At 46.1% G+C, this 249,827-nt stretch overlaps 12 protein-coding genes and 2 non-coding genes across 26 annotated transcripts; 5 read left to right on the forward strand and 9 right to left on the reverse strand.

The window, feature by feature from the left end:
- Positions 1-11,723: 11,723 nt before the first annotated feature.
- On the reverse strand, positions 11,724-20,883 carry timm44 (translocase of inner mitochondrial membrane 44 homolog (yeast)). Its single transcript, XM_018728137.1, has 13 exons — positions 20,821-20,883; positions 20,168-20,299; positions 19,698-19,874; positions 19,093-19,173; positions 18,794-18,943; positions 18,028-18,164; positions 17,667-17,752; positions 16,027-16,119; positions 14,914-15,038; positions 14,696-14,746; positions 14,470-14,559; positions 14,171-14,281; positions 11,724-13,074 (listed from the first exon to the last, which is right to left on the reverse strand). Exons 1-13 carry the CDS (start codon positions 20,848-20,850, stop codon positions 12,955-12,957), a joined length of 1,383 nt encoding a protein of 460 aa, XP_018583653.1. The 5' UTR covers positions 20,851-20,883; the 3' UTR covers positions 11,724-12,954.
- A 2,933-nt stretch (positions 20,884-23,816) lies between these two features.
- On the forward strand, positions 23,817-27,848 carry LOC108919849 (ras-related protein Rab-11B-like). The gene is made up of 5 exons (XM_029254818.1): positions 23,817-24,183; positions 25,569-25,764; positions 26,001-26,194; positions 26,301-26,381; positions 26,636-27,848. Exons 1-5 carry the CDS (start codon positions 24,144-24,146, stop codon positions 26,779-26,781), a joined length of 657 nt encoding a protein of 218 aa, XP_029110651.1. The 5' UTR covers positions 23,817-24,143; the 3' UTR covers positions 26,782-27,848.
- A 3,642-nt stretch (positions 27,849-31,490) lies between these two features.
- Positions 31,491-39,084, reverse strand: marchf2 (membrane-associated ring finger (C3HC4) 2). Of its 2 annotated transcripts, XM_018728105.2 has the most exons (7): positions 38,998-39,084; positions 38,847-38,900; positions 35,784-36,129; positions 35,321-35,516; positions 34,345-34,554; positions 32,997-33,183; positions 31,491-32,879 (listed from the first exon to the last, which is right to left on the reverse strand). In XM_018728105.2, exons 3-6 carry the CDS (start codon positions 35,957-35,959, stop codon positions 33,025-33,027), a joined length of 741 nt encoding a protein of 246 aa, XP_018583621.1. In that variant the 5' UTR covers positions 35,960-36,129; positions 38,847-38,900; positions 38,998-39,084; the 3' UTR covers positions 31,491-32,879; positions 32,997-33,024. The 2 variants fall into 2 exon arrangements, with proteins under 2 accessions (XP_018583621.1, XP_018583620.1); XM_018728104.2 differs by having other exon boundaries at positions 38,847-39,084.
- A 476-nt stretch (positions 39,085-39,560) lies between these two features.
- On the reverse strand, positions 39,561-44,618 carry LOC108919764 (ras-related protein Rab-11B). Its single transcript, XM_029254817.1, has 5 exons — positions 44,462-44,618; positions 42,577-42,772; positions 42,141-42,334; positions 41,954-42,034; positions 39,561-41,699 (listed from the first exon to the last, which is right to left on the reverse strand). Exons 1-5 carry the CDS (start codon positions 44,499-44,501, stop codon positions 41,554-41,556), a joined length of 657 nt encoding a protein of 218 aa, XP_029110650.1. The 5' UTR covers positions 44,502-44,618; the 3' UTR covers positions 39,561-41,553.
- Positions 44,619-48,018: 3,400 nt separating this feature from the next.
- pip5k1ca (phosphatidylinositol-4-phosphate 5-kinase, type I, gamma a) lies at positions 48,019-80,119 on the reverse strand. 3 transcript variants are annotated; one of them, XM_018728311.2, is made up of 18 exons: positions 79,849-80,119; positions 64,409-64,440; positions 64,118-64,177; positions 63,915-64,045; positions 63,161-63,278; positions 61,586-61,738; positions 59,725-60,024; positions 59,154-59,359; positions 58,808-58,891; positions 58,602-58,650; positions 57,645-57,729; positions 57,104-57,265; positions 56,829-56,970; positions 56,705-56,737; positions 56,290-56,391; positions 55,043-55,193; positions 52,556-52,642; positions 48,019-49,798 (listed from the first exon to the last, which is right to left on the reverse strand). In XM_018728311.2, the coding sequence occupies exons 1-18, from the start codon at positions 80,012-80,014 to the stop codon at positions 49,793-49,795; spliced, it is 2,067 nt and encodes a 688-aa protein (XP_018583827.1). In that variant the 5' UTR covers positions 80,015-80,119; the 3' UTR covers positions 48,019-49,792. The 3 variants fall into 3 exon arrangements, with proteins under 3 accessions (XP_018583827.1, XP_018583829.1, XP_018583828.1); XM_018728313.2 differs by lacking the exon at positions 52,556-52,642 and having other exon boundaries at positions 48,019-49,795; XM_018728312.2 differs by lacking the exon at positions 52,556-52,642.
- A 12,708-nt stretch (positions 80,120-92,827) lies between these two features.
- On the forward strand, positions 92,828-92,899 carry trnad-guc (transfer RNA aspartic acid (anticodon GUC)). Its single transcript has one exon. It is a non-coding gene; the product is annotated as a tRNA-Asp (tRNA).
- Positions 92,900-94,607: 1,708 nt separating this feature from the next.
- Positions 94,608-94,678, reverse strand: trnag-gcc (transfer RNA glycine (anticodon GCC)). The gene has a single exon. It is a non-coding gene; the product is annotated as a tRNA-Gly (tRNA).
- A 1,603-nt stretch (positions 94,679-96,281) lies between these two features.
- Positions 96,282-103,078, reverse strand: gpx4a (glutathione peroxidase 4a). Of its 2 annotated transcripts, none has more exons than XM_018728048.2 (7): positions 102,979-103,078; positions 98,966-99,060; positions 98,512-98,656; positions 98,047-98,198; positions 97,893-97,917; positions 97,447-97,506; positions 96,282-96,562 (listed from the first exon to the last, which is right to left on the reverse strand). In XM_018728048.2, the coding sequence occupies exons 1-7, from the start codon at positions 103,042-103,044 to the stop codon at positions 96,530-96,532; spliced, it is 576 nt and encodes a 191-aa protein (XP_018583564.2). In that variant the 5' UTR covers positions 103,045-103,078; the 3' UTR covers positions 96,282-96,529. The 2 variants fall into 2 exon arrangements, with proteins under 2 accessions (XP_018583564.2, XP_018583565.2); XM_018728049.2 differs by lacking the exon at positions 102,979-103,078 and adding an exon at positions 99,471-99,943.
- Positions 103,079-104,873: 1,795 nt separating this feature from the next.
- On the forward strand, positions 104,874-108,942 carry polr2eb (RNA polymerase II, I and III subunit E, b). The gene is made up of 7 exons (XM_018728248.2): positions 104,874-105,040; positions 105,439-105,613; positions 105,995-106,110; positions 107,087-107,167; positions 107,547-107,605; positions 108,143-108,221; positions 108,315-108,942. Exons 1-7 carry the CDS (start codon positions 104,984-104,986, stop codon positions 108,378-108,380), a joined length of 633 nt encoding a protein of 210 aa, XP_018583764.1. The 5' UTR covers positions 104,874-104,983; the 3' UTR covers positions 108,381-108,942.
- A 158-nt stretch (positions 108,943-109,100) lies between these two features.
- arhgap45b (Rho GTPase activating protein 45b) lies at positions 109,101-127,987 on the reverse strand. Its single transcript, XM_018728247.2, has 23 exons — positions 127,619-127,987; positions 126,004-126,370; positions 121,419-121,562; positions 120,877-120,961; positions 119,222-119,294; positions 118,182-118,260; positions 117,483-117,617; positions 116,784-116,845; positions 115,986-116,096; positions 115,732-115,812; positions 115,377-115,544; positions 114,561-114,698; positions 114,277-114,467; positions 113,108-113,235; positions 112,897-112,995; positions 112,626-112,724; positions 112,241-112,404; positions 111,858-112,046; positions 111,618-111,755; positions 111,219-111,460; positions 110,813-111,044; positions 110,360-110,426; positions 109,101-110,131 (listed from the first exon to the last, which is right to left on the reverse strand). The coding sequence occupies exons 1-23, from the start codon at positions 127,754-127,756 to the stop codon at positions 109,938-109,940; spliced, it is 3,324 nt and encodes a 1,107-aa protein (XP_018583763.1). The 5' UTR covers positions 127,757-127,987; the 3' UTR covers positions 109,101-109,937.
- An 870-nt stretch (positions 127,988-128,857) lies between these two features.
- On the reverse strand, positions 128,858-150,216 carry tjp3 (tight junction protein 3). 5 transcript variants are annotated; one of them, XM_018728272.2, is made up of 31 exons: positions 149,968-150,216; positions 141,524-141,580; positions 141,031-141,155; positions 140,756-140,858; positions 139,768-140,065; positions 139,395-139,498; positions 139,038-139,227; positions 138,737-138,818; positions 138,537-138,637; positions 137,770-137,845; positions 137,407-137,522; positions 137,112-137,196; positions 136,916-137,004; positions 136,308-136,389; positions 135,340-135,428; positions 135,017-135,113; positions 134,350-134,438; positions 134,092-134,164; positions 133,821-133,882; positions 133,641-133,719; positions 133,135-133,291; positions 132,863-132,971; positions 132,550-132,769; positions 132,224-132,423; positions 131,953-132,048; positions 131,722-131,798; positions 131,353-131,563; positions 130,451-130,551; positions 129,761-130,360; positions 129,492-129,541; positions 128,858-129,244 (listed from the first exon to the last, which is right to left on the reverse strand). In XM_018728272.2, exons 2-31 carry the CDS (start codon positions 141,569-141,571, stop codon positions 129,130-129,132), a joined length of 3,924 nt encoding a protein of 1,307 aa, XP_018583788.1. In that variant the 5' UTR covers positions 141,572-141,580; positions 149,968-150,216; the 3' UTR covers positions 128,858-129,129. The 5 variants fall into 5 exon arrangements, with proteins under 5 accessions (XP_018583788.1, XP_018583791.1, XP_018583790.1 ...); XM_018728275.2 differs by lacking the exon at positions 149,968-150,216 and adding an exon at positions 148,237-148,258; XM_018728274.2 differs by lacking the exon at positions 149,968-150,216 and adding an exon at positions 141,828-141,851.
- Positions 150,217-153,572: 3,356 nt separating this feature from the next.
- On the reverse strand, positions 153,573-208,981 carry sbno2b (strawberry notch homolog 2b). 4 transcript variants are annotated; one of them, XM_018728208.2, is made up of 32 exons: positions 208,823-208,981; positions 197,095-197,262; positions 193,758-193,840; positions 190,081-190,192; positions 171,029-171,157; positions 170,423-170,497; positions 170,025-170,142; positions 169,767-169,927; positions 169,332-169,465; positions 169,151-169,241; positions 168,789-168,932; positions 168,528-168,645; positions 168,330-168,435; positions 168,068-168,221; positions 167,415-167,591; positions 166,912-167,009; positions 166,323-166,405; positions 165,914-166,111; positions 164,147-164,268; positions 163,823-163,954; positions 163,421-163,556; positions 162,818-162,930; positions 162,263-162,334; positions 162,001-162,109; positions 161,816-161,887; positions 161,189-161,332; positions 160,759-160,853; positions 160,336-160,428; positions 158,866-158,997; positions 158,454-158,530; positions 158,167-158,357; positions 153,573-157,360 (listed from the first exon to the last, which is right to left on the reverse strand). In XM_018728208.2, exons 2-32 carry the CDS (start codon positions 197,191-197,193, stop codon positions 156,438-156,440), a joined length of 4,491 nt encoding a protein of 1,496 aa, XP_018583724.2. In that variant the 5' UTR covers positions 197,194-197,262; positions 208,823-208,981; the 3' UTR covers positions 153,573-156,437. The 4 variants fall into 4 exon arrangements, with proteins under 4 accessions (XP_018583724.2, XP_018583726.2, XP_018583727.2 ...); XM_018728210.2 differs by lacking the exons at positions 193,758-193,840; positions 197,095-197,262; positions 208,823-208,981 and adding an exon at positions 190,674-190,802; XM_018728211.2 differs by lacking the exons at positions 193,758-193,840; positions 197,095-197,262; positions 208,823-208,981 and adding an exon at positions 190,661-190,681.
- Positions 208,982-218,017: 9,036 nt separating this feature from the next.
- On the forward strand, positions 218,018-231,293 carry tm6sf2b (transmembrane 6 superfamily member 2b). The gene is made up of 10 exons (XM_018728091.1): positions 218,018-218,109; positions 221,782-221,885; positions 224,170-224,267; positions 224,647-224,750; positions 224,979-225,061; positions 227,642-227,766; positions 227,878-227,979; positions 228,248-228,340; positions 229,684-229,803; positions 231,084-231,293. The coding sequence occupies exons 1-10, from the start codon at positions 218,018-218,020 to the stop codon at positions 231,291-231,293; spliced, it is 1,131 nt and encodes a 376-aa protein (XP_018583607.1).
- A 3,706-nt stretch (positions 231,294-234,999) lies between these two features.
- Positions 235,000-243,429, forward strand: hapln4 (hyaluronan and proteoglycan link protein 4). Of its 2 annotated transcripts, XM_018728065.2 has the most exons (6): positions 235,000-235,365; positions 236,634-236,754; positions 238,086-238,448; positions 238,733-239,035; positions 240,246-240,625; positions 243,396-243,429. In XM_018728065.2, exons 1-5 carry the CDS (start codon positions 235,363-235,365, stop codon positions 240,611-240,613), a joined length of 1,158 nt encoding a protein of 385 aa, XP_018583581.1. In that variant the 5' UTR covers positions 235,000-235,362; the 3' UTR covers positions 240,614-240,625; positions 243,396-243,429. The 2 variants fall into 2 exon arrangements, with proteins under 2 accessions (XP_018583581.1, XP_018583580.1); XM_018728064.2 differs by lacking the exon at positions 243,396-243,429 and having other exon boundaries at positions 240,246-241,573.
- Positions 243,430-249,827: the final 6,398 nt, after the last annotated feature.

Raw genomic sequence — 249,827 nt, forward strand, 5'->3', positions numbered from 1 at the left:
ACACACGCACACACACACACACACACACACACACACACATTGACTGAAACCGCTTGTCCCGAGTGGGTTCGCAGCAAGCCACAGCCTAACCCAGCAGCGCAGGGTACAGGGCTGGAGGGGGAAGGGGACACACCCAGGACAGGATGTCAGTCTCACCCCAAGCAGGACTCAAACCCCAGACCCACCAGCGAGCAGGCACAGGCCAAACCCCCTGCTCTACCACACCCACCCTGAGTGACCTGCCTTTGCTTTCCACATGTACTTCTTCATCCTGTAGCACGCAGACCTCGGATCTTGGTATGCTGCCCTGTTCCCCGTCTGCGGAATTGGGCTGCACGTGCATGCGCAGAGCACACTCGGGACTGAAATGGTGCTGTGTGAGGAGCATGATACTTTTTGGAGAAGAATGAGTACAGAGCTGTGTGGATACAGCGAGAGACCCGTTTGTCACTTCTGCATTACTCAAGGATTAGAGGATTCTGAAGCTGCACGAGCACACACCGCGCACATGGCTGCTGGGTGGTCATCTCTGCGCCGGAGCGCTCGGCAGTCCGGTCACCGTGGGTGCGCGCAGATGGTACTTTTGCAATACGGGGTCAGAGTGCGAGACTTGAGGGCGCTGCTGGTGCGAGGGCTGGAACGCGTTCTGGTCGGACTCCGTGCTCCACATCATCAAGGACGGTTAGGGTTAGAACTGCGGATCAATAAGTTGACATCGCTCGTGTACGCCATAACTCCAAAAGCACAACACTTCTGGCAATAAGTGCAATAACTATTTCTGTGGATGTCTTTCGGTGGAAATTCATTTTAAGGATTTATGCCCCATACGTATCGACTTTGAACTCCTCTGCAAGTGAAATGGAAATAAAACACGTTTGAGTCACTGGACATATTCATTAGGCTGTAAAATGTGCGACTGCTACATGGCAGTGAGCCAGCTCTGCATCGTAGGCGATTTTTTTCCTTCTTATTGTGTCGTCCCAGCTACTGTTGCCCGTCGCTGGAGTCGGCCCAAAAACTGTTTGTACACAGGTCTGCCTAAATGAAAGGAAAGCTGCGGAAGTGAGTAAAAACCTCTTCCTTTTGTGGATCCGGGCGTGAAAAATGTCTGATGCACAGCATCTTCTTGCTTTATTTTTACGCTCCTGTCTCTCGCTTCAGCCTCCTCCTCTATTATATGCGGACGCCGAGGGTGTCGAAAGCGTTATTTTCGCTCAGCTCTCACCTAGACGGGCCGATCCTGTCCGTACGAAGCCCGGCTCGGGCCTTGCAGCTGCTGTCAAGCGGACTGAAAAAAAGCAGGGCTGAACAAGGCCATTGGAGCAATGGCACGGACGCCGGAGCTGATAGGAACAGCTGACCGACGATGTCCACTTAAAAATGCGCCCTTGATTTGTGTTCAGAAGAGTCAATGAAACTGAACAGATTTGCCGTTACCCTGAATTTATCAAAAATGGCAAAGAAACAAATAAGGAGAGACTGGAGGGAAACAACAGGCAGCCAGGGGATCAAGGGGACTGTAAGAATCACAAATTGACAAGATTCTTCCTACTAATGTGAGAAAAAAGCAGGGACAATACGCTCTTTAGTAGTCTTAGCAGTCATAATGATAACGAATTGGTGCATAGAAGTGTTACGATGTCATGCGGAGCTGAGGGAACCGGGACGGCTGGACCCAAGTGCAGAGTCGTTTGTCTGGATTCAAGGGGTCGGGCAAGTTCTCGGTGTCGGGGACAGGCGAAGGGTCGGTCGATCGGCGGTCGTAGTCGAAGCAAGGATCCATGGGCGTGGTCAGGGGACGAAGCGAAGGGTCGGTCGGTCGGTCGGTCGGCGGTCGGAGTTGGAACGAAGATCTGTGGACGTGGTCGGGAAACAAAGCAAAGGATCAAAAACGGGAGGACGAGAACTGAGAACAAGGGTTGCGTGTAAACTGGACTTCACGAGGGAGGACGGTTGTCTCTGATGAGATTCCGCAAAGGTATGGGCGCTGAGGAGGGTCTTTAAAGGTGAGCGGTTAGTCAGGTGCTGGAGTCAGGTGCTGTCGATTGAGGTGCGGGCGTGGACGCGACATACGGAATGTTTTTAATTTATTTAAGTTGTATTTTTTTTAATAGAACCTAACCCACCACTAAATGGAGTGATACGTGCATCACGCAGCTTTTACTGATTACAAAAGTGGTGGAATGTCGTCAGCAACAGACAGGACTTCGAGTCCCAACTCATGAGTTGAGGATGTGCTGTACCCACCAGTATTTGCAGATAAAACTGTAAGTCACTCATGATAATAAGTTCAAGTTCAATTTCAAGTTCAAGTCATAGTGATACAGTTGCAACGTGTCCTTTCCAAGTATTCGCTGACCTTCTTTGAAACTAAGAGCAACATTTAGCTCTCAAATCAACACTTCCCTTGTTTGGTGCTCCGACTTAAACGGTGTTCAACAACCTCGCACCGTATTTTCGTCACGAATAATAGTTAAAATGAGCGCGAGGGGCGCCACTCCAGGTCCACCCAGCTCCGTCGGCGCACCTGATCCCGAACTAATTGCCAGCCCTGAGAAAGGGGTGAAGGGGTACCGACATTACTGTGCATCACCGATCATCTCTCTGCTGCGTTGCCCATGAAAACCGAATGATCCAGGTTCACTTGCCTGTTTCCCAGAGTTCCGTTCTGCACGAGTTTCCGGTCCAGCGTCGAGTTCCCGTCCTGTGCGAGCCGTTCCTCCGTACCCCTGGTCCCCTGACGGTCCTTGTAAGAACACGCGGCGCGTCTCTTCGTTCCACGTTCGTCGTGCCAGCCGTGCGTTTCATTGTGCAGAAACTCTACGCTTCAATCCTCACGCTTTACGTCCGTGTCCGTGCAGCATCCGGACCTGACTTCACCTGTAACTTCTTCAACATGGCAGTGGATCAGAACAACACAGCGGGACTGCAGGGTGAGGTGCTTGTACCTGCAGGTGGGACGAGCTCCTTTTCGCTCATCTTACCTGGATGCGGACGAGCGACGGGTCGGTCGTCTTCTCCAGATGAAGGTGGCTACGAAGAGATCGAGGTCTCCGGAGGCCTGAGATCGAAGATCTCCCGGAAGAGCCGGAGATGGTCTTGAGCGGGTGACGACTGACCGAGATGTACGGCGTTCAGTTTCACCATCATCACCGACTCTCTGGTGAGGCAGAGTTCACCCTCAGTAAGCAACACGATGTCAGCAGGGAATTAATTCAGGCAAAAGTGCAATTTTTGACTGATCGCAAGATGACATTTACCTCATGAAATGATCTTTTCGGTGTAATTAGTGCCACTTTAAGAGTGAGTGTCACCAGCCTGGAACGCATCAATAATAAAAAGCCCGAGTTATGAATGAAGGGGTTCTGGAGGAAATTAAGAGCAGCCAACTGGATTTTACACAAACTAAGTGTACTTTTTTATTGATGGGCTTCTCTTAATTACATTGGGGTGTCGCTGACTCACAGGGACGCAGGGTGGTTTTTTCAGCATTTTATGAGCGGTTTAGGGAAAGCGTCTGAGTGTTTCTCATCATGCGATATAATCCTCGCAAAGTCAATCGCAACACAGACTAGAATTCCTTCCGCACGCTTTTCTGAGCGCTTGCGTGATTGTTTAAGGTGAGTTATGTTAAGTACTTCAACAGCAAAAATGTTTAATCTACCTGAAGAAGCAGAGACTTGAGAAGGGAGGAGAGCATGAGTTGGGTGCGGAGCATTAAAAATTCAAATGGACTTTTTCATTAGTCATCAGGGAAAAAAGTTTCATATTTTTGTCTCGTATTTAATTTCCTCCCTTTTCATATTTCATCAAAAGCTTCCCCTGCTCCTTCCATCGCCCCTCCCCCGAACCCCCCACCCATCCTCTCCTGCATCTGCTATCAATCGTGGAATCTGACTTTAATATGCTTTACGGAGGAATATAACTCATTTATCAGAGCGCAGGACCCGGGTTCCACCATGCCGAACATTTCATAGCCCAGTAAGCGACGCACAGGCCAGCTGTAACAGCACTAATGCCGCTATTCGTTCCGCCCGGTGCATTGCGCTCGATCTGTCGCTTCCTGCCAGCTGACGAGATGCTTTGCACCGCGCGGTTCGAGAAACTGGCATTCCCTCTTCAGCAAACCCCATGTCTACTTTCCTCCGGAAGGGAAATACCAGAGAGGGATGTCTAAATACCGAGTCTCTGCAAACTGACTTTGTTTTACTTTGTCAATAAAAACAATTGAGTGGGTTGAGTTAAGTCCCAATGAGTCCCCCGCACTGCTCAGAACTGATGTAAGAAAATGTGCTCCACTTGTGAGGTGGTTAGATTTGCACAACTGACCTTCGCAATTATCTATTTTGCAGATTCTTTTCTCCAAAGCAACTTCCAGTGAACTCTATGATCCCACACACCTTATTCACCGCGGTGACTTACACTGCTAGATACACTACTTGCAATGGGTCACTCATCCATACATCACTGGAACACACTCTCACTGTGACTCACACACTATGGGTGAACCTGAACACCATGCCTTTGGACTGTGGGAGGAAACCAGAGCACCCAAAGGAAACACAGACAGACATACGAAAAACAAGCAAACTCCACACAGACTGAGCGGGGATCAAACCCACATCCTCTCGCCCCACTGTGCCACCGTGCCGCTCACCCCGTTGACTCAGGCTCACTGACAGTGGAGAACATCACTTTGGCTTCGGCACAACACGGTCCAGTTGACGACAGGGCAGTAGGGTAGTCGGAACTGTCTGTTTCTACTCATGTCCATGACCGCCATCATTCCTCGCTTGTAATTCCTGCGAAAGGCAACGGAGAGGGATCGGAGACGGCGCTCGGGAGAACTGGGAATCCAGGAATGACACCCCGGACGTAAAAGTGGGTTTGAGGCGCGAGGAGCTCGGTTGGGTTCAAGGCGCGATCCGAAGAGTCGTGGCTGAGATTCGAAGAGCGAGGGTCGAGATACGAAAGGCGAAAAACAAGGAGCAAACTGAACGCACAGAGAGGCCAGGTTTCTCCCAGTGACTCTGCCATTTCTGACGGTAGGGCCCTCTCGTTTGAACTGCATTTTTCTGAGGTGCAGGTGCGTGGCATGTATTTGGGATTAGCAGTGGCGTTTTTTAACTTGGGTGATGTAGCTTGTACATGTTTCATCCACGAACCCATTAACATGTTGCTCATTGCAGTGCTCGGCCTTACAGCACTTTTCACCTTCACCGCCACACCTTTACCTTGCCCAGCTACATGCGCTCTATTGCCTCCTCCACTTTTTCTGATGCATTATACATTTGCAGGACTACTTTCGGCGTAACGCTCGCCTCAATTATCACGGATGGCCGGATGGTCGTTTCATCATATCTGCCGTCCCCACGTGACGTGGACAGCGAAGGAGGGGCCGACGTGCCAAAGTCGGAGACCGAGTGTGATTTTCCCCAGCGGCACCAAGTTCATTTCTCACAAAGCCTAAAAAACCGGTACAGCTGCCGCCCCCGAGCTCAACGTGAACAAAATAAGACGGAGAAAGCGTTTCAGCCTTCAACACGATTCTATGTTACCACGGTGACAGGAACTCAACGGTGGCTGCAGGCATTTTCCAGCCGTGTTGAACATTAGCTCTTCTTTCCTTCTTTCTTTCTTTCTTGTTCTGGTGAAAGCGCCAAAGCGGACAGCAAATTGCCCGAAGTCAGTCGTTTGGTTCCAGCAAGTTCCCTGGGCCTGGTGGGCCGATGATAACTTGAGAGCGGAAAGGCTGCGACGCGGGAGCCTCCTTTCATTAAACCTCATATCTGTTCCAAGTCGCCTCTTCCGGTAGGGATGTGACAGTGACGGAGGAATCAATGTGGAAGGGGGTTCCCGATCGCACCGCGTGCTGTCCCACGGCACCCGGGAATCGGGAATAGGGATTGAGCCTGTCGCTCAGCTCGGCGAGCACTGGTGGTAACTGATAGCACCGCGGATGCGGTCGGGACCGTTAACCCAATTGGATCTCCATCATCATTACTCTTATTGATGGGCCCCAGAGAAAGGAGACAAGCGGCATCGGACACGTTTGCATCCTCGCCGCCTCTCCCCTCTCGCCTCGCGCGCACATTTGCACCTATGGATTAAGCGCCACTTTATTAGAGCAAACAAATGACGTGAGGAGGAGCAGCAGAGCGAAGACGAGGCCGTCCGTAGCGAGGGGGGCGGGACGAGGGTGAGGACCAGGGTTACGGGCGCAAAGCTGGGCCGTATGGAGATCTGGGGGTGGAAGTAAAACCGGCGTGCTTCCGACACACTCGGGGGCTTCGGCTGCAGACGACTCTTCCGCACAAGCGATACCGAAGACGCCGGGATGAAAGTGTCTCTGGGAACGTTTCCCTGCGGATGAAGCGCAGCGGCCGACATCCTTGTCCTCGGCGCCTTCTCGAAGCAACGCAGACAAGCAGACTGAACGCGTTTCGCTGTCGTGCTGCTTTTGTAGCTCAACGCGCTGTGTTCGCAGCGTCGCGGCGGCATTACGTGAATCACGTTCAATTAAACTAAAGGTTTTTAATAAACCCAACGAACCCCGGCGGGCGGCTGGGTCACCGCAATCCGCGGCCGAAAACAGCAGGGACGAATCCTTCCTAGGTAAATTTGTCAGGCAGCTTATGAATCTATTTGTGTCCCTCTAGGGCACAATAATGTGTATTTACAGCCGCTGCCCTTACAGGAATCATCGCTGTCTCCGGTGCGACAGCCACGCGCACGACTGCGCTCTAAATCTCAACAAATGGTTTCCCTGCACAGCAGTAGGAAGGAGCCCGACGAGCGCAAAATGACTCGCGTCGATAGAAACAAAATTTGCTCGTGCTGTTGTTATCGGGGGACAGAAACGCAGCTTCTTGTGCAGAATGTGTTCTGTCCATTAGGAGGGGGCCGGGGGCGCGTGTCTCGCCGCCTGCTCATTTCGTTAGAGAGGATGAGATGGGTGCTGGGATCCTGAGGCGGATGCTCACCTCCTGGGTGGGGCGCGTTTCGCGGCAGCAGCGCTTATAAGGCCATCGTATGCGGACCCACAGGGAGGCCGTGAGCCCCGGGGGCTGCGGACACCCACGGCCGGACTTCTAATGGTCCCAGTGTGAAGGACGGCACGTCCAGCTGCTCCCCTGTTCCCATGGTCTCAGGCATTCATCTGTCATCTTTGTACTGACCCACCTTCCAAAATTAGATCAGTCCACATAATTCGTACTTTCATTAATGTTTTTCGCAATTATTTACCACTGTTGATTTTGCAGAAACTTTTATCCGAAGAGACAAACAACTGAGAGGAAGCAAAAGTGCGTTTCAGAACGGGCGAAGAGCTTTATGCACAGGCAGAGGATCGTCGAAGCACCGTTACTTTCGCCGATAGCACCGTTTCTGCTGGAGAACAGTGTGTACAGTAGTAGCTGCATGTAGAGGGTCTAACAGGAAGTGCAGAGACGTCTTTGGTAGGTCTCGCGAGGCGTATTTACGTGCTGTAAGGAGACCAGGAGGGATGTGGGTCTAAAAGCGATGTGTTTTGAGGCCTTTTCTGAGTGCTCGGAGGGATTCAGCAGTTCTGAGGGACGCAGGGAGCTTTCTGGCGCACCGCAGTCAAAAGTGAGAACTTCAACTTTCAGTCGTGCCACCGAGCAGCGATGGATCAATGGACTGCTTTTTGACTTGATGAAGCAAAACCAGTTCATTTTGGAATGGAACCCAACAATAGGCAAATGTCAACAAAGTCCCGGTTATTGGAGAAAACAGACAAAATGCTTTGCGGGAAGGAGAAACAGGACACATGATCGCATGTAACAATGGCAATGGGAAGAGGTGGGAAAAAAGACGAGACTGGGGAGGACGGGAGACACGCATCTGCCATATTAAGACAGAAGCATGGGGCTTTGCAGCTTGGCATAGATCTGAGTCCCGACTGTATTTCAGAGCAGCGACCAGAGATACGAACTGAACAGCCCCATTTTAAAGCTGGAACCTCAAGGGAATTGCACAAAAAAGCAGTGGAATCAGTGGTGACTTTTCCTTGTCTTCAACTTGCTAGAGCCTTTTCCTACTGTCCCTGTGGCTACTCTCAACAAATTGGAAGGAGGGGTTGTGCGATCCATCGTGCCTTCTCCACTGCAAACCCCTCTAACCTCCCGACCCCGGTCCCCCGCCACTCCAATGGCACCAGAGCATGAGCGCTCCCCTACTGGGGACTGGGGACTGGAGACTAGCAACTAGAGACTGGGAAGTGAGAACTGGAGACCGGGAACTGGAAACTTGGGACTGGGAACTGGAGACTGAAGACTGGTGACTAAGAACTGAGAAGTGGGGACTGGGAACTGGAGACTGGGGACTGGAGACTGAAGACTGGTGACTAGAGACTGGGAAGTGAGAACTGGAGACTGGGACTGGAGACTGGAGACTGGGGACTGGCGACTAGAGACTGGAAGTGAGAACTGGAGACTGGGACTGGAGACTGGAGACTGGGGACTGGAGACTGAAGACTGGTGACTAGAGACTGGGAAGTTGGAACTGGAGACTGGAGACTGGGGACTGGCGACTAGAGACTGGGAAGTGGGAACTGGAGACTGGGACTGGAGACTGGGGACTGGAGACTGGGGACTGGCGACTAGAGACTGGGAAGTGGGAACTGGAGACTGGGACTGGGGACTGGGGACTGGCGACTAGAGACTGGGAAGTGAGGACTGGGAACTGGAGACTGGGAACTGGGAATTGGGGTCTGGAGACTGGAGACTGAAGACTGGTGACTAGAGACTGGGAAGTGGGGACTGGCGACTAGAGACTGGGGACAGGGGACTGGAGACTGAGGCGAAGAGCCCTCGCTAATCTCGTCGGCCACCAGACGTCCCTGTGACCTTCGGAAAGCTGCTGTCGGCTTCAGACAACGGCAGCGATCGTGACGAGCAGCACGAGGGGATTTTCCTCGAAAGTGCGAGACGCCAGAGGCACAGGAGCGATGAAATATCCAGGACCTTGGAGAGAAACCTCCGCAGATGTGCGCCGAGCACCTGGGACGTTTCTCGGGCAAAGAGTTCAGTCCTAGGAGCACAAGTTTGCCGAAGGCTTCGGGTTGGAGTTCTATCGGTGATCCTTTTCAAACCGAACGCTTATCCGGCATTTCTGAGCCGCTGTCTCACGAGTTCCACGAGCGCAAAGCGGCGAACGACAGCGATGTCACAAAAAGAGAGCAGCTCTCTGAAGCGGGCAGGAGAAGGAGAATGAAAAAAGAATAGAAGAAGACATACGTAGACTCTCAAGAGGTGGAATAATCAATATTATTTTATTATTATTTGTATTATATCGCCAGGCAATGGGGCAGGAGTACAACCACAAGGCCAACGGGAATCTTTGTCTCACACAAACAGCCCACACACGGTTAAACGCACTAAGCGCCAGGCACCCCGGTACAAACACACCGGTACAGTCCCCTTCATGCTGGAACATCTATATATGTTACCCAGCAGCCCTAACGTTGGGTAACGTAGCTGCCCTAGAGTGTCGTGGGCCGACATATTATATTAATACAACTGTTACTATCATTTAAATGGCAGTTGTTCTCTTTGCCTCTGCAATTGGCTAGAATCAAAGTAGGTGTTTTTCATTTATTTTTAAAATTATATCTGTATTTTACCATTACTCATAAGTATCTATTAACAGTATTTTTCTTGTAAGCACAGCAATATTGATATTGGCATCTTTGCACTCGGTCACAATGCACCTGCTAAATTCCACAGGTTTTATCATTTTGCGCCTTGGTGCCGTTAAAAGAGCGACTTTATCGGAGAAATTATTTTCTCTCCAATTATATTCCCACATCCACAAACTTAGCAGATCAAATAAGAAGTTTTAATGTAACAGCGTACTCCTGTATGCACTGCAAGTCTGTGCATTGTGATCGTACGAAGTGCAAATTGATATTAATCGAAGACATCGCAGTATCGATCACGCTGCCGCTGGGCTACATACATCAAACTCGTGATGCCGGGGGGTATTTACAGAGACAGTGATTCCTGAGGGACTTGAAGACGGGGAGCGGCAGGATTCTCACGTCTAAATAAAGGCTGACAGGCACCTCCGCCCTTAGTGTGGAAATGCCAGTCACATCAACAGGTTTAGTAACACAACCTTCTTTACCCTGCTGTTAGTAAAGCCTTAATCTCGCAATCAAATGATCGCCCGGCGCGAGACACTTGTTAGTAACGCTACACAGGGCCTCCGACGGCACGGTGAAATATCTGGGATATTGCCGGGCATCATCCACATTTGTGCGCTAAATTCTGAAAAATGTCCCCATGCAGTGTGGCGTATACCGCGTTTCACACCCCGTGCTTGTGGTGTAGACCTTCGGACCAGCACAACCCTGCACCGGATGGTTATTGACAGCGAATGGAAATGCATCATTAAAAGACGAGCTAGAAATAGATGCGAGATACTCTGGTGTTGTCGTGGTCACACAGCTCTTATTTTTGAGATTCTTTGTTGTCTAGGAAGGGATTATTTTTTTCCCCATGAAAAATAAAGGCAACATGAACTTGCAGAAGGGGGTTATTTTGCAAAAAAAAAAAAATTAAAAACCAATCAGCAAGGCATAAGTGTAAGTGTGTTTAATCACTTTTATTTTTTGAAAGCTTCAGGTGTTGTGGCTGGAAGCGTGAAGGGCGGGTTCACAGTTTTGGAGGGAAGTTCAATGTTCGCAACACGTGTTTTGGACGGGACGTCCGGTGTCCTGCGCAAACACGTCCGTCCGCGTGTCTGACTTCCAGTTTTGTCTCCGGTGCTCCTGCCCCCTTGCGCAGTCCTCCTTCGTAGCATGTTTCCCTGGCGTAACGAGTGCACGCGCGTGTCTGCACCCCCTCCCCACCCCTCCGTCAGCTCCGAATCCAGCAGGAGGGCAGCGTTGAGCAATGAGGAGCGTGGCGGAGACCTGCAGCCTCAGCACTCGCCCGTCCGTGGGGGGATTCATCATGCAAGGCAGTGCAGAAATGGGCTGTCTGCTTAGCGCAGTGTGCGAATCAATAGGCGGCCCCCCCACCACCAACTCCCCTCAACCCACAGCACACCCACACGTTTCCAAGGCCAGGGCAATCAATCTGGGCCAGTCAGACAGGGATGATCCACACACACTCGCACGCAGCCCTGAGCGCCCCGCTCCCCCGCAGCCCAGGCGGCACCCGCGTGTGGGCTCCACTGCTGCTTATCCACGAGTCGCCTCGGGGCCCCACAAACATTCGACTGCAGAAGACTAATGATTCTCAAGCGCTGGATGGATATGACAAGTCGGGAACCTTGGCGCGGTGTGCGCAACGACAAAAAAGTACAATAAAATACTAGACGTGCAGCTGTCCTCCCACAGGGTCACTTAAATAGACACCTGCACTGCATAACTTCACTTCTCCCCAAAAACTTTGCGAGCAGCACTGGTGCATTCAACATTCTTGCTCTTAATATCACATTTTAAAGCAACACTAAGCAATTCGATCTACGTAGTACTACTGGTGGGTTGAGCTTCTTCTTTCTGCTGGATGTCATCCCCACCATGTACCATTTGTCTTGCTCATTACACCTACTCATTTGTTCATGGAACAGCCAGGCAGAGTGGGTTTTGAACCAGGAACCCTCCTATTCCAAGGCAACAGTAACAATAGTACAAATGGAGCCAAAAGGCAAAGAACCGCAGCTGAAATTCAGGAGAGGACGCTGCACGTTTCAAGTGGGGTACAGACAACAGCCCTGGTGCATTTTATTGACATTAAATAGACAGGTAAATACATTCCCTAGGTCAAGCATGGCATGCTGCCCGCAGTACCCATGGCAACCCCCAGATCCGCACACAAGAGTGCTGGAATGGTCCATTGTGTAGAAGAGCTCATGGTGAAAGCACTCTCTTCTCATCATTCCAGAAGGACTTCAGATGGTGTATTCAAACTGGATCCATTTCCTTCTTGGTATGAGGCCTTACCATACAGCGAAATGCAGAATTACTGGAGCCCTTGCGCACCACTTTACATCCATCTCAGTGCGTTCTTCGAAAATGGAAAAACCACAAACCTACGATATTCGATTGAGCTGAAGCGGTGACCCTCTGCAACCTCCACAGTAGAACCTGGGCTCTTTGGGGCAGCCAGGTCTAAGAATCACAGGCCTGTGGTAAAAAATACACTCCTTTCAACTGGCTCGCTAAAGAGACCTGCTCAGTTGTAACTTGATAATTAACCCTTTTTTTAGGTTACGTAACAAGCAGCATTTCACTACACTGCCAAACTAAGCTGTACCGTCAGAGGCGTTTCAGAAGACAAACCACTTCCAGAAACATGCATATATTCATATTCTGAACCCCAGTTAATTGAGGTATTAATGTGATATTTGTCTTTCAATTCAAGATGTGACCCTTTCAACTCATGGAAAACCAGAGCAATTACAGGATAGCACATTTTGTTTCCTAATTTGCCATAACGTAGATACAAACGTTAATTTTCACATTCCTACAATAAACCATTTCTGATGGCCTTTACAGTGGGACAAAACTGTTGAATAAATATGTTCTAAAAGTTCCAACAATGGCAAAAAAAAGGTTGGCCACATGAGTTTATGGCACTGACAAGCCACACTACCCTGAAGAGGTAAAGGAAATCCTAGCCGGCCGAGTGAGAAAAGAGAGGTGGCAGCGTGGCACACAGTGGGGATAAGGTGGCCAGGCGGAGCGGCCCGCTTCCAGCCGCCGTTCGGTTCACGCAGAGAGGACCGTCGACCGACTCTGGGCGAGGCGCTCACTTCAGTCCACGTCGGCCAGTGGGCATGGATGGCAAAAGGAGCGGCAAGTCCAAAGTCCAAAATGCGAGCAGCCCACCTTCCAGGGAACTCTTTGCTGCCGACAAGGAGGACAGCATGTGTGTCCAAAGCCGGCCTGTGTACCCCACCCAAAACTGCCTGTGCTCACTTCTCTCAGAGAATCTGTTCAGTACTGGAGGCAGAAATATCCAGAAGTCTCCAAGCAGCATACGGGTTGAGCTCCTCCTGGTCACGGCAGAGCGCCCACACATACATCATCCGTAGCACCTTCTCCTGTAGGAAAACACAGGCAAAGTGAGGACCACCCACAACCAAAAGTCTAACAGACCCTCACACTGCCCTGACCATCAGACCCTGCCAAAATCAGTCTTCCTGATACAAAATTCTACATGGCATGAAGCAGGTGTGGACCTACTCTCCAATGTGCAGTAACGTTGCCTGCTGCACCACCAAGGAACCACCATCTCTGCACGAGCTATGTTGTGCTTCATGGGTGCTATTATTTCCCATTCCCACCACCCTAAGCTTTGTCATTCACGATCACAATCAGGTCATTTCAAAAAAAAAAAAAAAAAAAAAAAAAAAAAAAAAAAAAAAAAAAAAAAAAATTCCTTTCAACCTTCGTGCTCAGCCAGTCCTCACAAACTGAGGATGTAAAGGTGTTGGTTATATTGCCCAGAGGAAAACTGCTGCCTCAGCTGCTTCAACATGAATGCTGCTACATGCTATATGAAAGGATGAAGTGTGTCACTGGAAGCTGTGTACTGAATCTCTACTGTTCCAGTGTAAACACAAAATGACAAAAAAATGTCACAACTGCCAGGCTATTCAAAGCCGCTGAATGGACTAGCATTGGACTATGTGTCACACACAAACTTTGATTCCCTCCCACAAACTGCCTTGAAACCACCGACAGCCCCCCAGGGAAAATGTGAAGCATATTGGGGACAGATTTTAAGCAAAGATTGTCAGTCAGCAAATAGAAACACAATCATGTTAGTGCCGTGTCCTAGAACTGCTTGGAGCGGGTCCACCAAGAGGTATGATCACAAAAGCAACTGATTGATGAATCTTCTCTCGCGGTCAGACATCCAAACCAACACGTCGAGCACGGAATGTTTCTAACATGTCCCAGAGTCTAAACGTGGCCTTCGTTACAAAAAATAAGGACTAAGATCTGTGGAGGCAGTTCACCTGCAGGACAAGAGACCACAGATCAAATACTTAAACCTCTTGGAGCATCCTCACGGCCCTCCAGCGAAGGAGTTGCAACCAAGCAGTCAGAAAAAGGGGGGGAGAAAAAAAAAAAAAAAAAAAAACACTCAACGCCAAGCTTTCTGCAGTTTGGTACAGCTTTTAGGGGACTCACCGGGTCTCCCTCTACAACTTCTCCCTTGGGGTTACGGATCACCATAACCAGTTGGGCCTGGAAAGTGATTATCAGCACAGGTCCCTGCTCCATCATCTTCCCCATGGCAAGCTGGGATGGGACAGCGAGAAGGATAATGTCATGAAGCTTCAGAGATACCTCATTTCTCACAGAAATGCATAAGCAAAAACAACATAAGTGGCACACAGTCAAGACCACACATGTATAATGCGATGAGCGAGGTTATACGAGATCGCCACGACCAAAGATGGAGCACCAGGTTATGAGTAAACACTCACATCGATGTTGTCAATATCCAGAATCTTGGAGTGGAACTGCAGACCCATAGTCCGGGCTTGCTGGATGGGATGCGCCAGCTGACTGTATGTCTACAAATTAAAGAGGCAGAAACAGACTAAAGACAATGGCCTTCACACATTCAGCAAGAAAATACACAACCGCAATAATCCGAAGCAGAAGCGCCGCATGGACAGAACTAAGCATGATGAGAAGGGCAGCACTCACAGCTTCATAGCACCAGTCCTTCAGCACTTCCAGATCTCCGCGAATCATTGCCTGTGACCCCAAACAGAAAGTCAGAGCTCACGTTGTAGAGACACGCAAAGGAATATGCCAACAGATTCCCACATAAACTGACAGCAGTCTCTTTCGTCGGCTGGGGACTATCCACCGCGAGCTGCTGAACACAGGCACTAAGAAGATCGACTCTCTGGAGGCTTTACCTCTAGGATGTTGGGTATGATGTCACGTTCACACTGCTTCAGGAAAGAGTCCTTGTCAAAGTTAGGATCCACCTTGAGGATCTCAGTCAACACTTCTGACATTTCAGTCTTGGAGAACAGACCACCTGGGTTGGCAAATCAACATTTCAGTTCAGTCACTAATGAGACATGACATGCCCCGCCGATGACCTAGAAACGCCTCTCATTACAACAAGGTTCCACTCTTACACTTGCTCTTCTTCTGTAGGGGACACCTTTACCTAAAGCAGCATCTCCTTCGCTTCATAATGCAACTGAAGGCAATTACTGAGTACGTACCCTAAGCTGAGAAGATGAGTCGCAATACACGGTATTTCAAAAACGCTCCAGGGGATCAAAACTTAACAAATGAAAACATCTGGTTGCATGTATGAGACTTTCTCTCACAGGGGTTCAGTTCCATGGGAACCAAATCCTCTCACAGGCATTTTGGGAGCAACTGAAATTTGCAGAGACTCATATCAGGTCCAGGCCATTTTGTTGCATGCGATAATAGTTCTCGTGGCAAAACTGCACTAGCGGAAGAAAGAAACAGAGCCGACTCATGACGTTTGGCTTAGGAACTGCGAGGGCACTAGATGCAATCATATGTAGACAGGCTTACTACATTAATTCAAATACAGAACCAAGTGAAGGACTAGTTGAAGAGCATAAAATCAGGTAATTGAAATGATGTGACGTTTAAGAACCCCGATTTCATTAAGGTTACTCTCGTTTAAGTGTTTTTCCATGGCAGAACTCTGTGTGTACTCCCTACAAAGCGCTGTTACCGAATGTCTGACTGCAGTCGACAGACCAACGCATAGTTTTTATAGCCTTTCCAACTTGTCATAATCAGTTGGATTTAAATGCATGTTTAAGAGACACAGCCCAACAGGCAGATAAACGTAAATATTCTGTCCCTTTTGCATCAATGTTCATTTGAAGTGCAGATGTTAATGGTATTTTTTGTTACTTCTTATTAAACTACAGCTTCTATTGTAATGTATACATGCATCTGATCTATTAAAAAAAAAAAGTATCACATAAAAGCAGGTGGCGAGAGCCAAGGAAAAGAAGCAGGCCAACATTCACCAATGAGGTCAGTGACTTTGTCTGTGACGGCACGTGAAGCTCGGATGAAGGCATTGTCACTCTCATCGTACTTCATCTTCATCTCAAAGAACCCTGAGCGAGAGAGAGAGAGAGAGAGACTCGGTATCAGTGGCACAGGCACCCACTGTTGCCACATGGCAGGAGAACCTGTGGAAAGAGACCAGTTTCTCCCCATCCTCAAGTGTTCCCTTGTCAACCTCCCACTCCAAGGCCTCCTCCGATATGCACCGACGGTTCGGTAGCCTCGACGCTCCAGGGTCTAACAGCAGGAATAAAGAGGCCTCAGCAGATTGTTATACCCGACACTTGAGCAGTATCTCAGTAGGTTCGTGGATACACCTGCTGATGAATTGCTACAACACACTGAGGTCAGAAAACAAAATGTTACAGCTGAAAAAAGAGAACTAAAAAAGAACAAGTTAAATATTATATTCTTTCCCCTGTACTCCCTTTCCCAAGATCTGTTCTTTGTACACCTTGAGTTTCTGTTTTTTTTTTTGTTTTTGTTTTTCCAAGCTGTTGACATTAGTGGGCACTGTTTTTATGAATTACTTTAAAATCCACTCCTCTCTTTCACCCAGATGCCTGTTATAGCTGTTAGCCAGTGCCCATTCAGGATGTCCCATTCACTTCAAGGGTGGAGAGGTTGTAAGTGGAGCGAAGAGCGAACAGAGAGCCTCCCAGCTCACAGGCTCTCGCGGAATTCAAACGGTAACTCACTGCTAACTGTCACCATGTACAGCTAGCTCCACAGTGCTCCAAGGCTGAAACAGTTGGAACTGCTTCTGCTATTTTCACAGTGCTGAATGTGAAAACTAGACTTCCATCAACTGAGTCTTAGCGCCACCTACTGGTCAGAGTGGGGCACTATCATGAGAACAAAGCTAAACAGAAAATATCGTTAAATGAAAACAAAATTCATGATTCTTCTGTTCCAAATGTAGACATTCAATAAAAAAAAAAAAAAAAAACACTCTGTTGCAGAATAGTGTGGAGTCTTTTTATACAAAGGCCAATGTTTGCTACTATAGCCCATGCACACAATTCAAAAAAGCTTGGAAGTCAACGGTGATTCCAGAAAAAAGCTCTGTGCAGATGCAGTTTAATAAAAAAAAATTTAAAAAAAAAAAAAAAAGCTGAGCAGCCACATGCACTATTCCATAAACCTTTGCAGATGCAATCACAAAACTAAAAATGTTAATCATTCTGTTTTAATGTGTTCCACAAACTTTTCCTTATGATATCAGACATCATTTGCGGTAAATCTTGGGTGGACTTGGGATCAACTGGAACTTTTCCCCAAAAGACAAAATGGCCCAAGTACTTTCAGTATTGGGTTTTTCAACTGGTCCATTTACAGGAAAAAGTAGCAGTTAACAGGGGATACGTCTATTACTAACAGCACTGGAGATGTTATGGTTCTGCTCTGAAAACAGAGAAAACAAATGGGCAACACACATTAGTATAAGAATTACACTGCAGGACACTCCTCTGTTCTTGGTACACAAGAGAGAGGAAAATACCAATCCATCTGTAAACCGCAACACAGCACACGTGCTCCTAGTAAACACGTCACGGCGGGGAGGGACAAATGCAAAGGGACTGAAGGACAGTCTTACTGTTGAAAACCACATTGTTGTCCTTGAAGTCCTTCCACTGCTGGTACCACTTTGAGTCTTTGTGCAGCACCACACCCATGGCCTCTCTGGAAGACAGACAGCACTGCTATCAGCCTCGAGACTCTCAAACAACTATCTGACACAGCATCTAATTCGACAAAGGGAAACACAAGCATTGAACTTCTTCGTGAATTCCGAGCTTCTTTAAGAAGGCAGCATAATTCAATATGAAAGAGCATTTTGCAGCAAAAGTTACATCTGCCATGCCAGGGATGAACAGTCCATAAAGCACCCCAGGCTGGTTAACTGAAAGTGCTGCATAGAAAAGACAGACGACCAAACTGCTAAGAAGGCAACGTACTCGTTGGCCTCAAACACTTTAGCCTCGGTCCCTGCAGCCCTGGAGGAGAAGTCGCTCCTCTTCCGTAACTGGGTGGGAGGTCGGTAGGGGCCACTCTGCCCCAGATCATCAATCTCCTTCTTCACCGTCTCCATGCCCTGGACAGAAAGAGGATCTTCAGAAGAGTCGTCGGAGAACACCCGACACTCACAAATGACACTTCCGCGCTAAATTAAACGGGTTTTCGGGTTACGGTTTTGTGACGTAAGCTTTCGGAAAGGTGTCTAAAGGACTGTTAACATGAGAAGATACAGCAGATAAATAGAACAATGAGAAGTTCAAACATGACTCAAAAATGTTATCTAACCCAAACTGGACTGCGCACCTCCAGTGACTCGGTTTAAAACAAGAGCAAACAGAAGAGCAGTAAACCATAATACTGACAGCTTTGTCATATATTGGTCAGAGTGGGATCATTGTAACAGTTAACCCAGAAAACAAGAAATAATATGACTGTAATAATCTTAAGGTACTTCCATGAAACACAATAAAAATGCTGAGGTATATAAATGGGTAAATGACAGTAATGGCATGACCTTACTGTAATCATGCACTGTACAATGCTTTTGAGAAAAATCAATTAAATTCACTAAAAACAATAATATCAAGGAGCTAATGAATAACAGCCCTGAGTGTAATGCTCATCTGTCAAAAGATGGAACACAAAGGACAGAAGACTTTCGAAAAAGGCCTTGCGTGCAAAGGCCTCCCACGAGCCGCAAAGCACCTGCGAAATGGCCCGGAAAGCTCCGCTCTTGCCGATCTTCTCCCCGCTCTTGGACACAGACTCCGCCGAGTGCTTGGCCGTCTTGGCTGCCTCTTCCACACCCTCCTTGATCTTCTTCCCCAGATCAGAGCGACTCACCTCCTCCAAACTCTGCAGGGGGAGGCATCGCGGAGGGGGAGTTATGCAGTTAGCGTGGCTATACAGTTACCTCACCTAGACACCTGACGTGCTCATATTAGTGGCTTTTGGGACTCAGACACCAAAGACAAAAGGATCGGGGACTGCTGTCTCCACTGCACCTCTTTCACCGTCTCTGACAGCGAGCCCAGCTTCTTCTTAAGTATCTCCGATGTCTTCAGGGTTTCCGATTCAATCGTTTTCTAGCAAAGACAAATGAGAGGCCGTTCAAACAAATCTCAGAGCACTGTGCAAAAAAAAAAAAAACTACATTGACTACAAAGTACATCAGTGCACTGCGGTGATTACCAGTATTCTATTTGTTCAAATTCCACAGTGTACGTTCACGTATGGCTCTTCTACTGAACATACTGATAAAAAGTGGACGAAACTGCAACCGTGCCAACACGCACTCGCCTTCTTTAGCAATGGATTAATGTTCTGCCATTGTTATACCACGGTAAAAAAAAACAACAAAGAGCAGAAGAACAACTGGGGTGGAGACAGCAGGTAGCGTAATGGTTTGAGCTGCTGCCTTTGAACCCAGAAGGTTGCCGGTTCGAGTCCCTCTCACGGCTGCAGTACCCTGAGCGAGGTACTTACCCTAAATTGCTCCAGTAAAAAAAAAAGAAGAAATTACTGCCCTGTATAAAGGGGTCAACAATTGTAAGCAGCTTTGGGAGAAGCGTCCGCTACACGAACGAATCGCCGAGATGCAAACACTTACATATTTCCTCCTGGCCTGCTTGAGAGCGTCGGACTCCTCCAGTTTCTGAGCCTCTTCCCGAAACTTGCGGATGTTCTCCTTCATCTCCTTGTTCTTGCTGAGCTCCTGCTTCAAGCTATCCACGAACTCCCCCAAGAAGCCCTTGCGGCCCCCTCCGCCGCCCGACGCGTACCGCACCTGGGAGCGGAGAGGATGCCGCAGAGGCCCGAGTTAAGTTCGGCTGCTGCGTGGATTCGGACGAGAAGCCAGCCGAAGCAAACCTGTCGCTGCCGGGATGCGAGCGAGTGAGCGAGCGGTGTAAACAGAGTAAAGTACCGGGTCCAGGCAGGCCTTTACCTCCACGGGCGTGCAGATGCAGAGAGCTGGGCCTCACCGCGAAGGGAGTGCGCGGCATGATTGGCCACAAACGCCGGAAAGGTGAGTGAGCGAGCGAGCGGCAGAGAGCAACGAAGGGCAGGAAGTGAGCTCACCTGTGACAGGTGTGTGTGTGACACACATGATGATGTCCTGCGCGCGGCCTGGGCTGCTGCGCTGCACGTGGACACACAGGAGGAGGAGGAGGAGCGCGCAGCAAGGAGCACGCAGCTCCTTCGCACAGAAACCTGCAAACACACACACACACACACACACACACACACACACACACACACACACACACACGTCACGCTGTCAGAGAAGAGCCGCAGTGCCAGGCACGACCCGAGGCTAGTGATGTGTCGAGGCGAGCGGCCGGCTGTGCGCTGCCAGCCAGGCCGGAAGGTGCCGGGTTCGAATCGCCGGCCGCGCTGCTAACCACCACCAGGCTAAGTTAGTATTCACACAGATTGAACACGACTGGCAGCAGGTCGCAGGCAGTAGTGGGAATGGCACTGGAAGAGGGCCACGACACGACGACACACACGCGAATCCGCGCAGGCAGGGTAAGTAACTCACTCAGTGAGTCAAAACTATCCACCGCCGGACGGACCGCCGAGGCCCCGAAGCTCCGCAGAGCTCTACAAACACGCCGCCCGCCCCGCTACTTAATAGAAGCCTCCAGCGTCGAAAAGCTGCGCTATTCATATCCACAAAAATACCTTTAAAGACACGAGAAATTGTACTAAAGTGCCGTAAGGTCTCCCACCTGGTAACACTGACACAAGGAGGCCGCCATCTTCGGGACAACGTTTCTGACCTTTTTTTTTCCTTTTTGCACGTGACCTTGTGATGTCATAAGAAGAGGCGGGGATACGGCACAAGCTCCTCCCACAAGCGTTGCAATAGCTTCGCATCGCGCTGTAATAATAATAATGACGACGATGATGAAGAATATAAACCGGTACAAAGGGGCAGTTAAATTAAATCTTTATGGAGCTACTCGTGTGATGTAGATCGGTTCATATGATCGAAAGTAACAAACTAACTGTACTTAAGAATCACACGTCTGCATCTAAGGTTTTGTTTTTATTATGAGAGAAGCACCTGCTAAATGAATACATCATGTACATGTAAAATCATGTCATTTGTCATTTAAGCAGCTTTGCAGTTGAAATCGTATTAATTAGTTGTTTCTCATTTTCACACATCGGGAAGATAATTTTTATGCACCTATCATGTCAAATGTAAAAATAAAACCCAGCTCATCTGATACTATTGCTTGGTCTGAAACTTATTTAATTAATTTAATATAATAATGTGTTTGTAAAATATGACTTGTGTTATAAGTGGACACAGTTGCTACCACTGTACAATATAAGTACATTAGTACTTGTCAACTATGACGTGTTTCACTGAGTACAAGTAAAAAAAGTTTTGTACACAGCTAAAACAAAAAAAATGAAAAGATACAATAATTTTATACAAGCTGATACAGTATACATTTCATATGCATTTATCATGTCAGTTATTTCATTTGCTTCCTCACACACCTTCACAATACAACTACGCAGTATAAATACAAATAACGATTAGGTTCGTTTACCAATTAAGCATGCCATTCTGCAGGAGGTTTTTTTATTCTAGAAACAGTTTAACAATTTCAAATTATTTCACAATAAGACCATGTATCACCGTGCTCCCATCTTCTCTCTTTTCTCATTTGTGCAGTCCATGCAAGAGCCACGCTTACTGAGAGCTGGCGACGAGTGCGACTTACTTTCGATGAAGCTCTTACGCAAAGTCTACTGTGAACTCCAGTAAAATGGTACCTCTCCATACCACCATTTCCAATGGCCCTAAGCAAAGCTTTCAAAGCTCATGCAATGACTTACACATCCAAAAGACCATCTGTATTTTGGATATTTTCTTATATTTTTATTTATCCAAATATAAGGAAGCAAGATGAAGTGTGTGCCTCTTCTACTAATTCAGTGTGATGCAAATGCAGAAAGGATGGATCAGCAGACACACATGATGTCTACAGCCGCTTGTCCCAACAAGCCGGAGCCTAACCTGGGAGCACAGGGTGCAAGGCTGGGGGGGGGCACTCCTCAGACAGGACACCAGTCTACCACAAGGTACCCCCCAGCAGGACTGGAACCCCAGACCCACCACAGAGCAGGCCCTGGCCAAACCCGCTGCACTGTCTTTGTTCAGTCTCTTCAATTTACAACATTCAGTTCGATCTGTGTGTTTATAGCCTAGTTTGCATTTATTATTTTTATAGTGTGTCAGAGACCCCGGGAAGAGCCCATCGCGACATGTACACATGTGACATTAAACCTGCTGTGATTTACTCTTCTTAAGGCCTTTACTCAGACCATCCCCAAGGACAGCGGAGGTAGTGTGGCTGAGGAGTCTAAGGTGTTGGCTTAAGGCTCCAGCCTCTTTGGAGATGTGGGTTTGAATCCCACTACTGCCAACCTCTTGAGTACAGCACCTGAGACTTACCTCAAGGGATGATGTGAGAGTGCGAAGGAAGGGAAGAGCCCACTTGTTTGCAGTCCCCTGGATGTTGGACATTCAAATCCCACCTCCTGGGGTATGCTTAGGTAAGGTACATACTGTGTGCTGTTTCAGTCACTCCAGTAAAAATTACCCTGCTGCATAGATGAGGATAAGCCATGGGAAGTGCTGGAACCTAACAGTGTTCAAGCTTTCTGCGCTGCTAACTGGAGCAAAAAGTATTTTGTTAAAAACAAAGGTTTCAGTGTACAGCTTGTAGGTAGGCCTGCCATGGACCACACCGACACACAAAATCCTTATTCTTCATTGAAATGAAGGAAAGATAACTAGACAACTTTGACATTCAAGAGAAAACCAATCTCAAATAAACCGTATCAATCACTTCCTTGGGCAAATAGGGAGGCGGTTACCATGACAACGAGGCTTTTTGTCTCCTGCTAAGGAGTTTATAAAATCTTCATCTTTGTTAGGATAGTCTTGAATATAAATTGAGCAAGGCAGTATAGAAGATAGCTTGGTGGTTAATGAACTCAGCAGATATTAATGTTAATTGAGCATGAGGAGATGCTTTGGAGAACATTGTTATCCTGACATCAAACGTCCATGTGGATTCACAGATGATTTAAACGGCGAGATATTAGTGAGAAAATGTTTGCTTTTTCATTTCATTGGACCACTTAGCATTAGTCTAATGTTGTCCAGGGTAATGGCTCAGTGCAAATGGGGCGGGGGGGGGGGGTGCGTATCGTTTACACACAGACACAATTGTCCTTTACCACCCGCGTTCTCTTCACAACCCCCCCATCACCCAGTTTGAGCTCTTGTTGAGAAAGAGGACGAGAAAAATGTGGTGGCACGTGTAACACGCGTCTTTCCCACAGCCCAGTAGTACATGTGTACGTGTTTACTGTGTAAATGTACATGTAAAATACGGTACTGTACTACCAGTACCACTATCACGCTCTTTGTCCCGGGACCTGTTACGCCTGCGCCACTCATAAAATGTCACGTCTTCCAGTATATTCCACGGAGCCTCGAAAGCGAGAAAAGAGGCGTTTAAAAATCGTCTCGCAACCACAGCAAAGTGTTTATTTGGCGCCTTTCCGCGCAGGATCGTCGGTTCGTTCGTAACCCGCTTTACGCCCCGCGCAGCGCAGTCAATATTCACGTCGCGGGTAAAGCGCGGTTTCGTGAGCTCGGCAGGCGGGGGGGGGGGGGCGGCCTCTCCGCGCGCACACATCACAGCACAGAGTGCAGCTGCGAGGGGCGCGAGTCGGATTTGGATTCGGACTCGGGAGTCGGATTCGGACTCCTCCCCGTCTGCGGCGGGAGGAAGATCGCTCGGTCCTGCGGCGGGGCTCCGCGCGGCACGGAAGGCGCATTGTTGTCTCGCGCTCTGCGAGCCGACGCGGGACGACCGACGGAGAGGGAGCGCGCGCTGCCGCATCTGGGGACACCGCAGCGAACGGGCTGAGTCTGCGTTGCTCTGGGACGGACGTTTGGATCGTTTTCATTGTTCTCCCCTTTCTTTCCTTGCTTTCCCTTCCCCGTTTTGCTACAACAATGGGCAACAGAGACGACGAGTACGATTTCTTGTTCAAAGGTAATTAAGAATCCCGCTGTCGACGATGTGGATGTCGCAAGCCGACGTCGACGGGTCGTCGCTACGCTCGCGGCGGTGACTGTCGTGTCGCGAGCTCGCCGAGCGGGATCGTGTCGCTGGTGCGCGGGGAGCTCGCGCGCGGCTCGCGTGCACTAGCCTACTAGCGCCGTGTTGTCGGCTGCGCGCAGCCCGCGTTTGTCGCATTGTGTTATCCGCGCGCAGCCGCCAGCAGTGGCCGCATCGGCTCCGGCCGAGCAAGGCGACGTAACGTCCAATTGTGCTCACGACGTCACCTTTCCAAAGAGCGTCAATCTCTATATAATATGTATTTGTGTGTGTGTGTGTGTGTGTGTGTGTGCGCGCGCACGCGTGTGTGTTTAAACAATACCCGTTTTGAGGCTGCAGTGTGTGCCGCAAGTCCCCCCCCCCCCATCCCCGCACCCCCCGCGCGGCACCGCCGCCAACATCTGTTTCCTCGTGATCTTTCTGCCCACTTATGACAGCCGCGTCTCCTTTGTTCTTCTGCCTCCGCGCGCGTTTACACTTTATTTGGGATGGCGGTGACTGTCGTGGGTGCGAGGAGCTCCAACTCGTTTTATTATTCGCTCCTGCAATGTTCGGTGCCACCGGAGCCTCGTTCCTCCTTGTCCAGGAGCTCCGCGAACAGTCATGTCTCTTGGGACTCGGGGCCCCCAAGCTGCATGTTACACTTAGCGGGGAATCCAGTAAATCTGGGACTAGAGTAGGTGTGGGAGCCAACGCACAACAGTTCCCTATTTCCGGTGCGGCGAGGACCTTCGACGCTCTCCGGCTGCCGTGGCCTAAGGAGGATGGACGGGCCAAGCGCTCGGCCTTCTCTCCCGGACAAAGAGCAGCACTTCACAACTTGCGTTACTATGGGTGTCGCGCCGATATCTCGTTATCGCGGTAGTAATAAAAAGACACAGGTTACTCGGTGGGGCGCCGATCAAATATGAAATATGAGACTACAAAAATGGCCACAGGGGCGCCGTGGGAGTGCGGCGCTTCCGGAAACAGGTCCTTCTTAGCAGGCGTGCTGCTGTGAACCGAGATCCCGGGCCGTTTCTTTACGTTCCGTATCAGAGGGACCTTCGTGATTCGTTTAGGTGGATCGGCATCGTCTGGGGGGGCTTTTTCAGGGATGAAACCAGGGTGGTTTTCTGGGATTCTGGCACTGCGGTTTACCGGCTGGTTAACGCATCAAAATGAGCGTTTGTTTGTTCCGCAAGGATGCGCTCTGTCTAAAGCCGATGTGGAAGTGACCTTGAGGAATAAAGTGTCAGGTACGAGTTAGCATGGAAAGAAGGACCCTAGACCTTGGTCCTGGTCCCTTCAAGTCTGACTTTGCACGTCTGCGTTCACAGTGGTGCTCATTGGCGACTCCGGCGTGGGCAAGAGCAACCTGCTGTCCCGTTTCACACGGAACGAGTTCAACCTGGAGAGCAAGAGCACCATCGGCGTGGAGTTCGCCACCCGCAGCATCCAGGTGGACGGCAAGACGATAAAGGCCCAGATCTGGGACACGGCCGGACAGGAGCGCTACAGAGCCATCACCTCGGCGTGAGTGCAGGCTGCCCGGCGTCGCCGCCGCGTAGCCCGGAACGGCGACGGGTCTCCGAACGTCCGTCGGGCGCAAACAAATCGCCGCTTTTGTCTCTCTCGCCGTGTTCTTGCGCTCTGTGGGTTCAAAGTCCTCGTTTCGTGACCTGAGACCGAGGCGTGTGCCGTGGCGCGCTGTGCCGGACGGTGTGTGCGTGTCCCCCCCCCCCACCGTCTCACTTTGCTCCGTCTCTTAGATACTATCGGGGGGCCGTCGGAGCCCTGCTGGTGTACGACATCGCCAAGCACCTGACCTATGAGAACGTGGAGCGCTGGCTGAAGGAGCTGCGCGACCACGCCGACAACAACATTGTCATCATGCTGGTGGGCAACAAGAGCGACCTGCGCCACTTGAGAGCGGTGCCCACCGACGAGGCGCGTGCCTTCGCAGGTAAACCGCTGTCTCCGGCGGGGGGGGGGGCTCTGCGTGACATTGCGGACGGACGTTACCGACCGTGGCAACTGTGTTTTTTCTCCTCCTCCTTTTCCGTCTTCAGAGAAGAATAATCTCTCGTTCATCGAGACCTCGGCCTTGGACTCGACCAACGTCGAAGAGGCGTTCAAAAACATCCTCACAGGTACGGCTCAGGGTCCCGTTCCCGCCCGCGCTCCATCTCCGCGTTTGGTTCGCTGCGTCGCTCATGCTGCTCGGCACACTTAACCGCGACAGCCGCAGGTGTCAGATTTCTGAAGAAATGGAAGCGCCGTCGTGCGCGACATCATACCGGCTCCTCCAGAGCGTGTGCCACCGTTTTCGGCAAGTTGTCGCGGAGCGGGACGGTCGCGAGCGTTTCCGACAGCGGGTACTGACGAACTCCCGTGTCCTCCGCAGAGATCTACCGCATCGTTTCACAGAAGCAGATCGCCGACCGGTCGGCGCACGACGAGTCTCCGGGCAACAACGTAGTGGACATCAGCGTGCCTCCTACCACCGACGGGCAGAGGGGCAGCAAACTGCAGTGCTGCCAGAACCTGTGACCCTCCGCCTTCCCGCAGACGTTTCGCCCTTCATTTTCGCTTGGCTCCCGAGTGACATACTGCTGCTGCTGCTCCACCCGCGCCCCTCTCCGTTTTCTGGGTGCGCGACATCCTTTTTATTACTTGTTAAAATATCATTGCAAGTACAATGACATGTATCCATTTGCCATGTAATGAAGTTGTACAAAGTTCCTCTCGCTTTGTCATTCATGGATTCAAACCCCGGGCCCCTACAGCGCATCAATTAATGCTACTGGAAAGCGCTTTTTTCACTCTGTAACAATGTCCACTCTGTATACGACCATCCGTAACTGCTTCAGGTAGTCCGGAACACCGGTATGCCGGTACTAAGTACCATTCCCACTAGATTGAGACTTTTATTGTCAACGAAACAGAGATCACTCATTTGAGCAGTACTGTACCCACACGGACTTTCTGTATTTGTCCTTATCTCCTCGTGGCCTCAAATTTACTTTGCTTTATTAATTAGCGACCGAAGGTCCGTCTCGCTTACTTTCACACAAGCTGTATTTCACTGCGGTATGCACCCATTTCTATAAAATGCACAAGTAGCACTAGGGTCGGTCATATTTACAACACAAATGTGGATTTAGTGGGATAAGGTTACGGCCGTGCACGTAAAACCGTAGATATGACTAAGTGAAATTAGTTTACCTTTAGCCCGTCTTTCTCCATAACTTGACAAGTTTAAATACATCACTTGGTTACCAAGGCAACATACATTTACAAATAGAGAGAAAACGTCCACGGGGCACCTGTTTGTTTTTAAAATTTATCTTGAGCAGTGCAATTAAGCGATTGCGGGAAATCTGGAAGTCCGGGAAATTTTAGTCGAGTGTGAATATTACAGGTGCGCTGGAGTTCACCGAACGCACGTTGATATTTTTAGCGACGCCAAAATTAGACTTGGTATTCACGTGGAACTGGCTCGTTTTGTTGTGGTTTTACTGTGCTTTTCATTACATTCTGTAATGACTAAGTCATTTCGAAATTCAGCTTATAATGCCATGTTAATGTGAGATGGAAAAGCTTGCACAAGTGCTGGAGAAAGAAGTTACTCACTGACTGCAAGTGGGTGGGGTGGGGTGGGGTGGGGTGGGGGGGGTCACAGCTGATTTCCAAACTACTGTAGTACTTCTTTCTGTTGGCGGAACGCTTTATTCATGCTCTTACGAAATACAGATTGTACTTGTCCTACATGTGTAGTCCATCTATAATTCAGCAATATACTGTGAAAATACACCAAGAATTGAAATCCATAAACGATTAAATAAACCATGAACGACACAATACTGTACTTTACAGTCACTATATACTGTACGTCTTTTAGTAACAGGAAGTCATTGATTCCTAATTCTAGCACTGACTTTTTCTTAAGCGTGAAGCGATTTCCTTCAATTGTAAGATGTGGCTGTGAATTTATGAACATTACGGAAGGTCGTGAAAGATTCCCCAGAAGCAGCCAGTTCTACAAGCTAGAGAACAACACGTTGCTGTTCCCTTCATCGGAACGGATGTATTCTGATGAAGCACAGGCCTCACGTGAGCTTCCCGTACCTGTGTTTTTCAAGGACTCGGGTGCGTATAGACACACTGAGCCCTTTAGGCCTTGATCTGCATGAAACAGAGTTACAGATTTTGGAGCTGTATGCACTCATAAATGAATATTAGTATAAGAAGGAGTTGAGAAGCTGTCCTGCTCACCCACTCATTGAGCGCCAGCACAGAACTGGCAGCATACAGGTAAGTTTACCCCAGCGACTAGGCCTCAGAGGTGGGGAAATAAGGACAGAAAAACCAGCTTCTATTCATATACTATCCATCCATCGGGTTCCCCTTGTCCCGAGCAGTGTCAAAGTGAGCCAGAGCCTTAGCTGGCAACGAGTGGGGGCAAGGCCGAGGGGGGACGGGACATACCCAGGATGGGACCCCAAGCAGGGCTCGAACCCTAGCCCTGCCACACAGTGGGCACCGGCCAAACCTTCCACGCCACCACACCCCCTGTAGTCATATACTAGTACATCGTATATTAGATGGATATTATAAACATCAATGTAAAAAAAACACATGAGCGTGCGGATGTTTGTGAAGTACTTTTATTTCTTCGTATAGGGTATGGAAACCAGTTTTTAGCATCGAAACGAACAGGTCAGCCAGTCAAGTTCCTCACAGGGGTGTGAGAGCAGCGCAGCAAGGAGAGGACGGGGACTTTGCACCTTGCATCTCAACGTGACCCACCGCACAGCCTTCGTCACCGTGGTACACCTGAGCTGTGCCGACGACCAAACTGCGATATTGCTTCATACCAGTCCAATGTTGCGGTGCCACTGCGGCACATTTTTGCTTTTTACACACCGAATAATGTCAGTCGTTTTGGACAAAGGAGACAGATACATGTACAAACAAAGAAATAAGTAAATAATGAATGAATACATTTCTCAGGTGTAGGGAAAAGAAGAAGAGCCAGACTCTTTCACTTTATGCTCATACCGACAGCGTACAGAGAGAATTTCACTCCTGTATAACGCGACGTCTGTTGCTGGAGACCAGTGAGCAGTGCATCAGTTTAAGTTCTGTTAGGTTTTGTGGTTTTGCTCAGTTGCTTACAAAACACCCCAAATTTAGTGCAGAACATATATTCAGTATCATTGCATGACACACAATGAGCATTTCAAACATTTGGTGATGGGGAAAAAGCGGGTTCTCCGCGAGATCACTGAACACATAACATACTGTGCAAATACTAACTGAAATTACCTACGTAAATATCAAAACAGACCATTTTGTTCTACATATCTGTCATAGAAATTCATTTGTAACACATATAGGCATAATACAAAATATCACTTTTACGGATTCAAAAGCCATTGCAAATTTTGAATAATGGCACTAAGCAAAGATTGCTACAGTCCTTCGGTTGCGTTTGTGAGCGAGATTATTTTTTAAAAAGTCCATGCATCTTTGGTGTAGGGTCTGGCTGTGGTTAACTAGAATAATACTAAGTTTTTTTTTTTTTTTTTCCCCTACACGCTCCAACTGGCAATTTGTGAGCAGCTAAACACTGCCAGCAAAACACAAACCTGTCCTTATTCACATACAGAGAGAGTGAGCAAGCAATGGGTACCGCTGCTTACCGAGGTATGAAGTTCTAAAATAGTTTTTTTTTTTTTTGTTAAAGTTAATTGCATGAATCACTCTACTGTGTGATGCCTAAATTTCAATCTCACTGTCTGCACTGCAATGGAAAAACAAACATTAGTCCAAATTATTTTGTAGGCCATCAACATCTTGGATTGAAACACTGTGAACTGAAGTACAACCACATAGCTGCTTGGCGTTTCTTGACATCCTTTATCACGCCACAAGCCAGGCATAGTACGAAAAGAGTACAATGTAATAAATAAAGGATCACACAGCATATATAATAAAGTATCATATAACCATTATTATCACTTGTGAAAAAAAAAAAAAGAAGTAATTTTGTTTTTATAAGACCCATACTATGTCATCACATTTAAGACAAATACATGAAACCAAATATTTCTGGAGACCACATATTGCCAATTAATTTTTTCCAAAAGCATATCTTTGGAACACTGGAGGGAAGCGATAAAAGGACAGGGAGCCCTTCACTCTCACGGAGCTGCAGAAGGAGTCCACCTGCTTGTAGCCATGGTAACACACAATAAACATCCAGTCCATCTGAAACATCGAGCTTCATTCACTCCCACATTCAGAGCACCTTCATTCTTGCAAGTGGAAATGTGTCTGCCTGCCTTCCACCAAGAGCCTGCGAGAAGCCTGGTGCCCTTGACCGTACCAGTGCTACTAGGCAGGTGGGCAGCTTCTCTGCGGCAAGGACACCTTTACACCGAACTGTCATCAAGACCCTTCACGGCGTCACAAAGTGGCACCAGGGAACATCGCACCATGCCACGTTTGCTTAAAGAAATGCAAGCGCTGCTTGGGGTGGAAGGAGTCAGATCAGTTTCCTGAAAGTGGTGTAAAACCAGTCTCCAGGCCTGGTCTACAGCAAAACCTTCTCCACCTCAGTCCCTTGTGGGAGCGGTGTGGCCAGAAGCGATCAAGTCGGACAAGTGACACTACTGAAGCGGACAGGCATGTGAATGGGACTCGGGTTATGTGAACAAAATGCCTTACGAGGGAATGAGACACGTGTCTTCTGCAGAGTGACACCAGTAAATGGCCACGTGTCCAAACCTGCATTGGAATCCCAAAAATATCCACCCAACGAGAGTTGGATCGAGGAATACAAGTGTGTCCCTTTTGTGAGACAGATGACGCAGCTGCACGGTACCAACAGCATACTGATATTGAGCTTAACATAAACATATTTAAAATACATTTATTCACTACCTTTTTGTTCTTTCCATAAATGTAGTGTAACTCCGACAAAATTACTGGTGCAAAATATAAACCAACAAACTGAATAAACTTAAGCTAAATAAAAATAAAATTAATAAACTTCTAGAAGGTTCAATGAACCATGTAATGTTACAGTTAAAATGATGGTTTAAAACATTTATTTAGCTGACACTTCTCTCCAAAGCAACTTACAATGTTAAGGTTACAATTATTTACCCATTTATACAGCTGGGTAATTTTACAGGAGCAATTCAGGGTAAGTACCTTGCTTAAGGGTACTACAGCAGGAGAGGAGGCTCAAACCTGCAACCTTTGGGTCCAAAGGCAGTTGTTCTAACCACTACACTACCAACTGTCATCTATCTACACTGTAAATGATTACATTAAATGCTCATACATAAGAAAGAATACCTTGAACATTGGCATAAATGCGACCAAATTGGAGGAATAAAGGAACAGTCTGGAAGGCCAGTGTGTACTGATGCTTTTGCATATTTCCCTCACTAAGAGGCATCTCCTTGCAAGGATTTATTCATATGCTGATATATTATAGCAGTATAAAAATGTTGAAAGCATGACCAGAGCTACACTCTTCTGACAGAGAGAACAATTACCAAGAAACTTGGAAGCCAAACCTTCTCAAACAGGATTTAATCTTATCTAGTTTTGCACCTTCTCGTATTGCACAATCTGTCCAGGGCAGGACATATCAGGGTTACAACAGCTCCAGTCACCGTCCCTGCAAATCTGTCCAATCTTAAAAGCTCTCACGGAAAGTTTTATTTCCCTTAGACTGAAAGTGTATTTTTTGAGATTGAACCCAGACAAACTTGCAGAAAGGTGCAATTTAGTTGTTTCCTCCGCTTTTACGTTGTGCGTTCTTTTCAATATAGCCATCCTGTGTGTGGGATTACATAACAAGACATTGGCTGTGTTCAGAACACGCTGAAAGTGCAATGGAGAGGTAGCGCCTTCATGTGGGTTCATGAAAAACAGGGGGAAAAGCAGCACAGATTTGTCCACAGCGGATTCGCAGACCGCAGCTCTGACACCGATGCAGATCTCGGAGGACACTCCACCTTGGGCCTGCTCCCAGGAAGGAAAAGAACTCTTGTCCTGCTCTGCTGAGGGACACTGAGGGAAGAACAGCCTAACAGGACCTGACATAAGTGCTCAATGGCACAGAGCTTTAGCAATAGCCCACTCACACTGCAAGAAAGGAAAATGATCTTTAGCTTCTCTCCCTGGGGGAAAGAACCTTAGGATTTTTCAATAGTATAAAGTCATGAGATGCTCCAAAATCCACCTTCTGTGATTTTCTTTCCAAAGGGCATAAAGGATATTTTGACGGATCCCTTACCATGTCCTGGCAGAGAGCTAGTACAGTAATCTTCCATCATTTCTTATTTGAACCTGGGGTCAATGACACAGCAGGTAGAACTGGAAAAATTCAGAAAGGTGCTAGCAAGGCTATACGTGAGAGTGAGCTGCGAAGAATATAACAAAAATGGGAAAAAAGCACATGATACCTGGCTTGCCCTTAACCACATAGGAGCTCTTCCACCTATATGAGAAAGCGCAACTCCATTCCTCTGCAGGGTGCTGCACCACGACACCATTCACCATCTGAGAAGGCAGGACATGTTCCTTCTTCACTGGCTTCTCCTCCAGGTGATGCATTTTACAGGGCTCTAAACGAGACAAAAGGTGGGGGGGGGGGGCATTTAAAAAAATGGGTTTGGCAGAAAGCCTGTTGTGTCCACAACTGCTTATGACTGACAGATGCACGGTTGGACAAGCTCTTCCACCTGGACTCTGCGCTACTCCTTGGAGCTCTCATACAACGCTCTCTTCCGCCATCTTCTTCGCCAGTGTGGAGGTGAGCGAGGACAGCTCAGTCGCGTGCGCGCCCTTGGCATCAGGAAGGAGAAGGCGGACTTTCTGGTTGGTCCTCCTCCACTCCGAGTACAGCTGGCAATGGTAGCGGAATGACACCTGTGAAGCACATGGAGATATTAACCATTAGTATGGACACATTTTTATATTGTGCTCAAGGACACAACGCTCGAGGCTTCTGACAAAGGCGGAGCAGCAGAGGCCTTCAACGCAAATCCTCTAAACAGCTCTAAGCACTTATGGTAGGTGGTACCTCTTATTTTACCAGATGTCTCCAAGACTTTAAGGCTGAAGAGAATGAGTAGAGAGCCCAGCAACCGATTTATAGAGGTGCTCTAGAGACCAATAATACTGCCATTTCTGCCTCCATAACAGCACAACACACTCAGTATGGCAGGAGTAGGTGAAAGTCACTCTGGCTTATTGGTGAGTTCATCACCGACACGCTGACTTCCTGCATCACTGAGCAAGTGAGGTCAATGCCAAGTCACACAGCTTCTTCCACATGCTTTGTTTTGGAAGTGCGGAAGTCTCTCTTTATTAGATAATAAATCTCTTTATTACCAAAGAAAATGAGTAAGCAAGGTGACAAGACTGAGCCTAAGAAGCATGCAGGTGACACAGGTTCAGGTGTCGAGTTTAAAAGAACAGCTTAGGAAAGATTCATGTTAGAAAGTGTTCTGAATTAAATGAAAGAATGTGATACCATTTGCGCAACTGCAATAAGGGAGTCCGGTATCATCACTTTGTTCAAGGTAAAGCTGTACATTTACTGCGGCATTTCTTTATTTATTATGAATTGGACATGTTCTTAAACTGTGCTACTTTTAATGGACAAAAGGTGTAAGTACTAAAGTGGGAGACTCTACATTGTCATACAACTACAATTGATTATAGCAAGTATCCGAGTGGTGGAAGCTGTTGTGCTCCACTGGAAGGATCTGGGTTTAAATTCCCACTCCTAATGTAGCACTCCTGAACATAGTTCTTACCTTGAATTATTCTGCTAAGCGCCGCCCCGCCGTATAAATTAAGTCACCGCAAGTAGATGAGCATGCAAACCTAACACTGAAAGTCGATTTCGAGAAAAGTGTCAGTTAAACAACGTGTAGTTATTTAGCCGTTTGAATAGAAATAAAATGTGCACTTCTGGAGATTTTTCACAGAAGTGCAGCAGAATAAAGGAAATTAAAAACAAAGGTCACACATGGTTTGACACTGCACCCCCTTTCCCTCACAGAAACAGCTGAAGAGAGTTACCAGCGTCCAGAGGACGTAAATGGTGAAAAGGGCGATCGTAAGTGCGATGAGGCCAACGGCCTCCAGGCGGCTGTTGAAGTGCAGGTGGTCCTGGGCCCCCCGCAGACACAGCCAGCCCGAGATGGCTGCCAGTGGGGTTATGAACAGGAAGCAAACCATGTCGCAGAAGAGCGTCCGCTTCTCGGTGCGCGGCCCAGGGTCCCATAGCCACTGTGGGAGAAGAACGGGGGGGGTCTAAAACACACAATCGCTTATGATCAAGTGCAGAGACACACAAAAATGGAGCATCCGCTCTGCTGTCAATGTCATAGCTGGGGGAGCTCCGTGGCTTCGCGACTCAATGTGCAACAAATCGATGTGCTGTTAGTGGAAATGAACTACTTTAACCTGGAAGCACAATTCCACGGATGAATCCAGCAAAGGCGTGTGAAGCACTGCCTATTTAAAACCAATTCATGAATGGCTGAGTCCAATTTAAGCTCTTAGATGAGGTCTAACCTACACTTGCATATTTGAGCATTATTGGGGAGAGCTGTGTGTGACACACATGAGTAAGCAAGGTTAGACGTCCTGAAATCATTTTTTTTGCAGAGAAATAACGGGAGGTCAGGGACACGCATTCAGGAGCACCTCGCCAGAGCTTCTGAAGAGGCAGCGACAATACATTTTACCCACTACTGTGGGTGTGAAGACAGTACGCTGGTGGCCCGATTCACATAAAACCCAGCAAGCAGGCAAGCATGGTGAAGGTGAACAGAATCAGTTACATGTACCCCCATTGGAAGGATGTGGGTTTGAATCCCTGGATGCTCCTGATGTAGCACTATTGAACACAGGCCTTACCTTGAATTACTCTGCTAAGTGGTGCTCAGCTACATAAATAAAATGAGTGCAGGGAGCCAGTGCAGGCAGTAGGCAGCCCGAGCACACCGGGAAACGAACACAGAAGCGAGGCGAAGGCATCGACCTCAGGTACCTCGGTGAGGGCCCGGGGCCTTCGTTCCACGGTAAACTCCGTGTGGCACAACTCGCAGTAGCTCGTGTTGGAGGAGGACAACCACTTCTCGAGGCAGCTCTTGTGCACTGCTCCCAGGGTGCCTGTGCAGCTGCAGGGTGAGAGCAGCCCCTCGCCGCTGCTCCCCTCGTGACAGATGCGGCAGATGGGGCCATCACTGGGTAGAGCGCAGTAAGGAAACAGAGTCCCGGTGAGACGCTGCTCCCTATTTCAGTGTCAACACCGAACACGTAGCCTGCTATACTGCCAATGTGTCACTGCCGCTACATCACACCCAAGCTTGTGGTTTTGCTAAGAAAGAAATACAGTTTAGAGAACTCCACAGCCTCAGTGTTACCGTGTTGGAGACTGGTCATGACAGTCCAAAATCTATTCTTAGGCCATGAGTAGAAGCAGGAAGGGACAAGAGAAAAGAGGAGGCCACCTCTGTGGGCCCAGGGATTTGATGACAGTGGAGAGGAGCCGGCCGTCCTTGGCCGTGACCTGGGTGATGTAATGTGCCCGTCGGACGTTGGACTCCTCCACGGCCTTAGACAGGGCGGCGCTGCCCGTGCAGTCACACAGAGAGCCTGGGAGGTGGCAGCACTCCCCCGTTGTCATGGCGGCCCACTTTTGGGGAATGGGGGAACAAGGGAACAGGGGAACAGGGGCAGGGCAGGGTAGGATAGGATAGGATAGGATAGGGGGTGGGCACCCAGGCAACTCAGGAGCAAAACGTGAGCAGATGCACCTCCCTCTCTTCTGTAGTCCCGATCAGGCTGGAGCCCAGACTAGAAAAAGGAGAGAGTCTCACATGAGCCATAAAGCCGGTCACTTCAAAGATACTTTTGCATTAAATACAACTTCCTGCTCCATTATACAGTGGAAAACAAACATTAAAAGACTATTTCTAATTTTGCTGTACAACAAGAAAACTGTACATCCCATTCTCGAGGTTTGAACTTTAACTCCCCACGCAAAACAGAGCAATCAAAAGTGTAAGCAGCTAGTGATCCATCATCACGAAGAGCCACATGACAAGAGATAGCCAGAGGGATCTGGTACCTGTGGCAGGAAGCAAGACTGCAAGCTGCTACAAATGACCATAGCAGCAATAAGGTTTATGTCACGTAGAGTTCATGTCCACATGGAATGTTTTCAGCGGCTTTTCCACAAATAAAACAGATCATTAGATACCAACCAATGAGTGAAAACTCTGTTGGGAAAAAAGAAGAGACATAATGGAGAGCTGGCCCTTAACCTGTCCGCTCTTCATAGACAGGGAAGTGTACGCACTCAGTGCAAATCTGGGCAAACATTTTTTGAAAGGCTGTGAAGTAATGAACAGAGCATAAATTCTCAATATTGTGCATATTTGGAAAAACAGGTCTCCCTTGCATAACAAAAGCAATTCATTTATGAAAATCCACTCATGATGAATTCTTAATTGTCTGCATGGGTTTCCTCCGGGTGCTCCGGTTTCCTCCCACAGTCCAAAGACATACTGTTCAGGTTCCCTATAGTGTGTGAGTGACACAGAGAGTGTGTTCCACTGATTTATGGATGAGTGACCCATTGTAAGTAGTGTATCTAGCAGTGTAAGCCACCACGGTGAATAAAGTGTGTATGGGCTGGTAACACTACATAGTATCCATTGTAAGTCACTTTGGAAAAAAGCATCTGCTAAATAAATCAATGTAAATGTACCATTAATGTAACATTTGCATTTATTTATTCAGCTTTTCTCCATAGTGAATTACAATATTAAACTACCTATAGCTACTTACCCATTTAAACAGACAGGGAACTTTACTGGAGCAATTCAGGGTAAGAACCTTGCTCAAGGTATGAGAGCAGTAGGTGAGGTTTGAACTAACAACCTTCAGGTACAAAGGCAGAAGCACCAACCACCACGCTGTCAGCTCCCTCACTTAAATGAGAAATAAATCATGAGTTCGATAACGTTCACACATTTTTTTCAGAAAAGACATTTGTAATGATATTGCCTTTTAAGATACTGCTTGAATGCCTTGTTCTTACTATAAGGCACACTGTGAGAAAAACATCTTACGTATCGCCACAATAAAGAAACTTTAAAAATTTCCTCTCTGAAAGCATTTCTTATGCGTACTGATGGCACATTATGTAAATATTAGGGTACAAACTATGTGTGTTCGCAACTGCGAATCTGTGTAATATGAGTGCTGATTATGCAGCTGTCTACTTCATCAGCGACCTTGTTCAAACCTTCCCTTCAGCATTTGTTCTCCTTAGGTCAGCCAGCGTAAGGTGACATATTATCTACACGCTTGCAAACACAAACACCAGTGAGCTGTTTAAAGCATGTAAAATTGTATGTCACAGGTAAAAGTACGCTCATCCATCACATAACGGGGTCCAGTATAATGGAAAAATCGCTACTATTTTGACATACAGCGGGCTTATAAATTCACCACGACAGTATTTTTGAGCGTTTTGTCCTCGTTTCACGACGATCTGTGGTTTGCATAATCCTGAAAAAGATGCAAGGGCTCACTGATGATGAATGAATGAACGAGTGAAAGTGTGACACTGAAAGACAAGCCAGAAACAAGACATTTTTGTGACACAATTATTATGAAATATGTGGGTGTTGTCATTGTCATCCATGAAAATATTCAGTCTATTTTGGTTCACTTCATTTTAGGTTTATTTAAAGAGGAAGGACAGAGGAAATGAAGACAATATAGAGAGAAGAAACAGAGGAAATAAAGACAGTATGGACAGAAGGGAGGAAGATATACAGACAATTAAGAGAGGAGGGACAGAGGAAATGAAGACAATATATGGACAGGAGGGACAGAAGAAATAAAGACAATATAGAGAAAAGGGAAAGAGGAAATAAGACAATATGGACAGAAGGGAAGAAGATATACAGACAGTTAGGAGAGGAGGGACAGAGGAAATGAAGACAATATATGGACAGGAGGGACAGAAGAAATAAGACAATATGGACAGAAGGGAAGAAGATAAACAGACAAGAGAGGAGGGATAGACAAAATGAAGACAATACAGAGAAGAGAAACAGGAAATAAAGACAATATGGAGAGGAGGGAAAGAGGAAATAAGACAATATGGACAGAAGGGAAGAAGATATACAGACAATTAGGAGAGGAGGGACAGAGGAAATGAAGACAATATAGAGAGGAGGGACAGACAAAATGAAGACAATACGGAGAAGAGAAACAGGAGATAAAGACAGTATGGACAGAAGGGAGGAAGATATACAGACAATTAATAAGAGAGGAGGGACAGAGGGGAAATGAAGACAGGATGGACAGGAGGGAGAAAGGAAATAAAGACAGAGGAAGGACGGGGGAAATGAAGACAATATGTAGATGAGGGAAAGAGAATATAGACAAGAAGGAACAGAGGAAATGAAGACAATAGAAAAGGGGAAAAGGAAATACTAAAAGATAAGAGAGGAGGGACAAATAGAGAGACAGAGAGAGAGAGAGAGGCTGCTCACCTGCACCGTTTCCCTTTTTCATACTCCACAACCACATCCAGCCATCACACCTCTCTGCACGATAAACACCGAACCGTGTTTACAGATGTTACATTTAGCAAATAAATGCTGTCTATTAAAAAGCATTTTATCGTTTGAGTGTGTTATTTACTTCCGAGGTCACACCGCTGCCTCTCCTGCGGTTCACATCTACGGCCTGTCACAGGTCGCCGATTCCACATTTACCTCCGGCATCATATCAACGCTGCAGAACCACTGTCGGGTTGTACCCGCCCCTCACATGTTTAGCAACCAATCAGCAAGCAAAAATCCTTGATTGACGTGCGACGGCACAAAGGCGTCGAATGTAAACTGCCGTAAATTCTGGATTAGCGCCACACACCGAATGTTTTGAGAATTAGCGGCAATACAGCGGCTTTTTTCACTTGAAATGAAGTACCGGTAGCGTTTTCAGCGGTGCTCTTATTTAACATCCGGGAAAGATGACTGAAATAAACTGCTTCCACGTCTCTCAGTAATATTTTTTCCGCAAAAATACAGATGCAAGAAATGTTTTCTTAAAAAAAAAAAAAACCGTTAACTAAAGCTCGAGAGAACGAATTCCTGTGTAAAAGAATGAACACGCGTCAACAGAAAAAGGGACCTAAAATGATGATTTTACTCAGGGAAATATTTAAAGCAGCAGTTTCTGACAATAAACACACGGGGGCTGATTTTTGGCAATTTATTTAATTCGCCATACATTTTACCATGCACAAATTAAGTGACGTGTGTGTGTATATATAATATACATACATACATACATACACACACACACACATATATATATACACAGAGTGGATTGCACTGGACATACATGGAAAAAAAAAGTCACCGAAGGATGAGGAGAAAGCATTTAAAAACATCACTTCAATGCGCAACTGCATAAAGAAATTGTTAAAACTGCTTATATGCTGTTAGCCAATTACAATTTCTATACTAGATTCTATACTAGATGAACAGGAAATTTAGTTCTTAATATTAACTCTGGATGCCAGTTTTAGTGTGTCTATTTGGGAAAATGTGCTAAAAATATAAGGCGAAGAAAGAACACTGACATTCATGTGCTATAGAAGGCTTCAGACATTTGCCTAAGGGTGTCTGGTTACTACATTTTACTACACTCGCTTTTTTAGGGCCACAGAGCATCTATAACGAACACTGGTTTTCTTCCTCCATTTCATGACCTATAGAGCAGTAGTTAATTTTTGCACACAGGCACAGCTTTATTATAAACTGAAGGAGAAAAAAAAAATTCTTAGGGTTTTACATTGAAGCACTGACAAAAGTGTCTTCTAAAATCTTACTTTCTATGGTGTATCAGCACAGTCTGGTTTCTGTAACAAATCCACCAGACTTCAAGAAAATGGCAAGAGCACAAATTCGAAATGAAGTTCAGGCAGACTGTATAAAGCCATCTTTCCAAATAGGTTTTATGTGGGTTTTTTTTTTTTGCAAAACACCATAGCTATAGCTTGCGTATTGAATAGACAATGGGCCTTATATATTTCACTAGGGATTACTAACGTGCAAAAGAGCAAGGGGCTACTATACTACCCCACCGGTGAGCAAAATTAATCAAGGATATAAACCTGCAGCGCTAACTGTAACATCGACGGTTTTCAGTCAATAAGCTCATTAAGTGAAAAAAGATGAAAAGTTTTTGGCTCTCCAGAGACGGAACACATTTTAATTTCCACTTAAGAGGTTACGCCAGTATCTCGGAGGAAATATGCAGTAACCGCAGCCCACCGAAACGTTAAAAACCATTCTGAACTTGTAAAATTTAACCTACCATCTTTTCAGAAAAATCACTAACGCAAGCCTGCCTTGACTATTTTGTGAAAAGACAACATATGTACGACCCCCCCCTCCCCATGTATCATTGTGGTCCTTTCAATTTCTCCCTTTTTAGCAACATCTTTTTTGAGAAGAATACCGATTGCATTAGTGGGTTAAAATTTCACAGCCATTTTAAATAAGTGTAGTTTATTTAGACATTAGTTCTAGTGAAAATTGATTGGCAAGACACAAACTGCACATTCAGCACTGCAAAAACTTTGACAGTAACTTGCAGAAGAAAACAAGCGTGTAACGCTTACGTAAAAGACAATGAACGAACTAATTTAGAAAGTCACATCTTGACAAATTTACCATCTTGACAGCTCTTTTTTTTTTTTTCTGATGAGATTCAAAGAAAAAAAAGAACGCACTCCACACCGCTTCTGCATTTCTGTGTATCCGGAATACGTTGGACACACAGCTGTCCAAGCGAAATGCTCTGCAGATCCCCATAACCCTCACCCATCTGACTCCCTGATCACACCATGAAACTCAGTCAATGCGAAGGAGCACTTGGCAGCTCAGGACATACTGATCTCTCACCATCCATTCAGTTGGAGTGGGTCACATTATCAGAGCCCCGTCTCCCAGTGCCACAGTAAAATCTTGCTGAGGTAAACAAGGCAACAATAAAGTTGGAAAGAAAAAATAAAGAGGAATTTCACTTACAGTAAGACAAAAAATATTGACAAAATTATATCAGGGAATAAACAGTAGCAGCACAACACTTGGGGCAAAGCAGAGATGACTAGTGTGTGGAAACAGAAGGGACTAAAAAGGGGTCTGGGGTGGGGAGGTCACTATGGGTCCTGAACAAAGTAGAGGGTCACAGGTTCTGGCAGCACTGCAGTTTGCTGCCCCTCTGCCCGTCGGTGGTAGGAGGCACGCTGATGTCCACTACGTTGTTGCCCGGAGACTCGTCGTGCGCCGACCGGTCGGCGATCTGCTTCTGTGAAACGATGCGGTAGATCTCTGCGGAGGACACGGGAGTTCGTCAGTACCCGCTGTCGGAAACGCTCGCGACCGTCCCGCTCCGCGACAACTTGCCGAAAACGGTGGCATACGCTCTGGAGGAGCCGGTATGATGTCGCGCACGACGGCGCTTCCATTTCTTCAGAAATCTGACACCTGCGGCTGTCGCTGTTAAGTGTGCCGAGCAGCATGAGCGACGCAGCGAACCAAACGCGGAGATGGAGCGCGGGCGGGAACGGGACCCTGAGCCGTACCTGTGAGGATGTTTTTGAACGCCTCTTCGACGTTGGTCGAGTCCAAGGCCGAGGTCTCGATGAACGAGAGATTATTCTTCTCTGAAGACGGAAAAGGAGGAGAAGAAAACACAGTTGCCACGGTCGGTAACGTCCGTCCGCAATGTCACGCAGAGCCCCCCCCTCCCCGCCGGAGACAGCGGTTTACCTGCGAAGGCACGCGCCTCGTCGGTGGGCACCGCTCTCAAGTGGCGCAGGTCGCTCTTGTTGCCCACCAGCATGATGACAATGTTGTTGTCGGCGTGGTCGCGCAGCTCCTTCAGCCAGCGCTCCACGTTCTCATAGGTCAGGTGCTTGGCGATGTCGTACACCAGCAGGGCTCCGACGGCCCCCCGATAGTATCTAAGAGACGGAGCAAAGTGAGACGGTGGGGGGGGGGGGGGGGGACACGCACACACCGTCCGGCACAGCGCGCCACGGCACACGCCTCGGTCTCAGGTCACGAAACGAGGACTTTGAACCCACAGAGCGCGAGAACACGGCGAGAGAGACAAAAGCGGCGATTTGTTTGCGCCCGACGGACGTTCGGAGACCCGTCGCCGTTCCGGGCTACGCGGCGGCGACGCCGGGCAGCCTGCACTCACGCCGAGGTGATGGCTCTGTAGCGCTCCTGTCCGGCCGTGTCCCAGATCTGGGCCTTTATCGTCTTGCCGTCCACCTGGATGCTGCGGGTGGCGAACTCCACGCCGATGGTGCTCTTGCTCTCCAGGTTGAACTCGTTCCGTGTGAAACGGGACAGCAGGTTGCTCTTGCCCACGCCGGAGTCGCCAATGAGCACCACTGCGAGCCACAAACACAGATGCACACAAAGAAAAGAGGGACACGTCAATACGGGCCGAAGCAAGGGAGACGGAACCAAGTGACACGTGTTAACTTTGAAAAGGCACACAGGACAACAACTATACACAGCACTGGGTAATGAGGATGTGTTCACACAAAAGGGCTCAAGTTCTTTTCACTTTCAACTGACATCCAACATCGGTTGTATGCAGACAGGAAACAAACACGAAACAAGGTGTTTCCTTCATTAGTCTCAGAGGGAAGCACACTCGCAAAGCGTTTTTTTTTTCAGGCTCCATAAAGAAGGTTAAAGTAGAGAAATGTACCGAGGGGAAGGGCTGGAGATGACGACACCCGTCCACTTCCCATTTCATCCTTCCCAATGCCATGTTTGACACCTTATTTAAATCGGTCAGCCGAAACATCGCGTTTGCCCTGAAAATGTCCGTTTAGTTATAAGACAGCAGTTCGTAACCTGAGGTCAGCAGATGAGCGTTGTGCAACAGCACATGACAGTGTTTTTACCATCTCTGACACACTGGTCATATGTGAAGGTAATTAAGCTCCAGCTGGCAGGGTTAGGGTTAGAGCTGCTGCCTTTGGACCCAAAGGTCGCAGGTTTGAGTCTCACCTCCAGCTGTAGTACCCTTGAGCAAGGCACTTACCCTAAATTACTACAGTAAAATTCCCAGCTATAAAGGGCTAGAATAATTGTAACATAACTTCGTAATTCACTTAGTTTGGAAAGAAGTGTGAGCTAAATGAATAAATGTAATCAGTGGGAGAGATTCTACTGTAAATGATACTTTGGATTAGTGAATTCAACATGCGGTGTGGTGCAGTAAGGTGTATGGTAAAGCAGGGTACAGTACAGTGCAGAGCAAGCACACAAACAAATGTGCTGAAAGCAGCTTTCGAACAACAGTTTAAAACGCAGTACTTGTCACTTGTGGACCAACACGCTGGACAACTTGAGGACTAACTAACTGGACTCTATGCGGACTAACACGTTCTTCTCCCACAAGCGCGTCGCGTAGCCGCATAGTTGCACAGGAAAAATGGCTCTTTTTGGCTTTCTGGTGGAGGCGGCCTTGTCAGCTGCCTGCTCTCGGGTCGCGGAGTAATTCAGGCACAGCAGCAGGTCAGGCAGCCCTGCTGCAAGTAACCCGGTAGGTAACCAGGCAGGCGCATCGGAGTCACTACGGCACCGGCGGTGCGGTGGGCGCTGGGCGGCCGGGCGCGGAACGGCAGCAACTGAACTGAGCAAGCGCTGCACAAGAAGTAGTAGTAATTTCGTTTGTGCCCGGCCGGCCCGGGGCGGTGCGCTATCATCACACCGTGACCGTGTGCGCTGCCCCTACCTATCTCGGCCTCGGAGCTCCGTCGACTACTCTCTACTCCTGCGGCGCCGTGCTGCTCCGCTCGGCGGGAACCTCCCGCAGCTTAGCGGACGACGGGCCGCCCTACTTCGCTCCGCTCTCTGTGGCCTCGGAGCCGATTGCTACCGGGCTCCGAACAGCCGCGGAGGGGATGAGAGGGAAGGGAAGGAGGAAGGGAGAAGGAGGAAGGGAAGAGGAGGGAGGGGTGGGGAGGCCTCCAGGGCCGCGGCTCCGCGCCCAGCCACGGTGCTTCTACTCCCTTCTCTCACTAAAACGATCCACATCACCTCTGACTTTCCCGACAACTCACCTTTAAACAGATAGTCGTACTCGTCGTCCCGGGTTCCCATCGTCACTCTTTCACTTTATTACCGCTATTCTCCTCCTAACACAAAAAAAAAAAACCCCCAGAGTCAGCCGATCCGCGCCCCAGCCGGCAGGAAACCGAGCAGCTCGACCAGGCGCTGGTCCCGTGAGCGCGAGTGATGTGTGCTTCGACCAATCACAATCGTTCATTTTGCACCGAGGCCAGCTCTGCCCAATCATATTGTTGTATCCATTCGCCATGGACCAATTCCTAATTTGTATGTTTAATATAAGGTGTAGTGTAGCTCCGATAAATACGCTATTTCAAAGGGATTAAAACAGTGTCCAGGGCCAACGAGTGATACAGTAATTGTAATTACGGGAACATATATTACAACTGGCATTCCGTACAAGTCACGCTGTATTATTAAATTTGACATAAACTGTAGGGAGTTTCCAGTCACAGTGCAGAGTATTATTTATTACCATGATCATGATGATGATGATGATGATGTGATTTCGTGCGGCCAAGTTAATTAATGAAGTGCACTGATGATACTGGTAAAATACTGCTCTGTGTGTATGCGGACTTAGAATTTATGTGTAAGTACCTGCTCTCTGGAACGTGGCCGTTCAGCGCTGTGTTGAATGAAGAGGCATTTTTTATTATCACTGATTATAATGGAGAGTGTTCGTTCAAGACGACGTTCAGAGCGGTGGGGAATCATTCCCATGATCATGTAAATCTGTGTGTACCGCACATGGCATGGGGCTGCAGATGTCTTCTAGCGGCGCTCTTGTTCTCCGTCATTTAACAAATGATTACTGTGCCATACTCCAGATACGTCCGCGAGCTTTTACATTTAACAGACGCTTCTCCAAAGCGACTTCCACTGGACTGTGCAGTTTTATCATCCACACCCCTATTCATCGCGGTGACTTACACTGCTGTATACACTGGGTCACTCATCCATACATCAGTGCAACACACTCTCTCACTATGAATCAACCTGAACGGCTTTGGACTGTGGGCGGAAACCGGAGCACCCGGAGGAAACCCACACGGACATGGGGAGAACATGCAAATTCCACACAGACTGAGTGGGGATCAAACCCATGTCCTCTCCCACCACTCAGGTGCTGTGAAACAGCAGCGCTACTTGCTGTGCCACCATGCCACCCATTTATTTAGTGACAAAAGACGGGCCATCAGTGTCAACATCACTTTCCTTTTTTAAACAGATGACCTGCAAAATGACAAGTAAAAAAAGAAAAAAAAAAAAAAAAAAAATTTACAAAGCCAATGTCTTTTGCCATAATATGGGCAAATAACGAATAACTTTCACAAAAAACACTAATGCGCCAATCTTTGACTGAAGCGTTCCTAATTCATATATTTGCAAAAAGCATAATTTATTCTGATTCACTGTGGCCTACTTGGAAATCTTATGTTTATTAAGATTTTCTTTATGCTAAAACTTTGATATTCTTTGGATACAGAATACAGGACAATGGGTATGATTTGTGCCTACGGGACATTCCCATAAAATAAGACACCGTAGATAGTTTAGTGTAAAATTAATCATGAGGACAGCAAATATCAGCTTTCCCTGTACATTTTCCACCAGTAATGAGACAAATTGAAAATTCCATTAAACTGCATATCTTATGTTTTCCACAGGTGAACACAAGAAAACCAAAATGAACACAAATCAAAAATTTTGATTTTTGGTTATGATGATTATAGTATTCAATCTTATGAAATAAAAAGGCAAAATTGTAATTCATAAGTTTTATTCACATTTTCCCCTAATTTCATTAGTTGTGAATGTACATGGTAAACATTAAAATGTTAAATCACATCTGCATATTTCACCTAGGAAGTCTAATGTGTCAGTTCTAGCTATCACAGAATTTCTCTTACAACTGCCATTTTCAAGGGTAATTGTACAATAGTCTCACATCTGCTTGCATCAAAGCTGGTGCTACATATTTTTATGGAGAGGAAAAAAAAAAAAAAAAAACAAACCCTTATCAAATAATAAATACAAATCAACAAGACCACAAAAACAAATTTGCATTTTTTCTGGAGACTTAAAAAAAAAAAAAAAAAAAAAAAAAAAAAAAGCTTTCTTCAATCCCATAAAAATCCTTGAATAAAGAAAAATAGAAGTGTAATAGTAATTTACAAAAGCATACTCAGCCACAATATGGGCAAATAACTAATTCATATTTTTTTACAAAAAAGTAATGTGTCAGTTTTATCAGTTTATTGAAATGTTGGTAAATGCATCAATTATTGCAACTCCATATTTGTGTATGTAATGCACAGCTCTGTAAAAAAGGGAATTTCGTGGTATGGATTATATACACCGTACATGGGACTAAGTGGCTATGAATTTTCATTGCTGCACATGCCATATACTTTGACATAATACAAAAAAAAACCTGCATTTTAATTTTTTTTTTTTTTTTTCTGAAAGTCTCCCTTTGTGAGGTTGAATCCATACTCCAAAGCACAAATTCTGCTCAACCAACCACCAAAAATTTTTCCTGGACTTTGAGGCATGTCTCATTTATAACGAAAACATTAAAACCTTAAAAGTTTTCTTAAAAATGCCGCATAGCATAAAGGCAATTTTAGTAAAAATGTCTGAAAACATTTCACCCTTTTTATTAGTATTGCTTCAAATAGCTTGTAGGCCTCATGCAACCAAATGCAACTTAGTTACAATAGTACTTGGTTTAATTATATCTTTACGTACAGTACTTGATAAGCTGTCTACACACAGAAATAGTGATCATTCAAACTTTGCGGTACATTGAGCAGTCACATGTATGGCACTATCAAACAACTGCTACACAAGGTTAACAGTCGGTCAAGAGGATTGTAACTGATATGAAGAAAAACTACACGTGGAACCAAAAATCTAGCACTATGCAATGGTTTCCCCAACACCGGCATGAGAGGGAGAGAGAAAGACAGCATTGCCCACTGCACATACAAGTTCTATAATATCAGCTTTACGCAGACATGTTTTGAAATCATGGGAAAGTACAGTATTTTATTACAGGAACTGCTTTATTCTGAAATTCAGTTTTTTTTCTTTTTTTTACAGTCCAAGCGCACAAATATAGCCATCTATTTATATGTACATATAAATAGAAGGATATAAATACTTACGATATATACATGTTTCTGATGTGCATATTCATTTTTTTTTTTTTTTTAAAACATGCTATGGACTCCCATTGAGACAGGGTACACAGCGTTTTGAAATCAAACCAAGAGACACTCACGCATTTACACACATGTAACTGAAATGTCAGGATACCTCACGATAGAGAGAACTTCAATTTTCCAACAACTCTGGAGTCCGGAGTCTTACAAAGGATCAGTTCTGATGTATATACTGTACAATTAATATAGCTGCAATTCATCAGTCCTGTAAAGTATACATTATGTTACAGTAAATTCATTGGGGATCTTAACATCTTGCTAGCAGCCAGCAACCTAAAATTAATTTTAAAAAAAAAAAAAAAAAAAAAAAAAAAGGGGGGGGGGGGGGCAAAAGCTCTCCGGTTCAAAAGGAAAATATATATTTATATCTATATACACAAATTCATTCTTATGTACACACTACCAGAGACAAATATTAGAACATGGCTTAGAAATAAATGTTACCATAAACTGAACAATTTGACAAAGCTTACATTTCTCAATAAGGCAATAAAATTTTACGGAACTACAAATAAATATAACGCTGTTAAACTCACTGTGTCATTGATAACCGCAATCAATAACTGGCCACTGCAATTCATCAATTCATAACAATCAACATTATTTCACATCATAGCAAAGTGTACTCCCCAAATAAAAAATAACTATAGATAGCAGACAAATGTTTGTAGTTCAACTTCATGACACAAGGACAAGAATCCTATTTGATAGTTGTACTGTGTATTTAATCTGGGTTTTTCTCACCTACAAACCTAACTGTATTGAATAAGAAGGTGATTGTGTCAATGCTTTCAATTGTACAGCACAGGTGGGGAAAAAGGACTTAAAAGTTGATGGATTCCATAAAGAGCAGCCAAAGTAATAACAATAAAACAGAGAGAACATCAAGAAATTATGGATCATTGCTTTCTACCAGCAGTCACCTAGCCCTTGATGTCATTCCCGAGGTCCGTCAGTTGGTTTACCGCAGTGATTCCTACTAAACGAAGACTGAGAAAACCGGACACACAAACACACACTTTACACGGAGAAGGAATTTTCCGCTCTCAACTTCAAATGGGAGTGCTAATATCCAACACCCTAGCAAATTTGCTTAAAAATCTGCCCACTTAGTTGACTGAAAGAGCACCTGAGGGCTAACATGTCGGACATGACCAAGGAACGTGAACCTGACTCCTTAAGTGGCATTTATACCAAAATCCATCATCTGTGCGAAGTCGCCTTTTCACGCAACATTACAACGTATCAGCTGGTTGCCATTTACACAGAACGACAGGCCACATTTCTCCAAACTGTTCTCCCCGGAAGACATCCGTGTACAGTAAATATTATGGGTTTCCATGATCAAGCAACAGTTTTAATCTCACCTGTGTGTGTGTGTGTGTGTGTGTGTGTGTGTGTAGGCCCTTGAGAGAGAAACTGATACCTTAAATAAACGTTTTAAAATGATTCAAACTAAGACCTTGAGTAAATAAATCAAAATTCTTCCTTAAGCGTAACTTCTAAAGGAAGTACGATCTCCATCCTTGGAGAAGAAAACGTGTGTGCGCGCATGCATTTATGTATACATATATATTTGAAACCAGGATTTCAATTTCTTGCCACCCAGCATCGCCCTGAAATCCAGACCGAAAACGACAAGGAATATGGTTCAACAGTCCTTAAAAGTGGAACTGCAGGAAACCCTGACTTTTTATGGCATACAATGCACGACATTAAAAATGTTCACAGTATTAAAATTGGCTTAAAAATGCACAGAAACAAGGTTTAAAAAAAAAAACAAACATTAACACAAAGCCCTTCCTTGGTTTCGGATGAGAGCACTAGAGAGGAGAGTTGACAGCGGAGTCCTGCTCTGAGGCCAGGACTTACTGTCGAGAACACTACTCTTTCCGTTCATCTCCTGTTCTAAATGTACATCTGCATATATTTGATTGGGGGCAGGTTTTTCTAGGAATTGTCCGGAAGCATTTGTGGGACTACGCCGAATTTCTCCCACACTTGAGATTTTCTGTCCCGTACGCCTGTCACCCTAACAGCGGGCTCCGTTGGCAGGAACAGGCTCGCTTCTCCCGGCTTCTTCGGTGCCACCGTTTACTGCTGAGAAGAGAAGAAGAGAGCGTTTTCAATATAAGTACACCACTAACTCCGGTATTACATGCAAAAAGCAAGGTAACGTCACCAAAGACCTTACACTGACTTCTTGTAAAAAGATAAAAAACATTTTCCAGTTAATTTTGATTGCGTTTTCCTCACCAATCCACTGCCGGACATTTCCGTCCGTAGCGGAGCGAAGCGAACGTGACCTGTGTTTACACAACCAGCCTATAGGTGGCGGTAAAACACACTCAGACAGAAGTGGTGTGTGGGACTGGATTAACTCGACTTGCTTCAACAGCCCCTATCCCACACGTGTGCTGCTCCTGAGTTTTGGTAGCCAGCAAAATAAGTTTTGCATACATTCATGAGACGGATCGGTCAACAACGTACATTAAATAAGAGGTTCTCGAGAGAATGTTAATTTAAATAAGTTTTAATGTAGCTAAAGCTAACAAAGTCTTAGAAGTATTTTTACGATAGGTCGATTTTTCTCGAGAAGAGCAGACTGTCCGGACCCAGACTTCGTGGACCTTTTCCACAGGACATGGCACCTCCAACCTCGTATCATCGATTGGAACACCCTATTCACATACTGTACGTTTTCCAGCCTGGACCGTGAATTTGTAAATGATGTGTTCAATGTTGACAGGGAGTACAATCATTTATGTGTGTTACTAGTTTACCTAGACGGTCTATTATAACTTCGCTGAAGATCAGACATTTTATGAATAAATAATGCAGAAATCCGAGTAATTCCAAAGGATTCACCATCTTTCCTTGCAACTGTATCTCAGAAAAAGTGATATGGAGGTATGTCTGTATTTAGATTTCAGTAAATGCATGAATAATAAAGCTGAAAGTGGCCAGAAGCTGATGAACTTTGCACATATTTATGTGATTGATCAGTCAATAGTGGGGTTTGGATAGGAGATTGTAACAATTCTAAATTTAAAATTACTTTTAATTTCCCTCCAGTTCAAAGTTAGTAAAAAGTACTTTTATTAAAGATTTAATTGAGGATTCTTCAGAACCTAACCAACAAATAAACGTAGGGGGATTTGCATTCCGTCGCTTTTACCGATGAAAATTAGTGGTGAAAGTGACTTTGGATTAACGGACAGACTTTCAGGTCCACTTGTGGGCGTTAGTTGAATTTTGTGTTTTGGACACTTAAACACAAACAAAGATGTGAAACTCACATTCTACCCCACAATAGTTTAAATAAAAATTAACGTGTAAAGCAGTCGGAGAATGTGCCGAGCGTAAATAAGACTAAGTAAACTAAGTGTGACCGAAATAAATTTTCAGGGAAGTTTCCACGGAATGGCTGTAAAGCCCAGAATCTGTTTTCCCCAACACCTGGGGTAACCTGCTGAGCAGGTAAAGGTGTGGAAGAAGTGGAAATTGCACACGCGGTCACTGCGGATTCAAGCCCTTCACCTCACACCGGAGATTACAGTAATTCTCATAGGAACAGAGAACTGGTTAAAAACAGAGAATAATGTGCAAATCTCACATGGCTGCTCTTTTTAAAATTAATTTCCCCGAAAACACACACATCATGCGTGCGTCTCTGCATAAAATAGCCAGTCCTCTGCAGAATGACACAAGACGACGACATCTTCAGTTAGCGCGACAAGCTCATGTGTCACCGTGCCCTGTGTCCGACCGCAGAGAGGGACACGCGAGCGTTCACACGCTACCGACACACCCATCAGCTATACGCACACAGCACCTTCCCACTTTGCTGCCAGTCTTGACACCTTTTTTTTTTTTTTTGCCCTTTTCTGAGATTGCGTGCCAGCCGCTTGCTGTTGCAATCCAGCCATTCATTAGGAGATTAACGTTGCCACCGCAATCTGCGGGGGGTAATGGAGCACATCACTCCCCCCACTGCGGTACCTTCTGATGGCCTGCCAGGCCGAATGCTGCGGCACCAGAGTCCTCTGCGCTGCTTAAACGTTTTCGACGGGGGGAAATTTAAGGATATAATAATCTGAGCGCTCCGAAAAAAATACGTCTCAATATGGCCACATATGACCGATGAACAGAGTGGAACTTTTTTTAGGAACAATATGCCGAGTTTACATTATAGGTTATAGGCTCTGTTCTCAATTTAGCACCTTTGGTTTTCCTTCCACTGCAAAACCTTTCACCTAAGATGAGTGATTGGATATTAAGAGGCATAAATCTTTTAACACCTCTCTGCAGCCAAAATGTGATTCAGCTTGACCAGCAGCCCTTTACAGCATCGATGTACCCGTGTGTGGGGCTTGAGTGTGAAATAAGGCTCTTTAGTACCTCGCGCCGAGCAGCCCTGCTGCTGCTCAAAATCACCGTGCCGTTACGAGACACGACCCCGAATTCTGCTTAATGACACACGCACAGGGAACGGTTTCCTGAAATCACAGCTAAATGTTATTAAATTGCATCTTGATTTAAAAAAAAGCTATTTAGAAGAGAGAAACAGCAGCACAAATAATTATTAGGATTATCAATCTGCAACAGATTACGGAAGTGTTGCTCTGATCTGGGAAACATCTCACCATAAAAATGTATGAAACCCTTTTATAATAAAAAAAGAAAAAAGAAAGCCATCTAACAATAACGATGATTAAAAAAAAGAGAAATTAAACACAGAGAAATGCAGTACATAACATCTGGAGGGCTGGTAAATGAGGGCCGGTGGTGTGGGTATTGTCGGATGTATGGCATGATGCGGCGAGGCCATGTGCAAAAGGGTCCTCGAGCACTTACGGTCTCCCTCTCTCCGTCCGACAAGGATGGAGACTCTGTACCATAGTGCAGGGGAGAGTAAACCCAGGTCCTGTCCTCGGGAGGCTGCTGTGAGCCAGTAGGGGACGCCAGAAAGACGGAGACAGGCAGCAAGGAGATGAGACAAAGCAGGAGGAGAGAATCACAAAGCGTAAAGACACAGAAAATGACCGAACAAGAGTCAGAGGGAAGAGCAGTGTGAGCTTTAACTATTTTTAAAATCCTTCAAGGCTCGTGCACATAAGTTCTCTTAGAGATGCACTTTAACAATTCAGTGGCCAGCTGAAGACTTTGTTTGCCCACACGACTGCATGTCGCCCTTCAATTTACTCTTATATGGATTCATTCAAAAAGTAACGCTCATCACGTAATTAAATCGTTAGTTAAAATGGGGACTGTAAACCTAAACATTCAAACTCACACGCAAAGTCTTCAATTAAAAGTCTCCAAGTCATTTAATCACAAGAACGACATTAAAATTTACAGTAGGATTTGTTCATTCAACCCCATCTCCGTCTACTTGCACTATCTGCGTGAAAGCGGCCACGTGGGACGTCTAAAATCAATAAAAGTCAAAATATGAACCGCAACAAAAAGAGATGAAATGAAAATCACAGTCGAAAACAGAGGAGACGAGTCGGGATGGAGAAAGAACCGCTTTCCCCATACGGGTGGACATGGGGAAGCAGATACGTACATATTTTAACCTTCAGCGGCTGTAAATGAGTATCAAATGCATCCTGCCAAGTAATTATACCGGTGATGATGATGATGATGATGATCATAATAATAAAAACAATAAGAAGAATCTGTTCGTAACGCAAACTCTGCCGGGACGTCCTCGGGAACACGTGTGTAACCTGCTTACGGAGTGTGTTCATCAGCATCTCCCTGCCGTTTCTTTAAGCGGAGCGTGTGCCAGCTCTCACTCTCAGCGCAGTCAGCTGACGCACCGAGCTCTCCGGAGCAGGGGGGGCGGCGCTGGGTGAGAATCCCACCACCGCAGCAGATGGTCTGTAACCACATCCCCCCCAGCTCCTCTGCTGTTTCCTTGCAGCGCAATGCTCGGTTTTCACACTTTGATTCCACATCACAATGAAACCCGACTCCAAAGCGAACTGGGCCAAATCACTGTCACCGATGCCAAGGTAAAGTAAACAGTGGAAAAACGGCACAAGAGGGATCGCTTTCACCTAGACTGAATAAAAATGTTCAACGTTGGAAACCATGGAAATGGGATGGAAGTAATACAAATACATAGAGAATAATGGAAACACCTATGGGGAGGGGCTCGCCGCTGACAGCCAGCAGTCCGTTAATAAAGGAAAGGCAGGACGTTGTCACTTACACTGCTGCGGGGATTCGAGCCGCGTGTGCGGCGACAGAGCGGAGCGGGGGACAGGATGAGACACCCCCCGTCCGTGAACTGACGGCACACCGCAGCGCGTCGCGCCACGACCACGAACAACGGGCGAGAGGGAAGACGGCACGGAACGGGAACGGAGGCAGGACAGGAGGGGAATGGGTGAGAAAACAGAGATGAGAGAACAGGCACAAATGAGCAAATGAGTGCAGGGGTTATGAAAAATTCCAAGAAAATGAAAACGAAATTCCAAGCAAGAAACGAAAAGCAGGATGAGCAGGAGCCGCAGTCCACAGCGCCTCCAATGACGAAGGGATCGGCGCTGCGGTTCGAATGACACAGCTAACGAAGGCTGGTCCGATGCCCGCACGGCTCCTCGGTGCCCATCTCTTAACGAAGGCCGGAGGAGGACGGCGGCAGAGGAGGGGAACGAGTAAACGGAGCCATTGACACTCAGCTGGCGCTCCGGTCCCGCGCGGCTCCCGAGGGCCTCCGAGGAGCTGCTGAGCGACGCTCGTTGTACTGAAAAGGGCCCTGAGCAGGAACTCCCGGCGCAGACGTCCTGGAGAAACTACAGGCAGATCGGTGCCAGCAGACAGGTTTGGGGGCCGAGCCGCTATGCCAGTGCCCGTGTCCCTCACACCTATCCCGTCATCAGGGTGTGCCAAGTTCTCACCTAGAGGTAGGCTGAGACAGGTGCCCGGTCTGTGCTGGGGAGGAAGGCGTAACACACCCAGAGCACGACGCACGGGAGGGCCGAGTGGTTAAAAGCGAGGGCCCCAAGAGGGCCTCTCAAGTGCCACGTCTCTGTTGCATCAGCATCTACAAGGGCTCTTGTGGCAACCTCCCCTTAAGGCATTTGGACGAGTAAAGACAGCGGGACCCCGGGTGGGTCACACGGGGGACCAGGCGGCAACTGCAACGTGCGTCTTTTCCACTGCCTTTTTATTAAACCGACGCTTCTGGCTTCTTTATTTCCGTCCATCGCACGATGGACATAAGCGACGTGACGACTGCAGCCCGCCCCTCACACAAGAACAACGTTTTACAGTACCGGGAGCCTGTGGCTGGGCGGACAGCCGCGAGCCGACGTGAACGAGACTCACGAAGTAGATGTCGGTGATCGGCACGTCCTCCTCGTCCTCTGCGGAGGCGTGGCTGGCACTCTCAGACTGCTGGCTGGCCATGTCGGGCTCCTCGGGGACCCTGGCGGCGGACACCGCGGAAGAGGCAGCGGCAGCGCCCTCAGGAGGCTGGCTGCGAAGGTGCGACAAAACACGAGGTTGGGCACCGCCCACACCTGCACTCGCTCCGCCGTTTACGCTGGGGGGGGGGGGCAGGGGGTGCTCTACATTTACATCTATTCATTTAGCTGAAATTTGGAGGTGAGCTTCGAACCTGCAACTTTTGAGCCTAAAGGACTCAGCTCTAACCACTACGCTACCAGCAACCTCAGGGACACGGTCAATCTTTCCAATAACCTTCCAATGGAATATCTGACGCTCGAACCACGATTACCCAAAAATCACCAGTGCGTTTTTTTTTTTTAGGGGAGCACGGTGATTGGCTGAAGATGCTCCGGCAGTCGAGTTGCTGGAATCCAGCGGGCAAGAGGGGCTGGTTACAGACAGGCGTCCACATGACTAACTCTACAGAGCGCTGTCCTTGTGTCTCGCCACTCTGCTCCGGTCCATGACCCCAGACATACAGCTGCTCACCTCTTCCTTCAGAACTTCCACTGCGCTGCTGCACCCTTCCATAATCACCCGAACGTACGTCTGCAGACCGCTTCCTTCTCACCTCCTTCCATCCTGCTACTTTTACTCTCCACGACTGGTCTCACCTCACAGCCTCCCGCTCTAATTAGCCACTGTTTACATGGCGCCCTTGGCGCGGCACGGTGCTGTGCTGACCAGCAGCTCGCCATAGAGCGGAGCACCAAATAAGGCGGGGGGCACATGGGTCGAGCGCCCCCATTTTGACAGAGCCCAGTGATATTTTGACTTCCTTTCGAAGATGTTCCTCTTGAGCTGCTGGGGGAAACACACCTGAACGTGTGCCTTTTCTCTGAAAGCGAAGGATCACCGAAGCGTGTGGCGGAGAGCGCCCAGCGAGCCGAGCGGTCTGCCTTCTCTCGGTGCTAGGGCAAGGGCTGAGGCCTGCAGAGCGCAGGGTCGTGCAGGGTCATGCAGGCTTTCAACCTGAAGGCTGCTCATAAAAGTCCTCAGAGGGGCCCTGCTGTTACACCCTCAACCCCTGTCCTAGGAATGGGCAAAGGTGAACGGGTTTTGGACTCATTTTTTGCCTAAGGGACCGCACCAAAACCACCAAATGTAAGAAGTGGGGGGGGTACCTGGACTCCGGGGAGGGCGTTGCAGCATCAATGCCAAAGTTGCCGTCATGCATCTTGACCTCCACCTCCACTGTGATGGTCTGCTGGTCCTCCTCCTGGGCCCTGAACGCCAGCAAATAGAGGCCGATTATAAACATTTAACATACACCTGCCGGGTAAGAGCAAACGGCATAGACTGGACAGTAGAAAATGTAATCATCAGCCAGCAACAGTGCTTTTTCTTCTCAATTACCCTCACTGAGTTGAGCTCTGCTTTGTCAACGGCTTGGAAGGGGGAGCCAAAACACGCAAACAAAACATACACGCCGAAAACGTTATAGTTGTTCTGTTTACCATTACATTGTTTTCTTGCACAAACAAAAACCCGACAGTGGCCATGCTCTAGATGAGCGGGTGAGAACGTGGTGATGCCTACCTTCCTTCCTGACTGAAGGACTGGGGGTGCCTCCTGCAAGAAGAACAGAGTGACCATGGGAGAGCTCAGCATATCCTAGCAGCGCACTCCCGCCCCCCGGCGCGTCCCCCCACGACGCACGTACCTGTACCGAGGGTGCTCCGACGTGTCAGATGGGGAACGCTCCGGAATAGACAGGGAGGTGGTGGAGGACAGGGTGGTGGCGATCGACGCTGTGGTGGCCTCCTCAAACGATGGAGGGGTGCAGTGGAGGAGGTCCGGCCGACCTGGAAGGTGCCGCCGATCGGTGCCGAAGATCAACAAGAGAACCAAACACACCGACGCTACCGAGTGCAGCAATCCTTGCGGGCCCTTAAAGGCAAAACGTAAACGATATGAGCGTGCAAGGGGGAAGCGTACCCTCGTCCTCCAGCGTGGGGAAGCTGCGGGCACCTCGCAGGTCGTAGATGTTCTCATCTCTCTCGCAGGGCAGCTGGCTGGCCGACCAGGCGGCCCCGGGGCCGGCGTGCTTGGGTACCGTCAGAGCCACTCGGCCTTTCTTGGAGGGCGAGGACTTCAAGGCTGGAGATGCGTGGAAGTCGGAGAGAAACGGAATAAAATCCTAACGCTCATCTGGCTATTCGCTCTGGAATTCAGAGACTTCTGTTCCACGACCGAAGTAAGTACCGCGCAGCGCTCGGACCAGCGTTACGGACTTGTGTAAAAGTCCCAAGCGCATATTAGGTTTCATTAATTGAATGCAAAAAAAAAAAAAAAAAAAAACACAATACTTTTGATTCTCGCTGATCTTATTTCAGGAAACACGTGGTTTAACACGCAAAGGAAAAACACTTTCTCGCCGCATTCCGTTCCTACGGAAGCCGTCTGCTGGGAGAGCCGAGCAGTCGGTCGGGCGGGCGGTCGGCCCGCCGGCTGCCGGCGCATTCGGTGTGGAACTCACAGGAATTCTTCCTGAAGACGGTGTTGCTCATGAACTTGAAAAAGCGATCCGCGTAGAAACTGGGCCGGTGCACCGAGACCGTGTCCTGAGGGAAACAAGAACACACGCTCAAGGGAACGAGACCGCAGACAGGAAACCTCCGTGGCTCTTTGCAACCGCTGCGTTGACCAGAAGAGAAAGTGAAAGGCACGGAGGTTCCCCCTCATAGAACGCAAGCCTGATTGACAGGTAACGCACGGTTAAAAGCACATCCATCTCCGACACAGAGCCCAAGGCCGTGCAGACGATGAACGACAATGACCAGAAGGTCCCGGAGCATGAAGACAAGCGCAGCGGTCCTATCCCGTTAGGACACTGAAAGCATCGCTCAGATTATGAGCGTGTAGCAGTTTCCTCTTGGACCTCGTCTGCAGGACCTATGATCCCAGCTCCTGAGTATTTATTGTTGTTGAAAAAGAAAAACGGGGAACCCTTTTAAGGTCCCTGAGCACACAGGCCATGGGTGTGCACAGCTTAACAGCAACACTTATTGACATGTCGAGCCACAGCCCCTTTGTTCACGAACCCCGCCGAAGAGAACGTGAATACTCGCAAGGTCAGAATGCAAAACGTGGCTGGATACCGGATAAAAGACGGCGTGCCGTTCAATAATTAAAGCAGCAGAGAAGAAACTAGCCGAAGCTCCTATCTAGATTACATCGCAATTCCTACATCGCCACTTGTCCTCTGAATCCAGGTTCCCATTAGGAGAGATTTTGGGCTTCCCGGTCATCACTGAATGCGATGACAGAAACCTTTGGCAAGGCAGAAACATTAGAAGTGTAATCTGAGATAAGGGTGCAATTATATAATGCATAAGCCCAGAGGAACACGCTTCCGAATTACTCTCTTGGGAGCCGTGACGCGATTCGACAGTCAAAACCGAGAGCTTAAAAATGACAGGAGACATCCGCTCACCCCATCGTGGACGAGAGCCTTCCACGTGTGCTCCAATTTTTTGATGAGCCTGGAAAACATAGGACAAGTCATTCGTACGGGAGAAAAGCGGATCTGAATTCCGTAAGCAACGGGCAGGGTGCCAGCGTGTGTATACGGCACATTAGTCGGGACCGGATCTCTTGACTTGACTGAGCTCACAAAGAAAAGAGCAGCGACGTACTCACCTGTACGACTGCAGGATGTCAATGATTCCTATGTATAGCAGAAGACGCTCTCCTTTGCCGTTGACCGCAGGGATCCCGCCCATCCTTGAAACGCATCACAGACATGAAACCCCGTGTGCCAACTGACCCGAGACGAAGCCCCGGCAAATTTTCCATTCCTCATTAAAGCAAGCAAGCCCCCCGGGCACGTGCTCCGCAGCCCTGATTCTTCTAAGTCCTTATTTAGGATGTGCTAAATCTCACCCCGTACCGATCTGAATCATCGTGACCTAAATAATCAATCTCGTCCCGGCTTGGCCGCTGTACGGGGAGCGCATCCGCACGTGCTTCTCTTTCGGTGACTCACGTGTCGTCCGTGTCGATGGCCTCCCCGCGGGCCACTCCTCCCTGAATGGACTCCATGGCGGTTGAGTAGAGGGCCTTCTGCGCCACCGGCCTCTTTTCATCGCTGGAGCCTTGGGAGCCCTCCAGCTGCCGCTCGCGCTCTGCCTGGTCTATGTTGTGCACTCCCAGCAGAAGGCTGTAGTCCATGATCTTGAAGCTCTCCAGCACCTGCAGCCAGACAGCGTGATGACGGCAGAACGGACCAGCGGGGGCTGCCATACAGGAGGCACCATCTCAGTAATGGTTTCTGGAATCCAGCTGGCAGACTGAGCAGAAATTATAATATACACCGCCGCGCGCTCCCAGTCTCTGGGCTGCATCTCCACATCCGGGATGTTCGGCTTAGCTGGCCAGCTTTCGCAAACTCGAACGATACGCAAACTCGCAACACTCGAACGTCAAACAGGAGTAATTACATCTGATGTTTTTTTTAGGGTTTCCATCAGGCAAGTCTGACAATTTACAAAAGGCACAAGGACAAAGGGATCACCACCCCATGATTATTCTGCGCTTGAGGCGAGCCCACAACATACCAAGCAGTCCCTCTGCAGGGTCTTAACCAGGGCGTTGTAGGTGTCCGCATCCAGCATCAAACCATCCTGCACGTCCTGCATGAAGTCCAGGTCCTTGAAGGTCGGCCTGGCCTTCTCCCGCTCCTTCTTGGAGGCGCGGCGCTTGTAGGTAGAGCCCTTCAGGTCATACTTGAGGTGCATAGACACGACGCGGGGCAGGACGTTGTTCATCACCACCACGCGGATGTTCTTCCCCCCGGACTGGACGCAGTACAGGCCGAAAAACTTGGGCAGCAGCGTGCGAGGGTTCTGGTTCAGGTTCTGAGAAACAGCGAAGGACAGCACGGGAACGAAGAGTGAACAGATGCAGAAGAGCGAGCTCAAATCTCCGTTCGGAACGTGCGCTTTAAGACGCACAAAGCAGACGGTCCCCGCTCGCACGCGGGACGCGCTCCTGCACCTCCATAGACACGTATTTCCACGCAAGTACATTTAACGAAGCGGAACGAATCCTGAGACAACTTGCAAAACAGATCCATTGAGATTCCTAAGAACAGAACGAGAAAAAGTGGCATTTTCACACTTTAAAGCCGTATTAGGCAGGGAACATGTGAAAGGAAGACCAACGTTACTGGAGGTGCAGTGCGAGCAGGGAAAAGTAAAGGTTTATTGAAGGTTGCATACACACAGAAAGAGCAAAACCATTCGTGGTCAGCGATGGAAAGCCACTTATTTAGTAACTAAGCGTTATGTACAAGGGAGTTTGTCAGCAAAAATCGTCCAGCAGCGCAGGCATCAAGTACTACATGACGTGCTTTTCATTGTCAACATGCTATTCCAACAGCATAACAGACGGTCCTCCTATAATTTTATCATTTACAAAAAGCAACCGCTGGTCAGAGCGTACCGTGGCTACGGATATTTTTTTTTTCCCCTCCCATTTTTTTTAAAATTCTGCCTTGTTTATATTCTAGCCAAAGTATCGGAGCTTTGAAGCTCTGGACCTACTGTAAAAGCCATCGATCACAAAATCTGCCCATTTATGCAAAATCTATGAAAGCAGTCAAAGGGAGGTTAAAAGCCGTTCTCTCACACACACACACACACACACACACACACACACACACACACACACACACACACACACACGCTTGCACACACACTTGTACTGGCGGGCCTCAAGAAGCAGGAGCAGCCAGAGTGCTGCATCTTCAGCCGCCAGAGCCTGGGGCTTCGCGGAGCTCCGTCAGCCCCCTTCCAGCCCCGGGTCCAGGTGGAGGAGGACAAGCGGGACTAAAGTAAAGACAGGGAGAGAGAAGAAGAGCACGAAAGGCAGACAGGGACGCAGGTGAAGAGACTGGGCCAGAGTGGGCGGCCGGGACCGACAGATCCGGTTACTCTCTTCCAAGTGTGCCAGAAATAAAGGCGATTCATCAAGCCTTCCCGGGGCGCAGACGCCGCCCAGCCTCGGATCCGGCTCGGTCGCTGCGGCCGAAGCCGTACGGGGGTCACCTTAAACGAGCGGGGTCCGGCCCGACGCGCACAACAGGGCTTCCCTTAGTAAATAAGTTGCTGCTGTTGTGCGGTGCAGCTACATACGAAGTGATGCCTTCGTGGGTGTCGAGGACACAGGCGAAGCAGCCGCACGAATCCGTCCGGCAGCCGTTCGCAGCGTGACCGGAGGAGCAACGAACACCTCGAACAGTCCTGTGCTCACACCACGCCGAACGCGACCACAACCACGAGCGGTCAAGGTAAAGCGGCGACACCGGGTACGTCACTTTTTGACGTATACGTGCAAAGTCAGACATCTGAGAGAGGTTCCACTCAAACTTTGCCCCCGCTTGGGTTTACCACACGGACACCTGTGAACACGACTCACCATGTAGTAACCAGGAAGCAGCTTCTGCAGGAATTCTGCTTCCTTGTGCATGACCGTTTTGATGATGAACTCGTCGTCCTTGGTGACGTAGAACACCGAGCCACTGGCACCCGGGTTGGAGAGCTCGATCAGGGGCTCGTTGCACAAGGAGTACTGCAAGGCAACACACATGCAGCTGTGATGGATGCTGGGCTCGATGAGGGTTCCTATCAAACAGGCAACAGTTCTAAGGGAACGTTCAAAGTTAGGCCAAAAGCTCCTTTAACGAAATATCGTGAAAACATCATTTTAGGCATCAGGCAAGATAACTCTGTCCCTGAGAAGAACTGGGCCCTCAGGCACTCTTCAATACTCGCATGCGAGTGCATTGGGAAGCCATCTCCGCAGTTTCGAGGACCGCACGGTAGACCAGACTGCACTCTTCTGAATAGACCAGATCACCTACAGGGTGCTTTACCTCCAGAAACCACTTTTTAATAGTTAGTTTCATGGGACTTGTTATTAATCTCTATCTGGATCTGGCATTCAAGAGCTTGTCATCATCGTGGCACTAAGGAAGGGGCTGGATGGGGTGACACAGACCCTACTGCACTACTGCAGAGGGACTGTAGCCATGCGGAGCTGATCAGCATAGGCGGGGGGAAGGGGGGGGCAGTCCATCCGCTGGCCCTGGGCTGGGTGTCCGCGATGGAGCGCAAACACTGCATAACAGACGCCTCGAGCCACTCTGCTGCAGACAGGGGGAGGGACATGGCATGTTCTCCACTTAGAGGGCAGCACGTCGGCCCATGACATCCACACACACACACACTCATGGCGACCAGGGTGTTCACTCACGAATCATCTGGTTATGTAAGAGCCTGCCAAAAAAATGGCTCTCTTTTTCTCACAAATGTCGAATTTACCAAACAGAACATTATTCATACACGCCGGCTACACCGAGCCCCTTCGGTGCAACGTGACTGGAAACCTCGTACGTGATGTAAGGGCCGGATGAAATTGTGGGAGAATACCGTGATCGTGCTGAAGCACGTCACTAAATGAGATGTCGTCACAGGAAGGTACAAGGGCTGAGACCGTGTGCCCCGAGGCCTGCCACGGGTACAGCCGTACAGTCCCGCGGCTCACCGGCACAAGTCACAGTGAACACGCACGTGGAGACCGAGTGGTGCAGTGACTCACATGCCAGCCCCCTCAACTCTGTGGCTAATGGGGTGTGACAGGCAAGCAAAGCCCCAATACCAATAAACAGCCAAAAATCTGGAGTCACCATCCAACTTGGACTCTGTTGCATGAACATTTTTATCACATTCTGGGTTATACAGAGCATCAGGCTGTAACGGCTATATTCATAGACCAGGTAACTGGGCAAAATCCTAGTTTACCACATTACAAGAACGCTGAGCTTGAGAAGTTCCACGGGTTCAGAAGTGACTGACTTCTTACTAGGGTAACGGAGTTTCTTTGGTGTCGGCAACCATGGATCACGCACCACATAGGGATCGCTCCCTTAGCACCCTGATATATGTCTGCTGAAGTTCAGAACGAAGGCACGCCGTTTCACTGGTCCCTCACCAGGTAGTCGTCGGGCCGAATGCCGAAGAGCTCTCTGAAGTAGCGGAAGGCAACGGGAGCGTACGTCTTAAAGCGGAAGTCGGGGAAGTGGTGAGCTGGAGTCAGATTGCTGCCTTCGCTGGTCACGAGGAGAAAGTGAGAGATGGAGACACACCATGTTATTAAAGGTCTCAGAAGGTGTCCATTTAATTCAAGCAGCACTTCTCTTGAGCGCATGGTAAAATTACAACAGATTTCTGCTAAGATCTACTATTCATAACTTGGGGCAGTAAGATGTGGTCAAGAAAGTGGTCTTTTCACTCAACAGGTCAACAAGTGATCTTGTGTTGTGCCTTTAAGCACAACAATTATTCTGAAATGGTTCCAGAAATGTATTCGGTGTGACAAGTGCTTGAAAGTCAAGTCACATTGAATAATAGCATCTCCGAAATGAGCAATTAAAACAGTGGTTTCAAAAACTCCTTGAAGTCGCTCAGCTATCCCATATAGTTGCTCCATCCCACCACAAGGACAACTCAAAGCCGTAAACAAGAGCTCGAACAACGCTTGAGTTGAACTGAATGGTTAGTGGGACAATAGACTATATATCTAAGGGAATGTATTGGGGGTCTTCAAGAAGAGGCCTGGGAACCAGTGAACAAAACTCTGGTTAATCTGAATATTCTCAATAACACCGAAGGCAATTCTGAAAAATGTGTAAAGCGGGGTTCAGAATGACAGATTATAATGCGTTATTTGAAATGCGATGCTGTACCTGGGGAAGAAGATGCTCTCCACTACATAGAAGTCCTGCATTAGGACATCCCTTTCAGGCTTGGAGCTCAGGTTGCCCACTGTGTAGCCAATGCCCAGCTGGATGGCCCCCTTGAGAGCTGAAGACGGGGTCTAGAGAAAAGCAGTTGCGTTCAGTCCACCGTTTTTAAGCGTGGGCTATTGATTCACCCGGAAAAGATCTACCTTCTTGTAGGTTGTCTCCCCAGAAGCGTCAACTCCCCGGTGGCCAATCTTCTTCCCCACCTGGCAGGAAGAAGAGGGCATCTTACAGGAGTGTAAAGAGCACCAATGAGGGTGACCTGTGCATGACCCCCTCGACAATGGAAAACGACTCAAAATCGGTTCTGGTTAACAGTGACACGGGCAGAACACACACACACACACACACACACACACACACACACACACACACACACACACAATGGACTGGTTTTCCCCACAGCACACGTATCCTCATGAGCAAACAGCGCTTACCTCTGTTATGAAGGCCTTCTTAGCAGCAGCTTCTGAAAGACACAATGAGAACGACGACATCGGGTTCAGACACGTTGGATATCAGGCTCACGCAGTGCTCCGCTCATCACGCTTCATGCGAACCCTGCTATTTGCTACAGCATGCCATGAATGTTGTGTACTGTACATCCAGCAACACACCTGTTTTCATACGGTTCCATTTTAGTCCATCCATGCTGTCCTGTATTACACCCAGTCATCCGCGTTGCTGTTTTTCCAAGATTAATGTACATAACTATGTAGTCATTCCTCTTCTACCCATAGTGCTGGAGCATCTGGCCCTAAGCTCACAAAGCACCTCTGGAACCCAGGTGCTAGACCTAAGGCAGCATGTAGAGAGGAGCCAAGTCTCATTTGACCTGGTCTGATCCACCCTCTCGAACCCTGAGAGGTGCTCCACATCTCCCAAATGGACCGCTGAGCATCACACCAAGCCACAATTGGTCGTGAGCAAAACACATTTCATAATTCTTTCCATGCAGAACCAAGGACTTCCACCTTGGTGCTGAAATTTCAGCACCGTTACCCACGGATGCGTGGAAGTCACAGAAATAGGTGTCATGTTTTGTACACACATCAATATTCAACCACCAACATCAAATTAAGTGACAAAATCCTATTCAGTACGGTGTTGGCAGCAATCTTCCGTCTTCAGTTTTGCTACACTCAACAGTAACAGCACAATGTCAATGTTAAGCAATAAACAGGCTACAAAATTAACCTCTAAATAGGTACTCATCTCCCAGGAGGCACTGAAGTACATCAAATCACAGGGTTTTACTGTAAGTCACTAACAGTGCTGAAAATTTCCATAATAGCTCAACGAATTCCCACTGCCACAGGGAAAGTTCTTGAATTGGTACAACTTTCACTGGTATATACTGCAGACCAATAATGTTTTTGCTACAGATTGTCTGCCATATCTACACTGCATATTAATACATTTATTTATATGAATAATCAGTACAAAACATTGCTGCTGTGGTCTGCTTAACACAAATCCACCAAGTAAAAAGTGCACTTATCACAGCAGGAAGAAAATGGCAAAACAAAGCATACGCAATTTTTTTTTTTTTTTTTTAAACCAAAGTTATAAAAAAAAAAAATAATCACCGGAAAACTAATAATCAGAAAGTTACATAAAAAGAATAAAGTGTTCACATTCAGCACCAGTATTGTTTTTTCATTCACAGCCCAGGTTTTACAGAAGCAGCTAGAAAGGATCTGACCTGTTGAACATACACTAAAGAGCTGTGGTGGCAACACTTTACATATTTTTTAATAATAATAAAAAAAAATAAAAAAAAATAAAACAGACTGTACAGGAAATACACTTTGATTGAAGGGTAACAAAATAACTACAAAGATTCTTTTGTCAAAGCAGCCAGTACAGAAGTTTGTGGTTTCTCAGGCCCCATTTCGCAATTTTTCATTCAATTTCACTAGCGGTAAGAATACGGAATACATCTTCTCTTAAAATAAAACTACAGGAAATATGAATGGGGGAAAACTGGTCGCGGACAGAAAACGGACCAGATGACATGCAATTTCAACAAGCTCATCATGACTGATTTCCTAAGAACGAAAAGGGAAGGGGTGGAGAGACAAGCGAATCATCTGGACATAAAGATGGTAAGAGATGCCATTTGGGTTGATTGAAAGAAAGCTTTGGTGGTGTACTGGCACCATCCGGAACCTTCCTGGACAGAACATCTACACACTTTTATGCACTTCAGTATTGGCAATCCAACACGTTATCATCCTCCGTTAGCAATAACTACAATCCTTGGTCGTCGCGAAACGTCTAGAAAAACAATAACGGTCAATTTGACGACGAAGGCAACGGTTTCCTAGCTGACCAGAAAATTATCACAATGTTTGTCATCGCAGTTTTGGCTCTCTTAGCAGCAGTGGAACACCTTCTGTGGAGGTCCACATGGCTGAGCTGAAGAAGGGAGTCATCCGCTCAATTCTCTTTGCCCCCATTTCTTGCAACTCATTCCATGCCTTGGATAAAGCAAGTCTGGACTCGTCCCTTTAGGCTTTAACATTCTTCTTTTCCTACTTCCAAATGTGGAATTTCCATTAGATGCACAAACGCATATTGTGGCGCCGAACTCATGTCGGGATGTCATGATGTCATCGCAGGTTACAAGTTCTTACTGATAATTCCCAGAGCTTGAGTGCAAGCGAAGGCCACCCTACATCAAATAATTCAAAGCTGAAGAGTGAGAAGGGAACCTAGAGGAGCGTTTGCAGTTCGGCTCCTACCAACACGTTCGAGGGAAGGCCGGAGCAGTCCGAAGCAGACGCCTTCTCGACGAACACTAGAGATGTTCTCCACGGAAAAGGCGGCACGCTCGCAGCCGGCGTTGCGTTTTACGACGACGGGGACCGGAGCCCGTTCCGTGACGTCAAACTAAGCCACCGATCCTCTTTGCGAGGGCAATCCCGCCGCCGTTATTTCAGCGCCCCTCCAGTCAAAAACAGGAAGTGGGTTAAAACAGACAAACTGACACGGGAGAGGACGCGCAACTGGAAAAGTGAACTTTCCATCAACCAAGTTCGCACACCTGCAAAGGTTGTTAGGAGGGCCTACAGTCCCAGAAGAGAGAAAAAGTGAAGGACGCATCCAATAATGCGGAGGAGCCATGGATTCAATCCTCCCTCAGCATCATATGGGGGGGCGCGGGGGGTCCACATACGCTGCAGCTGCCCAGCCCTGACGGACGCTGCGTCGTCACCACTGAATGGAACTCATTCCTGTCTGGCGAAGCGGCGCAAACCCCTGTGACATGCAGCCCCCCCCCCCCACTCCCCCTTGTTCCCCTCCCCGGTTTCCATGACTCCAACATTGAGGTCAGCAGGATTTTCTCCCGCTCCCCCCCCCCTTTTTTTTTTCTTTTATTTAAATAAATAAATAAAGCGATCCGCACGTGTGCACGGACTCAGCGGGCACATGCTTCCCCTGCACGCTTTAAATAGGCCACTCGGTGGATGCCACCGCCACCGCCGCCTCCGTCGAGCGAGGGCAAAACAAACACAACAGCCGATTGGTGGGAATGCGTAACGGAGAGCTGGCCAGCCCTGCCCACCCCCCCGAGCCTCGACCGCCAGCCTGCTCGGTGGAGCTACACGTATGGGTAGCCGCCACGGTTATCACAAGAGAGGACACATTTTCTTGCAGGCGAGATGATCGCGCAAAAACGTTCATGTGTTTATATGCAGATGAACAGATGATGTGTACGGCAGGCACCTGGATTTGGAGGACACAGCGGCAAGTGAAATCGCGCTGCGTGGCTGCGACAAGGGCAATAAAAACTACGCATACTTTAGCGAAAAATTTACGCAGTTAATGGAAAATTCAAACTGGATCTCTCCGTAAACTTGTATCACATTTGTCACGTTTGTTTTTCCGATCAGTTCTGTCTGCTGCTGCGCTGTTTGAAATGTTGTCGTCTACACCAAGTCTGTATGCAGGAACCCGGTAATGTACATCAACATACATCAGCCTCTCCACCTGATGCTGAAACGCACTTTGGTCTTTGCAGAGTTTCGTCGCTTTAACCTCTCTAATAAAATTAAACGGACACGTAAAATCGAGGGGGCGTGGTGGCGCAGTGGGTCGGACCGGGTCCTGCTCTCCGGTGGGTCTGGGGTTCGAGTCCCGCTTGGGGTGCCTTGCGACGGACTGGCGTCCCGTCCTGGGTGTGTCCCCTCCCTCTCTTGCATTATGCCCTGTGTTGCCAGGTTAGGCTCCGTATGGGACAAGCAGTTCAGACAGCGTGTGTGTGTGTGTGTGTGTGTGTATAAAATCGAGATTAAGATACGAGGCCTCTTTCTGCACTTCGGCATACAGACATGATGGATGCAAGCAGCGAGCGAGGGTCTCCGGACCTCTTCGGCTGTCTAGCGACCGCAGCCGGGGACCCCCAGCAAACCGGATCCGCGAGGGGCAGCGAACGTTTGTCACGTTGATGCCAGCGTTTCGGCGACCTGCGCTGCGGGCCCTGCCACGTGACACAGAGAGGAACCGCACAATACAACTGAAAAGGCTGCATCCGACATGCCCCGCGCAGCAGTAAAATCTTAGCTAGCAAATCGGCACACGCACACAGAGGCTGTCAGCAAAAAGCGCATTTTTGCGCCGCATGAATGAAAGGGGAGTAAAGCAAAAACAGCGGGACTCCACACAAAGGCTACATGCAGTGACGCAAGAGCTTGGGACGAAAGGGCTTCTTCCGAATAAGCCGCCGCGTATTTCGCTGATGCGCGCATTTTGTGACAAGCGAGACGAAAGAGCTCAGTAAAAAGCTCAGACACAAGTGTGCCGAACGCTCCTCGCGGTCAGCTGTCAGTAAGCGAGCGGCGCATTCTCACCGACGCGCATTTCGTGGATTAAGAGGACATGTTTTTGTTTTTTTTTTAAAACACATATTTAACAGCACCGGAAAACGTTCATTCGGGAGTTTATCGAGGGAAACGAACGCAGCGTCGCAACAACGATCGCAAAACAGTGGAACAGCTGGCGAAGGCAGACCCCACTGTTCCGGGTGTAGAGCCGAACCCCTCAAATTAAGTTCCCACAGGGTAGTCGCAGCCCGCTCTCAAAGCACTGCAATTGTCTGCGGGGACAACAGATGCTTTTTTAACAAGAATTTCCAACGGAGCTTGAGAAAAGCACTTTTGTGCCGTGAGAGATGACAGTTGGGTGGCTAAGCGCTCCGTTCAAGGCGATTCTCGGCATTCTCAAGCGCATCGGCTCCTCACAGACCTCTGCGCTCGGGATCCTTCTCCACCGCAGCGTTGGGACACAACAGAGCCGGCCGAGCGTAGCTCGCGCCCCGCCATCCCATCGGGCCATTCGTCCATCCGACCTCAATAACTTCCCATCACGGAAGGGTTGGGCGCAAGGCCGACGGGGGGTCCACCCATCAGACTAGGGATGCTGATTTTTTTTCCTTGAACTTCATGCACTCATGTCAAAAAAAAAAAAAAAAAAAACATTTCTGAAGGGAGAAATTATAACATTTTAGAAGCCTACTGTCCAAGTACGATGCGGTGGATATAAAGCTTTGTTTCAAATGGTCAAAATACAACCTTCCAAGCTGCCAGCAACCACTTGTTAAATGTAGGGTCATGGTGGTGCAGTGCTCATCCCACAGGTACAACGTATGAGGCAAGAGGCATCCTGGAGAGCATGCCAAGTCATTGCAGTGTTTCAGAAATACTGTTTTATTTATTATCACTTATTATTAACAACATTGGGTCACTGACATAGAGACAAAAGCAATAGTGGAAATAAATGCAAGTTCCCAAATTAAAACGTCCCTCAGAAGTTACGAATTACCACCGAGTCCACTGTCAGTAAGAACATCCATCCATCGTCAACAACCGCTTGCTCCAAGCAGGGTCGCCACAAGCCGGAGCCTATCCTGGCAACATAGGGCGCAAGGCCAAAGGGGGAGGGGACAAACCCAGAACGGGACGCCAGTCTGTTGCAAAGCACCTTAAGCAGGACTCGAACCCAAGGCCCGCCACACAGGGGGCACTGGCCAAACCTGCCGCACCACTCTAAAAAGAACATACTGCTTAAAAATGTATTAACCAATCACAGCTTAAATTTGGAAACCCTGTCATTGTAAAAAAAAAAAAAAAAATGTAAATTTATACTTATCTTACATTTCCTTCACTTACCAAATGTTATTCAAAGAGATTTAAGGAAAGTAGCAAAAAAAAATTAATACATTCAATTCATCAAACCAAACACACAGTGTTTTACGGAGAACTTCACATATTGGAACTCACCCGTTCTTCAACAAAGCGAGTTTGTTAGATTTACCAAAAGGCAACATTAACATGGTATGTAATTAAAATTCCCCCACGCATCCACAACCAGAGTCACTCGTGCCTCGAAGCTTGGTACACAAACAAAGTGAAAGTCAGCAGCGAAATTATCTCCTGAACTTCAGGGAGGCGTAAGGCCCAACAAACAACTCCATCATCATCATCACCAAAGTCGGACAAGAGCAAGGCACCACACCGTGGTCCAAATGACTGCTGTTTCGCAGTTTTGGTAGCTGATTATGGGTTGGGTATCCTAGTCACAAAAAAAAAAAAAAAAAATTTCATTCAATTAAAAAAATGTGTGTGTTTGTGTATATATTATACATATATACACTGTAAATATACAGTCCTCAATGCAAAAAGAAAACACAAAGTGCAAATCACAAATATGCATCGATACCGTTTATCCTACCTAAATCCGAGTTACACTAAGAAGTTAATACAAGCCATCTGAGAAAACAAAGCCATGGCAGCAATCCATGACTATTTCAGGATTTTCTCAGGTTTCTTGTTAATGTGCAAAATGTAAACAAACAAACAAAAAAAAAAAAAGCCACGACAAAACTGCACACGGACCTGACCTGAACTGTATTTTAATGATTTTTCTTGCCCCCAAAGGTTGAGCAGCACCGTGCTGACAGATAAACAACCAGCGACAGTGCTGAACGAGAAACTGTTGCTGGCTGAGTCCCTGCACATAAATCATCCTGAAAATTGTGATGATGGATTCCAGTTATTTGGTCATTCATGCATATTTTCTAATTTCAGAGTGTTTTTTTTTTTTTTTTTTAAATCAATTCAGCTGATTTTGTTGTTCTCTGCAGCGAAGAATGCCATCACATCAACACTTGAATAAATAGATCAAAATTTAATTAAGAAAATCTACAAAACAGCGGTGAGAATTACTGATAAGCACTTTCATGTGTCACCATCCGTACACAGGAGCGCGAAAAATGGATTGTGTAGAAACATGGGACACAGTAGTTGCTTTCAACTGCTGCAGTAAAACAAGAAGGTACAGATGGGTCAAATCTGTAGGTCACTGGATGAAAGCATTACCTAACTCAAATATTAATTACACAGCAAACCATGTCAAACCTTGCAGTAATTTTAATTATCTGTGAAGCTCGTAACAGTTAGATCTTTCAGTAATTGAGCTGTGAAATTACGAGTGACGAAAAACAAAATTGAAACATTCACTGGGTCCTCATCTTATGAACACAGTCGGTACCAGAGGTCTGTTCATAATTTACTTTTACCCTTAAACCACAATCAATAAAAGCTTAATAATACATACATTCCTCAATTTATTTGCAGGTTCTGAAAAAAGATGTTGCACATAGCTATAAGAAAAGTAAACTTTACATAACTTTGAGTTGCATTAAGACAATTTAAAATGACTAAAAGAAGGGTACAGTATATATATAATATTGTCTCCATAACTCCTCCTCAGTGCCAGTTCTTGCTGGTTTGGGAAGTTCAAAGAGAAACTGAAAAGAAGGTTCGGCTTCAGTGAACGAGCAGTTGCTTTCATTAAATGGCTAATGAAACGTGAGAATCGAGTTTGAATGCCAGATAAGTAGCTCTATCGGACTCATTTTTCTCAGAGGCTGGTATCACAGCTGGTACTCGGAGGCTGCTGCTTGCGACAGTACATCTGGCAACCTGGGTATGAGCCAAGGTCTCTGGGCCGAGGTAGAACAGCCCAGTGAAGCACTTCTGGGGTTGGTAGAATCTACATTCTAGGACAAGCTAAAATGGCAGAACGTCAGTCTTTCTGGAGTCCAATGCAGCAACAAGGGCCACAAGCCTCATGTCTCAGAGACCAGTCCCACTCCACACCCCACACACAGATTCTTGATCAAGGTGTTTTTCCTTTTCTGAACATTAGCTTCTAGGATCTTGCCTTCTACCGGAAGTGGTATCCCACTTCTGCCACCAATGGAAGAGCTCAGCTGTCACAAGATCCAGTCCCATGAAGGAATATTTACTAACTCAACAGAAACTGTACAGGAGCATACAGTGATGAGTGTGCTCTAGAAATCAAGTGAGGTAAAAACGTGCCAAAAAGTGAAAGGATAATTTAAGGAAATATTACAGGAACAATGAAAACCGAAAAACTATTCCTGCCGGTACACTTAAAACCGTCGACTTTACTGTGCCTTCAGCTACAAAGAATTATACAACAGCCTTAATGACCGAGAAATGGCAAACTAAAGAATTAAACATAATTTATTTAAACTATTGTGTATTTGTCTTATCTTTTAACGTGAGCATTTCTGTATATCTTTATGTCATTATGTTTTTTTTCTTCCTCTCGGAACCCGCTCTCCGAACCCATGCGCGGCAACAGCTGCCACACAGGTGTCCCACACCGGAGGGCTTGCCGTAACATGAGCGCACCATTGTGTGTGTGAGCGCGAGGAACTCGTCCGTCCTGATCAAAGATTAAGCACAGTGCACAATGACTTGTTGCTGTTCCAGGTGCTACTAAATTGGCCCATCTGTCAGTGTTTACTGGTGCAAAAGAAAAAAGCCGAAACGATGCACACAAAGGATGGCAATGCCCTGCTTGTTCGCGGTAATGTCAAGGGAACGCGCTGTCACCAACTGTGTAGCGTTTGCTGAGGACAATGGCTCGTGGACCACACAACAGGGACGATGAACCCAACTCAGGCACACAAATTTACATGCGTGGAAAAGTGACGAGGAACCCAGAAGTGCGGCAGAAAGGTCCTTCTTCTAGTCTTAGGGCTTCAGTACATCAAAGCTAATATTTGCCTATGAACATGCTGGATGCTTATTAAAATACTGACATCCTACAAAAGAAACATTTAAAAACACTGGGAAACAGTGTACCAATATACAAAAAAAACTAACAGCTCAAATGGATTAGTGCAATCCAAATATTTTGCCTACATAGTTGCACTGATATAGTCAATGGAAAAGGCTTCTATTACCCATTTCTCTATTAGAAGTGTGGTGTGTTGCCAAGCCCGGTAACTTCAGAAAACAAAACACAAGACCGAAGTGCGATCAAAAGCAATTGCACGGAACAGATGAAGGAAAAAAACAGGACTCTTCTTTCCAACCAACAAACCAATTTCAACAACTGCTTGTCCCAAGCGGGGTCGCGGCGAGCCGGAGTCTATGCCGGAGACACTGGGCGCAATGCTGAAGGGATCGGGGGCACACCCTGGATGGGACGCCAGTCCGCTGCAGGGCCACAACAAGGCATCCAGGCACACAACCGGGCGAAGGTACCGGAGCAATTGCAGGGCAAGCACCTTGCTTAAGGGCACTGCAGCTGGAGGCGGGGATTAACCCGGTGATCGTCGGAGCCAAAGGCAGCCGCCCCGACTCTTTCGTATTCAATAAGACGATCTCAAATTAAGTGTGTATTATTCCTTGGCATTTCCATCACGCTGGGGTGTCAAAGAGCTTGTTTTTATAAGATGCACACAGAAGTCCCAGAGAACCAGAGTGTCTACAGCTACCGACCCAAAAACCACTACTGCAGCAAACCTCAGCAACGAAATGACGGTTACTGTATAACGGTTACTTTATTATGTGTGGGATTGACTCAGCAGCCCTGGCTGGTACGCTTCATTATGAGTACCAAAAGCCCATAAAGTACACATTGATGCTCACACAATGCCACCCCTGATATTCCTTGAAGCAAAATGCAGCAAGTGTACTTTTGGCCTTCGCTAACGTGTACCAGGCACGGCCTCATCTCGAATAAGCAAGCGTCCTTTAAGAGGTATGAAGACCAGTGAGAATCGAAGAGGGTCGATCGAATAGCTACACAAAAAGGCAGCGAGTGGACTTCTTAAAACGTATTGCTCGCCCAACAGCGATTACACTCGTATTTCGATAAAAGGTTCTTGGCGATAAGATGCACATCACAAATCGTTTCCTTTATTTGCCATTCGTCGTGATAAGAACAGATCATTCGTGCTACTTATTGAATACCAGAAGCGGAAGAGCAGAGAAAGCTCTTTACTGCAGCTACTGAATAGATAACTACTATCCCTTTGCATAACATCTCATTCTAAGCAAATAAGAGAAATATTGTGTAGATTTTGTACGTGCGCATATTTTGCTCCAAAGCCCTGTGGGAAGAGTCCTTTTTTTCGCATTTTATGTGCACTTGTAGGACAGGCATGCCTGTGCACATCCCGCATTCAACAGCCACGTTATCATTGATCGCGGACGGCGACTATTTGCGTGCGTGACGGCGCGCCTGCGGCCGCACCCGCAGGGACATCCGCGCACGCAGCGGGAGCCTTGGGAGCGGTTCAGCGGCTCACGGCATCCTGGTCTATGGACAGGAAACTAAAAACTGTTTTAACCTCTAGGCTGGACAGGAGATGGAGGTGGGGGGATTAAAGCCTGCGTTACGCAATCGTTGTTTGCTGTCGTCACCCGGGCCCTCGAGAGAGAAACAGCCCTCATTTTTTGTTGTCCAAAAGCGTCCGAGACCCAACCGTCGCGGTGCTACTGAAAGCCTGATGATGAAAACAATAGCAGCAGTACCGAACTCTGTACACACGAAGTATCTGGCCTGCAGAACAAAGGTGTCCGAACTCGAGGGTTTAACCCCGGACAGAATACAGGTGAAGGAAACGCGAAGTGGTGACTTTCACCAAGAGAAACTTCGGGTGACGGAGAGGCTCTTTAAACTGAAACTCTGCTCTCGGTGCCACTAATCAATCGCTGTCGGCGCAATCGATCGCTGCTCTCTCAATCTCCAGGTGCTGCCGATTCTCGAAAATTCACCTGCATGTGGGCTAAGGGCAGCTACAAAAGAAAATTATACAATTAAGCGTATTTTCTCTCATTACTGGACAATTTAACCCAGCGTCACCATCAACGTTTTGCACAAAAAATATGCCACAGCTATTTAAAAACACTAGCGTACCGACAGATTAGTATTTAATGCTCTTTAGTTCGGCGCATAATTTCCGGCACCAGGTACCGCAAGGGTCCACTAACTGGGAAGTTTACTAGTGTCCTCACGAGCTAAATAAATTCTCATAAAGTTAATTATTTTTCAAAGAGTTATCCCACGAGAGGTTATTCACTATGGATTATTTACAGCACTGCTTGAAAGTGTGTGAACCCTGTAGGGATGTGATTATCTTTGTATCAAATATTAGAGGCGTAAAATCCAAGTGTTACAATAAACGTATAAAATGAATGACTATTATTTACACACCTGATTCTTACCTGTGGTTCACTTATTTTTGAGTCTGCACTACTTCTGTGTTTCTACTACACTCATGATCTCCTCTAAAGCAACACGTGGAATTGGTCATTACACACCTGTTATGTCACACAAGAAATGCTGGTTGTCGTTAAATGACCGATTCACGGTCATTTAACGACACGGTCGTAAAACTAAGGGACACATGGGTTCGTACATTTTGAAGCAGCACTGTATTATTTGATAATACAGGTACGTTAGTTATTCGTGATATAGGTAGATTATGTGAACATAAAAAACCGTGGCCAGAAACAGCCAAGCGCACGGGCGCACACACACACACACACACACACACACACACACACACACACACACACACACACACACACACCTCGCTCCCAAATACAGCGAATGTTCGGACCAATACAAACTCTTCTATGAATCTTCTGAACCGCTTGTCCCATATGGGGTCACGGAACCGGCAACACAGGGCATAAGGCTGGAGGGGGAGGGGACACACCCCGGACGGGACGCCAGTCCATCGCAAGGCACCTTAAGTGGGACTCGAACCCCAGACCCACTGGAGAGCAGGATCCGGTCCAACCCACTGCGCCCCCCTCTTCTATAAATAATGGTGATATTTTCATAAAAGAACGGTGGAAAATAGCAAAACTGCAACTAAAGAGAACCAGAAGACGTATAAATGAGATAGACGCTTCGGAAATCTCCGACACGAAGTGAGGTAATCGGATAAATGAGCTTTACAAATGTAAATGACGCAGGGAATTATTCGCAGGCTCGATGGCGGACTGGCTCACAACACAGGCCGCATCCAGGGGAAAAACGAGAGGAAATCTTTCCTAGCGGCGTTCTGCACAGCGCAGTAAAGTGCTCTTGAGCTCGAGCACAACCGAGTGCTGCAGCCGCGACGGTGGAGACGGTAACGGCGCATAAGCAGGCCGACATCTACACCCAAAATACCATGGTAAATCCCCGCCACTGGGGCTGCAGGGGAAAACAACTATTTCCAAGACAAGACTGCACAATACCTGGGAAGCCCTACATTACCTTCGATATGAACGAGTGTAAGCAAACAGAAAGAGCAAAACGTGAGCAGTTACTGGACAAATAAACGGCAGAATCTCTTCTTGTGTCTCCGATGACAACAGATTGACGATGGATGGATGGATGGATGGTTTCGGGCAGCCGCCATTGGCGAGGGATGCGTCCAGCACTCAGCAGTGATGGCGGTGCAGCCGAGGAGCAGGAAGTGAAAAGCTGAACGAGGCTTCCAGAAGCAGAGTTCTGATTTTACCCTGCGGAGAACACACACGCGGTACAACCCAGAGCCCTCTCACCAGAGTCGGGGTCGGAGCTGCGGCAGGTCAAAATTCCTACAAATACAAAATATCCCTAAAATCCCTGAGCGGGATACCCTCTAAGACATCTCTTGGTTCCGGGACATTTCTGTCCTGATCGAAACATACTGTTCAAAGACAACCGGTGAACCTCCACCTTCCACCCCCAGGCAGAACCACACCACCGATCTGACATCACCCAGTCTTTTGTTTTATTACACCACGATCACGTCTTACTGAAATATATGGTGACTGGACATTGCGCCTGTTGAAAAGCCATTTCTTACCTTTCATATAAATTAACAACGTTACTTTAAAGTTAAAAGTAATATTGAAGGGGGCACAGTGACGCAGTGGGTTGGACCAGGTCCCGCTCTCTGGTGGGTCTGAGGTTCGAGTCCCGCTTGGGGTGCCTTGTGACGGACTGGCGTCCCGTCCTGGGTGTGTCCCCTCCCCTCCAGCCTTATGCCCTGTGTTGCCGGGTAGGCTCCGGTTCCCCGCGACCCCGTATGGGGCAAGCGGGTTCAGATGATGTGTGTGTGTGTGTGTGTGTGTGTGTGTGTGTGTGTGTGTGTGTGTGTGTAATATTGAAGTAACACACGAGGTCTTTCACAGAGTTCAGGACTTTGAAATAATTTTGCCATTTTAAGCCTGTGTCATATTTTTGATTTTTACTGCGATTTTAATCCAGTGCTAAACAACTTACGATATAGTATAGGTAACCACTATATCTAGTTTCTCACACACATCTCTTTGCCACCATCTTGCTATAAGACAGTTTTGTTAGACAGATGTCACTAGAAGCAAAAGGGATCCAAACAAATACCAAAATGCATTTGTTCTTGTTTAAAGACACTCTGATGGGTAAAGGTGCTTCATTTACCTTCCACAGAACAACACCGTACAGCATTTGTACGGGCAATGCACAGTGCGCGTTAATGACGTTTTCTATTATTTCTTCAACAAGAAATATCCCCCACATGCATCGTGTCAATGTAACACTGCACTTTTCCTGCCCAGGGGTGTCATAGAGCAGGAGCCCCCCGCAGCCCCTGATTATATACACACCTTCATCGGCGCTCCACTGAAGGAAACGGCATCGTTTCAAAATAACTATAAAAACAGACTAAATGACGGGTTATGATGTATTTCGGGAGCCCTACAAGTATCTTGCGATAGACGAGCTACTAGATAGTGCCGAATTTTCCAAAGACGGAGCAGTGAGAAGAGTTCCCGCGGGGCCTGCTGATTAAACGGAGATCGTAATGGGGGTGGGCACATGTGGTACAAAAAAAAAACAAAAAAAAAAAACCCTCAGTGCAGAAATATCACAGCACATGAAAACATGAGCGGTGAACATTTCTCTCATAACGCAACTTGTGGCTCATTCCACGGCAGCCGGTGAGCCATGGCCTTGGTGAGCGTGCTCTCCCCACGTTCCGCCGGTCATCATCTAAGACACTGCTTTGCACAGACAGCTATAAAGTTGAAGAGGTGTTTCGCGTTGGAGAAAAGTGACTGCTAAGTGGACACATGTAGGTGTAAAATTGGAGTAACCAGTAACAGAAGCCCGATTTTGAAAGATGGAGTCCATTACCTTCCCAGGGTGAAATGGTAACACTTGGAGTAAAGGTACACACTAGACTTCCAGGACTGGTCAGTCCGATGTCTAACAGGGGGTCCCGTCTCAACGTGAGGGTTCGGACGTGAAGCCGAGTCCCGGCACGCGCAGGAACGCGGGAGAGGAAAGAAAACGGTTAGGCCGACTTTTGACGCGTCGCACAAAGAAAACGCGTCAATGCCGAGCATCCCTTCGCAGGTCTAAAGGCCTCGACGGAAGCACACCACGGTGCCGAGGTCCGCTCGGGAGGTGTCGCGAGCGGCGGATCCGGGGACATGACCAGCCATCGGCGTCCAGCCCGTTTAGTTTCAGAATCTTCCCACAGGGCCAAATAATGTGCGGAAAATGGCAACGGCATCCTGGGCAGCGCTGCACAGCGGTCCTCAACGACAGCAAAAATCGCTACGGCAACCCATCCACCTCCATCCTACGTTGTTTACCGAGGAAGGAGGCCGAACACGCACGCGTTTAAACCGGCGTGACGGTTCGACACACACTTCTTTGACAACTCGGGGGTATTTCAGCCAAGCACACGGTCGCAATCCATCGAGGCGTGACAGGCGAACGGTAAATCAGCAATAAATAGGTGGAAAAACCTGCGCCGTGTGCCTCTCTTGGCCCCGAAGAATCCTTACACAGACACCGGGCAAGGGGTTCGAAACCATTTAGGAGCTCCTGGCCGCAGGTCAAGAAAAATCGAGACCCGCGCATGACAGCACAAAGATCCTAAGGTGAATACGGTGAAATTCTTACTGTACCAGCTGCTCCAGGTAGGCGACTTGATCAAGGGTGCTAGAGAGCAGGAACGGGATTCGAACCAGAAACCTTCTGGTAGGAAAACGGCCTTAGCCGTTACAGTTGTCGCACACCGTACAGCAGCGCTGCCGCTCAACGTGTAACAAGAGGAGAAAACGGCAGGGAAATGAGGTCCAATAGATGTGCCCTGAGAGAATAATGACCTTAGCGAAGGTGATACACGCAGGTGCTGCTGAACACACCTCACGGGAGCACGTAACGTGATGATGATGTTTAGAGACGACGATGAACACACACGCACACAGAGAGAGCCTAAATTTATGAAGGAGTGAACAACAGCAGAAAATTAATAACTCAGCAAAGCGATTAAAAGCAAAATGGCCAGAGGCAGGGCAGAGCGGAGCGGAGCGGAGCGGAGGGGAGGGAGGGAGGCCGCCGACAGCCGCCGGGCGGCTTCCACTTACTTTCCCGGCAATAATAATACGGGAAACTAGGCTGCAAACAGCCATATAATCATATGAAGGTACATTCATTGACTGTGTGTGCGGGTACAACGCAGTCACACACCGACCGACCGTCACGACCCGACTCGCGACTGCTGCTCTCGTACCCGCGTCTCCAGCCGCGTCCGTGTCGCCGCCGGCGCCCATCATCACGCTCTCCTCCTCCTCCGCGTCCTCGGACACTGCGGCTCCGCTCGCCGCTCTCTCCTCCCGCTCCCCGCCGCCGGCCTCCTCCGTCGGGAGGCTCGCCGCTCCCTCCGCCGCCGCTTCCATGATTCCGATCCGAGTGAGTCCGGGCGAAGGATGAGCTCCTCCTCCAGCGGCCGATACGACGATCCGGACCGATGTGTGTCCCGCTCGCGATGCGAACACAGACACGGACACGGACGGAGCGAACGGCGCTTCTCGCGTCTCTCCTTAAACACACATGGGCGCTTCTCACGCGCACTTGAAAAAAGCAGCAGACTGGCGATCTGACTCCGAGCCCCTTGTTGTCATTGTCCGGTCGGGTCCGATCCGATCCGATCCGTGATGGGATGTGATGTGATGCGATGATGCGCCGCGCTGCTGCCGCCGCACACCGAAGAGCGACGGGTTCCGCGCTGCGGCGCTACTCTCGTTCGGCGCTCTTCCTGTCCGCGCGGCGGTGGCGGCGGCGGCGGTTCGAGGCGTTACTGCCGCCTATTGTACCGGAGACACATCCCAGCAGCGAAAGGAACACTGCGAGGAAAAAGGGTTAAATATCCCACAGATTCATGTCAGATATCAACAAGTTTTTTACCTGAAACGCTAAACGTAAATTTGCGGTACAGTTCGGCACAAACGCATTTTTGTCTCTGAAATACAATGATTGCGTATTTGGTTTCCATCCTTCAATACCCTCATAAGCTTTAAGAATTTGAATTAAATTTTCTTTCACCGCGACGGATCAGTCACAACGTATGTACAGGGGTTGGACAAAACTGACAATACAGGACTTGAACCCATGAGTAACTTTGTAGTAACTTTGTTACAATTTAGCTGCAAAGGTGAGTCCTTACTTATTGTCTCATTACCAGTCAGTGCTTAGGGTCCTCTAGAAAAGATGTATTTTTTTTCAAAGCAATGAGGGCCCTTACCTGAAGTTATTGCCAAAGTTACAGGTGTGTTGTCTGGAAAATTATTTGAGGGTGCAAATAGTAATAATAATATTTAATTTGTCCAAGAGAAACAGCAATATATGTCAAACATGAAAAAAGGGCATCAGTAAAAAGGAACAGTGGTTGCAAGTCAAAATTCACCGGGGTGGGTGTAAATGGACATGTCACTGGACACTTACAAAATGCCACAAAAGTACAGCCTCAAAAATTACCACAGAACTGAACAAGCACCCCTGTGACTGAGTCCCGACAAAAACTATGCGGTGCGCTTCATGGAGATGGAATTTATTTCAGGGCTGCCCTTTGGAAACCACTTTTATCCCAGGCCAGTCTACAAAGACATAACCTGAGATAAGGAGCACAAAACTGGGACCCTGAACAGAGGGGAAAAAAGCAATGTGGTCTGATGAGTAATCCATCACCCAATTTCCTACATGTGGACGGTAGGGTTATGAGAAAGCCAAAGAACGCCATCAACCCACAATGTCTGTTGCTAGCTGTTGAACACAGTGGGATATCTGTAATGGTACTGGAAGCCATCCCATGGGAGTCATCAGGTACAAGTCCTGCTCTACGTGGTCGAATAATGGTGAAGGAATGCGGGACTATTGAACATGATGCTCCTATATTCCAGAATGATAATGCTCTCATAGACACTGCTAAACAAATTCAAGAGTGCTTTCACGAACCACCGAGTGCAAAGTAGATTTTTACCTCCTTCATCTCTCAAAGACCTGAAGGCTTTTCTTTTTCAAGAATGGTGCAATATCTCACTGCACACAGTTGGGCACTTGTATGACTACTTATACTGTATGGTTGAGGGTTGTAGTGGTGCCACATCTCCTGTTCCATACCAAAGGTCTCGAACTCTTGCAGGAGGATCCAGAAGCATGACCAGGACAGTCTTTGGTGTCCTCGCAGAATGGATTCTAACAAGGTGCCTAAAGTACCTTAATGGGCTTCTCTTCAGCTAGAGGAGTAGTGCCTTTGTCTAGACCCCCCTCGGATCCCTGCGCTCCTCACCGTGTCCCCGAGTGTCAGCCCCAGCACCCGAAAGAAGAACCTTAGATTTACTGCTTGTACTCATAATCGTGTTCCTTCATTCACAGCCTAACCCTTGTGAAATCAGGTGAGAATGTGCGTATTGACTGTATGACAAATTGTAAGCTTTGTCCATGGACTCAGTTCTTACTTCATCAGCACATTTCTGTACTTACTTGTAATGTTGCAGCTTCTACACTACTGTAGGGGTCAGTATTGGTACCTTTGCCTTCTAAGGTTGTTGGTTCGAATCTCACCTGCTTCTGTTTTATTCCAGAGCAGTGTACTTACGTGAAATTGCTCTAGTAACAGTTACCAAAATGTACAAATAGGTCAGTAGCTGTAGCTCAGTAATAAGTCACGAGGTCAGGTAGATGTGTGTTTTCTCCTTTTTCTCACAATCTCACTGAATGGATTTGAACTCATTGTGTTTGCTGAAGTCTTTGCATGCTTTTACCATCCTTACATCACATTTAATTGTACTGTTCCACATATGTGTGTAGTAGTAAAATAATTTTAAAAGTTATTTAAATCTATATTATTAATTTTCTTAGCCTGTTATTAATATTGTCATTACAAACACAGGAATCCAGCCAACAGATTCAATCGCAGGTGTTTCTTTATTTGAAGGGACAGGCAAGGGTCAATCAATCAATTTGCGAACGTTGTTCCGAGGGATAGGCAGAGGAAGAAACCAGGGGGACAGAAGCAGAAGGTCAAGGAGCCAAACAGGAAAAGCACAAGGGCTAAGGAAGGGCCACGAGATGGCCACGGAGCCGTGAGATTTGCTCGAACGAGGTTCCACACTCAGGAGCGTCTGGGCTGCCTCTTTATCCCTCGTCTCCTGATTAGCTGCAGGTGCGGTCAATTAGGCAGACAGTCAGGGGCATGACAGTTGTGGACCATGTTACAAAAGGACACCCAGCTGATGGAGCAAGGTGGAACAACAATAAGCAATAAGACAGCTTACAGAGCCCTACAGTTCCACAACAGCCAGGATGGCTTGGGACTTAAACATTGCCCAGTACGCACAGGCCAACACTTGGGTTGGGAATGGGATGAAATTATTAACTGGCAAAAATTACATCAAAACCATTAAAATAACAGGCAACCTGTACAAAACTAAAGAGAGAAGCCTCAGAGGGTGAGGACCAGCCCCAAAATGTAGCAAAGGCTGCAACGCCACAGAAAGTCTGGGCCATATCATGCAGTCGCCTAGTATATGATAAATGTGTGCTCAGACAATGTCATCAATAAGGCCCTTATAGATTTAATTACAGCAAGAGGTTACCAAGCCATCCTAGAACCCCATATGAAAACTACTGTGGGTATCAGGACCTGGAACTAATATATATAAACATGTTATAATAAAAAGCAATTACATGTAATTAATACTACTATCACTGCTGATGCCAATTAGGCAATACATTACGTAAAATCTATAGAGAGAAGGAAGAGAAATACAATAGACCAAATATCCATCCATCCATCCATCTTCCTCCGCTTTTATCCGGGGCCGGGTCGCGGGGGCAGCAGTCCGAGCAGAGTACTCCAGACCTCCCTCTCCCCGCACACCTCCTCCAGTTCCTCTGGGGGAACCCCAAGGCGTTCCCAGGCCAGCCGGGAGACATAGTCTCTCCAACGTGTCCTGGGTCTGCCCCGAGGCCTCCTCCCAGTGGGACAAGCCCGGAGCACCTCCCCAGGGAGGCGTCCAGGAGGCATCCGGAACAGATGCCCGAGCCACCTCAACTGGCTCCTCTCGATGCGGAGGAGCAGCGGCTCTACTCCGAGCTCCTCCCGGGTGACTGAGCTCCTCACCCTATCCCTAAGGGTGCGCCCAGCCACTCTGCGGAGGAAACTCATTTCTGCCGCTTGTATCCGCGATCTCATTCTTTCGGTCATGATCCAGAGTTCATGACCATAGGTGAGGGTAGGAACGTAGATCGACCGGTAAATTGAGAGCTTCGCCTTACGACTCAGCTCCCTCTTCACCACAACAGACCGGTACAATGACCGCATTACTGCAGACGCCGCACCGATCCGTCTGTCGACCTGCCGCTCCATTTTTCCCTCACTCGTGAACAAGACCCCAAGATACTTAAACTCCTCCACTTGAGGGAGCAACTCCCCCCTAACCCGGAGGGAGCAATCCACCTTTTTCCGACTGAGAACCATGGCCTCGGATTTGGAGGTGCTGATTCTCATCCCCGCCGCTTCGCACTCGGCTGCAAACCTCCCCAGTGCACGCTGCAAGTCTTGACTTGATGAAGCCAACAGGACCACATCGTCCGCAAAAAGCAGAGACGAGATCTCGCGGCCACCAAAACAGACACCCTCCGTTCCCTGACTGCGCCTAGAAATTCTGTCCATAAAAATAATGAACAGAATCGGTGACAAAGGGCAGCCCTGGCGGAGTCCAACATGCACCGGGAACAGGTCTGACTTACTGCCGGCAATGCGAACCAAGCTCCTGCTCCGGTCATACAGGGAACGAACAGCCCGTAGCAACGAGCCCCGAACCCCATAATCCCGAAGCACCCCCCACAGGATGCCACGAGGGACACGGTCGAATGCCTTCTCCAGGTCCACAAAACACATATGGACTGGTTGGGCAAACTCCCACGAACCCTCCAACACCCTAGTGAGGGTATAGAGCTGGTCCAGTGTTCCACGGCCAGGGCGAAAACCGCATTGCTCCTCCTGAATCCGAGGTTCGACTATCGGTCGGATTCTCCTTTCCAGTACCCTGGCATAGACTTTCCCAGGGAGGCTAAGGAGTGTGATCCCCCTGTAGTTGGAACACAATCTCCGGTCCCCCTTCTTAAAAAGAGGGACCACCACCCCGGTCTGCCAGTCCAGAGGCACCGTTCCCGAACTCCACGCGATGCTGCAGAGGCGTGTCAGCCAAGACAGCCCCACAACATCCAGAGACTTGAGAAACTCGGGGCGGATCTCATCCACCCCCGGAGCCTTGCCACCGAGGAGTTTTTTGACTACCTCAGCAACTTCAGCCAGGGTAATGGACGAGTCCCCCTCCGAGTCCCCAGCCTCAGCTTCCTCTACGGAAGGCGTGTCGGAGGGATTGAGGAGATCCTCAAAGTACTCCTTCCACCGCCCGAGAACATCCTCAGCTGAGGTCAGCAGCGCACCACTTCCACTGTAAACAGTGTTCGTGGAACACCGCTTCCCCCCTCTGAGTCGCCGGACGGTTTGCCAGAATCTCTTTGAGGCCGACCGAAAGTCTTCCTCCATGGCCTCACCGAACTCCTCCCAAGCCCGAGTTTTTGCCGCGGCGACTGCCAGAGCCGCGCTCCGTTTGGCCCGTCGGTACCCGTCAGCTGCTTCAGGAGTCCCATGAGCCAGCCAGGCCCGATAGAACTCCTTCTTCAGCTTGACGGCATCCCTTACTTCCGGTGTCCACCACCGTGTTCGGGGATTGCCGCCGCGACAGGCACCGGAGACCTTATGGCCGCAGCTCCAAACAGCCGCACCGACAATGGAGGAGCGGAACATAGTCCATTCAGACTCAATGTCCCCCACCTCCCTCGGGACCTGGTTGAAGCTCTGTCGGAGGTGGGAGTTGAAGACCTCTCTGACAGGGGCCTCCGCCAAACGTTCCCAACAGACCCTCACTATGCGTTTGGGCCTGCCAGGTCTGTCCAGCTTTTTCCCCCGCCATCGAATCCAACTCACCACCAGGTGGTGATCAGTTGACAGCTCAGCCCCTCTCTTCACCCGAGTGTCCAAGACATATGGCCGAAGGTCAGAAGAAACGACTACAAAGTCGATCATCGACCTCCGACCCAGGGTGTCCTGGTGCCAAGTGCACTGGTGGACACCCTTATGCATGAACATGGTGTTCGTTATGGATAAACCGCGACTAGCACAGAAATCCAATAACAACTCACCGCTCGGGTTCAGATCAGGGAGGCCATTCCTCCCAATCACGCCCCTCCAGGTATCACTGTCGCTGCCCACGTGGGCGTTAAAGTCCCCCAGTAGAACGACAGAGTCCCCAGTGGGAGCGCTTTCCAGCACGCCCCCCAGGGACTCTAAAAGGGCCGGGTACTCTACACTGCCGCTAGGCGCATAAGCACAAACGACAGTGAGAGACCGTTCCCTGACCCGAAGGCGTAGGGAGATGACCCTCTCATTCACCGGGGTAGACTCCAACACATGGCGGCTGAACTGGGGGGCTATTAATAAGCCCACACCAGCCCGCCGCCTCTCACCTTGGGCAACGCCAGAATAGTGGAGAGTCCACCCTCGATCGAGTAGAGTGGTTCCAGAACCCAAGCTGTGAGTGGAAGTGAGCCCGACTATATCTAGACGGCATCTCTCAACTTCCCGCACCAGCTCAGGCTCCTTCCCCGCCAGTGAGGTGACATTCCAAGTCCCAAAAACCAGAGTTGGCGCCCGAGGTTTGGGTCGGCCGGGCACTCGGCCCCGACCACCGCCCAAATCACAACGCACCGGCCCCTTATGGTTTCTCCGGCAGGTGGTGAGCCCACCGAAGAGCGGCTCCACGTTGTGGCTTTGGGCTGAGCCCGGCCAGGCCCCGTGGGCATAGACCTGGCCACCAGGCGCTCGCATGCGAGCCCCCCCCCCCAGGCCTGGCTCCAGGGTGGGGCCCCGGTGACCCCATACCGGGCGGGGTAAACGGACGCCTTGATTTTTTTGTCATAAGGGGTTTTTGAACCGCGCTTTGTCTCGTCTGTCATCCAGGACCTGTCTGCCATGGGAGACCCTACCAGGGGCATGTAGCCCCAGACAACATAGCTCCTGGACTCATTCAGGCACTCAAACCCCTCCACCACGATAAGGTGGCGGTTCACGGAGGAGCAATAGACCATAATTTTAAATAGAGCAATAGACCAAATATTATAAACAAAAGCAAGAGAGATAGCTGATGACCAAAACACTAAGCTGGAAGTCAGCGTAGGAACTTTAGTGTTCAACTGGAGAGGTGCACTCTAATTGAGTCTGAACTTCCTTCTTGGGATGGTTGGGTTAACAAAGGAAAGTATCTACTTCCTTGGAGTAAAAGCCCTGGAGGGGAGTGTAGTAATGGCAGACGCTTTTAATAGACGTACCACGAAAAACCAGGTACTGAAACAAGAGGGTGCTGGCTTTAAGATGAAGATTTATGATGGGGATGACCCAAACCCTTTGGGAGGTCATCACGGGAGTGGGGAGGGTACTGAGCCTGCTTTATTTGCGTTCCAACTGCACGTTAACACAGTCGAAATATTATCCAATCAGGCTAGGGTTTTAGTCGGTAAGAGTCCGATAGTACCCTTGTATAACATTTTGACGGGTCTTTTCCAAGCCTTGGCCAAAAAAACAGCAGGGACAGAGCTTTTTGGACTGGAGGTGCAGCTTGAGGTACCTGGTGGAGAGCCAGACCCTCGGGCCGGGCACGAAGGAGAGGTTGTGTAGATCGGCTTGCTGCTTGTATGGTTGAGTGCACTGCTGCAACAGTTCTCGAATGCTTCACGGGGTTTCGCGACTCTCTCAGCCGCTATATTACTAGACCCGGGGTGCCATGGGAAGAGTGTAGGCTGGTAGCTCAGCATGCACTGGAAGGGGGACGTACCTGATGTGTGGGGCAGGGCACTGTGTGCATATTCTGCCCAGGGCAGAAACTGGGCCCACTGGTGCTGCTTCTGGGAGCAATAATTGCACAGGTACCTGGCAATGTCTTGTTGAAGCCGCTCCACCTGGCCGTTGGCTTGGGAGTGATATCCGGAGGTAAGACTGACCAAAACCCCTAGCTTGTTCCAGAATGCCCTCCATGCGCGGGATGTAAACTGGGGGCCCCGGTCAGACACAATGTCCTCAGGCAGGCCGAACAAGTGGAAAACCTGTTGGAACAGCATCTCGGTTGTTTCCAGGGCCATGGGCAACTTCGGCAAGGGGACCAGGGAGCAGGACTTGAGAGCCAGTCCACAAGGGTGAGTATTGTGGTCTTACCGTCTGACGGAGATAGGACCACCAGAAAGTCTACAGCCATGGGAGACCATAGGCGAGAGAGCACTGGAAGAGGTTTGAAGAGCCCAGCAGATTTCTGTCGGGGTTTAGACCTGGGTACAAGTTGTACAGGCTTCTTCATATTCCAGGACATCATCCCTCATTGAGGGCCACCAGAATTGCCCCTGTAGGAGATACAGCATCCTGCGCACCCCGAGATGCCCAGTCATGTGCCCACTGGAGGAGGGAGGTTCTCATCCCTGTTGGCACATAGTCTTTGCTCTCAGGCTTTTCGGAGGGCCTGGCTTGAGCGTCTGCATGGACCCGAAGTCCTGAAAGAACTGCCACCGCATTGGGGCCACCACGCAGTTCTTAGGCAGGATCAGCTTAGGACTCTCGGACAGTGGGTTGGGGTCATGCAGACGTGAGAGGGCATCAACCTTGGTGTTCTTAGACCCAGGCCCGTAGGATACAGTAAACCGGAAACGGGCGAAGAATAGTGTCCGCTTGGCCTGGCAAGGGTGGAGCCGATGGGTGGTCTGGAGTCACCTGAGGTTGGGATGGTCGATGAGAACTAGGAATGGATACGTGGCCCCCTCCAATCAGTGTCTCCACTCGTCGAGGGCCAGCAGCTCCCAGTTCCCAAAGTTGTAATTTTGTTCAGCCAGAAAGTTTGCGTAAGAAGTAGGTACAGGGATGGAGCTTACATTTATTCATTTAGCAGATATTTATGTTGCTTTTGAGAAAAATCTCAGTGAAAATACAATTTGTGCATTACATTAAGCGAAAGAGACATGGCTTCAGCCATGTGATTAAGTAAACCTACTTTGTTACTTTCCACTTGATGCACCGATGTTCATCGCCCCAGTAGGTGCACAAAACACAGAGTAGAAGAATCCCAATTTATATTAAAAAAAAAGTAAGGTTCTTTTTAATAAGGTACATAAATATTCATGTACAATGGCGGAGTAGTGGCTGTGTAAAGGCTTATCTTAGGATGATCACGAAGTTACGGTGCATGAAAATTTACACCATACATGAGGTGGAGAGATCTTGGGTGAAGTGAGTCCAGAAAAGGTGAGTTTTCAGACCCTTCTTGAACGTAGACAGAGTTTCCGCAGTTCTGAGTGAGAGGGGAAGGTCATTCCACCACAACGGAGCCAGAACCGAGAGTCTCCGTGCTTTACTTGCCACGTTAGCGCTACCTGCACAACGAGCTGCACCTGGGAACCAGTCAGGGCAGGGGCATAAAAGGCAACGCCGAAACCAAGTCTGACACGGAACCTTGTTCGCCTCAAGCCCAAGTTTCCCACGAGACACCTGCTCTACTGTCCTGCTCCTCGCCCGGTTTTCCCTGTTCCCCAATCCCAGTTCCTTCTACTGGAGCAGCTTTCCTGTTTATCGACTTCTTGCCTCCCTCTCGACTTCGCTTCCTGGATCATCCTTTTGAACGACGTTAGCCCCTCGGTGACCTTTGCCTGTCTGAGACAACGACTTTGGAGTTCCCTAATAAACGTCCTGTTCGTCTTGCACTTGGGTCCGTCCTTTCTGACACAGAACATGGCATTACTTTTGTGCGTGGGACCACCAAGCAAGCAGAAGCAGACGAGTGAAGAGGTCTGGCTAGGGTGTAGCAGTTGATCAAGCCTTGTAAATAGCTGGGAGCAGTTCTATTGAGGCTTTTGTAGGCAATAACCAGAGTCTTAAATTTGATTCAGGCAGCTATAGGAAGCCAGTGCAGAGAAATGAGTAGAGGAGATACATGGGAACACTTTGGCATGGGAGCTTAGGAGGATCACCTTGTCTTTGGAATAACACTGCTTCCACCCCTACTACCGAGGCATCCACCTCCACTACAAAAGGCAGAGTGGGGTCTGGGTTGCGGAGCACGGGTACAGATGTAAAGCAGTCCTTCAGCTCCTGGAAAGCGTGCTGAGCTCTATCGGTCCAGGCCAACTGGGGACCCTTACTGGCCGTGAGGGCTGTCGGGGGTGGCAATGGAGCTGAACCTGAACCCCTGATAAAGCACTGATAAAAGTTAGCAAAACACCAGGAACTGCTGAAGGGAGGGCCTTGATGGTTGTCAGTATTGGCCATTCCAACACCACCCTGGTCTTCTCGGGGTCCATGCCTATCCCCTTTCCACTGAGGATGAATCCGAGGAAAGACACCTGAGGCTGATGAAAAAGGCACTTTTCCCCTTTCATGTAGAGGCCGTTCTGGAGGAGCTGCTGCAATACTGCCTGTACCTGCCACACATCCTGTTCCTAGGTCCTAGAGAAAATTAGGATATCATCAAGATATGCTAAAGCACAGTCATTGACCAGGTCCCCCAGCACATGGGTCACAAAGGCCTGAAACATGGAGGGCACGTTTGATAACCCAAAAGGCACAACCTGATACTCCTAATGCCCCAGAGTGATGCTAAAGGCCGTCTTCCACTCACCCACCTCGTGTATGTGGATCAGGTTATACGCACTGTGGGGGTGTAGCTTCATGAACACTGTGGCTCCGTGCACCCGTTCCAATGCAGTAGCGATTGGGGTAGAGGATGAGGGTACCTGACTATGATGGCGTTAAGGCCTCGATAGTCTATACATGGATGCAGGCCCCCCATCCTTTTTTCCAACAGAAAAGAATACCGTGGAGGCTGGAGAAGTAAAGGGACGGATGACACCTGCAGACAATGCTTCGGTAATGTAGTCATTCATTGCTTTCTGTTCCAGAAGGGACAGAGGATAGATCTGGCCATGGAGTAGCGTGGTGCTGGGCAGGAGGTGAATAGCACTGTCACAGGGTCTGTAAGGGGGAAGGACCACCGCCTGGGTCCTTCTGAACACCTCGCTGAGATCACGGTACTCTGGAGAGATCACCACCAGTTGTGCCTTAGCAGGGAAGAAGCAAACAAGTGCGTGCATTTTTCTCCCCTGGAGACCAATTCCCCAGTACTCCACCTGAACAACGGGTCATGTCTGATGAGCCAGGGGAAGCCTAGGATTACAGGAGTGTCCGGTGCTTTAATGAAGAACGTGAGCTCTTCCTGGTGGCACAAGTTAACTGTCAGTTGCGACACATCTGCACAAGACATTACAACCCTGGTTCACAGAGGCCGTCCATGCAGTGTGTTGACCCGTAACGACATGTCACAGTCCCACTTCGGGACGTTATTGGGTCCTAGCTAACCCAATGTCCATAAATCACACTGCTGCCCTAGAATCCACCAAACCATGCGTATGTATCTTGTCCCCCTCCCAGGCAATCACCACTTGCGCAATTAACTGCAATTGGAGTCAGCAAGGAGCACTGACCTGAGAATCCAGGTGAGCTTCTTATAGAGGTTGGATGGGACAGCAAGCACAAAAGTGGCTAGGAGCACCACAATAGAGACAAAGCTTGTCCAGAAGGCAGCACCATCTCTTGTCGAGGGTGAGACAACCATGTCTGATCGGCATTGGTGCTGACGTCTCTGAGGGTCTCAGCAACGGGGAGTCAATGTATGGTCCGGGGGCCCGTTCCCTGGCGAGGTTATCGATAGTAATGGCCACCTCTATGAAATGGTCAAGATCCTAGTCCTCCCCCTGATAGGCAAGCTCAGCCTGGATACACGGGTGGAGTGCGTTACGGAAGCTGGCCAGGGGGGAGGCAGAGTTCCAGCCACTTTGTTCAGCTAAGATCCCGAACTCCAGAGAGTATTCGGCCACCGTTCGATTACTCCACTGGATTTGCATCAGGAGGTCCCTGGCAGCTTGGGTGGAGAGCGTATGGTGAAATACCAGTTTGAACTGCTGCCTAAGGTCTACATATGTGGTGTCGGTGAATGTCCTCTAGACAGCTGTTACCCATTTGCACGCGGGGCCGGTTAACAGGGAGAGGAGTTAAGTGATCTGGTCTCAGTCTGTATGATACACCTGTGGAGCACTGGAAAACACGAGTTAGCATTTTGAATTTAAAACCCTTGGCAGTTGTCAGGCGAACCATTATGCTTACCGGATGTTATTAAGCAGAGGTCAGCAGGGGGCACATGCGAAGCGTCCGCCATTGGCATTGGGCTTGAGTCCTGTCCCACCTTCGGGAATTCCCCTCTCCTGAAGCACCCGTGTGAGCCTCTGGAGAACCGAGCAATTCGGCGCAGGGATCGTTCATTCACGCTCAGCCTCACGTCTTGCGAGGACACAGCATCTTGCAGTTGGTCCAGCGCCACTGAGTCCTTAGGTAAGGTGGAGCCTTCTGCCATTGCGAACACAGGAATCCAGCTAACCGACTCAATTGCAGGTGCTTCTTTATTCAAAGGGACAGGCAAGCAGATGGTCAGAGATAGGCAAGGCTCAGTCAATTTGCAAATGCCATTTCAAGGGATAGGCAGAGGAAGAAACCAGGGAGACAGAAGCAAAAGGTCAGGAGCCAAACAGGAGAAGCACAAGGGCTGGGGAATGCCCACAAGATGCCTATGGAGTACTACCATTTGCTCATACAAGGTTCTACACGGAGAAGCGTCTGGGCTGCCTCTTTATCCTTGTCTCCTTAGCTGCAGGTGCGGTCAATTGGGCAGATGGTCGGGGGGCATGACAAATATTGCAGTGATCACCATTTCAGCAATTATTTATAGACCATAACTTGTGAAAAGAACAATTGTGAAACTAAGGACGGGTAATTCAAGACGGGTTCTGCGATAATTTATTTCATTTTGCTTTTAGGAAGTAAAATAAAAAAGAAATAAAACGAAAAGAAGAACAAAAGAAGAGATGAACACTCATAACAGAAGAAAAGATGAACAGAAGAAGAGAACAAATGAACAGGATAGATGACCAGACGAAAAGATGAACAAAAGAACAGAATACCACACAGACCAACATTTGTGGACAATACAATAAATGAAAACACGACGTTGTCCTTAAGTTCTAGAAAAGACCATGCACAGCATGGTTTTCCTGTCGACTCCTCGTTAGTATAGTGGTTAGTATCCCCGCCTGTCACGCGGGAGACCGGGGTTCGATTCCCCGACGGGGAGGTATAAATCTTTTTGTTTCCTTCGTCTCCACAAGAGCTTTATTTGACGGTACAATGTGACGGCCTTCGTTTACAGTCCCTCCTGCTGGAGAAGAACATTCCTGATGGAGGTGTTCACCTCAATTAGCGAAGAGCAGTAGGCTACTGTACAAACAATTTGATCTGTAAACGTGTAAATGATTGTAAAGTCAATAACGAAGTGCACTGTGCACCTCTCGGGAGCGCATAGAGCTGCATACGATTCCGGTACATTATTTTGGAGATTTTCATACAATAAATCTCGTAACGGCGTGAGCGGTGACCCGCCCGAGTTGGGCGCATTTCGCCGGCTCTACAGAGGGGGGCGCTGGCAGGACGTCCAACTGGGAATAAACTGTCTCGGTTACTTAGCAACGGTTCGCTTCGCCGCTTCAGTGAGTCTGCGAGACAGGAATGCCAAAAAAAAAACGTGTTCGGTGATTTCTGGGGAAAAGTTCACATTAACGAAGTGTAACACACACACACATTTTCAGAACCGCTTGTCCCATACGGGGTCACGGAGCCTACCCGGCAACACAGGGCGTAAGGCCGGAGGGGACACACCCAGGACGGGACACCAGTCCATTGCAAGGTACCCCAAGCGGGACTCGAACCCCAGACCCATCAGAGAGCAGGACTGTGGTCCAACCCACTGCGCCACCGCACCCCTCACGAAGTATAACATATTAAGAATTCTGATGTTACATTGTGTCTAAGAGACATCAAAGGATTTGCGCTACAGCTCCGATGCTGTGGAAATGTTTGCTACAGAAGCCATCGAGGGGATTTATCGCTGCGTGTATGCAGTTTAATATTTTCAATGCGTGTTTTTGCTTGACTTGGCAGGATATTGCGTTCATTGTGAAGCGTTAACATTTTGGAGTCTGATTGGTCTGGGAACCGCTTAGGGTAAACCCGAGTTAGATAACGGTTACTGTTTAAATTACTAATTTGTGGTAAAACTCACTTATTAACTTAACATGTTTCGGCGTTCTTCGGCATTGCCTCTGCTACGGTGTCGGTAGGATCTATTTATGTTTAAATCATAGAGGCGTGTCTAAAGGGGTGGTACCGGCCTCCCGGAAATATGATTGGCCCCGGTGCCCCCCAATGCTATTGGACTATAATACTGTCAATCTGACAATGCTCAACGCCATTGGACCAGAGCGCTGCCCATCGTTGCCTGATTTGCAATGCGGAATCACAGTAACACGTTTTTCAGGATGAGAGGTACGACTCCATCACAGACCACGTCTCTGTTCATGGTATGAACACGCAATTATATTTTGAAATATGTGGACTGGGGTGTTATCGTTCTCTGTTGCAATGGTATGGAGAGGTGAACTCCAGAGATGGTATGGAGAGGTGAACTCCAGATAACAGCAACGGTAGAGTGTGAGTGATGCAGCCTGCCGACGGCGGAGGAAAGGCTGCTGAAGCCGATTGCCCAGCCATGACCCTAGACTAGTCTAAGACTCCTATTAATTTCTAATATTTATTATGTAGCTAGCTAGTTAGTTAGCTTAGCTAGTGTAAATTCGGCAGACTTCTTCTTGAATCTCCCCCCCGCCATTTTCATTAAAAAAAAAAAAAATCCTAGAATCCCCCCTGTTTATATGCTGATATTGTTAGCCAACGATAACTCCCGCCAAGGTGTAATGTAGGTGGCAATAAGAGGGTAAAAAGGAATTTGCATTGGCCGGGAATCGAACCCGGGCCTCCCGCGTGGCAGGCGAGAATTCTACCACTGAACCACCAATGCGCACATAGAAGCTATTCACTTCTGTTTCTACAAAGGAATAATAAGTGTCCGTAAGTATCGCTAGTGTAGCGCTCATTTCTACTTCTACTTGTCTTCTAGTTTATTCAATCACATATATTTGTTCGTTTGATGCTTTTCTCCAAAAGGAAGTGCGACTGGAGGAAAATAAAGGCCCGTTTTACCAACAGACGAAGCGCATCTCGAAGGTGTGAGTGCCGTTTACCCGGCATTCATTGCGCGCGGGGCTGCAGTGCAGCTGTTGGACAGTACTGTACTGTACCGTACCGTACCTTCTCTTTACTACAGGTGATGTCGTACATGTTCAGGAGACCAGGAGAGAAGCGAGTCTGAGAGTGATGTGTTTTGAGACTCTTCTTGAACGTTGTGAGGGATTCAGCAGTTCTGAGTGGGAGAGGGAGATCAACCCTTCATATTCAGGCCAGAACCAATAACCTTTGGGCGTCTTCTGTGCGGGATGACCATGCCAACCGAGGGGGAGGGTTTGTCGTTGGTCCTTCTCGTCATTCGTTTCTTTTCCTGGGTGTAACTGTACACCGTTCTTCAGAATTGGTGTCACGTGTTAAGTTGTTGTGTGTGTGAATTTCCCCAAAGGGGGTTAATCAAGTACCTCTCCTCTCTTGTCCTCTTCTTTCCCTTCGTGTCGTATCTTCAAGTGCAAAAGTAGTGCATACCAGGAAATTCGCTTTAAGTCACCCTCCACTGTAGCCATAATACACAGAATTACATGTATTTCTTCCTCTCGAATGCAATTTAATTTAATCTAATTTAATAATGGACCTTGAAACGAGCAGCCACTGTATTGCATATTGATATTTTCTCTCATTGGCTGACAGATGTTCAAGTTGAGTGACCTTTTACTATAATATTAACACTAATGACTTCAATAAAGAGGCAAATTATGTTTTTTTAAGACATTATTTGTAAAAGTCATGCAGAGGAGTTATTTGTGAAGGCACATTACTGTAATTTTCTGTGTTTTTTTCCCAGAAGTAGTGAAAAACATTTAAAATCTATGGTCGTTTGTTGTGAAAATGCTCATGTATGATTTTTACAGAACCCATTTATAAATTGAGTTGCTGACATTTGTGTGACTTTATCCTCATATCCTCATGTAATATTCATGTGAATAGTACAGATTTCAGTGATTTACAGTCTCATTTTAATGTTTCTCATTGTAATACCTCTGCTGTGGGTGTAAGGGGAAGTGTTTATAAAGTAAAAAGGGGCTCAGCGACACACTTCAGACAAGAATTCTGCGAAATTTCCGTGCATTTATTACAACTCATGTAGCCGTTCACCTGTCTGTGATCTGGTGGCATGGTGGCACGAGAGAACGTGGGTTCGATCCTTGCTCAGTCTGTGTGGAGTTTGCATGTTCTCCCCGTGTCTGTGTGGGTTTCCTCCGGGTGCTCTGGTTTCCTCCCACACTCCAAAGACATGCTGTTCAGGTTCCCCATAGTGTGCGAGTGACACAGAGAGAGTGTGTTGCACTGATGTGTGGATGAGTGACCCAGTGTAAGCAGTGTATCTAGCAGTGTAAGTCACCGCGGTGAATAAGGTGTGTGGGCTCGTAACGCTATAAAGAGTTCATCGGAAGTCGCTTTGGAGAAAAGCATCTGCTAAATAAACAAATGTAAATGCTGTGGTCTGCTGGACTGCAGAAGTCTGCCCAGAGGGTTTGCACGCAGGGGGTCATCAGGTCTGTCAGCTCCGCCAGGCAGGTTTGCGGACAGGCCGTCACTGATCTGGGACGAGACCTTCCGGAGTCCAGCTTTCCACGAGAGAAGATGGATCAATGAAGCAATAAGAGGAGGGGCTGATGAAGGTGGACTACAGGTACTTTACGAGATCCTTCTCCACTACCTGTCACGTGAAGACAAAGGAAGATATCAGTTCCGTGGCCAGTCCCGTTCACACACTTATCTCAAAACGCAACAGGCCGAGAAGCATCTGCTGCTACTTTATGTTCATTCATCATTTTGATGCTTTTCTCCAAAGCGGTTTATGATGTCAAGGCGCTTGTGCTTTTAACTATTCGACACCCGTGTAATTTCACTGGAGCAACTTACGGGAAGTACCTTGCTCCCAGGTACTGTAGGGAGGGAGAGGAATGAAACCTGTGACCTTCGGGTCCAAAGGCAGCAGCTCTAACCACTACGCTGCCAGCTGTCCCCTCATTTCTTAGCGCTGCTGCCTTGGGACCCGAAGGTTGCAGGTTTGAATCCCAGCTGTAGTACCCCTGAGCAAGGTACTTACCCTAAATTGCTCCAGTAAAAATGACCCAGCTATATAACTGGGTAAATAATTGCAAATTACCAGTGAACCGCTGTAAACAAAGTGATACTTTAGCTGTGCGTGATGCTGATTTGTTAACTGCACAACAGAGTATTTGTTGTTCCGCAGTTCTCGGGGCTGTCGGTGCCCACGCTCCGGAACAAGGCGCGTCTCTAACCGGGAGCTTTTTTTTCGAATCCCTCCGCAGTCCTAACAGCAGCGCTCTGTTCCCACCGATCTGACGTCAGCCGCTCGCATGCTAACAAGGGTCCGAGACCAGGCTCTATTCGACCCGACGGCACGCGAGAGCCTTCGAAAGGGCACGGACCTTCGGAACGCGCCACGTTACTGCGGTGAGAGGTTGTGGTCGGCGGTCATTACAGCAGGACCTAATCTTTAATGACGGACACCAATGGAGGCAGAGAAAAACCTTAACCTTTGTTATTCCCATAAGTAAATGACTTATTACGTACGCTTGGATCATCCAGTGGGGAATACCTTTTCGCAACTTGTCCTTCTCGGTCAATGAGAAACTAAAACAAAATGTTTCACGAATATTAAAAAAGACATTTTCCACATATATTTACATGAATTGTGACATACTGGCAGTGCATTACAGAATGTGGGTAAATAATAACTGAGAAATGTTTTTAAATGTTAAAGGTTCATAGAGGCTAAATTGTTGCTCTGGCTTAAGGTACAGAAAGATAGAAGAGAATAAAAGATAATAAGAGAATATGTGTTAGTATTAAACTGTAAGCTATGTATAGCGTTTTGCCATGGACTTTGCTAACAGTTAGATTTTTTTCAATATTCTCTCATTCACCGTATTGAAGAACTTAAGGAGAAATTTAGGATATAACATTTCAATCGTAACGCGGTTTGTATGTTGCAACACGATCGGTATTAAACGACTTACCTTGGTGAAATTCCATTTGATGTTGCTAGATGAAAAACATATATGAACAATAAAGATACAGTTAGAACACAGGCGATTCAGCAATAATTTTCACAACTTTCATTTTACCGCAGCGGGAAAAAAAACCTTAAATTCACAGTGGTATTGGACATACTTCCCAAACGTCCCTTTGCCCTTTGGCTGCTCTTTGAGCCACTTCCAAAGCGGGTGGGCCTCCTCTCCGTTCACGTCGATTTTACCGAAGAGGTCGAACTCCGCATCGTAGGACTTGGCAAACTCCTTAATCTGAGCCTCTGTGCCCGGTTCCTAGCGAGACACGAGTCGGCGCCCGGTTGAAAACCACTCGGAATCCTTTTGTCGTGCATTTTTACCGATTCCTTCCTTTACCGCCTCTCTCACGCGAAGGTCTTCTCAAGAACCCAGCTCCTTGACTGTTACGCCACCTGCCGGTCACTCTAGAGCATTGTTAGTGCAGCGGGACAGCAGTCTCAGCTCCCACGTACTGTATAATCAGATTTTCCGCAACTTAGTCCGCCGATGGTATTTTTCACAGGCCGATCTGAGCTCAGTCTCTAATTCTGCAGAGTAACGCATTAGAACATGGTGAACGATATCATACCTGTCTGCCAAACTGGTTGGATGGGAAGGCCAGGATGCATAAACCTTTCTCAGCGTACGTGGCGTGCATCTTCGCAAACTGAGAGTAGTTTACGGGCGTCTTGCTTCATTTGGAGGCTACGTTGACAATTATGCAAACTTTACCCCTGGACACACAAGTATTGGAAACACTGTTGTAACGCCTCGCCGTCCTTGCTCTTTACAATATTTCGAATGCTGACGGCATCAATGTCACTCGGCGTTGCCTCGTAACATCCGCAATAGTTTTTGCACAGTCAGCAAGAATTTTGATTATTCCCCCCCCAAACCCCAACTTTCACGGCGTCATTGTGCTCCGGGCCCCTTGTTCTTTCTCGGTATTTCTCACAATGAAGTGTATGGGCAGTTGTCGAATCGCTTTTGGAGCGCTGAAGAACTATGTACTGTGCATTAGAGTACTGGACAGACATGCTTACCGGTACTTTTCCAAGGAGACTTCTTTGCCGTCAATGTCTTTGGCGGAGAAGTCGTAAATGGACGTCGCTTTCTGCCAGTCTTGCACCTCCGCAGACTAAACACAGAAGGTGTCGTGTTCACACGGTGAGAGCCTTTACGACGAATCAAAGTCTCTCAGTTGAATTTTTTAAAAAAAAAGTCACTATACTGTTAACTTTGACTGCTTTTTCGAACTGGTGAGAAATTGCCGAAACGCGTCGAACCGGACGAAACGCGGTCACGCACATACAGCAGTACCGCAGCGCTTCCATCCGAAGCTATAACAGTAATCGTTTTCAATCTTCATAGTAACGTTAATAACATTTTCGCAGTGTCGTTGACTACTGTACGATAAAAACGGAAAAAAATACATTAATTCTAATGCAAAATGCAGCATTCGAGCTGAAAAATCAGTAGAAAGCTGCCCACCGACTGCATATAGATTACAGTATGTTTGCAGCATGCACGGCCGTACCGCGGTCTTACCATAGTCTGCAGCAGAACCGAGAAAAGCACAGAGGAAGCTAGGAAATGCATGAGTGCCTTTCAGCAGGAACTGCCGAAGGGACAGAACGCGGCGTGACGGTGTCTCCCTGGTATCGCAACTTGGGCCGTTTGTGCAGAGCTCCTGCTCACGCGATGCCAGTCATCTCGTGTCTCTATGCGTAAGGCTCCGAAGTGATCATCGGTCTGGGGTTATAGCTCGTTTTTCTCTTTGACCGGTTCTAATCTTTGCTGATGACGACAAAAGCAAAGGTCTAAGATTCCATCGGTGCCACACATGACCAAACGGAGTTACTGAGTGTTAGGAGATCCTGGGACAGCGCAATAACAATTCTGATAAGGTAGCAGTTAAGCAGTTAACCATTTACCGCAGTGGTGCAGTACAGTCATGTTGTTTTGAGAAACAAGAGTAAACAATAATCTATAGAACTTTTTTTTTTTTATACCAAGTGGCAATTTGCAGATTAAAAATAGCAGTGACACTATTTGTCATTTAGTGGGTTTTGAACCCGCAGCTTCGGATTGTTAATGTAAGGTACCGCTGGACGGCAGACCGGGATGCCGATCCCCGTGTGTAAGAAAGGGGGCTGGACGGTGTGTTCCAGCTACGAGGGGATCGCACTCCTGAGCCTCCGAACCCTTTTCCAGAGCACTGGCGGGGACACTGGCCGACCGTTGAGCCGCCGATCCAGGAGGAACCGTGGATTTCCATGGATCGTGGAGCAGCTCTTCTTCTAAGCACAGCTGTCTGAGGGAGCATGGGAGCGTACTAAACCGGCGTACATGTGCCTTGTGGACTTGGAGAAGGCGTATGACCACGTGTATGTGCTGTGCGAGCTACTGCAGGGACACGGGTACCCCATAGGCTGCTGACCGATGCCATGCAGTCCCTGCAGGAGTGCCGTGTGCGAGTCGTGTCCGTATTGTCAGCGTTAGGGACGGCGTTAGGCAGTGTTCTCTTCGGTCTCCACCCCGTTTGTGACTTTCACCGACACGATACGAAGGCGTGCCTGAGACTTGGAGGGGGGTCAGCTGGAGGGACTAAGGGTGGCATCTCTGCTACTGGTGGATGATGATGTCCACCGTGACTTTGGCCGCGTACTTGAGTGCTTTGCTGCCGAGCGAAGCATTTGTTATGTAGATCAGCACCTCTAAGTCTGAGCTCATGGCCTCTTCTGGAAAAGAGTGGGTTGTTCACTCCAGATGAGGATGGAATAAATGCTCGTAGCGGAGGCGCTCGGGTACCTCCGGGTCTTGTTCACGAACACCGCAAAAGGACAACGGAATTTCTACGAATAGATTTTTTGCACTTCCGATGTTTCGTGGCGGGAGGGGTATCCTGTTTATGGCCTTTAAAGTACACAAAATCTCAGATTTCTACTCAATAACATCTCTGTGAGCTGCTGAAATATATTTCACTTTTTACAATTGATTGAATAGGGTTATACATCGCAAGTAAAAAGGAACAGCGAATAAACTGAAAACAATATTATCTTAATTCGCAGCTATGGTGAAAACATGGACACCCAAACAGTTAATTACATTCGTTTTCGTTGATAAATGATCCAGCCACTTTGTAGCAAATACCTTAACACAGCCCAACAGATGTGCAATATATTTCACAATATTTTCAATATGTAGTATTTGTACTCTTAATCATATTGTCCCAAATTCATGTAAAACCTAAATTTGGGGCAAGATTGAATTTTGTACATCCTTCCTTCGGTATTTCGACTTTTGTGACCTTGAAAGGCGAAATCTGAGAACATCAACGGACATTTTAATATGCTTTCGTAATATCTAACCATCGAAAGGCGCTTTGTATAGTCGTTGGACAAAACGACGTGCGTCCTCTGCTGTGCGGAACAAGGACTTTGTCTTGTTGCACAACGTACCGCCGACCAGGTGCAAACCGAAAAGCTCAAGAACACGGCCTTCGCTCCACTTAACGTACAATGCTTCCCGCTGTCGTCTTGGCTGAGCGCACGTCAACAAGCACGAAGCACTTTCACCGATCGGAACTGCTAGGAACAACATGAATTCAACACTTTATGACATCATTAGACTTAAACAACTGGTCACCCAATATTACATGTTTCCCATGGACACAGGTCTATGTGTTACACAGCTCAATATCTTTATCACACATCACCTGAAACCACTCATCCCATACAGGGTTGCGGGGAGCCAGAGCCTAACCAAGTAACACAGGGCACAAGGCTGGAGGGGAAGGGGACACACCCAGGACAGGACGCCAGTCCATCGCAAGACACCTCAAGTGGGACTCGAACTCCGGACCCACCAGAGAGCAGGACTCGGTCCGACCCGCTGCGCCACCGTGCCCCTGCACCCCCGTCAACATCTTTACATTGAAGTTTAAATAATTAAATTTAAATGAACAAAAATGCTCTAAATTCCCGCAGACCGTCATTTACAACGTGCGCCTCTTAACAAAGAAAGATCGAAAACCCCTCATATAATTAGCAATTCATCTGTTTTTTACTAATGACCACACTTGTATAATTATCTCTCTTCCAGCTTTTCCACAAACAGTCGAAGTAGCTGATCCACTGGAGTGACGCATGTTAACGGTGCTTCAGGATGGGATATGAAATCGATTGAAAATGATCAATAGGAAGGACTGACTGATCGAAAGCGAGTTGTGGCGCACCGGACTGACCGGTGTCCATCGCATGTGTGTACGGCCGGACATTCACAAACAAAACACGTGAACAGACATTGTTGTGAGCGAAAGTAAATCTTGCTGGATGACAGACACCTTTAATATTGAAAAGGACACCAACCAGCTTTGCTCTTCTCTGTTTAGAAAACTCGGTCTGGGGAGCATCGAAATGTACAGCAAAAATACAGAAATGTGAGTTATTAAGTTATGACTGGTAACGAAAGCAAATGATACAAACTAGGAAGCTCTACATTAATTTTGTCTTTTGTGCCACTATGTCGTACTTGAACCAAAAGACACGAGAACCCATTCGAAAGCAGGTAAACGAAAGATGACACCTGCCCTGTACCGCTTTGTTTGTTACTTTACTATTGAGATTTATGCTGTAATTTACCGATATGTTTATCTGACACTTCTCTCCATAGCAGCTTACAGTTATTTACCCATTTGTACTGTTGGATAACTATTTACTGGAGGAATATTACGGTAAGTACCTCGATCCAGGGTACAACAGCTAGAGGTGGGGATTGAACCTGGGATCTTGGGATCTAAAGGCAGTAACGCTAACCTCTACGCTACTAGCCGTCCCAATACCAGGTTTAAATGTACAAACGAAACTTCAGCATGAATCGATACATTATATTTCTTAATAAAAGTTCCAAATTTATGCTTGTTTCACGGAGGCCTCGGTTCTTTCGACGGACCTCAGAGACAGACGCCTGCCCAGACGCTTCTCGGAGAGCCATAACGTCGGTACAGATATACAGTACAGCGTACAAACGATGAGTGAGGGGTAAATCACATTACCATTGCTCCGGTGATCCCACAACTCGCCAGAGAGCCCAAGAAGAGAGCACAGCTCACAAGCTGCATTGTCGGAGAGACTTGCTGTGTGTGCGCTGCTGGCGAGGAGGAGATGGCCGGAGCTCAGCAGAGGGTGTGTACTGTGCTGTACTGTGCTGTCTGGGGGGAGGGGACAAGGCACACCGATGGCGGTGTTTATGGACACTGTCACATTCCTCCAGCCATCATCAGTAACTGATTGTCTGGTGCTGGTTCACGGTGGTCCAGAGCCTATCCTGGACACGCAGGGTACGCTCTGGACAGAAAGAACACCAGCCAGCCGATGGGCAATTACATATTTGCTCATTCTCTCACACACACTGGCACCAAGGGTAATTTAGAGTCACCAATACATCTGAAACACGTGTCTTTGGACTGTGTGTGGAAACCAGAGCACTCAGACTGGAACATGGCGAGATCTTGCCAACTCCACACGGACAGAGCTGGGAGCGAGGAATAAGGTTTGCCTGCTTTTACTACTGTACATTGACCTCATTCCTGGTCATTCCTCGCTTAGTATCTCTTTGTTGGACTTTATTGTGTTCGATTACATTCGTTTGGGCCATCAGTGACGAATTACGGCTTCAGCTCAACTCAACGCAGCTGAAATGACACAAACTGGCACTGGCCATATCTGTGCTGGTGCTTAAGGTGAAAGTGTTAAGGATGTGTATACTGCACGTGGAAATTTTTAAAATGTCGTTGTATTTGTTTAGTTTTATTCTATAAATCTTTTATTGTTGTCAATAACTTGCTACAGTTTTTGCTTTACAGTTGTAATCAGTATGCCTGTCTCCTTTTTTGTAAAGCACTTTTAAAAGCCTTATAGTGTATAAAATTAAGATTATTATTATTGTAACACTGACTGTTGGAGAAGGTCATTCTTTCAACTTGCGACACGTGCTCTCGGCTCAGCGAGTCATGAAGTAACCAATAGCCAATCACAAATCAGTGGCCAAATCAATGACCAATCACGAATCGAATGGCCAAACACATCACACAGAGTCACTCGCAATGATACTGCCTTTCAAGAGAATCCTATGCATTTTCTTACTTCGAGATTTAAACTCATCGGCAAGGGCTTCCTTTCTATTTTATCACTTATTATTATTATTAGCTTTAGGGCTTATTAGATGTCTCTGAGCTTTCACACAAACGGAGATGCACTGGAGAATATTGGTGGAATTTCTCTCTCCATGTGTGGTGCTCAGTCAGTGTCACGAAGGCTCATATTTTGAGTTGAAATTTCTGTTCTCATAAGGCTGTGTAAGCTGATAGCTCGTTATAAGCGCTTTTTAGTCTGAAATGTTGTGAAACAAGCGCTCGTTCTTCGAAGGAGACCTGCGCCGCGCCGCGCCATCATGGTGGCTACAGACACTGTGGGGACCGGTACCCGAAGTCGCCCTCTGGTGGCAACTCCACAGCACCGGCGAAAGACCTATATAAACACCTTCACTTTCTAAACTCCCTTCGAGCATTCAGCTACTCAGAACGCAGTTCGCTCGTTAACATTGTGTTATCATTTTATGTCCAAGTCATTTTTTTTTTTAAAAGACAGCTTTACTTCCATAGCGTTAAATGTACGTAAAGGTTTGCGGCCGTAACGCGTTAAAATCACAGACAGAAGACTAAAGATATGCCTGTTTAAAAAGTAAAAAAAAAAAAAAAAAAAAAAACTCTAGTAAAGTAAAAAATCACTGACATAATGAATTGTCTTGTATTATTGAATGCAAAATGTGATGAACATCTGTAAATATTTGTAATTTTCACGACAAGTGAGTTACAGATATGGACTCCAGTGAATTTAAAATACAGGCATAAAGTTGAACGCCAATAGTGATCACGTGATCCCTTTCCGCGGGTGATGGACCTTCGTTCGGCGGACATGTGAGGAGGGTTGTACGTGTGTTGCCGAACCGCGCGATTGTTTCTTTTTTCTTCCGTCGGTTTTCGAACTTAAAGTAACGTCATGGACGACGAAGAGGAAACGTACAGGTTGTGGAAAATCAGGAAAACAATAATGCAGGTTTGTGATACGACAGTGTTGTGCTGTGAAGTGTGTCTCCGCACAGGAAACAAGAAGAGTCGCATTTCACGTCAGACACGTCACGTGTTTGTTATGTTCGCGTTAAGTTTTCTGCGGTAAGGTGGAGACAAAGAAAAGAGCTTTGAATCAGTTCACCTCAATTCACTTCGGTTCGTTGTGTTATGGAGCTGCTGATGATGGTGAAAAACGTGCCGACGTAGTTAGAGCCCCAAGAGAATACATGCCATGGCCTGGCCTGATGGGCTTTTGTTTCTTTTTTTTTTTTTTTTTTTAAGAAAAAAGTGTGAGTGCTTGTCAGGTGGAGTAATGAATACAGCTCCATTGCCATTTCCCACACTGCGAGTGCTGCTGTTGAACCAGTTGTCTCTGTGGCCCAGCTGTGTCATGACCGGGGATACCTGGTCACCCAAGATGAGTTGGACCAAACCCTGGACGAGTTCAAGAGCCAGTTTGGAGACAAGCCCAGCGAGGGTCGGCCGCGGCGCACAGACCTCACCGTGCTGGTGGCCCACAACGATGACCCCACTGACCAGATGTTCGTGTTCTTCCCAGGTATGTCACCCCCCCCCCCCCCCCGAGCTGCATCGAACCCGGGTCGGTCGCTGTGGGACGCGGTGGTAGGGGACACGAGGATCAGCTCGTAGCGTAGTGCTTGGAGCTACTGCCTTTGAACCCAAAAAGGTTGCTGGTTCGAATCCCTCCCCCAGCCGTGGTACCCTTGAGCAAGGTACTTAGCCCTAATTGCTCCAGTGAAAACATCACCGAGCTGTAAATAGATTAACGTTGTAAGTCGCTTTGGAGAAACGCGTTAGGTAAATTAATAAATGAAAATGCTATCACGTAGAATGGGAGTTTAACGTACGCTCGTGTGTATGCCTGTTGACGCGCAGACTGTCTCGTGAAAGGTGTAACTTGCGTTTCTTTATGTCGCAGAGGAGCCCAAGGTTGGCATCAAGACCATCAAGATGTATTGCCAGCGAATGCAAGAGGAGAACATCACACGGGCAATCATAGTGGTGCAGATGGGCATGACCCCCTCCGCTAAGCAGGTGTGCCGCAGTGCGTCAGGAGACCGAGCCGTTGATTGCGCTCACTGCAACGTTAACGTATTTTTAAGTGTCTCGCGAAGTGCGTGTGTGCTTCAGTGCCGAGTCCTAACGCACCTTACGGAGGACATTCTGTGCTTTGGGGTGGGGGTCCAACTCGCGCAACTTGCGTTATGTCTTCAAAATACATTCGGTGTGTTTTGCTGGGACTTGGGAGCGTAGTGGCGCTCTGCTCCAGCCCCTGCGTATCTCTCTTTGTGCTGCTTCTCGCTGAGGATCCGGACCGTTGTAAAGCAGCGTTTCAGCCTTGTCTTACGTTTGCGCTCTCCACCGAGCACAGAGAGTAGTGACGACGGGGGCTACAGTAGTAGTTAGGGTTACTGTCTTTGGACCCAAAGGTCATAGCTTCACATTCCCCCTCCAACTGTAGTACCCTTGAGCAACATACTAACCTTAAACTACTCCAGTAAAAAGTCTATAAAAGGGCAAATCATTATAGGTAACTTAGCATTGTAAGATGCTTAGGAGGGGGGAAAAAAAGAGAATTTCTTAAATGGTTTCTCTTAACACTGGTAGTCACTTCACTGCAATGCGTGTTACAGCAGTTACTGTATGTACTTCATCCCAGTGAGAACTGAAGGTAGACTGGTGTAATCCCAGCACGAACGAGAACTATCTTTTCAGGTTTGCTGAAGTTCCAGGAAAGGCAAAATGAATGCAGTGCTCAACTAATGCATATCTAACGACTTCTTGCCACTCACATTTGGTGCAGAGCCCTGTGCCGGTTTCCTTAATGTGCAGCAGTGCTGTCATGTACAGTTAAGAGCTCATCTGCATCTCATCTCGAACCATTACAAGCAGGTGTAGGCAAGGACAACGGTTGAGAGGCACAGTGCAGTATTTTCGACGTCTTTGCCTCATCTTTAGCCTGGTTGAATTCCACTTAGGTTTTCACTATTTTCTCTCTTTATACTTCCAGTCTTTAGTAGACATGGCTCCCAAGTACATCCTTGAGCAGTTCTTGCAACAGGAGCTCCTAATCAACATCACCGAGCATGAGGTAAGGAGATCACAAACACCTGAAGGCTTTTATCAGCATTTGCCTAATTTTTTGGTACAGTAAAGTTTGTTTTTTTTTGCAAAATTGTGACTTGTGTTGTGCGCAACCTCTATCACAAGCCCCCTGTCCAGTGTAAATGAAGGACCTGCTGAGAAAGTTTACATTAGGACATGGTTCTGTATGAGACAAGATCAACCTAAGGAGTCCGAAACGTCGCGACCTATCAGCGTTACATACACGTTTTTGGATACCCTTTTCGTGGTCGAGCCACCCTTTATTAAAGTGCTTAATTCAAAGCCGTCCTCAGCGTTTAGGATATGGAAAGTAGAATGGATGGCTTTGTGCCGGTGCTTTGTTCACGGGTGGTCTCCTGTTGCAGCTCGTTCCCGAACACATCGTGATGACCAAAGAGGAGGTGACGGAGCTGCTGGCGCGATAGTATCCTTCTCTATTGGACTACTGTGGTTCACACTTATTACCTGTAATGGTGTAAATATTTGCTTACTATTCGTACTGGTACCGTACACGTTGTCGTTTTAACAGAACAGGTATTTTTTAGAGACACGGTATCTTTGTCCTTATTCATGGAACAGGGAGAGTGCAGGTTTATAAAAGCACTGGGATCTTCAGCGTTGTCCTGTTTGCCTCCTACAGAACACTTGCTGATGCTCCTTGGCCATGCCCTCACGGGGTTCCGGCCCAGCGCTTGCAAGGGCTTCTCGGTACCTGGCAACTTTAAGGGCTTTTCTCAGTCACGCCTGTCCTTCTCTGGCCTCGCGCCAACTGCGGTGCACAGCTCGCGCTGAGTTGCTGGAGTACGGCTTACGCCTGAGCGGTGATTTCAAGGTGTCAGCCCCTCGCCTCTATAGAGTTCATCAGTTCTCTAAACTAACTGAAGGTATTGTTCTCTGCTGACATTTACTACTGTGTCCCATTATGCTATGTTGTACCATCCTGAGCCCCCCCCTCCCCCAGTAAACTCAAGGAGAGCCAACTCCCAAGGATTCAAGCCGGAGATCCGGTTGCTCGATACTTTGGCCTGAAGAGAGGACAGGTGAGACAGAAACCTGGATCCCAAAAACTGGGCAACAGTAGCACACTTAGAGGTGTTCCTAATTTGAGTGTGAATCCTTGTTTCACTCAACAGGTAGTGAAGATCATCAGGCCCAGTGAAACCGCCGGACGATACATTACCTACAGACTGGTGCAGTAAGAAGTGGAAAAACTTGAATAGTTTCCCATGTTTTTATTTTGAAGACATCACTGAGTTATTTCAGGAGTTTTTCTTAGCAGGCAGTTTGTCTGTGCAGGACAGTTATTACTTAGGAGGCAAACTATGGAAACTACGCCTTAAAATTGTTCCTTTTTTTGTTATTTTAAATAAGCCTTCTGTTAACATGGAAAGATGCATTAAATTACAGTTCAGCAAAGTACTAGGAGATAAAACATTACTGCTCAGAAATTCGAGTTTCACAAGAAAGTGTCTTGCTAATGATACCGTTTCAGAATTTCACTAATGTTCTGAAGTCACATTATGATTGAATAAATGGCATAGTCTGTAAAATATACACTTACCTTAGTTTTCCTGATGCGTGCCATGTGGTTTAGGTGGTGTGAGTGACAGTTGGCACACCTTTATATTTTCATATGTAAATAATGTGCATAATGGTACAATAAGACTTTGCATAGTGTAATTCCTGGACACAAGGAAAGATGTAATGTTGACGTAAAATAAACTTTTGTAGTGATCCCCGAGATGTACGTTGCTGTGGAGAAAAGCATCTGCTAAATAAATGTACGTGTTTAGTCTCAGTGGGACATATAGGATTTAAACTTTCCCCCTCTGAGCCCAAGTTAAAGGTACTGTCTTTTCTGTAATAAGGCATTTTACGGCAAAAAAGACCTACGAGGAAGCCTTGCTTTGTGGCTGCATGTGGGGGAAAAATAACCGAAGTAGACACATTGCAGAAAAAGCACATTTGCAGCAGTGTGGAAATAATGTGGGTTCAACTACATAGAAGCACTGCCCTGCACTCATGGTGCTGTTGAATGTCAAGGCAAGGTGACGCTGAATCACTGGTGCCTGTTTGTCCTCCTGTAATGTGGTTAATGTGGCATTAGCTGTGAAAGTACATTTGCTGGCTTTAAAAGAATCCCTTTAGGGTTTCTGTTACATGCCTAAGAATGAAAGGTCTGTAGCAGCAGTTAGTGAAGGATATGGAGAGAGTTGGGAACTTATTTCTGCTGCTAAGTGCAGCACTTGAACAGGAAATGTTAACTGTAAAATGGCACAGGCTGCTACCACCTGTAATGAGGAAAACTGGCTCCATACAGTCTGTGATTTTAGACAGTCCTTCGATATATAGTGGAGGATGAAAGATGTGCTAATTTTTTTTTTTTTGGCAGCACAGAGGAAAATGCATAAGGAAAGTATTTTATAGTCTTGCATCTTTGTTTCTAAGACTGGTCTGAACTTAAAATGATTACACATCAGTTCGGTTGACTTCCTGTTTATTTCCATTTGTAAAGGCTTAACTCCCAAGGCACTGAGAGCTTTTAACTCATAATGTTTAAAAAGAAGTTTTAAACTTGGAGATGCAAAACTGGCATGACAGTTTCATTTTCCAATGCTCTAGCAGGTGTACTGACTGAAATATGAGCAGACTAAGAGCTGCTAGCGAGCAAGGTCCTCTGTACAAACGTGGTCAAGTGACCTGAGCGAAGGCCTCGGCTCTTCACCAAAGGAGTTCTGCTCCGCGTCACCTTTCCCTTAAAGTCCACTGCTGTCCTGTACAACATGGGAGAGCATCTGTTCCTGAGCGCACGGGTCCAAGGGGTCTCCTCCTGCGGTGGGACTCTCCTGGTCCTCTTCTCCACTAGCCGTATGCTGGCTTCCATCTGCCACTTGTTCCAGCTCAGAATCAGAGTCCAAAGACTGCTCGAGGGAGGAGCTTAAAGAGTTGCCTGAGTACAAGGAATGAAACCAAAGTTGGACGGTCTTTTACAATACATCAAAACTGGGATCAAGAGAAAATCAGTTACAGGTTCTTCATTATGGCAAGTGACGAAGTCTTCAATCACCAGTTTCTCATCCTCTCTCAACACGTTGGAATGTCTTCAGTGTGCACTTTTACTGCAGTTCTACTCTGCCTCACATTAGTGGTACGTGCTTATTAATCTTCTGCATCTTACCGGAGACGGTCGCCTCTGGGCCAGCTGCAGCGCTCGTGCTCTCTTTAACTCCTCTGGCAGCGCACTCCTGATCCAAAAGAAGTTAGTTTTTTGTTCAGATGGCTTCCTTGTCAACACAGTGAATGGACAAATTACTGGAAAACATTGACTGCAGATTTTAACCATTAGTGAAAAAATATGTGCAGGGAAGTAGCTTTCAGGTGAGGGCCTTTTCTGAGACTTAACAGCACTTTCTCTTAGCTACAGAGCTCCTCTGCTGTGGTGACAGTGATGTCCCTCTCTGTCATCAGTTTTTACTGACTGGCTGAGAGAATATTCCCTGTAAAATGGAATAAATAGTGTAAAAGGTAAAGTGTCTGAATGTTTGCAATATTTGCAGAGCTGTCAGTCAAATCTAAGGTCTGCCTCACTGCTTCTCCCTCTGAGCGATGGTAAAGGGCACCAGTGAGTCACCTGACTGTGTCCCTGAGGAGAGGAAGCCTGCTGAGAGGGGCTGCAGCGGGCGGGGAAAATGCTGTCGTAGAAGACGACGAAGGCCTCCACAATGCGGGCCTGATGCGGATAGTCCACCAGGGAGGAGAGCGACACGGTGGCCCCACTGGGCCGGGGTCGCATCAGAGTGGGGCCGAACACGATCCCCAGGTTACTGGGGCTCATCTTGTTGTGTTGCTCCATCTCTGCCACCCTGAAAAAGAAGCCGTGAGGACCTGAGCCAGGAGCCATCGGAGTTCAACACAGTTTCGCATAAAACAGATATGCACATGGGTGACAAACGTTAGACTTCATAATATGGCCCATGAAAGTACTGCTGATCTATGAATGGAGGCTGTCATTCTCAGAATGCAGTGGGGTTTCATACCTGCGCAGGTGCTGTACAATATAGCCCAGAGTGGCCACGTTAGCTGGTGGTAGATCCTTCACCAGCTCTCCCAGCTTGTCCACCAGCACCAAGACTAGAGGCTCTGTCTCGGGGCCCAGGTCTTCTAGTATGGGGCCCCGAGACAGAGCCTCTCCTCCTTCAGATACATCCCCATGGATGCTCTCCTTGGCCAAGCCCATGAGGCTGCTGTAAAGCCGGAAGGGCATGATCGGCTCAGGCAGCTGTAGGAGACGGGCCGAGGGCAGCGTGACAGTAGGGGTTAAAGGGAGAGCAGAGGAAGAACCCGTCACCGAGAAGCTCCAAGCACTATTCATTCTGTACAATAGTACAGGTGAGCATAGAGAGAAGAGCTTTCCACCTCTTTGACTGCTGTCGCACCTGTCTGAGATAGAGCTTGAGCACGTTGCTGATGTCGTGTGGCGACGCCTGTGAGAGCTCCACCAACTCCTTACCGTTCTCAAAGGCCTGGCATAGTTTCTCCACCCGGGTCTTCACTCCATTCACCCTGTAAATGCCCTGCAGGGTGAAGGAGAGTGAGAAACAGGCATTGTTCAACAGGTGAACTGCTCACACAGCCTTGCTGGCATCAGCATTTCGGTGGATCAGCATCTGTCACACCTTCATCTTCAGGGCCCTCTTTTCGATCTCCATGATGCACTTTTTGATGATAAAGGGGATCCCCTCTGTGCTGCTGCATGGCGCCACGGAGAAGTCTCTACCAAAGAGCTGGAGGCGGCCCTGCAGCTTTTTGTGTCCACACTGAATGGCCAGCGTCTCCAGACACTTCTTATGACAAGCCAGGAAACACTGTGGGGAACAGCAGGTAAGGTGAAGCTCCTTTACAGGTAAGCGAGCACTTTCTTACCAAAAGGCCCTCAAGAATCTCCCATTGTGCACTATTTTGATTCAGCGAAGGCCTCGCATCAAGTGCCTCAAGCATCTCCTGCAACAGCAGAGAAGGAATACAGAGGAAGCGCAATGCTCTGCTGGTGACTCCTCACCTCCTCACACTCCGCCCCCTGGAAGTAGACGTAGCTGTCGCATTCGCGGCACTTGGCCGGCGTGCGCAGTTTGCGCAGTCGGTGTGTCTGCGCAGCCCTGGACAGTCCCACATTGCGGAATGGCCCTGTGGGCACCGTCGCTTCAGGCTCAATTCCATTCAGACCTGGCGGATGCACAAAAACCATTCCAAATTCAAATCGCATCTCGCCCGGCTTTTTCGCTTTGTTAAAAATGAAGGCTTTTAACCTCATTAGGATTCACTACTGTAATTTAGTTATTTAGCTGTACGATACAACATTTACAGGACTGCAGAGGGGAAAAATGTGATCGTAAAGCAGGATTTTATCAGAATGCATGCAAATTCCATTAAAACTCAGAATTCACTTTGATCAAAGCACATGATGCTGCCGTCTTTTTCATCCAGGTCCTCGGTGGAGGACATGGTCCCGCTGGAGAGGGTCCTGGCCATTTTCTCTCTGTCTCCTGAAATAAACAGCATCCAGAGATTGACGCTGATGTTTTCCGTTTCTGTCGATCTTTACTCTCTCCGTGCAGAGAGGAACCAAAGGGCACAAAAAGGTGGGTGTGCGCCAATGTACAAAATGACTCGAAATAAACAACTTGAGACAAGTTCGTGAATCGGACTTCGGGGTACCTGTGCTGGTAGTGGGGGATCCTGGACTGCTGGTTTCACACACACTGTCTGCATCACCCACCACTGTGGGCCATGATTTGTGTGACTGATGGCCTCGCCCTTCAACCAGAACAGAAGCGTGTGTTAGCAGAAATCCACTGTAAAGCCTGTCCCTTGAGGAAACACTACTCATGCATTTGTTGAAGCACGAGAGACAGCCTTTACCACTCACCGTGCCTCTGTTTACCCTTGGAACTGGAAATGTCATCTCTGCTGCCCACACCCTGAGGGCTGGGTACTGCTTCAGCATTGTTCTGCTGCTCTGTATTTAAGGCGTCGTTGAAGAGCTTGGGAGTCAGTCTGAGAAAAATTGAACATAGAGCACTGATATTTAGTCTTTTTTACTGATGTATGAAATGTGGTAGGTAAGTAGGCAAGCGGTAGGTAACAAACTAGGTTTGTTTGAGACTTTCATGTCTGCAGCTATGTCTCCTTCTCTTAATGTAATGCATAAATTGTACTTTTGCTGAGATGTGCGTCACTTTGGACAAAAGCGTCTGCTAAATGAATAAATTGAAATGTAAATGGAAATGCACACTTGGTTCACCCCTCCATCTACAACACGACCAGAACATAACACAACCCTAGGCCAAGATACACCCATTCGGGTTACGAGAAATTCACTTTGCAATGAGTTTCGTTTCATGCCCCGGCTTTGGCTTACAAGGCATATCTTTGCATTTATGAGGACTGAATTTGGATTTCACGCAATAAGAGACATGACATTTACACTTGCATTTTTCTTAAATGATTTTTTATGATATTTACTGGTATTTAGGTGACTTACTGTGCTAGATATACTGCGCTGAACTACCTGCAATCATTCACTCCATTTATAGGGCAGAGCAATGGAACACACAGAAAAGCACACACTACAGGCAAGTTATCGTCACCTACACCAACAAACAAATCTCTGGACTGTTGGAGTAAACCAACGCAAATAACGGGAGCAGGGAGAACAAGCAATCTCCACACATGAAACTGTGTGCATGTATAGATATTTACATATAAAAAACTGGGACACCTCTTATCTCGTCAATCACAGAATAACAGACAGACAGGGGCTGTTTTTTTTTTTTTGCAATAAAGGTTGACAAGCACCGTGACAACTAAAGCTACCTACTGAAGTGACTGTGTCCAGTTTCATGACATAGTGGTATTATAAATGAGTGACCCTGAAAGGTGTTTTTCAGTACCACTTTACCTTCGTAAGGTAGGGGAAGACTGTACTTATATGGTTGACAGTTATTGTATTGACAGAGCGATATGGGGAAAAGTAAACAAAAGAGGTCTGGTGTGTGGCTGCAGCGGAACAGGGAGTGTGTGACAGGCCATACTCACTGGGTGGGAGATGCAGTGTAGGGCTCAAATTCATAATGGACCTCAGGCTCCTCCACCACTGGGAGGTCTTTGACATAGGTGGCGTACTGTTGGCCCAGGTCATAGAGCTTGCTGCTCTCACACAGGGATTGGTAGTGCACGGGCAGTGCGACCGTCTGCATGTGCATCACTTGGCAGTAAGAGACGGTAGCCTGCGTGGCACAAAACCATAGCAATGAGGTCAGTGTAAGCCAGCAAAGTCCCACAGAGACTCTTGACGGCTGCATGTCACTGCGGAGGCTTACCGATCGAAGGGTACAATCACTCTGCTTGACAAGCTCCTGGATCTGCCGCAGTACGGTGACCTTGGTGTCTTCCAGCTCCTGGTGCTGTGTGGTGGCATCGGCGATGCAGGTGCGGTATGTAGCTTCTGCCTCCTCGGCCTGGAGGGAGGAACGCTGTAGATCAGGCAGCAGAAACACACGGAGCACGGGCAGGGACAAGCAGCGTTCTATCCCAGGTATTCCATAAAAATATCTGAACCAAAAATATGAGAACCATGTTTTGATAGAAATGTTTGTGTTACGGATCAATAACACACACAGAGTCTGAAACCGCTTGTCCCATATGGGGTCGCGAGGAACCGGAGCCTAACCCGGCAACACAGGGCGTAAGGCTGGAGGGGGAGGGGACACACCCAGGACGGGATGCCAGTCTGCCACAAAGCACCCCAAGAGGGACTCGAACCCCAGACCCACCGCACCCCTTTACCATCCATTTCTATCAAAATTGAAATACACATCAGCATGAACCAGGACTCTTCCTGTTGTTTTACCTCTTAACAAGGTACCCATACAACTTATCCAACCTAGCACATCAAATTATCCAACACTGCCTAAATGAACCATGAATGAAGTGCAAAATTGTTGTGCAAACAGCATAAAATAATCAAGGAATATTCTAAAACAAATCAGATCCTGCCTCAAGAGCAGAACCCAAGTGTTCCAGGAAAGCCAGAGAAAGGCTATGAAGAAGAATACAGAGGTGTAGATCGCTCAGAAGGTTGACCACTGTCTAGAGAAGTGCTGAGCAAAAGAAGAAGGTATGGTATATCAGCTGACCTTATTGCGGGCCTCCTCCTCATTGCGCCTCTTTTTGTCCAGTGACTTGGCGCCAGAGCTTCCTCCGTCATCCTCTGCTCGGCTGGCTGCCATCCTGGCCTTGTCGTACTCCTCGCAGCGTGCCATGTAGGCTTGCTTGGCTTTACGCAGGTTTGTTTCAGCCTCCGCCTGGCCAGAGCCCAAGGGGACATGCAATTACTACCGTGTTTGAAATGAGGGGTTTTATGACCGTGCTGAAAAATGCTGCGGTAGCACAATAACCGAGACACCTGACAGCACCTCGCACTGGGAACCACTCTGCAAACAAGGCACTTGGACATCTGCATAAGGGCAGAGACGGGGATAGCCAGCTCACCAGCTTCCTCCTGGCCCTCTGCCACTGCTCCTTGATCTCTTTGCGCTTCTTCTCGTGCTCCAGCTTGCGCTGCATCAACGGCTGTGGATTGGCAGAAGGTAGCAGTGCTCACAACCCCGCAACGTCACGGCCGTACCTATCTGTGCCAGCAGCCCCATGGTGCACAGCACAGGGCAGGGGGTTTGAATCATGCCGCTGAGGCCAGCAGCTTAGTGAGACCTGAGGAGTTTTACCACCCACGACAGATGACCTACCTGCAGGATGGCCTGACTATGCAGGGTGCTGGTGGACTGCAGCACCCCCGTGCTCTGCTCCAAGTCCTGCTCTAAAGCCATGGTGTAGATTGACAGGAAGGGCATGTGTGGCTGCAGGCAGAGAACAAGCGATGTATTTTGCTGTTTGTTGAAGGACCCACGGGAAATGCACAAATGAGTCATAACGAAGGCATACAAACATGCGAAACCCACTTGCTACTGCTCAACTAAAGAAGGTTCGAATGTGTGACACACATGAAATGTTTCGACTAAAAGGTGTTTCAGGCATTCACATCCTGTTAAACTGAAAGGCTAAATGATTATACTGAAAGAGGAAGCACTGCCCGTCCATGTTGCTCTTTTTTCCGCCAACCTTTGCAGAGTAAAGTCCCAACGATGCCACGCAGCAGCCCGAGCACTAACTGGTGGCACAAACTGCAGTTTCGGCATGCCTGGCAAGTCTATATGAGGACCTCATGCACAAACAAGGCAGGTGTCTTCTCACACTTTACACTTCCTTTCCCTTTATGGCCAACGAAGCCACGTTATGTAATTCCAATAGCCAAGGAATAAACTGGACTCAACAGAGTCAGCTGGCTGGAACAGAAAACTTTTACGGGCCAGAATAATCAGTCGCTCATATTATTCTTTTATTTTCTTTATTTGGTCAGTTTCCTCACTCTCTGTTACACTTTACCGTATGTGACTGCAGAGCCTAGAACAGCCTTGTGGTCATGTGGTGGTGAAGACAAAAGAACTTTGTTACAGGCACACAGTACCGGTGATGTGGGGGGTTACCTGTTCAAACCCTGGTTTACAAGACTGATAGAGCTTCTGCAGAGATCTGGCAAACTCCATCTCTGGGGAGAAAAACAAACATTGGGGAAATTTAATGCCACATAAAGAGCAAAATATTCTGCAGTCAGTGCATACTTATGTCTGTGCTCAAACTACTGCTGTATTGCCTCCTGCTTGGGCAAAAAAGTTGCATTATTTTTGGAAACAGCATTGCCTACTAAAACGTTAAATATTTAGTAATTTTTTTGAATGCTGCAGAAGGCCAAATGCAGCCTGTTAATTTATTTCACCCATTCTTCGGTTTACAAGCCTAAAGCATTCCTGGAAAACCGTCTATTAAGCAAACATTAATAAATCAAAATGACAAATCAAATATTATTTCCGAAGGGGAAAATTCTAAATAGTTTCAAACATTACCCAAGTGTATCCAAAAAGAGAAAGAGAAGAGAAAGGGAAGAATATTTGACAGTGGACAGCAGGGGACTCATTTAAATCAGGAGGCCAAGAGGAAAAGTTTGTTAACAATCTGCCTAATATGCAAATAGACATGATGGAGATATGAAGATACCGACTGCGATTCAGATTTAAGGGTATAAATTCTATGGGCTCACAAAGGTGAAAATTCACAACAGAAACATTCATAGATCAAGGAATGGGTGTACAGACTGAAAGAGGAAATACACTGCACTCTCTACACACCTACTGCAATCCTTTTTTCTATGTAGCCAATCACATCCTTCATGTATTTGGAGACAGACTTGGCGTAGGTGAGCGCGGAGTCCACTCCCCCCTCGCTGCGCTGTAGGATGATGTCCACCTCTTCGGCGTTCACAACTAGGAGACACACACAGGGCTGAACTGTACGGCATCTCATCGCGCACCCTGCCGCAAGCCTCCACCCCCCCCCGCTCCGAGCGGCTCGTAGTTCGCTTCTAATTATTTTCCCGGGTCGCTCCTCACTCGGCCCCCTCCATACATTTTAAAATATCTCGGCGTTAGACGACAAGCCCGAAAGCCTCCCCCTTTTCTGTTTGCTTCTGACTGTTCCTGTCATCACTTCCTTCCTTGATTCTTTTTAAGAGAACAGAAAAGAAACCGTGTGAGGCAAAAACATGATACAGCTGGAAAGCAAATCGACACTAAATTTCACCGGAAGTTAGTCCGTTCTTTAAAAGAAAACAAACAAACAAAATTTTCTTTTCAGTGAGGAAAATGCCTTTTTGAGACCGATATCCCCGTAACTAACAAAACGTCATCACTCGCAGCAGGAAAGAAAAATACGCATGCATTGTAAAAACTGAGTGGGTGTAGCAGTAGAGCGCGTGTGCAGCAAAAGTGACAGGAACTGAGCAAGACAGAGAGCGAGTGTGAGACTGGGTGACAGAGTGGTCCTCCTACCCCCGTGTGGCAGGTCCCCCTTCCTCAAGGTCGTGTCCCGTCCCTGGCCCAGCCCGGCGCCATGCAGGTTCTCCATGGACTGAGCAGAGAGAGATTACAGTCTGCATGAATATGATCAATATGGCTGTCCCACTGTTCACTGAGTTACATGAACCCTTTACAGTACCAAACAAACATTTACTGTGTACTCACTGCCCTGGTTCATCTTCAGTAACAAGTCTCCAGTGTATACACACACACACAGTCTGAAACTGCTTGTCCCTTGGTTGGCGCAAGGCTGAAGGGGGGAGGGGGTCACACCCCAGATGGGATGCCAGTCCGTCGCAAGGCACCCCAAGCAGGACTCGAACCCCAGACCCGCCAGAGAACGGGACCTGGCCAAGCCCGCCGCACCACCGTGCCCCCCGGATCTCCCATATACACACACCATCCCAAATTCCATACATTTACGCTCATTCATTCGAAGATTTTCTACACTGTGACTTACAACGTTAAGGTTCTTGTAATTATTTACCCATTTTTACAGCCGGGTAATTTTACTGGAGCAATTTAGTGTAAGTACCTTGCTCAAAGGTATTAAACCTGGAGGTGAGGCTTCGAGCCGTGACCTTTGGGTCCAAAGGCATCAGCTCCGATCGCTACGCTACCAGGTGCCCCTTTGCTTAGCCGTCAGCGACTGGAAGGTAACATCACCGAGACATAAGCGGGTAGTGACACACTTTGGGGAACTATTCAATTTATTAATCAATCAGCTAATTTGGGAAGTTATTAAACAATGCTTTGCACACGTGGTGATGGAATCTGGACTGAATTCTGCTGCATACAAATTCAGAAAGAAATTGTAGGTGTGTCTTCCTTTGCATTGAAGACAAAATAACTTTGTGGACCGTGGTCAGCCAGTAGGGACAATTCCCTGCAAGGGTTGCCCGCCTATCTACTGCCTGCTTTTCATCCTGACAATCGCTATCAGAAAGTCAGTGTCAGTACAACAGCTGTCCTTAGATACTGTGTGGCAACGGCGACACTGTATGCTGGCTCACCCTGCTCTTCTCAGAGGGCAGTAGGGACAGGAGGGTACTGCTGTCCACCTCTCCCATCAGAAGCTCTGACACACTGCCAAGAGACACACACAAAGACAACAGAAGGTCCAGTCAGCCACATGATGAGCAGTAGGAAGGCAGAAGACACACAAACACAGGGAACGCTAAGAAATATGACACTGAATGTTTCACCTAGTGTCGCTGATGAGTACCTCCCTCTCCAAAAAAAAAAAAAAAAAACACACACATACAGATCCGGCAAGGGGCGCTGCCAGGTCTCGAGAGTGTGGGTGGATTTAAGGAGTTTTTAAAAAATATATAACAAACAGTGAAGCAAGTGCTGTGAGCAAAAAGATAGAAGCTTTCCTATACACCTAGCCCTGTGCGGCTCAACTAACTTCCCTCTGACAGTGTCGCAACACACTGTGGCCGCACCCGACCCTCGTCTCTTAATCAAATGTGGCCAAAAGTGCAGGAGATGGATGTGGTTTACCATTCTACCATGGTACTGCTATAACAGCGTCCTGCCTACTCTTTTCGCAGAACAGGCACCGTGCCATTACGATCAAAAATTGCTGAAATGGGTAAAGTGATCTTTATTTAACTTAAGTGACGAGGCAAAAATTAATAGAACACTTTACACAATATTTACTATACCAGATGACATTAAATAGGCCAACCTCAGTTGAGTAGCACCTCTACTGTTGACTCTTCACTCTGACTTTGCCCTCACTTCATAAGAAAACAAATGCAAACCTTCCAAGCACAATACCAAGTTCACCAACTTCCCTGTCACTTTTCTGTGCACTGCATTTACAAAAGACTGACATACACAGACCTGATTGTTTGTGCTTCACACTTGGCATCACTGCACATATCTCACACTGATGGTTACACAGTAAGCACTGGGTCTCTTTGCTTTTCATATAGATTGTATTCATATGCAAATGTTGCACAACTATACCTCTTATGCACAAACAAGGAAACGTGTAAATATCTCTAGCAACATCATTTCAGGTAACACTGACGATCCTGAGAGGCCATGATGCTTAATTCAAAAAAGGTGTCCTGAACGGCTGACTTCCCGTTTCTGGCCTACTCAGCCTAGAAAGATGAAAGCTGCTGCGCCACTTCCTGTTTATGCTGCACCGCATGCAGATGGGGATTCTACTACAATGGTGTTTGTTGTCTCGGTCCTTCCCGCTGTGTGCCAACCTTCTCCGCCGTACGTGTAAAAGAGAGTCACGCTGCTTCGATGGGCGCCGCTTGCCTCACAGGGTACACGCCCCAACACAGCTGACACCATGTTCGTAACCATGAGCTAATCTGACTCAGACATACATCATCAATTCTGTCACTTCATGGGGATCTCAGTGAGAAGGTAAGACAACTCACAGCCTCAGTACACCAAGAGAAGAGGGCTTTTCAGCTCTTGATCTGGGAATACCGTGTCCAGTAGATCTTCCATGCCTCCTTATACCACTCAGAGACCAGGAAGGGGGTAAAATGCATTCAGCCACGACCGTATGCCGAATCAGGTTCAGATTCACTGCGTGGTTTGAAGTAAAAACCTGCTGTGGATGGCATTCATTCTTTGCATACAACTCACTTGTTATGCAGAGACCTGTAATTGTCAAGTAAAGAAGCTGACTTACCTACAGCTAAAGGCCACTGCAATCGCCTCAATGGATTTCTCAAAGTCTTTCCTCTCACCCTCATTGCTCTTGTTATACTGGAACCCTAAAACCAAGAGAATTCACATTTCACTTCGCGGATCTCCTCTTATTCACTTTCATTTCTGTGAACATTAACCCAAACCTAACTGGCAAACATTAGAAACGACACTGGGTTCTCAGTTGATCTTACCTTGTCCTACGAAGATTCCATTTTAAAAGCATGCAGAAAGATAAAATGTAAAAAACAGCATGTGCAGGGAATGCAGACCTTCCTTATGGGCCCGGTACCGGTTAACTAAATTCGCGGCTTCTTTTTCTGTGCCCTCAGCATTCTCAAGTGAGCCGAAACCACATAAACGACTAGTTTCCTGTAGACTGGTAACAACATCCTAAACACTCAACATATCATAGTAAAAGGGGAGGGGGTAAAGGACGAAGGCAGGAAGAACACTCTCAGCGGTTGGCAGGGCTGGGTAGGGTCTTCGGGTAACAGTAAACGTCTGCTGCGGAACGGAGCTGACCTTTGACCTTGGAGATGAGCATGCCTGCTGCGGTGAGGGTCTCCACCGTGTTAAGGAGGGGGTACGTGCCGATGACCTGCCTCAGGACACGGAGCACCTCGCCCAGGCACTCGTGGCCTAGGGCCTGCTGGTTCTCCACCTTCTCTGTAAGAGCAAGCGGGTAGAGGGAAAACGACAGGCTCAAGCGCCGTTCACTCGGGGACATTCGTTTACCACCGCACCTGCTGCCTACTTGTAAAAGGCGTACAATATGCCAAGAGCACTCAGTTTTACTGAGAAAGCTACGCTGATTTGCCCTCTCACTTCACACACTGACTGGGAATGGGTTAATGCTACTATGTGTGAAATAAACGTCCTGGCAAGTGCGATACTAAGCAGAAAAGCAGTCTGTGGTCATCACTAAGAGATCCGAAGGCACACACACAACACTGTTCTTTGTGGCTACACCTCAGCAGAGCGAATCTTCCTTTTCCTGTCTGTCTCTCTCTCTCTCTCTCTTTCTCTCTGCTCAACCACATTCATACCTGATATGTGGCTACCTCTCCAAGTCCACACGATACAGTATGGCAAGAACTCGTCATCATCATCACTCCACAAAACTGACTGGTCCAAAAAAAAAAAAAAAAAATCTTCCCAAAGTAAATAAAACAACAAAATGCTGTCTAGAGAAGTTTCATTAAGTTCATTTTGAAAACCTCTGATTTGCAAAAATTAACTGTCATTTCCAGGAATCAGCTAAACAATTTTGTACACTATGAAAGTGGACCCGGTTCATATTATACAGCTCGTGCGTTAAATCCATGTAATGTAATTCACTTTCTTTTAGAAAAAGTCACCTTTTTTATAAAGGGATGATAAAGTCTAGACGAGACGCATTTACATATTCAAAATGTCATACAAGATCGATCGATCACTCACTCGGTGTAACTGCTTGTCCTTGTCAGGGTCGTGGCAATCCATACATAGCGTATCCCAGGATCACTGGGCACAAGGGGGTTCACCCTGGACAACAGGCCAGTCTATCGCTGGTTAGCCAGACACACACACACACACACACACACACACTCTGCAGGCGATCTAGAGGGTTCTATTTACCTGAACTGTACGTTTTTGACTGTGGGAGGAATGTGGCGCAGAGGACCCAGAAGAAACACATGCAGACATGTAGAGATGAGATCACACTTCAAAGTGTAATTAGCCCACCAGCCAATGGCCACAACCGGCCTTTTCGTAAAAATGTGTGTCCAGCTCAACTTAGGTGAATCGAATTATTATAAATACTTCCAAAAACATTTGAATTATTATCCGAGTATACATCACTGTAAGACTTTGTATTGTTTAAAAAAAAAACACTTCTCTACATTGGACATTACTTCCATCTGACATTTTGGTTCGAAGCTAAACTCCACATAACACACTCCGGACACAAGCCTCTCAGTGAGTTGTTTATTATTATTATTATTATTATTATTATTATTAATTCTCACTTTTCATGAAGCATGTCATCTGTGTTAGTGAATTTCTTGAAAAGGTTAGAGAAAATGAATGCCAGCTAATTTAGTGAAAATACTGCTTTCCGTCAAGTTGAGCGATTGCATATGTAATTGACTTAATGTCATTAGAGTTCTGAAATTTACTGAGCAAAAATTTCATACAATGGTGTGAAGCTGACCTGTGTAGCCATTTATGTGGTTGACTGACCACAGAAATGGCAACGGAAAAACCGTTTGACTACGCCCGATTTCCAGGAGCGAAATGATGTCAAACTGAAAACACAATGGGGCAAACGAGAAACAAATGGGAAAAATGTGAGATTGTCTGCCCCGTGAGTAGAAGGACGCAGGTTGGGGAGGAGCCTGAACACTAGATGGACGGAAGGCTTGGCATTTCCCTCGACACCCTCCTACCTCACTGGATCCACGCTGCGTCTGTTATGCTGGCACCGTATCTAAAGCCACACCAGACACAGGATACCACAAGATATCGCTTCCCGGCTAGAAAGAACAGGCAGCGCTTTCCTGTCATACGTGTCCTTTCAGCACCACAAGATGTTGCGATGATTATTTCCAATAGTTAACATTATTACATATAATACTTCAGAGATTACAGACATACTATATGTCAAAAGCTAAAATGCAAAAACAAGGGTGAATTAACACTAGCAGGAACTTCACACTACATCTTGTTCTATTCTGGAAATTTGTATTTCTCACTGAAGTCAAGAAAATGCAAAACACCACGTTTGCGACCTTACAGTGTTCCTCAGTACTTTGCCCCATCAACAGTCACTGTCTTCATACAAGGTTCTTTCAGGACTGACAAACAGGTAGTGAGGTTCGCAGTCCAACTTGCGCTTACTGTATATGATGCCATGCTGCAAAACTTCAAAATACAGAAAGATTTCTGGCAATGGTTACAGGCATTTATTCCTTCGGGAAGAGGAAGAGCTGAAGTGTAACGATTTGCTGGAAAGTAAGGCAGATAAACCAAGAAAAGTTAAGTAAGTAAAGTAAATAAAGCAAATGATCAACAATACCATTATTGGGGTTCTCTATGTTTCCAAAGGCCAGCTATACAACAAAGGTAACAGCACTAATAAAAGTGTTGTTTTGTGGATACTATCATTATACTGGCCACGTACAGTGTTTTACACATTTGTACAGCTGACTGTTTTTACTTGCGCAATACAGTGCTAGTACCCTGGTTGAAGAATACTAAAGCAGTAATGCAGAGTGGGGCTTGAATTGGCAACTGTCACTTTACAAGTGAATGTCAACATTTTCTGCATTGCATAAATACACATTTCTTCAGTCTAGTTTAAAAACCTTCTTCTACAGCACTTGTACAGCACCCTTGGCACCATTACTATATATAGTGAAGACCGCTTAGTGACAGCTTGGCACACTTCTGCTTATATGTTCTATTTTAATTGCTTCTGAGTCTCTTCAACATAAATAGACTTTTAAAAAACCTCCATTATTTTGTAATACTTAATGTTATTGCAGGTTCAATTAAGTGTCGTTCAGCCTTGTGTCAGCTACAGATGTTTGTAAATTTGTCACACCATCAAATCAGAATTAACCAATGACATAATACTACGCTGAATCTAACAAGAAGCCCAAGTAACCTCAAAAGTACCTAAATAACACAACGTCAAATGCAAGATACATCAGAATGACTAGAGGGTAGTTTCTGACTTTGTTTCGTGCTCAACCTAGTGAAAAAGTAAAAGGCGAGGACTTTGACTCAGCTCTATGTACACAACTGCGTTGTTAGCAAGAGCTGCCTGCACTAACCCCAGATGAGCCACTCATGCACCCCCACTCTCGCTGATCTCTCCTCTTCCCCCAGCTGTAAGGGCCACTGTTCCTTAAGATGACCCTATAGGTTGAGGGCGCCTAGGAAATGGCAAATGGCAGGGCATATCCCACCTTATCTCGGCACCCAGTTAGCCTGGCCTGTTAGAGCAACATAAACAGGAAGGCTTTGACTCATAGTGGGATGTGTCTCCCTGCAGATTTTCATTATCTCCTTCTGAATAAGATGCCACGGGGGACCAACGACACACAGCACCCTGACCATTCGCCTGTGATGTGTAGTTCGTTCAGACCAGCAGACTGCAGTCACCAAGAAAGCGAACCCGAAAGATCCAGGTTGAAGGCAAAACTACAGCAGAAGGGCAGAAGACAGTATAGTGGTTAAAGCTGCTGTCTTGCAATCAAATGACCTAGGTTTGGATCCCACCACCTGCTGCAACACCCTTGAATAAGGCACTAACCCTGAACTGATACTGGAAAAATTACTTGGCTGTATAGATTGGTAAATCACTGTAAGTAACAGTACACAAATCTGAACCTGTAAGTCAGTCTGGAGAAAAGTATCAGATGACTGAATAAACAATAGTTCATACAAGTAAAAACGGTCAGCAGCACATGTGTGCAAAGCTACTTGAAGTAAACGTGTGAGCTGAGAAACGTAAGAACACATGCACAGTAACCAATGTGGAGGAAGCGTTCACCGAAACACTCGGCCGCCCCGATTCTCCTAAATTATGGGCTGACGCAGAGGAAATTGTGCTGTCACTAAGAGAAAAATGGAGCACTTTCTACCATCTGGCTTCCTGCCTGAATATGACGTTGCTACCAAAGCTGATACGCTCAGGCACAACAGGAAGCCAGCGCCCACTTGAGCAAGCTCTGCGCCACCCTCTTGCACAGTGAAATGAGTACGGAGTGAGGTGGAGCAGCCTCTTGGGTCCCGTCTTCGCACCAATGCACAAGCAGATCACTGGAGGACACTTACGAATTTTTAAATTAGGACCGGCAAGCAGCAAAAGCCGCACACACGAAATCACAAAGTGCTGCAGGGGACCCAAGCAGCCTGGGATCTTAAGAGAGCTCTAGCTCCTGCTGACGGGGTTAGGACCCTTGCGTTCCACGCTCCAGGTGCGTGTTTGATGGCGAGGTGTCCCTGGCAGTGCCACTACAGTAACTCTCAGCCTCAACGAGCCACTGCGATGAGAAACTCAGGAGGAGCAGGCGGCAGAGCAGTCAATGCTGTGTGTGTGCACCAAGGGCTTCCTCACCTTCGCCCAGCACCACATCCTTCAGCTTGTCCACTGCCTCCGCAAAGTGCGCCACGTCCCGGAGCAGCGGGGGTATGTCCTCCACCTCGATGCCCACCGACTCGCCACCCTCCTGGCCAGGCCCTTGGCTGACATTCCCCTTTGCCAGGCCCTTACTGAAGACCCAGGACTGCATGGGAAAGCTGGCAGCGCTGCTATGGCGACTCAGCGTGGAAGTGCGCTTTGCCGGCGTTGGGCAGCCGGCCGCCCTGCTGTGCTGGACCTGCGGTGTCCCCGGGCAAGAGGAGGAGGGCATCGGCCCGCCGGAGGCGGGGACGGCGAGGCTGTCGGACGCATCCGGGCGAGGCTGCTCCTGGAGGACGGAAAGCTGAAAGACATGTCAAACACAGAGAAATGAGAGAGAAATTCATGCGATCGAAGCAACTCCAACGTGCCACAGATGCGCCACGGCACATTACAGCTTTTGACGAATAAGCCCCAGGGGGAAAAAGGACGCCACACGTCTCGGAGACTTTGGGACCAAACTGTAAATAAGCAACGAGTTAGAGAGAAGCTACAGGACACACGACACGAGTGAGAAGTGACAAAGTAAGATGTCCAAGGCGATGAGCAACATTTACATTTACTTATTTAGCAGAAGCTTTTCTCCAAAGCAACTTCCAATGAACTCTATGTAGTGTTACCAGCCCACACACCTCATTCACCGTGGTGACTTACACTGCTAGATACACTACTTACACTGGGTCACTCATCCATACATCAGTGAAACACACACTCTCTCTCTGTCACTCACAAACACACACTGCGTGTGAATAGTGCCTCATCCACAGGCCACAACAAGTGCCCCCACAACAACCTTGCAGAGACTGGGGCAGAAAAAACAGAAAGTTACCAGTAAACATAAATGGAGTTTAATAGGAGGCGACGTCACGTGCGGCCCTCCCACTCGTGGAGCACAACCAATCCACGTGACTGTTTCACCGCAAAATACCTTAGGAACCTGGGCAGCCTAATTGGAGACGGCGAACTGCTAAAATGTTTACTTTCGCAGGCATGAACACGTCACAGTAACGGGCTCGCAGGTACAGTAAGGAGGCACTTCAGGCCTCCACGTCAGTCGATCGCGGACACGAAGGCGCGGGCGGCGCGCGCCCAACTTTTGCTACTACTCCGCGCGGCGGTACGGGGGGGGTGGGGGGAGTTGGGAAGCGGGCCTGGCGATTAGAGGAAGTGGCCGGCAGGGGGCGCCCGACACAGCGCCTCGCGAAACACCTGCTTGCTGCGCGCGCCACACCAAGCCCGCTGTTTTATTGGGGGCGTAACTTGTCATGTATTTGGGGGGTTAAATCATAAGTAATTATACACAGATACTGGGGAGCATATTCGCCTTGCCTCGAACACCGAGGGACAAGTACCCACACCCCCTCCATCAACTTGTTACTCCTACAGCTGTAGTAACTCGTCGTAATAACAGGTTCTCTTTTGAACATGAATTGACTGAACGCAACTGCGAGGCGCCTGAACTTCCGCGTTGATCCGCCAAGAAGTTGCGCCCGAGGTAGTTAACTGGACAGAAACTAAGGGGGAAAAAGTGTGCTCTGTCCCTGTACTCTACCTGTTTGAGCCACACGTGCGGTCTGCTGGGCAGGATGTCGAGCCTCGAGCTCCGGCATTTGCCCTCCGTCTTCTTGGCCCGGTGGTCCGTGTTGTACGGGCTGTAGCTCGACTTGCCGCCCACTCCGCGCTTCAGCATGTTGCCGCTCGCGCTTCCCGCCGTCGCTCCGCTCGCGCTGCTCAGCACTGCGTGTCCACGCGCCACTGTGCGACACCGCGCGAGCACGAAGAGCCCCGCCGAGTGGTCTCCCCGACGCTGCAGCCCATGGCACGCAGAGTCCTCAGAAGCACCCGACACACACCCACTGACACACACACACGGGGTCCTCGGCACCTGGGGACAGAAATGCAGAGACACACAGCAGCGTGCGTCCCGTCAGGGTAGGAAATGAAGTGTGTGTGTCAGAGCCGGAAAGGAGATGCTGCGCCTCTCGCTGAGAGCTTCCTGCCACGAGGTCCTCACACACACAGACATAGACACACACACTGAGGCGCTTTTCGGGAACTTCTAGAAACTTAAGGCTAAGGCTGTGTGGTCTCGAAACCCCCGTGAGACACTGACTGTGAGGGACACGGGCTGCCAACGTGGGCCTTAAGAAAGGTGGTGACCGTTAAATATCACATATAAGAGCTTAAACACGACATGGACGGCGTTTTCTCCACAAGATACTCGGAACGGCGTAGGCCGACCACAACCTCAGGACGTACGAAGGAGTACACGACATGAATTCTCTGTGAAATCGTACAAACATCACACACCTTCCTGTTGGCGAAAGTCCCGAAGCCCCCGGCTGATATGTACACGTTTCACATTTAAGGACTGAGTAGGAGTAAGGGCAGAATTTAATAATTCATGTACTTCTAGATCATCCCTACAGCTAACCATTTAACTGCAAAAAGCCACAAAATACAGAAAATGCTCAACGTTAGAGATTTAAAGGGCGCATTTTCGCCAGGAGTTTGGGGAATTTGCTAGGTAACGAAGCGTAAGTCCTCAGTCTTCTAGGTGAGAGCAGATTCCTTCAAAGTGATGTGCATAAATTGGCTTCAACTGCATTTGCAGCCAGCTGGCATAACGTGGAATAAGTTCAATCTTCACAAACTAAGCACAACATTTCATTTTAGAACAGAACGGTAACCTCTGAAGATCTTAAAATATATTTTTATTCCCTCTATGATAAAATAAAGCCTTCAAGTATTTCATTAATCAACTTTTATTGGAAATGATGTAGATAAAAAAAGGGTTTAGTTCATTTTCAGCACTTCTTCAAAAGACTTATGAATTGAGGGCGTTACGCACAGCAGCGAAATATGTCCGTTGCGCCAAGGAGCTGGCACAACGCCAAAATGTCTCACACTCGAGAAAACCACTACTCCTTCGAATGACGCCTCCAGTGGCGGTCACACCGGTGGCAGCATAAATATGTCTTGTCCGTCAGGATGAAAAGGCAGTTGTGTCTCAAAGTGAGCAGGCGCATTTTCTGAAGAGTCCTGTGACACCAGTAGGTCACTCTAGAGTTCAGTAGCAGGGCCCCATTCCATATCGTCAGACTCATCATTGTCATCAGAGCTGTCGCTGCCTCTGATCTGGGTGCGACGCCACTGCACCGCCTGGTGATGGGCCAGCCTGCCAGGGACAGGAAGTACACATGCATCTTTACATACTCGTCACAGAAGCACGTCAGCGCCACATCAGAAGCAAACATCAAATGATATTTACTAATAAACTAATACTTTGTTAAACCACATATGGAAATTTGTGTGATTGCTTTACCAGGCAATGTCTTCAGTGGATGTAAAAGGATGCATATGGTACAAAATTCACATATAACTTTTGAGCATATTCAGGAAGCACTGTTGCAGTAACTACTTACACAATAAACTGTGGTGAATTCTTCTTCTCCTGAGGTTCAGCCATCCGAGTCTGAAAAGATGAAAATTTTAGAACCTTGTTGTTAAAATCTCTCTTTTCAAGTAAAGACTACTATATGCACCAGAAACATGTATATTGAAAGGACCAACAAAAGATCGCTGCAGCTACACAGTAACTAGACTTCTCAAGTGATGAATGAAGTGTAAATACACACACCCTACAGAGGGTAAAGGATGGTGTAAACCTTGCCGCACATTGCACTGGAGGTACCTGCTGAAGTTTCTCCTCTATGGCTGACAGAGATGCAGGCTCAGGGCTTTCAGGAAGGTCTTCACTGGGAGGAGGGTCCGGAAAAGAGTCTTGAGGATCTGGAGCTCGGAAGTCTGGCGGGACATCCGACGGGGAGGGGGGGACGGTTGGGTCCGTGGTACTGACTTCGGAGGTGGAGTTGGAGAAGCTCCTGGGCAAGGAAACGCTGGCCCCGTGGGTGGAAGTGCCGGCGACTCTACGGGTGAAGCTCGGCTTGGGCACGTGCAGGATGGGTGGTAGCTCATCTATTGTGCTTTCATCTGGATCAAATTCAGGGCTGAACTCGTAAGTGGAGCTCTCATGACCCAAGGCAGGTTCTGAGGAACGGGCCAGCGCCGACCCCGTGTTTCGGGGGTTCGGGGGCCTGTCTTGGCTGGAGTAAGGGTCAGCCAGTTCTTCGTTGTCGGTGTAGGCTTCACCATCAGTGTAAGCTTCGCCGTCAGTGTAGATCTCTCCATCGGTGTCCTCGTAGTCGCTGGTGACTCGGCTGTCACAGCTCAGGTAATCACTGGAGGCAGAACGGTTTAGGGTGTCCAGCTCCTCTTCTCCACCGCCCTCCAGCTAGAGGAGACACCAGTGACCCTCACACCACAGATCCATTGACAGAAACTCAGAACAACTCTTCAATGGGATGTAAAGTTGCTTCCTCACCATAACCTCGGACACCCAGACTGGCTTGGCCTGTTGGAGGCGGATTTTGTCCTTCAGCATGTCGTACCATATGTCTGAGTAGGGGTTGAGTTCAATACGCTCTGTGGGAATAAAACATTAAGAATGGCCCTTTAGTAGGACAGATTAGACACTTGGGCGATTTCTCAAAACCAGCAACCAGGGTCACTTGCTGTACAGGTTTGCCTATTAGTCACTGTACCTCTACTTACTGATGGATCTAGGGGGGTCTGTTCGAGCGCCACTGTGTTCCCTTCATATATACACCAGTAAGTCCTTCCTTGTGTTTTGCTGCATTATTGAAGGTAGCATTCCAAGTTCTGCTGCTCGTTTTTGTGATGATTTGTGAAGCATAGGTTTGATGGGATTTGCAGCTTCTGCCCATATGATTACTCTTGTGACAGAGCAGCATAGCTGAAGACTACCCTTTGCACTTACAAAGCAGAAAGCTTGTTTTTCCCAATCTAAATGTATGTCTTTGCACGGAAAAAAGTTTACCAAACCGCATCTGGAACGGTGCCGTAATTTGCTGCACTGTCTGTCCGGTATTGCGTCTTTTGGGGACCCAAACGCCCACAACCATCAAATAGTTACTCATATCTGCAATTTCACATCCGCACAACAAGAGATTCATAAAGAGTGAAGCCAAAACTCTGGCTGGCTTTCATTATAAAAATCATCATTGTTATGTCAGCTTATTCTTCTCATTGTTGCATTTGTAATCCAATTGTTATTTGTCACTTATTACTGATTATGAGGGGTACAATGACTTACAGGCCACGTTAGTTTTTTTCAAAGTTTGCACGGCTCGACTTTTAAAAGTTCAAGCATAACTAAAGGAGAAAGACTGGATAAACAATAGTATGGCTGTTGGCAGTTCATACCAGCAAACAGATGGCTGTAGTACTTCTTGGTCTTGCGTGCCTGAGCGTAGAGGCGGCGGGAGCTCTTCTTGGAATTAGGAGAAAGGCGCTGTCTCATGGTCTTCACGTCCTTACGGCTTTGCGCATCCAGAAACAGGACCAGCGGGTGGTACTGGATATAGCTGAGCTTCTCCACTGCCGTGGGTGTAATGTCCACCAAAGCATGCTTGTTCTATTTAATACAAAAAAATATATATTTAGCATTAAAAAAAGATATATGTATACACATAGAAAATATACACACACAGAAACACGCACATATGCATGTAGTCCATGTGGCATATATTATGTACAGCTTTCCCATAGCTCTGCTGCTACTTGCGCTCTGACCTGCTCAGAAATCTGTCTCACGGTGTCCAGCTTAATGACAGAGGACGAGCCTTGTCCTCCACTGCGAGGAACCATTTCTGTTTACCAGAAAGAGAGGAAAGAAACACAGAAGAAAGAAATGGAAAAAGACAAAAGAAGGCGTGAAGGCAAAAATACTTAGTGAAATATGATCAGGAACCATCATTGATGACTTTTAAATGCACCATTAACCCTAAATAGCAGGCTGCTTACCTGCCACTTGAAACTCATCAGGCTTTTCTCTGGCCAGCTTTTCCATGGCAATGTCATTCAGGGGGCCAAGAACGACAACTGGACGCTTAAAGCCAGCTACAATAACAACGTGGAATTCAATGGAATTACATATTTCTAGAAATTATATTGCCAAGAATGGTACCTATAATGTAGGTAAAGGATTTCAGTTATGTCAGAGAGTTCAGAACATTAATTCCCATGAGAACCATTTTCCGAGGAACACCACTGCAATCATATTTTGTCCTTTTACCTTCTCTCAGCAGGACCTTCTCATAAGCGGGGTATTTGCCCTGGATTGTGAGCTGAATGAGGTCATCACGGCTCTTGCGGATGTTCTTCTTGGCCCCTCGAAGACCCCGTAGCTTCCAGAACTCTGCCCTTGGGCCAGAAACCTGCCGATCTGCCCCACTGCCCCTATTGCTCTGCTCAATGTTCGCCATGGTCTCGGCCCTAAGGGAGAGGTAAAGTATGCCTTGCGCTTACAACTTGTTTTACATTAACACAACATCAAACAGAACCCGTTGGACCATTAAGTGTCTACTGGTAGCGACTCAGTTCCGACCACCGCCAACACACCTTGTCTGGTTTGGAATGGTCCCTTTGTCCAGCTCCTGCAGGTCTCTGCCCATGCGAACAGCCAGCCAGTTGCCCAGCTTCCCACGATGCATTGTGTCCAGTATCCGAAACACCTCTCCTCTGGTGAAACTCAAGTCGATATTGCTCTCAGCCTCATGGTCAAAGTGTGTGCGGATGTAGAAGGAGTCACCCAGGTTGGACTTGAGGATCTTTCTGTAAACTACAGGGGATGAAAGAGATGAGCAATCATGCCCCAGCCAAGCGTCAAACCATAATTTGGCCCACTTCTGCACCTTGGTGTTTCTTTACTCACTGTCAATCTTGTTCTGGGTGAGGATTTCTACATCCTCCCCCTTGTGGATATTGATCAGGAACATGGCAGCTTCCTCACGGGTGAAATGACCAAAGTTCACCCCGTTCACCTGCCCAGGCCACGGCACAAGTATAAGACAGAAACAGAAGATACGATCACACATTTTGCGAAGGTTCATGTTTCCTTTAACAATGCCCACAGATGTTCAGTGCATTCATGCTAGTGGATGTTTGGTTTCAGCACATGGTTTCTTCTGTTCCAGAGACTGAGACCTGCAATATTTGATCTCCCTCCTTCATGCCCTGCTTCTGAGCCGGACTGCTGGGCTGCACTCCTCCGACAAAGATGCCCACGTCATTACCTCCCACGAGCCGCAGCCCCATGTTGCCCTGCTTCATAAACTTCACCCTGTTGAGATCTGAGCTGTACCTAAAAACGAGACAGAGATACAGAGACTGCCATAAACAGGTCTCTTCTCTACAGCACTTTTGAGATTCTTTACATACTAAATTTGTGGAACTGAAATTTAAATGTTTCTGTACTCTTTCTGTAATTTAGATCTAACTTCATGAAATTTAAACACAGGCTTTTGTCAATATGCTAGGTGCCCCCCCCCCCATTACATGTAGCCTATACTAATGAATTACTTTTGACAACACACAAATATCACAGAGGTTACCATTCCACGTACAACGTATATATCCTGTTTGCCGTGTCTAAACCATTTTTCATATCAGTGCTTTGCACAAAGTGTGGGCGATCCAACTCCAAGACTCACCCTAGATTATCTGATCTAGGGGATGATATGTCTGGGGAATCAGGTGGTAAGGAGTAAAGCGGCTCTTCCTGATTCTTGGCTGGGAAGAAGAAAGGCAGCAGTTACTTTGCTATGCAGACAGCTGGGGTGCACAATGTGACCGATCATACGAGACATATGAACGCAAGGGAAAGTACTTACAGTACAGTGGCGGGTTAACTGACACGGACGCTCCAGAGCGAAGGGTGCCATTGAGAGGGAAGCTGTGAAAACACAAGCATCACTTCATAAGCTGGGCATCCATGTGCAAACACAGCTGTTTCACCACACTGCTAAAGTGGGACAGACAAGAGGTGTGAAACATAAGAGCATGTCCCTGGTGGGGGGGAAGAGAGTGGCAGAAACAGGCACCCTGTGTGTAGTATGAGGTGGCACAGTGCAGGGCGAGGAGTGTACACCGACACGTGTGTACCTGCGGTTGCTGTCAAGGTCAGTGCTTTCAAGTCTCCGCGGGGGACTGGGGGCATACTCGGACGCGTAGGGCTCTGAGGCAGAGTCACACACACACACACACACACACACACACACACACGATCAGTAAGGAGGAGAGCTCATTACCTTAGAAAACATTGTATCTGCGCACAGCGGAGATGTGTGTAACGGCGGTGGAGGGAGTGCAAGGCACCGCATAACCGTGGAGTGACACTGCTCAGATTTGTGATGGACTGACCTTTGGGAGGAGGTCTGTAACGGGAGGAGTCTTTGGGTGCAAGTTCCTGCCTTGGTAGCGTGGCAGATGACTGCACCTCAGGGAGAACCCTAGGAAGAGCAAACAAGTTGCACTGATCCATTTCTTTGTTTGGGCCACACCGTCAAAGACAACTGACAAAGTCAGGGCTGCTGCTGTGCAGTAGTTCTGAGAGCATTCCATAGTCATCACGTAACAGTTGCAGATGAAACACAAACAGTAGCAAACTTAAAACAAACTATTAAAGCAATCTATTGAAATATTAGAAAAATAAGACATTAGAAAATTAATACTACAGTGCATCACATGCTTCCATTTGGAAGCCACTCTAGTTGGGTGGATCATATGGAATTCTCTTTCTGTATGTAACGCTGAGACACAGTCTCCTGAAAGGTCTGACAGCATGAGCCAAACAAGTAGCTCGGTGCAGCAAATGGGTCTCGGTCCACAGCTGGAGGCTCGGTGGTGAGCGCAGCGGTCATTAGCACTGAGCGAAAGGTGTGCCAGTAACACACAGACAGAGAAGTAACATTGACTACGGTGTCTAACTCCAACACAGCAAGTGGTGTCAGTCCCGCAGGGTGCTATTCGTTCCGGAACAGTTTAAATGCAAATTATTCTGCTTTTTCCAGGTGCCCTTTGGTCTCACGTGTATCTCTCTGTGCTGTGCTCGGAGTCCGTCTTCTCTTGGGGGTCTTGATTGGGGACAGATGTGTAGCTGGCCTCCGACTCCGAGCCTGAACGACCTAGAGGAAAAATATTTCTCTTCAACCAACAGACATGAACTTCATTTCAGAAGATTTCTTTTTTTTTTTTTTTTATTTTAAAACAAGAAGGGCCTTGACTCTTTACCTTGTTGACGGGAGGTATACAGGTACATCACAAGTTACCTACCTTTTACATTGCTACCTAAAGACTTTCATAAAAACAAAACAAAATGAATGCAAAAACTGGCACTGACCACAGACCTACCTGGAGGATCTAAAGAGTGTTTTGTCGCTGGGACAGTCCAGGCTGGGGGCTTCACAGAAGGGGCTGGCAGGGGGACCTCTGTAGTCTCTCTGGAAGAGAGTGGGGAGGAAAAACAATCAGAAGAACATGAAAGAATGGCAAAAGGGGTGCCAAGGAATCCAAAGTATCATTTGCACCCTGCGATTTCATCAAGAACATTACAGCAGATGACAGTAATCCCTATTGAGCAAATGAGTCATTGGGAAGGAGGGGTCAGAGAAGGTGGTGATTCAACTTTACTTGACCATGCTGGCAGAAGTATGTAAACACTGGGTTCTTAAGTCTTTCAATGGCACCTTATCAACTTAATGGAAATTGGAAAATCGCAAGCTAAAGCAAATAGTTTCTCCCAAATGTAAAAGATAAAAATTTCACCACTGATTCAATTTGTATTTAATTCCTGTTATAAACTACATAGCATTTTATAGTCAAATGAATTGGTGACAGGGTTTCTAGAAATTTCCATGATTTTTGACACTTGTTTTGAGGCAAGATTTTTATAGCTCATTTTCATCTGATGTTGTGCACATTACAGCAACAAAAAATAGAGGGCATAGTGCAACGATGAAATGACTGGAAGATCCCATCCATGCAGATTTTTATTCTAAGACTGATCCGTCACATCGACCCACATATAGAAGAACGTGCTCAGTGTGTTTACTGTGTTTACAGATTTTATTGGGATACACATATTGTACAAATATATAAAAATACAAAAGATGACTTGTAAGACAGAAGACAATACAACAAAGCAATAAAAAGGAAAAAAAAACAATAAGTGGGAAAAAAATGTAAACAAAGAATAAGTGAAAGTTGATGTTGCTGCCAGGCGTGGGTCAGTCAGTCTGCTCGCAGCGGAGTTTCGCTGATGCTCTGTCCCTGTACAGCTGTTTGGGTGGGAGTGCCACTGGGCTCTCGCTCATCTGTACCTGTATCTGTTCCTGGAGTCCAGACTCTGTGGCGTTCCTAGTCTGCGGGGGGGCTCGGAGCTGCTGTCGGACTCCGAGTTATCTGGGGAGAGACAGCGAGAACAAAGGCGCCTGGCTGAAAAGCATGACCCACAGTTAACATTTACGTTCATTTATGTCGCTGATGCTTCTCTCCTGAAGGACGTACAGTCATTTACCCATTTATACAGGTGGGTAGTTTTTGCAGTACCAATCCAGGTTCAGTACCTTGCTCAAGGTCACTACAGCTGGAGGTGGGATTCAAACTTGAGGCTTCGAGAACAGAGCATGGCTAAACACTATACTGCCTGTACCTGTAAGGTGTGCGTCTGCTCTGCCAAATTACCTGTGCAATGCTGCCTTTGTCAAATACCTTTATTACACACGGCACGCAACATGTTACAGTATATTCCAAATCACAATCCGTATCAAACTTTACGAAAATCAATTTCCAAATTCTGGCAACATCATGTGGTTTTTTTCCTTAACCATTATAAGGGACAGTGGAACTCAGTGGACAAGCATTAACATTCATTTGGCAACATTCTTGGACTTTTTTTTAAGTTACAGCACACTGTGCAGAGACACACCTTCAGGTGGTAGCCGCATTGGGGAGGGCCCTCTCCGGGGGGAGACATGGCGCAGAGAAACACCAGGGTGGGCCATGTCCGGGAGGACTCTGAGTGTGGGACACAGAGAAGGGGCTTGAGCAGTGCGCACACAGGAAGAGCAGATGAGACATTTCAGGATACGGCTACCCAAGACTCCCGCCACCAGATGTCCAACCTGTATCTTGTTTGCTCGTCCACCTTGGGACTGCTCTGCCTTGGGGGAGGGGACGCGCTGCGCTCCGAGTCTGACTCGGACACTTCTGTAAAGGGAAGCAGACAGGAACGTCTAGGCTGAGGCAGCTGCTCAGAAATGATGGAAAAAGTCAGTGACTGCAAAATTACACACAAAAAAAAACTAACTATACAGTTGTATATATTTTGCTTTAGGGACTAAGAACAAAGACTGATTCTCAATCAAAGCAGCTCACACTAATAGTGTGCGTCTCTCCCTGCTGGGCGAAGTACAATACCTTTGCGAGGGCGGGCCGCCGATGACGACGCTTTGGGTGGCGTCCAGTGAGAGGAGTCCACGCGGTAGGTCATGGGGGAAGCTTTGGGGTTGGGCACCGGTATACCAGATAACGTCCTGTACAACGGAAGGTAACGTTGAGTCCACACAACATTCAACTTGTATTACATGACCATTTTAAATGCTGAAATATTAAGGTCAGTAAGTCATATCTGATTTCTGAGGCACTTTTGCTGATACAACCCTTGCAAACTTAGCCTTAGGCAAGGTGGCAAGAAGAAGAAGGTGAGGAAAAACAGTCGAAGAAGTGCAGTTTGAAGAGCGCTACATGCCAAAAGCAAGGTCGGCGGGATGACGGCGTCACCTGTACTTGGTGGTGTCGGGGCTGTCCCATCTACGAGGGGGTGATGCGCTGCGGTCCGACTCAGAATCAGAGGGTGCTGGAGCGAAAACGAGACCACGATCCCTTGAACCGTTCATTGAACTTTTAATAGCCCACAATTAAGCCTATGATCTGCTTCTGTGACTCCGAGCCCTGGCAGCAGCCCAGGATGTCAGGGTTTAACCGCACACTTGTCTTTATTTACTCTCTTCCTCAGTTCCAGCTGGATGCTACTGGGACCTCAGCCAGGTATCGATCAGGGTTGTTTCCTGCTGTTGACAAACACTACATGCCTGGACTCCTGATTCACAGCTCAAACCACAGATAACTGACTGTATTGCTAACAAACAACTGGTTTGATGCATAGTAGGCAAGGAACACATAACAGGCACAATAAAAATAAACATCACACAGGCACCATAAAAAAGGAACAACAACCAATGCAGCAAATCCAAATTCAGGTTTCAGAAACTGGGCAGCTGGTGCTATAGTAGCTGGAGCTGCTGCCTTGCACTTGAAGGATCCAGGCCTTTTATACAACTGGCTGTATAAATGGCTAAATAACTGTAGGCAACACAACACTGTAAGCTGCTTTGGAGAAGAGCATCGGCTAATTAAACAGCGTAGGTGCACTCGGACACAGCTGTGGTCTAGTCGGACTAGGACCTTGCTTTGTATTGGTGCCTGTTCATCACCAAAGGTTATGGGCCCTAATAAGAGTTGTGCAACGTCCCTGGAATTTAACTGACCTCTTTGGGTGGGAGGCGCCTGAGCAGACGGTCTTGGCAGCGTTGAACGCAAGGGGGGAGAGCTGCGAGCCTTGATGGCAGCGACAGCTTCAGCTCGAGATCTGCAAGACAGGCAAGGAACGGACCACACCTTAAAAAGGTTCCATACAGGTCGAGGGAATTTCACAGCACCTTGAGAATTATTATTTCGGTGGGCTTACCTACGAGAACGTCGGTCTTTGGTCCCTGAGCGGGATGCCCGTCCCCTGGCGGGAGGGTTGTCCGAATCCAGATCCGAAATATCTGCCATTTTGTTAAATATGTGTGTAAATTAACAAAATACACAGCAGCTCAGAAGCACGGTCACAAATTGCTAAATGCAATCCACTGGTGCAAGTTTTGTCTGACTTCATTTATTGCTGGAGATATCGTGAGTGTAACCTTTAGCAGAAGCCTGTTCCATGGAGACACAACCGTACACCTCAATCCCCCCCAGCGTGCTCCCTTTTTATTGGCTCTCACCCTCAAGATCCGAGCTGCTGTTTTCAAGTCCATCATCCTCGCTGTTGGGCAGGCTGTCCTCCACCTCAGGGATGCTTACCAAGAACTTCCGGTCATCCCTGAGCACTGTCATCGTCAGCTTGCCCTTGGACTTCTCCACCAAGTGTTTGGTTTCCAGCAACGAGAGGTTTTCTGTGGTGATCCCATTAATCTGCAAAGAGCAAAGAGCTTAACGTCTGCTTCGAGAAGCTAAACGACTGAGGAAAGTGCAGCAGCGCTGCAAGCCTATCAGCGCGATACCATGTTGTTACCTCTCGAGTTTGACCAACAGAAACGACATTTTAGAAAATTAACGAAGGGAGCGAATGGGCCACTTACCTTGAGAACAAGGTCTCCTTCTTGTAAGGTCCCTTCCTTGGACGCCAGGCCTGTGTCAGTCATGTGTTTGATGAAAATCTGACTGCCCAGCTTCAATCCGTACTCTAGATGGCAAAGGGGGAAAAAACTACCCGCTAATAAAATGCGTCCCTCAACACGATAGGTGATTTACGGAAGCCTTGGAGAATTTCTCCGTTTCCTCCACGACAGCGGTCAATATAAACTTCTGCTCCATTCTGCTGACGAGCTGCAGCGTGCAGGACCATGTGCCCCGAGAACCAGCTTACCACAGAGTAATGTGGTGCGGTGCATAGAACAGTGTATCCATAGACAGTCAGCGTAGCGTGTGTAATGGTGTACCATGAGCCCTTACCATCTGTTAGTTTCTTCTTCAGCAGCGTCGCTTTAATGGGCTTGTCTGGGCCTGCCTGGGGGGGCAGCCGTTTGAAGCCAGACATCAGGGTCAGGGGTTCGCCATTGCGCTCTGGTGTGTAGCTGCGAGCCCGCCTGCCCCGCCGCTCATAGCCGCGTTCGCTGCCAGAGTCAGAGCCACGGCGCGGTCCTCTGCGGGCTGGCGGTTCGTCGCCCAACAGGTTGGAGTGGGACGCAGAGCGGGACGGTTGAGAACGAGAACTCGCTGGAATCTGGATCTTCCGGGGCCTCTTCAAAGTCTGAAGAAGCACATGGGAGGTCAAAATTCCAGGCATTCATTTCCTTCTAACTGATGCAGATGGATTGCCATGCTTTTTTCCATTCAAAATTATCTTTACTGTGTATGCTTGTTCTCTCAAAGTTGGAATGGGTAACCTTTGAACCTGCTCCCCTTGTTTTCTGTGTACGCGCTTGTATTTGCAGTGTCTCGATTTACTAGTATCGTTTCTGTGCTGTTGTGATCTAGTGCTGCTCATTACGTTAATTAAAAAAAAAAAAAAAAAAGAGCGTGTGGCCAATCTGTAGCGAAAACTATGGAAACACATCCTTTTATTTTAAGAGCAGACAGTCTTCGATGTAACCTAGAGATGAATGCATCTGCTCAACCTGGAACTCGGAGTGGGATTTCCCACAGCCAGCGGTAAAAATGAAGACATTGACATACAGATACTGTATCTTTCCCGCGCATTGCCATGATGTAGTTCATTTCCGTACCGAAAATTTCCACACGTAGCCAGCCTGTCAGCTGACCGATGTTCAGCAGTCTACAAGAAATGTCATCAATCATGCAGGAAACGGCAAACAACATTTCCCACAGAGGAAAACTCCCGAAATTGCGATCATAAAGAAGAGAGAAAGCCCACGAATGACAGACAGCATTCCGTCCTCCTTCTGCTCACCAGTGTCCAGCGCCACGGCTGCGTACTCACAATGTTTGCAGTTTTACCGCAGGTCTTGAGGTGCTGAATAGTGAAGCTGGATGTGACGTTCTCCATGGATACGCCGTTCACCATGACGATTTGATCCCTGGTGCTGTCGGCAGACAAGGAGACGAGGTGAGAGCGGAGCCAACTGCCGTGTGGGAGGCGCCCCGGCACTTGGGTGTATTACATACTTGCCGGGAAATAAATGGGAGGATTATTAAGGTGCCAATGTTTGGAAGCAGCACTGGTGAAGAGGTGAAGGCGAAGGGAAGAGCACTCACTGCAGCCTGCCTGCGGCTGGTCCGTTGCGCACCACATCGGACACCACCACTGCCGTGTCGCCCGTCTCGGGGTTCGGTTTGTCTCGCCCCCCAGATATGGCTAGGCCGAAGCCCATCTTGGGGTCCTGAACAGGGAAGACGAGAGGAAAAGAGCCACATTCCTTTGCACTCCTGCCAGGGCACGTGACCAGGAGCACTAGCTAGCAGGGCGTGACATTCTTGTGTTCAAATTCCTCATCTGGGCTCTTGTAAAACAGACTGTTTGCGGCTGAACCCCCAACAAGTCCATTTTTTTCCTTTACCCCCAAACACTCCTGGATCCTCAAAATAATTAAAAAGTTAATCCTTTTTTTCCTTAAAGTTCTGTGCCATGTCAATTAATGCTTTGTAAGTTACTCTTCAGAAAGACAGCACTCTGTTAAAGATGTTATATGTTCCTTATCCACCTTCCGTATGAAAAAAAAGGCAGTAAAATTAAGCCAGTTACACTTACCTTGTTTAGTGTAACAGTGTACTGCTCCCATATGATCATTTCCTCCATGTCTGCTTTCTGAAAGAAACACAAGTTACTAAATCACAAGTAGGAGGAACACAGTACAGAACAGAAAACGTATTTAATAAATTAATAAATACATAAAAACGACAGATCACGTGTACAAAGAGCATTCTCGGAATCACCAATTTTCTGCCTACAAGCGAAAGAGTGCGTGTGGCGGGCAGTGGTGCTACAAGAGCAGAGTAAAGAACATGACTTGTGACTTGGCCTGCCAAGGAAGTGCACTGAGCTCCACACACACCCTTGTGTACTCTGTACAAGGAGCCAGGAGAAGTGGCTCGACAGGATCGCCGCGACGTGTTCCCACCTGTGCACTTCCTGTCTCTGATGCAGGGGGTGGAGCCTGCAGCGAGCAACACCTGTGACTCCGCCCCCTCCTGGACCACCAGCTTCCGTCATGCTGGCACAGGGAGCAGCCCTGACCGATCACATCGTGCTCGTCGCAGGCATCAGAACGAACGCTTTATATATTTCTCTTGCTTTTTCCATTTCTCAGATTCTTCTAAACAGTACTGTTTCACACCTAACAATACTGACACCTTTCTTTTCTTTTCTTTTTTTTAAAGCAAAAACCAGTTTAGCAAGATAAACTTCTACAGACAAAATATTGCACAACGAATTCTGGCAACTTACAATACGAGCAGACATATAATAAACTCTAAATTGTCTATATTGTACTTTCACCACACGTGTCCGTATCCATGGTAACAGGTAATTGCAGAGAAGCAGAACATACACTTCTTCCCCTCTCATGGCCTTAGTGATCACAATCAATGACACTGAGGGATGTCGAGGAGTCCTAAAGTTTTACTTCTGCTCACTGTCAGTGCCTAAAGGTCAGAGGTTGCAGTGAGCCCAGTGAGGCAGTGCTGTACAACACAACATTTTGAAAAGTACTAATGCAATCTCTCCAAGGCACAGAACGAATAGTACAAGTTTTACACCAATATTATCGCAACAGTACTGATTACAAGAAGCATTCTTCAGATCAGGAAATATTGTAGCGCTATAGCTGTCTCCAAGTAGTGCCATTGTCTCACAGCGCCTGGGTGGTGCGAGAGGACGTGGGTTCGATCCCCACTCAGTCTGTATGTTTCCTCTGGGTGCTCTGGTTTCCTCTCACAGTCCAAAGATATGCTGTTCAGATTCCCCCATAGTGTGTGAGTGACAGAGAGAGAGAGTGTGTTCCACTGATGTACGGATGAGTGACTCATTGTAAGTTAGTGTATCTAGTAGTGTAAGTCACCGCAGTGAATAAGGTGTGTGGGGCCAATAATACTGCCTAGTATCCACTTAAAGTTCCTTTGGAGAAAAGTGTCTGCTAAATAAACAAATGTAAAATGTAGATGTAATATTGTTAAACATTTCAAGTAAATATTGTCTTACACGCTGATACCTTTATTTTGTATTTGTCCGTTGGATATAAATAAGACATGAAAAAGGATGAAATATCCTACACAAAACATCAGCTGACCTTGCAATTAAATAATAAAAAAAAAAAAAACAACACAAATTTAGAACAAGGAGATATTTCGTCTAATTTAAAATATTCATAATCTAACAACGGTCATTTTAAGGGAAAAAACGTAGTGGAAATATAATGAAATAAAACAGGGTTGTTTTGTAATATAATTGTTTCTACTTCCAGCACAAATACTAAGACCGGAACAACTTGGACCTACAGAGACAACTTCAGCAGAAAATTAATTTTTTTGCCCCCCACAACTTCACACGAAGACATAAAATCCGATTTTAAAGAACTTTTTCACAAGCTATTGGGACATGGCCTGAAAAGTATTACTGACAATGAACAGATCCATTCATTTCAGTACAATTTTTCCTGTATTTATACATAAAGGTGTACAATTCTTTACAACACTAACTTCGTTTACAAAACTGTACAAAAAAGACAACAATCATCCAACAAACACTACAAAAAAAATGTTGCAGACATATGTGAAAAAGGACACAATATAGTAACGGTCAGTGGACCATGGGCCTATGGGCCTGAGCCGAGCACTTTAAGAGTTTGTAGGATAATCTACACCACATACATTTACTCACGTAGCTGACACTTTTCTCCAAAACGACTTACAACATTAACCTATTCACAATTATTTACCCATTTACACAGCTTAGTAACTTAACCGGAGCAATTCAGGGTAAGTACCTTGCTCAAGGGTGCTGCAGCTGAGACTCGAACGTGCGACCTTTGGGTCTCTAACCACTACGCTACCAGCTGTCCCTACATCTAAAGTGCCAGCAAGGAAAGAATTGAGTGACTTACTGGTAAAAAGACTAACATGTCACAAGAGAAGACTCAGAGAAATATGAGCCCAAAGCTGTGGAGAAAAGGATAATAGCGGGAAGCAGACTGCGCCATGACCACGATTCACCACACTGTACATCAGCGGTGACCACCTGTCTCTGCCACATGCACATAACATATAAGATGACCAAAAAAAAAAAAAAAAAAAAAAAAAAAAAAAACAGGTCATGAATCGCTTACATGGACATCGATGTCTTTCTAAGGACGGACGGACGGACGGACAGACACACACACACACACACTGGCTCAAAGCACTTTTCACGAGTGGGGTCGCGACAAACCGGGGCCTAACCCAGCAACACAGGGCGTAAGGCTGGAGAGGGGAGGGGACACACCCAGGACGGGACGACAGTCCATCGCAAGGGACCCCAACCAGGACTCGAACCCAAGACCCGCCAAAGAGCAGGACCCGGTCAAACCTGCTGCGCCACCACACCCCACTTATTTCTAAGGAGTAAGGATGTAGGGTAAACAGCAAACGTGTGACTATAATAAAATTCTTGCTCAACATTGGCTGAGAGTTCTGACTGCTGCTGCCGCCGCCAATACCTGTAAGGGAAACTGCACAGGGCAGCGTAAAGCTGCCAACTCAAGGTACCCCTGTGTACGTGTAAAACCTTGGGCAGCACGGCGGTGTGAGAAACCAGGTAACCCAGGGATTAAGACATGAGAAGCTCCACGATACAGTGTCATTGATCATCGAAGAAAGCAAGACTCGCTTCCATGTGATATGACCCATCGACAGAATGTACCGGACGTCCATAGCGCCATCATTTCAGCGACTGTTTCCTCAGTCACTCCATCATACCACGCAGTGACAGCATTCATTTCTAGGGAACTATTAACACAAGTCTAACTCAAAAGTACTTTGAGTTTTAAAAAACACCACCACCCGGACATGTTCAGTGTCCAAGGTGTGTGACTGCAGCCCATGTGCTGTACAGGAAGTGCAGGCAGTGACCGCCGTGCACACCGAGTGTAGGATCGCCACTCGAACCACTTCTCTGTCCCGCCGTTAATATTTCTGCTGCACCGTGACTTATTCTTCTGAGAAAACAAACAAACATACATATGTATCTACATGCAAAAGCTTATTGAGCAGCTGTCTGCTGCGCTAGAGGGCACGATGAAGTCAGTGTCAGCGGGTGAGGTGGGGGGGGTCCTGCGATATTACCACAAAACCTAAAGGTGTGTCTCACTTCCATACTATACAAGATGCTGCAATCTGTATGAAAAACATCAGTAAGCAGCATCTCATCCAATGACGACTCACCGAAGCCCATGGGGGATACACGTTACTGTTCAAACCGAATACCACATTTATACTACATTCGGTGTAAACAGTTGACCCACTGCAGTTACGTGAACTCCTGCTTGGAACATACAGCTGAAATATCCTCCACAAGGTGTGGAAAGAGCCGTAGCCAAAAACAAGGTGTGATGCCCCACCCCCCCCAACTTTTGGGGCTGCTGGTGACCCCCACGGCCATACATGTACATGTGTTCATTGATCAGACACTTTTCTCCAAAGCGATGCACATCTTATAAAAAATACATGTTCATTACATCAGTAGAAAGGGACACATAGATGCAGACGTGTGATTCTTAACTACAGTTAGTTTGTTTCTTTCCACCATCTGAACTGAAGTTCATTACACGAGCAGCTGCATACAACTCAGAATATCGACGATTCCAAAAGCTCATTCAGGCCTGAAACGGGCCTCACCTGTTTGGTGGCTAGGAGGCCTTTTTTTTCCAACAAGGCCTCCTAAGAGGAAACGTAAGCTACAAAAGGGTAAAAGCGGACGCCGGCGAGCTGCAAAACACTTTGGTCACGTAACTCGTCACCATGGGCTGACACTGAGTGTCCCTGCTCACACACAGCAAGCGCACAAACACGGGGAGATAACACCTGGCTCAGTTCTCTCCCGGCAGCCCACAAACATGTCTCCGCCATCGACAACGGGCGTCTCCGCAGGGGAACGGGGTCCTGGGCAAGAGGCACACGGCCTCCGCAGCCACCGCTTCCTGAGCGTATTGGAGCTCGTGGGAATAAAGAGATGCGGCGTTGCTGTCGTCAGCCCTCGGCTGCACCCAGGTGTGCGGCGCACAGGTGAAAACGGAAGTGTGCGAGACCAGATCCTACTCACCGCCTCTTGGAACCTCACCGCCATTGCAGAGCTGCAGCCGCGGCTTTACGCAAAACAGCCGTGACCTCTGTCACACGATCGCAGGCAGCTTCCACAAAGGCGGAGAAAAACACAAGGACGAGGCTCGGAGGACAAACGCTGCATGGGGAGACCCCCCTCCCCCCTCCCCCACGAGTCACAGAGGTTCCACCCACCGGCCCTCCCACTGCAAAACACCTTCTGTCACCTTGGACGTGCAAACACCTGCAACTGGACGCGGACGCCACCATGGGTACGAGAGACACACCTAGGAGATCGCGATAAAGGAAGGGGGCGGCTATTCCTAGCGCTGAAACAACAAGGGGTGACGTCTCGGAGCAAGAGGTAAATGCAAACCTTTTCGTGGGGAATAACCCTCAGTACCATAGGAATAAAGGCTTTCGTCCGTGAACACCAGTGGAGTCGTCCTGTCGACGGGGGAACGAAACTCCGAGTGTAATCATTGACAGCGCTTGAGCGACGCTCAACTTGACGACCCGTAACAACAGACAGCATCTTATCGGTGACATGATTTTTCACACAGTGACGACAACACGAGTAAAGTAACAGAACTACGGTAATAAGTTCACCTTTAAGATTAGGTTACATTCATTTAGCAGATGCTTTTCTCCAAAGTGACTTCCAATGAACTCTATGTAGTGTTGTGAGCTCACACACCTTATTCACTGCAGTCACTTACACTACGTCACTCATCCATACATCAGTGGAACACACACTCTCTATCACACACACACTATGGGTGAACCTGAACAGCTTTGACCTTGATTACTTTAGAATGTGTCATTAAATGGTACTTCACAGGTAAAAGGAAGCGCTTTCCAAATTAAAGAAATTACATCTATTTGTTCAGCTGATGCTTTTCTCCAAAGCAATTTACAGTGTTAAAGTTACAATTATTTACCTATTTATGCAGCTGTGGGTAATTTTACTGGAGCAATTTAGGCCAAGTACCTTGCTCAAGGGTACTACAGCCAGAGGTGGGTTTTAAAGCTGCAACCTTTGGGTCCAAAAGCAGTGCCTCTAACCACTAGGGTACCAGCTGTCCAAATTACTCGAAGGAAGGCAGAAGAGAAAGTAACTCCTAGTACAGGTAAGACTGTCAGAGAGCGCTCCCCTTTCAGCTTTGGAGGACTAACCTGTGCCAGGCCTTCTAGAACATGAGTCATCCCCTCTTTGCCTCACTCTCTCACACACACACACACACACACACACACACACACACACACTATCAGCGGTATTAGTATTGCACTACACCATACCAGGGCACAGTCAACTCCTCATGGAACGCAGGCAAGAGGGATGGTGGGGCGGCGTCATTTCCTGAAACCACCTTTGCAACTCGCATGGGAATTCAGTGCGCACAAGTTTTGCTTTCCGCACGTATTAAAGACACGTAACAGCCCCAAAACAGGCTCTTTTTCCACAGCTTACCATTTCTGTTCTGGGAGTTCCCTCCAAAAATGAGCCATTATCTCTGCTCTCATGAAGTTCAAAGCAGTTGTGCCACGAAGCCAGAGAAGCGTCTCACTGATCGACGACCCTCTGCCGTCATTTCCACTGTTCAGCTAAACTGCCTCTTTACCCAACGCAACGGTTTTGGCCCAGGGAACGGAGGGAAAACCGCTCATATTTCTCGCATGTAAAACGTATCTTTCTTTAGCTCTTCTTCCAGTTACGACCAGGTGCCGTGGAGCCGGTGCACAACACCTCCGACTCCAGTAACCCAACAACAGCTTCTGACACCGACTCCACAGCACTGTTACGACGCAACTGCTTCTCGACGTTCGGAAGAAAGGTGACAGGTGCGACACTCCCAGGAAGTCCCATGGTTTACTGGTGCACCGTGTTGCGAAGGAGCGCGCTTCCGCCTGGAATATGGTCAACGAAGACGACTAAGAGCAAAGCCCGACTGGCACGACAGCACCATCCTGCTTCTACCCCACCACCACACCGCATTTCTGAGCACCGGCCTTGTTGCGGGAACAACTAATCATTAATAGCCGACAGTCGAGTGACGTGAAGCCAGGCTCCGGCGCAGTCGGCACCGGGAGAAGGAAACTCACGGACGAGGCCGACACTCGCAAAGAAGCGCTCGCTGGTGAGCAGGGGGGCCGAAGCAAACATTTACTCACAGCTCCGGTGCCACCTGCTCAAAGTGCTCTTTGTCCAGGGAGGAAAGGTTCACCTCTTGGGCCACATTATCCCCAGCTCCCATCGGCTGTTTTACTTTCACTTCTGCGCCCTTCCATTACTCATTTACGTGGCACACATCCCACAAGCGGTAGAGCGCTGTGGTCATTCAGCATTGCAGATGACCGCTGGCTTTGGTGATCGTCTCCATTAACCAGCCAGCGGTCAACAAAGTCCAGGTCATGTGTCCTTTCGAATAGGGGAGCGTGGAGAACAAAAAATAAAAAAAAAACAGAATCGTCATGACTATCTTCGTCGCTTCATCACAAGCTGGAGGAGGGGTGACGTCTGCGAACATATACTATTTACACACACTTTGCAAACACCGTGAGAAGCCTCTCCATTGTACTGTGGTAGGATCACGTTGCGTCTATTGGCTTTGAAACATTTCCGTAGGGGGGAAAACGTCCGGTGGACGGAGGGGAGGGGGAAGCGAAAGACGCGGCACTCTGGGAATGCCGTGTGTCGAAACTGCAGCGATACTGTGCAGCAGAAACCAGTAGGTGTGGCAGAACCAGAATGATGGGTTTGAGGGGAAGACGCAGCAGGGCGGCCCTCTCACACACACACACACACACACACACACACACACACACACACACACGAGTGCTATTTCTTGAAACCGCACATACAGTGCCATGACAGTATTGTGACTCATTGCGAAGCGGGAGAGGTGTAAAGAGTAAAGAAGTAAACCCATCCCATACGCACCTGAGCGTCGAAACATCGCAACACTAGCGAGTGTGTGCTCAGCGTCACATCGCAGTGGCTACACACACAGTAACTTTCCCTTCGTATCGCTGAGCCACGGCGTCTAGTGGACACCTTCGTTCGTCCAGGTGCCTTGCAGTGTTACGCAGTTAACCGTACACCGATTTACCTCTTTAGAGCAGGATGTTTTACTCACTGCATCCATACAGGAAGTGTCTTGATCAAGGGTTTGGTGTGAACCTTGAACAGCAACCACAGGGATAGACAAAGTACACGAGGATCTGCAATTCCAAACATTCATTGTGTGTGTGTGTGTGTGTGTGTGTGTGTGTAGTGATACACTATGGGGTGTGTGTCCTCCCGTGACCCTTAGATTGTTTACAGAACGGTCCAGTGCCTCGCCTCGTCTCCGAGCTCATGATACACCTTCTAGTTACCGCTCCGTTTCACTTGTGTGACACGAGCAGCCTGTTCACCTGCAGCACTTTAACTAAGTTTAGGCACAGGGACACGACGACGACATGTATGTATTTATTCATTAAGGTGTTTCCCGTGTGTTAAATAGCAGGTTACACCGTACACCGTCCAGACCAGGTCACTCACTGTCGCTGCCTGGTGGTGACGCCGGTGGGGCCACCTCGCCACAGGTGAGTTACAGGGAGCTACAGGTGAGGCAACAATTTCAGTTGTTATTCATCTATTGTCAATTGAATTGTCGTGAAGCTGTTCCTATGCGCTCTCACGCCACAATAACGCGTTTCATGAAGAGCGAGACGAAGGACGCGACGCGCAAAAGACCCCGCAGCTCCTTTTTCTTTCCTTTTCCGCTAAGAAATATAAAGCGTGACACTATATAATTTTTTTTACTGCCACGACGCGGGAGCTTCCGAGCTCGAGCGGAACGCAAAGAACCACACGGGTGTTACTTTTTTTTGTGCGGGAATAACGTAAAAAAGACTCACCTGTGTGCCGCCAAGCTCGCGAATCACCTCAGGAACTCCAGTTTTTTTTTTTGCTCGCGCGCTCTCTCTCTCTCTCTCTCCCCCTCTCCCACTCGCTCACAACGGCCACCTGTTACTCTCGGGACAAACGCGCAGGCGCGTAGGAGAGTCGGCGGGTTTCCCTCAGGTCCGCCGTGCGGCGGCGCTCTCGGCCGACGGAGAAGGAGGGAAACGGCGAGCGGAGCGGGAGGAAGTTCGGCCGCCCGGTGTCGGACTTTAAGAAACGGAGCGGAAGAGGAGGTTTTTTGTATTTATTTAAATTAAAACGATGATAAAATGAAGTAACGATATCCGCAGAGTCGCTGGTCACCTCATGTGCTTGGCCACACCCGGAGCTCCTGTTACCTCCCATCTGGACTCGTCGCGCTGTGGCTCCAGCCAGGTGCTGGAAACGTGATTTGGTCGCGATCGCGCTCTGACAGCCGCCGCTTTTCCACCAGAACTTCATGTGAAGAAAAGTCCTTCCTGGTGGTGTAAAGACTCGCATTAATAAGGAGTGAAGTGAAGAAGGGCAACGGTTACCACAGCGCGTTCTCAGCTCAGGTTCCTCAGCATTCGTGATGGAATAAAAATAAAACAAAAAAATATACTGTGGTTTTTATGTCTACAAAGCACAGAAATTCAGAATGAATATATGGGAAGGAGGTAATGGTTAGAGGTTCAAATCCCACCTCTGACTGCAGTGCCCCTGAGCTCTACTGTACTGTACTGTACCGTACCGTACCTGTCCCCAAGGGCTCAATAACTGGCCGTAGGTAGCTTGGCTTTGTAAGCTGGTGTGGAGAAAAGTGTCAGCTGTCTGAATCAATGTAAAGGGAGAGGATGCAGGGCAATCGTACACACACACACACACCAGAGTTATTTGGAGTCACTCACCTGAAATGTGTCCTTGCACTTTGTGGACCGACCGGCGACCGGACGGAGCACATGGAGGAAAGACGTGAACATGCAAGCAGCCTGAGCGTAGAGCTACGAGACACCTGCTCCAGCTCGATGCCATCCAGAAACAACAGAACGAAGAGACAAAAAAGACATGAATGAGCAAAGAGAAATTGATAGAAAAAAAAAAGGAAGCATGCAAATTCTCTCTCTCACACACACTGTCTGAAGCCACTTGTCCCAAGTGGGGTCACTGTGAACTGGAGCCTAACCCGGAAACACAGGGCATAAGGTTGGAGGGGGAGGGGACACACCCAGGACGGGACGCCAGTCCATCACAAGGCACCCCAAGCGGGACTCGAACCCCAGATCCACCAGAGAGCAGGCCCCAGCCAAACCCGCTGCGCCACCGCACCCCCCGTGCATGCAAATTGGAAATGTATAAATCATTTGGAAAACGTGGGTCTGAAGCCTGGATTTCAAAGTCTCCAGGATACAACACATATTCTGGACTTGGTTTTGAATGACATTTGCTCAGAGTTTCCAAGATTAGGCAGGAATGTTGCATGTTGGGGGGAGAAAACTGAACGAACCATTTTTGACACAAGCGCACATTTTCCCCATTAAAATTTTTGTTGAGTTAATGAGAATTCACTTTATGAGATCTTCAGGAACAAACTATGCCTGTCATGCGCTCATTGAGTCAGCCTTTGTATGCATCTGCTTGTAAAACAGCTTGACAAGCACCTAATACTGGAAAATCGATGCCCACCTCCACATTGTTTTAAAAATGTTGTATACCTCCATGTTAGCTAAAGTATGGTGTTATGTGACAAATGGACTGTACTCCAGAATCATGTGTCTGCATCCAAATCTCTCTTCCTGTTGATGTTACAAACTCTGTGTTGTTCTCTTGAGATGTTCGTCACTTGGAGGCAAGGGTCTGCTAAATGAACAAATGTGTATGTGCGCAATGCTTTTTTAGATACTTTTTTAAAAAAACGGCAATATACTTTAGAACAATAGTTTTATAGTTTGATTAAATACTAAAAAAATCATTTTCCACACAAAAATGCTGCATCACTGAAGCATGTTAAAACTGCCCATCTTTGTGATTGGAAAGATACAATTTCAGCAATCAAGTTTTTATTTGTTAACAAAGTCAAGATTGCATTACAATATACTCCTTCCTTTATAAGTAGAAAACCTTTAAAGAATTAGTTGAAAGGCACAATTTTTACAATATATACATTTTGATCTAAATTATAAATATATAGAAAACAAAAGCAAAACCCAGAAAAAGTGCTGCACAGTCTTACAGAAAAAATATCATTTGTTTAAAAATACATACAATCAGTAGCATTTTTTGTTGTAATTAGCAATAAATTACTGGAACGGGATGCTTTTGATCTACTCAGGTGAACAAACAGGAGATATGGGTACAGGATATAAATATGAAATCCATCAGAAGGTGAGGAGCAAGGCAGGCCTGTAGCTCTCTCATACAAAAACAGGTAACAACAACTTGATTATGCCATTCTTAGTGCAAATTAAAGCCAAGACCAGAACTACAACGCAAACAAATGTAACATTTCTAGTACAAGAAACCTTGTGACTGTCACTGTTATCCTCGAGGCTTCTTTAAAGATCTGTTTCCGGATTCTGTCGCTTCACACTCTTCTGTGTTCGCTTAAAACCGTATTCTCCAACACAGAGAATTATTTAAGCTGACTAGGCAGAGGGGGGTGAGGAGGATTCTCGCAATTCTGTCAGTTAAATATGGCAACGATGGGAAGTGACTACGGGTATGGTCACGTGTCAGGCGTGTAAGGCCAAGGCACGGTGCTTTGTGTCCTACGGGGGACAGGTGTGTTGCCCTCTATGCCATATTTCACTTGTGTGGTCATCAGGTAAAAGGATGGGGGCTGGACTGCAATACAGAATAATCACAGAGTATCATCATTTCCTGTTTTTATTGGATTATCAACTCTGGAAATGAGGAAGGCAAAAAATAAAACTGGTCGCCAGACAATGTAATGCAGTAATTTCCAGTATTCAAAATGTAGATGCTACTAATGTGAGCTTTTGTCAGTCTCGCTGCTTTCCAGAACCAAGGAGCAAATGGAGCAAATTCTTTCTTGTAGAAAACACAAGAAGGGGGAAGAAAGGGGGGAAAAAAATGCCGCCATAGATCTGGGCAGAGGTGGTAATTGTAAATCACTTTGGAGAAAAGCATCTGCTAAGTGAATAAATGTAAATGGACACAGGATCAGAAGGTCAGCTGTCAGTTACTCCTTTGCACCAATAGACTTTGCACCAAGTTTGAAAAGTCACTCTGCACCACAACACTGGCTCCTCATGTTACAAATGAGTCTTGAAGATACAACTTTTCCCGTTCTTTCACTTTGACGTTCATTTTCTGATTGTGCAGACTGTGCAAACACAACCTCTATCTATGCACCCAGCTGACATTTTAATTCAGCTCACGTCAACCAAACAGCAATGTGGGACCACCTTAATTCAACACTACAAGTGTTTACAGCTTCTGACTAGTTTTTGTGAGCGCTGGCAATCAGGAAGAAGACGACAAACAAATTTACGGGACCAATCAGCCAATAATAAGGACTGAACAGCAGTTTGTGGAGACAGTATTTTTTTTTTATTTTCACTCAATTTAATTTTAATTTATCTCAAAATGAATAAAAATTTAAAATAAAGTCTTACAAAGTATTGTTCCTTTATTATAGCTGTATAGGAGATTTTTACACAATCAATCCTGTCAATAAGTCAAGTGATGACTGCAATATTAAGTAGTGGAAGAATGACTTTCGGTCCCACTGATGCTTGTAAGGTGAGGAGCCAGTGTATTGTATTCTTTTTCAGACACGGCTCTCGTTTTTGCCCTAAGATGGCATAAACACTTTAATCACCCAAAATTCACAAAACTGAATGACAAAGCCCATTCTGTCAAGTCTCAAAAAAAAAAAAAAAAAAAAAAAAAAAAAAAAAAGAGAAAAAAATAGATTCCAGAGTCGCAGTGCAGAATGGGGGGGAACAAAACTTTTTTGAAGTTGTTTATGACACCAGAACTAACAGATGCGGTATCTGGTATATAGATTTTTTTTCCTGAGATAGGTTTTGGATATAGCCGCTAACTTCAGGTGTGGAAATACTTTGGTATCACTCTGCAAACTAAACTTCTAGCTGGTATAACAAAAGATAAGTAATTTCACTTGAGTCAAGGTGAATAACTGCAACAGAAAGAAAGACCAGCGACCCTGTACAGCAGTACAGAACAGTGCAATATATTTGGTGGCAGGTTGCAATATATATTTTTGTGTAAATTAAATCTGCTTTAAAAAAAATTCCCTGACAAAAAAAATCTTTTGACTTCTTAAAATATTGACTACAGAACAGGATTATAATCATAAAAACTATTTCCACTAAAATGTCCCTTAAATATAAATAACAATGATAACAATATTAATAACAATATCCATAACAACAAAACATTGCTTTTATCCCATTTTCCTCTTGCAACAATATAGGACCCAAACCTCGATCCTAAAATAAAGGACCTAATGAACTTTCATTTAAACATTTTTGTATATTTGTAGCTGGAGCAATCAGTCTACAAAAAAGTCAAATTCAACCCAGAACAGGCATCTTTAATCCATAAAACAGTACTTAAAACTTTTTCCATGTTTACGTTATTGCTTTCTGTGAGGTTTGGTGGGAGATCTGGGCTACCACTGACCAATTCGGGATGCAGCGAGTCCACAGGTCCACGGGGTCACGTTACCCAACCTCATGTCACGGACCTAATGGGGTTATGTTTCTAAACCTTGGAACTGAAAGGAAGGGCAACGCCTGTACATTTAAAACTGGATCTGATCAGATTTTCCTGAGGATTTCAAACCAAATGTGACCCAGAAGAATCACATGACCAGGCCATGTGTCACAATGGGGATGTGGGGAACTTCTGGGTTTTCCCAACTGCCTTTAACATTACACCTCAGCCAAGCGTGACTGCCGTGGGAAGCCGGGACTATCACTAGGTGGGTACTGATGGAACATGTAAGCAAAAGAGGTTGTGAAATCATGGGAGCTGGCATTTGGGCCGTCTCCAACACTCAACGTCACAGTACGTTAAAGGGTGGGGGCTGATTAAATACAAACTACAATAAATAATGTACTACTGCTCTGAGAACAAATATATACAGGAGACCATGGGTTCAAATGACTGCATTTCTCAGCTTGTTCTTGAAGGCACTGTTATAACATGAGGCTTTCCTCCCCCCCCCCCCCGAAGAAGGCATTTCTCCCACTCAGAGTAATGGTACTCACAAGAAAGAAATGCTATAAGCTAACTGAGGGTGAACAAAACGATATAAAATGCCTTTTGGACAACGTGTGTGTGAGAATTTTTTTGGCATACCCTTATTCCAGTTAACGAGGGCAACATTTTTCAGTTCAGTGTTCCTCTTGCCCTCGGACTTATAAACACAGAAATGTTTAAATCTCAAAGCATCTGGGACTAAGTCCAGTTCCGTTCATCATACTGAACAAAGCAGACTGAAGCAGAAGAACAGGAGAAACACCTGGAAAACATCTACGCGTGAAGCATGAAAATGACAAAAATACTATGAAATATGGCTTTTGATCCTTACTTGTCCTACTGTGTAGTATTAACAGGGATGATGGCTGTTTTAGGATATACAAAAGTACAGAGAGATATGTTCTGACAAAAATGCATACTCTTCTATGCAACTCTTAGCTAGTGATACTAAATTCTTAGTGGCGATATCATTATCCAAAGCAGGTTCTTTACTGGCCATGTTCCAGGTGTTCTACTTCTAGGAGCATTGATGGGATGAGTGAGTTATTTTCGTCGGCAGTAGGTCACAATGGAAACCCAGGACTCCACATTACACAGCTGTCTTGGGCTCATCTACAGTTGAATTACACCCTATAAAAGACAACATGGCTCCACAGATTCATTAATAACCTCACAGCCATACAGGTTTACAGATTGGCCTGAAAACGCGTGAAGAGTGCAAAAGTTTGCGTTTAGACTTGTACTTTAACCAGAGAAATCTACCAGGCTTAACTTACTGGAAGTGAGAAGTGGTGAAGGAAGTTAACCCCAAATATTTTAAGGATGCTGTAAGAGTGGTCCTTCATGGAGGCCTCTACTTTTCCCACTGATAACCCCACTTGAAGACTGGTGGTGGATCGCAGGCTGGACAAGACATGGAACCCACCATACATCGCAGTTCAAGGTCCAAAGACAAACACTTTTCAGCAGACTTGAAAAGTCTCGACTGAGAAGTTGCTCTGAAAATATTGTTTCTCTGTTATTACATTTTTCTGTAGTTATTCTGCAGTGGACAAAAACAACAACAACAACATCAACATCAACAGAAACGACCTATGGTGACCTGCACTCTGGGAACAGAAGGACAAAGCATGACCACGCTAGCATTACCATGTCAGCCGGCCAAGGCGAGATGGAGGGAGAGACCTGGCTGCGCACGCAGTGCCTGAAGGCTCTAAGTCACGTTCCAGTCGGACGGGTAATGGATAACAGACTGGCGGTCTGCGTTGGTCCCCAACATGGTGTCCAAGACTTCCCGAGCATTAATGGAGCCCTGTGCTGACAGGTGGCCATTGACTAGGGGCTGTGGCTGCTGCTCCAAAGAAGCAGATGTAGATGAGAAGCGAGAGGATGAGTGGAAGATGCTTGAATAAGGAACCCCAGTGGAGGAGGACACAGAAGAGGGGGCTGTTGCCAGGGAGAGCGGATAAGGTGAGGGTAGGTCAGGAGTAGGGCTGTTCAAGAAATCCAGGATGTCCTGCTGCGTAGAGAGTGATGTCCGACTCTCCTGTGCAGGCAGCTCATGCTGCGGTAGTGGTGTGCGTTGTGTTTGCAGCACATGTTGCGATAGTGATGTATGCTGTGAGTATTGCAAGGGCTGCCCCAGCGATGTGTGGTGCGAGTGTTGTGTGAGCAGCAAGTGGCTAGTATTGAGAGCTGGGGATGAGATCAGAGAGTCCAAGCTTAAGTCCTCCTGGGTGTTCTCTGTGGAGCATGTGATGCTGTCCAGGCCCAAGCCACCTCCGATGCTATCAGGTGATGTAGAGGAGCTGCTGACGGTCAGGTCCAAGAAATCCGGAATGGTGGGCTGGGAGGGAAATGGGGGTAGGGTGTTGGAGGTGGCAAAGAGACCTGGCCGTGAAGGGAGCAACGAGAGCCCCGGCAGGCCAGACAGGCTGGACAGGCCAGACAGGCTGGAGAGGTCCAGGGGCTGGTTGCACAAACTAGTGAGCAACTGGTTCTTTCGTAGCTCCAGGTCCAGTGCCCGTTGCTCCTCTGCCCGCTGCTCCCGCTCCTGACGTTTGCGCTTCACCTCCTCTTCCATTGCTATTAGCTCCTCCCGTACCCGTGCCACACAGTTCTCTGGGATCTTGATTCCTGGGGCAGGAAGTGGGACGGCATTAGGGAAATAGCTGCGCATGCTGAAGCATGCCCCTAAAGCAACTTTAACCTTCAGAGAAACCACAGACGTTGCTGTGTATTTAATGTTATTGTTTTGGATTATCTTAAATGTTATGTTCCACGATGTTCACAGTAATGAAGGCTTTAAAATGTGATGTATACAAGGCTTTTTTGAAGGCCAGTGTTTGCTAGTGCTTGTTCACTCTCTTTATGCCGTATACACTGATTTTTAGAGAAGCCGAGGTTTTATTCAATTACATTTCATTGAGCTCTTGACCCAATGAGCCCTGGACAACTGAAACTACCAAACCAGCTAGCAAAAGGCTACATTTTTTCAGTGCTACGACACCAAATTGATGCTTTATAACCAAAATTCTTAGACATTTGTCAATTTAACGAATACTTCTTAAAAATTAATACATTAAACATTACTTTTGAATATTTGTAAGACTAAATTGTGAAAGGCTAGTAATGTTTTAGGGACTTAAGTGTGTAAAATCTTTGCAATGTCCACTATAATAAAAATGAATTAAGAATAATTCACCTGAGGATTTTATTACTATTGCAGGCATACCTTGAACAAAGCAAAAACTACATGACTTCAGTTTAATTTGAGTCACACATCAACAAAGTACAGGCAATGTTCAAGAACAGCTTTATTAACCAAAACCCTCTATATGCCAATTCACATGGACCAGGATTGATACATCTATAAGATCAGCTATAGGGGCTGTGAAGACCAGAGCTCAGCAGGACTGCTGTAGAGCATTACCACCACTTACCAACTTGCTTGTTGTGCTGTTTGGTCTTGAGACGGACGATCTGCAGGATGTTGGAATTGGTGATATCGGAAACAATGTCAGCCACACGCTTCCATACCCTGAGCAGCGCACCACAGAGCATGTGGTACTGCCGCAATCGCATGCCCAGCCAGCACTCATGACCTTCCTCCAGCTGTTTGCACTTCCCGTTCCTGTCGGGTGGAGAACACGTCAGAGCTGCAAATCCGGGCCACCCAGGACCCCTCGGGGCCGTATGGCACAGATATAGAAACCACAGACATGCTCACCAGTTGGCATGGCTGCACTTCCGAAAAGAAAAGGTGAACTGATACTCCCAGCTTTCCTTGGCTTCCTCGGGTGTCACCTGTACCCCAACACACTACAGCCGTCACTCACTGTCATATCACGTCAAGGACATCTCAATTTTTAATCTCCTTTTGCTTCAAAGACACTCCTGACTACGCACTTCATTTATTCTCTTCTGCTTCAGATAAGAGTGCTTTTAGATGTATGATACACACAATAGTTGCACTATCGAGCAGAAAAAAATTTCAATCCAGAGGTCAGGGTGAGCCAAAACACATGATGACAATTTAGCCTTGTTTACACATGCTGTATTCATACCATGAAGAGCAGCAGAAGCAAACAAATGCATACGTGAAGAAAGGAAGGCCCAGACAGGCACATGAGGGCACCCACCTTGCGGTACCTCCGCTCCAAGTTGTCCAGGCTCTCTGGGTGGGCCTGCTTACCGATGTTGGGCTTGTAGAGGATGAGGTTCCGGCCCCGGCCCTGTTCTGCAAGCAGCACACAGGGGTGGTTTCCCCGCAGCTAAGGGAACAGATACACACACTCTAACCATTGTCCTCATTAAGCACCAACCAATAAGTTAAAGACTTACTTATCATTTAAAAAAAGAATAACATTAATATTTAAAACATATCTTTCCCTAAAAACAGCAAAACGTTTGCAAGACTTATCTTCTGATTCTATCCCAGTGTACTTAAGGAAATAAGGAGGTGTCCGAATATAGTCAGGTAACACTGTATAACACTCCGACGACACGTGCTGAACCCTTAGGTCACCAGTTACTGGCTAAAACATGAAATTCTTACTGTTCTATATTTCACTGCCTTATGCATCTTTGCAGTGACGATCACACCCCCAAACCTCCCACGTTCTAGAGTAACATTGTCATACGCACACGAATATTGTGAACATTACCTGAAACGGTGAAAGTCTAATTTCCGAAACAAGACGCAAAACAAATTCAACAGATGTCATGCCCTGCACTGGGGTGCTAACAGACACCCGTGAATGTTTCCGAAAAAGTTTAAGTACAATGGAGGGTCATGAAAGTGAGGTGAAATACACTTTCTAAGACTGCAGGGCATTTGCTGTGTGCTCACAACTGCTTTCTTGTCCTTCCATACCTGCCAGCATGATCCCAACAGCACATTTACATTTACTTATTTAGCAGACGTCTTTCTCCAAAGCAACTTCCAATGAGCTCTCTGCAGTGTTATCAGCCCACGCACCTTATTCACCAAGGTCACTTACACTGCTAGATACACCACTTACAATGGGTCACTCATCCATACATCAGTAGAACACACTCTCTCTGTCACTCAAACACTATGGGGGAACCTGAACAGCATGTCTTTGGACTGTGGGAGGAAACCCATGCAGACACAGGGAGAATATGCAAACTCCACACAGACTGAGCGGGAATTGAACCCATGTCCTCTCGTACCACTCAGGCGCTGTGAGACAGCAGTGTTACTTACTGCACCATCGTGCCGCCCACAGTATACATTCTATATTCTTGCTCTTCTCATGTACTCTCTACCCAATGTTCACCTTCATACACTGCAGGTCACATGACAGCAGCAGAACACCTCTCCCTGACTATAGGGGTGAGGAGTCTTTAACTGCTAGACACGAACAACCCTTCAGCCAGTCTCTGCCAGCATGTTCTGTGACTGCCTTTCATCTGTGTGCCCTTGGCAAACCAGACTCGTACAGTAGTATGGGCAGCCTCCAAGACATCTTCATAAGCAGAGTGACATGATCTCTGATTTTGACTGCTGGGTATTGAGACATGTCCCCAGTAGGATTAAGGGAAAAATACCACAGAGAAAAACAGAAAATTTTGTGGAGCAGCTTAACCTTGCGTGAGAGGTAGAAACCATCGCTGGTCCCACACAGGTTCTGGGACTTCCTGTAGGCCTCATCCCAAGGCATCCCTCGGTCCACGCCGATCTGGTCAAAGTTCAGGAAGAATAGAGAGGGTCACACAGGGTAATACAGGGCTCAGCAACAATCGAGCGCAGACACATACACATCTCACGTCAGCACAGACACATCTCAGCCTGGAGCTTCTTCTGGGTGAGTCTTATCAAAAGCTGTTAAACTTGTTCACTGATAGCCAGAGGCAATAATCCAAACCTGAAACAGTGATCATTCTTGTTTTCTCTCGAGACTAAAATAAATCCACTTTCATCCTCTTAAAAATGTCGACCTAGATCAAATGGATACCTGAATGAACTATATTTTATACCTCGAACACCATGTAGCTCAATGGTAGCCTACCTTGTAGAGCACCACCTGCCCATCCTGAGGATTCCCTGGAGTGAGGAACTTCTCCTGTGTTTCCTCATAGATCTCATCGTTGCCTGGAGCAAGATCTTCGAGACAAGGCAGAGGCATTAAACATGACGGAGTGACAAGTTCACTGAGAAGCACCCTGTGTGAATAGGTGCTTTATTGGGCCAGCGACCTTCAGGTTGATACAATTAAACTAGACTTAATTTAAGTGTATGCATGCCATAACTGCAGCTAAATGGTATTGGTGTAGTCACTGAGTTAAAGTTAAACTTGAATTCTTACACTCTTACAGCCTTTTCAAGAGCAGAGGTCAAATATACATAATAAAGAGAGGAGTATGCATTTCTACAGTTGCTGGACACGTTTCAGCAGAGTACAAGGTACGCCATTGCCCTCCGCTTGTTAAACAGCCTACCTAGAATGCCCATGTCATATTTGCCCTCTTTCTTGTCCTTCTCGATCAAGTAGTCAAAGTTGTCAGTAAAGTATTGGAAAAGAGAATTCTGCTTGTGCACCTCTAGGCCCAAGATGCGGTTAAGAAACTTGGTAATGCTGCAGTCTGTGAAAGATGAAGAGAAAAATGCAAGTCAACCCCTCTGGCAGGACCTGCTGCTGAGCCTCACAGGATCCAACAGAGGGCGGTAGTGTACTGCAACAACATACTGCAAGTATATACTTGGTAAATACAGTATAACATTGTTTGCAGCATATATGTCAATCATACTTTCTAGAGTAAATGTTGACAGTATTTTATATATACATATATATGCAGTTTCATTTTAATGAGATGAATATAATATAAAAAACCAATGTGTTTGATATTACCATAATATATGCAACCAACAGTGTAAAGAAATAAACTGCAAAGAAACAAAGGCATGCAAATACTGCCAGTATTTACTCCAGAAAGTATTAGAGGAAATTTAAACTGTTGTTAAAATCACACTGCCATCTAAAAATGGTTCAGATAAACTACCAACTATCCAGTGACTTCTTCCACTCACATATTAGTACATATAATGTGACAAAGCACTGTTCTTACCTTTCTCAATACTGATACCAAAGCGGGGGTCTTTGCAAAAGATACCAACATCAACCATTCCACGCTTCATTTCTGTAGCAGAAGTGCATTGCTTTGGTCAGTCATGCACCACAAACCACACAGGCACACCAGCACAGATTCAGGTATTCAAATGGCCTCTTCCATGGAGGGATGGTATAGCTCACCTCTGAAAAACGTGATGTCACCCCCTGGGTAGTCTTTAGGAGGAGGCACTTTGCTTTCAATGTGCCCAAGGATGGCTTTGGTTATCATGTCCAGGGCTTTAGTGCCATACTGCAAGAAAGACACTAGTATTTTAAATACTCTTCCTGACTCTTTGTGGAAAAAGACAGCGATATCCCTCATCAGTGAAACTGGTTTAAGGTTTAATCTCAGACAGAATGTACTCCAACAAATATATTTCATGTACATGTAGTTACTTCTCACCTTGTTCTCAAAGTTGTATTTGCTCAAGTCTCTGGACTCTGTGGCTCTTCGGTCACCATGGGTCAAAGCCCCCTGTACACATATGTTCAGTTTTTCACTTAAGTCACAAGCAGTGAATCAGGTACATGAAGTCAGTTTTGTGGACTGAAGTAAAACACTAAAACACAAAAACTGGAACACTTTATGTAATTAACATTATATTCAGTTACTGCAAAACAACACATTAACAATGCGAAAGGTCTTTTACAGCTAACTTCTTGTCACTTTGAGTAGAAAAGTTGTGTTCAGAGTAAATGAATGTCAGTGGCAGGAAGTGGATCACCCCATGCGTGGTGATCCAAGAGTGATCTGACTGTGTAGAAATGACAAAGAACTGATGCGGATGGGGAAATAGCTTCTTTCAGTAGGGAACTCAGCAGAAGTGTGTAAAACTGCAGCGCCATGCAAGCTTTTGTAATCTGAAGTGAGTGGAGCAGTTAATGAGGGCATAGCAGGGACAGGAAAGAATCTGGAGATTGTTGATGTGTGGAGGTAGGGCGGGGACTAGGGGTTTACCAGACTCTCCAGCCTCTTGGCTACGATAGAGGCAAAGCGTCGCTCCCCTGCCAGCTCGGAAATGAGGAAGATGTACTCTGGGGCTGTTACCTGATTGGAGCGGTGAGTGCGACCTGGCAACAGGCAACAGGAAATTAGATCTCTGCTCTACACCCAGGTTCTACTCTTCATGCATCTTAATTTTGCCAGTTTGGTAGTATCTGCAGTGAGCAGTAGCAATACTGGTGAAGACCTTGTTTGTTACTTCAGTTACAGCGAGATAACACAAGCATGATAATACAAGCTAAAAATAATTAGATGCATTTTTTTTTCCTCTCTTGAAACCTGGCTTCACACCTTGTGTTTTAGTTTCAATTTCCTTGCAGCACAGCAAGATGCTAAACCACAAAATAACTACAACTGATTCAAATCGACACTTGACAAAGGAAGCAGTTCTTCTAGTTGTAAGAGGACATGCTGAAATTCTCAGATAAACTTCAGAAATGACACTTAGACTAAAGTTCAGTTTCTAAATGAAGCCTTAAGGTTAAACCAATCTTAAGCAACATATCATGAAGTATGATGAGCACATCGCTAAGAAAGGAAACAGGAAGGTATGCTCACCAAACTGCTGAATGGCACGGTCCGCACTCCAAGGCAGCTCTAGGGTTATGTGGACCCTGCGCCTCTGGTTCTTCACACGCTTGTCAGCCTGCAGCGAGATGCCGGAGCTGGCTGCCTCGGAGATGATGGCCACCAGCTTATGATGGAGGAGGGGGGACGAGAGCATTGCATTGGTTAGCGAAAATTGCAGCACAGATAAAGTACAATGAGAAACTGACCTTTGAGTGGAAATAATTATACACAGTGGAGTCATGTTATATTTTGATATGTGACTAAGTTAAGATAGGATCTTCGTGACTAACAGCAAGAACTGTGACCAGTGCTGCCCATATGGTCTCTTTTCATTATTTTGGTTCTTTGCATCATGGATGAAGTCTTCAGTTGCCAATGAACCACTCTCACCTTGTCTCCGTCCATGAAGCGCTCCTTCTCCTTAATGTTGACTTGATCGATGGTGACGCCCTGCTCGGCGCGAGACTCGTACCGTACACTCCCGTCTGGCCGTCGCACCACACGCCCCTTCCTACCAGTCATCTGAAGAGGTTTACAGGAGAATTTACACAGTAACATCAACAGTGCTGACAGGAAAGAATGAATTCCACCATTAAGACTAATGAAGATAATTTTAACTCTAATGTTCCACTGTTTTAGTTTGTAATAAAACCTACTGCCTCCAAAGGACTCACACTTCTGACTCACTTCCTGCAGAAAAATAGCAGGGCTCACCTCGGAAACGTGCTCAGGGCCCCCAAACTTGTCAATCAGCTCGTCCAGAGTATTCAGAGGTAGTTCTTTTCCTAGCTCAGAAATCTTGTCCAGAAGACCTTGCTTCATTTCTTCTATTTTAGCTGCAGGAGCGCAATACCACAGGCATGAGGCTCCAGGAAATATATCAAACTGAGTATTTTAGCCTTTTTTCCTTGACAGTAATATATTTTTGCATCTGCAGACAATGTAATTATTGGCCACCACTGGGAAGCATGCAGTGAATGTTGGTTATTTCAGAATTCAGAAAACACTGATTTTAAATTAAGTTGGTTGCAAAAACACAGCTACCAAAGTAGGGGATTTGAGGAACTAGCTACAAGGTTACATTTTTGCTGACCCTTATTTGCTGTAACTATCTGGCTTGCTGTAAATAGTTCAGAGGCAATTCCGTTTATTTTTCTAGTTGTCTGTCTACGAGCAGCACTAATAAGGCAGTGATTTCCTTCATGAGATTTTTAAAGAAAACTCAAAAAGTATACTGATATATTGTTTGTAAAATAATTCAATTCATTTCTATAGCCCTTTTCTCATCAGAGTGACAGAGTGCTGAACAAAGATGCTGTAAATTATATACTATTACAAGTGCAAGAGATACAGATGATAGAGCAAGCCAGCAGGCCATTGAGGAAAGGAAAACAAAAAAACTCCCAATCTATCTATAAAGGAGGAAAAAACCTCTGGCAACCCAAGTACCAATACTTCTGCAGTTCAAGACACTTTTTCAAACTGCAGTCCTGGTGTATAAAGCTGGGTACACTGGGTTTTGATGCAGCCCATTTCTTAATACAGTGACTTCAAATGAACGGTTACATGCAAATTTCTACATTAAAATTTCAGTATTTACATTTTTTGAGTGTACATGAATTAGTCGTGTCAATAATTTCAATTAAATAACCAACAGTTAAGCAGTTACATATGTTAGATTAATGTGAACTTGAAAACTAATTTTCAGTTTTTTTTCTCCAAGGTTCACAAAACAACAAATGGGGCAATATATCTTACTTAGGGACTGTTTGTAAGTCTCCCAACTAATTAAGAAAACAAATTAAGAGCTATACTGAATTTTCAGATGATGCATTTGGGTCAACATGATTTGATTCCTACAAATCAAATCAAATTATTTATGCAGTGAGCTGGGAAAACAACCTAGAAAACCTGTAAATACTGCATTTTTTTTGTTAAGTCCGATTAAGCCATATTACTCGTATGATTTAACTGATGACTTACTGATGTGGGATTCTAGAGAAGTCTGCTTATCAGTGTTATAAGGACAGGATTCTCTGCCTTAGACCTTAAGTAGAAATGTTTCAGGCAGTCTTATAATGACCCTGGCCAACAAGCCCTGAAACACTCTTAAAACTGACAGGTAGGTTATCAAAGTGCAAGAAATATCTGAATAAATGAGTCATCAACAGCCAATAACCAGAGAAAAATACTAGTCGTCGTCAGGGAGAAATACTGTCACAAGGAGCCTCTCAGAATTTGTCCACAAGCAACATGACTGTAATTTAAATATGCAGAGCACACTCAGCTTGCTGGATGGAGAGAAAGAACACTGTTAGATGCCTGCCCTGCGGTTTCTCTGTCTAGACCATCTTGTAACGCAGGAAGGGAGAAGTGGGAGATATCTGAGCTCATAATCAATTGCAGAAATGAGAGACATTTTGATAATACAAAAGAATCTTTATGTGTTTGATTGCATGTGATTAGTGTGTGCTGTCCTACCAGTGTGACAGTTAGTGTGGTTGACAAAGATGACATCGTCATTGTCCTGGAGGGAGTCGCCTGAGGAGTTGGAATCACTCTCCATGCCGTCTGAGTCAGAGCTGCTGTCGTCACTGATGTTGATCACACCCCCGATGTCTATGTTGTGCTTTGGATACTTCGGCTGACGGCCTTTGGGTCTGCCTGTAGCTCCGGTTACTGAAGCAGAGATATTTGTTGGAAACATACTATCCACTGCAATGTATAACATGACAATTCTATCTGTAAAATATGTACATAATAAAACCTGAGTCTGCTAAAGTTTGCCATCACTTCTGGTCATACTTCATAAAACAGTCCTGGTGCATGAAATGGTTATAATACCAACCCAAAGAAGCAGGTACACGGAGACATTTTAGAGTGCACTCACATTTCCTCTTGCTTCCAGCGCCTTTCTCTCTTTTCTGCTTCTCTGACGGAAAGTGCTTTTGTACCAGAGACTGGAACACTCCTCTGTGAAAAGAAATGTCATTTTCACATATTTGCCGAAATCGAAGATTGATAAATCTCACGATATTCAAGAAAGGTGACGTGAGCTCTGATGGAGTTCATTAGTCATAACCAAGCCAGTTGCTGTAAAAATTTCCATTTTATTAGTTACTATACAGGTCTTGCTCTCAATCTCCAGATGCTGATGGCAACCACAGAATGCCCAATAGCAGAAAATACTGAACAGTACTCAGCAACCCACACAGAGACAAACACATTTAACAAGAAAGCACAGAAACATAGGACTGGAAAGCACCAGTTACTCCCTGTGACACATTCTGCTGACCTCTGGAATCTGAAAAAAATTCTTTGTCCAAAGGCAGGGCAAAAGTTGCCAAAGAAGAAGTAGGTAAGCAGTGGTATTGTTGATTCCCTCTCTGAAAATTCTGAAAAGTCTACATGCCCACACCAGTGGGAATGCCCTTTGAGAATCCCCCTTGCAGGCAAAGTGGCCCTCATCTAGTACTCACTCTGCTGCAGAGACAAATCTGTCCAGATGGCCATCATTTTCGTCCAGGACCTCCCTGGTACGTGCCTCACCAGTGGATTGCAACCCAATCACGACACACTGAGGGGTTGGAAGGAGTGGTGGTGGTCACTTATTTCCCAGTTGCACACTGTGCTCTATGCACCACAGTTACTTTGCATTAGCATCACCTTACCCAGGAGCAGTACACTTTCAACAGCTTTGATGACCGCAGACATACAGTGCTGTTTGAAAGTATGTGAATGCTAGAGGGATGATCATTTCGTGTTTCTACAACACACAATCACCTTTACGGCAACATGTGGAATTGGTCATTACACACCTACTATATCACATGAGAAAGACTGCTTCTAATTAACATAACCATTTTGTGGTACAGCAAAGGGACACAAGGGTTCACATACTTTCAAGTGACACCGTATGAATAATGGGATTTCGATTTGATTATCGTCATGTGGGGTGGTCGCATTTCCATGCAGGACTCACCTTGCCCTGCTGCAGCTCCCTGTTGGCCAGCTCCACCAGGCAGCGTACCTTGGCTGCAATGCAGAGGTACTTGAAGAAGCGCTGGTGCGATGACCAGAACTGACCCCACAAAGACTTTCGAGAAACCAGGCCCAGCTCGTCTGCAGCACGTGTGAACACTATCAGTGCTTCTGCCCACTGAGAGAGATAGGACAGTGAGAGCCCAAGTGAGAGAGAGATAACGAGGAAAGAGAGAGACATTACCGATTTTACCTCTACCAAGGCATGGACTACTACATCAGAGCATGAAAGCAAAGTTCTCAGGACCAATTTATTGCACAACCCTTTTAGCTGAAACACCCCTAACACTATTTGACAGTAGCCCAGGGAAATATGGTTTATTCACAGGAACAAAGACATAAGACTTCAGCTGGTGCAAACAGGCTGATTAAATAACACACACTGTCTTATGAGAAGAGATAAAATTGTATCGCAAACTGAAAATGACATCTACATCAAGTTCATTTCAAATTAAGACAAGAAAGCAATTATTCTGAACAAACAGCTTTACTGGCAAATGAAATGCAGCAACCACAAAAAAAAAAAAATGTAGCAAATACGAGAGTACGTGTCATTTTAAACGCATCTTCGAATAAAACTTGCAGCTGCCTCACCAGATTGGCAGCCTTGTTGTAGACCAGCACAAAGTCTTTGTCCAAGCTGATCTCCTCGATGTGGAAAGACACCCCCGAGAAGCTGAGCTGCCGTGCAATGTACATGCCGCTGACCTTCATGTCCATGGCCACAATCTCCATGGCTCCTACACCCCTGCAAAAGACAAGTGTAGTTCCCATCAGCAAGGGCTCAAGGAACATTACGCTGGCATGTTAGCAAAAACAACGCAGAGGGAGGAACCATTATACGAGGTGTACACACCTCTTTTCAATAGCGTGTAGAAAGTCATCAAAAGTCTTAAAGGGTGTTCCTTCTCCCCAGATTCCCAAACGGCTCATGTAGATCATGTTCTTTGGCTCGGAGGCACCTGGGTGGCAGCAGAGAGAGGCACATTGTCAGCGCCAGGGACTCCCTGCAGACAGCCCCTGGTGAATGAAATGGCCGTAATGTGGTATCCACCTGTGGCGCTGGCATACACCACCCTGGCCAGTGGCAGCTTGTTCTGTAGGTCCAGGACCGCCTTGCCTATCTTCGTAGATGTGGCATTTTTGGCTTTGTGGCATTCGTCAAACACAATCTGGACAAGGGGTTCCAGTCAAGGCAAAAAGAATGTGCGTTGTAATTGCAAAAAAGGCACCCCGTGAACAAGAAATCAAGCAAGCCACATTTGTACATACTTTCAAATGGATTAAAAGGGGAATCCAATGCAAAAAAGGATACGACTCCATCAAAGTCTGGTCCACACCAGTCCAGGATCTGCTTGAGCCTCGTGCGATGCTGTCCACCTGCTTGGCTCTCACCAATCAGAGCTGAGTAGGTGGCAAACAGGACTCCTTCTGAGGTAGCTGTGTCTCCATACTTAATCTGGGCGCGCGCGCGCGCGCACACACACACACACACACACACACACACACACACACACACACACACACACACACACACACACACACACACACACACACACACAGAGAGAGCACAGTAACAAGTGATGACAGGCCAAAAGAACTAATTGCTCCACAAAAAGTTCCTAAGTGGGACATGTATTTGAGAACCCAAAGTGTATAATATGAATATGCCCCCACCTTGCTTAAGGCGTGTACACATTTATTGGGTGCATCAATATCTGTGAGATCTCTCTCTGCGTCGACTTTAAGGTCATTGGAAACGCTGAACCTGAAGGGGAAGATATGAATCCAAAATATTGAACCCTTAAGAAATAGCGCACTTTGGCTAGAGGACAGGAGTAACTTCGGCCACAGTTACCATAATGCTTTCTTTCGTCCCTTTAGGTAATTCTCCAAAATGATGCCAGCCACTGTGCGGCCCTTGCCCACACCAGCACCATCACCGATGAGGAAGCCAGCTCTTTGCTTGTTTTGTAGGATCACCTCATGTTGCTGGGGAGAAGTGGATGGTAAGACAAGATGAAACAGAGCGCAAAGGGAAATCTGAACATCACTGTGTGGTTTATATGAAACTACGCAAGCTGGTCCTCATTTCTTTGACCAGAAAGTGGGCGGAAGTTTTGATTTTAATCTGGGGCAGAGTGTAGAAATGCATCAGAAGAGTGTGATTCTTTTTCCAAGTTGACACTGAATGTACATTTGTGGGATGCAGCTAAACCACAGTAAGCCATATGCTGTGGTTAGCGGTGCAACAAAAAGCCCACGGGTCCCAGGAGAGAGGTGAGGGAGCTACCTGGCACGCGTATATGATTGCCTCCAGCTGCAGGGCAGAGAGCAGGCCGACAATGATAGTACTTTCAGGAATGGACAAAGTGTACGTGATGTCAGGAGGGGGTACGCTGGAAAGGGTGTTGGTTTCCACTACGATGTCTGGGTGCGAGATTCCAATGGTGGCTGCACAGAACAAGGAAGAACAAATGAATGAGCTGGAGCTTCACCCTTTTTCTTAAATAAAATTGCTCATGAACTCTCTAGAGAGCACATGCATTACATTTGGAAGGTCTGTATTCAGCATAAGTATCAATGTGTCCAAGCTCCTCTGTTTCCTCTTCTTCTGCCTCCTCTTCCTCCTCTGGGGGATGTGGGGGTGGCGGAGGCTGTGGAGGCGGCTGCAAAAAGAGAGTAATTATTTCTAGGATTTAGTACTCAACACCAAACCTTGAGCATGAACAAAATGACTAAACAAAAAAATTAAGAAACTAAGCACACCTCTGGAGACAGCTGAGATTAGAAAATTTCTTTTTAAGTGTCAGACTAAATTAATGCAGGAAAGTCTTGAATGTGAATAAACAAAACTAGAATTCAAAAACAGTAATGTAAAGCACGTGAAGGGATATATATTATCTGTTATTCCATTCAAGTGCTTTCAATTCCAGGGGAAGAGGCTACCTGGTATCCTAAAGCCGATGTGCTGATAATGGCAGAAATATCTTCAATACTGTTCAAGCCCTGAAACCTGTTGGACTGTAAAAGGGGGGAGATGAATAAAATAACAGGTAAAATCAAAAAAAAAAAAAAAAAAAACCACAAAAGCCGAAATAATCTGCAGAGAACCACTTTCCTGCTGACTACAAAGAAAATGTGATCAGCCTAAGGAGTGTTGCCTCATAGAAAGATCAACCCTGCTGTAAAGAAAGCACTAAAACCAAAGCCTAGTGGGACTTTTTAAAGATTGTTTTGCCAGTAGGGAAAAAAGTGGAAATAAAATCAAAATTGTCTGTACAGCCTTCATCACCAAGAACTCAAAAAAGAATGTGTCCATGTGCAGATGGCTCTGTCTTGAGCGTTTATGTGACGTACCAACATTCTTGCCCATAATTACAGGAGCTAGCAGGGTGAGCACATTTGCAGTGGTCTGTGAGTGTGTGTACATCTACGTAAGTGTTTATGCAATTGTATAAAAAGTGAACTGCAGGCATAGCCATCCTCAGCTAATGCAGGAAGTGTAGGTGTCTCTATACATTGCTTGTGTGAGAGGTTGAGAAATGAGCTCACCTCCTGCTGGCTTGTTGCGGGGGTGTTGATGTCCCATAATGTGGGCACGTGAGGCGTGTTGTCCGGGTAGTCCGGGAGGGAGCAGGGTGAGGAGAAGCGCGAAGTAATGTCATCGATGCAGGAGAGGTCCTGTAGACAGGAAAAACCAAGTGTTTCTGATGGGCAGTCCAAATATTATGGCCAGAAACATCTTCTTAAATACCAAAAAGAGGAAAAATGGTAAACCACCTACGTTACGATGGCATCGCAATACATTTATTTCACCTTGCGACAGACCTTCTGTTATAAAATGAGTTCGCCAATAGGATAAAATTTCACTATATGATGTGAATATGATGGAAGTACTTCGCAGGCTGCAGATGTGACAGCGGAGGTGTAGGTGGAATGACGGCCAATCGATGCTAAGCATGTGGGTACTCGCAGCCAATCCACAATGCCCAGTGGGTCCGTGTATCTTGGTGGTTCTGGGTGGAATTACCCGATTGTTTATCTGACCATGGCGGAAGTGGCAGTACGCAGATCAGGCCCTCAGTGAAATCACCACTGAAGTCAGCCAGCAACTCTTTCTTTCGCACCACTCAACGGTACTATGAGACTACAGCGCTGTCCACTCTACCAGTATGTGTTATCGTCAATTGTGTTTTCAATCATGTTAATAATATATATTATATATACATATATTTCAAAAAAAAAAAAAAAAAAACCAGTAAAACATCATTATGCCAATTAGGTTACTGAACATCTTTTCTGAGCTGAAAATGGTTTCTCCATCTGATTAAAAACATGCCTAAATGCACACACACACACACACACACACACACACACACACACACACACACACACACACACACTGACTGAAACCGCTTTTCCCAAGCAGGGTCACGGCGAGCCGGAGCATAACCCGGCAATATAGGCTGCAAGGCTGGAGGGCGAGAGGACATGCCCAGGACCGGATGCCAGTCCATTGCAAGGCACCCCAAGCGGGACCCGGACCCCCCGACCCACCAGAGAGCAGGCACAGGCCAAACCCGCTGTGCCACTGCACCCCCTCTTATGCCTAAATGTCTTGTCTAAAAAGGTGCAAATGTTTCAAAGACCTGGGCAGCCGGTGACATTATGGCACTTTAAAATAAGGACAAAGTCACAGGAAGTTGAAAGTGGAGACAAATTAAAAATTAAAAAGTTTGTCGTACTTAAGTTAAAAGCAGGTTAACTAATGTGAAAAGAAACATGTTTCGGGTAAAATACAGCATAGTATTAGCGAGAGTATGTTAAAGTGCTAATACAAAACTAAGTGTTTTCCAAACTTATGTCATTCCATAGAAACAAAGGGCTAAGACTAGAAATAAGTTGCGTTTCACCGAAAGTCTTTTCCATGAATAAATCAGAGCAAATATTTGGAACGAGAAAGGCCACTGAAAGCGTAGCTGAAACGCGTAGTTTCATTCAACGCACTATTAAACAAATGATGATTCAGAAGGAAGCAACGTGACAAACAGCGCAACAGAACTGCTCAGAATAAGAGGGAGAAATTGTGTTATAAATCCAGACAAACAGTTTTAGATTCAACAGAAGTTGCAGAAGTAGCCATTCAATCCCTGGAGATAGAAAGAACATAAAAGAGGTATGGTTCCAGCTTTGGCTGCTCTCCGGTCTCCTCCATTCACATTTACACATGGTCAGACATGTGGGGGTGAAGAACCCGAGGGACAGTCCATTGCTCCTCATGTTTATGCCCATTCGCCATATCGCACTTATGCCTCTCATTCCGACCCTTCAAGTACCACAGCATGTAACACCTGTTTTCCTTTGCATTAATTCCATCATCCTCATATTACCAGTTCACCAAAATAAAGGTGTGACACGTACGCATGGGGGATCTACCACATATTAGATGATTATAGAGTTTGCACAAACCATAGAAACTGAAAATTATACATTCATATTTGTTTATGCCATTTCGCCTGTTCTCTGTAACTCACTGAGCTGTTTCGCCCTTGTTTTTTTTTCTTTTCAAATAAATCAAATATTTATGTTTTAAAATCAGCCTAAAAAGCAAAACATCATTTCAGTATTTAGTGTTCGGTATCAGATGAGCAATTTAGCACTTCAAAGTGTAACTTTTAGCACAGCTTATCGATTGGCATTTATCTAACAGTTTAAGAGTTAATACAGCACTCTGGGAAATGTTTTCTCTCCGGATGAATTCATTTTGTGAATTTCAATTCAGAAGCTCTCTGGTTCGCTCCTACAGTCCAAAGACATTTCAAGTAAACAAGTAACTCTAAATTGCCTGGTGAATGTGCACTGCTCTACAACTGCGATTACTTACATTTACTTTTCATGTGCTATAAGTCGGGCGTGTGCGTGTAGTGGGTTTGGCCGGGGCCTACTCTCTGGTAGGTCTGGGGTTCGAGTCCCACTTGGGGTGCCTTAACAGACTGGCGTCCTGTCCTGGGTGTGTCCCCTCCCCCTCCAGCCTTGCGCCGTGTGTTGCTGGGTTAGGCTCCGGTTTGCCGCGACCCCGTTTGGGACAAGTGGCTTCAGACAGTGTGTGTGTGTGTGTGTGTGTGTGTGTGTGTGTCTGTGTGTGTGTGTGCGCGCGCGCATTAAAACTCAAATATCATTAGAACTGTTACTACATATTTTTTTGTGTGATCTGTATTGAGTGTTTACACGACTATGTCCTAGCTTCAGCTTCCCAGAGCAGCTTCACAAGTTGCCTTGGGCTGAAACAGTCAAAGCCTAGAGAAACAAGAACTTCTTGGAATAATGGCACACAGTCAAGGAGACTTCACGGTGTGTCACCATTCCAAGAAGTTCTTGTTTCTCCAAACCATGGAGTGGTTGGAAAACGGCAAGAAAAAAAAGCAAGAATGTGATGCAAAGAAAAACAACAGAAAATATGGAGTAATAGCAAAACAAAACACACCAAGTTACAGAACACAGATTTCTTTTGCGTTTTCAATATGCTACAGGCAACACAGAACTGCAGGCCTACAAAAATAATATTTTCAACATAATTAATATGCATTGGAAATATGATGCTTTTTAAATTATAAATTCATTTCAGCTGACACTTTTGCCCAAGGTGACTTACTCATATGTGGCTATGTGACAGTGATTAACCTATACACCTGGGCACTCGGGCAGTATCTATTCAGGTTAAACACCTTAGTTGAGAGTACTACAGCAGAAGTGGGATTTAAATGCAAAACCCTCAGACTGGAAAGCCATGGCTCTGAACTAGTAGACAACTTAACTGTCTCTATAGATTTCTTATAACTCACTTCTGTTAAATGCTTGTCCGGCATTATTTAAAGTTACCAAAAAAACAGCAACAATGTTTGAAATGAAAGAAAAAAACCAAGTGGAAACCTGAGTTTTGGTTGGTTTCTGCAATAAAATTATGCAAACAGCAGTATGGCTAGAATGTAGTACTGTACATAGCCCACGAGTCAAGATTGCATCTTGCACTTTAAGGCTGTGTGGATGAAATAAGATATTCCATCTTAATTTTCTTGCTTTAATGCCATTACAACTCAGGAGTAATATAGAAAAACAGGGAATCCTCCCTAGTCAATTAGTATTCCCGGTCACCCTGTTTACATTTATTCATTTGACAGATGCTTTTCTGCAAAGCAATGTACAACCCGAGTAAACAAAAAAGCCTACCGCTGTAGACTTATATACATATACAAAGTTATCAGCAGAATGGTATTTTTCTGATAAATGGTTCTGCTGAGGACACTACACCAGCAGCTGCCTACAGAATTGAGAGAAACAGGCAACAGGGAGATGATTGTGACAAGTGGTGTAATGCAAATGTACACAGGCGAGGAGATTGGGAGAAAATTGGGTATGAATGATTTTGAAAGAGAAATGAAGCTCATTCCACCCTAGTGGAGCCAAAACTGGGAACACATGGACTTTGGAGCTCTTGTGAGTGGAAGCACCAAGTGGCCAGAGGTGGAGTGCAGTGCTTTTCCTGTAGTGTTTATAACCATATACAACATTACTATGCATTGGGATGTGATTTTCATCTGTCTAAGCCTTTTTCTCCCTGAAACAAAGAAGCAGCCACATGTGCAGACAAACTTCCCACAGTCCATCAGTGGTGTGGTACACAAGACCTTCAAACTTGTGTTGATCACTGAGATGACAACATACAGGCAGAGGTTTTTGCCAACTACAAGGCATTCTTGTGGGACCTGCACTCAGACTGGGTGGATGGGGGTTTGCATATCTAGAAAGATACAAAGAGTTGGGGAAACAGGAATAAGACACAAAAATTTCACAAGAAACTAAATTTGTGACTTTGTTTCATGATCACGTGAAACTGCTGACTATATGGTTTCAAATATGCTGATAGGAATCTGGCTTGAGATATTTCCTTAAAAAGTTTGTTACAAAGAAGTGATGTCATACACTGATTTGATCAAAATTGTGACAAGTCAAATAAACCAAACTATTTAAACATCTGCTCATGGAAGTTACAAAGCAAAACTACAGTTCAAAAAATGAGAAAGAGATAACAGAGATAGCTTGCGGGGGAGCACGGTGGCATAGTGGGTTTGGCCTGTGCCTGCTCTCTGGTGGGTCTGAGGTTCGAGTCCCACTTGGGGTGCCTTGCAACAGACTGGCATCCTGTCCTGGATGTGTCTGTGTTGCCGGGTAAGGCTCTGAGACAAGCAGCTTCAGCCTCTGTGTGTGTGTGTGTGTGTGTGTGTGTGTGTGTGTGTGTGTGTGTGTGTGTGTGTGTGTGTGTGTGTGTGTGTGTGTGTGTGTGTGTGTGTGTGTGTGTGTGGGGCCTGCGAGAAAAGCGTAAATTAGAACTGCAGCAATGCTGATGCTGATCGAAACACCATTTAGCATAGAGAATCCCATCCTGTCCATTAATCTTTATTGAGAAGGAAGGAGTTCCGTCTCTGTGAAAGATGAACAAAGCTGTTCTTCCTCAAACGAGCCGCATGAAGCAAACAGGGAATCCCCTGATTTCCAGGCCACGGAAGTGGATAGCAGCAGTGATTCACTAGTGGCATCTCCTTAAGGCTACAAAAGCAGAATGAAGGTTTGCAGTTCCCTCCCACTTTTACAACTATTCAGACTACAAAGCCATAAGAAGCTCCTTCCAACACAGCGCACAGATCCTAGAGTGGTACAAACACACTGTGAACAGGTCACAGAGATACTTTGAAAACATGGGGTGGAGAGGAGAAAGAAAGAAAGAAAGAAAGAAAAAAAAAACTAAAGCCATCTCACTTTAACCCCACCCTGCTACACTTCCAAAGAAGAGCATTTGATCACAAATTCAGATTTGCAGGGAAGAGGACGGTAACTCAGGCCCTTGTTCTCCTCAAGCGTGCCCTGAGAGAACCTTTATACCCAGAGTGAATAAGAAGCATTTCATTTGTGGGTGGATGGTCTGTTGCAGACTCCTCTGGAATTTTTAGCAAATCACTAAATATTTGTACCCTCAAAATACAGAAACGCACAGAAATTAGCACTACCAAGGTCAGTTTTGGGCACATAGTGCGGTACAGAATACGTTCCTATATTGAACTCTCCACAGTTCACTGGCCACTCTGAAGACAATCAATCTATATCTAAAATAAATGTCTGGCTTGCTCTGCAGACGTTACCATTGTTCCCCTGTTGAAGAAAACTTAGTGTATTAGTTCAAACACAACTCTGGCATCACTGGGGGATCTTACGAGTGACATTTAAATCAAACTTAAGTCAAATACTATAAACGATGCATCTGTTGAGCTCTGCATAACATGCAATTATAAACACAGCATTGTTTCTAACAGCTTTGACCCCATAAAATCCAGCATGCATTCACAGAATGCAAATACCCATAAAGAAAAGGATGCAAACTCACACAGTAATTAAATGTAACTTCAGTTTTAAGAAGTAATGAAAAGTGAAGGTTATTATCTTTCAACTGCTGTAAAATATAATCAAGGCTGACATATTAAAAAGAACAACTCTAACAGTACTTTATAAACTCGTGGTATATCCAATATGCAAAAACAGTGAAACAAACTGTGCTCAAGCTGCTGAAGACTACAACAATCAGGGAAAGGGATTCAATGCATGTACAAAAAGAGGCCAAATGCACCAGAAAGGTTCAGACTTGGTAGAGCTTTTCATGGGGAGAAAGAACGACAGAAGCATCAGTGATCCATCCACATTTTGACCAGTTACTTCTAGTGCAGACCATAGCACTAAAACACATTTCAGCTATCATATAAGCAGGAGTTTTAAACACTGGTCAGAAAGCATGTTGGAACTCAAAACCAGTATAAACCACAGGATGTTGAAAGCTCTTTTATTGTTTGTTTAATAATGTTTACATTAGTCCAGAGTATTCTTCAAAATTAAAGAATAAAGGAGCCCCCTGGAACTAAAGCAAAGCAGAACAGAGGTCTATTCAGATGTTTCACAGAAACCTGTGATGTAACCTGTTCATACTTTCTAAACGCTATTTTAACACTGCTACATTCAAAATGGTATTCCCGTTTTTAATTCTGTGACTTACACAGCAGAAACAGTGCCAATTTCACTAATTTTGAAGCTCCACATTTCATAGAGCATATACCGTCACACAATCATGTTACCTTACATACCTTACAACTTTTAAATGCTTTTGCTCTTTCCCCTGCCTCCCTCCTCCCTCACTGCTGATAGTTTTGCCACGTTCTTAAAGGCGAAGACATTTTCATCACTGGCAAGTTCTTGGCACCCCCCTACATCAATTGTGGCTTTCCCAGCAAAGCCTCATTGTTGACCCCAATCAGAAATCTGTGACCTACTGCTCTCATGCAGACCCACCATCTGCTCTGTTGACCCCATCCCTTAAGCTCTTCTACAGGTCATTTCTTGGCTACTTATTTCTTTCATCTCCCCTATCATTAACTCCTTGCTCACTGCTGGATGTTTCACGTCTCCCTTCAAAATTGCCCTCATCACTGGAAGAAACTCTGAACCTAGTCCAGAATTAGAATGTTGACAACATTTAGCTGACGCTTTTCTCCAAAGTGACTTAGTGTTATGGTTAGTTATTTCAAGCTATTGTAGTTATTTACCCATGAATACAAAGCTACAATTGCAGTTCAAACATCCACATTTATTCATTTAGCTGATGCTTTTCTGCAAAGCAACTTACAATGTTAAGGTTACAATTATCACAAGCTTACAATTAATTACTCATTTATACAGCTGGGTAATTTTACTGGAGCAATAAAGTAAGTACCTTGCTCAACGATACCACAGCCAGAGATCGAACCTATGACCGTGAAGTCCAGAGGCAGCAGCATTAACCACTACGCTACCAGCTGTCCCTGAATTACAAGCCAACCTCTCTTGTCCCTTTTATGTCAAAAACTGTGGAATGTGCAAACAATTTATTTGGATTCCTTGCCCAGAACGATCTCTCGGATGCCCATCAATCTAGATTCAAAGCCAGCCATCCACTGAAACGACCCTCCTTGCAGAATCAGAGCTCTCAAGCTCTCCAGGTGTCAATAGGTGTTTGGTGAATAAAGAAGGTTAACAAGACCCAACAACTAGCCTACCCAAAAACACATGGTTCCCCAGCTAGAATCAACTCCCTTTCCTCGTTCCTCATGCTCCTCAACCTCCCTGCAGCGTCTTGACACTTTAAAGAACCAGCTTTTACTCCACTCTGTTGGATGGCTTGACCTCAAAGGAATGGCAATGAAAGGGCTAGGGTCCAACTTATAAGGTTGAATTTACCAGGTGGTCTGGCATGGCTCCCCATCTTTCCCTTAATCTTTCTCAACTAGTGTTCTGCAGGCTTTGGTGCCGAGTCCCCTGTACTCCTCCATCGACACCTCTTCCCTTGGTTGTCTTTGGCTCTCATGGATTCTCTTGTCACTGCTATACAAATGGTACTTGGCTCTTCTCTTTTCCTCCTGCAGCTACAGACAGACAGTGGGACAATAAGTTGCACTGCTGTCTCTCAGCGCCTGGTTGGTACAGGGGAACATAGATTCGATCCCCATGTTCTCCCCGTGTCTGCGTGGGTTCCCCCCCCCAGAGTCCAAAGACATGCTGTTCAGGTTCACCCATAGTGCGTGAGTGATAGAGTGTGTTCCACTGATATATGGATGAGTGACCCAGGGTAAGTACCGTATTCAGCAGTGTAAGTCACTGCTGTGAATAAGGTGTGTGGGCTGATAACATCACATAAAGTTCATTGGAAGTCGCTTTGGAGAAAGGCGTCTGCTAAATAAATGTAAATGTACTCACTTATCGCTGCCTTCCACTTAGACATCTCTGATCGCCCTCTACAAGACAGATGGCCTTTACCTCCCAGATGAACCATACACCTGTGAAGACCTCTGTCAAACCGGACAACTTGCTTATTTCAATAGCTTCGTTGCTTAACAGTCTGGGAATAAGGATGGACTCCATCTCAGCTTCTCTTACACTGATGCCATTATCTGGTCTTGCAGATACATCCTGTGCATCTCCAGGATCTGCCTGACTACACAGCTTCTAGTACAGGCCATGATGATATGCTATGTGGACTACTGCAATTCTGTACTGTCTTGCCTCCTGGGCTCCCCCATCAAATCTCTCCAGCTACCTCTCCAACAGATATAGAACACTGCTGCATGAGATGTGTTTGACCTGCCACAGCATTCCTGTGTATTGTCACCCTTTACCCCTCTCTGCTTTCTCCCTATAGCTGCCAGTATCAAGTTCCATATTCTGATTATGATCTACAAGACCATGAAAAGACCTACTGCCCAACACCTACAGGACCCGATTCCTTAGTAATCCCCAACCAGCTATGCTCCTCCACCTCCAGCTGCTCGGTGGTGGCACACATGAAAGGTCCAAGATCAAAAACAAAGATTCTCAGTTCTGGCTCCATTGTGGTGGAATGGTCCCCTCTTAAAGTGTATGAAAGGTCTCAAGACCAATCTCTTTCAGACTCACTTCTCCTGAGATCTATTTACTCCATAAAATAATGTAATTTATCACATACACTTTTTGAATTTCATGTCAACTCTACAGGCTGCTCATGCAATGTAACTGTTAATGTCACCCAATTTTAAAACATGTACTCTATACGCAGCTTCCTCCATAACACATACCGGTGTAAATAGTGACAGTACTGTGAGAACTGTATCCTATCTGCATCTATGTCAGGGACAGCTGGTAGAGCAGTGGTTAGAGTTAATGCCTTTGTATCCAAAGGTTGCAGTTTCGATTCCCACCTCCTGCTGTAGTACCCTTGAGCAAGGTACTTGCCCTAAATTGCTCCAGTAAAATTTCCCTACTGTATAAATGACTAAATAATTGTAACTAACACTGTAAGCCAGTCTGGAGGAAAGCGTCAGCTAAATGAATGTAAATGTCCATCTGTTGGTGGAATTAACTTTCTTTTGGCGAGTTGTACTTCACTTTGGACAAAAAGTGTCTGTTAAATGAATAAATGTAAATGTATGGTAGTAAACATCTGCTCACAGGAGTGCAGTCTAATGGACTGTTTCTGGAGACACATTCACACACTAGGAAGGACTAACATACCAGAGCACAAATTACACAGTCTTCAGTTCACTGACAACACATGACCCTCAGACAGTGACCAGACCAGGCAGTCTTATACTGTAGTCAGCCTACTCTGGGAAGGTCCCTTCTGGCAGTTTTCTCTGATGATGGTGGAGGTTAATAGCAGCTGCAGAACCAGCTGCCTGCTGCTGCTGCTCTTCCTCCTGTCCCTCACAGATGGGACCGATGCCTGGGTACCTCAACTTTGGACCGGGCTGTTTCAGCCACTGGTTTTGTTTGGTTTCATCTCCTTTACCTGGCAGTGATAAACTGGACTAGTGGGCCCACCTGCCGCAGTAGAGGAAAACTGGATTGTTGTGGAGAGACTTGCAATTCTAGTTCCATATGTGGGGGGGGGGCAACACATTTGGCATACAAATTGTGACCGGTACAGTACTTTTTTGTTCAATGTCTGTAAAGCCCTCTTAACTGGCTTTTCTCCCATAGAGAGCTTACAGTATATTCTTAATGTAAAAGAAATCCAGTAAGGATACAAAATGCAATCATTAAATTACACTATCGGTGGGCCGCTGAACTATGGCACCCACACTGACTTCAACAGTGAACACAGACACATGCCTTGTCAGCTGATGTGTAGGCAGTTAGAAATCCACTTCTTTTTACCCTACAGTCTATTAGTTTCATTGGGCAACATCAAGTATTTAGAGAAGAGCACTATTCACCCAATTTCAACTGCAGTGCTGAATGTGTTAGTGGGTGTCTGGTGAGTAAAGAATTAACAGCCATCTCACCCACCCAAAATCACATGGTTCCCCAGCTCAGGATGGCTAGTATGATATGGCAGGAATTTGTAAAGGGCTCTCCACAAATGAAGCATTTGTTAAAGTACCCATGTACCACAGGTGAGGACCTTTGAATTTAGTCTGTTTTCACATCATGGACTTCATTTAGTCATTCAAACAGAAATTTAGGCAAGGTACATTACTGTGATGTGAAGAGTAGAACCTGTGCTCACAAGTGCACGGCCTTAACCATCACCTGCTACCCTGGATCAGATGACTAAAAGTGGCCTCGAAGGTCTAGCCAGCTGTAATGTCAGCTACACAGCCTGTGCTCAGACACACACGCACATCTGGGGGCACACGCCACCAATCATAGCCGACAGGATGTGGGGTGGTACATTGTCAATACCACCAGATGTGTGTGTGAACGTGTGAGGGAGGGGCACTGACGGACTTACAGTAAGCCACTGTCACTGCTGCCTAAAAAAAAAAAAAAAGATCCTAAAATAAGAGGAACAAAAGGTGGGGAGGGGGGCTAAAATACACGTACAAGAATATTCCTCCTAAAAGCCTTGTATCATTGAAATAGAAAGTCCAGTGCATGGGAGAAAAAAAACTATTAAAAATAGTTCTCACCAGCTTTCCAACACTGATCACTGACACCGGACCAGCCTGGGTTGATTTGGCATCTATGGGGCTGATAAACTAGTACCGATTTTATTAAAAGGCTCTGCATTAACGTTAACTTACCATGACATAATCACAACCAGCAATGAAAGAAATACTAAAACTAGATTCTATTTTTAAAGAAATACCATTTATTTATTTATTTATTTTTTTTAATTTAAGCAGTAGCTCACTTCCCTTTTCACCCTCTCAGTTCTCTCCAAACCTGAAGTCGCTGGTTTTAAAGGTGTAGAATGTAACAGAACTGAACGCCATATTAAGCCATTAATGTTATAGCTGCTCTCTTTAGAATGGTGACCCGTAAGCTTTTTTATTTCATTTTTCATCAATAAGCAATGCAACATAAAATGTTCTCATTAATGTATTTATATAGTAAGCACTAAATTGTTAATTTGTTGTTTAGGTACTTTCCATTTCTAACCAGGGGCACCTGGAAAGAATGCCCAGATTTTGAAGCGTTGGTTAGTTGGGCCTTCCACTCCCTGGGATTACTTGCATTTGTTCACATATTTGTTTAAAATTGTTCATGAGAACAAAAATGGCAAAGAAAGCTATTCTGTCCATGGGCTCCTATGATACAGCTGTGTCATCAAGAATAATCTGTCACTTGAAGTTGAATCAAGGCGGTTATGACAGTGACTACAGAATGCTTTTGGTGAATAAAATCATTGATCCCAAATTTTTCCTACAAACCTCAGGAAGCCTCATTCATACTGATAGCCTTTTTAAGGCCTCTGACGCCAACCCCCAACCCCATAAACTGCCTTGCTCTTACGGTCCCACCCTTCAGTTGAAAAAGGCTCTTCCCTGCTTGTTACCCTTGACTTCCAGTAACCCGCTGGTCCCGCCTTTCCAACAGACCAGCACATTAACTGCAGGAAATTTATCACATCAACGGCAGGGAATCAGACAAATCCCAAGGGCTCTTCTGAAACACTGTGCCATTTCTAAAAGGAGAAATTCTGAACTGTTAATTCAAGGAAAAACAACAAACTAATCCAACATGACGTACTGGTGACTAAGAAAAAAATGAACTAGTTCTGTCTGACCTCGTAATACATCCTTAGTAACAGCATGCTTGTGTAAATAAATAAAAATAATTTAAAAAAGGGGTTCTGACAAAGACAGTTTTGATCAGAACTGAGTAGCCAATGATCATCTCACCCATCTCCCTATTTCAGACCCTGTCCTTAACAGGTAACATTACATGTCGATAATGATTTATCATCATGTTTGTCAGGAACAGGCGATAGTGCCCAAATCTTACAGCGATTCCTAAGCCTTATCTAAGGGAAAACAGGTTCATACCTACTGGTACTGACCCAGGGAAAGTACGATCGCTGTCTCTTGTTGGTAGTCATTCATGCAGCACTTGCATTTCTAACAAACCACCAACTGTAAGGACGCGGCATATCAGTTTACTGTGAAGACTAAGACGACTAACATATCTGCCAGAGGAGTGGAACTCAGTGGTGCGCTTTTACTCTTTAACATCTGACAAAGGCTAAAGGAAGTAAGAACACACTGAGTTTCAATGTCCAATTGTTCTGTACTACAAAAACTTTAACAAAATAATTATTAGGGAAGAAATTATATATATCGATATCCAACACTTTTCTCCAACGTGACTTAGAAAGATTTAGTCATTAATAAAGCTGGATCCTTTTTAGTGCAGCAATTTAGGGTTAGCACCTGGTTTAACAGTTACAACAGCGTGGTGTGAAATTCAAACCTGGTTCCTTCCAGTGCACGGAAAATGACACATAAATCACGTAGCCCCTTTGTCATCACACTCTTTTGAGTACATCTAATGACAGTGATGTGCTAACAAATAGAGAAGAAAACCCCCTGAACACAGAAGTCGCACAAAAAGTTACTTATGAAGGACAGAGCTGTCTTCTGTCTTCCAACAGAAGAGAAATAAAAGCAGCGCGGTACCTTAGGTATTCCCAGTTGAGAACAAAGTTTACTCCAAAACTGCATCTGAGACATGAGTCCGAGGGCTGCTGAGGGAAGAGCTACTGTCCGAGTACGAGTGTGAACACAGGTCGCTTCCATGCGCCTTAGCTTGGGCTGCTGCTCACAGCTGTGGCATGTCCAGAGACGAGCTCAGTGGGCTCCGCAGTCCTCGCACACAGCCGCGCCGTGAGCAAACACAGCCCGGAAACTGGAATGACGACTCCGGCCAATAAGCTCTGCAGGCACTTTCCTTCCGGGAGGGGAGGGGAAAGGCAGATATTTGCATAGAGGTTTGACTCACACTGACTCTAGTGAGCTGCTGGAAGGGGGAGTGTGAGAGAGTGGTGGGGGTGGGGGCCGGGAGGAGGAGCTTTCAGGAAATGATGCTTTTGTTGGTAAGTGACTGAAATTACTGGCAGTCGGGCCTGGTTTTCTGTACATGGTGTAACTCAACCGCATTGCTAGTGTAAACAGTGCAGTGCGATGCTCTCCGCACCACACACTGTGCTGAGCAGGGCACTCATACGCTGCTGTTCGGAGCAGTGAAAATCATTACCTTACCATCATTACATTCTTTTGTTTTCCTTTGGTGAACACATTTCAGACCGTGGATGTGTCTTCCCGAACCATTTGTGCTTCTTTTCCATATTGAAACTTCACCAATTACCCCAGAGTTTTTTTTTTTTTAAACAAACTTTTCCTAAGCCCCCTTTGAAATGATGGACCTGCGATCCTGAATATTACATTGCCCTTTTCGGAGATCATGCTGGATTTTCACCGCAAGCTCATATGCACTAGTCCATTAAACCACCTTCAACACAAAGGATATAGACAGCAGCTATTTTAAGTTTTGCGCCTTAAGTTAGTGGGCAGCACTTAGCCTGCTGGGACCTTTCTGGACCAAGAAGAGCAAGAGAACTTTGGCATTAAAGTTAACATCATTTTCCATAAACAATGGAATGGATGCACTGGTTATCAAACAAACTCATGGGGATGGTCAGCATACCACAGCTTTATTTGGTGTTTATTAACAAACCCGCAGGGCCAACTGCTCAGTGCTGGCCCAGTAGGAGGGGTGTGTGGTGGGTCTGGCGCCACAGTGGCGCCGACAAGGAGCATCATGCTCGGGAATGTGTCCCCTTGTGGCCCCAACATCAGTCCAATGTGGCACACCTTGTCATATGTCATATACATTCACTGAGCCCTTCATACTCAAGTGTGTGCCATTTACAAATACAGTTGACCAAAAAATTGACTTTAATCATAGGTGGTGCTATTAGAGGGGGGTTATCATACTTACTCCCCTGGAGACAAGTGTGTTCACTGCTCCACAGTACATCCAGCTGACCTGCCTCAACTGGTGTAAACAGTCCATCATTAGGATACATTTATTTTAGGCCAATTATGTGCTTTTCTTCATAATTCCCATACAGTATTAGAGGTTTACTTGAATTTCATTAAAAAAAAGATTATTCAGACTCAGTGAGGAGAAGATTGATGACTGCACTGACACAGAGTGTTACTGCACCTCAGGCCTGGGCAAAGTGAGGACTTTGCATTTTGGCTGAAGCAAAATGAAACTCCTGTGTCCATTTTAACTTCCTGTACTACATTAAAGACAGTGCAGTGGGCAAATCACAGCACTGAAGACAGGCTTGACAGCAAAGTCAGGGAAAGCAGCAGACCAAACAAAACCGACACAGCAGAATTTCCTAACAGTGTGACAAACTGTTGATGTTAAATGAGTGGAAAAGGAGGCAGCGAGGACAATGAGTATGTGGCAAACAGCTGAATCACACAATGGGCCACTGCTTTCTACATTCACTGAGCCCTTCATAGGGTGAAAAGTGTTTCAGCTGAAGTGTTAAACGCAACTCTTAAATGTCAAAACAGAAATTAATACAATCAGTTCTCACACCCAGAACTGAACACATAAGCAGTCTCCTATGCCTGCCCCCTCTGCTGTAATGAAAAACAATAAAATTCTGCCTGTGGTCGTTGTCTGCTGCTGCAAAACAGAAGCATCCAGTAAAGCAGGAAATAAAATCCAATTGTCTGAGCACAAGACCGTAAGAGGTCCTTTTAGACACACAGGGTGTGGTACTTGCCCTTGGTTATGTGCAATATGAACTGCAAATCCATGAGACCAGACAATGAACAGTATGGAACACAACCAGCATCACTGACATTCACTGGTAGTAGCATGTTCTGCTAGGAGAATCAAAGAGGTTTCTCAGTGGACAGATATGCCATCGCCACAAACACTCATGATTTCAGATATGTTTATCAGGGCAGCCAGAACCATCTCCTTCTATGGCAATGAACCAGGGTTGGCCGATTTAAATCATCAATGTTATCAAATGATTTTTATTTTTTAATCAAAATCAAGTTTACACTCCCCCCCAATATATTTATTTTTCATCCAACCTTAGAAGGTTTATTTGGTAACATACCTAGAAGCACTTGAAAACAGCTTTAAAATTACAGAAAAGTATCAGCACAAAGTACTTAAATGAACATAATAAATATCAATTACTTCATTTAACGACAAAGATTCCAGGACAATTAAACCAAAGTGTTTAATACGCAAGTCAGCTTTAAACAGCTTATAACACATTAAAAACTGTCAAAAATTAAATTACACCACAACTTTTGGATAATCATATTATAGACACCAATAGTTTGACAAGAAGTACGGGTTACTTAAGGCTCACCCAGCTCAAAGTTCTTTAGGGCCTTGAAGTGAAACAAGTATTGCTGCAATTTAAGTGCCAGTCCAAATCCATATGTGCTAAAGACACACACTATGCCTGCAGAGGATGTTGTGACAAAAAAGTTGGCTGACAGCAGCCATGGATTCTGAATCAATCACTATTAACAATTGAAATTGATCACTTTTAAACATTTTCAGGAAGAATAATTTAATAGCAGTGTTACAAAAATTTAACACTGAGTTACAGAAAATGCACAAGGTTTGAAAAGAAAAAAAAAAAAAAAAAAAAAAAAAGGTTTAAAAATTTTTTTTAAACCGCCAACCCAGGAATGAACAGTGATTTCAAATTTCTATGGAAAATGTTGAACACAGGCATTCAATTTGTCATACACACATCTGTCATACTTAGCAGTGAGATGTGAATCTCTGTGAGCCTCTGTTCTTACACGCAAATATGCAAACCTGTATTTACAACTGTTTTTTCCTAGAACTACTAAGAACATTACTAACACCTTGGATAAGTTGTTGGCACTATTCTATAGTTAATTCTTTTCTACTCAAGTCAGGGGTATCATATTGCTACTGAATTTCAGAGACCTAACCTGTCACTTCCTTGTTATGAATCACACATTTGGTTTTTCAACCTTCTCCAGTGTGTCAGATACACGACATACTTGCGCCATAACAAAGAATGACAGATTCTTAAGAAAAGCAGAAACTGACTCCGCAGCGAGTAAACATTTTACGGACTGTTCAAATGAAAAGGGTATGCAAACTTGGGTGATGTTCACATCCAATCAAGAGTGGGTATGCAAAAGGAACTCATCTTGGGCTGCAAACAATTCATTCCCCATCTTTTAATCTCACAGCCTCTTTTCCCGTCTAAAGTGCTGTCATAAACTTGGGTTACTCTGGTTTGTAGCCGACTGAGCTTCTGACTATGTAATCTATGACCTGAAAGGCACAGCTGAAGGCACCCAAATGGATAGAGTGTGAGCAGCTGAGAGACAAGTCTGACTCTCTCTAGCTGTCCACCAATGGGCCCAGGAGAACACCCCAGTAAAGCACCCTGAGGACCTTGGAGGGCAGCAGGGACCCCTAGTGGACACCAGGAAAACTAACAGCTCGCAGTAGCCCTGCTCCCACACTCACAGCCCCAGCTTGTTTCAGTGGGCCAGAAGACAGTAGTAGGTGACTGACTATATCAAACTCTGAAATAGCTGCAAATAAAAGAACAGGGTAATGCATTTGCTTTTAAGACTTAATCATACATCACTGTTGTCACCAAGCACAACAGAAAGATAGACAAATGATGTGACTGTTAAAGGCTAACTTCAAAAAAATTTTAAATGTGCAAATGAACATCCTGTAAACAGCCTACATTGCACTTCTTCACAATAAGAGGATATCCTGATAAGAGCTTTATGCTCAAAAACAACAAAGGAAGACAATTCATTGCTGCATTCATCGCACTGTCAAAACAACAACCAAAAAAAAAAAAAAAAAAAAAAAAAAAAATTTTTTTCAGAGAAACATGCACATTCTTCAGGTGCTCTTACCAGAAAGGCTGTTGCCTTTTGCTGTTATAATCGCACTCTAATCCTGATGCTCTTTCACCCACATTTCACAGAGTGTGAAACTGAAGACCGTCACAGATTTCTCTTGTTCACAGGCTGTGACCTGACATAACCTCTCATATGCCCTGTGAAGCAGGCAAATCCAAGAACAGGACTGCTGCTTGAACTGGGTGAGCAGCTAAGCAAAGGGAGCTCAGAGCAGAGGCTGGTGAGTCCAGCACCAAGACAGAAGGTGCAAGCTCCACAGAGTCACTCATACTTTGGGTTGCACTGGCAGGATGACTCAGGAACCTGTGACCTGCATTCGTGTGGGGGCTTTGGAGACACACCACGCAGGCACTGGGCTCCACAACATACCACAATAACGCCACCATTCTGCTTCAAAAACACAGAGCCCAAAGCCCTTTTCAGACAATGGCAGGGTGGGACTGCAGGTGTGAAGGTGTGATAAATGAAGGCGGCAGCTCGAGAAGCAGCACTTACTCTTACCATTGCCTTGCAACAACTAGAAAATTTAAACCTGTTCATTTAATAATTACTTATTAATTCTGTACATTTATCCCAACACTGACCCCACTGAAGTGAGTCCAGTATTCTTCAAGGGCAGGCAAGTAGGTGTAGCTTCAGCTCTCCAAGGTGTGGGTAACCTTGCGTTCTGCAGCTCTGAGACCTTCTAGCCTGGCTGCACACAGCTTAACTGGTCCCTCAACCAGGAGACCGAGTGCCACACCTATATGACAACAGTCTCTTCCCATCTACATTTCTGCTCTACCCTACAATCATAACACTGTTCCACACCATTTTATCCAGATGGATAAGCTACAGAGGAGTATTTGTTGTTGCCTCAGATATGTTACATGTCTCACACATGCAGTACGCATTAGTTTCATAAGAGAAAAATGAAAATAACCAAGACAAAATGAAACCAGAGACAGGTTACACCAGCCTCATCAGATTTGCTAGATAAAAACTATGGCTACAAAGTTCTTCCACAATTTTAGACTGAACTTCATACAGAAAATTCAACAAAGTGGATGATGGAAAAATGAGCATTGGAAGCGCAACAGGTATGCGAAACAAACGCAAAGCCTAGTATTTTCATATATATTTCATGCTTCATGAGACAGTGGGGAGCGTATAAATGAAACGAAACAAAATTAAATGAAACTTCCCATACTGATTCATAGCAACTTAGGCCCCAGGACCACATCACTGGGTTCCCTGTTTACACGATCAGATGTAGTCTCACTAGTGTGCTACCAAACCCCACAGTATCCCCATGACAGTGTACTGGGGGAAAGAAGCAAACAACGAAATGCTTAAAGGCAACGTGTACTGAGACTAAACTGCACCATGCTCTATGAGGCTTTGAGTGCACAGGCAGGTCAAGCTCTTTCCCACAGTGCTGGGCTATTTACTAAAGGTCTTCACAGATGGATGCAAAAAACATGTTGCTGTTGGATGTCTGCATTATTAGAGGCTTGTAATGATTCAACTCTTCTTGTTTTACTAATTAAGAAAAATGGAATAACGAGACTCCCCCAACCCCTACATAAGAAGACCTTGAATAAAGGCTGCTTGACAAAACAGGATACGCAACAAGCCTCTACAGGTAGAAGAGCTAACCACTTACGTCTAGACTGCTTCAGAGAGGACTTCAAAATGCTGGTTCTTTAAAGCTGACAAGCATAAACTGAGGAACAAGTGTCATCTAAAAAGGAGTAAGCCTGCAGATCCAAGGCAACAAAGGGCCAAATAAAAAGTTAAACAATAGAAGGAACTCACCTGAGCAAAGTCTCCATTGAGGGGGAGGCCAAAATTTGTAAAGTCGAAGTCAAACAACGTGGGGCTGATCATATCCATTTGCATATCTGAAGTGGTGTTTAAGTGGTATTGCCTGGGGGAGAAAAGAGCAGTGAGTCAGAAGCAGGGTCCTGAACACCAAACAGCAGGTTGTCCAGGACACCACACTGAAAACATTTCAAAAATGATCCCACACCAAACACACCATAAATTATGTTTTAAAATAAAGCCATATATACAACTTTAAAAATCTGAAATGGTAACAAAAGTGACAGAGAAAAAAGCTTAGTCCAGCATTGAATTTAGACTGAAGATTCCTCCTTTTAGATACTATTTTAATGAATTCCTGTGAAAAAAAACGATATTTCAATAACAGGAAACAGCAAGTTTCACCAGTAGAACTGTTCATTTAGCTGGGTATGTGGCATGAAGGCTGAACTAATAAAGCTATAAAACAAAACCGATCGTTTCCAATTTATTCCCTAATTTCTTTCTCTTATCCATAGTGAAAAATCTGTAACATTAAAAGAGAATAAATTCCACAAAGTAAAATTTTCATTACTCATATACTTTACTAGCGATAATAGTCCGCGTCCTCTACACAGTAGTTAGAATTCCTGCGTGTGTGGAGCAGCCCAGCGCGTCGATATATCCAACTAACACAATGTTCTTACTGCCACATAAAGTAACAGATGAGTGCGTTACTTTCCGGGGCAGAGACTGATCGTCCTGACTCTGTGGATCCCACGCAGCTGGAGCCTGGTCATGTGACGGTCGACTCACAAGCCAATTTCACTTCTGTCACTATCAATGAGCAGAATCACTTCCTTGTGGAAAATAACCAGGTATAAACTAGGAAAGTCCAATTTTTGCCCTAACTGAAATCTGAAAATAAAGGCGCAAGAGTACCATCTGATAAAAGAGAATGAAAGTATTAGAAAAACAAAGAAGCAGCACATGTTCTATTAGCGAAGTTAAACCTGTCTACTCTTTCTGGTGATTTAGTGGTTTCACTCTGAGTCAGAGTAAACCTGACTAGCAGAAGGGTGAAGTAGTAGAAACAGAGCAGCATAACGTAAGTGCTAAACCAGAACAATAACTTTGTAGTCATTACACAACAATCAGGGAATCATTTTGTCAGGACCATTAATAACTACGTTCAGGAGCACTGGCACTAAAACATCACTTAAAGATATCTCTGGTAGCTAGACACAATTATTTGTAGCTTTGAATACAGACTCCCCTTCCACATGTTCTCCTGGGCAAAGTCTGACATCGCTCACATTTTACAGTTCCACTAAATATTTACATTTTCACACTGTAACAAATGTACCATTCTAGTCAATACTTGTATTTTCATATGGCAGTACTTTGCTGTTCCGGTAAACAAATGAACTTTTAAACTGTAGCGCAGTTGGCTCTTCCAGCAAACCTGTGTTTCCACATTGCTGTAGTTGGACTCTAAGCATCCTTGTGCAACCAGGCCAATGCAGACACTGCGTGGCTCTGTGGCAAAGCATGGATGCATTTTCCAGGGTACATCAGCCCCCCAAGGTAGCAGAGATGATGAGCTCCATGTGGCTGCTGGGCCTGTGTGATCATGGCCAAGCCAGCCAGGGGATTTCCAGGTTCCGGAAGGTGATGCTTTTAAAGATCCAGCATGGCCGTCCTCTCTCTGGCAGCTGTATGGCTCTAGGGCGGGCACTCAACTTTCTGCGTTCACAGAAACTCTTGCCATCCCAGCCCCCTTATCTACCTGGACACCCAGAAGCAACTTTAATGTAGAAGCTAAAACGATTACAGCAAATTCCCACTTAACGTCAACACTCCAGGGTTAGGCTCAGAGCACCGTTTGCCTTTTTGTACAATACCAGTTCCAGTCCAATGCATGATCAGCTCAGGCCACACACACAATGCTCTAGTTGCGCTTATATACACTTCCCGACACACCTGCAGAGTACACAAAGCGCACTCTGTTTACAGAAGTACATTCAGATGACCAGAGCCAAACCTCTTAAAGGGACAATAGTAAAGAAAAAATGTACTTTACATTTTCAGAAAAAGGGACAGTCCCATTTAATCTGGTCTAACACACAGCCTTTTTTTTTTTTTTTTAATAAAAGATGCTACACTTCCCGCTGCACCAGTAATACCCAGCTGATACTGTTCGGTTCAAAGCGGGACTTCTTGCAAATTACAGCAAGGAAATAGTAAATACATAACTTTACGTAAACTTATGTATTTAAATAATTTCTTTGCTCTTTGAGTACTAGGAACAATTAGTTTTATACTCAACATTTGGCAGAAGAGGCACATATATAACTCTAATAAAAACGTTCACATAAAACTTACCCTTTCCTTCCCTGACAGAAACTGATCTTATTTAAAATTACATTTACATTTATTCCGTTTGCTGATGCCCCCCCCGCCCCAAACAACTTGCGGTGTTAGGCTACTTACAATTATTTACCCGTTTATATAGTTGGGTAATTTCACAGGAGCAATTTAGGGCAAGTACCTTGCTCTAGGGTACTACAGCTGGAGGTGGGATTTGACCTTTGGGTCAAAAGCAGCAGCTGTAACCACAGTGCAATGCAGCCTATTAGTTACTTCCTTTTAACAGTATGGGCTTCTGCTGTAATTTAGCTTTAAATGAAAATTACTAACACAGCCCTGCATTTACATGTTCTAATTAAACTATTAGTTACTTTCACTAAGATGGAATTAAATGTGTGTCCTTTCAACTTCACGCAGTCACTGCTATATATACGGAGTTACTTTAATCTACGTTTCTGTTCAACCAATGTAAAATAGCACAAAAAAAATTAAGTAAAAGCAAGTAAAAACTTTTCCCCAATTTTTTCTTCTAATGTCACTTTTTTCCGTCGTCTGATTTTTCACTGGGTTTCCTAGGACGCAGCCTGCAGCGTGCACTTCGCCCTCCAGCCCACCCATATCTCTGCCCTTAATTTCACTTAACACCTAGTCCATTTAGCAAGTCTGCAGTTAATCAACAATTGTCCTCCATTCCTGTCTCTTTTCAAAATTATAACTACCAGTAGGAGAGAGGTGATTTAAGACATCCTCTTTCATGAAGTGCAGTAATTGAAGCAGCCACAGGCTCTAGAGGCACTCAAGCCCCACCGTGTTGCACCACTGAACAATTTGTTTCTGGAAATGAAGGAAAAGCAGCGCAACACTTCCATCTTTCTACCTCAGTGCTTTGCCTGACAGTCCCTGAGCACCAGTAATGCCAATAAGGACACACAGTAGCCTTTCCAAAAGAGACAGTCTATCAGGGTACACAGAAAGCACAGAATTTCCCCACTTTCTTTAAAACATAATGAAGACATTCAATGAGTCAAGACTTTCAAGACAATGCCATTATACATACACAACAAGGAGAGCCACCTGTCTGACTCTGTTGTAAATCTTGTTACCGTATGTTTAAAAGACAAACATTCTGGATATTCCCAAACAATATCAGCTAGTTAAGTATTTTCTCAGGCTTTGTTGTGCTTCTTTGGTCCTGTTATAATAGACAGGCCCCACTGTAATAAACTCCCACATGCAAGATACACAAATAAATCCACATCTCAACAGAGCTGTAAAAAACCATCCTGAATGCAAAAAGTCATCAGGATTAACTCATTACTCACTGGTTTCCAGATTGCATAGGACAGTGCAAATTATATGCAGCCTGCTGTGAGACTCCCCGGGAACCAAAGTGGTACATCTGGCTCTGGAGGAGAGAGAAGAGACAAATTATTTCAAATATGGCTTGCAGTTTTTAAAAGTGGTAGCTAACATCACAGACTACAGGCCATCAGCTACCCAAAACAATGCAAAAATTACCAAACTGTTCAAGTGAAGAAAAATGATGGGTGCCACAGTCCACTTTGCCAGTGCATTATACAAAGTGCTACATAAGTGCACCCCAACCCCAGTGGAAGGTCTTCTACAAGGCCAATGGCTATAAGTTTCTTATAGCCATAACTGTCTTGTCCTCCTCTCCTGACCAGGCAGAATGGCCACCATAACTTTGACAAACCTTTAAGACAGAATAATGGAATGTCCTGCATTCCACATTATATTTGTGGGAAGGGGGGAGGATGAAGCACTACTATGGTCAGGTTAACCCTGAGGAAAAAGTGACTAAAACATTCACTTACACTATAAAACACACTAACATTCAAAAAATGAGTGAAAAATTGGGAAACTGTGCCAACATCATCAGCATATAGACAAGTGAAAAGCAAGGTGGAAAGAAGGCATTTGTATAAACTACCTTTAGAGTAACTTTGATCGAAGGAAATACATGACTGGTTCATGACTGAAAATATTTGGGGTTCTAGGTATGATTCTCTCATTTCCCCTGTCTGAGGTTCTGCTGTGTGAGCTCTGCTTTTCATCAATTAGCTATTTGATCAACGACACAGAAATACCTCCTTCCCACTGCACTCCACTATTTCACCTCCCTACATGCTGAAAATGACAATTCACATCCAAATTGCCCAAGTTGCCTATGGGTTAAAAATATTTAAAACAATGTTTCCAATTCAAAGCACAAGATGCTTCTTGTGAGCTGCTGGCAAATCCATAGGCAATGTATTTTTCTCTGACGTACAACAATATGACCTTGACATAGAGCAGGAATATCAAAAACAATGTCATTTGGTAAGAACTACAGAAATGACATTATAGCCAGTGCAAACTTTCTTCCACGATAAACAACAATTTCACAAAATGCCACACTGGTTTCGGGCCCAAACTCCTATGAATCTTTGCCAACGACAAAAAAATGCCCATTGTGAGTGAACATATGAATTCTGGGTTATAATCTTTCTTTGCTGCATAGAAGGCTTTTGTCAAACTCTCTGGTCATATTCATACACATTTCTTGCAAATAGTCGCTTACCATATTTGTATTTTACACTCCCTAGAAACAAAGGGATTTGTGTATTCATGAACATTTTCCAGCACAGGCAGTCCTCAATTTACACCGTATTTGACTTACCATAAGCTGGAGTTAAGATTGCTGTCTGACCAATTTAAGTCCTGATGTTTGGTTGTAACGTCGACAACTGCTCAATCTGCTTTACAAAAACATTGCCACAAGAAACCCATATTTCTTATCGGCTCGGTGCGTGTAATCTGCAACTGCGTTTTATCAGATTTACATACAGAATGTTTGAGATTATAAAATTGTACTGTTTTTATATCATTACTCTATATTAGTATGATTTTAAAATGAATAACGTGTGAAAACAGCAAAATGGGGGGAAAACCGTATTACACCATGTAGCATGCATGCATGTCCACTTTGATATATCTATATGGTTTATACAACACAATATGTGGGGATTTATGACTTCCGATGAGTCTGTCGGAACAGAATCCTCTATTAAGAGTTCTGCTTCTAAAAGGTTCGATTAAACTGGCACAGCCTCTTTCACAATGACATTTCTTAAGGTAAAGCATGAAGAAAATGCTCATTAGGGCAGGAGATGTCAAAAGTGACAACGGTGAGCGGAGAAGGCTGGAACCACAGATCCTCAAAGACGATTGGGAATGGAAGTCTGTCTGTAACTATGTTCAGAACGCCAAAGCAGTTTTCACCAGTGGGTTAGTCAGTAAAAGACGAATAATGCATAGTACATCCCTGCACTTACTAACAGGTTAGGTTCCACAAAAACCTCAGACAACCCTCTTTAACATATACATATATAATCAATAACCACCTGTCCAGTACACACCCTGTGGTAGTCTGCTGCATCCCAAAGTATATGGCACAAGGTTGGGTATATGTGGTGTGTACCACCATACTGCAGTGTAGCTCTTTTTAATTAGTAACTTGGGTCCATTACAAACTTTATTTACCGTCTACACAACCGAGAAAAGCTTAATAAAACAAATGCCCCTTGATGTATTTATGGGTAAGAGCCTGTAAAAGCTATACAAAAATAAAATCACTTTGTAAGGCTTTTCATTTCCACAATTCTAATGAACTCTGAGCTACGTTAAAATCAAAATTATTTTAAAATGACAAAAATCCATTCACTCCATAAAATACTACTGAATGCTGATTGCTGACCGATTCATAGCAACGTTCCTTGTTATTATTGAACACCGACACTTAGAAACAAGACACAGAAGCAGCACATAGTGTAAACAGCGTAGAAAGAGGGCAATCCCACACTCCTTTGTGTTTGTATCTGCTAACTAAAGGCTGCACACGGAAATGAGGGTCATTTTCATTTCAGAAAATACAACTGAACTGCATACCTTTGGACTGTGGCAGGAAAACTACGCAGACATGAGAACATACAAACTCCAGACAGACTGGGCTGGATTCCAGCCTACATCAGCACAGCTCAGGCACTATGAAGTGGCAGCACTACCCACTGCTTGAATTAATAAATTACTATAACTGAAAGTAAAGAGGTGGAATGGTGGCAGAATAAAAGCTAAATCTCAAAATAGACGTAACTAGGTCTGCAGTGCCTGACTTTGATAAAAACAGATATGATCTGTGGGCTATCCAGACTGCTGCAGAAGCTTTGTTCCAAGATAATAATTGCATTTACCTTGTGTTAATGACTGCAATGCTGTGATCTTGAACAAGGAGTGCCATGTTAGCACAATTTTGATTACTTGACCACTTTAGATTAAAAAAAAATTTAACTGTTCAAAAATGTTTGCACCATATAACTATTAAAGTGGAAAAAGTTTGCACTGCATCCTCAGTATTCAGCCATCTAAAAGTGTCAGATTTCCCTATTTCAGCACCATTTAAGTCTTTGATTTTGTTTACTTCACAATATTTCTGGATACCCGTCAAACACGTGCAGCGAGTTCCACTTACTGAGCTTCGGAGTTTCAGAATGAATGTGACATGATGTAACGGACGTGGGGCAGGGGAGCGGCCAGATGAACTTCCCCACCGATTCCTGACTGAAATACAGAAGTGATGAGATAGTGTGTAGAACTACGTACCTGTATGGGCGAATGGAGGTACCTGCCGCTCTCCAGCGGCCCCTCTGGGTGCGGGTAGTTGTCCCCGTCCATGACAGGAGGCTTGGAGAGTATGGGCATCAGGCTCCGGGTCCACACATGGCAGCTTGTGGAACAGTGTCCTCACCACACCAGTGCAACTTCCATGACCTAGTGGACACAAATTCCACTCACCTGATTACTCGGTTCAGACACTTAACACAGTCATGCAGGACAAACCAGCCTGAGAGTATTTTAGGTAAGACTCATAAAAGACTAGAGAGGCTTCTTTCCATAACCTAAACAAAACCCAACAAAACTAATCTAGATATATAATATAATAATTTTAAAAGTTCAGGTAGAAAGCTGGTAACACCTTCTCAGGTTGATCATAAAGTAAGAGACAGGGAAATGTCAATCTGGCACAATAAAATGAATGAGGATGCTCAGATCAGCAAGACCACAAAAGAAACACTAATTCACAACACGCTTCTATGTTCTGTGCGCCAGTACTGTGAGTGACAGTGTTCTATCCCACTCAGAAGACAATACCGCCACGTGCAGCATTTGAATCAGGTGAACTGATTTGAAACAACTTTGTCTACCAGCTTTTAGCTGGTCCACACCAGCTCTTGGGGGGCAGATTTGGGGGAGGCTGTGAATAGCACGTCTTGCTGTCAGCACTGATGTGGATGAAGTCGAGGATCAAAATGCATGCAGAGATAAGCATCGGGAGCAGATCTTCCATAACGACGGCTCCCTTCGCTTCTTTCCTACTTTTCTCCCCCCAATCAGCTATACTCCAAGGTCACATTTACTGCACAATGGATTGCTAGACATGCCAAACGTCCATTTGTAAAGCAAATATACATCTACACAATGGAGCCGGGGGTGAGGGTGGAAGATGAACAGGCCTTTGTGCAACCTAACCCAGCCAGTTTCCCAACGTAGCCTAGAGGCAGACTGAAGAGATTAGGAAAATGGGGCCTCATGTAGCTGGGCTCTGCAAAACTGCATTCCATAACCTCCACTGGCCCTGTGGATCCTCGGACTTCAGCAGGTTTCAGGTGATAGCAACAGGTTGAGGCACACTACACCCCAGTGAGGTTAAGTCTGTCAACATTCAGACATCAAGGGTTCCTCATTTTCCTACAGAAACCTGTTCTTCCAGCCCTGCCTCCACTCCCCCAGCTCCACACATTTACCAGCACCCCTGACAGCCCACAGCATACCAGAACAACAAAGGGTCCTCCTGCAGACTAGCGGCCTCTCTCAGGACAGACGATCAATAATGGACATTATTGGGCTCTGAAATGTCTTCTTCCTGTAAAATGGTATTAGCCATTGCTGGTAAATAGGGCAAAAAATGCCTCCAGTGCTACAGCATTTCCAGCAGAGTATTTTTCAAATCAGCAAAAAACTATTACGATGAATATTTGCATATTCCTTGTTTTCCAGCCCTATTTCCTTACTGCCAAGCGACGAAAGCAATGCTCTGCATTATGCTTACAACATGTTTTGTGTTATAACCTTCAATTACCACTATACTGAGCAGTTAAGTCTTGCCCTTTAAGAGAAACTACAGAATTGTCCTTGTGGAGAACAAGGCAGTACCTGACACAAAACAGAGGCTACCTACATTTGTGCTGAAAAAAATATCCCAAATAAAAACTGATGAGAAATATGAAATATGCAGTGTAATGTCAAGATTGTATGCATCACTACCAATATAGACTGTACAGGCTTTCCTCCTGTTAAAATGTGCAGTTCTGTGTTGACATCATCTGGTTTTTTCCCCACATTTCAACAGTTAAACTCCACTGCCTCACACACTGCAGCGGTTTGCTAAGTGATGGTAGACACTGCATGCCCAGCTAGTCATCTACACCACAACAGAGCACACCCTGGCTAGAGCCACACTGTGATGCAAGCTCACACAACAGGACCTGGAAGAGGTACTCCACAGGTATTGAGTGAATGCATCGCACCGCTGGCTTAGCAGGTGAGTCAATCTAATCCTAACCCAAGCAACTGTGGGCAAGTACTATCAAAGACTCACAAGACTAGTAAACATCTTCTGAACCGCTTGTCCCATACGGGGTGGCGGGGACACACAAATGTTTAAGAATAAACTAATAATTTCCCAAAATTATGCAAGTTAACCATTGCTAAATAGCCTATAATTGCTAATAATTTACAAAAATAATTGTAAATTTAATGTAAAAGTAACCATTATGGCCCCATGCCATTGTCCTGACATCTGGAAAGGTATCTGCAATGTTATCAGAGAACATGGAAGCTAAAACAGACAGCCAATTTTCAAAACACACTACTTTATGAGAAACCCTTAGGAAAAGGTTATATGCACAGCATGTTCTGCATTACCTACAAATAATCAGCAACGTATTGGATTAGTGTTTCGGTTTCACCCACGAAACAATCAAACCCAGTAGTGGCATAGCGCATTTATGTACAAAACATTACAAAAGGCAAAGAAAAATCTAAAAGACTTTGAAATTGTGCTCAGATGAAGTAATGTAACTGGCCAAAGAATAATTTTCAACTTTTGAGATACCCATGCAATAAAAGCACTTGTGATCAACCTCTGGCTTGTGGACATACCCCACCTGCTCTACAAATGCAGGATTTTCAAAATTTCTGATGAAGTGTTAAAGCAATCCCTAAACTGCTAGTAAAAACAATGTTATAATACGCTGACACAGAGCAAATGCTGCAAGTGAGTTTTGCACACTTAAGTATACAGTATTTTACATTTTTATTTAAATGCTGAGGAAGCAATCATATATTGTACCAAAAATGGTATTACTAAAAACCATAATTAGCTATAATAAAAATTAAAACTATTACACTGCTTTTGAAGCTCCTAGTGCCTTCTGAAAGCTTCCATTTATGGTGTTGCTCTGTAGTGTCAAGATTTTAAGTAATGCAACATTTCCAGTCAGTATTCTCAGCTACAGCAAAACAAAAAAAAAAAAAAAAGGAAACAAAGTTCACTGGAAAAGATAGCCATGGTGTACTAACATATCCACCTTTAACAAAGGTCTCTGTGTCTGCCGTTTGGGGGGGGGGGGGAGGCCCGCGTTCCATCTGGGTGACCTTGGCAAAGGAAGAGACTTCACCGATCTTGTCAATGTCCAGAGAGAATATTATTGTAGAGACAAAAGCTTACATACCTTTAATACTCCTTCAGGCTCCCAAACCTGGGTGTTATAAAGACCCTTAACAGATTAATTAACGATAAAAAAATTCATAGAAAAAGGTCAGTTCATGGGCAAACACGGCTGCTGTGAAAAACATCCTACATTATTCATCAGGCTTTCTAAAGCAAGAACACTGAATGGTTCCACAACAGCTTTAAGTCCATTAGTGAGGGTTACAGAAAAAGATGAAAATATTAGTATTTGAAGACATTTTATATACTACCAGTAATGGGCAGAAGCATTAAAAGTATAATTTAAAACTGCAAGTCCATCACTAAGCTTGTAATTGCATTCACCTCACTGTCTATACCTGTTGTTCAAAATACTTGTACAGATGTCAGTCTGAATCACGGACTCCTTCCCCTAGGCAGAGAGCTACCAGAGGAAGCACTTTTCCTTTAAATATTTGTCCTTTCAAATTGGTATATTTGCATGGTATGTTGCAAGTTAAGAAATGACACCTATTGGCCTAAATGAAATAGTTGCTGCCCATACAAGTGTTTTCTCAGCCCACTATATAATCCTCTTGTCAGTAAATGATGAGTAACGACTCAGCAACAACTTGGCAGCCTGAGGAAATCGGCTTTTTATTTCCTCACACACAATACTTTCTCTGAGGGCTGGAACTTCTAAAGAAGAGAAACTCAGAACAGCCAGACTCAGCGTATCTTGCTCTGACTTGAGCCAGAAGGACACCGATCCACTGGCTAATCAAAGCAGCCGAACATTTGAAGCAGGCCACCACACAGCCTTACCCTGAGGCACAGGTGATGTGACTTTGCCGCTTGGCTCCAGAGTCCAACAAGTCTACTGACCCCTGTGCAGGAGGATCTCGAGTCTTCTGTTCATGCATGCAACAGAGCCTGTCAGCTATTGTTTGGCAGTATCTGCATTGCTGTCCTGGTAAAGAGCTCCTGTCATGCTGCTGGAAGAGGCTGTAGTGGGGGTTACATTGAGGTCAAAATTCCCAAAGGCAAAAGAACCTGACAGGGATCCACATATTTTACACAAACCAAATATCAAAACCTGGTTGTTCTAAACCTTCTCATCACATACAGGTCGCATTCCACATCCATCACTGGAAGATGAAGTACGTCTTCAGTATCTGAGACTTTGTTTTCATTTCGCCATGCAGAACATAACTCTTCAAATGGGTTCAAACATTTTAGATACAGTACATACACTGCTAAATTTTCTTCGTTAATTCACTTTCGCTATTTGCTCGTCCAATTCAGGGTTGCAGTGGTCTGGAACCTACCCCAGACGTACAGGGTGTGAGGAAGGGTGCACCTGGGCAATTTTGCAGGACGATCTCTCTCTCCCTCTCCCTCTCTCTCACAAACTCTCTCTCACATGCACACAGCAGTTCAGAGTGAGCAAATTTACCTGAGCAATATCCAATTCAACTGTGAGAAGAAACCCAAGCAAACACCGAAAACTTGCTAATTGCAGACAAACCGAATTATATTCGAACCCACAGACCAGGAACTGTGAGGCACCAGTGCTTCGGTGCCACCCAGAATAAAACTTTATATTTAATAATGAAATCACTACAGGACAAGACAGGATTCTTATGAACTTTAGAGCGCAGATGACTGTATCCAGCCAACAATCAGGAGACAGAGCGTACACATGGCACAATCTGGAAGTGCTGTTAGGCACAAGAAAAATACGACATGAATCTACACAGACAGCTTTGGAGTGTGAGTGGAACTGCCAGACCAAGAGGCTGAAAAAGGCCTATTAGCATAAGTATATCACAGCAGCTTGTGCAGTCATTAATTAAACAATTCAGAATACACTGTGAAGAGAGCCTTGGGAATTGCAGACTACTTGGGGATCTACACATCTGCTGTCATCGAAAAGGTTTCAATATAACTGAAGAGCTGCTGTCAGTTTTATAGTCCACTGAGCTGCAGTACTTTTGCTTATTTGACTCCAGTAGTCCAGGATTCCCCCTTGCAACTGACGTCAGTGAAAAGCAGTGCTGTGGTGTCAGAGTTGTGGAGACGGAGTCGGAAGCAATTATTGGGTTACTGGAGTCAGAGTTGGAGGTTTTGTGTACCGACTCCAGAGCCTTGGTGAAAAGCACTCCAAAGATGTGTGCAACTAGATAGAACACAAGCCAGTTAAAACCAGACACACAATCTAAAAAAAAAAAAAAAAACTTCAGTAATCGTTAAAATGTGTCATTCCTGCATAAGCAATTTCAGCATCGTTCCTTCATTTGTGTACACCTTTGTCGGAATCCCATTTTCATATATAAATACTATTAGCACAATTCCACAAATGTGCCTAAAAAAATTTGGTGTTTAATAATTGTAAACTGCGTTGCTCAATTTTGCCTGAGCTTTGAAAGGCAAAAAAGGCAGCTGAAGTTCCCTAGGCCTTTGTAAAATGAACAAAAAAGTTTCAAGAAATCTCTCTTTAATGTCAGAACAGTTGTGATTCCTCAACAAGATGGAGCTTGACTTTGTGGAACAGGCTGTCTGCGACATTTGGACTTCTTAGATATCACTTGGCTAGAAAAGCGGTGGGATGTTCAGGGGGGAGAGGAGGGACTGACTAACGGTGGACGGATGAGAAAGCTGTGGGCGGAAAGGCAAGCTATAGAGGCTGTGCAGGACATGTAACGCAGCCTTTTTCCATTCTTTTCACAAGGGCTGCAACTGTGTTTCACGTTCTTCCTAATCCATGCCACAGAGCTCCTTTGCATTAACCCCTCTACCACCAAATACGCAGACTTGTAATAAGAAGCATTCCTCTTTATTCACTATGTACAATGCTTTGGAGAGGATTCTAAAAGATATCAAATGGTTGGAAATTTGGATAAAAATGTCATGTAGATACACATGGAGTTGAAGGCAGGTTTGCTTTAGGGTCATCCAGTTACTCCAGTCCTCTCAGCTACCCAGATCTCACCTTTGACATTAAGCTGTGATTCACAGTCCTAACTTGGGCTGGCAAACGAGGCTCACAGACCTTGGTCAGAGATTAGTGCAATGCAAGAGACCCTACATGGATGCCACTGTGACTCCAGCAGTTCCTTTATGGTTCAAAGAGAGATGGACAGTTCACAGCTGCAGCAGTAATCCTGGAAGAGCAGTTCAGATCAAAACCTTGGCATTCAAATTGAGGGGAAAAAAACTGCTTTAATGGCCAGCAGTGTTGAATTCAAGTGCAATGGTAAAGTCTTAAGTGTGAAAATATTTTGATATAGTATTGTTTACTCACCATTTGTTTCCAAACAGTTGTGGCAGCAAAACAATCCCACATATTCAGAAATAAAGCAACTCTCATAATAATACTTAAAATATACAAGGAGCATATTCCACTGATTTACAGATTACCACATTAAATAATATTTTTTACTGGTATAACGGCATAACAATTTGTGTTGTGTGTCATGTCTGTTGTTACAGCTCTTGTTGAGCTGCTGTGTGTGAATTTCCCTGCAGGGATTAATAAAGTACCATCCTTTCCTTAAAAATTGCTTCAGTACATCATTCCTGAGTAAGCACACAAATAAACTTTGACAGAGAATTTAAAAGAGGCAATATATATTTACATGTATAGTACAATTTGATGCTGAAGTTTTGTTACTCCTTTTTAAATATGCCAACCTAATAAAGCTCTATTTAAAGTTCTGGAGCTGGATATGAAAAATGCATGAAAATATAAATATTAAATCACAGTCTTTAATGATACAGTGATTCAGGTCTTACTGTAAAAGGATCCCAACTACGTATCATTTTCTTCCACTTACATTACCGCAACATACAAAGATCCGTGACAGTAGTAGCATTCAGCTAACTCAGGAACAACATGGAAGATTATAAATTTTGTTCACTGCTATCTTAATTTCTGCACCAACTAAACTAAGTTTAACTTTAAAAACTGAAAATGTATTTATTATAACTTAACTACACAGTAACATATTGCTACTGAATTAACAAGTAATACAGTAAATCATATTTGTAGTAATCCAAAGGAAAAATTAACTGCTCTGCGTAAGAAATATGACTGTTGTGCAACTGCGAGCATTGTAATTTGAGCTCTGTTAACATCTTAACCTGTGAACTTGCCCTTACTTCCTTCCTGAGGGGGTACACTGATAAAAGGAGAGCATTTCTAAGGACCAATGTGGACATGTTTTCAGCCATGACTACTGTGTTCAAAAACACAATCAAGGAGGCATTTTCCTGTCTTATTCATGTGCTGTTGAAAACAGGGAGCAAAATTAAACAAAAAAGAACCAACTTGTAAATATGGCGCTAACTTGTACCTCATCAAAAAGCTTTATATGCATGTGGATAGAACCTGGACAAATTTGCTCAATCTGAAGTACAAGTTTACAATAAGGTGTTTAGTAATCATACAGTTAAATGTTAAATTACCACCAAAGAAAAACTGTCATTTTTCAATACTACAGTTCATACATGGCACTGAAAAACATATTGAACCATCTGAATACTGTCAGAAGTAAAACGTGTATCATGTGCTGGAGAAAGTTGCCAGTGCCTGCTAAGTACAGGAACACAAGAACTCCCTTATTACCAACGTAATGGTTTTAGGGGGAGGGGGCAACTTTTTTTCAAATACATAAACCGTTTGCTAATGAAGGCAGGAATTCAAGGAATGCAAAAAATACAGTGAACCCCAGTGTCCATCACTGCCCTTCTCTACCCTAATTTAGGTATTTTCTGCTGCCATTCCAGTTAGCCCAGAAGCTACTATGTGAAAGGTATGACTAGTGGAGGCTGTAGAGAGAAAGAGTTAATACAAAGAGATCAAACTGAAGAGAGAAAAGTGAAATCAGAAACCTTTCAGGTAGGAGCTCTATGTGAACGACGCATGTTTGCTCACTGACAGTCCTCCTTTTCAGCTGTAGCAAAAGAGTGAAACCTTGACCATGTCATGATCAAAAGAACATAACAATACTAACTTAAAAAAAAAAGAATCCTTAAATGTGCTTGTCACTACAGAGTGACCCTGCTGACTGTGGACTTTTAGGAATATAAATTGTCACAAATGGCTAGGTCTGAGAAATTGCAGTGACAAAAATAACTGCTGAGCATTTAGGTTTTAGATAACAGTTTCGGTGACTGTTTCTATAGCAACTATTGAAACTACTGGAATCTTCACCTCGCAACAAAACTTGCCCTGAAGAGGAGGGGTTAATTCATCCTTTTGCAAGCCTACTTATATTCATAATTTTGTACAAAGGACTCTATAAAAATTTTTTTTTTTTCAGCAGTTACACATCTAGCCTGCTACCTTTAAGGGAAAAAATGTGCAAGGGGGCACAAATGCATGTCACCACAACATTCAAGAACTTGAAACACCAGGTTCATTCACCTTGCTTATAACAAATGAAATCCCAAACTGGATGTAAGGAACGACAGGGGGATTCAGGTCATAATATTGGCATTTTCCTTTCTCACTTGCCTACAGGTTGCTTAATGACTGCTATAATTGTACAGGAGGTAGGAAAACAGAACTACAAATGTGAAGTAGGAAAAAGAGGCTTAATAAAACAGCTCTCAGATGTCATTTTGGCATAAACCTTTCTTGTTCCTCACAGGAATCTCTATAGCAGGAGTCCAACAGCTTTTAGAAAACACTGTATGGACTTACATCCTGAACACTAAATCAGCAACATACTATAAAGTTAACTGCAAGTAACTATAAAAAATACAAATAAGAATGAGCAAAAAAAACAAAAAAAACAACAGACTTTCCAGGCCTGCAGGATCAGAGTTATGTATCCCTTGTTCTGTAGAGATAGCAGTTCAGGCTGAAGTGTGATGGGGGGGGGGGGGTCATGTCACCATCATTACTCAGAGGGCCTAAATTTCTTTCGCTTTTGTTTGGCACATAGCTTAACCCATCAGCTCCGAAACATGAATGGCGGGGGGGTGCTAAGGCCTCCTCCCTCAGCAGCCTCATCCCAGCCTTCGGAACATAAAACTGTAGATACACACAGTACACACAGTCCCCACAATGGCTTGACAATTTCCACCTTCACAAGTACAGGCAGGCCCAGTGCCGCCACATGACATTTAGAAGCGCTACACCACCACTGCCGACAGGATCCACCTCTTGAACTTGAACACACTTTAGTGTGCAGTACAAAAAAGACGACTCAATTTGGCCAGCACCTCCATGTAAATAAAATACATTAAAACACATTTAAGCATACAACAGCAGAAACTGTGCAACTTTCAACAGACATTTACCTAAGAACTAGCACAGGTCTTTTGCACAGGACAAACCAGAAATGTATCTCTTAACCCTAGAGCCTTTGAACTATTTAAAATGTACCCAAATTACATTAAATTAATATTAAATGAACAGCAGTGAAAAACAAAGATACAGCCTGACTAAAAACTATATTTGGAGACAGACTAATACCGAACAAAAATCTACTTCTTGCATCAATAAACTGAAGACATTCACTCCTAAAAGGGCACTGCCCAGCTTGACCTTTCACATCCCATCACAACGCTAAGAAAAATAGTCAAAAGTAAATTCATTGTAACACAAAAACAAAAAAGCTTTGTTAAAATGAAACCACCTCTCTTTCAATGAGGGAAAACCCACTCTTCATATGGAGAAGCCTGCCCATTATAATTTTTAATGGTGAAATCATCCCACCAGTATTATCTGTTAAACCACAGAGTCCTGATAAGCTTAACGTTAAGTGTACGTATGCAATGTATATGGTGAAAAGGGAAACTGGTATTAAAAACTAACACAAGGACACTGATCCTCAAGGTTTTTACAAGCCTTTAGATTTAAAAATATTGAAAAACAATGTCTCAAGTTACTACAAAACACTAGGCATTAAAAATGAACAACATAACAGACAATTTAGTTACCTTTCATAAAGAGGAATATAGAAATACACATATCCAAACAAAGACTGACACCGATAACTGATGAATGAGTAATGTGGAATGCAAATAAAAGGGGAAAAAGTTTGAGAGAACAATGGGACAAGGAGCATGATTTATTGAAAGCAACTTGCAGATTTCATCCATTTATACAGCAAAGTAGGCACCCTGCTCAAGGGATCTACAGAAGTATTGGGAGTGGAACACAAACTGTCAATGTGCAGCTAAATTTTTTAATAAGGGCACTGATTAACAATTATTCAGCAAAGTAACAATATTAAACTATTCACAATGATTTACCCATTTAGAGAGATGGGTCATTTTTACTGTACCAAATCAGGGTGAGCACCTTGCTCAAGGGAACAAACGGGAGTGACTCGAACTAGGGCCCTTAGAGAGCAAGGTGGGAGCTCGCACCACTCCGCCATCCGCTGCCATTCATACTATTTGTGATGACAATAAAATATGCAGGTTACAAGTCCACCTTGTTATCCACAAATATAGCGCAGATGGAAAAACTGCACATGACCTGCAACTACCAGCTTGCTCTCAGGAACTGTTTCTGGATCGTGGAACACGAACTGATGTCAGCCTAGGCTCTTTGGAAACGAAGGCGTTTGCGAGGACGCGCGGGCACAGTGGAAGTAAGGAAAACTGGTGGCAGCACCGTGCTCGGGAACCTCTGAAGCGGCACTGGGCAGACAGCAGCCCTGTCTTTTACAACATCGTGCGATGTGTCCAGCCTCCAGGTGTGCGTCCAACGCTGCACTGAGACCACGAGGAGGACACTTCATTTGTGAGACATGATGAGCTCAGCTCCTCCTCTCCATGGATCACACACAGCCCACCACTTGATAGCTCACAGCTTACTCACTTTAGTTTAAAAACAACAACAACAACGCAACAGAAGACACCACCATGCATGTCACATGTGTTTAACCACCTGAGGCTGAGGGCTGTCAGTGATGAAATACGTGACCAAAGAAGTGGCACGAACTAGAAGATGCCCGCCGCCATACTCGGTTGGGTTGAGAGACGAGTGTAATTCCAGCGCAGCGCAGCGCAGCGCCTCGCGGGGGGGGAACCTACCTTAGGCTTTTGGCGTTACTTTGTGACGCTGAGCTACTTGTTTGATAGCTCCTCAGGCGGTTTTACCGGACACCGAGTCGGCGCGATACCAAAGTTGGCACGTGACACTGCGCGAAGCCCGCGAATTTCACAGGAAACTACAGGTGAGAAGAAGTGCTCCGGTAGTTAGTGGCGGGCCCCCCGGCGGCGGCGCAAAGTTCCACGGCCAGGCGCTAGCCTACCGCGTCGTCGTCGTGCAGCCAGCAGGCAGTAACAAAGCAGAAAAACGAACAAAGCGCCACGGCCCGGGGGGCTACAGTCCACTGGGGCTTCGCACATGCGTCAGTTACTAGAGAGCAGAAAAGGACAGGGGAGTGCGTCCTTTCCCACAGTAACACAGGGAGCGGCTAAAGAGTCACGGTCACCCTCAGGGAACGTTGTTAGTCTCAACTCCGAAGTGTTAGCATTAGCTACCTGACACATTCCTCGTCGGCGAACGGAACGGCAAGCAGCCATCTAAATTAAACAACTTAGCGAGTCACTCACCTTGCGAAATTTACGGTTTCTGTACTCTCAATCGCCTTCGAAGGTGGTTTGCCGCACCGGGGTTCGTACTGGTCGAGCAAAACTTGGATTTTTTCGTCATAAATTGTTACTGTGGTTTGTTTTTCTTACTTCCTGATAGACGCCGCCATCTTGAATTGAATTGACACTTCCGGCTGTGACGTCACGCAGCGATCGCTCGAGCCACGCGTCCAGATTTTCCATTTTCTGTGAGTTCCGCTGTGCAGCTGATGAAGGGAAACGCGGTTCTGGACGGCTTATGTTTAAAACGAGTGATCTGTCACAGTGAAGGCAATTGCAAGCTTTTTGCTATATAGCTACACAGCACAACTACACGGTAGTTTCTTCCCTTGTCATCTTACAAGCATTGCATAGATGATTGAGTACAACATTAACACTGTAGGGAACCTGAACAGAATGTCTTTGGACTGTGGGAGGAAACCAGAGCACCTAAAGACTTACACTGCTAGATACACTACTTACAATGGGTCACTCATCCATACATCAGTGGAACACGCTCTCTCTCTGTGACACTCACACACTATGGGTGAACCTGAACGGCTTTGGACTGTGGGAGGCAACCAGAGCACCCGGAGGAAACCCACATAGACACGGGGAGAACACGCAAACTCCACACAGACTGAGCAGGGAGTGAACCCACCTCCTCTCGCATTACCCAGGTGCTGTGAGACGGCAGCGCTACTCACTGTGCCACCGCGCCGCTGAAATACTGCCATCTGGGAGAAACCGCTGTATGTCAAGTTAACGTTCCCATGTTCGAGCTGTGGTAAAAAAGACCAGGGTTATAATTAACCTTTTCGTAAATTTTGCAGCCTTCACAATAACCAGAGGCTGTTCAATCAACCACCTCCCAGTTGTGGCTGCAGAGGTGCAAGCTGCATATAAAATTTTGTAACTGCGGGAAAAAAAAAAATTTCTTTAGGCAGTAGGTTGCAAAAGACATTGTTGTAACCTTTGAAGGATGTTATGCCGTGTCTTATAGAGGAATAACAGCCGAGCCAGGAACACCATTGGCCCAAAAGTAAAGACTGTCCCAGGTTTTGCATAACTTTTTTATCCTACTTGCTCACTGGCAGTCAGCGTTTAGCCTATTTGTTCCCTGGTACGTGTTACACAGGTAACTTCGAAAGCGGTCTGTGTGTGTGGGGACAGCTGGGAATGAAGTGTTGTGTAGTGTCCTGGTTACAGTTGCTGCCCTCGGACCCAAAGGTCGCAGGTTTGAATCCCATCTCTGGCTCTAGTAGCCTTGAGCAAGGTACTTCCCCCCCCCCGAAAAAATGCTCAAGTAAAGTTACCCAGCTGTACAAATGGGTAAGTAATTGTGGGTAGATTAACACTGTAAGTTGCTTTGGAGAAAAAGCATCACCCACATAAATAAATGTCCTAATCTACTCCACAATCATATTAGAGCAGCTGCTAATAAAACATGATGATATTACTGTGCTGTTTGTTGCTCATTTGGTATTAATTAAAAAAAAAAAATTGATTCCATTATGAAGTTGCCTGGTCATCCTGCCCTTGTTATGTTTCCAGCAATAAAGCATTGCATTTTAAATTATAGATTCAAAGTGAGTAACTGTGGATCTCTCAAGTCAGAGTTATTTTCATTCTGCACATGAATCATATGTACACACTTATTATATGTGTATTGAAAATCATCTCTGAAAATATTAATTTCCTTAATTGAACTCTATGTTAAAGCCAGGTATGCCCATACCTTGCAAATGTTTAACAGATATTTTACATTGTGCCAGTTTTTCATACATTTTGTATTAAAATTCAATAGACTCTGAGACTAAAAGAACAATGATATACATAGCATATAAAACATGTGTATTAACACCTATTCTCTGTCAGTAACTAGTAATATTGCTTTGTATAGATACCAGTAAAGTATCACTAGCTGGACCCAAACCATCACAGTTGTTCATCAGCTGTGTGTAGTTAAATTTTTAATATTCTAATATAATTATTTTATACATCAGTGCTGTATTGTTTCTTTGAAATAAAGTTAAACATTCTTGAACTGCAATTGTTTTTATCAGTTTTGAGGAGGTGTTTTAGGGTCACGGAAATAATCAGTCCCAAATTCAATACGCCATGATTTAAAGAGCAGCATAATTTGCATACATAAGATCTATGCAGGGTTTTTTTTTTTTTAACATTACGAATCATTTGAACAACCGATGAAGAATCGCATCATTTTTGGTTGCCTATGTTCTTATCTTCTACTCAGCATTTCTCTTGGAAGATGGCCAGCTGTTTCCAGTAAAGCATGTCTTCCTGGTATGATTATACTTAACAAACAAAGGAAGCCAGAGAGTCAACAGTGTGCTGCTATTAAACTGCTGAGTAGTACTTTAACAGTTTATGAACAACAGAGGGGATCACATTAAATGTCAGGAGCACATCTCTCCTCTCTCCATGGGCCATAAGTTTCTTTTTGTAAGTGTTAATATGCATATTCCATCAGCCTCTCAAAGTGATCAAACTTTCTATACACTCTATAAAACTGTGACTGGAACGAAACTCGGGACATAAAAATGAACTATAAGCACAATTGGCACCGCCATAAACGGGTCAGGTAGTCTTGATATATACACACACACACACACACACACACACACACACACACCTTCTGAACCACTTGTCCCATACAGGGTCGCGGGGAACCGGAGCCTATCCAGCAACTCAGGGCGTAAGGCCGGAGGGGACACACCCAGGACGGGACGCCAGTCCACCGCAAGGCACCCCAAGCAGGGCTCGAACCCCAGACCCACCAGAGAGGAGGACCCAGTCCAACCCACTGCGCCACCGCACCCCCGAGTCTTGATATACACACACACACACACATTTTCAGAACCGCTTGTCCCTTACGGGGTCACGGGGAACCGGAGCCTACCCGGCAACACAGGGCGTAAGGCCGGAGGGGGAAGGGGACACACCCAGGACGGGACGCCAGTCCACCGCAAGGCACCCCAAGCAGGGCTCGAACCCCAGACCCACCAGAGAGGAGGACCCAGTCCAACCCACTGCGCCACCGCACCCCCGAGTCTTGATATATTCTGCTTGAAATACACAGCTTTTGGGACTAGTTGAATTTTTTAAAGTTTGATTTGCAGTGTTTCAAATGCCAAGCAAACAGATGCAACGATTTCATCATCATCAAATAGTTTGTAAGAATGAAACACTACTAGTTACATAGTCTTAAAGCTGCAATGATCAAAATACAGAATTATTTTTGGGCATTCTGTGTTTTCAAATGATAAATAACATTTTTTAAATATCTGCTAGTATTATAATCCATCATTCGAACTGATCACACTGATCTCACACATTACATTTAACTTCCACTTTCCTTGTCTTTGGAGTTCCCCAAATTCAGTGAAAAAAAAAAGGATATAATATTTCAGTGATTTTACTGTACATGCCTTTTTGAAAAACTGTGCGTGGTACATCTAATCGGCATGTATTTTGTCACATGCGAAATTTGCTTCCTCTCAAATGTTTTTTCGAGAAATTACCCATATCACGGGGACCTTTTTGCATTAATTGAACCAATGAACATGACAAGAGTAGATGCATAAAAGTTTATCTGAACAGTGATGATTCCTAATCACCTTACAAGTAATTTTTTTAAAATATATATAACATTTACGTTACATCACACAAGTAGCTGTGTAAAGGTTTATTCATTGTTTAACAGACATCCTCTTAAGGTTATAGAGCATGAACATTTACATATTACTTGAATTTAAGAGATGATGGGCGAAGTGAGTCTGGAAGAGGTGAGTTTTAAGATCCTTTTTAAATGAGGAAAGAGATTCAGCAGTTGTGAGTGAGAGGGGGAAGTCGTTCCACCACAACGGAGCCAGAACCGAGAACCTACGCGCTTTACCTTTTGTGTGTGTGACCACGAAGTAGGCAGATGTGGAGGAGCGTAGCAGTCTGGTTGGGGTGTAGCGGATGATCAGGTGTTGATGCTTTTGTAGGTCATAACCAGGGTCTTAAATTTGATTCAGGCACCTATAGGAAGCCAATGCAGAGAGACGAGTAGAGGAGATGCATGCGAACGTTTCGGCAAGTCAAACACAACTCCTGCAGCAGCGTTCTATATCAGCTGTAGGAGTTTGATGGCAGTAGCAGGAAGGCCAGATAGGAGAGAGTTGCAGAGTCCAGATGGCATGTCACCATGGCCTGGACAAGTAATTGGGCAGAGTCAGTAGTGATGGTAAGGATGGATCCTGTGGATGTTATGCAGGCTGTATGTGCAGGTTTGGGTTGTGGCTTCGATGTGCTGAGAGAAAGACGGACTTGAGTCAATCATCACTCCCAGACTCCTAGCCGAGGAGGTAGGCAAAATGAGTGAATTGTCCAGTTTGATCGAGAGGTCGTGACAGGAAAACAGGCCAGCTGGGAGGTGTAGGATCTCTACTTTGGAGATGGTGAGTTGTAAGTGATGATCAGACATCCAGGCAGAGATAGCAATGTGCGTGGAAATGTCTGATGCTCCAGGTGAAAAGGAGAGGAAGAGCTGGGTATCATTGGCATAGCAGTAGTAGGTGAATCCGTGGGAGGTGATGACAGGGCCGAGGGAGGAGGTGTAGATTGAGAAGGCCCAGTACCGAGCCCTGCGGGACACCAGTTAAGAGAAGCTGAAAAGGTGAACGGGAACCCTGCCAGACCACTTGGTAGGATCCTTCTGATAGGTAGGACTCAAACCATCTTAGTGCTGTTCCTTTGATCCCAAGCTGACTAAGAGAGGAGAGTAGAATCTGGTGGTTGACAGTGTAGAACGCTGCAGACAGGTTGAGAAGGATGAGGACTGAGGAGAGCTGCATGGAGAGCATCAGACACTGCCAGGAGCAGTGTCTTGGTGGAAATGTCCAGCTTTGAATCCAGACTGATACCTGTCGAGGAGATGGTTCCGGGTGAGGAATGCAGATAGTTGATGACAGATTGCCTGTTCCAGAGTTTTTGATGGAAAGGGGACGAGGGAAACTGGACTGTAGTTCTGGACTGAGTCAGGAAGAGAGGACTTCTTTACCAGAGGTGAAATGAGGGCACTTTTGAAGGGAGATGGGAAGCAGCCAGAGGAGAGCGAGGAGTTGATGATCTTGGACATGAAGGGGAAGAGTTGTGGGGAGATGGTCTGTAGGAGTGTCAGTTTTTGGTTGCCTTGCCTAGTTTCTACATTACGGCTATGATACGCTGCTGTAAAACTTTTTTTTCCTGCACACATTCTCTAGAGATAAAATGACGAAATTCTGATTAGTGCCAAACATCTTTTGCAAGAGCGCACTCACAGCATTTTCAAGAAACGAAAAACACGACTTTCCTCAACATCTTTGCGCTTCCAGAGCCGTGTACCTCACAGACTAATAATAATAATTAAAAAAAACATAAATAAAAATGTAGCATATTGCTTTGGATACTCACTTGAAAACATAACATTCTCTCTCACACACACACACACACAGAGTCTGAAATCGCTTGTCCCGAGCAGGGTCTCGGCAACACAGGGCGTAAGGCCGGAGGGGGAGAGGACACACCCAGGACGGGACACCAGTCTAACGCAGGGCACCCCAAGCAGGACTCGAACCCCAGACCTGCCAGAGAGCGGGACCTGGCCGAACCTGATGCACCAGCGCAACCCTCCTCCACATAACCTTTTGCTTTCCCTAATTCTCACTGTATGAGTTCTGAAAGCCTCATATATGCCAGCAGCACCGAGCTCCACGTGAGGGACACAGCCTCCCTGAGGAGCACAAACAGGCCTCTTGTTATGTCCATTCTATGTGCTGTTATGAAAATGTCCTTCTAACCACAGTCTTTGTTTTTTTTTTTTTTTATAAAGCTTTTCCAGCCAGGGCCTCCAGCCCTCGTCTCTCAAACACCGTTAGAAATCTTTGTCCATCATTTCACTTTCTCATACATCTCGTGCACAGTTCTCTTGTACCCACATGTATATTGATTCACAGCATCTGGCACATGAGTATTATTAGTGGCATCACGAGGGTTAGTGTCACCCAGGGCCGTAACTCAGGCCTCCTCCCTACCAGACCATACAGGATCCTTAGAGATGTCTTTCTAATCATAATGTTACTCGTAAATCGTAATTCCTATATGGCTGAATGTAATGGCAATTAGCGACATAAACAACTAGCAAAATTCAAATTACACATTTAAAATACAATCAAACGCACAGCCTAATGTATTTACATTTAGACATAGTCAAGTCATGCGGTTAACTAAGTGAAAATTCGGAAAGAAAACAATATAGAATTCGAAGTAAAAACGTTTAAGAACCCCATCAAATTTTAATGTTATTGATCCAGGTTCACAAATACTAATTACTACCACAACACTGTAGCTAAAACACCAGAAAATGTGACAAAATCAGCGACTGTAATAAAGACAGCACCGGCGACGGCGACGGAAACAGAAGCGCGTGCTTGCAGCGCGTGCGGACGAAACCACGTGATTCCAAGCGTCACTGTAATTGGGTAATAATGAGAGCTCTGAGCGGAGCGCATTAGAAGGTTCGAAAAATAAAAGAGCGCAGTTTTATCCTTGTTGGTACATTGATACGTGTAAGCTGGGCTTTATTACGAAGAATGTTTTCGTTCTTATAACAACAGGGATATTTTATACAAAATAATACATTTCTGCTGAAACACTGCACAAACATTTCATAGACAGTCATTTTGGTGTCACCCGGTGCGCTCCGCGCTTCCCCCAGTGACGCACTCACTGTTATTATAGGTAAATAAGAGAGACGTAAGAAGAAAAGCATGGATTCAAACACAGTACCTGTAGCGATGGAAAGCTCGTGGATGTGCCGTTGGCGAGTGGCGTCTTCTACTGGACAGAGTGTGTAACAGCAGGGGAGCCAATTTCCGCAGCGCGCGGTACGCGCACAAAGTCACAAAGTGTTTCTTACACGCGATCTGAAGTGGAATTCGTCTAAGAAGTGCACGAGCTGTCAGCCGAAATGCACTAAATCATCCTCTCATATTGTCAACAAGGTTACAAACACCGGAGTTGACACCGAAAACGAGTTCTCTGAGCTGAAACGACCGCGGGGCGCGCGCGGCAGCTGCACGTGGCACGTGCGGAGCGGATATCGGATAGGAGTCGGACTCTGTGTGTGTGTGTGTGTGTGTGTGTGTGTGTGTGTGTGTGTGTGTGTGTGTGTGTGTGTGTGTGTGTGTGTGTGTTCTCCACAGGACATTTCACTTTTATTACGCAAGTAATAAAAAGCAAAGCGCGCAAAGAGGACGCACGTATTATTATGATATTTATCGTGTATTTTGGGCGCGCGCGCACACACATATATTTACGTCAGACACTTTTCTCCAAAGCGACGAACACACACACACACACTTTCAGAACCGCTTGTCCCTTACAGGGTCACGGAGCCTACCCGGCAACACAGGGCGTAAGGCCAGAGGGGAAAGAGACACACCCAGGACGGGATGCCAGTCCGCCGCAAGGCACCCCAAGCGGGACTTGAACCCCAGACCCACCGGAGAGCAGGACTGCGGTCCAACCCACTGCGCCACCGCACCCCCAAGCGACGAACATCTCATAGAAAATACAATGTGTTCATTAAATCAGCAGGAAGAGACACTTAGATGCAGACGCGTTTGTTTCTTTCCACCATGAACCAATGTACTACTGTACATCACACGAGTAGCTGCATAAAAGTTGATCTGAATAGTAACGATTCCTAATCACCTTCCTAGTTGTTTTTTGAAAATACATATATATATATGTACGTATTGTCCCAAGCTGGGGCACAGGGAGCCAGAGCCTAACCTGGCAACATAGGGCATAAGGCTGGAGGGGGAGGGGACACACCCAGGACGAGACGCCAGTCCGCCGCAAGGCACCCCAAGCGGGACTCCAACCCCAGACCCACCGGAGAGCAGGACCCGGTCCAACCCACCGCGCCCCCTTTTGAAAATATATAACATTTATATTACATTACAGGGTTAGCAGCGTAAAGGTTTATCCATGGGGGCGGGTATGGTACGGCGGCGTAGTAGTTTGGACCGGGTCCTGCTCTCAGGTAGGTCTGGGGTTTGAGTCCTGCTGGGGGTGCCTTGCAATGGACTGGCATCCTCTCCTGGGTGTGTCCCCTCCGCCCCAGCCCTTTGCCCTGTGTTGCCGGGCTAGGCTCTGGCTCCCCGTGACCCCATATGGCCTAAGTGGTTCAGACAATGTGTGTGTGTGTGGGTTTATCCATTGTTCAACGGCTATGATCTCAAGGTTACAGAGCAAGAACATTTACACCTTACATAAACTTAAGAGAGGATAGGTGAAGTGAATTCAGAAGAGTTTCAAGACTCTTTTTAAATGTGTAACACTACACTTTGATCTTAGCCAAAAGACTGAGAAGCCATGTGTAACACACATGGTTTCTGAGTAAGACTGTGGCCCAGTTATTGGTAGGCAGACAATGAAAGGAGAATGAGTAGGGGTTAGGGTTAGGATCGGTACAAAGCGGGTCACACGAGATGATTGTGATGCTGTAAAGCAGGATGTGGACGGATTAGGCTGTGCGGTAGCAGGTACAAGAACCTTTTAAAACCCCGGGATAATCCGCTGCACACCGACATACCTCTCTGAGCCCCGCAAAGAAGGTGCACCTTCACACACACACACACACACACACACACACACAGAAGGCAGCGAGCCCACGGAACACCGGCCCAGCTTTTCTCCACTGCGACTTACACACGTTTACATTGCTTGCTCGCTCCTTTTTACTGGAGGAACTTGGGGTAAGTGCCTTGCTCACGGCTACTGCAGCTCGAGGTGGGATTCGAACATGCAACCAAAGGCAGCAGCTCAAACCCTAACCCTGTACCGGCTGCCTGCTTCTCAAGAGGTTCTGGACCTGTTTGTGGGCCCAACTTTTTGACTGAGTCAGCGTGATTTCAGCATAAAGTCCCTTTTTCACCTGTTTTCTCTGTTTTATTCCCACAGGGCGATAAGAGCTTCTCAGGTTCTGTCAATAACGTGTGTATGTGCGGGCGCATTATTATTAGGCAGCTGTCATTCATGCTGAGGACCCCCCCACACGCCCAAGAAGCTGGCTGAGTGACTCACTGTCATTTCTTTGCCCCCCCACCCCCCAATTTCGGGAAGATGGACGTGTCGCAAGAAGTGTGTATTTTCCTTTCGTCCCTGTCCGCCCTCGCGGTTCTCTACACCATGAACAACGTGCCTGCCTTCCAAGGGTAAGTGCTCTTGCAGCGACCTTCCACCCTCACCATTTTGCTCCGACTTATTGACACGTTTGACAGGAGTGACAAGGGAAACTTTAGACAATGTGCACGAAATAGTAAGAGTCTTCAGAGCTCAGTCAGTCAGTCAATCAGTCAGTCAGGCAGGCAGTCGGTCAGTCGGTCAGGCAGGCGGTTGGTCGGTCGGTTGGTCAGGCAGTCAGTCAGTCAAGCTGTTAAGCAGTCAGGCATTCAGGCAGGCAGTCAGTCTGTCAGTCAGGCAGTCAGTCAGTCAGTTGGTTGGTCAGCCAGCCAGTCAGGCATTCAGGCAGTCACTCAGTCAGTCGGTCGGTCAGCCAGGCAGTCGGTCGGTCTGCCAGCCAGTCAGTCAGTCAGTCAGTCGGTCAGTCAGCCAACCAGTCAGGCATTCAGGCAGTCACTCAGTCAGTCAGTCGGTCGGTCGGTCGGTCAGTCGGTCAGCCAGGCAGTCGGTCGGTCTGCCAGCCAGCCAGTCAGTCAGTCAGTCAGTCAGTCAGTCAGTCAGTCAGTCGGTCAGCCAACCAGTCAGGCATTCAGGCAGTCAGTCGGTCAGTCAGTCAGTCAGTCAGTCGGTCGGTCGGTCGGTCAGTCGGTCAGCCAGGCAGTTGGTCGGTCAGTCAGCCAGGCAGTTGGTCGGTCTGCCAGCCAGCCAGTCAGTCAGTCAGTCAGTCAGTCAGTCAGTCGGTCGGTCGGTCGGTCAGTCGGTCAGCTAGGCAGTCGGTCGGTCTGCCAGCCAGCCAGTCAGTCAGTCAGTCAGTCAGTCAGTCAGTCGGTCAGCCAACCAGTCAGGCATTCAGGTAATCAGTCGGTCAGTCAGTCAGCCAGGCAGTCGGTCGGTATGCCAGCCAGCCAGTTAGTCAGTCAGTCTGCCAGCCAGCCAGTCAGTCAGTCAGTCAGCCAGTCACTCAGTCAGTCAGTCGGTCGGTCGGTCGGTCAGTCGGTCAGCCAGGCAGTTGGTCGGTCTGCCAGCCAGCCAGTCAGTCAGTCAGTCAGTCAGTCAGTCAGTCAGTCGGTCAGCCAACCAGTCAGGCATTCAGGCAGTCAGTCGGTCAGTCAGTCAGCCAGTCAGTCAGTCAGTTGGTCGGTCGGTCGGTCGGTCGGTCGGTCGGTCGGTCGGTCAGCCAACCAGTCAGACATTCACTCAGTCAGTCAGTCAGTTGGTCGGTCGGTCGGTCGGTCGGTCAGCCAGGCAGTCGGTCGGTCTGCCAGCCAGCCAGTCAGTCAGTCAGTCAGTTGGTCGGTCAGCCAACCAGTCAGGCATTCAGGCATTCAGGCAGTCACTCACTCACTCAGCCAGGCAGTCGGTCGGTCGGTCGGTCGGTCGGTCAGCCAACCAGTCAGACATTCAGGCAGTCAGTCAGTCAGTCGGTCGGTTGGTCGGTCGGTCGGTCGGTCAGTCGGTCAGCCAGGCAGTCGGTCGGTCTGCCAGCCAGTCAGCCAGTCAGTCTGTAGTCCACTGTGTCTTTGTGTCGCCACGAAGTCGCAGACGGTCCGCCACAAAGTGTTTTTTTTTAAATCCACCTCTAGGTGGCGCCAGACGCTCATTACAAATACGAGACGCGCTGCAATAGCAGGATTGTTCTGTTCCGTCTTTTCCTCGTTTAGTTCTCGGTCACGTTATGGAGGCTCAGGATGGGGCGGCTTTATACAATCAGTGGCAGTACTACTACCACTACTGTAGTTGTAGTAGTAGTAGTAGTAATAATAATAATGGGGGGGTGCAGTGTGTTCGACGGGGTCCTACTCTCCAGTGGGTCTGGGGTTCGAGTCCTGCTTGGGGTGCCTTGTGATGGACTGGCGTCCCGTCCTGGGTGTGTCCCCTCCCCCTTCAGCCTTTCGCCCTGTGTTGCTGGGTTAGGCTCCGGCTCCCCATGACCCCATATGGGAGAAGCAGTTTCAGATGGTGTGTGTGTGTGTGTGTGTGTATAATAATAATAATGATTCATACTCTCTCAGTGTCTCTAACTGCCTGCCCAAGTCAAGATCACAGTGAATAATAATAATAAACAATTATTTTCAGCACAAAAAAATAATAATGGTATTATTGACAATATGTAAATGTATTATTATTATTATTATTATTATTATTACTGTTAGGCTACCCCAGTCAATAGTATGTTTGTGAAAGAGGGTAAACGATGGAGACCTTTATCTTCTATCGATTTTGTTATTCCATTATCCACAGCTCACTGGCTTTGGGTGAGGAATGAGGTGAGACCAACGCTGATCAGGAGGCACTCTGGAAATGTTTCACATTTGCCGCGGAGGTTTAATCCTAATCACAGCGCTCTCACCGCGCTGCTTAGGCAAAATCAGCCGAGAAACGCACTCACGCACACGCGGGCACGCACTCAAAGACAAACACGCCGCCCTGCTCCGTCTCCGTGCCTGACGCTGATCCCGTTCCCACGTCAGAAGATTAGTACTGTTTGCTGACATCCGGTCACCTTTCGAAGTAAAAAGGTGTCCGATACGAGCCAAGAGCATTATTTCACACACCGGGAATCATTAAATGGATAACGCTGTTATCAAGAACAGTTCATTTAATAACATAACTTCACACCGGAGTGTGTTACTGCACGATAACACCAATGGCTCTTCTTGAACCTCGGGGTGTACGAACAGCGAGTGACCGTTAGCCGAGGCCGCAGGGACAGCGCGATGAATTTCTCCCGACGGGCGGTATACAGTGTACTCTGTGTATTTGCACACTGTATTGCACGCATACATTTCAGGCCGCTGTGGCCCGACGCCCCGCCGTTTGTGGGCACCTTGACACTTTCTCACACAATGTACACCGCGAGCGAAATAACTTGCGTTTTATAGGCCCGTATATTGTTGGAAGAAATCAATAGAAGCTGCTCTTCACAATGACTCCCCCTTAAATCTGAGCCAGGAGCGCAACAATGGTGAGGCTCCGATCCCTCTGCCGCCATTTACGCGGTGATCTCGGGGTCAATCGGAGACCGTCGGGGAGGAGTGGAGGGAGGCGCTCTGGGCCGACGGAGCCCTTTTTCCCTCGCAGCTGGGTGGTCCGTGCACAACTTAGTGTGTGTGCGTGTAGAAATAAGCAGCCTTGGGCGCCGCGCAAGTGAGACGGGCCCTCGTGACCCCTGCCTAGGGGAGCCTTCGGCCCGGAGCCCTGTGGCCTTTGTGGTCGGGGGGTGTAGGATGAAGCTGCCTGATAGCCCCCCTGGCTGCGCAAGCAGTGCGGTCTTGTACTACCAGCTTCATGAGGACAAAGAGCTCTTTGGATCGCTGTGGGAAAGCAGCGTGATTATACTAATGTTGGTGATGCTTATGGAGCCAAAGAAAAAGGGGGCAACGATGGCCCCCTGTTCTCCTGGCTGCGAGCTGTTTGCCACACGCGCACCGTGTGTATGTCGTGCGCTTCCACGCCTCGCGCCACGTCTCCTGACACTTCGTGTGGTCATTTCGATGGTCTCGGTCCGACTTTTCAGCAGCACTGAAAGAATAAGTGCTAAAACCTAGACGGGAACAAGCTGGAGAAGAGCAAAATAAAATGTCCCGTGGAAATTGCACAATGACATTTGCGGTGGATAAATGTAGATAAATCTATAAATTCTGCATTCTGCAACGAGGCTCATTTCCCTAAGCGCTCCTCTTCTGTTGTTCTTCCTGCTGCAGACCATTTGTCATTCTGGAAATTGGAGCGGTAGTGCTGGTGTTGGTGTTCCTCTTGGCCTTCCTCTCGGTCCGTCACAGGCCACCCAAAGATCTCCTTTTTTATGGTAAGGTCCAAAAAATTCATTGGTTTTCAACCGAATTCAAGCTCTACACCCCAATGCTAAAACCCAGTGACACTCTTTTGCGCCAAATGCCACATAGTTATTTATTTCCTTATACACCTGTATATGGGGGCACGTTCCTAAGTGGACTTTTACTTTATAAATGTAATCATTATTGATCAGAGCATCCTGAAATTTGCTTTGGTGCCTAAATCAAATTGCAATGTGCAGCAGAAACCTTGATCCCGGGATTTGCTGAACTTTATTTTGCTGAACACACGATATTGTTACTTACAATGATGAATTACATTCATTGTTCATTCATTTATCTGAAAGCAGCTTATCCTGCTCTGGGTTTTAGCCAGGGTGCAGTCTGGCCTTAGCTTGCTTGAGGTGAGAACGTGTAAATTCTCCGTACCCTGTTTTAATTTCAGCCTAACTTTGTCAATCTGTACATCTTTTTGGACTTTTAATTACATTCCCCTTTTATTCAGATGATTTTCTGGAGTTTTTTCCTGTATGCCTCATTGTTGGAGCCAAGTAAAACCAAGTTATGCAAAGCAGAGATTACAGAATATACGACAAGTATAATTCTCCGAGACGCGTAGTCAAAACTCTTTTACCGTAGTCCCGTTTCTCACTGTGCTTTGTCTGCAGCAGAGCTTTTCGAAAGAGAATGAAAAAAGAAAAACGACAGACTCGTGAACTCAGCATTCGCCACCCTGTTATCGTGGTGACGATTATCCGCTTATCTCACCTGTCAGGTGGTTCAGCTTAACCAAGACGGCCCTGCAGAGAGAAACATCACCGTCGTCTGCGTGTGTTTGCCCACGTGTCTCTCCCATTAGACCCACGTTTGCGTGCGACTCTCTGTTCTGCCGCTTTGCCAAAGCTCTCTTTTCGATACATTCAGGTTGTTTTGCAAAATCCTCTTAAAACAGTAGCAGTATTGCTGTGGCAATCGGTATAAAGTGTGGGAAACACTGGGATACAGCGCGGAATGTGGCAGATCCTGCACCATCACTAATAATTTATCCGTCTTCTTAACTACCTTCTTCCCCCCTTATCCTCTCTGCGGTAAGTACGTGTCGAAAGCTACAAGTTTTTTAAAGGAATTCGGAAGAACGCCGCAGTATAAATAGTTTAGGGGAAAAACAACAGGCAGAAATGTGTCTCTACAGAATAGTGGAAATAAGAAAACGGAGATACACTGTTTCACACACGGCACAAGTAATCTTTATCTGTGCCATACTCTGCCCTTAGGTATCTTCTTCCTTTCATTTTATTTCCCCTAATGCCACTTTTTATTCGTTTCCCTCAAACCCTTTGGGCTGCCTCACTGGGGTATTCTTTGCCTTTCTGAAGCGCCCTTTCGGTGACATGCAACTTTGAACCCTGGGAATACGAAGCCCTCAGCCTCCGGTGTGAATCTCCTTCGAACCCAACAGCTTGCAGACATCATTATCTCCTTCCACAGCGAGAGAAATCAATAGCTGTTCAGACGATTTTTTTTAATATATATACAGTGTGAGAAATCAAGGGTGGCTGGTTGTTGCAGGTTAACTCTTCACTGGCAGCTTGTGTTTGAACCGAGCCCTTCGGCACTGCGACGCCACATATGTCCGACATAATTAAAAGTAGTAGGAAGGTTTCTTTTCTTCTCTGATGATACCATTACAGTAATTTTTCCCTTCAGTAATTACAGATGGTAATTATTCCCTTTTCAGAATGTAAGAATATGAAACATTTCAAAATTTCAGCGCCTCCCAGATCTTTGTTGGTTTGGAAGTACCGTGGTGAAGAATGAGAAGCGTAGATTTGTGGAGTTGAACGTACTGTATGTGAGAGAGGTCATTAGTATGGTCCGATCACACACACACACACACACACACACACACACACACACACACACTTGCTGAAGCCGCTTGTCCCAAGCAGAGTCACGGCGAGCCGGAGCCTAGCCCGGCAATCCATCACAAGGCACCCCAGCCGGGACTCAAACCCCAGACCCACCAGAGAGCAGGACCCAGCCAAATCCGCTGCGCCACCGTGCCCCTCACGGTCCGATTCGAGAAGCTATATCTAGTAGAGTACATTAGTGAGCAGGTAACACGTTTGTATGGCACATATGATTGTATTGTACTGTATTTTTACTTTTTAATAAACTAACCCTAACTGGGATCCACGGGGAAGATCCAGGTTCTGTGTAAGACTGTGGGAGATAGACGTTGAAGCCGAGAGTGACCGAAAGGCTGCGCGTGACTGCATATATGTATCTTCTCGTCAGTGTGCGTTGAGTTCTCTTTCACCTGCATCATTGACCTGACCAGCGCCCTTGAGTACGACGGCTTCATCTCTGGCTTCATGGATTTCTACCGGGAAGCGGTGAGTATCAGGGTGGGGACTGCTGCTGTAGGGCTGCAAAGTGTGCGTGCCGTTTCCTTGCGCTTCTGGGATTTCATGAACGTCTCTCATTGGATAATGCCACTATTTTGAAAAGGACTCTACTTGAGATCATCTTCACCGTGAAACGTGGCTGCGAGTCAGTTTGTTACTGACATCTGCAAAAGCCAGATGACGTTGTTCTCTGTTAATGTGACGACTTTAGTTAATCGGTGGAGTTCAGAGAGATGAAAAAGCACAGGAGTGGACTGCGTTTCTCCATCAGGCGCAACTACAGCGCGGTGCATCACAAATTAATTCATGTACCTTAAAACGTTGTCTTCTGAACACATCCACACAGTACTTTTCCCATGTTCTGCAGGGGGAGCCGTACCTGGGCACAGCCTATGGTATCATGATGTGCTACTGGGATGGCGTTGTTCATTTCTTCTTGTATCTCCTCATGGTGCGCAGAATGGATATCAAGTAGGGCAGTTTCTATACCTTTTGTTTTGTCTTTCTGTACAATCCATTGTATTCCAGTGTCAGCATCACTTTTTCCCCTGTTGCCATGATAGTACTATAGAGTGCTTAGTTGTTTTCACTACCAAACAATGATTTCTTTTCCTAGACTTCCGCAGTTTCTCACACTCCAGTGTTAAACGCTAAGAAAGACATGTTGGAAAAGCTTGTGGTGGCACTGTCTCCGCGCAGGAAGCCGTACCGCAGCGTGGGCCTCTTCTGGGCTGGTTCCTTGTCAGCCAACATGCTTGTGTTTGTGCTCGGGATTGTCATCGGTAAGAGACCATCTCCCTGTATGAATAACATCAGGGTGGGATGCCTCTGTGCAAGTTTTTGCTAGGAGACACACACCGTCTGAACCGCTTGTCCCATGTGGGGTCGCGGGGAGCCGGAGCCTAACCCGGCAACACAGGGCGGAAGGCCGGAGGGGGAGGGGACACACCCAGGAGGGGATGCCAGTCCCTCACAAGGCACCCCAAGCGGGACTTGAACCCCAGACCCACCGGAGAGCAAAACTCGGTCCAACCCGCTGCACCACCACACCCCCCCCCTAGTTTTTTCTGGAACTACCTCTCTTAAATACTTCCTCGTCCGTGAATTTGATGTTTTAAAAGTGTATGACTGTATGAGGATCACAGCTATATTTCACATTGTATTTAACACTCCCTTTTATGAATAAGGCATTGGTATAAACAGTGCAGATAATAAACCGATAATTGGAGCAGTGCAGCAGGTTGGAATGAAAGAAGCAGACGTACAGTCCTCAAGAACGGATTTGGATGGCCCTGCCTTAGACCCAGGATTATAATCAGTGCAACATGTTCACGGCACTGTTGTTACAGCACTGGCGTGTACTGCCTGCAATCATAATGCGTGTGCTCTCTGTTGTCAAGCAACAGCTGAACACACTCTTTGTCAGCATTGTTTCAAAGATTTAAAAGCTCAGTTTGTTTTGTATTCCATCCAACACAAACATCGCTTCCTTCGGGTATTTTTGCACCTTTTCTTAAAAAAAACCCACGTTTTAGAAATGATCTAAGACTAGAATGTGTACGGTAAATAATACAGAAAGTTGTTCTAAGACTTCTCTACCCAAGGCCTCACACTGTACGGCTAATTTAATACAGGCTTCCCTCCTATAACAAAGGAACCTTGGGCTAACTGGTAAATGCTAAAATGCTATTTGTATCTTAAAATGAACGCAATCAGCTACTGACTCACGCTTACAAGAAACACCTTAATGACAACAACAATTTCAGTTCAAAATAGAAGCCTTGGTGATATCGAGCACCACGCAAAATAGGCATTTTCCCCACATGGGCTGTAGCTTTTTCTGTCTACCTTCATAGCCAGGTCCAGTTATATTTACATGTATTCATTTAGCAGACGATTTTCTCCAAAGTGACGTACATCTCGTAGAAAATACAATTAGGAGAAAGAGACAAGAGGCAAGAGGCTGGATCCGATTGCGGGGCAAGACAAGAGTCGTGGTTCGGGATGGGCGAGGTTTCAGGACCCCGGGTGCAAATGTCGTTCAGAGGGAGAATTCGAAGTCGGAATCGGGGTGGAGAGCAATGATCGGAACCGGAACAGTGGAGTCATGGGGCAAGGAAACACGGCAAAGAGTCACAGGCCACGTGCAGGAGTAGAGTGGACGGTTGTCTCGGGGTGATTCCGCAACCTGACAGCAGTGGGTGGGCTGTGTTTAGACCCTGTCTTGCTGATTCCTCCAGGTGTGTCTAACTGGGGCTTGGTTGGGGGTGTGACATGAAGAGTAAAAATGGATCACAGCTCTAAAGTATTATGCAATACATACCAGAATTTAAAAAAATTACAACAATGAAAGGAGAAAATAAAACAACAAAAGAAAAAAATGGCATTTAAAACTCACAGCCACAAGGGTATAAGTGGGGCTGCTGGTAGCACAATGGTTAGTGCTGTTGCCTTTGGCCTATAAGGTTGTATGTTTGAATCCCACCTTCAGCTGTTGAGCAAGGTGCTTACCCTGAATTCTTCTTGTAAAATTGCCCAGATGTATAAGCTTAACATTGCAAGTTGTTTTGGAGAAAAGTGTCAGCTAAATGAATAACAAAACCAAACCATTGTAGGTAATTGCTTGTGCAATGCAGAGTTATGCTGGTCCAGAGCCTATCTTGGAAGCTTAGGGTGCACGCTAGTTTTCACCCTGATTGGACACCAGTCCATCATAAACCCACACACTGTGGGCAGTTTAGAGTCTCCAGTTCCTCTGAAACACATGTCTAGACTGTGGAAGGAATCTTTTGTGAACACAGAGCAATCATGCAAACTCTACAATGGCTGAGCCGGAAACTGTGAGACACCTGCTATGCCACCATGCTGCTTTGGAACAACAAAATAAAACGACAGATTAAACAGAGAAAACAATGATAAGATAAATGATGAAGGTAAAATATATCGAAAAACATTTTACATGTATGAGCAATTTTGAACATGTGGGTCTTATACCGGGATTTAAAGGTTTCCAGAGCAGTCCTGAGATTCAGACTGCTGTTATGACTTGGTTTTGAGTAAGATTTTGTCCATATTTAGAAGGTAAGGAAGAAATCTTGTCTATTTGGTGAAAAATCATGTGTACTTTTTGTTGTTCAAGAACTCATTTATTTTTCCTGTTTAAAGAAAATTAAGTTATTTTTATTACAGTTCTTTTAATGGTAGATCTTCTGGAATTAATTATGCTTGTTATGTGAGGGAAACCTGTATTAATAAGCAAATGCTACATTGGATAACTTGATACAGAAAACAGGAGGAGTCTTCTGTGTTTCTGGTACAGCTATTCTAACGGCCATTGTTGATATAATGTGGTATTTCCATAGGTAAATATGGTGCTGAGATTCGTCCCGCTTTCTGGCTCAACATGCCATTCCTGTTGGTACCTCTGTGGGGGGCAGTCACTCTATTCTGCCGACCGAGAGAGCTGCCAATCATCTCAGCAATTACGGTAAGAAAACAGGATGGTGCCGGTGTGCTTCACTGGTGTATCCAGCTGCCCTGCTGTGGCCTTTACACGGTCCCATGTTTCCCTGAATATTTTGCTCTCATTTTGCCCCAGGTTGAGCGTGAACATAGGAAAGGCCTGTTCTCACGCCCTCTAGACCTGCTCCTCTTTGTCCTTCTGCTGGGCATCATGGGCTTCACTCTCTTCCGGGGCTTTGTGAGTGTAGATCTTGTCGAGGGTTTTTCGACTACAGTCCTGGAGGACTGAAACCAGCAGGTTGTTGTTCCAGCTGAACTGTAGAGCCTTTCTTAATTTTACTGTAAATATTGAATCACTTCAGATTTTAGTGAATTTAGTAGAGCTAGAGCTATGAACTCAACATTGCAGGACTGTAGCTGAATAGCCTGGGCCTAGACTGACCTTAGAGACTTTACTTCACTGTGATCTTCTTCCTCCCTTCTCCTTGTTCTTCCCTTCATTGCAGGTAGCCCTTGGTTGTCCTCAGGAGGTCTGCTCAACCTATGTCTCCCGGTATGAACCCTACCTGAAGGATCCAGCAGGGTATCCAAGGGTGATGGTGAGAACAGGACTACTGCGCCCTAATAGAGTACTCTCTTGTACTGTCCGCTTGTAAATCCGACACCTTCGACTTGCTCAAAATTAATTTTAGTCTCACTTCTCCGGCCTTCACATAACTCTGCTAACTCATGAAAAAGCAACATTTCATCATTACCTTGAGATGAGGTTATAAAGGGCTGATTTGATCTCACTTTCTTTAGTCTGAAAGGGAAACTGTTTTGCACAGATGGTAGGCCTCTCTGTACGAAGGCGCTAGCGTTCGGTTCTGTGTTGTGTCGTCGTTCTTCGCTCCAGTCAATAGGTTATCAAAAGTGCTCACTACCACTGGAGACTGTGCATGATGGTGAGTCATCGATCAGGTAGGGAACGGGGTGGCAGGCGCTTGATAAGCTAATCTCCCCCTCCCTTGAGTCCAAGAGTCTAAAATTAAAAGGCTGCCGCGGTGTGTGTGTGTGTATGTGTGTGTGTGTGTGTGTGTGTGTGTGTGTGTAAGAGGTTGCTGCTTAGGATGCTAATTTTCCTGTCCTTATTCACCTTTTTAATTACTGTCAGCGATAAATCCCAGCAGGCTGCCGATCCACAGCAGAACCAGTGGACATGCCCCAGAGGACACCGGGACACTTTCAATCAGCACGAACGTTGGCGACCAGCTAATTGTACTTCCTCATGGTCGTTCATGGAGATACGAAATAGTAGAAGCACAATGTGCATCTTGTACAAATGGCTTTTTTGGCGTTTTTTTAACGCTGGTTGAAATATTTACTCTTTTGTTGCAATCCTCCTGCATGTCTGTTATGATGTAAATGAGCTATTAGAGGTAGCGTGATTATAACTGCACACTCTTAACAGAGTTACCCCTGTGACAGTCTCTTTTATGTGCCTGCAGGGCCTGCTTCAACGCAGGCATAAAAACCAAGAGCACGAATAAGAGCGCGGAGGGGTTTACACCATCGGAAATGTCAGCAGCAGAAAATATGGATGCGGGCTTTAAAAACATAGTGAAAGGAACCGCGCACTCAATACGTTACTCACGGGCGCTGTCCGCACGGCTCTTAGAACAAGAATAAAAAGGGTCAAAGGCCTTTACATGCAGCATGTCTGCTATGCACTTTTAGCTTCGAGTGCTTTGTTTTTTCCAATTTGCGGCGAGAGAGGGTGATTTACTGTCATTTGGATGCCTGATAAATAGCTATTTATATTCCACAGGCTGCTTCAGCGCCTCTTTGTGTCCTGTGTTGCTGTCAGCAGCAGTGTTTGTGCTGTGCGAGTGCTCGTCCACCACGCAGAGTGCAGCCTCTCCGCAAACAGCACCTCTCACGTGTGATGTGATCCGTGCTGCAGATGCTGCTCTTCCTCTTTTACGGCCTGCCCCAGCTGACTGCGTTCGCCTATGGGCTGCGGACGCCAGGCTGCACCTGGATGGTCGATTGGACCGTGTTTTTTGCCGGAGCCGTGGCTCAGGTAGGACTCAGCACTTCGCGTACTGCTCTGCATTCTGTGAGCCACAGAGGTCAGAGACTCAAATCAGCTTCACGGCATATTCAAAAGGCTGGCGAGAGTATTTATCGTCTGTGAAACCGTCTCTCCGGCACAGGAATGAACTGCAATGAAATATCCGGGACAAAAAAATCTTTATTTGTGCACACCATTTCCCACCCACAAGACTGTGTTATCAAAACTCGTGCCAGATGGTTTAGTGTAATATGTAGATTACAGTTGGGTTCCTTTTATTCCAGCTCCCCCTGTAAAACAGGCTACCGCCCCCGGGGCTTTTGATCAAACGCCTGTCAGTCGAGAAGGACTGTCTGCAGCCATGGTCTGAGACCCTCTCACACAGCATGGTGGCTCAAGTGTACCGCGGTTCAGCTCTCTTAATCAAAGGAGTGTGGAGATCTCCCTGGACGAGCACAGAATCTCCTTTCTGGGCATGCTGGTTGTGTGCTCCTCGTACTAACAATAGGTGCAGAAACACAAAGTGGAGCAGGACACTGCGTATGAACCAGTTCACCTTGCCCTTTGAGAAATGCACCACATATCATCTTTGTGGGAAGCTGAAGATATATTTAGCTGTAGGATAACTGTTTTATGTGATGCAACATAACTTATTAGACAGAAATGATGGAAGAGAATGCATATACAGTACTGTACATTGGTAACCTTAAACATTGCTGGTACAAATTATATAGCTTTTTAACTGTAACCGTTTCATTGCTATAATAATCACTATTACACACACACTGGCTGCAGCCGCTTGTCCCAAACAGGGTTGCACTGAGTCGGAGCCTAACCCAGCAACACAGGGCATAGGGGGAGGGGACACACCCAGTACGGGACACCAGTCCGTCACAAGGCACCCAAAGCGGGACTCGAACCCCAGACCTGCCAGAGAACAGGGCCTGGTCAAGCCCGCCACACCACCGCACCCCCAATCCACATCACTCTTACATGATACCAATTTCAGATGAACTGTGACGATAAAGTAATACGAGGACAGACGTGCGAAGTAAAAGTTGATGAGCGTCAGATCAGAGCTGAGGCTGAACAATCCCAAGGTGCTGCGTGAAGAAGGTGGCCTTCAGGACACCTACAGGTGTGCAGCCTGGGAGTCTACTAAATATGGAGGCAAAGCTCATTCTAAAGCTTGAGTGCTGAGCGTGAGAAACACTGAAATGATTACGGTGTGTGTTTGACATGTTTTGCGGAACAGCTGTAATCCATTGTTGACCTTTCTCTTTCCTTAGTCCCAGTGGTCCCACATTGGAGCATCTCTCCACCCAAATACTCCATCACAATTCCAGACCCCGGGGGAGCGATGGTGGCCGGTCATGGTGCTCAACCTGCTGTACATGGCGGTGCCCCAGGTCCTAGCCCTGCGCTGCACTCACAGCCCTACTTTCTTTATGAAAAAAAACGCTGAGGATCACGCCAATGGTGCAAGTAAATTTAAGTAAATTCAAATTTAAGTAAATGCAACCAAAACCCCATCATCCACATCTTAGAAGCCTGTCTACTCTTGGAGCCATGGCGCTGTGACCCTTTCCCAGCAGCTTTCAGTGAACCCAAAACTCAGTTGACTGCATCACAGATAACTAACTACAGTTATTCACTGCAGTGTGTGCACCACCCTGAGTTCTTAATGATTGCAAATGATGGAATTCCTGGAGTATAAAACTGTACTTTACCAGAACTATAAACACATATTTCAGCACTTTCTGTTTCTAAGAATAAATAAAACTCCATTTCCACAAATGCATTGCACCTCACAAATTTCCACAAATCTCTGTGGAGGAAACTTTTTGTTTAATTACTAACCTGTCATCACTACATTTTGGAGTAAAAGTGTAATCTGTTTCTAAAGTAGATAAAATCATACAGAAACTAAGGCTGACATAATCACATATGCAGTATGATGGCCTGGAAACCATAGGTGCATTCTGTAAATAATCATAACTGACTGAAACGGAAAAAATATTGTGATTTCAACGATAAACCTGTACCAATAGGAAAAAAAGAATACAACCAGTGCTAATGTGCAAGACCTGTATGTCCGCTGATAGATTTGTCTCTAGTCATTATTCAGATCAGAGATCATTGGTAATGGTGGCCTTCAGTAATTACTATGGTGATAAAATCATCCCTGTAGAAATGATTAAATATAAGCATTTAAAAATAGATCTTACACATATGTGTAATTGCGCAATACATGTGGAAGTGAGAGCTAGTGGAAAGAATTATTAGCTGCCGTGTTTCTTACACGGAGACCGAATGGTGAGTGAAAAAGTCGAGTTGCAGGTTCTTCTCTCATGACACATGGGCTGTCATACCCAGCATTGTGTGAAACACTTTCATGTCTTCACTTGTGTGACAATGAGGTACATTTGCTTTGGTAAAGGAGCGTCACCAACTAGCCCACAGTCCCGCTCACTTATAAATCTTCCTATATCCTATTAAAGTATGTCACTGGATCTCCTGTACCGGTTCCCTCGTGGAGTCTGTTCCCTTGCCTTGCCGCTGTGACACGAAAAGATTAGTAGTAGCTGTCTGCTTGCTGGTGCAAGTCTATTTTTACACATGCTAATTCAAAAGCGTAGGTTTGACGGCGTTATACTGACATTGTCACGGTGCTTTATTTAACTCTACTCTCCGGTGTCTTCCTTTGCACACCAGTCGTTCGAGTTCGGCCCTTAAGCAGCAGTATTTTCGGCGCCATAAGGGAAGAGCGCCGTGTTACCTCACCGTCCACGTGAGCCCACAACATCTAACTATATATGACAATTAACTTGTTGCCTCTTGTGAAGTTACTTTATGTCACAAATTTGACTTTCGTGGCCCTTGAAAAAGCTTTCGAGTTTAATCTATTCTGTATAAAAACGAGAACATTTCCCTGACTTCACTGTGGACGCAAACCGCTGTCACCTACACACAGAAGGTTCCAGCAAATCTCCAATCCAGAGGTGCTCTGCCGTTCACCACTCAGAGGCCTTTCTGATCCACTAATCAATCAACCGATCAGCTACTGCATATTGCAACTCCTTGTACCTCAACGCCAGTGACTGTCTTCTACCATCTTCACTAGTTTCGTACAGATTACTTTTATAATGATACATATTATTACAATACTTCATTATAATTAAAGCCAGTTCCAGTACACGGCTGACCTCTTATTATAACTGATAATAAAGACCGAAGATTTTGAAAATTCTTAATGTAATTTTCATGTTATACATGCACTTTAATATTCAATATCCAGATATCCCCAAAGGAAAACTGTCACTCTTTCGCTGCAAAGCGTGACGAAAAACCGAGGCGCGTTTCCGAACTCCTCCTCAGCAGCTTTTTTCCTGCTGACGCGCGCCGCTGCTCGCGCACAGCGGTGCACTCCCGCGTGACGGACGTTCCAAATGAACGTCGGCATCTCCGAACCTCGCGGAGTCTCGCGCGGACACGCCGCGAGGGATTTCTGCAGACATTAGGTGAGCCGCGCGGGAATGCCCCCGGAGAGCCGCGGGCGATCGTGCGCATGCGCTGCTGCGCGTTCTCCAGTCAGGCGGCGCTTTCGCCTCTAGATTAATATGTTAGTTCGAAAGGAGGACGAACCGCGTCGAAGGGGCGCTGCTCCTCCTCCTCTTGCGAGAAGTGCTGTGCTGTATTTCGTTCAGTTTTACAGCTCGCCAGTATCATATGCCACCCAGCAGTGTGCCAACAAAATTCCAACCGTCCGCACTCCAAGAAGATGTTATTTTTGGGTTTGGAGCCAATGCTTCACCTGTATGGCGCGAAAACGAACACGCAACTTCTTGGATGCACTTTAAGTTAATACGTGGGCTGCGATCAAGCGTTCAGCTGGTAGCGAAGCGAGGAAGTCAAGTCGTTGCAGAATGAAAATACGATGAAAAAAAACTGCTGCTCATCCATGCGTTTAATGTACACTAGAGAACCGTACTGTACTTGGTACCGTCCTGTGTGTTCACTACAGTAAAAGAAACGCAATCACGGAGACGCGTTCCCTTGAGCTGACATTAGATGATTAGCTGAATCTGCTCCCATTCCATGGGATGTGCAATATACTGTATTGATGAAAAGCCCCGAAGACAATGCTGGCAATGTGCAACACGCATCCGTAATGAAATTGTGGTGTCTGTGGTGAAAAGATGGTGAAAGAGCAAATGATCGATCTTGGTTGAGTAAATCGTTATTATTCTGTTACAAAACAGAGCCACTGAGCGGTGCTGAGAGTTCATTAATTATTGCGACACGTCATAACCATATTTCCGACATTTATTGCCATTCACACAGCAGTGTAATGCAGGGTCGCGGTGGCCCGGCGCCTATCCCAGAAACAGGGTAAACACTGGACAGGATGCGAGCAAGGCGCAGCATCCCCGGCAATCTTTGAAAGCGATTAGTGCGGTGCGTTGCGTTGCGTTGCGGTGCGTTGCGTTGCGGTGCGTTGCGTCCCCGTCACCCGCAGCGACACCTACAGGACCGAGCGCGAGGTGCTTGGGAAATGACTCTGCAAGTACCCGCCTCCCCACCAAAGAGTTAGGAAAAACCTCGTTTCTCGAACAGCACGACTATCGCACATATTTGTGTTCATCCCTGAAAAGCTGCTTTTACTCTCTTTCCCCCTCCTGGGAGGCGTAAGAATGCGGTGTTTGGTGAGCACTAACCTGGAAAGACAAGCAGGTATATTTGCAATGAAAAAGAAAGTTGGAATGTATACCCTATGGTACAGCTATTAATAAAACTACCCCTTCATATGCTGTACGAGTTACATAAATTGTTCATTTGGAAAAAGGGTCTGGAGAATGCGGGTATCGATCCCGCTACCTCTCGCATGCTAAGCGAGCGCTCTACCATTTATAAAGTCATAAATTATGACTTTTCATGCAAAACATACACGTTAATGAGGTAGTTTAATAAAAAAAATACTATGTCACAAGAGTATAAAATTTCAATGTGCTTTTTTCGCCTATTGACTCGTATTAGTTTTACCGGCAGCACATGACAGTAAAGTTTTTTTTTTTTTTTTTCACACGTTCGTAGTTAGCACGAATCCACTGACTGAGACACAATACACGTATGTAACAGAAAATATAACTATAATAAAATATTAGACACAGAGCTATGAATAAAAATATGTAAATGAAACAGAATGCTCTACGCCCACATTTCTGTGACTTTTTTTTTTTTGCTACGAACGAGCCGTTTATGGGCAGGTGAAGGCTGCGCGTGGCGTGTGTCCCATCATGTGCCGCTGCGCACTGTGCTGAGGGTGCGGGTCGTGCGGAGCCGCTCCGGCTCGAGAGGCGTGCGGGCGGTATCGTCAGCACTTTCTCCTGCACTAGAGGGGGGAAAAAAAGCGTCCCGGGTTGGAGAGATTACCGGGAGAGGAAAAGCGGAGAATGAAAGGATGCAGCGGGGGGAAAACGGCAGTAAAACACCAACGTGCTGTTTGTCCCCTTTTTACACTGCAAGAAACAGCACTGTAACTAATAAGAAATACTCACAGCTATCGTGATGGTAAGTTCATTCTGTATATTATTATTATTATTATTAGAATAATGTGTGCGGCTGTTTAACGGCCGACCTCACGCGGACTTCACTGCAGCATGTTCGACTCATATAACCTTGAAAGAAATCATGCGGCTCGGAAAAAGGGACACATCGCTCGCGTGCCCGGACCCGCGGAGGTCGAAAGGGTGCAGTGATTGAACGTGGCTTCGCTGCAGCGGCACTGAGCCCGAGTGGCACCGAGCCCGAGTGGCACTGCGCTAACCCTTGCAGCCGCAGAGCTGCGGCGCGTTACGGAGCGGAAGTGTGAGCGCGAGACGCGAAGGTGCGCGCGACGCTGCCTGAGGGGGGTTTGCGAGGGACACGTGCGAGGTCCCGCAAAGGCGCAGCTGCGCAGCTGAAGAGCGGAGCCGCACCGCCCCAGTCGCTCGAACCTGGAGCTCATTGACAGTCAGTCCGAACAGTGCACGTGGACATGAGCGCGCATGGGAAGAGCACGTGGAGCGCGACCTACAGCCGCTCCTCCTTACGCTGAAGCACTAGCTGTCAAAGTCACTGCGGATGGTGGAGGAGGTCGGGCTCGGATTCGCCCGCAGCGCAGGACAGTGACGGGACGGCAGGTGGCGTGGTGCTTAAGGGGGTGGGCAAGAGGTCACACATCCAAAGTGTTTGAAGGGTTAGCTCTTCATTTGTAGCCTTGAGGGAGGTCATTATCTCGAATTGCTTCATCAGAGAAGAGTGTGCGTCACCGTTAGCCTGCAAGTTGATCTGAACGAGAAGTTCTTGCTAAGAAACGCAAATAATGATCTGAAAACAGCCCCTAGACAATTCTTGTGCCTGTCAACAAAGCACACACACACTGGCTGAAACCGCTTGTCCCAAGTGGGGTCGCGGCAAACTGGAGCCTAACCCTGCAACGCAGAGTGCAAGGCTGAAAGGAGAGGGGACGCACCCAGGGTGGGACACCAGTCCGTCGCAAGGCACCCCAAGCGGGACTTGAACCCCAGACCCACCGGAGAGCAGGACCTGGCCACACCCACTGAACCACCACATCCCTTGTCAGCAAACCAATGCAGCCCCATATGTTCTGTAGGCAATATAAATGTATGATTTATGCGGATACTCCGCAAGTATGCCAACTATGCAAAGATGAGACCCTCAACACCCCCTAATAGAGCCAATTTTCCAAATTTCAGCAGATTCACAGCTACTCCGTGGTGTCGAATCCTGATTGCATGAACATGTATCTGTCAAATGTGTCCCTGTGTTACGTTTAGTTCTGCAGACAGCCCCTGCTCTTGGTGCTTGTCACCGGAACACTTCTGGCTTTGCTCCGACATGTCATCTCCCATGGAACTGAGGCAGACAAAGGAAGGAGAAAGGTGGTACATGTCCTCGGTAAGGGCCCTCCACACCTGCCTTCACATATACTCAATTACGCCAAGTCTAATGAGGGATCTGTAGCAGTTTTGTGTGATTTTGTCATTGCGTTAATGACTTGCACTCGTGTGTAGTCGCTATGCAGAGTCAAAGCATCACTTTTGCAACAGCTCTGGGAAAATTCATTTGATTTCTGAAGCCGCCTCACCTGATTTGGTTTTACTGTGTGGCAATGCGATGAGCCTCCGAGCTCAAAAAATGACCGCAAGCAAATGCCTTTTCTTCGAAATGCCAGACTTTTTAGAATTACACAAAAACAAAAAAAAGAGAAAAATATTATAAACTCTACCCTTTTCCAGTGTTATCTAATTGGTTTTTTATAATCTTTGTCCATTAGGACAAAAGCTGCATCTTTCTTATTCACACAGCAGGCTTTAATTGTGGAGCAGTAATTATGCTAAGCTAATGGGCACTTTGGCTGTGGATTGTATAAAGAAACACCTTCAATAAATACCAGCTTGGCAAGAGAGAAGTGTCTGCCAATTAATTGTTAGATGTGCTGTTCCAGTAATGTTCCGCATTGTGCTGTCAGCCCCATTCTCACCATCCCGAGCAGCCATGAGAGTCACAGTTGTAGGTAATAATCTTTCTCTGGGCTGCTCATGCCATCTGACTCATTAGCTGGGAACAAAATGGTCCGTCTCACAAAGAGCTGGACTGGCATCAAAGCAGAAATCTTTACATCAGCAGCAGATCACAGCAGTTAAAAGACTGGAGCCCATTACCGCCATAATAACATGTACATAATACCGGGCCATTCAAAGAAGGCAGAACTACTGTTTCTGGGGCTGTCAATATAGACATCTGCCCGTAGTATATGTTTTGAATATTTTTGACGTAGAGGCTTTTAAGGAAGCTGTTATAATGACCAGCTGCCATGACTAATGACAGACTCTGGGATTCACCTACAAAAGGGGGTTTCTGCCATTTTGGCCCAGATAGAACAAAGCAAAGGGTGCTATTCAGCCTTGGATGGGGACTCTTTCTCTAAACATCACAGGAGACCCAGGTGCCTTTCAAGACAGAGAGAAAGCGCTTCTGCCTCACAAATTGTCGTGGTGAAATAAGCCAGGACGTGGCCCCGGTGGGGCTCGGCAATCCCTGGATGCCAGCTTTCCGTTGTCCCGCATCCCCACTCGGTTGATCATAGGCCTTGCTTAGATTTCCTTTCACCATCACCCTCGTGCAGTCGAGCGGAGGGGTGCAGTTTGCTGTACTGGGCAGGGTGCCTGCCATAGATACAGCAAGGACCTCTCATGAGCTATGTGGCCCTGACCTCTTCCCTTCAGAGGACGAGAGCGGTGCAGTCATCGTGCAGACAGCGCCGGGGAAGGTGGTCACCCACCGGGGTGGCTCCATCACCCTTCCTTGCCGATACCACCATGAGCCCGAGAGCAGTGATCCAGCCCGCATTCGTATCAAGTGGACTAAGGTGACAGATGCCCTGCAGTTTCACGATGTGCTTGTGGCTCTGGGCCGGCAGCAGCGCGTGTTTGGGACCTACAAGGGCCGAGTGGAGCTAGAGGACGCTGGCCCCGGTGATGCATCGGTCATCATTCATAACGTGACGCTGCAGGACTACGGCCGCTACGAGTGCGAGGTCACCAATGACTTGGAAGACGACACGGGATTTGTCAGCCTTGATCTCGAAGGTCAGGTTGTCGAAAGTTATGTTGCATCCCAAGACACCGGTGTAGCATGTAATGAAACAGGTGAAAACCCAATAATAATGAAGCCAAACAGTGGAAATGATGCAAACCTTCAGTGCTGAAGAGTAGTGTTTTTATGCACTCCTCCTTGTCATTTAGTGTCTATTGTTGATATTTAAATGAGTTTGTGGTCAAGATAGATGAATGCGAAGCAGAAGATATTTAAGTGGGCATTTGCCTAAGGAGAAATTTTCGCAACTTCCGGTACCTTCTTCCTCGATCTCCAGGAGTGGTGTTCCCCTATCACCCGAGAATGGGCCGCTACAAGCTGAACTACCGCGAGGCGACGGAGATGTGTCGCCAGCAGGACGCCATCCTGGCCTCACACGCGCAGCTGCACAAGGCTTGGCTGGAGGGGCTGGACTGGTGCAATGCGGGCTGGCTCGAGGATGGCTCCGTGCAGTACCCCATCTCGCAGCCTCGGGACCAGTGCGGCCGCAAGGACAACCCGGCCGGAGTGCGCAACTACGGTTACCGCCACAAGGAGGATGAGCGCTACGACGCCTTCTGCTTCACTTCCAACCTTAATGGTGAGTGTGCCTGTGAGCTGGTGCCGTCTTCTCTGGCTCTTATCGCCAAATCCCAGGAATTGGAAGGGAGGCAAACTTTATTATCCTTTCTCTAAAGAGCCTTTCAGCCTTCTGGGTCTCTTTTCCATCTGTGGTCTTTAATAGCCATCAGCTAAGCAGACAGAATCATAAAATTGAATTTGGAAAATATGTATTTCTATTATAACTCATGGCTCAACAGAAGACTTTGTAGGAATTTATTGATTTGGAAAAAAAGGAGTTTTCTCATAGTCATTAAATGACTGAATTGGAATTAGGTTTTTAATATAAAGCCAAAGTGGGATGAACTACTGAGTGTGGGTAAAAAAAAACTGTTTAAAGGCTTTATAGTCCCTGATCTATTTTATCCACTTAATCGTAATGGAAAAACTGGGTTTTCTTTGCATTCCCCACTGTGTTTTTACTGAAAGCATTCGGAGCTGAAATGTGTGCAGTTTAACCAGTTACGGGTAATGCGGCACTCACAAGTCTTTGGGGGAATAGGAGACAAGCTGGAGGCAAAGAGAAAACCGGCAGCCGGGTGCTGGACAACAGGCCTCGGATACGCAGTAATTTTACGTACAGCACAAGTCCCGTTTGCCGTAGTTCTGCCCTTTTCACATTGTTGTGATACATTTGCAGTAGTGTATTTACGCAAAGCGGACTCTCCTACTGTCACCTTCAGAGACGACATCTTTACCGAGGGGGTGAGGATGAGGCATGTTAGGGTTAGGGTTCTGCTGTGTAGGGATAGGGTCAGGGTTCTTATGTGTAGGGTTAGGGTTGGGGTTAGTATTAGGGTTAGGGCTAGGATTGTGCTGTGTAGGATTAGAGTTGTGCTGTGTAGGGTTAGGGGTTGTACAGTGTAGGGTTCGGGTTGTGCCGTGTAGGGTTAGGGCTGTGCCGTGTAGGGTTAGGGCTGTGCCGTGTAGGGTTAGGGCTGTGCCGTGTAGGGTTAGGGCTGTGCCGTGTAGGGTTAGGGCTGTGCCGTGTAGCCTCTGTCTTCTGCGAGTCGCAGCAGCACATGGGACGAAATTAAATTTCCCACCAGCAGGTCCTCACATTCATCTTCATTGGCGCCGACTGCATGGAAGAAGGAGATAGGCCACGAAGGTCACCGCTGGGTGACCATGACGCTCTCAGTCCAATGCTGTTGTTAGGCAGCAGGCCTTCCGCTCTCTCCTTTCGCCAGGCAAGGTGTACTTCCTCAAGCGCTTCAAGAAGGTGAACTATGGTGAGGCGGCGAAGGCATGTCAGCGAGACGGCGCATCCATAGCCAAAGTGGGCCAGCTGTACGCCGCGTGGAAGGTCCAGCTCCTGGACCGCTGCGAGGCCGGCTGGCTGGAGGACGGCAGCGTCCGCTACCCCATAGTGAACCCGCGGGCTCGCTGCGGCGGGCCTGAGCCAGGGGTCCGCAACTTGGGCTTCCCTGACAAGAAGTTCCGCCTCTACGGGGTCTACTGCTTCCGCAGGGACAGAGCGAGCGGTGGCGCTCAGTGGACTCGGGGCGCGCCGACCAGCACCAGTGCCTCGCCCGCCAACGGAACCCGGAGCATCTGACGGGACCCGAAGGTGATTTTGTGGAAAAAGCTGCTGCCAGTCGCACAAATTTAATTGCTTGTCCCGGAATGGCTGACAAGGCCGACTAATTAACAAGTAACAAAAGTGCTATCTGCAAAATTTCCTTTTAGCTGCAAGATGTCAGCTGCCTTTGGTGAGAGCGTGTCACTTTATTAGGAGCCTAAACTGCAGCTTGGCAGTACTCCGCTTGAAACCCCTTTCATTAGGGTTACCATTGTGTGCGCTGTCATTGTGAAGCACGTCCTTCGAGGAGCTGAATTTTTCCTTCGATTTTCTCAGCAGAAAACACCACGTTGGCCATTGAGCGCTGTCTATGAAACATTAATTAGTGTGACGATAGATTGGTAAATCATAATAAATGCAGCTATTTAGCCACGTCTCTCCATGAAGGCTGATAATATCTCAATTCCAATTACTTTGTGAGTAAAAGAAAATAAGTGTCTCCTGCACATGCATATGCAAGCATGGTATCTTCCCCGAACAGCTCAATCATTAGGAGCCTCTGGGTTCAGCAGATCACTGAAAAAAACTGCTATATTTAATCACTCAGTTACTAGCTATGCTATTTACGCAATACGATGTGCTTGCCTTCAGATGTTTTGTGAAAGGCAGTTAGAATGATGACAATTACTAATTATTGCAATAATTAAAATGCATGTTTAACTGACGCCAGTACAGTGTTTATCTGTTAGCAACAAAATGTAATTGATACCATGGTAATATTATACTGATAAGGAACAGCTGGTCCTGCAGTGGTGAAGGACACAAACTTAGCGTCAAGTTTGCAGCACCTCCCTCACCTGCTGTTGTACCTTTTAGAGAGGTGCTCAGCTTGAGTTACCCATCTTATTTATAAAGGTGTGTCGAAGAAGTGCAAGTGTTTATGGCAGCGCTCATCAATGACATGGCGAGTGCTGCAGCTGAATGATTGAGTTCAAAATAAAACACAAATTGTTGTTATGCTAAATGAATAGACGTGCTTTGTGGAAGGAAGCGATTATAATCCATCTCTTGGAGCACGTTGTTTATGCGATGTCTTCTGACTGGGCCACAGTTTTCAGTGCAGATAAAATGAGCTTCTGAAAATTACTGTGTGCAAAATCAAAACCATCCTCAACTCCGTACTTCTCACTGAAAAGATGAATCAAATGGCTGTATAGATTTCGAACTTCACAGTTACATTGCCTAATTTAGTCTCTTGGAAACGATTAAGGAACTGAATTTTCCGTAGAAGTAATAAAGACTGACTTTTCGTCAGACTTTAAAAACACGTTGAACTCTTAATTTTCGTTACAGAAAAATTCCATGATCTGCATTTTTTATAACATTATAATGATATTATACCACAGCATTATTTTATTATAACGTTATAGCGTTGTAACAATCAAATATGACCTGAAACAACTAGGATGGATTTTTTGTTCTTAACACTTTTAAAATCCAGCCGAAAGACAGATTATTTTTCCACACTTGTTCTTATTTTGTGAATGAAAGCGAGCAACTATTTGCTAGATTTCATCAGTATTTTACTCGACCTCATAATGACTGCTATTTCCTGTTGTTCAGCAGACTGCGGCAGCAATAAAAACTCAATCCAGTCACAGCATGTAAATGTCACAGTAGTGTGGCTGAATGTAGCAGGTACATACTGAGCGTAATGCATTCATTCTTGACAGCAATATAAGGTTATAATAGCGAGAGGGAGCATGTGTGGTGGATGTGAGTCCCCAGTGTTCATGCAAGCCTAAAACTCTATTTGTGTCTATCCCCTGGGTAATACTGATGATATTATGTGGCCTTTCCAGTAATCAATACCCGATACCTTATACCCAATACCCAGTAACCAATATCCAATAGCCAATAATCAATACCCAGTAGCTTATACCCAATACCCAGTAACCAGTATCCAATACCCAATACCTTATACTCAGTACCCAATATCCAATAACCAATAATCAATACCCGATACCTTATACCCAGTAACCAATATCCAATAGCCAATAATCAATACCCAGTAGCTTATACCCAATACCCAGTAACCAGTATCCAATACCCAATACCTTATACTCAGTACCCAATAATCAATACCCGATACCTTATACCCAGTAACCAATATCCAATAGCCAATAATCAATACCCGATACCTTATACCCAATACCCAGTAACCAATATCCAATATCCAATAATCAATACCTGATACCTTATACCCAATACCCAGTAACCAATATCCAATAGCCAATAATCAATACCCAGTAGCTTATACCCAATACCCAGTAACCAGTATCCAATACCCAATACCTTATACTCAGTACCCAATATCCAATAACCAATAATCAATACCCGATACCTTATACCCAGTAACCAATATCCAATAGCCAATAATCAATACCCGATACCTTATACCCAATACCCAGTAACCAGTATCCAATACCCAATACCTTATACTCAGTACCCAGTAACCAATAACCAATAATCAATACCCGATACCTTATACCCAATACCCAGTAACCAATATCCAATAGCCAATAATCAATACCCAATAGCTGATACCCAGTACCCGGCAAGTCGTTATGCCCTTGAAGAAGGTCCACAGCCACAAACAGTAATACGAAGTATGTTGATTATTCCAAAGTTTGTGTTTATAAACAGCATGACTCCACGTTTTGGAATATACTGCTCAGTTAGATGAAATCCAATTCATCAAGCTGACAGCACATCTTTAGGTGTTCCCCTGTTTTTGGACTGATCTCTTTTCTCGTAGTGCAAGTGTCAGAAGGATCTTCAGGGAGGAGGAGAACAAAGGAATGCAGATCTTGACAGGCTGCACCGAAAAGGATGTTAATTTATTTGCCGGAAAGGAAAATAAGATGACCTTGTGACAAGTGCACAAATCTCCCAAGTAAACATTGCGCAGTCAGGTTGCACAGTCTTCATTTGTATCTCATTTATTGGCTGCTGACAGCAGCCTATGGACTCCAGAAGAGGCTGCTGGAAAAAAAAAAACACAAAAAGCACCCAGACACTGGGCCAAAAGGGGGTTTGTTAACAGTTTGTTGTTTTGGGAACACACAAGGAACCATGTGTAACCATTGAATTTATGTAGATTTTAATTAGTTCAATTCGGAAATATGACCTGTTCGATGCTTTTGTCGCCCCAGATGTATGCAGTAAATGTGTGCTATAACACTGTCAGCCATCAACAGTGTGGAAATGTACGCTTATTTACATATATTTAGTTTCTTTCTACCCACGTAAGTGGATTTGTGGGTGATGAGCAAGAATGATGAGTATGAGCTCACATTAGATACAGACTTTGTTTTTCCCCTTGTCTTATTTATGCAGAGTACTTTTCCATTGATTCCCAGCCTTCCTGCTTGACCGTTCTCACACGCACAGATACACACACACATCCAGAGCATACACACACGTTTCGCTCAGCAGGCTGCTCTTCATGTTCTCATGCTGAGCCAGTTAGTTGAAAACCCAGTGGCTGAAGGATATATTCAGACCCCTTAACCAGGATTGAGGTTGGTCACGGATCAAGTCCTGTGGCTGGTGGGAAATGAAAATGAAGAAGAGCTCATGAGAATTCTCAAGGGCACGTAAAGGTCAAAGCGCATTGTGACCAATGGGAAGTGCTGGAGGAGCTCTGGCCGGTCAGCTCTTATGCAAACGTGACCGATAGCTGCGAACAAACTGCAAACGCCAATATGCCCATTTCCGTAATACAACAAGACAATGGTAGCACAAGCCCCTTGTCCATTACAAGTGCACCATTCCTTCACTGATAACTTCTATGAATTTATTCAAGCAATTTACACACATTTTCCTGGATTTGTATATCATCTCATAGTCTGTTGAGGGCCTCAGAGCAGCATTGTATCTAAGGTAGTCTGGGTTTGATTGGGTTTATGATCCCCCTTCACGCATCAACTTTTATACATAACCAAACCGAGTCCCAGAAGATTCTGCATTGTTTGTTTTGCCAAATGCAGCAGAATATTAACATGCCCCTAAGTACTAGAACCGAGTAGTGAAAGTCAACACCACCCCTTGTCACGCAACACTTCCAGTCTACAAGAGAAGGGAATTCAAAAATAAGTGCAGAGTGTAAACCGTGGAAAATACGGTTATGGTTTGTGCAGTTTCGTGAACTATGGAAATTGGGCTGTGCAGAGTCTGGAAGCTACTCGATAAACAAGGATTTTTGGATCATCAATCAAAGACACAGACTTACTACGGGCCGCTGCGGCTGGGCTGAATATTCATCTGAATGTCAATTGCCACAGCTTCTCACTCCTAGTTACAAAAACCCAGGTGAACAACTCCAGGTCGGAAGCAACAAAAGCTGCTCAGCCCAATAGTTAACGCCAAATGAAGCTTCATTTACAACTCACAGACAAATGTATATGTATAACAATTCCAAAATACTAGCCAACCACCCCCTGGATAACTGCTAATGTAAAAACTCTTCCGGGCTCTGACTAAATACACTAATAAGATAATATAACTAAGCTGCACGATGCACATAAGACGCCTTGATGGTTTTCCTGTTGCTTTCCTGGTATTGCTACTGGTGTTTATGATTAATCATCACCTAATAGCTCAGCAGCTAAACCTCAGCATCAGGGCAGAGGTACCTACCCACACACAGTACATTTCAGAGGGCCTATACATGTAACTCCAGGAACCCAATAATTGCTTCTGACTCCAACTCCACAGCACTGCCCAAAAGTTGCGCATTACTTCGGGGGTCAACTTATACATCATCAACAACCGCTTGTCCCAAGCGTAATTTTAATTCCACATCTGTGGGGGTTGCGGCAAGCCGGATCCTTACCCGGCAACACAGGGCGCAAGGCTGAAGGGGGAGGGGACACACCCAGGGCGGGACCCCAGTCCATCGCAAGGCACCCCAAGCAGGGCTCAAACCCCAGACTCACCACGCAGCGGGCGATGGCTGAACCCACCGCGCCCCCTTTTCGACTTCTCCGGTGAATTATTTTGGGGGTTGACTTATACACCGGATCACCTTATATGCTGGCATATGTGGTACATTTAGTTGGAGTCGGAGTCGATACATTTTTACCGACTCCAGTGACTCAACTGCTTCCAACTCTGACTCCGACTCCACAGCACTGTGTAACAGACATTGAAAATATGTTAATAATTCTGTAATTTTACACTGATGGCTCACACCCTTTTAAAAACTATTAGGGCTTGATGGCTCACCATCTGCACAAACAGCATTAGCATATTTAATTAAAGTGCATTTGTGAACCTTTGTTGGCTCACTTTATCAAAATGTCTGCATGAAGTTTGTTACCATAAACGGTTATTAACCTTTTGTGATTAGTCAGAGGCAGCAACTGAATGACATATGTTTGTGAAGTTGATTTCTAAAATTATACATTGCCAGTGAGACTGGAAAAAGTGAGCTGCCACTGCGATTTACCGGGTTGCTTTAGCAGAGCATATCATACGCTTGATCAGCAGGAGGTTTCAGCTATATCCTAAGCACTTTTTTTTAAACCAAGTTCTCTTTCACACTCAGGATAAAGTAATGTGTTTTAAAGAGTAAAACTGGTGAAAATGCACCTGTATACCACATGTCCTGGACATCTGGTTCAACAGCCCGAGCTACGAACACCATCAATCTTCTCCACCGTTTCTCACCTGTATACCACACACATGGGGATGCAGTGACACAGTGGGTGAAGTAGGTGCCTCACATCTCCTGAGGTGCTCAGCGTGTGTGGGGTTTGACTCCTGCTCAGGATGTGTGGAGTTCGCATGTCACTTCCCGCGCTTGCGTCCTTCACACCACGCATGAACGGACGGAAGCACCGGCAAACCACTCCTGCTCCTCCCTTGGCTTGAAAGCCAAGCGAGCAGTTGCTATGATCCAGGGCCGACTTGGGGGCGGATCAGTTGCATCGCATACTTTCATATGTACTGTTCATCGCAACGTACGTGTATATGGAACGATGACTCACTACAGCAAGGTTTCTGTAATTCTAGGAGTGAAGATCTCTAACATCATTAGAGAAAAGCTTCAGCAAAATGTCAACCAAGGCATTCATTTAAGGTCCCATCACTAACATTTACATTTATTCATTTAGCAGATGCTTTTCTCCAAAGCAACGTACGGCTCACGTTACCTCCCAGTTAATGATGTCGCTTTCTGTATAACAGCATGATACAGTAGTGTTCAAAATCACAGGTTATAAGAGAACGGGTGGAATGCTGGTGAATTAAATGAAAAAGTGGAAAGGTCTCTGGGCTTGTGGAGCTTCGGTGCAGAAACATCTCAATAAATGGTGAACAATCTTTTGTCTTTGCGAGCTGCGCTTAACATACCCTAAGATATACCTTTCAAAAGAAAGTAGACAGAATCATAGAATTAAGTACGTAATACCATAGCAGCGATTTTAAAGAAACTCAACTTGTTAAACATGAGCTGGATGTAGTTATGCTGGCCTTGAAAATGTAAATGTGAGCGTTTTGTAAGGAATAAGGCGAACTTCACACAATTGAAAAACCTTAAAAAATGTTATTTATTAGTTATTCATTGATATCGGAGAAACAACACAGTGGTACAACAGTTTCACAGCACACGGCAACACAAAGGAGGGGTCAACACTAGGGAAGACTAGAGCACCTAAGAAGCAAAGAAAACACATTACAAGGGGAGAGATCCTATTCCATAGTGGAGCTGGTCCACACAAAGGGTCCAAGACGGTGTTGTTCAGCACCCTTGTCTTTGTGACTAACTCCTCCGTTTTGTCCACTAAGCCATCGCGTAGGACAGATAGACTGGGAGAAAATGAGTTACCGACAAACTAAAGGTGTATTAATTGTTCATCCTTGTCTTCTTACAGCCATGCCCTTACCTTAAAGCTTCTTAGACCCATGAACCATCACACAGAGACAAACAATTGCACACACACTAATGATCTATGAGAACAAATTGCTAACACTCATCACTTGAACAAGGGGCACCGTAATTGCATTCACTATTCTAAGAGCAATTAAATGCAACGAGAGCCACAGTGCTCATAATTAAAACAGATAGGAATTAAAATGAAACTTCTATTTAATTAGCTTTCAGCCAAAAACTGAGGTAACCATAGCACTTGCAGTGGGTATTGATATTTATTTAGAGGCAAACCTGCTTTCTTCTGTACTGTTTGTGTAATGATCCTTCATAATGAATATGTTCATTAATGCAGAGGCTGTTTTCTGTATTTTAATGAAAGTTTTAATGGCATCACATCACATAGTCATCCTTTATGCTTATATACAATTATGGAGGAGGGCAGCGAAAGAAGGAAATCTCAGGACTCAGGAGAAGGTGATGCAGAATAAAGATCGCTAAAGGAGACTTACGCTGTTACCGCATCTATTGCAAGATTTCACCTACTCTATTATTATGTACCAGGCATTCTACGCTCTCATTCTCTGTGTTATTAAAGGACTTTGCTGAGTTTGTCATTCTCACACTTGCAAGTCTCTGTATATTTGCACATTAAAACCACCGAGACCACTTTTATGCGCTTGTGCACTTGATTTACAGAGGCACAGGTGGCAACTGCCTGAAAAGAGTCATTTTTGAGATGAACTGGTTATCGTGGAGTCATAGCATGTATCCAGCGACTTCCTCAACATGTCATTCGGGTCCTGAACATCATGGCCCGAACAACGCGTACTATTCAAAGATGAATATTTCACTTCTTGACTCCTACGGAAAATATACTGCGGTGTCCTCCAGCGGGCAGATCCGGGAACCATCCGGAACATTTAGGATGGAAAGCGGTGGTGTGTTATATGTGGAGCTGCACTTTAGTGTGCCCAACAAGGCAAAATCCTTTCTCCGCGCTACTTAAAGGCGCGGTCTGGAAAACAAAGAAGAGATGGCCGTACAATAACAACGCTGATCCAGTCAGAGTTCTTTAATGATCATTTGCTTCTCTTTTTTCTGTGTAAAGAACAAAGTACAATGACAAGGACTAAAATTCATAACATCTAATAATATTGGTTAATACTTAGAGACCAAATTCACAGAGCCATCCCTACCGCATGTACAGCGTACCATACGTTCCGTCCGTACGTGCTGCTGACTCGGGTCGTGTACTGTGTTGCGTGGGACACTCGCTGACCCTAATGAGCATTTTCGGGGGCTCCCACCTGCCTACCATAGCTTTAGGAGATCTTTAGTTTGGTCAATAGGATGCGGTTGGGAAGGCTGCCTGAGAACAAGGTCCACGGAGCCTAAGGAACAAACAGATCTCAAGGTTTGAAAGTATTTCAAAAAAATCCCACAGAGTATTTACATCACAGAGAGTAGAAATGCTTTACAGGTTCTTGAACAAGTCGCACGTCTGGTTTTCGTTTTGCAATTCTAGTTCTTTGTTTTGTTTCGAGGAGCATTTGCTGGTTTGAACCCTGAAAGGCGCTTCATTGGTGAAAGTTTTTCTCTCTCGTTCGCTTCTTCTTCTTCTTCTTCTTCTTTGTCTGTAACCAAGCGTCTGATGAAAGAACACGTCTTAAAAACATCAAGTCGTAAACAAACCGCTTGATAAATAAATAAACATGAGCCGGTAACATCAAATGTTCGGAAGTGTTGTAAGGTCTAGACAAAAGTGTTCTCGTGAGGGACCTTCGGGGAGATAAATAACACTCGCGAATACAAAATTTGTCCTTATTCTACTCCAGCCACTGCATGCTCACTGTCAGGACTGCGGTATCATAGCATTGAGTTCAATGGGCAACTGGGCTTGGTACATTCCAAGATTCATTTTTTTTTGCCATGGACATGATGAGAAATGTAAAGGAAAGCAAACTTTGGTCAAAGAATACACACACACACGCACGCACACACACTTTACAAGAGGGTATTGAAAAATGGAGGCACTAGCAGTAAATGTATAAACTGAAAAGACTGACTCGAAAATCAAACTTAGCCTTGAAGAGAATGACTAAACTCACATTAAATGTGAGGGTACACATCCGGGCAGTGAGAAAGTCAGCGTATAACCCATTCCGGCTGTCAGTCTCTCGGACCCGACGACAGATGGAAAGCCGCGGCCGAGAATTTTCGAATCCGCAGCGTGTGTGGGATTGACCAAACACTTTAGCGCTGCACGCCAAATAAATATGTAGATGTAGACCTGCTCTGAAACAGCCGTGCCTT

This window comes from Scleropages formosus, chromosome 9, assembly GCF_900964775.1.
Source record: "Scleropages formosus chromosome 9, fSclFor1.1, whole genome shotgun sequence".
NCBI lineage: Eukaryota > Metazoa > Chordata > Actinopteri > Osteoglossiformes > Osteoglossidae > Scleropages > Scleropages formosus.

Bases quoted from the DNA above. Each gene is read 5' to 3' on its own strand.
- tjp3 (XM_018728272.2), bottom strand. From the start codon at position 141,571: ATGGAGGAAATGATCATATGGGAGCAGTACACTGTTACACTAAACAAG. The intron at 140,066-140,755 runs GTGAGTACGCAG...GTGCTTCTTCAG, and splicing joins GCGGTAAAACTGCAAACATT to ACTTTGAAGAGGCCCCGGAA. The intron at 133,292-133,640 runs GTGAGTCTTGGA...TCTCGTTTTTAG, and splicing joins CCTAGATCAGATAATCTAGG to GTACAGCTCAGATCTCAACA.
- marchf2 (XM_018728105.2), bottom strand. From the start codon at position 35,959: ATGACAACGGGGGAGTGCTGCCACCTCCCAGGCTCTCTGTGTGACTGC. The intron at 34,555-35,320 runs GTACCTGAGGTC...CTTCTCCCACAG, and splicing joins GGCCCCGGGCCCTCACCGAG to TGGCTATGGGACCCTGGGCC. The intron at 33,184-34,344 runs GTAACTCTCTTC...TGTGCTTCACAG, and splicing joins TTTACGTCCTCTGGACGCTG to GTGTCATTCCGCTACCATTG.
- pip5k1ca (XM_018728311.2), bottom strand. From the start codon at position 80,014: ATGGAAGCGGCGGCGGAGGGAGCGGCGAGCCTCCCGACGGAGGAGGCC. The intron at 63,279-63,914 runs GTACAGCATCGC...CCTCGTGACCAG, and splicing joins GAGAGCATCTTCTTCCCCAG to CGAAGGCAGCAATCTGACTC. The intron at 56,971-57,103 runs GTACGCTTCCCC...GGCACCTTCCAG, and splicing joins CCCCACGCTGGAGGACGAGG to GTCGGCCGGACCTCCTCCAC.
- sbno2b (XM_018728208.2), bottom strand. From the start codon at position 197,193: ATGCCCATACTCTCCAAGCCTCCTGTCATGGACGGGGACAACTACCCG. The intron at 168,933-169,150 runs GTGGGGGCATAT...GCGCGCGCCCAG, and splicing joins GTGTACACGCCTTAAGCAAG to ATTAAGTATGGAGACACAGC. The intron at 158,531-158,865 runs GTGGGTGCCCTC...GTTGGGGTACAG, and splicing joins TGGAGCGGAGGTACCGCAAG to GTGACACCCGAGGAAGCCAA.
- hapln4 (XM_018728065.2), top strand. The intron at 238,449-238,732 runs GTCAGGTTGTCG...CTCGATCTCCAG, and splicing joins TGTCAGCCTTGATCTCGAAG to GAGTGGTGTTCCCCTATCAC. The intron at 239,036-240,245 runs GTGAGTGTGCCT...TCCTTTCGCCAG, and splicing joins CTTCACTTCCAACCTTAATG to GCAAGGTGTACTTCCTCAAG.
- polr2eb (XM_018728248.2), top strand. From the start codon at position 104,984: ATGGACGACGAAGAGGAAACGTACAGGTTGTGGAAAATCAGGAAAACA. The intron at 105,614-105,994 runs GTATGTCACCCC...TTTATGTCGCAG, and splicing joins GATGTTCGTGTTCTTCCCAG to AGGAGCCCAAGGTTGGCATC. The intron at 108,222-108,314 runs GTGAGACAGAAA...TTCACTCAACAG, and splicing joins TTGGCCTGAAGAGAGGACAG to GTAGTGAAGATCATCAGGCC.
- tm6sf2b (XM_018728091.1), top strand. From the start codon at position 218,018: ATGGACGTGTCGCAAGAAGTGTGTATTTTCCTTTCGTCCCTGTCCGCC. The intron at 221,886-224,169 runs GTAAGGTCCAAA...TCTTCTCGTCAG, and splicing joins CAAAGATCTCCTTTTTTATG to TGTGCGTTGAGTTCTCTTTC. The intron at 225,062-227,641 runs GTAAGAGACCAT...GTATTTCCATAG, and splicing joins TGTGCTCGGGATTGTCATCG to GTAAATATGGTGCTGAGATT.
- LOC108919764 (XM_029254817.1), bottom strand. From the start codon at position 44,501: ATGGGAACCCGGGACGACGAGTACGACTATCTGTTTAAAG. The intron at 42,773-44,461 runs GTGAGTTGTCGG...TGTGGCTCGCAG, and splicing joins GTACGACTATCTGTTTAAAG to TGGTGCTCATTGGCGACTCC. The intron at 42,035-42,140 runs GTAAACCGCTGT...TTCCGTCTTCAG, and splicing joins CGAGGCGCGTGCCTTCGCAG to AGAAGAATAATCTCTCGTTC.
- arhgap45b (XM_018728247.2), bottom strand. From the start codon at position 127,756: ATGCTGAAGCGCGGAGTGGGCGGCAAGTCGAGCTACAGCCCGTACAAC. The intron at 112,996-113,107 runs GTGAGTGGTAAA...TTCTGGTTGAAG, and splicing joins CAAGGGTAAACAGAGGCACG to GGCGAGGCCATCAGTCACAC. The intron at 111,045-111,218 runs GTATGAAACCCC...CTTCTTTTTCAG, and splicing joins ATTGTACAGCACCTGCGCAG to GGTGGCAGAGATGGAGCAAC.
- LOC108919849 (XM_029254818.1), top strand. From the start codon at position 24,144: ATGGGCAACAGAGACGACGAGTACGATTTCTTGTTCAAAG. The intron at 24,184-25,568 runs GTAATTAAGAAT...CTGCGTTCACAG, and splicing joins GTACGATTTCTTGTTCAAAG to TGGTGCTCATTGGCGACTCC. The intron at 25,765-26,000 runs GTGAGTGCAGGC...TCCGTCTCTTAG, and splicing joins TACAGAGCCATCACCTCGGC to ATACTATCGGGGGGCCGTCG.
- timm44 (XM_018728137.1), bottom strand. From the start codon at position 20,850: ATGGCGGCCTCCTTGTGTCAGTGTTACCAG. The intron at 18,165-18,793 runs GTGCTTTGCGGC...CTTTCTGTCCAG, and splicing joins CTTTCCGGGCCATTTCGCAG to GGCATGGAGACGGTGAAGAA. The intron at 17,753-18,027 runs GTACGTTGCCTT...TCTGTCTTCCAG, and splicing joins AAAGTGTTTGAGGCCAACGA to AGAGGCCATGGGTGTGGTGC.